The sequence below is a fragment of the Lepisosteus oculatus genome, chromosome 2 (genome assembly GCF_040954835.1).
Source record: "Lepisosteus oculatus isolate fLepOcu1 chromosome 2, fLepOcu1.hap2, whole genome shotgun sequence".
Lineage (NCBI taxonomy): Eukaryota > Metazoa > Chordata > Actinopteri > Semionotiformes > Lepisosteidae > Lepisosteus > Lepisosteus oculatus.
In genome coordinates this window covers 37,070,712-37,359,069 of record NC_090697.1, presented here as the reverse complement: position 1 = coordinate 37,359,069, position 288,358 = coordinate 37,070,712, and the positions used below count along the sequence as shown (strand labels likewise).

The following is a 288,358-nucleotide window of genomic DNA, read 5'->3' as shown; positions in this document are numbered from 1 at the left end:
TCATGGTGCGTAGGGTGAGTCATGTGATCAAGAGGTCAATCATTCACGGCCTAACAATGTAGAATTTCAGACTGTGTCTGGACATTGTGGAATAGAAAAAAAAAGGTCTGACACTGAATAATATTCTTTTACCACACTAACTGCAAATGAGGACAAACCTCTTATTCCAGATGGACAGAGGCACTGTTCAACCATTTTGTTGTTGAAGTTGTAAAAAATAATTTATTATTGTGCCTTGGTTTTTTGGTTAAAACAGCATTTTTCTTAAATTTTGAATAAGCAGTTACTGTATATTCAATTTTATTGTCACTTCATTTGGAATTACAGATTCTTTAAAAAACTCTGTCTGTTACTACAACTCTTGTAGTGCAACAGGAGAATGAGGTTTGATAATGCACTCCTTCCATGGCCATCCTTACATGGCAGTTACATGCTTCACCATGTTGTTTTTTTTTACAGGAGAACTACAGTGCATCTGTCTCTGACATTGCTGTAAATGCATAAGTGGGCAGAAGGTTACAGAAGTCATTTTATATGGTGAAACTTCTGTCAGATTCATGCACACCCAAATCTAGCAGCATTCAGACAATTGTTTCAATATGACATCTTACAAAACTCAGTATACTCTAAAAAGAGTATCCTTGTCATATTTTTAGACATCAGATTAATTCATTTTTATTATTCCTCCTATATTTCAGCAATCAAATGACTCTAAATATGCAAGCTATATTACTTGCACTTTATGACATCTCTGACAATCACAGGAGAAAACCGTAAAGGAGTTTTCCCAGAACTAATACCAAAATTGCTGATAAGTGAAATCCCATGAAGCTACTGTCTGCTGCACTCACAGCAAGGACATCCGAGCTACACAATGCCATTGAGACTGTGTGAAAGAGCAGGACAGCATGGAAGAATCCAGGCATTGTGTCCCCAGGATTAGGATCAGGTGTATCTTTGGGAAACTCTGCAAGACTTATCTCTGCTTGGCTTTGAAATCCATAAGCAAAGGCTGGGGATTAAGTATTTTCTTCTTCATCTCAAAGAAGTGCAATAGGAAAGCAATGGAAAGCTTGTCTTTCTTGTATGGTTCTTTTCGGATGATGGCTGCTTCAGCCATTCCCAGCTGCTCCTCCCACTAAGTCAGGCAGTTTCTTTGTCTGCATTGGGTTAAAGGAGGATTACTGGAGATGCGAGTTTGTGGAGCTCACTAGTGGAATGTAGGCAGTAACTGATAGAAGGGCAGTGAGAATGCAGTAAAAGGTTAAGAGTAGAATGTAAACTATGCTTAAAATGCTCCCACCAGGTCCATCTTTCTTTACTCAGTTGTTTCAAAGACCATTTTCTTCCTCCCCCTCTCCCTTTCTCTAGATTAAGTTGACTGATAAATGAGCTTTTATTATTTCATTCTCACCTGATGAGAAAGGGGGTCTTTCCTGCTCTGAGAGACACTTTTGTTAGGGCCTGGCCAGGCAGCAAACTGCCAGTCCTTATAGCTCACAACCTTGAGGAAACCAGAACACTAGCATTTCTCAGTCATGGGTCACAAGCTGTGCGGCAAGGGGGGTAAACAAGAGTATGAGTGTGTTGAAATACAGACTGCACTTCTCCGGTTTAAGCTATCCTGTCAGTGACAGATTGAGCTTGAATGGTTGCCAGTACTGAATGTTTTACAGAGGTTAGCAAAACCAAAAAGTGGAAGCTAGTGTAGTATAATGAAGAAATGCCTGTGTTCTGTTTATCACTATTGGGAGATAAGACCTTCTGCCTGTCCTACGAAACGTCATGTTAATTAGATACCTGTGAGCAAAAGAAATGTTAATCTGAAGGAAAATCAACGTGTACAAATAGATGTTATATTGTAATTTTGGTCTTACTTGAAATACTGTATTGTTGAGAGTTTTATCCTTCATTGAACATTTCAAGATATCTTGCACGTGCAGTTCATACATGCAAAGCCAACAAGAATCACTGCTAGGAATCTGTTAAATTGGTCACAAGACAAGTTCCTGTAGATTTTTCTGTAGCACATTAGCAAGTTTTCTCCTACTCAACCATAAACACTATTAAATTCATATACATTTACATTAGTACTTTATAAATATTTTTGGTTGACCAGATTTGTGAAAGTGGAATTGTTGAAATGTAATGGAAGGGTGATCACATGGACTATATCAGGTTTATTTGTTCTGACCATTTCAAAGCAGCAAAAAACTCAACTATTCAAAGGTTATAAAGAGTAAAAATCTAAATCTAGATAAATCTAAATCTAATTTTGTTTTGCACCAAGCGTCAAAGCAAATAGCCACACTTTGTTATGCCTTCATTAGTAAAATGGGATGATTGGTGAAAATTATGTACATTTTAAAAGGAACATCTTTCATTTTATGATAAAATACCCTGAAATCCCAAATGATGATCTGTAAGAAACAAACCTTCCCAGGAATAGATAATAATGGGGTAAATATTCCATTTTGATTTCATTTTCTAGTGTTATAGAATCTTCAGCAGGTGCAGAGACTATTTAATTTCATGCTCAACACAGTGTCATTTAACCTGCATCAGGAACATTTCCCATCAGCACCTTGTTTGGATGACAATGGGCTGCTTTTGCTGTACTTCAATGAGAATGCACTGTGATAAGGCCTCATGTTGAGTCATCTATCTTCTCCAAGCAATGACCTTGTCATGACCTGCACATGTCTTTAACAAGTATCCTGTTTGCATTTTGACAGCAGATAGAAATGAACTATTTCTTTTATTGCATTTTTTGTTACAACTCTCTGAACAACATTATGTGTAAACAGATAATTTAAGTTGGATTCAAAGTACTTTATTTTTTCATGGATTTATAAACTAATAAACTTCTATTTATCAATTTAATATGGATGTTTTCTAAAGGTAAATAGATATTTACCATCTAGTTGTTTAAAATGAAATACTGTGTAGATATTTAGCTGAATTTCTGAGCCCTGCTATAATATACTTTTAAGGCTCACTACTGATTTAAAAAAATCATTTAAATGAAACTGCACTAATGATATTCATCTATGTATGGTACAACTGCATGGATCTAACATAAATGTGAAATTCATAAACAAAATAAAAAGGTCCCAAAATCTGACTTGTGTACCAGTGGTCTATTTTCATGTTGTTTTAGATTTTGTTTTTAAATACCAGCTTTGTAAGTGTTTCCTCCAGGATGTTCATTTCACTTTGAACATGTTAGTGACAGCAACTGATCAAAGTGTTTCAATATGTATTCACATCCTGGGGTCTCATGGCCTTTATGTCAAATTTAATGTAACACCTTTTAAAGAAGAAATGATCCAATAGTACATTCTAACAGTGATTTAGAGTTCATGATAGAATATTGAGATGTACCAACAAACATACACTTATAGCTCATAACACAGCATCTCCCTCATGTGGACAAACATACAGTACTGTTTCTGGAAATATGAAATGCTGAAACATACACAAGCCATTTTTACATACTGTACTGCTAGAAGTAAAATATAAAAAGGAAGCAAACTGTACAAATCCCAGCGGGTCAAGTCAGAGGTCTCAGTACTGAATATATTAAGGAAAGCTTTGATAGTTCAGCAACCAAAATATCTGGCCTGCATTTCATACCATAATGAGATTAATTGGAGCATGGATTAAATTAAATGCACACTGTACTGAAGTCCCCTAAGGCAGACAGATTTTGGCAAGAAAAAAACCTGAAACCTGCTTTAAGGTATGTCTTCAACAATTGAGAACAGCCTTGAATCTATAGTCTGTCATGGATGTGTTAGCAATAACCTATTCTAAATATCACCATTTATGGTGCATAAAAATGATCAGAAATCCATGAACAATCTGTTAAACACTTTTCTAAGTAATTTAGTTTGACAAAAACTATTTTTTTCTTTTCATATCTGGAAGTAAACTCACCACTTTGTCAACAGGTCACACAACTAATATGAGGCACAGGAAAGGCATTAGATTACTATTATTTTTAGAATAATAGGGAAAGCGAATTAAACAAAAGAACTAGTATATTTGGAACAAATAGAATATTTATTTCCATCTTTGAGTCACTGGTAAAGTACAAACAATTGTATGACCCTGAGGGTGAAAAGATTATTTACCCGATCAAGAATTTCAGTAAAATACATGTGCACTTTTTTAGCTCTGTTCTGTCTTCAAAGAACCAGGTGACAGTAACATTGTGCTCTTCTCATCTCATGTTACCCTTTCAACTACAATCAGTCAGGAAGATCAAAGACAATATTTTAAAAGCATGACACAGGTAACCTCGACATATCTGTACGCAGTTCACAGGTTGAAAAAAAAGGGTTTACTACAGTCCCTCCAAAAAACAGGAGTCATTTTTTAACACAAAGATTTTGTGGTGGTCTGGAACAAGCTAACCATGTTGAAACTCATATCAATAAAGTACCATAAAGTACTCATACCATTGCCTCCTCCAAGAAACAACTGGATAAGATTTACTACACGTAACTTTAGATGGGCTTATTGGCCTGCTCTTGTTTCTAAAGTTATGCTATTATGTGGAAATGAATTCATTGAAGCTATTACAGCTTTTAGTGCACTCATACAATATAATGGTATTTTGAATTTAACATATTTTCCTGTTGTGAAACTATACTAAGTTTAAAACATTTGTCCTTATTTTTACAATGAAATAATTTCTGTCCAGTTAATCTTCTTTATAGGGTATAGACATTTTGTGGAAATAATGTGAATTAATGGAATATTTTAGGCAACAGAGCAGAAAAACAGTACATTTCAGGGAAGAGAGTTAGATTTATCAATATGTTTAATGTAACTCACATTTCCCGAGAAGCTTCACAGAAGTATCCCAATCAGCTGTTTGAGCACACCTCAAGCACTGATTCTTATGTGAAATACAAAAATGTCTCATAGGTTCTGAACTTGAGTTTAATACATAATGAGTTCTGAAGACTTTGTGTCATTGTATGTTTTTGTTGGAACAGTGACCCAGTTTTTTATTTTAAATTTGATTCTGAATTCTTTATTCACCCCCAAGGGGGGCAGTTTAACAATTGAAATTAATTTCAGTAAATGTTATTTAGAAGTACAATACCACCTCAAACTCTTATCTTTTGTGACACATAGTAAATGAATGTTGGGCTTAGTCATTTATTGTTAGAAAAAATTGTGGCTCTTTTTTTTAAGACACTATTCTAACAGCTAAAAAAGTATATTTTTATAGTATACGTTAAAGAAAGGAGAAACCCCTAAATATGTTACTTGCCTGTGGAACATAAACTTCTTTGAAACTTTCTGTGCACTCTGCCAGATATTTCCCTCCTCTCCTTTCCTCTTCCTCTACGTACTCATCTCTGCAGAGTTCCCAGGTTCTCAATGGAATGTTCTTTTGCGATCTCCACAGTTACCCCGCAAAATTTCATTACCTTCAAGAATGTTGGTATTCTGCTAAGACCACTATCCCCAATGGAACCTATAGTATGCAACTACATCATAATTTCCTCATATAGTATTACATGAAGGGAGGGCATAGCTGAATAAATCCAGACACACACAAAAAGAACCCTGTGTTAGTCTACTAACCCAGCGACAACCCTCTTCCCTTCCACTCCAGAAAAGTTTCTGCCATTTTATGTAATGAAACTAAGTGAATGTATTACTCTGCCTAGCCAAACACAATTCTGATTAATGATAACAACAATATCTTTAAAAACTTGATGAAATACTTGAAGCATATATATTTTTAGAAATTTATATTATTTTATAAAATTAAAAACAAAATGGAGTTTACAACAAAAGTTAGAGAGAGATAACAGCAGCAAGTTCAATTGGCTTCCACTGTCTTAAATCGTAATCATTCCTGATTAAATTTCCTCTATTACAAAACTATATGTACTATAAATAAGCCTCTACTCTCCTTTACATTCATAGTTTGCATCTTTTCTCCCACCCAATCTCTTTTGGTGAAGCCAAATTTCCATTGACTATAAAAATAAACACTTTTCAATACACTTAACTCTTGGGTGTGTTTATTCCTCATGAACCTAGCTAATGGGTTACAAAGAAGAAACAAATATATAAACATATACTATACACAGAGTAGGAGATAAACTTAAATCATATCTGACTGCTTCTTGAAACTCTTCTTCCCAGAGCTTTGGCTTAAACCAACTGGGTGGGAAGCCTATGACCATGATTCTCAAAACATTGAGTAAAGACATGTTTCCTATTCTTTAACATTAATGAATGCCCTCTAGGTTTCCTGTTTAGACCTCATGGTGTTGTTTCACTGAGTTTGATATAGTCTCCTGACTTGATTCTATTTATATCTCATAGGATTTTACATGATTTGATCAAATCTCAACTTATTTTTTCAAAAGAGATTCATTCTGTCTTGATGACAATCCTTTGAGACATGATGTCATTCAGGGTGGTGCGGTGGCTCTGTGGCTAAGGATCTGCACCTCTAGAAGGTCGAATCCCGTGGCTGGCAGAGGAATCCTACTCCGTTGGGCCCCTGAGCAAGGTGCTTAACCCCACCTGCTCCAGGGGTGTCGTATAACTGGCTGACCCTGTGCTCTGACCCCAAGCTTCTTTCCCTGTCTGTGTGTCTCATGGAGAACAAGACAGGGTATGCTAAAAGAGCAATTCCTAATACAAGAAATTGTATATGGCCAATAAAGTGATCTTATCTTCTTCATGTTACTCTTCTGTGAACTCTTTTAAACACTATGAAGTCCTTTCCGTTGTTACCTTCAGAGAGCATTGTGTTTTCTAAATGTGAATGTAATTTCTTTTGATTTAAACTGCTTATTTGCTGTATAGACAAGCATTGTTTGCTTTTTTGTCATTTGTAACTGATAATGTGTTTGTCACTTCCCCTTTTATTAGTATCCGCAAATTTTACTGATTTGCTCACAATCTAAAATGTTTCTATACAGTATATAAGGAAGAACAGCAGGCTTAAAACAGATCCCTGTGGTACACCACTGCTTACATTGGTCAAGTTACAGGTTATGTCCCTTAAGATGTTTTGCTGTTCATTAAAGGGTTCTTGATCCATTTTATTACATTAGCTTGGATTACAACAGATTAACCTTTTAGGAGAGACTTTCTAAAAACCCTTTAATGAGTACTGTATTAATTATACAAGACCATGATCACTGTTTCTCAAATTGACATTGTTTTGTAAATATTTTTTTCCTTTTTTTCTATTATTTCCATAATTAACCAGCAACAGAAGTAAAGCTTCTCAACATTTTCTTGACTCAGTTTTGTCCCTGTTTTTATGAATATGTGTTGCATCTGAAAGAAATTGTGGTTACATCTCCCCTTTAGTGACAGATAAATATTACATTTAAAAGTTTAAGCAACATTTTTGATTTCCTTAAGCAATGTACTTACATCACATCTTTACATCTCAGCAACATCCCATAATATATACTCTGCCTTGAAGACTTACCCCTTTTATATGATGTCTCATTTTGTTAAATTCCAATTGATGCATAAAGTTTTGTAAGTGAATATTATTTCATAATTTGAATAGTCAACATATACTCAATACTCAACATAGCTCAGTCATAGCCATATTCAGCAGCCATATCACCCTGCAGCTCACAACTGGCAACCCACTGAAGCTAAGCAGGTGTGAGCCTGGTCAGTACCTGGACGGGAGACCTCCTGGGAAACACTAAGATTGCTGCTGGAAGAGGTGTTAGTGGGGCCAAAAGTGGATGCTCACCCTGCGGTCTATGTGGGTCCTAATGCCCCAACATAGTGACTGGGACACCGCACTAGAAAAAGGCACTGATGAGATGTAAAACTGAGGTTCTGACTCTCTGTAGTCATTAAAAATCTGAGGGCGGTTCACAAAAAGGGTAGGGGTGCAACCCCGGCGTCCTGGCTAAATTTCCCATTGGCCCTTACCAATCATGGTCTCCTTATATTCTCCATGAATTGGCTTCACTACTTTTTTCTCCTACCCACTAATAGCTGATGTGTGTGAGCGTTCTGGCGTATTATGGCTGCTGTCGCATCATCCAGGTGGATGCTGCACATTGGTGGTGGTAGAGGGGAGTCCCTATTGCCTTAAAAGCACTTTGAGTGGAGTGTCTAGAAAAGTGCTATATAAGGGTAAGCAATTATTATTGTTTCAAAAATGTGTGTATGTCATTTGTATTTCAGTAAAATAGGACATTATTAGAAGGGGGCAAATACTTGTGAAAGGTATTATATAGTATTAATTTATAATTTATAAGAATAGTATCTTCATGTCTTCAACTATCAAGCCTGCTGTATTACAGCAAAAAAAAAACAGCCAAATGACCCGGAAGAATTCAGCTAGATACTTTTGTGGTTTGACGTGGGTCTGGGCGGACTGAAGGCAGCAGCGTGTTTGGGGAGCCTACAGTTATTGGGTGCCCCCAATAAAGTAGACTTAGGTGTGATGGTATAAGCATTTTAAGCATGTACCAAACTTTACATTTAAAGCAAATGTATGATCAATACACATTGAAAGTATGATGAAAGTAAGAGAGCCTAGAGGTTTTGAGGTAAACCTAACTAATTAAAAATGTTGAAACTAAGAATAAGAAATGAATAACACAATCAGGCATGATCACAGACCACTGGAAAATCTGTCTTAATTTACTGTATAACAGCAATAGCCAAAACACAAAAAATATATCCTATTTCAATATTGTGCATTTTGGCTTTTACCAACGAAACTGGAATTTTCCTGGATTTTCAACATACAGTCTGATTTTGGAATTGTTTTATTTTTAGCAATAAAAGGAATCTCTCACAGAATTCTAAAAATGAGACAAACTGACGTGCTTCTTGCTTTTCAATATATTATCACATTTCTAATAACAAATATGTCTATATAGTCAAAGATGTTGTGAGTATCACTGTGCAATCTATGCCTTCCAGGCAGGGACATACTGTACATGATAATGCACAGGTGGATGGATACCTGTCATGCTTCATAATGCCATACAAAAATCATTGACATAAATTTAGTTTTCTTTTGAATGATAAGAAGACAAGAAAAGTTATAAGAACAAAGATGCGCTCTTTGAATGTCAAAGAACAAAAAATGACAAAGGTGTTTTGAAAACACGTCTTTGTCCATTAATGATCCTAGAACATCTTTAAGAATATTTATATAATTAAACAGAAAATGGGATAGAAAATAAATATTAAATTTGTGAACAAAACTCAGTATTGAATATGCTTCATTAATTGCAGCCCCATGTTTCAAGTTTAAGAAAAAAACAATCTGGGAGTTTTGTATTTTTAGTTGATCACTATAATTTCTATTACATTCAAGATGTTTTGCTTTTTATTGGAACCACATTAGCTACCACATTTCAAAGTCCATTAGAAAAGAAACATTTCTAACAGGTGTATAAAATAAATGATGTTACCTACTAAAAATCTTAAGACAGTTTTTTCAAGCATAAAATGTGAAGCATGTTTAAGGTAGCAGAAAAAAAGATTTTCAAGTTGTAAATCAATTCAGATTGTGCCAGTCGTTGAATATGTTGCAGCTGAGTATGAAAATGAAAATAACCAATGATGAAACCATTCTTAAGGGATTCTAAAAGACAGAAAGATTGTTATGTTATGTTACATACATTGTGTTATGTATTTCTGGACAAATCATGACTAAAACACAATAAATTTGTGAGACATTAAAATTCTTATAGCCTCACTACCTTAGTGATAGTGATATTAACTTTGGCACACATTTCATTATGTATATGAATAAGGGAGCATCTGCAGGGTTATTGCTTTTATTTTAATTGTTTACTGTAGTCACCTTGCATATGCTTACTCTATATCTGTTTTTCTGATGAATCACTTATTTTAGTTAGGCATGTGTCCGACACAATAATTTAGTTTTTTGATTGCATTACTCTTACTGCATAGCTCTGGTTCCTTAATGATTTGGCTTGTCCAGGGATCTAATTTTTAATAGGCCTTCAGCATCTTAAAAACATCCAGGAAGTATACTTAGGTGAGGTGTACTGATGTTTATTGAACAGAAGAGCACGGTAGTCTGGGAATGTCAATATTTTCCAAAATTAAGGAACAATGTCTTCTTGCACCTTGTGCATCTGTAAAAATATACTGCAATAACATGTACTGTACTGCAAGTGACCAGTTTCTTAATCCATAAACACTGGTATTCAGAGCAAAACAGTGAACACAGTTTTAATTTTTTTGTGATATGTAATAGATAAAAAGTTTAATTATCACAATGCCCAAATCCTGGGAACTAATGCCAAAAGTCTGAATGCAGCTTTTCCTATTTTCAGTCTAAAATACTTTCTGATTATGGCAGGCTAGTTTGAATCTTCTCACTTGTGCTGTGCTGTGGTCAATGTATTAAGAGTTAATTTGATTTTCATTATAGTCTGTAGGTCAATGAATGTAAACCAGAAGATATGGACTAACCAAGGGGTTACGGTCAACAACACATGCAATATGTAGATTCTAACAAAGTTTGTGGCGGATCTGTCATCAGACGTATCATAATTAAAAAAAACTTCCAGTTGCATTAACCAGGGATGATATTTGTCATTACTGGAAATGAAGTAAAACTGGAAAGCTTAATTTTGTAATTAAAATTATGCAAATAAAAACATAGAAATAAAAATTTACTTGACATTTCAATGGTATAAAACCTATACAATATCTCAAGGCCCTGATAATATTCTTTCTGAAGCCAAGTTTTTAATGATTTCTTGGTATGAATTATAGCACTCGTTCCCTTTCTTCCCAAGTTTCTTCCCAAATTGTTCAGTTCCTCTGTTACTCATATTTTTTGCATGGACAACACACTAAACACTATTGTTACAATCATCTCTTCCACACTGCTTTTGCTGCCCAATCATCTCCTTGAAATTTTCTCTATGGATCTACAGATTTGCTGCTCTGATGATGAACTTTTCAGTTTCAGACAAGATTCTCTATCATAGCAGCCTCTCAGACCCATTCAACTGTGCTGCCAGATCAGGCCTTTCAAACTGAATGACGTTGGTCAGTTCACCTCATCCTGAACTTTACTGCTGTATATTTGCTGGTGTCAAATTCCCTTCCTGCACCATTCAATCCTCTTGGCCCAGTCCATTTCACATGCCCTTAAATGACAATTGGATTATCTTCCCACCCCAAGTGACATTCCTGAGCATCTCAGTTGGTTAATTCACACTCATTATCATCCCTCCCAAAGACACCTCAAGTTTTCCAAAATGCTGTTTTATCAGGAATCACCCCACGTATGCTCACGCCCTGTTGGATTGCTGGTTGGTGTTTCCAGTCTTACCATTTATCCTGCAATGTCAATTTCCCTTCTTTTGACATCTTCACTATCTCATCTTTCATTTCTTATTGTGAGGAATCACCTGACATCACGTTATCTAGAATTAAGGTTTACTGAAGTAGAACTTAGTGTTTTCATTAATTGTTATACTGTATGTATCCACTCATTCCCAAATTATTTTGCTGCTGAAAGGACTCCAATGTTCTAAATAGCCATTTAAAGTAAGTTATTACTACTTACAACAAACAAATAGTCTACCTGTTCACACACTTTCACCCTATTAGCCTTCTTTAAATTAATTCTCTGAATTCACAGCTTCCTCTTCAACTTTGAATTCTTCATCTCACCATGGAGAAAATCAGGGAATGACCAACCAAATTAGTCAATAAATAAAATAAATGATCGTAGCCCCCAACTTTTAAATGATTTTTGCAACAATACACCCATGTGGTTTTTATAGCTAGAGGCACATGAACTCTGTGTTCACTGGCACAACTTTGGTTAAAAGAGTAATAATTCAGGCACACTTGGTTAAACAAATATTTAATGACAATGACAGTGATGCACACTAAACTACACACAACATAAACAAACAACACACAAGTTTCTGTATTAACAAATTTACAGACCCCAGACTGTTACCCAAGTTTTAAAACTAATATACAGTATACAGTAGCCAAATATTAAACAAAAACTAAACTAAAAAGAATATTACCTGTGGTTAAAATCTCTTTCTGCAAACCTGGATGCAACAAAATTAAGAGGAACCTATCTCTCTATTCTAAACATGCACCCACTATCCCTAAAAACTACAGAATAGCAAGCTCTCTTGGGCAAGTTTCAAATACTTAGTTCAAATCTGGTCTTGATGATCTGGACAAGGACCTCTCACCTTATGTTCACACTTTATGTTCTGTCCTCCTGTCTCCTCTCTTTTGTTCTGTTTCCCTCTCTGTCCTGAATATCTTCTTATATGGTGTCTTTCTGGACTTTTTATTGAAACTTAATTATATACCCAGAGCTTAATTTAACAAGGGTAAACTTTATGATTGCTTTGATCACTGAATCTGGACCGCCTACTGTACATCTCAGCAAACACCCTCTTTGCTTTGAAACTGGAAATATTTACACTGTCAGGTGTTATACATTTTAATCTAGATTCTTAGAGACACTGCTGTAATCACCTATAGCTGTAACTATACAGTATATATAATTTCAAGTCAATAATTGTACAACAGTCTTTAAGAAATTATTGTCAGTTACCACTAGGGGAGTATCTACTGTACCTCTGATCATCTTTCCATTAATTAAAAAGGATTTGCCTTTTATACTTATATAATTAATTTCTCTTCACTTCAGTGAAATCCAAACAAAATCTGGATTCTCCACGGATTAATTTTCCTTAGTAGCCAGGGCAACCCTGATTTTCTCAAAGGGGCAATCCACCAATTTTCTGTTTAAAAGCCAGGAAGATCCTAACTGCCTCACAACAGCATGGGGCTGTTGGGCTTGGTGGTTTATTTCTTAAGTTCCATTTGTGGTTTAGGGTCCCATTAAGTACTTTTTGGTTTTATAACTTTGGCATCCTAGAGATGTTTGGCTCTTAGCCAAGCAGTTAAGCCAAAACTCTTTATGCCTTTACTGTACCTCTTTATGCCAGCTTTTAAATAAACATTATTGAAATAAAAAAATTCCCTATGAAATTGTTTTTTTTAAAGCATTTTAAAAGGAATGACAGCTCCCAAGTCCAAGTTCCCCTTCACCAATGCTGCTCTAACTATTACCCTCCATGACATCACTTTCTGACAAAGTATAAAAATCACTGTAAGCCCCTCTCTTCCTCACATTTATTTTTTTTGCATCCTTCTTCCACCCAACCTCCATGTTTAGAGTATCTCTCGGTTAATTTTACCAAGTGCCTTAGGGCCCTACCTACATTGTCCTAAAGCCAAGTGGTTGGCTTAATCTTTCAAACATTCAAAACACGTTACTGATTACTGTCGTTAAGCCTTGTGAAGTATGATTTCTATCAGAAGTGAAAATGACTTTCTTGACATATCGGTCAAAATTTGGAAGTGAAGTGGTTTCTGAATATTGTAATTTTTCTATATTGTTATATACAATGTGATTCTATCAATTCCAGTAATGTCAGCACAAAAATATTAAATTTCTCCACAAGACTCAGGTGAGAAACCCCCATAGCTGGAGTGCAATACATAGCAGAAATCAACAGCAAGTTCAGTTTCTAGTGGACAAGAGAAAGGAATGTAACAAACTCCTAAAAGAAACTTAGTGTTTACAGTTACAGTGAATTTACTGACCCCCACACAGCAGGGAACTGCCAACATTGTAAGAAAATCTCAACTATCTAAAAAGGCAGAATCAGTTTGTGGAATCTGTGTTTAGTCATGTACTGTAATGTATAATATAGCACCATTTTGAATAATAAAAACTAATAAAAAGGTGGTAAAGGTCTCCCAGCACAAATATGAATTACACAAATATAATGACATTCTGCCAAGAAACAAGTTACTGAATGTGGAGTCATAATCCACTTTTGTACCTATTTTAGAAACTTTTCTAGCTGTTTAATATTTAAATATGTAGGAATGCAGCATTTACAGTAAATCAATTATTTGGTGGTATGTCCAAACTCTCCACAAAGGCCCAAAACATTGGACAAATTTCAATTAAAAATTACCTTAAATCACATTTCAATAATCTTTCAACTCTGGCATGTAGCCTCCTGGTATACAGTACCTGTACCAGCTGTGATGGTGTCTGTATATCAAGCTGATTTTGATTTGATTTGGTAGCTCCATTATAATATAATATCCACCCTGTTTTGAAGCAGAATATATAAATGTATGAGAATGCAATTATCATTTGGATGTTTAAGGAGACAGAGTGACAAAATTAGGTACATGTATTCCTTAGGGTCTTAGGGTCTTCCAGAACATAGGCTTGTATACAGGTATGTAATATTGAACAGTGGTTACAATAATAAATGGCTTTACTGTAGGGAACAACAATGTTTTGCCCTGGTGTTGAAATCCACCTTGCTAACTAGGAATGCAGAGTTTTTGGCTTGCCTGACAAAGCTGTAAATCATCCATGGCAGTCAGTCTAGTCCACATGGCACTCAAAGCAAAAGGCATTGTCTCAGACTTTTCTGTATGTATAGTCTTCATTTCTCCTCTGCAAATTAAATTACAGTTGCAGAATCCTCACCGAGATAGGCGACACAAAAAATAACTGGCAAGCAGAGTTAATTAATAAAATCTTACTTGAAGAGGCATGTAATATTTTTTGAGAATGTTCTTTATTTGACAAGCTGTAAATAATGAAGATGATCTCATTGGGAATTTCCCAATGGAATATATAAAGTCATTATATATTCCACATTCTATTGGATATCTACAGTCTTCAGAGCCTCTGATTATTTGGCAGCTAATAAAAAAAACTACACACCTCTTCTACTATTCATCTATTTGGTAGTTTGGTTAGATACTAATGAATGTGAGAGAAGTCAAATATGTACTGTATAAAGTATTTGGCAAGGCTCACCAAGCTAAAGGAATGGCAGCCTATCTGGATGCATCAAACCAGTGGACAAAGGCGGTGCTATTGTGATGTGACCAAAAGACCTATATACTGTATCAATGAAGCCCCCAGACAACTTATTAACATTTCTGCCAATCGTCCTCATCTACAGGATCCTGCCACTAGCTGCCAAAAGGAAGTGGTACCCACCATTTATCTTCTCATTAGCAGTAAGGAACTTCCCCAGGAGGCAAACCATCTCATCATTGAACATCCTCAGGTATCTTTATTTTATGTCCTTACAAAAATCCACAAACCTGACACCCCTGGATGCCCCATCCTCTCAGCAAGCAACTGTCCCACCACTCACATCACATCCTTTCTGGACAGCCTCATGAGACTCCTTGGTTGAAGGGCTTCCTTCATATATTAAGGACACTAACCATGCTCTCCAACTTTTTAACAATTTCCATTTTCAGGGTCCATATGTTTAATTTTTACTATGGACATCACATTGCTCATACACAATGATGGTCTAACAGTCCTCAAAACAAATTCATCCACCTATCAAGACTCATTCAAAAATGACTTCTTAGTGTGTAAAGTAGGGAAGCCAATGAAATGCAGCCCATGAAACGGTGCAACCATGATTGTTGTATTTAGGTATTAACCCTCATAGTCAGGATAACTAGGTCTTACACTTTACTAATAATAGTTCCTAATACTGTAATTCCTTACACTTATATAGTGCTGTTCTGGAAACTCCACTCAAAGAATTTTACAGATAATGGAGACTCCCCTCCACCACCACCAATGATGTAGCGCCCATCTGGATGATGTGATGATGAATGGCAGCCAAAGTGTGCAAGTACACTCACCACACATCAGCTACATTAACTGTCAGTTAAAAGAAATAAATGAAAATTTCTTAAACAGATAAGAAAGTGTTTTCTGAGCATATAACCAATCTGAAAACATAATCACTTCGCATATGTGTACAGTATATACTGTAGACAGTGGCAGGGAAAACAGATATAGGTGTGGATTTTTAACATTTTATTCTGGACAAGGTCAAGCAGCTTAAAATTTGTGTTATTAACTGTGATTATATTTACTTCATATTTAAGATGAGGATGACACATATAAATTAGACATTAAATTGTATATTTAAAGTCAATCTGATATCCAAAAGGCTTCTCAGAGAGGAGATGTGCCAGCCCCAGTGATGGTGATGTACATGGGGACAAGAAATGCCTCCAATTTATTTTTATTCTTCTTTTTTAAAGCCCACTCCAACATACATATTACTGTTGCACTGCTGGAAACTTAACTCTTAATCATAAAGAACACATATCATACTGGGACCTTAGCTGGAGGTGGAGACTATCTTTACTCCAGCAGGGTTCAAAACTATATAAAACATAGGGGCAAATATCCTATCTACTGTATGTACACCACACTCACTTTTACAATAGTAACAGGAGCTAGCCACAAAAGATGGAAACGTATATCTAATGTTTACCAGGCAGTCTTCAGAGTCAATGGAAGGGCAATCTCAAGATGAAAAAAACAAAGTGCATTCCATGTAAAAGCATGTGTGCATTCACTTCTCTTATTTTGTTTGTTTTTCCAACCCCCTTGAGCTGCAGCCAGACTTTTGAAGCAGTCTCTCTCTTGTTATACTTTAATAGTACTTTGAGGAGAAAGAAAATATCTAGTTTAGATATGTTTCCCGTCACGGTTGCCATTGTATTTTATTTTCCTGATATTAGAAGGCAGATTGGTGCTTTTTCCAAAACTGTAATTTATTATATGTAGTTTACTCATGCCAAATAAAGCAGCCAAGACTCTGAAGCTGTAATACTGTAACAATTACACAGCACACATTTATATAAAGACAAAAACACAGGGTTATTTGAAAGCATCACAGAAAGATAGTAATCTATAATTTTCATTGACTATAAAAAAACACAAACTATGTAGGTACCTGACAAATAGAATAGTTTTAAAATTTTAAACACACACTTAAACATACATTTTCAAAGCTGAGCCATACATATAATACATCTAAATAAATTGTATGTACTGTATATGGAACATCCATGCTCTGTTACTAATAATACCCAATGAACAGAGCATTGTATTATATACAATATTATATACAATCCTCTGTATGCTGACAATCTAGCTAATAACAGTAGGAAGATCAGGCATTAATCAAATAAAACATTTTTAATTATATACTGTATGACTCTTACCCCAGTCAGCATCATAGCCCTCACCACAGGAAATATTATTCATGGTAGTCTAAGCCCACCAAGAGCACCATTTCAGGTAAATACATACTGTACATCCAGAAAATCTTTTCATAAGTACCACAGTTCAGTATTCAGTCTTAATTTTTAACCGTCTTGTTTAAGATTTTGCTCTCTCAAATTTTGATAGTAAACTGAGATTATTTTTCTCGACTTCAGCTTAATAATGATAAATGATTAATCATTCATTTCAGGATATTTCCCATGATAACTTTCATAAATTTGCCCCCTGAAAATGATTCTGAATTTGAAAGATGATGGCAACTGAATGATTAATGAGGTGAGAGAAGATGTCCTGTGTATACTCAGAGTTCATTGAATAATTGAATATGGCCTGCTTTGTGCTCATCTGTGCTGTAAAGAACAGCATTGTTCACCAGAAGAGAGAGTTCTATAGCTTTAAATTATTTTCTGTCATTGTACTCTAAGGTTATTGTAAACAGGTGTCCATTTTCAGGAAAGATTCTCTTATTTTCTGTTAGATATATAAGCTCTCTTAACATTTTACCAGTGGAAAATGTAAGGTCTGGGAATAAAATAAATGGAGACCTCATAGCAAAAAGATTTTTATCTGTTTCCAATGTTGTAGACTGACAAAGAGTTCTATTTATTGTAGGTCCATAAAATCACAGACCATCTCTTTACTGTCTGCATTCATGGTTTAATTCATTCCTTATAACGTAAAGTTCCCCACCTCAAAAAATGTTGGCAACAAATAAAACACTCTTTTAGCATTTCATGGTTTTGGCACGCCTGCTTTTTATTGCAGGTTGTTTTGTTTTTCCAGGTTTTCCTTTTGGATACAAATATTTCTGATCCTTTTCACATTTGGAAGCACATGCAGTTCTGCAGGGAGGTATTTCCCATTTTGTGGGAAAATAAAAACTAAGCAATGGCAGATACAGCATTATAGTGAAATACACTAAACTCTTTAAAATGTTTATGTTTGTTACCTATTATGAGTAAATCACTGAATGGTATTTCACAAAGGTTCCTTTACCACAATAGTACCAACGTAAACCCTTTGACCGTCAAAGTAATTGTCTTCAGGGCATAGCTATTCTTTCTACTTCAGCTGAATTATGCTTATAAACTGTCAATAGGGTATGTTAAGAAAATTGTTTAAATTTATATTTAAAATGAACTAATTGGCTAAATCATGTCATGTGACAAGACATTTTGCACTTTTTTAGAAGGTACATTTATGTACTGTAATATCTTGAGAAGACACTTCAGGAATGACTATTTCCCACTGTCAGTCATAACTATTTACTTTGAAGTTCATAGATAAATAAAACAATAAAAAGTAATAAAAAACAAGGTTGATGCCTATTAACAAAAAAAAAATAGTGTGATGCTGCAAGGGGCACCATCCTTGAAGGGGAGTACTTTCCCCAAAGCGTCATACAGTTTGAGGATAATTTTGCTCACACTGAACTGGCCACAAGAGAATGCCAGCACACAATATGACATCAACAGGGACAGGGGCACAGCACAACAGCTTTGTGGCCTGTTCCAGCATGTATAAATCATCTGAACCAGTAGCAGGTCCACCTGAAGCTGGGAAAGTGCTGCAAAGAGGTTGTTCCACTCCAAAAGTTGGGTTTTGTTATAGTTGTTGTACTGTTTTGAATCTGATAGAAGGAAATTGACCATGATAAAACTTAGGCTAAAGGAAAAGGAAAAAAAACACAACTAGACCAAGACTAGAAAGAGCAACAGAACATCCAGAAAACTCAAAGTAAGAGGAAAGGGCTGTCAGAAAGAAGATCTAAAGGACATAAACTGAAGCAAGGACTAGAATAGAACACTGAACAGAATACAAACCTGATAAAGACATATGGAGTGTGAGTCTGGAAAGATATTTTCTATTCTTTTTTTAATTAACAGCTTTTTTTGGTAAAAGAACTAGTGGTAGGTTAGCTGCCTATCATATTTAGAAAGGGAACTCTAAATTCGTGAGGAGCTCAAACTAAGAGCTACATTTTCTTTTTTTTTTCTATTATTTTAGATATAAATAATAAACATCATTAGACTGCCTGACCGTCTTTGGGTGTATCTGTGTGGGCCTAGCCTAAATTGATGTCTGTATGATCTCTGTGCCCTCCACTACATCACACTAGGGAGAGTGCAACAGCACGTCATCCTCTGAGCAATTTAGAATTCTAAAGATTGTGAGCTGAAAATAAAAACAGCCATGATCAAAATTTGTATTAACTCGGGTAGTGTTCATGTAAGCTCCATTAAAAAAGAGAGACATTATAAGGGTGGAGATTGAAGAAAAACTTTTAACTACTAGTGCTGCTCAGCAGCTAAAATATAAACACCAGTTCCATTCCTCCTGTAGAAAAAAGGATTCTCACATGTAGGCATTCAGAACAAGCTCAGTAACTAGAAAAGGCTTTATAAACATCAGAAATCCCAACTGCACTTTGCATTAACCTGACACAGTAATAGCTGTTAAAGCAGGGTTTAATGCAACTATTACCTGGTCCAAAGGTAAACTAATGAGGAAAAACCAGACACATGCTAATATAAAATTATGTCATGCAATATCTGGCATGTCAGGGTGCACATGGGGCCAGATAGATAAACAAAACATGTCCTGCATTATTGATTTCAATTTTTATTATATTAAATATCTTTCACCAATTAAAGCATTCAAGCTTTGATTAAAAATGTTCACTTTAAAAATAAATATACTGTACTTTTTATTTAAGCAAAAATGATCATTATTGGAAGGGATGAATATTTTTGCAAGGCAAATTAAAGCAAATGAAACAATCCAGCTCTCTAATTAAAATGTTGTCTTTTGTACGGTATCTGACACGTCAAGGTGTTGAAACAAAAGGAAAATCTGACAATTTTTAAAAGTTGTTAAAAATGCTCCCGCCTTGAAATCCTGGCAGTGTCATATGGTTACAAGTGGTTTTGTCCATGATGAGACACAAATGTAAATACTGGACCAGAACATGCTTTGAAAATTAGCAATGGAAATACATGAAGATTGATTATTCATGGTGTCTGAAAGATTGAAATGCCAGAAGCCATATCACCCTGCAACTCACAACTAGCAACCCACTTAAGCTAAGCAGGTGTGAGCCTGGTCAGTACCTGGATGTGAGACCTCCTGGGAAAAACTAAGGTTGCTGCAGGAAGAGGTGTTAGTGGGGCCAGTATGGGTCCTGCTCCAGTATAGTGACGGGGACACTATACTGTAAAAAGGCGCTGTCCTTCAGATGAGATGTAAACCGAGGTCCTGTCTCTCTGTGGCAACTAAAAATCCCAGGATGTTTCTCGAAAAGAGTAGGGGTGTTACCCTGGCCTCCTAATAATCCCCATATATGAATTGATTTCATTACTCTGTTTTCCTCCCCACTGATAGCTGGTGAGCGTTCTGGCGCACTATGGCTGCTGTTGCATCATCCAGGTGGATGCTGCTCATTGGTGGTAGTGAAGGGGAGTCACCATTACCTGAAAAGCACTATATAAGTGTAAGTAATCATTATTATTTTTAATATTATAATAGTTGGACCAGTTGGACATGGTAATTACGAGGAAGACATCACTAAGCAACATCCTAAACACTACCACAGCTTCCACAGCGCTGACTGTAACACTGACACCATTCCCTGGTTTGCTATATTATGCGACTCCAGCCCAGACAAATCAATCACTCAAAGCAGAATGGCTGCCCTCACATAATGGCTGTGAAGACAGCAATCCCAGACCTGCGCGAGTGTTTTGCAAACTCCATCAAGAAAGCATTCCAGAATTGCCGTATAGACAATGCAGAGAAGAGATGGGACCACATCCATGATGCAATCTACATCTCAACCATGGACACCTTTGGCAAGAAAACAAGGAAAAGTCCAGACTGGTTCGAAGCTGCATTTGCTGAGCAGGAACCAGTCATTGAGGACAAATAGACAGCCCTTGTCAACTCCAAGAGGGACCCCTCTGAAAAGACTCTTGCTGCACTTAGGAAAACCCGGAGCAATGCTCAATGTACAGCTAGAGAACATTCAGGTTTTCCGCAGACTGTGGAAACATCTGCGCCATGTACAGTGGAATCAAGGTAGCATTAGGGCACTCCAAAACCAAGACAAGGCTGAGCACTATCAATTACTCTATGGCCAGGAGAACATAGTGACAGAGGAAGCAACCGAAAGCATTGAGAACCTGCCCATTATGGAAGACCTCAAAGACCTACGAACGGTAGATGAGCTTGCTAAGGCCTTTGACTCCGTTGCGTGCTGCAAAGGCCCAGGAAAGGATGGCATTCCACCCAAGGTCATAAAGGCTGGTAACCTGACAGTTCTCCTTAATCATCTCCATGAACTCCTGTGCCAATGCTGGGAAGAAGGACGGGTCCCTCAACATACACAACATACCCATCATAGTCAGGGAAACGCTGTTTGCTAATGTCGCAGCGCTGGTTGCACATTCTCTCCAGAGACTCTTTAATAGCTTTGCATGTGCCTGCAGTGTGTTTGGCCTCACCATTAACCTAAAGAAGAGCAACATCATGGGTCAGGACGTTAATAGCGCTCCAAGCATATTCATCGGGAAACACACTCTCAAAGTAGTGGAGGAGTTTACCTACCTCAGTTCCACCATCACTAGCAGCCTGTCCTTAGATGCCAAGCTCAACAAATGTATTGGTAAAGCAGCATCAGGCTGCGTGCTTAGCATGGTACTGTATGGCAACAAGACCTGGACTCCCAGCAGGAGCGTCAACTCCTTCCATCTTCACTGTCTAAGGAGAATCTTGGAAATCACACGGAAAGATTGTGTGCCCAACAAAGGCATTTTCACTCAAGCGCCCGTCCCCAGCATGTTCGTAATCCTATGTCAGCGACGCCAGCAATGGCATTGCCATGTCAGCCGAATGGAAGATGGCCGAATACCAAAGGACTTGCTGTATGATGAGCTGGCCACTGGCACCAGACCTGCTGGCAGACCTACTCTGTAATACAAAGCTGTCTGCAAACGCGACATGAAGGCTAGCAGTATCGACCCTCGAACATGGGAGATCATTGCAGCGGAACGCAGCAAGTGGAGGCAGGCTGTCAAGGCAGGCATTGGGATGAGTGAGCAGAGGAGGTTCAAGATGTGGGAGGAGACGAGGGAGTGCAGACAGCAGAGGGCAACCCCATCCCCTTTACTACTAGAGTCGCACCTCACCTGCAGAAACTAAAACAATGCCTGTCGCTCCAGACTTGGACTGTACAGTCATAGTAAGCAATGTAAATCTAAAAACTGACAAACCATGTCACAAAAAACCATTGTCCCTCGAGACAGACAGATGCTATATTGTTCATTTATTATTATTATATGTGACCAGCATAAATGTTAAGGTGTACATGAAACATTATAGATATTCTTTAACATCTTAAATTGTTTTTGTTAAAGTGAGCAGCATTGCAATACAACACTGTATGTTAAAGTTATTTAAATAAAGAGTATTGTCTTTCTGAAATTTGAAAGGTTGGTACCTTGGCACACCTGTTTATCTATATTAGCAACAACCAATGAAGGCCAATGACAGAAACTTAAGAATGTTAAAATATGGGTAGTTTTTACTAATAATCTTTAGTTTAATAAACAACTTTTCAGAATGCTAAAAACAGACTTTAATTTTTTTTCAGACTTTGTGGTAACCTTCAAAGTTAAGTCTCAGCTTTTGAATACATAAGCGGTTTCTGGTTTGTGACATCATTCTTGCTAATCAAATCAGAGAAACGGCTTGTATAGAATCTAAAGGAGAGATTTTGTGCAAGAAGAAAAAAGTAGGATTTTTTAAAGATAGACTCCAGTAAAAAAGAACTGGTTTCTGCTGCAGAAACTAAAACTATGCAATGAGTGACTGGTATCCATCATACTTGGCATTTTTGGTTGACCCAGACAGTTTAATAGCTATGATTCTGGCTAGGGAAACTAGAAGTAAAAATAGTTCTCATGAAATATTTAGAAAAAAATGGCACCAAGGGAGAACACCTTTCGTAAACTAAAAAAAGTTGAGAGAACTGAATGTTGTAGTTCTCTTTATTTCATTCTATATTTTGAAGTCAGAACCTACATCGAATTCAGAGAGTTTACTGGATGTCTGTATGAAAATGGTTCAGTGAAGGATTCAGTAGGTGACCATCTTTATTAAAACAATAATGAAAATCACACAGTGAAAAAGAACACAGAACCATTCTTTAGGTAAGCTATCAGTTATCTTCATAGGGAGTTTCCTTTGCCATACTATTGTTCAATTCATTAAAAAAAATGTTAGGACCAACATTACAAAACAAATTCCAAATTACGTAACTCAACAGTACTCAAAATAATTGTTCAAACGTTTGCCAGAAAGGGAAACAGACATTGTCCTAAAATTTACCCATATGTGTGTAGAGCCACCTCTAACTATCATCTTTCCAGCACATCTGGTAAATTATGAAGTGTCAGCCTATAAATGCAAAACAAACACATTCTGAATCAGGTGAGAAGTATTTAAATTAACCAAAATGCCATCAAAATAAGTAAATAGCAGTTTTACTCCCATTGATGTTTAAAACATGAATTCTCTCTAAAACAACAACAAGTAACAGTTATGAAAGGAGGCATTGCAAACAATTATGGACTTTTCTCTAGCCTCAGTAAACGTAATTGTTCAATAGCAAGAACTAAACAAATTTTAATTCTTAGCATATCCTACACAGAACTTCTTCATTAAACAAAACAATAGAAATATATACAGAGCCTGTAGAATGTCTACATCCATTTTCAAATGTTTTAGTCTTTGTTGCCTTATACCCAGAAATTACAGTTCATTGAAAGTTTTTTTTTTTATCTACTCATACTATAACACAACATCTAAGTAAACAAAACCTAGAACATTTTAGAAAATTACTTGTCCACCCACTTGGAATAGCAATCCTAAATTATCTTAGGTATAAGCAGTCAAATCCAAAATCATACAACAACTTGATTGGCCTCCCTTTGTATGTTGTAGTGATTCACATGATTTCAGATTAAAATCAACAGTTCCTGTAGGTTTGCAATACAAAACATAGACTCAACCATGAACACCAAGGAGCTTACAAAAGAACTCTGGGACAAAGTTGTGGGAAGGGACAGATGAGTGGATGGGTTTAAAGCACAGTCAAGATGATCATTAAGAAGTGGAACATGTATGGCACCGCAAAGACCTTGCATAGATCAGGCCATCCGTCCAAACTGGATGACCGAGCAACAGTGGCAAACCAATGGCCAAGACTGGTCAAGGTGTGCATGTGATTTACAGTATAATCCAAGCAGTCCTGTATGGCAGGATTGCAAGAAGGAAGCCACGGTACAAACATGTGGCAAAACATTTTGGGGTCTGACGAAACTGGCCTAAATGCGAAGCATTTCGAAGTCCAACACAGCACATCACCCAAAAAACAACATTTTCAGTTCTGTTCAGTGTACTTCTCATATACACAAGTGCAATGAAATGCTTATTTGCATGTATGCTCCAATACAAAGGACATTAAAGGAATCACCAAAACATAAACACAGAACAGCAGCAGGAGCAATAATATTAAATAACATACAACTGAAATACAAGTCAGACAAGCAGTGTGAAAAGAAAAAAAACAGTGTGACTCAATGGTAGAGGCAGAGTTCAATAATCTGACAGAACAGTTTACAGGAAGAAAATGTCTCTGAATCTGAAAGTCAGTGCCTTTAAGTTCCTATAACACTTACCAGAGGGAAGGGGAGAGAAAAGTGTTATCCTTAGCAACACTTCCAGTCTTCCTGAGACAGCAATTTGTAATCTCTACTTGGAAGAGTGGTGGTGGCAGCATCATGATAAGGGAGATATTTCTAATCAGTGGAGACTGGACACTTGTCAGCGTAGAAAGGAAAATGAATAGATCAAATTATTAAGTCCTTGAGGAAAACCTTCTGCCCTCTGCAAGAAAGCTGAAAATGGGAGCTACATGATGGATGCAAATTCACAATTCAAAGTGGCAATGACCCAAAGCATATAAAGCTACACGGTAGGAAAAAAGGCAAATGTCCTTGAGTGACTCAGTCAGAGCCCCAACTTAAATCCAATTGAAACTTTGTGGCATGACTTGAAGATTGAACATTTTTCACTACAATGAACGAAACCACCTCATAGGCTGCAAACCTACCATGGAGGAGCACATGCTGAGGTAATCATTCTCTCTTATTTTATTTTATTGTGCATTATCTGTGCAATAAATATCAATCATGAGTCTGAAAGTTTTAGTCTAGTTACAAAGTATTAACAGCTGAGGCTGATTGAAGTTGCCTCTTGTCATTCTTCCTGACTTTTTTTATAAACTTTATATAAAGAGCATTGCAAAATCCAGTGCTGGTACTGTAAAACTGCACTGGATTACAAAGGCAAGAGATTTATTCTTTATATCCAACAATTACATTATTATATCCACCAATAACAATTGTTAACAAAGTGATTTGGCGTGGGGGTTGGTTGTTTATTAGTTGTTGAAACTTGATTGGTAAATATTATTTCAAGGCTTATTTAGTGGCTTTTTAAGGCTAAAACAACAACATCCTATTTTAATGTATTGATATTGCCTGAAGTTATGTGGGAGTCATATACAAGTTAGAAAATTTAACATGGGATCCTAAGAGAATTACATTTTCCATTTACTCATTTTCAGCTTACAAACTTATTTTAGCATATGAGTTATGTTGGTAAAACAAGTGATGACTTGATATTGTGGCAAACCATCTAAAGGGCTTCATTTATAGATGACCTGCCATTAGAGGCCACTATACAGTTACTTATCTTTGTAAATAGCCACAGTGGGGATTAATTATGTAACAGATTAAAAATGTGCGCATTCTCAAATGTTATCTCAAAACATGGAGTGCAACCCCATAATGCCAATGCAGAATGCTAAAGTTACTAAGTTTAAATAGAATATGAATGAGGATATGATTAGTAGAGTAAATGAAGAAAAAGTCTGATGACGAGCCACAAGCTAACTGGCCTGCAGGAGACTGAGATGGGAAGTATCAATCCCCAGATGTGCACCTGTGGAACAGTGGAGATGTAGGAAACACGGAAGGCTTTTTTGAGGCCAAAGCTGTGATGTAGGATGTACAACAATGACAAAGTAAACAGAAAAAGAAGGGAAAGAGCAGACCACGGGCTAACTGTAAATAGGCTAGAACAAGAGAAAAAGAGTGAGAGATAGATGGCATGGCAGGGAATGGCCCTGGGGGTTGGGCTGCAGGATGAAGGGTTCAGGTGTCACAGAAATAAAAATGTATGAGAAGCAAGTGAATTCAAGTAAGAGCAATTAAGGATTGAAGTGGGAGTCACTGGGAGTTTTGAATTCCTGTAAAATACACTAGAAAGTGTTTGAGCCCTTTGTCACTCCACATTGCAAGGGTGCACTACTGTATCTCTCTTCACTGTGTCTGTGTTATAGTGTCCTAGACCAGTGCTATTGTGAGTTAGTGCATGTCAAAGTCATTTTGACACCATGTCACAGGTAGATGGTTATGAATGGAGCAAATGCTGTGTGGAGTTGTTTCTGGGTGACAAAGAATAATGTCTTTCAGTATTATAAATTCAAAATGTGAGTATTTTTAAGCATTACTAAACCATTGCTATATCAGGCTGTACAATTATGAACTTTTCTTTGTTATAACTGTTTCATTTGTCATAAAAAGGTCCATAAAAGAAGCACATCCTTTCAGAACCCAAAACAAAACTTTAAAGTGACTCAATTGACAAAATATTTCAAGAAATGCTGCAGCTAGAGTCAGCATTTGGCTTTCTATGTGATCTCCACAGTTTACAAAAGAAAACCGCAAAACAGATTAGAAAATTTTGTATAAAACTGAAGTTGGCATTAACTCATGAAAACTCATAAGGCTTTTGTGCTACAGATTTGTGTAGTGAGCTTTAGGCTTTTTCAAAACGACTTAAGGAACATCCTACTCCTGAAGAAGTACTGTTATTTATTAACATAAACTCAGTTTTCCAAACTATTTTATAGATCTATATTTTTAAACTTTTTAATGTGGGCTTTAGTTTAAAACTCTATTAATGGTCAGACATATGAGTCTATGATTACTCAAATTTTGTTACCGTTTTTATGGATGGGAGCTACATTAGCAATTTTCCATCTTGAGTAACAGCTGGAAGAGTTGTATTATTGCTCTATGAATATTATCTTGTTTTCTGAAGTACAGTTGGTAGAATACCACCAGGATCTGGAGATTTGAAATATCTCTAATATCCTGTAATTCTTATTTATGTCTCTTCTATGCTAATGTTATTTAATACAATATATTTAAAACTTTCTTTGCTCAGCTTGAAGTAGGTAATTAATTTCCGCCTTGTTAAATACCTAAATGAATTAATTAAATATGTTAGCTATTTCCCTTTCATCATCCTTAAATTTCATATACTGTAACTAACTCTCAGAGATACATAATCTTTTACTCTTCCTCTGTTTTTCAAATATTGAAGAAAAAGTTTTAATTTCATCTCCACTGCTATTTTCCTTGGCTTTTTTGAACATACATTTTTGACATAAAATTTTAACATAAACCTGATATAGCAATTATATTTCTTTCCTTTTATTCGTTATTCTGAAATTGATCTTTTTAAAACATTTCTCTCTTTAATTTTTTAATTGATACAAAACAGTAGTCCGCATACATTAATCATTTGATTTGCTTGGTCTTGCAAGTGTTTTGTGCTGTACCTCAATGAGAATTACTGTATACAGTATTTAAACAATTGCATTTCATTGTCCACATTTTCCATATCTGACTTTTGTGCTACCATTTTTACCTGTGCTTACAATTTATTGTACTCTTGGTTATTGAACTGGGTCCAGTTATTCTTATTTATTTTATGAAGTGCTTTCTGCATATACAATAATATAACTTTTTTTAAATTATTTTTTAGTTATTATTGTTTTAATAATCCAAGGACGCTATTTTTTTAATTAAAGCATCTTGGCCACTATTATATATTAACTGACGTCTTTGCTTCTGTTGTCTGCTAAATTTCTTACAACTATATGATGAATTATATTATAAAATTATGAAAAACTGTGAATATGTAAAATAATCTTTCAATTTATTTTAAAGTAATGCTAATTATATTCACCAATATCTGCAAATATAGTCTTACACATGATAGAGAACTAAACAAAAACTAAGACTCTTAATATTTTGTACTAAGATGCCAGCAGAATAATACAAAATGAAATATTGGGCCCCAAATACTATGTAAATGGAAGAAGCAATGTTTCCACTCTGGCCAACATTAATAAGACCATGTATTTCAAAAGTAATGAAACAATACTTTAATGGCAAAATATACACTACCATCATCCAGACACTAACAATGCAGCATTTAAATCACCAGCAGACCTAGTAATTCCCAAGACCACCTTTCAATATGGTTTACCATTATGTTACTGTTGCTGTTCAATTGCTGCAGACACAAAGTCTAGGGTGAAGTTTCAGGAAAGTTTCTCTTTCATTGTGGTAGATGGAATCATCTTATTTCTAGCAAAAAGAAAAAAAAGGTTTTATTCAAAAAAAATCCTGCCTTGGAAACAAACCCCTTGTGAACTGTTTCGTGTATCAGAATACAAAATTATAATAATTAAGAAATTGCAGGAAAGCAAACATTTTTAACAGAAAAAAATATCAAATTAGGGGTTTGCTTTGGATTAGCTCCAAATTCAAATCTTATTCTGAGACAAAACTAAAGGTTATCCAGAATGACAATCCACAAATATCAAAGCTTGAGAATGTTTTTGCTTACATACAATCATTGATCCAGATACTTGAGAAATGTATAAACTAGAATTATTGCACACAGTTACAATTAGCATATAACAATAAGTATTTTAAAAAGTGGCAGCATGAAGCAGAGCTGATGAAACAAAAGATACAACCATATCCAGTACATGAGTGCCGAACCAACAGATCTTTAACTAGAAAAACATCTTTCTGCCTTCATCTTCCTACAACTTCAGATGTTATAGCAGTCACCTTGCAAGTTGCTAACAATGATACTACCAACTCTGGCAGCAAGTTGTTAGAGTTTTCAATTTTATGATTTAATCTGTTCTGCTTTATTTTTGCACTCCTTACCACTGTCACATACTGTTTTTTATATTTTATTGATTTATTCATTTATCCATTGATCCTTTTTCTTAACCACGTTATCCAGTACAGGATCATGGGGAAGCCAGAATTTATCCCAGCATGCACCCTGGGCTAGAGGTCAGGCCATCACAGAGCACACACAGACACAGACACACACTCACACCAGGGCAGCTTTTTACAGAAGCTAATTAATCTATCAGTATGTTTTTGTACTAATGGAGAAAACAAGAGAAGCCAGGGGAAACCCACACAAACACAGGGAGAACATACAAACTCATGCAGATACTGTAGCAATCCAGGAATTGAACTCACCTGACCACCACACCGCAGTACAGCCCTTGTTCATCACTCTCATTTCATTGAAATCTTGCTCTTAGGGCTCTTGTTCAGGTCTTGTTGTAAATGTGAATTTTCAGATGACTTTTCTGGATTTGGATGATTATCAACAATTATTGTAGGAAAACTCCAGGATGATGCTCACTTTCATAATGAAGAGCTCTGTACATTCTATAGTAAGAAATGTGTTTCTATTATCACAAATGGAAGTAGAATTCTTAACAGCAACTGAAGTGAATTAATCACGTATGATAAATGTTATTACAAATAAAAATAAGTTCTGACTAAGTTCAAATAGGTTTAAGTAATAGGTTTAATAGTACCCCCTGTGGTATTATCAGCACTTAATGTGGGAAGAAGATGCTGTTTTTCTGAATAATAGGAGCCTGGACCAGTCTATTGCAGGATATGTTTGCACTGTAGGTCCTGAGTCATTGTATAGTGTCTAAATTAAACCTGTAGTTTATTTAGGTTTTTCATAGAGGTTGCATAGCAACACTGTTTAGTGAAATAAAAATGAAAACGGTTAAATAAACAGCATCCTACAGCATCCTGGCACCATCATAAAGAAATTTTTAAAAAAGGAAACTTGTAAACCTGCCCGTAAATCTTGATTTTACAAAAGCCATTTACAGTTTCTGAAGCATTCATTTTTCACATGAGGTTTTGTGGCCATTGAAACTATTTATTCAATCCCACCACAACTTAGGCAACATGCTTCCTTCACTCAGTCTCGCAAAAAAACTGCTCATATCTTTCACAGTCAGAAACCTAGAGGCTCATTCAGAATGTGGCCTTAACTTCGATACAACAAGCATGGTATAGGTTCATTATACTATATTGAAAGCACCCTCACTCTTGGCCTCCCTGCCAATTGACCACTAAAACTACACTTTCTAGTTCTATCAGTTCTCTCTGGCTTGCCATCAGTCTGCTGCCTTTCTAACAGAATTTGGGGGTTATTCATAAAAATGACTCTGTTATACTACGGTGGTTAAGGCTGTAACTTTCTTGAAGCCCTGTTTTCTGATTTATTAACAGGGTTTACTTGAAACTACGTCTACGTTGAATTATGTCTTGTAATGAATTGCAAATGCTACATTTTTCAGAAGCACTTGCAGAAGAACATCCTAGAGTGGATTACTGTATTGCATTGCTTGCTGGTGTCTCAGAGAATACTGTCAACTTCATTACAACCATGATTCACACTCTACATTTGCTTTATGTTAACTTGATTTAAAATTATTTTAAAATCCGTCACTTGATTAATTAGTCACATAAATAACCTGGGTTCCTGCTATCCCCAAGACTTATAGACTTATAGATAATATTCCATCCCAGCAGCCTCACTCACTGGATTCTGGTTTGCTATGTTTTTGGAAAACAAATAATTTCTCATAATTTTATTTATGTCCACATAACACTATACATTGTGAAGTATAGTAAGTCTTTCTACAGTTACTTGGCCAACTGAGAACATCCTATACTGTATGTAAGGCTGTTTGAGACGCCCATTCTCTGCCTGCATTTAAAACTCATTTGCTATTTTGTATGTTCGTCAGGGTCAACATGCATTATTTTACTTTATTTATTGTTGTTTCTCAGGTATAGAGATTATATTTTGTACATTGATACAAAGTCTTGACATGAAAAGTTTTATATTAAATTATTATTAGTAGATTGTAGTTCATTTTCTAATTCTGTGTTTTAGCAATACAATATTGTAAAGATTCAAATGTAAAATTGTATTTAGAAAATACATTATTTATCCAGATACAGCAATTGCCAAAATAAAATAAAATAAATTGATTGATTAATAGCTTTTGTTTTATCTGAAAAATTTGGATATAATACTGAATATCTTTGAGTGGTTGGTTAAAGAGAATAAATACATTTGTGGTATGCAGACAACTTTTCTGTCAACATTCAATGTGGTTCAGAGGTATTAAGTTCACTCACCTGTATACGAAAGACAGGTGAGATTCTCTTGGCAGGTATTACTGTACTGCTACTGAAACTATTTCAAAATCTACCTTCACCTGCTTCATACTTATAGGGGTGGTGGTCTTTGATGATTTTTGGAAAACAAATCATCTTTCATAATTTTACATTTTTCCTGGCCCCTGATGAAGCTGTTTACTGACACACACAAAAACATACCCCTATATGTCTTCTAGAGAATAATGTTGTTATTTGCTGCAGTGATTGCAAAGGCCCTCACTGAACCTCAGATCAAAAATCAGATTATTTGCCCATGGATATTAATATTGTTTAAAAAACAAGATTTCCTGTATAAATACAATATTATTTTTTTCCAATGTGTCCACCTGGAAAATGAGTGTTACTCCGACTAATTTTGGTATTGCTCCTTCTCTTAGGAGTGTGTTTCTCCAATAGTTACAGTATATCAAATGAAATAACTGTGAAAAGATGCTTGCAAATAAGTTCAATAAGGATAGAAGCTTCTGCTGTACAACAGAAGTAGGGTTTCCCATTTGTCTTTGACTACTCCTGATGTGTAGTGATTTTGTTGAAAATTTTGTAATGATATGTGCTGTATCTTCATTTTCATCTGGAGTTTAATTCCAACATCCCATACACATTTTTGTGCAAGTAAAATATATGCCTGACAAATTGAGCCTGACATTGCATAGTAGGAAAAAGATGTTACAAGTATACTGCAGCATAATGAAAAGAAAAACACAATGTTTTCTTTAAATAAAAGTTAAAAATAGGTTTCATAAGAAGTCAACCTTATCTGGATGAAAGCAACCACAAAATACCACATCATTTAAATTTTCTATAGAGTCTTTTGTCACCCTCCAGACACAAAATGTTTATAAACAGTGGTGTGACTCGTCAGAGCTTATTTTGCAAAACTCTCATTCTCTAAACCACATAGAATCGTTTATTCATAGTGCACATTTCTGAAATGGTTGAATGTCAAACTAAAGACATTTATAGAACATGTTTACCAAACTGAGTTCCATTCAGTTCATTTTTATATTATATTATATTATATTATATTATATTATATTATATTATATTATATTATATTATATTATATTATATTATATGATATTATATTATATTATATTCATGGAGAATGTATACTGACCTACAGCTGAACAAATTATTTCTTATTAAATTATAAATTACTAGTTAAAAGTAAAATGCCTTTTAAACTATTTTTGGTGTGATAAAGATACAGTATCTACAAAACCTTATAGATACCAACCTAGGGAGGAGTTAATATTAATATCTGCATTTGGATTTAATTGCAGAAATATATCACTCACATCGATAGATGGTCAGATAGTGCAGTTTTTGTCTATCCATGTTCTTACATCCTCCTATGTGTTATCTATGACTAAGTTCCTGAAACACTCTGTCCTGCGATGTGACTTTGTGTTATCTTCTTGGATTTATTTAAGAACAAAATCAGAACAAAGTCTGAATTGAAAAATAAAACCATTTCAGCAGTTTAATATTTTTTATTGTTTAATTTAGCTATTCCATCAAGACTTATATGCCTCTCAGTTGCACATAAGCTTTAACTGATGTATTATAAAGTTTCTTTTTTTCTGCTTTTTTATTTTATTTTATTAATAATGTTATAGCATGCTGGTTAAGAAAACATCCCATATAGCAATCTACTAACAGCAAAGTAACTGTTTTTCTCATTCACAGCTCACCTTGAGGATAGGATGTTTCAGAATACATCTTACATTGGTTATAATTTGTAATGTAGTATCAATTAACTGCCACAAATAGTATATTACTATCAGATGGTGGTAGTAAAGCAAAATACTTCCCAATGGAAAACAAAATACAATGAAAGTACAGGATCAATTTTAAGGGATGTATCACTTTAGGTGGGAAAATTCTACAACACGAACAGAAACAAGAGATAAATAAATTCTCATTTTGTTCACATAAACACTGATTAATTGTTAGATCATACATGAACAAGTTATTGAAGTCAATGAATGTCAAGGAAAGGATATCATTTGTACCGTAATACAATTGAGAGTGTCCTGACCAGTGGTATCATGGTGTGGCATGGTGGAGCCACAGCACAGGACAGAAAAGCCATACAGAGGGTTGTGAGGTCCGCGCAGAAAGTCATTGAGATCAAGCTACCCTTCATTGACCGGATATATCTTGACTGCTGCCACAACCAGGCTCAAGCTATACTTTGGGTCAAAATTGACCCTGGCCACAATCTGTTTTCACCCCTGGGTTCTGGTAGGGAGGTATCACAGCATCAGAACACAGACGAATAGATTCAAAAACAGTTTCTTCCCCCAAGCAGTCCGGATCATAAACAGCTCAAATAATCACCTGCACTTTAAGGTGCTGCACTGTTTGCACTATGTCCTGTCTTGGCTGTATTATAATGTCTATTGTCTAAATGTATTGTCCGTGTCTGTTTGTCATATGTGCCTATTTTTTTTCTCTACTGTTAATGGGTACAGTTGAATGAGCAAGCATTCCAATACACTTGTCGTATATGGCAAATAAAGAAATCTTGAGTCTTGAATATATAAAGGTATCTTTATCTATATTTGTTACTACACAGTGAAATAACCTCTTCCTCCCAAGCCTCCACCTGCTTCCTTAACTTGTAGGCCAATATAATGACTCCCTACCCAGGGTTTGCCTCCAGTCAGGCCAATGAAGTACTACATCAATAACCAAAGAAAAACATGGGAGCATAAATCACTATGTTAAGCCTTCACTCCTATACGTAGATGTACGCAGGAAGACTGTTTAAATCCTGATCAAAATCCTCTTGTCAGGCATGGTGTACACAAATCATTTAATTTAGATTTAATGATTTACAGGAATCTTTTTTGCTACCATAAACGGGACAAACAATTCAAATAGTGAGGCAATTGCTCTTAATAGAGGAGATCCTTAGACTGTGGAGAGGAACTAGAGCAGATTGAACACATATATTCTGTACTTTATACGAGACTTTTCAAGTGTTGCTTAGCAGCACAGTGACACAGCAGTAGTCACTTAGTGAAAGAAAGTCTCTTCTTTTGAAAGTATCTGTCTTACTTAATGTGACAAGCAACCCAGGCTACCTTGTGTGAGTTGCCTCCTTTTCCCATGCTGCCTGTCATCCTGAAGACTCTAAATGAGTTAAGTTGCATGCTGTGTTTCAATGCCTGACAGAGCAAACTATCCTCAGCACTGTAGAGACATACTGTATCCTCAAGTGACTAACCCTCACCCCCTGGGAATGAGTATTTTGTACCCTGCTAGTATTTCTTTTTACACTGTAAGCAGTTCACTCTGCTCCTTTTATGAATGTGACCAAGCTAAAGACTCTTAAGTGACTTTCCTTTCTGCATTAAATCCTTTCATGCATTGTAATTTCCTACATGCAATAACGATCTTAAACATAAGTCATTTCTTAATTTTTACGATTACTGCTTGATAACTAAAGGCTGAGACTACAAATCTAAGATAAGTAATTCTGTAAAAACCCTCATGTCATTATGTTGTATAATATCAGAAGTTTTTCATGATTGTTGTTTCACCTCTTGCGAGCAAACTGCTTAAGCGTGATGCATTCATGAAAACAGAAAATTAAGCTTCGTTCATTGTTTTATTACTTTCATTCATTTATTAACTGAAAAATAAGGATAAAATATGTATGCACACTAAGCATGTAAAGAATGTGATATTTGGATCTATATAAAAATATACATAAGTACATTTTTTCAATTCACATAATATATATAAGAAAATCATGTAGTTTTTTTGCGTTTTTAGACATTTAAAAAATGAAATTTCAGCATTAATCACAGACCATTTGTTACACAGTCAAACTACTGAAGCTAAACAAGCTTAATTGAAAAAAAAAGACAGGGGGAAACAAGACAGTGGTCATTATTCTGCAATAACAAGGCAACGTATCACACAAAACAGCATCCTTGTTTCATAGTCAAGTTGCTCAAGAGTGCCATCTAGTGGTATTGTAGCTTTAAAAACATAAATCAGGTGTAATATTGTAGTTTTTAAAATTATTTTTGATTCATTCTTTACTTTTTTGAGATGTTAGGAATCTCTGCATACTGTTTTTTATGTCTAATTGGTGTATTTTTGATTCATGATTAGGAAGCTATGCACTATAAGTGGAGGACTTGAAAAGTATATAAATAGCTAAAAGTGTTTTCAGTTAATATAGATGAGATTAAAGTCTGAGTAAGAGGCAAAACCAAGAGCATGAGTCACAAAGCTTTAAGGGAGCAAAGTCTCTTACCACAAGGAAACTGTTCTAGTTAACTGGACTGGCTGGGTTTGTGGTTATGAGAAGTTGCTCTAGCTTTTTTGGTGTTGGTTTAAGAGTAAAATAAGCCATTATTTTTACCTTTCACTATCATCAACAAATGGTACCATTGCAGTCAAAGTGCTAAAGAACTCAACATTTAAATAGTTTTCTCATTAGTAAACTATGGTTTCACAAGAGTAGAGTCTTGAAGGTTTCCTTGTTTTGATGTGACTTAAGGCACTTAAGAAAAGCATTTTAACAGAAATTAGATTTGGATAGAAATTAAGCATTTATTTAAAAATTCAAGTAATTTCAATGGGCAGCACAATGGTTAACATTGCGGCCTTGCAGTATTGGGGCACTGAGTTCAGTTCCTGGGGTGCTATCGGTGTGGAGTTTGCATGTTCTCCTAGTGTTTGTGTGGGTTTTCTTTCACAGTCGAAAGGTAGGTTAATTGCCTTAGGCATAAAATTGGCCACCTTGCACCTAGTGCTTCCAAAGATAGACTCTGGGCCAATGTGATCCTGAAACGGATAAGTGGTCATTGAAAGTGACATGATGTGAATTCAGTTTAATAGGTATATTAATACTATGCTAACATAATCTTGTTTTTCCAAACATTTAGACTATTCCAGGACTTGTATGTATGCTTTTATTCTTACCTTGAATGAGTACCTAGCCTCAGCTCAGCTATACTTTCTATTGACATACAGTAATTACATTTTTGTTTATGTTCATTTTTACATGTTCAAGCTAAAAAACACACATTTTGTCCTTTAAACTGAATGTTCAAGGGTCTAAGGTTTCTCTGTGTTGAAGTGGTTGATCTAATGGGGCTTCAATATGATTTACAGCATGAAATTCATATTTACACTGGACTGCTACTGCACCATGAAACAAACAGTTTCATCTTACCATCATCTGTTGATTTACAACAGTTATTTATGGGTAGTACTAGCCTTTGGATGAATCTCTGCAGGTGTGGATTCCTTTCTTCCAGCATATGTATTGCACCTGCAGTGGTGATGTGTCTGTGTCACTTAACACTAGAGCAGAGGAGCTCCTTGTTCAGACAGCAGCTGGAGCACTGATAGGTTCTGTTCTGGGTGTGCTTAAAATCATTTTACTTCCATCTGATCAATTTACATAAGACTCAGCTTTAAAGCTAAATACACACAGACAAATGCATGTGAGTACATTTATACACCGAGACCTATCCCTTATTATATCCTCACAACATCTCTATCGGTTTTCTCCCGATGGGTGTTACCCATGCTCGATGGATCAGCACTGCTAAGCTAATTTAACTATACTGAAAGTTTAATTGTAAAATATTTTTTGTTATTAACTTAAAAATAGTTATATAGTGGTGTTGCAAAAATTTTAAAAGTTATACAATAGACAAAATGGAACAAGATGTAGCCTGAATAGGTGCTGGAAGCTCTTTTAAAGGTTTTTAAAGATGCAGCAATCTTAATGCATTTGGGCATTGTGGTTCCACTACAAGGGAGCTAGGGAGAAGAATGAGCATGAGAGAGACAGGAGACTAATGAAAAGCTAAAAGCTAAAACAGCTACTCTACTGTAACTGGCCACAGAAGATAGACAGAAACAATGAGAGTGGGTTTATGAACTGGTGATTTAGACATGAAACTATCAACAATTCATCACACAGATTTTACCTCATCTACAGTATAAATACAAGTAATCTTGCAGAAATAATAATGTCTCAAAAGTACTGTATATAATAGTATACACATTTTTGCCACAAACAAGACAAGAAATAATATAAGAAGCATTATTTCTGAGCTTCCTTCCAAATGTTTTTTATGTATGTGAACTGGAATGTTTGGTAACCTATTCAGCAGTTTATTCACTATATCACAGAGGCAAAGCAATCAAGATCTAGTGATCCACAACACTGACTTTACCTTTAATTAACTTTAAAAGTTGTAAATCAAGGCATTAGTAACCCAATGGTCCCTTTGCTCATGAATACAACAGTGAGTGAAACATAAAAAATATATTATGTAATCATAATATTATAAAAAATGTTCAAATATGAAAATACACAGAGTATTCTTAGTAGGGCTTTTATGTTTTAAATATTTTAACATATTGTGCAGGAAGTTTGTGTGTAAGTTTAATTCATGCTTTGTATTTTTTCACTATGAGCACCAGATTTGGATACCAGCCTGCACTAGTTCTAATTAATACATTTAATACTAATTTATACATGGACGCTGCCTTAACATCTGAAGTGTGGTGCACTGTTCTTCTCTTTTTTTATTCTTCCTTCAGTTACAAACAAGTGATTGCTGTGCACTACTAAATTTCAATTATTTACAGTAGCAAGTACAGTGAGACAACTTAAAGTAATTTCTTACCAACATTTCAGGTTAAAAACAGGGTGATTAATGTTTTCAAAACTCTATTTCTGTGTGTCCGTACATAACTGCAGGCTACCTTCAGCAGTGCCAACAAAAACCCATTGTAATTAAATACTGTAGTCTTTTGGGTAGTCTGTGAATAAACCTATCACAATGTGGTGGCAAACCCTTAAAAATATCTCGGATAACTTCAAATGTTTTCAAAGAAATTGTTTGTTTGTTTACGTGAGGAAAGATCTCTAAGCACCTTGGTGCCATAAATTCCACTCTAAATGCATAATCACACAGACATAAAAAAGAGCCTAAACACAAATATTATTTGTATTTTGTGTGAGTGAGTGTTTGCAGCAAGGGATGAGGCAATGTTTTTCACTAAGCACAAGCACACAAAACCTTGACATCAAACTGAAAAATAAGTAAAATGAACTTAAAGTGTGGTTTGTGTGCAACAGCAGAAAACATTTGGGTGGAAAGGTGGGAGGATGCATTTGTCTCTGTCTGGTTGTATCTTTTGTTCACCTAAACACATTTGTTTTCCCTTGGGATTTTTGGGGTTTATTACATTGTGGTAATATTTTTCCAGATTCAAAATTGAACATGACTGGAAGAAAGAGATATTTAATTAGCAAGTGGTAACATGTATACTTTTGTTTTGATTTAAATGAGCTGTGTACAAGTGAATTTTACCTAATTTTCATAGCCATTCATCAATGTATTTAAATTAAAACTACACCCTATTGCAAAACCCATATGTGAGAAAGAAAACATTAAAAGTTACTACTAAAATAGTTACTACTATTTAACCAGATCTTTTCACGCAAGTGTCTTAACCTGATCACCTTTGGAAGACAATTATTCCAGTAGGTAAGAATTCTAACTTATTTTGCCTTCCTTTCCATGGAGTCCCAAAGCCTCCAAAGACTCCAGCCATCCAGCGAACAGTAAAAAATATAAATGAAGTGAGCTCTAGGTTGCACACAAAATGTGGGCCCATCTCAAACTCAATTCATTTTATTTTTGTATATGTATTGTAGGTCACCTGTATATCATACATACTATATATAGTATATTCTACTCTATGCAATAAGCTTATCCCATATCACTGGGAACACAGTTTTATGAGGGTCACAAGTGGTTTTGATAGTCTTCAGGACATACTGTATGTCTTCCTTTTTCAAACTAGAATGACTGACTTACCAAACCTAAATTGCAATGTTTTATGTTAAATGTTAAAGATTAATGTTCAATAGAGTAATCTGAAAATTGTCTCGTAATGACAAAGTTAAAATAATGTTAAAGCAACTATCTAGCTTAAGAACGTTCCATGCACAATGAATATTATTTATGATATTATCTCCTCTTAATCAGATGGACAGCTTGCTTCCTTGACACGTCGTTGGATTGTCTTCCTGACACATCAGTAGATGTTATTATTTGCTATTATTCAATCTCCTGCTGTCCTGAAAAACAAACGGTTGTACTTTCCTGTCACTCCCTGATTTACAGCACGCCCTAATGGCAGGGATGTATTATTGCTTAAAAGAAAACAAAAATGAATCACTCTTTCACAGAGCTGACTTTTTACCAGTACTCCCACAGCATCAATACGATGTTATTATAGTCGTATATAACATTAACAGGATAGCATTAAACCTGCACAAATGGAGGTCACCCTGAGACTAGTTTATACTGAGGTTTTAGCATTTCATTTATATGGCTGCTTCACAGCATACAGTACCATGCAGCAGTTAGCATTGTGGGCTCATTTTTGTCTAGTTATCATACCATCTTTAAAGCTTTTGATTATTTACTTCAAACATTTTGTTAAGAGCAAAGACAAAATCTACGTCATATTTGTTTAACAACAAAATGTAAGTCTCTTATTTTTCTTAATTTCAGTAACAGGAAATTATTACAAGGATATATGAAGATAGGACAGATTAGCAGGTTGTCATGAAATTGGACTCTAAACTGCAAAGTTTCTAAACATAATCCAAGATTCTGATAGTACCCAGATCACACTAACCACAATAAGTCAGAGTCTACATAGAAGCTCAGATAGTAAAGAGGTGATAAGTATACTAAAACTGTAGCTGTATAAATATTTACAAAGTAAAGGTCCACATACAAAAGGTTATACATTTTTGTAAGGGATTATAATTAGATCAAATAATGTACTTTTTGATTTTCAACTACACTATTTATACTAGTAATTAGAGAAAAAAAGTTGTTGAAAAGTGAAATCATAAAGTTAACATTTTTAAAACCACCATGTACTCTTAACTTTTAATGTAAAATCTTCAAACCAAAACTGATTTTCCTATCATACACGAAATATGAATATGTAAAATAATAACTCAGATTTTTCTTTTCCCTTAACATATTGTTTACAATAGAAACTACTGTATTAAAATAAGTCCAATATTTGGAGAAAAATAATACACATTCCTATAGTGACAAACCTTTTGCAACAGCATGTTTATGTCAAATGACTGTGCATTAAACAGGGGATTTATAAAAGATGTACTGCAGATCCACAGAGTCCATATAAATAAGCTCTCAACATCATGTAAAATCTTTGGATGAAATGTAGGTGGACCTGCTTCCTTTGAGTATTCTGTTCCTAGTCATTTCCCCAGAGGATTACAGCCCTCAGTGTCTGCTTGTACTAGAATTATTGTAGAAAATTACTGACCTCAGGTCAAGAATTGTACCTATGAAAAAGCATTTTTTCATAGTGACTGGAGCTTTTTGATCTCCTACAGGCAAGTCAGTTTGAAGGCCTGGCTTTTCAGACCTGCAATTTAGCTTTGGACCAAAAAGAGTCTGTGGTTTCTCACCTCATATACAGTATGTTTCTTACTAAAAGCATTAGCACTGTATTATAATTCACGGACAAGCAAAGCCTGAATATCAAATCATAAATCCTGTTTAACTGCAAAAATATTACATTGCAAAATATTAAGAATAATGCAAGCACTCAACAAAACACATATGAAACCGATAGACATTATCTTTTTAAAATGTTCATGTATTATGCAAATTCATTACAAACCAAATGACTCATTACACATGATACACAATGGTTAATGCCATCATTGTGGTTTCAAATCCTGCAGTTAAAATCTGTATCTTAAAAACTCTTAAGTGTATCTTAAAAAACAACAACAATTGATTTACTCTTTAGGTATCACTTATGAAAATAATGACAGAAAAAAAATCTATAAAGTAGGAAAAATGGCCTCAATTTCTAAGGTTTAGGCATTTTTATTTGGGCTTAATTTGTATTTCACAAGGTGCCGGAACTTAATGTGAATGGGAGAGAGTGGATGTACGAGGAGCAGTAGAGGTACCAGAGTGCTTAACTGTGACATGTGCATAACTCTTATCATCAATGTAAGTCATTTCAATCGCATATTCAAGCCACTACTGTCCACAACATACTATACTAGCAAGGTCAAGTGAAGGGAAAGGGCGTGGGAGCCCTCTCGCTGAAGCTTCTATGCCTGTATTCTCTTTCTGGTCAGAATTTCAGGACTTGAGTGAGAGGCAGGAATGTGATCATGGCAGAAAAATACACATAAACAAGTAGGGGACTACTTGAGGAACCAACTGTATGCACACAACCAGCTGTCACAGTGCACTGTCCCACCTTCTTTTGTCCTTTCTCTTCCTCCTCTGTTCCAGGTCTAGTTCCAGCTTGCTTAACACCGAAAAACCCCCCACACAATCTAATGTGTCACCTGCGTGGTAATGGATGGGTGTGTTGTCAAACAATGAGTCATTGGATCTTTGATGATTGTTGCCTATCATACTGTACAGGGAAGAAAATACCCCAAAAGAAAGGGGGGGGGGGTACAATAAAAAAACAACATACCTGACCAAAACACTGGTCAATATATGCAAAAAGAAATGCAAAATCCATCCCATATCAATCTCATTTAAGTCCTGGCAATCTACATAAGCAGTATGAACAGCACGTCAGCAGCGCAGGCTCCACATTTATTTTAAGATGGTGCACAAATAGGGATTTTTGGGGTGTAAATATAAATGAGGAGTCAAGAAGTTAAAAAATACCAACTTTTATCTTATAATTTATAATATGAGGGTTAAATTTATTTCATATCTCTAGATTGACAGACATAGTCCTCCACCATAAATTAAGCACAGCCCTGTTCCAATTAAGAGATTAATCAGGCCAATTAATCAACTAAGACATTAATCAGAGCTTTTTTTAAAAAAATGTAATAGTTTTTACATAATTTTATATTTTTATCAAGACTAAATCAAATCTTTTTTCATGAAGCCCATTATTTATTATTATGTATGTTTTAAGATTTTGTTGAGAAATGGAAATCTCATCAACAGCTTTAGATTTAAATTGCAGAATGTCATGTCAGAATGGAATCTTGTAGATAGTATTGAATATACACAAAGAATGAAAAAAATAGTTTTGACATAAGCAAAAACAAATTGAATTGAAAGTGTTATCTGTGCTGAATGCATCAAATATACAGATTAATCAATAGATGAATCACCTAATACTCACATATCAAATATTTAAACTGAATCACATAATTTTTATACATTGTGGCTGTGAATACTGTTTATTTAATGCAGTCTCACAACATGACTTGTCACATGAACTAAACTTGCTCAAACTTGTACTTTTAAACTGTTTCCTCTCTCTGGGAATAATATAAACAGGCACTTTTAACACACATAAACACATTAACTACTGAATACAATCTCTCAGCATGCAACCTAGGATGCTTCCCTATTCATCACTCTTCAGATATTTCACCAAACTTTGGGTGGTTGGTAATGGAGCACAAGTGAAAAATAAACTGGACACACAAGAACCATTTTATGGAAGGGATTCAAGATGTTTTAGCGATTGTTGACACAAGCTGAGAAGCCTCTGCAGGCTATTTCTGAACAATCATGACCTTTCTAACTTGATGGGGAAGAGCATTCTTTTCAAAGGCAAAAACTACACGCCATACTGAAGTTTCAAACTGATGCTTCATAAAACTACTATAACCACTGTGAAAATACTAAAATTGAGACTAAACTCAAAGCTTGGCTGACATTAGCCATTCATACAGATTTTTATTTCTAGGATTCAGAGCCAGAGTTTTGAAGTTTACTTTTTCTGTTGTACAATTGCCTTTATCTTTTCAGACTTCACTTATAAAACTCTTTGCAGGATAAAGAAAAAGAATATCAAAGGTTGAATGTCTTAACTCCTTTATCTTTTACAATTTTTATCAACATTTGTTAATTATTTGCTTTGTTTATAATCATTACTATTTATTATTTATTACTTTAATATTACTTATTCCTACCCAGTCAAGGTGATTAAAGTTAAATTAGATAAAACTTTTATGTGTTAGTTTTTAATTAATGGCATACTAGCTCTTGATGATTGACAATCCTTGTATGGACCTAGATTGACACTTATTACCTTCTGTCACTAATAAAGACTAATTCATGATTCATTCAGGTGTAATACATGCCTTATTTAAAATACATTTATTAGCACTAAACAAGCAGTATTTAATTAATAAGATACGGATACATGTCTTACAGTTGATTCCTAAAATAACAAGCTACCAAGCTTTATGCTTAAAGATGACATTATTATATCACAAGTCAAATGTTTTCCCAACTGGAAGCAATTTAAATATCGGTATTTCCACAACATTTTACATATATTTTATAATATCCTGTACTTTTTTTTTAAAAAATGCTGTGAAGTACATGAGAATGCAAATAAGTCTGTCTTCACTATTGAAAAATGTCAGCAGAAAGCCCACCATTCCATTGGCAAATCTGCAGCTCCACTTTGACAATCACTGGCAGGAATTTCCTCTGAAGTGGACATGAATACCAAGGCCGATAATTTCAAGACTACGATAATTGCAAGAGCTGCTCTCATGCAGCTCATCACTCAGCAGAAGAGGCAACTAAAAATTTAATTAAAAGAGCAATTATATTAAATGCAGGCAATTAGAGCTGACTGGAATCTTAAAGTACCATTTAGCGAAGATATCTGTGTTCTATGTAGTTTCCCCCATATAATTGACAGTTTCCTTAAAAATCGTCAAATTCCACTAATGTTTAAAAGGAAGCTATGGTCTTATGCATTTGATGCATTTAACAATTTGTTTTCTTTTTGCTTTGCTTGTCACATGAACAGATTTTTACACGTTAACTAAGTTTAAAAAGTGACCAGACAGAAAGCCAACTATAAACAAAGAAAAAAGCTAACTTCTATAAAATATGTAGAATATAACTAACAGCTTAATCTAACAACTAAACAGTGTTAAACTGATGTAGCATCTGAAATATTCTCATTTACAGTTATGACTATAAAATACATTTGAAATCCACTTCTAAATGAACATAAGCTACTCACCAAAGAGCTCATGAAAGTACATCTTGAGTAGTTTATATAGAAGCACATGGTAAGTTGCAGGCTCTAATTTTACTGCGACTTGTTTTCTTTGCCACCTAGGAAATCAATGACTTGAATAAATTCTCCCTTGTGGTCATTTCTTCTAAAACATTCTTGATATTTTTTTACATTCTCAACTAAAAAAGTAAAAATTCCCACACAATATACTACAATATCTAAAATTCACATGTTAATAGAACAGGATAAGGTGCCAAAAAACAGTCAAACAAGACAAGTTTCAGTCACCAGTTTCAGATATTTACAATGACTGATAAATGTTCAGTCACAATTAGCTAGTGAGTGTTTTAATATATTTTAACACAATTTCAATCAGTCAATCCAACCAATATACTACAAATGCAAGAATAAAAATTCTAAAGGAGTATGTATGCACTAGACGGACTATATAAAACTGTATAAAAGAATATATTCTTAAGCACAGTGCCAGATTTATCTAAAATATCCAACAAGACAATAATATTAACAAGGTAATCAATCCACTAATTATAATACTGATTCCTCAAAACAAGAGTGCCGTCTTATCTTTGTTTTGTTTTTTTATTATGCCTTTATTTTAGCAGGAAAGTCAATTTGAGAACACATTCACATTTTCCATGATGACCTGGAGATCCATTTATACTGCACGGCATTTACCAAAGACATGTGAATGAAGTACGTTTCTCAAGGGTATTATAGCATTCCACCCACAACCCTCTGGTATAGAGCCCTAACCTCTATTCCATGCAGCACCCTAATGTTACCTACCCAAATGCAGTTTACTAATTTGACGTAACATTATTCTTCAAGCATAGTGCTTCCCCAAACATAAACATTATTTACGATAGTAATTACAAGAAGTCAAGGAGCGTGCTGCCATGGGATTACTTGTACAAAATGAGACACGTGGTCATTATCTCTAATTTGGTGAACCTGTGATTGTGGAATCCATCATCACTGTTAACCATAACAACTCACTATATATTTTTCTAACAAAGACATCAATTTCAAACTGCATTTAACAATATGAAAACACATACTGTACATATGTGCATCGTTTGTTAGCCGTAACCGTTCTACTATCACCTTGGGATTACTCCACTAATGTCTACCTTTGGCTATTCTCAATCATCTCACTCCTGCAAAACTGATGACTGCATTATGCCATTTTACTGGAGATTAGTGTGGTACTCTTGAGATCTGTTGCAGAAACAATCTGTTCTCCTTACTATTTATCCAAGCTATTTCAGTTTTAGCATCCTGACTTTGATAATAGTCTCACTCACTATTTAATGTACTCACATTAATTTATTTTCTGACTCTTCTTGTCATTTCAAGCCTTAATATGTTTTTCTTTCTTCCTTGGGTGAAAAACAATGCAAAGAACTGATAAGACAGATAAACACCTAATCAGCCTCTTTCATAAATGACAACATCTGTAATAGGGCTACATGAGAGCTGAAAACCCAAATCAACATGGTGGGATACAATACCTCCAATCCTCCTTAGTGCCAGAAGGTTTCAAGACAGAGCAAGGAGAAAAAGACTAATAAAAAGATTAGATAAATAAACCCAGCAAAGCCAACAAAACGTCTCTGATGAAAAATATATTTGCATCAAACCTGGAAGCAGAACGCTTGCAAGGCCAATAAAGTTAGGAAAGAGGTCAGAAAATGAACCTACAGAACACTGACAGTAACTAATGCTTATAAAATAAGTCTTCCCTTATAAAGTAGAGGAATTGGCATTGAAGAATGGTCTTAAGATCCTTATTTGGGTCAGTTGGTATCAATAACAAATAAGAAAAGGATAAAAAAGAAGACTTAAACGAATAGGAGTGCTTTGGAAGATCGCGCATGGTCGCACAATGTGTGGTGCCTGAATTAACATACAGTACTGTATAAGAACAGAAGACAAGATACAGATATGCATCTGCATATATTTAAGTTTCAAATTGTAACCTTGTGTTCTTATTCTATTGAGACAAAATAATTTTGTGGTTCACTCTACGTTTTTAAAAAATAAAGAATCACCAATTATTTTTTGTTTTTCACGCATAATTTAAAATAGCCAATAATTTGTACAGGTATGTCTCAGCTCACTGCTATAAGTCTTGCCAGTGTAGGCAGACTTCTCTGACACACCCACTTTTGAGGTACTCGTCTTTTATACATCAGCACAGCCCCAAACCAGAGGTTAAGTACAGTACATACTGGAATGACTCAGGGGTTGATGTGTCATTGCAAGCAGAGAAACCCAATTAATCCCACCCTACCCTCAGTGTCCAATTGTGCAGTCCTGTTTAGGGAATCATGATCTTATTTGTCCCGTGACAAGACAAGGATTCAAATCTATGCCATACCTCCACCCATCCATCTTCTAACGACTTTATCCAGAACAGGCTCTGGCTCCACAGCGACGATATCTTGATATGCCCAATGCAGGGTGGAACACTAGTCCGTTGCAGGGCACACACAGAGACACAATCTCACACCAGGTCCAATTTTCCCAGAAGCCAATTAACTTACTGTCTTTGGAATGTGGGACGAAACCATAGCACCCAAAGGAAATCCGCACAAACTCCACAAAGATACCCCAGGAACTGAGATAGCAATGCTAACCACTGCATCACCGTGCCACCCAAAACATAAAAAATACAAACCAAAAGAAATGTTGGAAATTACTTGGTAATATTTCAGTACAGGAGCTGAATATCTTGTATAAATATGACATTGGAACCAGTCGGGTTAGGGAAAAGTTCTATAGAGAAAACCAAAAACATTTCCACTTGTATAGAAGGGGAGTGGATAAGGAACACAGCAAAGAGTAAGGAAATTATGAAAATCTACCTACAAATATTGTAAATACTAGGAGCAAGATATAGAAAACAGTTTTTTAGCAGGTAATGGTGATGTAAATGGAATTTTTGAAAATGCCTAAAGAGATTGATGCTGTCAAATATGACATTAGTGGAAGAAGTATAGTACTATACACCAAAAAAGAGCATTCAGACAGAAAAATAAGGTCTCAAAATGTAAGTCAAATGAGTCAAATGTAACTAAAACACCTATTAGCAACCCGCATAAGCATGTACTGCATAGCTGAGCTTGTAAATAGATAACTCATAGAAAAACTCTTGACAGTGAAGTTTATCAGCAGGTACGGAACAAAGACCAAGAGTTTTGTAGACATCTATCAAACTGGAAGACATTTCCTTGTTGATGTAATAATAGCTGGATCCTGAAAGATTAGCTATATTCCTTTCTCTATTATCAACTGTATTTATCATAACATCCATTCTAATGCCATTTTTTAATTCAGCAAACATTCTACATTGTATTAAACTTAGAATATATGGAGCACACAATACTGCATATGATACATACAGTATACTATCAATTGTAATCACTCTTTTTCATCATTTGATTTTTCATCATAGTAATCATCATCCTTATAGACTGTAAAAGCTATTTGACTTCCGAAAATAAATCAAGTAAAATTCTGAAGTTGTTCCATTACTTCCTTTCAAGGATCATAACGAGTTAAGACAATCACAACACAGTAGATTAGAATAATTTCTAATTAGCTACTAGGGTGGCACAGTGGTTAGTATTGCTGCCAGTGCTACTGGGGTGGAGCCCTGGGTTCACTTCTGGACCTGGCACGGTATCTGCATGCAATTTGTATGTACTTCCCATGTTTGATTGGGTTTCCTATTGGTCCTGGTGTGAGGGTGTGGTGTGTTTCTATGGGCCAAGGTGTATCCTGCCTTGCTTGCCAGAGAAAGGCTAGAAACAAGGGGAGGCCATGTCCCCTATCTACCTTATGTAATAGCTAGTAGATAATATGAGGATCTAATCCAGCCATTTTTTTAAAAAAGCAGAGGTAACAAAGCTCAACAACATGACTGTGTAGCCTAATACACACTCCCTCCTCTGCTCTTCAGGATAACATCTTCCTAAGGATTTCTGTCATATGTTTCTTGATAGTCTGGCACCAAGATCTAAGCCTTATAAGCATACTCTAATTGAGAAGTGTGTGTCCTGTCACAATTCATTGAAGATTTTGCAAAACTGGTAACTGCCTTCTGTCCCATCTGTATCTGTGACACTGATTAGACTGAGGAATGTGGCCATATGAAATACTATGGGGCCCTGGGTTCAAGCATGCTATTCATGCTTTTGTGGTTAAGTCTCATCATTAAAATTCCATATGCCACAAGAATATATACATAATCACAGACAGATTCATTCATATGCAACAGTATGTATTTCAACTTTAATATTTTTAAAGGCACTGAATTAGATACATATTCAAGGATGTAACACCATAGTATTTAAGACTTCAATATTATCATGAACTGCATATGCACCCTGTCATATTATACCATCAGAAAAAAATAATCTTGAAGCAAAGAAAAAACACATCTTTCCTTACAAATGGAACAAGTCCAAGCAAAAACCTCAGCAGTAAAGCATTTTGATTTGTTCTTTACATGCTTGTCAACTTCCTTCATGCACTAAACATACCTGTCTGCAATGATCTCCAGGTGTGTATTCTGTATTATATTTAAGTAAAACAGACGTTTCGTTGAACCAGAGGCACTAAGTATTGAGTTACTGCACCAGCAGGGTTTCTTACATTTCCAAATGTAAATAAACGACAACCCTACTGAGCTATAAATTGGCAACTAAAGTTTAAGACTTGGAAGAAAAATGAGAATATCTCCAGAACAGCAATTCATAAAGTCCTTAGTATTTGTTTTTTCTAACCAAGGAGAAAGGATGTAATAAATTCTATTTTTTAATTTATACCCAAGAACAAGACATCCTCTTTCTTCACAGAACATGCCTTTACCAAAAGGAAAAAACAGAACTGGGGTGTTAGAGAGGTCAGGGGACATCAATGAATTGTAGGTTTGACTGCCATCTTTGAGGTTATTGCCGAATACTAAATAAAGCTTTCTTTTCAGGTTTGGGATACAGCTAAACAAAAACTTGAAAGACATTTCATAACATTTTTCTAAATATGACATTATAATGAATCTACATTTGAAGCTTAAATAAACTGATGAAAACAGTTCGCCTCACGATGGGAACACTGCCCCTGCATTAATAAGTCAGGTGTCAGAAAAAGCTGGACGTTTTTGGTCCACCATAAAGAACCAAACATGATTGATACTGCAGTACCTCATATTACAAATTATATTATACATTATACATTGTTTTGGGCCTTTTATTGTCCATTTTAATTACAATTTTTGATCTGTAAAACAAATCACAAAATCACAAAAGACACGGCATCCCCATCCTTCTACTTTCATAATCATAAACTCCTTACAGGCAATTCACCTTTCTATTTTCCACATCAAAGTACCAAAGATTCCAGGAGATATTTTCTCCTCCTCAGTTTGATCTTATGATGGTATCCCAAGGTGGGTGAGGTTGTTTATGCACCTCAAGCATGATCTGTTTGCCCTCAGGGACAAAACAAAACAATTGGCTTCCTGTATTTATCTTCTTAAGTATATGTTATACCAGTGGGAGTTACAGGCAACTTCTTACATGTTTTGGGAGTGTCCAGAGATATTTAAGGTCTGGTAACAGGTTTCTTCCTTTCTGCCCATTATTCTAAATAGGGAAATTTCCTGTTCTCATTTGACTACTGTTAGATAATGACTACATCTCCAGAAATGCATTGACTGATGCTAAAAAACACTTGATGTAGCATCAGAAGTCTCTGCATTCCCTCTCCCGACATCATTGGTTCTTGACCTATCTCAATATTATTGAGATGGAGCTCTCCACTGATAGCATCTATGAAACTAGTGGAGGGATGTAGTGTAGTTATTGACACAGAGCTTCCACTGAATTTGTTTGACTGTATTTTAGGCATCCTTCAGTTGAAATTTGGAAGGGCCGAGAAGGAGGGTAATGGGAATGTTGAAAGCGTGTGAGGTAATTATTTTATTTTTGGGATTTGTTATACTTCAAAAATAAAAAATGGCTAGAGAACTTTCACAGATTAATTCACACTCTCTATAGCAATCTATGGGTTTTATAAATCTCTTATATCCCATTCCAAGTAAAAACAAACATTGAAATGCTGGCAAGACAATACAGGGAGATGGGCATTAGATCAACAAAAAAAGCTGTGGTTTGTCACAGTCAGTTGTGTGGAATGAAAAACTGCAGGACATCTGGAGAACTGTGAAATGGCATACACTTTCTGTTGTGAAACACACCAAGGATGTTCAGCAGAAAGATATTTAACATCTAATAGCTAAACTGCAAATATTTAAGTAATCAGAGTATTTAAAATTTATCAATGCACTGATGTCTGATTAACATTTCAGATGTAATTAACCTTTTTAGACAAGCTGAACATCACTAATGTGATTTTTTTAGGTACATTGTCTTTCTCTAACTTGTTTCTAGATTATACAGAGAGTTATTAAACATATCTTTAAAGAGGGCATTGTCCATGTAAAATATAGACATCCCTAAGATTTTTAAATTTGAATAAAGGATAATAGACAAAAGCATGTAACCAAAGCACTTATATATAATTCCATTACGACAGACTTAGATAAAAGTATTTTTCAGTCATTGGTTTGGTGTAATTGATGTTCAGATGGTATAGATAAGTACAGATGTAAGTATTAACAACAACTGAGAGGCAACCCAACAGAAGAGGCAAATTTATTTACAACAATGAATGGAAAATACATTAAAAATCATGTCCAGTACATTTTAACTCAAAGCAACTTTTAAAATGAAAATATATTCTACATTATAATCTAGTTAAATTAAAAGAGAAGGCTCCTGTTTAAAAAATAGATAACTACAAAGTTAGTTTTTGCTTTAGGCTCTTCATACATATTTACAAAGCATTATGATGTCATCAACTGCATGATCCCAACTAAGTGGAATTTAGTGAAACTTTTATCTTTTAACTTTGCTTCATCGATTGACCAAATTCTAAAATACCTGATGAGCATAATACAACATTTGAGCACATACACTCTTCTCTAATTTTATTTGATATCCTTCAAAAACAAAGCATGACTAGAACATTCTAAATGGTGTATAAAAAATATAATGTATGCAATACATGTTACAGTTCTATATATTATAAAACTTAATTAAAAACTGTTATAGTTTTTTTGTGTTCTTAAACTCATCTTTACCAGTCTTCTTTTTTAAGCCACTGAAGTACTTCTCCCGGAATGAGTTGTGGCCTTGGTAAGGATTAAATCTAGCATGTAAAAGATGTGCAAGTCCATCTGCATCCTGTAAAACACAAAATTGGTTAAATTAATATTTGCCATGCACTCTTTATTAAATATAACCTCTGTGTGTTTCTTTAAAAGTGAAAGGATTCTTAAATACACAATGCGGTTGAAATATTAAGCCATTTACCAACACAAACTGAACTTTAATAAATGATATTAATAATCCTTAGCACAGATAAATCATTTTCATTTTTCCAATAAAGGTTAGTGCCTGTTAAGTCTACATAATCTGAGTCATTGTTTTGGCAGATGAATTAAAGTACTGAGAGGGTTATGTCTACCGTAATTAACTTTCATGTCACAAATACTGTACATTACTTAATCTACATTACAAATTACAAAATGGACCAAACACAAGAAGGGCTCATTAATAAATATCCCAAAAAGAATACATTATAATGTAAATAATGTAAGCACACCAAGGCAGAAATAAAATTTGAACACCCAACTTGCACACATTTTTATAACACATCACAAAGTTGACTCAATGTAAAAGTCAAAACACTGTAATAAAAATCAATATTAGAATATGATATATGCTCCTTTTCTTGTCAGAATATTCGGTGGAATATGTTTTGGATAAAGGGGGAAAATGTTGATAAATTTCAGGTTTAAAAGTGGTAAAGTTATTTCCCTCCAGACACTGATCTTGGCTGTGAGTTAAAGCAAAAATTTATATGAGAATGAAGGAACGCCAGGCAATGGGTTGTGAAAGTCAAATTGATTTTTAGGAGAATTTTACAAGGCTTTTGCATTATCATTTGCCAAGTACCAGAAAATTAAAAAAAATATCATGCAAACAAAAAAACTGTTATAAAGTCACTCAAAAGGATGTTTTTATCAATTCCATTTTCTAGTATGCTAATAAGTCAACAACACAAATTATGCAACAACGCATTCACAGTTTATTCTTCCCCTTTAAGTACTGTTAAAATGTTGAATAAAAAATCTTTATATTAATAAAAGACTAATGCAATCAAAGTGCATAATACAATACAAATCATGTTCTGAAGTGTTGTAAACAAAATTGGTGTAAATTTAAAAAAATGTTCTTGTATAAAGAAATCACATTTTATTTTAAGAAAGGTCAGTGAACAGACTGCACAATAATAAGTAAATCTTTGTTGCCAAGCTCAAATTAGGAACCCAGCTGGATATTAGAATGCCTTATCCACATTTTAATTGAAACATGTGCATATACAGAGTCAGCCTGCCTTTCATTTGAGACTATAGCTCTCCTGCTTGCCTGCAGGAAACATGTTAAGAACCTGTTATGAAACATCTCATTCTTACACCTTAAAACAATATATGTTTCTGATCCAAAATTGTGTAAGCCTTTAAAGAGGTGAAGTTCATATCTTGGAGTTTTGACTCCAGGCCCACCCCATATAATGCTTATGAAATCAAAACAAGAGCTCCAAAAAAGTTCACAGGACAGTGAAGTTTGAAGGAGGGGTAATGAGGTGTTTAAGAGATGGTAAACTGTAACTGAGGTGATTATTTTTACCCAGCCTGCTTCTCATCAAAACCACCTATTCTCTTTCCAAAGAGCCAAAATACACTTTTGATTATACAAGTTGTTTTAGTAGTTTAGTAGGCACAGTATGACAAATATACATTCTTGCCCTTATGTAAACTCGATATGCCACCTAAAGGACCTGACTTCAATATAAACTGTATTCTACAAATAATATGTCCAGTTCTATTTAGACCTTTACATAGATCATTAGGGAAAACAAATCAGATGTTAAATTGATTTGCTGTTGATAAATGTCTTCCAGATTAATTTCCACTTATGATAATGGAACAGTTAAAATTTGAACATCGAAAAGAAATAAAGCGGACAACGTTCTGGAATCAAAAGTTACTGTAAATAATGAAACCAAAAGTAAACATCTTCAGATTGCAGATGAAAAACAAAATGGATAATAATTTAAGAAAATAATGCACTGATTAATTTAATCAACCAAATTTTGCCCATGAATAGGGCCATAAGCTACTCCATTGCAAGAAGCATCTTCATACAGCAGACTCACCATTCAAATCACAATAAGCGCTCTCAGCAACATCCGGGAGATGGCATAAATGTACGTCTCTTGTGCACTGAACACAAGAATAAACTTATTGATGTGTACACTTTAGCAGCAAGTATATTTTGTTCTTGGATGGGTACAGAACCTTTGCATCTATTGTTTTAGCTAGCCAAGTATGTTAATTTGTGATATACATTTATACAATATACTAATGTTTCATAGAGGATTTGGTATAAAATTCAAGGATAATAGATAAACATAAAAAAATCACATCAAGGCACAGCATTTTTTAAACTCGTTGTGACCTTTAAGCAGACAGTAAATGACAGTACCAAAGCTATGCCTTCTGTGGCTTCAAAAGACTTTGCTAGAGAATGCGATTAAGAAAATGTACATTACATTCCCAAAAGTTAACTTGATTTCCTCTTAGTTAAAATATGAAAGGATTTATCTTTAAAGTGGAGCATCAAAGCTAATAGCCCACCTCAAACTGTTTTTTGAATGAGACAATGGTTTCTTATAATCCATGGTATTAATATCTACCCATTTACATCCTATTTTGTGACATCTGTTTTTTAAAGTTGTCACTAATGTAAGCCACTTCAAATTAATGGTCTATGAGGCCAGGAATGAAAAGTGCAAGCTGTTGCTACAAGGGTTTAAGCCCTGTTATTTCTGGGCATTTGCAGATCAACGCTACTAATGGTTCAGAAAGGGGTATAAGTAATAGTCAAGAAAAAAAGAAGAGGGGTCTTTAACAGGATAGCTAGTAACGAATACTGTTAGGGTAAGTGTAAACATTAAATAATCAGGAGCTAAAAAAAAATCCCTTCTTGCAAAAACAGACAAGAAAACAAAAATAAAATCCATACTGCAAATGAAATCCTGTTTTTAATCAGTGGGCCTCAGTTCAGCTAGAGGGCAAATCCCAGAGTCTGTTTTTTGTTTGAGACAAATCCTTGATGCTTGTTCTGTAGCTCAGCTCAAGTCTCTGTATCTGATGACCCAGTTCAACAGTAGCAACAGGAAAATGCACACAAACTAAACATTTAAACACTGCTGATTAAACATTATTTTGCACCTTTTTCATCTCCAAGTAATTTAATGTACAGCACAAAAAATGGCATAGATGTAATGAAAATAAATAATTATTCTGTAAGCTGATGTTATGAGTATTGAACCAATAACATCTGTTGCATTTTTAATTCCTCTCATATATTAATAAGCCTGATACCTCACTATTCATTGCATTCAGAACTTGGGGAACCACATTGGAAATGGCAAGCTATCAAGATTTCTACATCACAGATCTTCAACCTCAAGAGCATTACATTCTTTTGAAGATAAAGTTCCTTGGATTTTCAGAGATGACAGAGGACACTAAGCACAAACAAGAATTTTGAAAATCTCATTCACTTCCCCTGTGAAAGATCAAAATTCTTAGTCAGCCAATTATTTGCCATGTAGAAAAATCTCCAAGAAAGAAAACAAACAAAAAGTCTCTGAAAGAACCAACATTTTTTTTTTTAAAAGACAGCGGCAAATTGTAAATGCCCTTGCCAAAATAAACACTAATCACTCTTAACAGTAACAGGTACAATCTGTTTTACCATCCTGAGTGCTGTTTGACAACAGTGTCATCGCTTGCTGTGCTGACACAGCTGGGCTCCAGCCATTCTGGAGATGAATTCCTGCTTCTCCACACGCCCCTCCTGCTCCCACCTTTACTCCTACCTTCGCACAGCCCACTAAGCACCAGTCTGCTGCGACTCCAAAACACAGTTTTAAACCTGTCAGCACCACATGTTTTTGTTGCTAAGCAGAGGGATAATTAACACATTTTGCTAATGCTGAAAAGAAAAGAAAAGAAGCACAATGTGAACACCTGAAGTAGGCTCCTCCGCCAAAATGTTGTTTCTTTTCTCCTCTTTTCAGCATAGAATAAACCTTTACTTGTTCTTAAACAGCCTACGCATGCTGACGCAGCTAGCTACTTGAACATTTTGCTCATTACTGCAGGCCAATAACTTGGCAAAATAACTGCAAAAGCTTAAAATTTCATAACAGATTTTTGTTTTAAAGTGATATATATTACCTAATGTCTGACAGGTACTGTATGTAACTGCAGGTTACTGTTCCTTAAAAAAGTATTCAGACCCTTACACAGTTGTCATAATTTGTTACTTAAAGCCTGCAGTCATGATACTCTGAAGTAGCTATTTATATTTGTTATGTGTACAACCTACTCCTCGGGTGTAATACAAACAACAAAAATTAAAAAAGAAGTACATAGATAACTATTACAAAAAATGGAAAAGTCATTGTTCCATATGTATTCAAACCCTTTGCTATAGCAAGCCTAAATTATTTAGGTGCATGAAATTACCTTAACAAGCCAAACTTCTCATTGTGTTTGCAGATAAAAATAATTAAGACTCAGACTAGAAATAGAACTTTTTAAGCTAAATACAAGATGTTAACTCTGACGCAAGCCCAACATAGTGCATCACTCAGTGAACATCTTCCCATTTGTCAGCATGGTGGTGGCAACACTAGGTAACAGCTCTGCTTCTCATCAGCGGGGACTAGGAAGCCTGTCAACACTGATGGGAACATAGATGGAGAAAAGTACTAGCAAATCATAGAGGAAAACCTGCTTCAGATCTAAAACTGGGACAACAATTCACCTTTCAGCAGGAAAATGATTCAAAGTACAAGATCAAAGTTACAGTGGAGTGGCTTGAGAATAAGACTGTCCTTCAGTGGCCCAGTAAAAGTCCTGACTTGAGTCCTTTGAGATTATGTGGAAAGACTTGAAAACTGCTGTCCATAAGCAATTTAAAGCTTGAGTAAATCTGCATAGATGAATGGACAAAAATTGCATTACGTTGGTGTGTAGGGGTAGTAGACTTACACAAAAAAGATTTGCAGTCATAACTGCTTCTAAGGGTGCTTCTTTCAGATACCGAGTTTATGGATCGGAATACTTTTCCCATTGTATATTACCCTTAGAAGTCTTCTGTTGGAGCACTCAGGTTTTGAGCAAAATATTATGCATCGTTTTGTGATTTTATTATTTTTTAGGTAGGGACTGAAATATTTCTCCAAGGCACTGCCGCATATATTCTAAAAGTGATTTTGCAATATAATTTTTTATTTAACGTTCTATGGCATTTCGTTATCAAGATACGAACAGAGAACATGACACACGCAGAGAGACAGGATTGCACATAGAACAGTTCTACACATTCCTTCTGTAAGAATTCCTTTGTGTAAAGTTATGAAATACCACTAAAGGCATTCTGTATGAAACCATGATAAAAATGTGCAAAATTATTATTACAGGATTATTATTATTACAGGAATACATTAAACAAACTATGCTTAGTCAAGACTAGAAGCAGTGTGAAACGTAATTTTAAAATCAGAATTCTTAACACTACTTCTGTTAAATATGTACTTGTTGCAGGCTTGTGCAATAAATCATTTATACACAGGAAAAAATATCCAGTCAAATCTCCAGCTGACTTGTTAATCTCTTGTATCAATTTTTGTATCAAGAGCAATATTTATGGAAATAGATAATGATCTGAAAAGAAAGGATTGTGGAAGAAAACAATGGTATCTGATGTGAAACGGGCTCAATACCATAATAACATTAGATGTGAGCATAATAGTAGTATTCCAGAAAAAGAACACAGAATCCTTATTCATCATACTTAGACATGGAGTGCATACACAAACAACCTCAAAAAGGATTATTAAAAGTATAAACCTAAAAACTAACAAAGATAATTTGACTGACATTTACACAGTTTAAATTTGAAGAATCACTGACCAATTATCAAGTGAGCTAAGACATACACCATAACTAATTATGAAGTATAAAGCACCAACATTTGCCTGTGATTCAAAGTGGAATTTTCAACACCATTTATGGGAACAATTTGGTCTTGATACGAAGTGGCTGTCAAATCCAAAGAAGAACTATTTTCATGCAATCTATGATTAAGTCATTAGAGTGTAATAAAAAACTGAGTCAACTACAGCCAGATGTCATGGTCTTGAGGCCTTTCGAACAACTTATTTTTATAGTTCTGTGCCAGTTCTCAAACTTGGCTTGAATGTGTATGTGCATAAAAAAAACATTCCAAAAAAAGAACTTTGATGCAGACACTAGCGAAATCGTATGCAAGACCATGCACACACAACCATGCAGAAGAAAAGGAAGGAAAAAATTCAAGGAACTGCATAAACACTTACCTCAAATTCCTTCAGCTTTTCCATTGTTACCAAACGCCTGGATGTATGACTGGAAAGTGTCTGCTCACAGTTGCTAATAAGTTTCAGGCAAGGGTGCTGGGGTATAATTTCTTCCTTGTATCTGGAAAACATAAAGCATCTGCATAATACAATTTGAAACACATACACCTGCCTTCTGTAGCTCTTCTAGTTACATGGGTCACTTCATGAGGCCTTACATTGTATAAACTGACATTTTTATAACCTTTTAAAATATTTCTGATATTTTGTATGCTATTTTAAAAACATTACTGCTGCCTGTTTTTAAGGAGTACACTCCTGTAAAGCACTCTAGAGTGTATACTAGTATTATAGGAAAAGGTTAATTGAAACCCTTGCTCAACAGATAAAAAGTGAAAGAATTAACAAAGGGGGACAATGATGTGATGTATGTATTGTGAAGATTTTCCAATGGTTGTTTATTCTGAAATAAAAAAAGAATTCTAGTGAAATTTGTGACTGTTAAACATGTTCATATCTGAATATTTTCTCTAAGCAATAAAGATGCTTCAAAATCATTTAAAAAATACTTTCACTGAAAGTAATTAAACACAAATCAGACAACAAATTAGTTTAATTTGTAAAGTGTTACTATCTTACCAATGATACAATACTTCCACACATGAAAGTAGGAAATCTACTCATAGTATATGTGTGGATGAACTATATCATGATGCTGATTATGAGCTATTCACAGAAATGTCCAACTTTAACAGACTCTTCTTCTAGTCAAGATATGAACACACAACATGTGCACAATACTTCTGAAAACCTAACTCAAACTACCAATTCAAATCTACTGCACAGATCTGAAGAATTCAGTTAAAAAATAACGTGCATTTATGCAATCTTCGTGCAGTAAAACAAACCACCATGCAGACCAGACTCTGACAATTTCTATTCCTATCATTAATTATAAGACTGGACCACGATCTATGAACAATCAAATCTACTGCACAGATGTGAAGAATTCAGTGAAAATAACGTGCATTTATGCAATCTTCGTGCAGTAAGACAACCCACCATGCAGACCAGGCTCTGACAATTTCTATTCCTATCATTAATTATAAGACTGAACCACGATCTATGAACAATCAAATTTACAGCACACCCATTTAAAACAGCACTAATAATGGACTTATTTTAAAATTAGAGTTCTAGTTATATCTCAACATACTAAGGTGATATCTGCTTTTTAAAACTACGGTGTTGGTTATACTGTAACTACTAGAAGTAGTTATTACAGGCATATTACAAGAATTCTTCTGACTTCAGATAAGTCTATATAAAGCAGTTGCCACAGGTGGTTACTAATTACTTCAAAACCAGACCAGCTGGGTGAGTTAATGTCCTGCTATTTCTTAACATAACACCTCCAATAGTGGTGAGGTGATAATGGTCAAACAGGCTTGACATTACCTCACTCTGGGTACCCTCTTGGTATTACTTTATAAGGATGCAAAATCTGGACAAGGCATGCAAGCGTTTCTTCATGAATTATTACATTCTACACTTCACCGGCTGTAAAAAACAAATTAGGGAAATCCTATCTTTTTGGACTCTTTGGTGCCAGTATCTATGGATAGATCTAATAAGGGGGTATTTCACTGGAACTAATTTATACAGATCATTAAAAAGTTTAAATTTTCGAGATATATTTAATGAAGATCTTGTTCACTTTAGTATTTTTCATCCTTAATTCTACATGTAAAAAAATGGGACAACTGAACCTGAGCAATCCTTCACACAGTTTTCTACAGTAGAAAATCATGCAAGACAATTTCTGAACAAAACCCAAATTCATTTCTGTTAGTGAAAAAACATCAGTCCCAAGTCACTGCCAAGTATGAACCTCTACAATTACTGTTGCTGCTTTTACTAACAAACTTTTTTAAATGGCATAATTTTGATCAGACAACACTATATTACATCTGCAAATAGTGATCTGATAAGTAATGGTTCAAGAACAGGTGTCTTAACAAATCAGTTTAGATTTTCCTGTGAGCTAAAGATACAGCTGTCTACCACATGAAGACAATTTCTATGTGAAATATTAAACATCCTTTTAATTTATGTTTAGCGCACTTAAAACGCCACAGTCACAGACAGATTTCAAAGAGATGGCATGTCAGTCCATACTTTACTGTGAATAAAGGATTTTTCTCCCTTTATTCAACAGCTGCACTGTTCAAAGAGAGAACCTCGGCATCACATTTCTCTGCACAATGTCCTAGAGTCCATCATACACAAGATTAGAAATGTAGAAGATTAGGATTTAAGGTGATTTTTAAAATGATGAAAAAGTAGACATTAGCTCAACAATGGATTTCTGTTCATATTGTTTTCTACGACTGTTTACCATTAAAAAGAAGCATGACAAAGGGGGTTCACAAACTCAGCCTAAAATGATCCACCAGCTGTATTTTAAAATACCATTACTAGTAAATTATATACTGTGCACAACACCATCTTAAAACAATCTATAAACCTATTATTTTTATCCTTTTAAACCTCAGTCTTCATAAAGTGACAGGATTTACTTTAGTGATAATTTGGTTTATTTCGCAAAACACAGAGGAAATGAAACATCAGTGGTTGGAAAGAATAAATGTATAAAATGAATACAGATCAGAAAACAAAAAAGAAATTTACAAGCTTAAAAGCCACAGATTCTTTTAAAATAAAGAATGGTTAAGAGGGTCCGGAAACCAAATGCATTTGAACTATTTTAATTAGATATCCACATCATATTACATCATCTCTGGTTAGAAACTGCCTCTGTCCAATATAAACTGTAATGCTATGGGAAGTAAGTCAAATGGTTTAATTTTATACCATAAAATCGCACAAATGCTGGTCTGTGTAATTCAAAAAGCACAGAACTTTATAATTCTATAACAAATGCCACTGTTTGTAAATATTGCTACACACTTTCCAGAGGTTCAGCCTGTCAAGGAAACTTGGCCATGAACCAAGCGTTTGTGGATTCTGTGTTTTATGGTGACAGACTCCCTCTGGTGGTGAACACTGTTCCAATGACTATACAGTAGGGCAAGGTGTCCCAAGTCCTGGTTCTGGGGGGGGACCCGTGTCTGCTGCAAATTTCCATCCATCGTAGCTAAATTAAATTAAATTAAATAATTAGCTCAAATAACGAAGTCACAAAACTCAGGAATAAAAAACCCTGCATCATGGAAAACAGTTACATTTTCTAGATTTCAGGGCACCTCAAATTGATGTTCCAAACATATATGGGGTTTGTTTAGTTTGCCCACTTCTAAACAAGTGGGCAATTAATTATTAATTAGTTGTGAGCAACTAATTAATAAAACTTTTTTAAAATAACTTTTAATCATCAACTTCATAAACAAAGATATAGAATGGGCAATATCTGTTATTGAATTAAGCATTCAATGAATGATGCCATTAATATTTTGAGTAAGTAACTCACACAGCTCTGCAAAAGTGTAAATTAGGTTCTTCTAGTTACTGGTATTGATGGCAAATGTATACAATCTTTTTAATAGCCCTCAGATGTTTGTTTATTGCAACTTGAGAGAATTAATCAGCCAATGCATAACAAGGTCCTCTTTTTAATTACAATCTGTTTGCACTAAACACTATGAGCACAGAAAAAGCAGCTCTGTGCACATAAAAATACTTAGAAATCTTTGATGCAAGAAAACCAAGATACTATCTCTCCTTAAGCAAAAATCTAATTCAGTCAGTTAGGGTCGATAGAATGAATTAAAATAGATTAAAATACATAAAAGGTAAAACACAGTGCTTTGAGCACTGCAGGTAGTCATTGTGTCTTATTGGACATCAGACAGACTTAATTAGTGGCAGACGGCTACAGAGTTACCACGTAAAATACCTTATAACCTCAGAGCCTCCTATCCGTACAGGAATAGTTTCAAGTACTTCCTCGGTAGCTATAAAAATACCCACCGCTAAAGAATTTTATGATAATGACTCATTCCAGACAGGCAGGCAGGCTGCAGTTTGCTCTAATCTAGATTCCCACGAAGCTATAGGATGACACAAAAAACATTAAAGGAATTCAGATCCACCATCACTTTAAAGTCAAGTTTCAAATAAGCTCTTTCAGTCTTTGACATTTTCTTTCATTAAGAGATTTTATCTCCCGAGTTCAGTACAGCAGACCTCCTTTATTTCATCAGAAACACACGCAATCCCACTGAAAAATATACTTGAACCCGATATAATTTAAAATGAAATATGTTTAGTTAAATTGTATTACCCTCTTCTATGAAAATGTAGTGCTTTAATATTTTTTTCTAGTTTTGTATCAGATTAAAGAAAGTCATGGTGAGGCATACAGGTTAAATTAGGTACTTTTTTCTCTTGTGTCCCCATGTAATCAGGATAGCAATTCTGAAATCATAATAATACAATTTAATTTATGAACACTTTTCAGTTTAATTTATTAATGCATTTGCAAGGTCTGACTGAGTTTGACTGTAAAAAGTAATATTTAATTATTGTTGAGCACTTGCAAATTGCTTTCTCATCAAAATTGCAATTTTCTTAGTGGAAGGTGTAAGTGATCACTATTATTTCCACAAATTAAAGAATTAAGTTAAAAAAATTAAAATCCTTATTGTTATAGGGTAGTAAATAAAGTATGTCTTAAACTAAAAAGCCAGGAATTTCCTAAAATTCTAAACTAAATTTAGCTCTAAGGTGAGTGCTTTTGTAATAGTATGTCTTACTGTTTTGAGTCATACGGTTGTATGAATCAACCATTAATGAATCAACCCACAGAGGTGTATTACAGTAGATCAAATTTAGTCCTCAAGATTTTTCCTCCACCTGAGCTCTTCATTTCTTAATTGAAATATTTAATTTTAAACATTCTCGGGTTTTAGGAGGTAATATATTGGAGACCCCAATTAAATGATGTTTCATCCTACAGAATCCGAGTCGAAGCATACTGCCCAACCATTTCAAATCAGATATTCAGAATAAGGCCTCTACATCATGCTGGTCTTGAACAATTCAATTTGGGTTAGGACTAGAATATACAGTTAAACAGTAATAGAATGCCTAAAAATGATAAATAAAAATCTTATTATCCCAAAATAAATTCAACATTGTATAATTGACAGGGCTGAAGCTTTTTGCAGCCACGCCCCCTAATCTTCCCTTTGCATGTGAGTGAGAGAAGCAGCGGCTGTGAGGAATGGCTGCCAGCTTGAAACCCCCCATCTTGTGAGCTATTTGATAACATTGTTAAATACAAAGCTCAACTATCCCGAACCAGCAAAAACAGCAAATCACAATTTGCGATGGGCCCTTTTAACTACATAATATAGCATAATAGATATTTAAAATGTTCCAGGTTGTTCCAGATATGAGCCCTGGTGAATATTTGTGGAAAGAGCTAGGAAATGCTTATAAGAAGTACTGCATCTAGTACTCAAAGATCAGTGATCTATCAAAGCCATACATTTTTATTCATTTAATTCTTACCACCCTCTCTCCTTTTTACATTCCTGAAGAAGGCTTCATACATGAAACATCGTGAAATACCTGTGAAATATTATATAAAATGTAAATTCAGTCCATTTCAAACACTCCTGTTTTATTTGCCTTGTCTGACACAAGTGCTGCTGCTGTGGGAAGCAATTTCACTTTAAGCCATCACAAAGACATACTTGGGATGTTCCAATTGATCAAAGCATCATTCATGTAAAGATACACATACATTATCAGAAAGCTGCTTATTCCTGGAAAAAATCAGAGCAACTTGAAGCCTATCCTGGAAGCACAGGACACAAGGTGCGACTACCCAGACACACACAAAAGCACAAAAGGAAAATTTAGAGATTATCCAGCTAGCATGTCTCCTATCTCCCATCTTCACCAAATCACATATGGGGAGAACAAACAAACTCAATAAAAGAGCCAAGAGCCACAAAGAAAGAGTAGCTCCCAAGCTAGATTAAAAATCACAGAATCCTAACGTTCCTTATTACCAGAGGGGCTGTCTGTGGAAGATAGCTTTTTAAGATTTAAACAAAACCGGTAATAAATCAAGATTCTCTGTGCCCAGCAATGTGCTGAAATCTGCAAAAAAGAGTACAAAGATCACAAAGCTGGTTTTGCTATATAATTGTCTAAAAAAACAGAACACAAATATTTACTGCAAGTCCAAGATTTCTTGTCTAAAAAATCAAAAAGCTGTAAAAGGTGATTTTGCTGCATCCACTGTATTGTATATCTACACAATCTAAAACACTATTGAAGAATACCCGTGGGCCACCCAGCTTTCAAAACCACAAAAGAAATACTAAGGGGTGAAATTAGTTTCAGTGAGCTTCATCAAACATCTGCAGCAAAAATAAAATTAAAGAAATTCTATAGTTTCTCCAACATATTTGTAGAAAGTCTAAATGATTTAAACAAATCAATGCAGTTCCCAAAACAATACTCAACTCAAACTAGCATTTTTCAAAACAATTCTGAAGTCAAAAGATTTCAAATTTATGTGCAAACTGATATATTTATATAAAATTATGATGCAACCTTGCATGTCACTGAAACCATGCAGGTCTTAATATGTATTGATATACCAAACATTTTAATGAGTTACACACATTAAAACCAGTTCCTATGTTCACAGCATATATTACCAAACCAGCATTTCTGCAGCTTCTATACTGTAGTATGTTAAATTATGTACTTCACTAGAACTTCTTAAATGGCGCTAGACTGAGTGTTAAACAAATTCAATTAATACAAAAATACTGAAAATTACACTTTAGCAACTTTCCTGATAATTAGTAATATCATTAATAACCTTAAAATACAAATGCAACAAAAAAAGTAATGTATGATTAGCACACCTGCTGTAAAATAAAGGGCGATAAATCTGTTTTGCTTGAGATATAAAAAGCAATTTTGCTGTGCAAGATCTCATTTCACACAGCTTGAAAACTGGCAGAGAGAACATTTTCATAAAGGGAATTAGTAGACATTTAGTATACTGTTATTTTTTATTATAGCAACATACAAATTATATTGTATCTGGAAATGATATGCAATATTATACCAGTGACTCACAAATATGCATAGCTTACTGATAATGTTTAATTATTCATTTAAACAGACACACAGATTAACCTGTTGTCACTTTAGATGTTGCGGTACTGTACAACTAGCTACTAGTCTATATATATGTAGAGAGCACATTTTTGAAAATTTCTAATAGCAGAAATGGCATAAAGGCTACATGGCTAATTCCAACCAAAGCCCTTCATTTAGTCTGTAATGCAATTTTGTGGACTTTAGATTATAGTTCAGATATGTAAATCATAAAAATGTAATCAGAAATCATAAAAAGATCAGTATTATAGTATTAGTATTCTGTGAAGTTTAGCTGATCAGATGTTGTGCTTTTGTGCAACAGTGGCAACACCATGTTTTTCATATCGGCAGCAGCTAAAAATGGAAGTGTAAAAATGAGTCTGAGGACCGCCTACTTTTCTGCATACCTAGAGGGAGGAGCTGGGTTTGAATACGCGTCGAAACAAATTGCTGACTAGATAGCACAGGTATTACTCTGGGCATAATATTGTGCCAATTTAAGTTAATTCACAATTCAGTTTTAGAGCCCGAAAAAAGTTTCTGCTTGCTACGAAATTCCAAGATGTCTATAAGGCTAAAAACAAACAACAATTTGAATAAAAAGCCTGTTAATCTACAACAAGTTAAGAAGTGTTTAATTCAATCAAAATTTAACAAACTTACTCTGGCCTATACACTGGCAACCAGTAGACTAATCTTCCGTTGATCACAAGGTGTTTAGCAGCAAAGTTCAACAGGTCTGTGAAGATATCGCTGAGGTGGTAGGCCATGGACACAGGGACATGACTTTCTCCATTACTGAAAATGTAATATAGTTATATTATTATTCTGGTTAAACATTAATATTAAAGAAGATTAATACAAATCTACAACACTCATATGAACAATATTAAATAACTATTTTGAACCAATGTGTATACATTACATTTATTGATAAAAAATAATGTTATACAAATCAAATATGAACCTCTAAATTCTATTATTTAGAATCTGCCCTTTTTCCCTATGGAACAGTTTTATTTCCTTGATAAATTATAGACGGATTATAGTAATAGTCCTGCTAAAATCCCTGAACAAAGTATAGGGGGAAATTTCAGTACAAAAATATGTCAGAATGGTAGTTTTAGGAAGAACTTACAAATCTTCTGGTGGTTTTATCATTTCTTTCTGGGAACCTGTTTTCCTTGTAGATTCTCTTATACCATATGGGGCTGAGATGGAGAAAGCAAAAAAAGTTTTCATTCTTTCTAGATCTGCAAATGAAAATAGAGGTTGTTTTTCCCCTATTTTACAGGATTAGTGCCATAAGTACAGTCAATTGAGCAGTGTATAAATGTAAATCAATTGCAAGCAGAAAACATGACAACAAAAGAGGACAACAAAACAGTGCTGATGTGGAGGTAGTTAAGTGACAGTCAAGCAGTAATGTGTGACGAGATGTGTTAGGAAGCTCATTGTAATGTATGGTCAAACACTATATTCATGTAGTTACGCTTGTGATTCAAAACTGATCCAAACTAATTCCAGAAATACTTTGACTCAGTGAGAGAATTACAGCTCTGAGTAAGTAAAGCATGCTCTGGTTTGATATGCAAAGAAAGTTGAACTGTACTAGTTCACGTTCAGGTTTTTAATGATGCTGTACTGTCTCTATATTTACTGACTTTGGATATATGACTGAATTTATGACTGTCCCATTTGCAATTCAAAATTAGTCATCTCTTCTCTGTTTTTTAAATAGAAAACATAATTGACTGTACTTTATATTTTAAAGTACAGTATATCACTCGGCAATAAAAAAAACTGAATTGCATGTGTTGCAGTAGAATCAGAGGCAATTTCAACATTTCTTCTTAGAAAAGAATTGAACATATATTACAGCAATACTGCGGTCATAGACATTCTGACTGAGGAGAATTATTAGGTATTGCTCTCAGAGACCATGCTTAGGGGCATCTGTGAAAGCAAATATCAAAGAGAATACTAAAAAATATTGGTAAGGATAGTAAGTGTTAAAAAATGAAGAATATCCAGATGCGAAGCTTTTACCCTTTCAGCTAAAAAGACCTGGAGCTGTGCAGAGAAATCTAATGTACTGTATAAGACTACCAAGTAGCTCCATGAGTGAAGCAAAACTAAAGCTTAAAAGTGAAAAGTGGATGAGACTGGCTCGTGATGTGAGATAATAAACATACGATCTGTGATGATGGCGTCGAACAGACTTCCAGTTCTCCACACATTTTTGGATGCATCCGACACAAGAACGTCAACGTAAGATTTCTCTGCACCATATTGTCTTAGGTTAGCTCTGATGTTTTCATCGGGTCCCCTCCACTTTTGATTCTTCCTGCTTGCTTTCCCTGCAAATGAATTACAAAAAAGTTAAAGACATTAATCATCTTGAAAAAACCTAGCATGAATATTCCAACAATTTAGCTTTTGTTCCACATTTACTCAAACCAAATATACATTGCAAAATAGTAAACATAGCCTTGTCTGATAAAACACAGCTGTGCTCCAACTCCTAGAGTGAATGAAATAATACCATGCCAGGTTTTAAAAACAGGTTCAAATCAGGCCATAGTCTTTTTTTTCCTCAGACACTTCATAGTACCCTCCTAACTGTACTTAACTTAATAAAAATCTCATAAATAAGAAAATGACTTTACTTGAGATGACCTTTTGTTAAATTAATGGCGGTAAGAATCTTTGCATCCAATGTCTGATTTGTTTTCTCAAAAACCTTATAATGTTATAAGGAAAATAAATTACAGTATATTATAAAGAATAACCAATAATCTTTGAATTTCATATCATACCTATTCCATGTATTGTGTTGTAATCAATGTCTGTACCGCATACATATGATCCAAAATGTGCACATGCAACAAGAAGGCTACCTGGAAAAGAAGCAAAATCAGTAGAGTGAAGGATAAAGGCACCATTAGGCCTGACTGATGCTATTGTCATGTTATTGGCACACAACACAAAGATGCACACATGCATTCTGGTTGTTCAAAAGGATTTTTTAACACTGATTCAGCCTATAAATTAGTACATCTGGACAGCATATTCTATACTCATTTGTGTTTAATTTCATATTATAACTCCTGATAAAAGACACGTTCATGACTGAAAGGTCAAAGAGGAGTTGGAAAGAAAACAATATTTCTGCTCTCTAAACATATTGAACACAGCAAACACAGACCATATGAAGAAAAGGTTTTTTGGAATATACAGAGTTTATTATGATCAATCACAAGAAAGGGCAAATTTCTAACTCAAAGGGCTCTTAAAGGAGAACAAATGATTCAAAAAGGTGATTCTTTTGAATGCTGTCACTTTAAAATAAAACATTTTGCACCACACTAAGTCTAAGGCACATACTTTTTCAAATTAAAAAGTTGACTTAAGAATAGTACCTGTTCCAACAAATGGATCAAAGACCAAGTCGTTGGCCTTTACTTTGCCATGGTTAGCCATTATAAAGGACAACCCAGCATCCATGCTTGTGTTACCAATGAAATGGCGTTTCTTCACACTGAAAGACCTTATCAAATCTCTCTGACCATCTGCAATCTAAATAAGGGTGACAAGAGCCATAAAGATCAACAACAAGGTGTTCTAAATTCTTAATAAATATGACTTCACTTATTCTCTCATACGCATGTAGAAAAAAAGTAAGCTATTATTACAATACCATAAAATAAAAGAAAAGACCACAAATTCTCATCTATAATTCAGTCTTTGCTTTATTTCCCATCAAATGAAACACAGTATGTTTGAGTAGCTGTGTCAGCATGCGTTGCCTGCAAAGGAACAAGTAAAGGTTTAATTCCACACTGACAAATAGAAAAGAGGAACACAACGGTTTGGCTGTTGAGGCTTTTTCAGGCGTTGCCTTTCTCCTTTCTATTTTTCAAAGTGGAATTAAATAAAGTACAGCAGAAGGTACAAACTACATGACAGTCTTTTTACTGCTACTGAATACTGATATTTTAAAGTATAATTCAATTTTAAAGCATAATTAAACATGACACAGAGTTGCAGTTAAAAAGCCATTTCCTTATTTTTTAAATAAGGACATGGCAAAACAATAAAATTAAAAACTGGAATATACTGCTCTTAGATCAATTTGATTAAAATGAAGCTTATAATCAAAGACAAATCATGTGAAAAAAGCTTTTATTGCATTCCTTTATTTTTAAGAGTTTTATTTTATGAAATGTTTCAATTACTCAGAACTGCCTCATTTATCCATCGGAAATAATAACAAAGCAACATCTGAAATAATAACAAGAACTATTATTAACAGTGACAGCCAGCTGTTGACCATTCAAAGCTGAGGCAGGGTTCTCCCAAAAGAATATAATAATGGTGTTGAACTATCATATAAGCTTTCAAACTAGTAGTCTTACATCCTGACAATGTTATTTGAGGTAGCTGAAATAGTTATTTATCGCACTAGAGAGTAGGAAATGACTTTTCTGCATTTAAAAAATGTAACAGAATGCAAATAAATACTTCTGTTTTCCCTCAGGACCACCCTCCCCAACCCTGCTGTCGCACTCTTCTCAAGATGCAGTAACACTTTATTCATTATTCAATTACAGCACTGAACCTCTGGAACATTTTCCTGTCATCACTCTTATAGATCATAGTCTGCAATGCAGTAAGTTTGTTAATGTGACAACAGCAGACCAAGTAATAAGGACTGCTTAGAAAACCCTAGTTGTATTTAATTCATCTTGGTGAAACCACTACAGTCAGAGTACATTAAAGTCAAGTAAACTGCCACTTCAGTTAGAAGGTCAGTATAATTCAGTTTCCTGCTAACCCTTATTGTGAAAACAGTTCAATAGCAATTTTGAAATAGCTTTTGAAGGCTTTTCTCAAAACATGTTAAAAGGTCACTATAGCTAGTGTTTGCCTATACTGTAAATGTGTGAGAAGGCAAATTTCTGGTCTACTGTACATTTTCAAGAAAGTTATTGTCAGAAAATTAAAGACAAAATTAATTTGATTCAATTGTAATATTTTCCAGTAAAATGAAAAAAACTTGTCAATACAAAATTAATATTTATAATCAAAGTAATAAGAATAGCAAATACCTTAAAAAAAGCTTTATCTTGCACTTCATTAACTTAATACGTTTAAATAATGGCACTGCACACAGATTGATTACATACCCATCTCCCAAAGTAAACGTAAAAGGGATCTTCTGGAATTCTATTGGGATCAGAGCCATAGTTTTCTAGCAGACAGAACACATGATCAGGGTTCTTCAAGTTTACTTTCCCAGAAAATGGCAGGAACTCTAGGGTCTTAAGAAGCAAAATTAAATCAATTAAAGATGATTTAATATTTTTAAAACAAAATCCTAAATTGTAGCATATAAATATAATGTTGTAAAGTAAGGCTACTCTTGCAGCCCTTCCAATCTGCCCCACTGGAAGAGTTTGGAAAGACATGCTTCTTATGTAATAATTGTGAGTATCAATATAGCAATTGATGTGATTGCTGCATTAATGTATTGCAATGGGGTGTATTGATAGGGCTGCATGTTGAATAGTTTGTAATTTAAAGTAATTATCTGATTGAAAGGACCTTTATTAGTGTAGTCATCTTTGTATTACTAATATAACTGGTTGACATTCCATTAATATACCTAGCTGCAGATGCCAGGGTACCCACTAAGACTTAAATGTACAGTTGTAAAACATTAATTTTATTAGCTAATGCATATTTTAATTTAATTCAGTGGTGAAAAAAATAAAGAAGATAAAACTGTATTTTCCACAACCACATTTTTCCACAGCCAAGTAAACATGCATACTTAAGCTTTATCATAATATTTTACAAACTTACATCTATCTTCTGGATTCTCTCTTGATGAAGCACCGTTTTGTTGAATGTGTAAACATTAATTTTATACGTTGAGTCTGACTTGAGATAGGGTACCTAAAAAATACAGTTATGTTCAGTACATTATTTCATACTGTTTAGATAATACCTGCAAAAATGACTGTTCTGCATACCATATTTTCTGTCGGATAATTCTTTAGAGACAACTGTAATTCCTGGTGTGTTCTTCCATGGCCCCATAGTTCAAACACTGACCTGCATGTCAAGAAAAATAAACAGCACCGATATCTGTGTTAACTGCAGTTTCAAGTGATAAATTCCTCCAAATTGCTCCAAGGGAGCAAATACAGGTAGCATGCACAGCATTAGTAGGATATTCGTGTTCTTTACATGTTTTTAATAAACTTTTAAAATAAAAGTTAATAAATATTAATTCAAGCAAGAGTGAAATAAACTGTCACAGATAACTAAGAGAAAGAATGATTTGTTAGCAACATGTGGCTTCATCCTACGTAAATATACCTGTATTACTAAATACAGGTATAAATACTAAACCAAACAAGCTAGATGGGCTACTTGTCTTCCTCTTATTTGCAAGGTCTCGTGTTTTTATGCTTCGTATTACGGGTTATGAACTACTTACTTTGCACACACAGTTCGTTTCATAACATTTCGCACATCTTCCTCCGAAACATTGCTGAGAACCCAGAATGGAGACTGAAACAAATCATTTAGGTTTTGATAACATTCTGTTTGCATGACAGAGTGGACATTTTCTGCTCTGTGCCTCAGTGGAAATTAAAGACAGAAAACTGCAGTAGGTTAATCTGATAGGCCACTTTGCTTCATCTCCACAAATAAGTTCATATGTGGCTAATATATATAAATGCAAACAAAAAGATATGAAAGATATGATCATTAAGAATTTTCGTTATATTCATAAACCACTGTAGGTTAATGATTTACTGCAGTTTGTTAAATTAACCTACAGTTTATTCACAATATGAATGCAGAGAATCCCCTTCTCCCACATTAAAAAACATATCAGATGAAGATGTTTGTCCTAACATTTAAGCAGTATTGCTGGTTACTTCGGCTTGATTACAAAGAATCACCAAAAAGTAGCCCTACTATTTTGAATCATGTTAAAACATATTTTTAAAAATCCATTTAATTCAATAATGTCACACATGAGGAAAACTGCAAGAATTCCAGGCAGGTAGTAGTGGAGGTTTTTTATATTTATTAAAATAAACAAGGAGCAAACATCTAGATGCTAGGAACAGGGATGTTAGAAATCATACTTATTACTATCATGAAGTGTGAACTAGTATCCAATCCTATATTACTAATGTTCAGGACTGGTGAACAACAATGTCCGTGATACCTTTTCACTTGATTGTTTTTATATTCTTTGGTATATTACCACAATTCACTTTACCATAACCAGAAAGCATTCCAAATAAAGAGCAGACAAAGAATGAAGGCATTTGAAAGAAAAGCCAAGCAATGCAGCAATTTTACAGCAAATAATAAAAAAGGCAGCATGCGGTTTTCTTTCTATGAATCATACAATCATAGAACAGCAATGCTTTACACTCAGTCTCACACATCGGTATGTTGTTTTCTCAGCTCTGTATGGTTCATCCAGTGATAACCAAACAAAGAATCTGATGTCCCAGAACACAGATTTTCCTCATTTTAGTCAGTAATATATGATGACCAAGTTCATCACATTTATTAGAGCTCAGGTATTACAGGAAAAATAAGCAACATACCTTTTCATCAAAATGTTCGTCCGGAGTAAACTGCACACCACTGAGTGAAAGTAATGCCTTGATTTCCTGAAAAACGGAAACTTATAGTTTGGAAATTATTTGCATTCATCATAAATCCTAATATTTACAAAACTATAATGAGGCTGTCAGACAGTTTCAGAATAAAACTCAAGAGTCACAAGATACACTACGTAATTTATTTACAAAATTGTGAAATAATAAAGCCGTTCTACTGTAATTACAACTACTTAGACCTATGTCTAGAGAGATTTAAAGTAGATTACTTAGTACACTGCTTCCAATGAAATTGCGGTTTAAACAGTTAGCCTCGATAACTGGCTCCTACAGGTTCATAATTTAAGATTATTTAAGATTATACCCTTTATACCAGTATCTATTGATTTAGCCATCTTTAGCTATGTAATAAAAAAAAACTGTAGAGCCAGGAAAAATAGTAATACTTTTCAGAAAACTTTTTAAAAGTGCTTTAAAAACGTAATTTCTTTTTACATACCGGTAATCTGAATTCAACATTTTCTTGTGCTAAATGTAATAAATATTTCCTACACGTTCGGCTACAGTGGAGCGCCATTTTTGTATTCCCTCTCAAATTATATTCCGCAGGAAATAGACTCCACTTCAAAGTTAGTTCCTATCCCGAATAATGCACCCTTCGTAAGCGATTAAATTTTACACTACATAGACATAACAGTGTGAAAAAAACGCAATGTATTTGTCATTTCCTGTATAAAAATCATACAACTAAATCTCCGAATACATACATATATATGTGTATCAGTTGACGCAAAGCACGGCTTAAAATCATAGGATTTACATTTTATCAAATAGAAATGATAGGCTGTTTAAAGGAGAAGCATCATTAAATGTATCTGACATACATAGAATGATTTCGATACTTAATTAGTTTTAATACACTGTTGCATCATAAACAATTACAGATTTCTACAGCTTTATTTTAAAGAAACACTATTATGTGTTCGTGTCCACGTGGAAATTGATTGGATTGCGATCACGCTGCTAACAGTGGTTGAAGATGTGATTGGATGTTCCACCCATCAGCTTTGTGGTCAAAGGTCAGAAAGTATCCCTGGCTTTAAATCCGCTTTGAAACGTACAAACGTTGAACGGAGAAGCGACTCCGATGCAGGTAAATAACCATATGTTATGGTAGAATTATTAGGTACATTCATTTAATCATTAAAAGATTAATTTATCCTATATTTTAAAAGTTTAGGTAAATGTAAATAGACTAAATTTCGGATGCAATATATTGACGAATTTCGTTTTTTATATATATACGTAACCATGTATATTAAATATTAACTTTTCCTTTGTAATTATTAGTGCATAATCGGACAAACCTTACAAGCATGAAATAAGTAAATATATGCTTAAATATAAATATGTTTAAGATATAATACTTAAGAACAATAAGCCATATATTGCGAATGATGAAACCTAAGAGAAAATAAATCCATTTTAGAAGGACTTATAATACATTACAGTATATATTTTTTAAAATATTTGATACATTTTCTATGTTCCCACAGAATCCTAATATCCATGTGATGAAACAAGAGCCTATACATAGTTTTTTTTTAACTTAAAGGTATCCCAGAAACAAGAGATGGAGAAAGATGATCCCAATGATCATGGTAACCTTGGGAAGGAGATATGTGTCAGCACTGTTGAAGGATTAAAGTTGAGCTGGCAGAGGTGGTCGAATGATCACTCAGAGTACCAGAAACACAATCCCTTCAGTACCAACAGGACATTGATGGTAAAAATTCAGAAAGGAGAGGAGAGCTATGGGAGACCTAAGGAAGGATCTAAGACTGAGCAGAGAGGAAAGGATGCCCACACCCATATTGGAAAAGAGGTGCAAGAACTTTGCTCCATTATCAAAAGCATTGGAGAAAGCAGAGAGGATGGTAGAACCGTGGTAGAGTTTGGGAAGCTATTTGAGAGATATGTGACTATTTCCAACAAAGTTGTTGGGGTCTTGCTGAGGGCTCGAAGACAGGGACTGGTTGCCTTCGAAGGAGAGATGTTGTGGCAAGGAAGAGACGACTTTGTCCTCATCACACTGCTTCATTAAAGAGAGTCCAGGCTTGGGAATGGGAAAGGAGATATCATGTTTGAAGCTAAACTAACGTATGAACAGATTGTATTCAATCCTGGTAATGTAAGTTTTGATGTCAATAATAAAATATTTTCTTTTCACAATTCTCAATGGGATAGAAGGACATAAAATATCATTTGGAGTGAAGCTCAGTGTTAAGTCCTCCTCTTTGAAAAACTTAAAAAATCAAAACAGTTACAAAATCTAGGTACTGTTTGGACACTATAATGTAGTTTTACAGTGAAGATTTGCACCCCTTTCCTAAATTTTATGAGCCAAACAATCTCACGAGTGACATGTATTAATTAATATAAATGTACTAATTGCACTGAAAACACAAATATATAGCCTTTAGTCACAACAATGTAACCGTTTCTTAAACTTAACTTAAAAATATTTTATTTTGAAAGTAAAAATTTAGAACTTCCATCCTAGTTTGAACACAATATAGTTCCTAGTTACTTAAGGGAAAAATAAAGAAGTCTCACAGGGTTCACCAACTACTATTGTGTATGCAGCTCCTTCACAAAAGTAAATGCTATTCACACTCAGCAATTGAAAATATTCTGTTGAAACATTGTAATTTATAATTGAAATGCAAAATTCAGAAGAACAAGGTTATTGTTCTTTGTTCTTCCAGATAATGATAACTGAATATTGGCACATCCACAAGACACCATGCAGTGCAATTTACTTGTAAATATGAACTCAATATGTGATACATTATCAAACTTTCATGCAAGTTCAGATGAGTTGAAAATGATCAAGCCTCTACTCATTTGCACACAGAGATACATATACTGTAGTTCTATCCCCTTAACATATGCCGAATTCCAAGTATCTCGCATCCAATTTGGCCGAATGAGTGCTACAGCCTAGAAGCATCGATTAAGAATCCAAATCTTTTAGTTACCATCCGAGGTTGAGATCATACTGTTAAAGGAAGCACTTGTCTTTAAAAAATACATCCACAAGGGCAAGTATGTCTGTGGGGTGTGGTATAAAAATAAAATAAAATATATTCATATATCTAAAATATATATATGTATTTTATAATTATAAATATATAAAAATTGTGACTTTAAAACTGTAGTATTATAGAGGAAAATCATTGGCCATTCCATATAGTTTTATGAATGTAAAAAATGCATAATGAAAACTGCATTTACTGGGAACTATTAATTGAATCAAATGGCTTTACAAAACAACAATCCTTTGCAATTAAAAACTCACAACAATAAACTATCTTACCTTTTAAGGGTCAGTACACTTCTCAAAGTTATAGCATGTTCTTTGGAAAGTAGTCACTTTACTTAATAATTTATTTCTGATGCAGTTGTACACTTTTCTTTAGTTTGAAATTTAGATTATAAGCAATTTATTTAAATGAGTGTATTTGTGTGTTTTTGAATAATTTAGACAGAAAAAGATTTCTATATATTTCACTAAGGTAGTTGTGCATAATGGTTTATGCTTGTTCTAGTGTGATATTAACATATATTCCATATGTGGTTTTATGTCCAGATTAAATACATGCAAGTAATTTAGAAAAAATGAGTTTCATTGTCATGTGGAAATATTTTATAGAGTCCCTATTACCTATTGAAATTGTAACACTTTACAGTAACAGAAAGGTCTATGGAGACATACAGAATCTGAGCTTTAGGGTAATGCACTGTGGTTATTCTTGCTGTTATTGTTACCATGGAATTAGATTTGTATGAAAATAAAAATATTGTAATTACAAAAACATACTTATTGAGTGTGCTGTGTTTGTTGAACTGAGTTTTTGTAACTGTTGAAGTTACAAAAGAGAATTTATGTAAGAATTTGTGTTGAGAATTGACCAACTGCTCCTAGTATGACCGAAGTCATATAAAAAGATGCATTAGTTCCACAATCTGAAGAATTATCTGGAAAATGTTCAGAACGGAGCTTGTTCCTGGTTGTCACATCTATAAAGACGGAGGGTTACAACATACCATGGCTGTGATATTTGAAAGCAACAGCATGAAATACCTCATTCTCAACCATTTAAAAATGTTATAATTTTTTAGGGCAAAGCAGTATCTTAGGGAGTGACAAAGAGATGGGTAAACTGTCATGGGAAAGGATGATTGTCATTTTGTCTTTTATAAACAATGGGGGCAGCTTGGTGGAGCAGCTTTTAGTATTGCTACCTCACAGCACTGGGGCTCTGGGTTTAATTCCCGGGTGCTTTCTGCTACTGTACTGTATATGTACGTTCTCCCCATCTTTGTGTGAGTTTCCTCCCACAGTCCAAAGACATACTCTAAGTTTAATTGGGTTCTGGGAAAATTGACCCTCTACAATGAACTGGCATTCTGTTCAGGGTGTACCCTGCCTTGTGCTGCTTGTTTGCCAAGATAGGCTCTGGTTCATTTGTAACCCTGTATTGGATAACGTGGTTAGAAAATGAGTTTGTTAGAAGATTCCATCACCCAAATAAATAAATAAAAAAACAGAAAATCAGTTTTTATTGTTTTCATTCTGCATCTTAGAGAACAAATCATGAAATGCTTAACAAAACATTAAGTGACCAATAGTAATTAAAAATTAATTTCAAACCTATTGATAGTGCTATAGAACATATCTGGTAAAATCAAATTATATCTTGTGTTAGTTTGATTGTGAATAAATAAATTTGTAGTGTAAGTCACATTACCTTCCGTTACTAAAACTGAATAAAATAGATGGTTTCAGACCTGTGGAGGGACATAGTGTATCAACCAATCATTTGTATGATTGCTAGTCTTTTGAAAAGCACAAATTCTAAAATATAAATATAAATTCACAAATAAGCTATGAGATGTAGTGAGAACTAGCTGTTGTGTGCGCACAATTTACTAGTAAAACAATTTGTATTTACTGTACTAGCAAAACAATTTGTTAGCGAACACATTCTACTATGAATGTCACACTGTATGAGTGAACCTTTGAAAAATTACTATTTTCAAATTTCTAGTAAACAAAACTTCAAACTGTTGAACACATACATAGAAACACCACATTAAAAATAAAAAAATAAAATATATTAAAATACTCAACAGATCAACTGTTTAACAGCAAGCTTATACAAAGAGAAAGCTTTGTAATGCAGTACCAAGAAACAGATTTAATTTTTTTTCTAGTTCTGAAACATTGTCATATTGAGTACGTCCAGTTAAGGACACATTAGTTTTGAATAGTTCGAGATACTAGTCACAGTTTATTAATGTGCATGTCATTTTCAAGAAGTCTATAAGCAATACAGATGCTTTTCTAAAGTCCAGCCCTAAACTGCAGTTCCATGAGCAAATAAAGAAAATTGAGCTTCATGTGTTTTCATTGAAGGAATTCAGCCGTTGTAAGAGCTGCTCAGCCTGTTGAGAAAAAAAAAGATTATAAAGTGAATTCTGGTAGAATTACCACCATTGTCCACATTAGTTTTTCACTGCACATAACATGTAAACATTTAGCTACAATAGGGCAAAACTATGCACATCATATTCCTCTTCAACAAAAAAAGAGTCATAAAGATATCTTTCTTACATAGCAATAATAAGGATTTCAGGAGCTAAAGTAGTGAAAGTGCAACTGTAATAATATATCTGAAGTTGTAGGAACCAAAGTTGGTTTGGTTGAACTATTTCATAGGAAGCTTCTGTAACAGCTTACCGTAATGAACCAGTAGGAGTCAGGCCTGTAAAATATCCTGGATGTGAAGCCCATCAGACTGGCAGGTGCCAGCACATGAAGGTGCAAGTGAGTAACAGAGCAGAAAGGGGGCCAGTGGAAACCCAACCTGTAAAACCAAACATCAACCTCTTGCGTTTGTCTACAAAAACAAGTGAGCAGCGGAGTGTTGACTTAAACTAAGACTTGCCCTGCCCAAAAGGACAGGAAGATGTCAGACTACCCACCCTACTGATCCATCTACAAATAACACCATAGGGTAAAATTAATATGATTATGAGTACGTGAACAATTAATGACAGCACTCAAAAAACTATGTGATTCTTTCCTGTATGGAGTTATCAGATTATGTGGAAAGAGTGTAACATGGGCAGAGCAAGGTGTGTGTATATGTACTGTAACAAGGTACTCAAAAACCCAAACACGCTCAAGACTGGTTATTTTTTTTCTTAACTGATTTTATAACCGAGTAATGAAACACAGGATATCTCCGCCCCAGGAAGACAAAAGTACAGCTCTAGTGAGATGAATAAGCTACTACTGTATAAATCTAGAAGATTAAAAAAAAGTGAGAACTATACATTAAGGTAGGGAACTAAAGGACATTTTGTAAACAGGCTAATAAATATGAAATATGAAGTGGCAGATTATCTGTAATTTGGCACCCAACATTCCTATTGCAGATCATTTGTTTCATGTGGTTAAAGTCTGCACTTGTCACTTGTTTTTGTTTGCTATGTATCACATATCCATGCAGTTTACTTGCACGAAACTTGTAAATCAAGAGCATTACCTGATATCATTCAGGTCAGTAATGCCATTCTTCTGCAGCATTGCTTTTCCAACTTCCACCATCTTCTCCACTGTTCAGGAACAGAGAAAGTACATACATACATTGACAGAATATCACAATTTGTAGACAGGTTCTTTATTCTGGTAAATGGTATTTATAATAATTTATAAAGACTAAAAAATAATTCTGTTCTATTCATATTTACTAACAACATAAAATGTGAGATGTTTGGAAAACATATTGTGACTTTTCTTGCGAGTATACATTTTCTGTATTCTTTTTGCAACATTTGTGGTCTGGCAAATAGGAATTAAACACAAAGCTATGCATTCCCAGACAGGCATTTCCCAAAGTTTGATAATAAACCTAATACCAAAATTGAAATAATTTTTAGAAATAATAATTATGTCCTTCAAATAATCAGGAATATACTTGAAAATTTGTTTGACAGAGCCACCTAATAGTATCCACCTGAAATATTTTTCTTTTAAAAGGTATATACAGTAATAGATGCTGTAAATTTTTCAATGCATCAAACTTATCTGAAAACAATCTATATCTTTACCTAATGGTGCATGATCCTTTTTGAGACTCTTACAGTTCCCAATGTGTTTCATGGGCACAACAAGGTAGTGATGCGGTGCCCCTGGTTTTATGTCTTTAAAACAAGCCAACTCTTCGTCCTAAATCAAAGATAATAAATGAGAAAAATGTGAAATTAGACGTGATTCATAAGGCGATGTACTAAATGGTTATACGGCACTTGCTGATACACAGTATAGGTGCGGTCTTCAAAGTCAGTATTGTTTACGATCATAAACATAGTGATTTAGATTAAGAACATGTTTAATTGAAAAAAATCACATATACTAATACTATTAGAATTTAAGACACGTATATCACTATTTAGATTGCCCCAATTTGCTATTTCTGAATTACTGTGTTCTGAAAGGAAAAAATAAACGAAACTTTGAAACATATATTCGTTACTTACGAAATATATTACTTCAGTGTCAACTTCTTTATTGACAATTTTACAGAATATACATTTTTTCTCGTATCCATCTGTCTGATTTAAGCTGCCACTTTGCTCGATTGCTGTACCTTCACTCGCAGCCATTTTCAAACACTGTACCTGTAACCCATAGGCCACAAAGAAGATTGCAGCCGTCATCGAGCCCAAGGAAAAGCATACGATAACAGATGTTAATGGGAATGTGATCATTAGAGAATTAGTGATACTGTACCTAAGGTACAGAAGCTTATGACTTCGAAGATGAGGTATTGCAAATGACTGTTGGGCGATGTTATTTCCCCTACTGTATGTTAGTGTATTAAATCTAAAATGAAATGCCCAGTTTATACAGATCTAGCCTTTAAAATATGTACACGCAAACTGTACATATTTTCAATTAAATGTTTTATATGAACTTACTATAAATCCGAATTCATGTATATTTCTCTTAAATATTTATGTAGATAAAATGATTTTGTTGAGATTTGATAGAGATGCATATGACATTTTATGGTGTGTGATCAGAGAACCAAGCCATAAAGTTACGTATTTTGAAGGCATGTCCCTACTTAAGAGCTGCGAGTGCTTTAGCTGCGTGGTTCGAAGCCTATTTGTTACCGTATTCAATGTATTGTTAAACCAATCCATGCCATACGATATTTATTACATCAGAATATTCGTCATAATATTTTACAGCTTATAATACGAATCTAACTAATTCATAAAATAAAGTTTTGGACGCAGTGGCTATTTTGTGTACATTATTTAAAGCATAAATACTTATGCTTATGAAAGTATGTTATTATGATATTGTTTATTTATTACTTAAATAAATAAACTTATTAATAAAAGCACGTCGTTTCCAAGTCATTAATCTTTTAATTTACAGTTGTGTGTGTCATGTGGTCCCTTCTGATCTCAATAAGTACAAAATATAAGTTTTCACTCAACTACTGTATACAGCCAGTACTTAAGGCTTAACATACAATGTAGAGTACATATGCTACATAGGTTAATCCTCGTAATATAGAATCCAACCCAATCATGATTTTTTTAACAAAAACCTCAGGGAGTGGTAATGTAACTTTTTTCTAGTCTTTTCTAACAATCAGTTTATAAAAATCTGAAGGGTGCTTTAATAGTTTCTTATAATGCCTGTAAGAAATGTTTTTTGATAATTCCTTTTTATTTACATTTTAAAGGGGTCTTTAAGCTAAATTGTTCTCTTCCAGCTCTACCAAAAGCCAAATATTAACAAGCCCTCTCGTGTGTGTGTGTGTGTTGTATTGTTACTTATTTAATAATTAATAATAATTGCTTACACTTATATAGCACTTTTCTGGACACTCCACTCAAAGCACTTTACAGGTAATGGGGACTCCACCTGGATGATGCAATGGCAGCCATGGTGCGCCAGAACACTCACCCCACATCAGCCATCAGTGACGAGAAGAGCAGAGTAATGGAGCCAATTCATAGATGGAGATTATTAGGAAGCCATGATTGGAAAGGGTAATGGGAAATATGGCCAGGACGCCAGGGTTACACCCTTAGTCTTGATTTTTAATGACCACAGAGAATCAGGACCTCGGTTTTACATCTCATCTGAAGGACAGTATAGTGTTTAAAGTAGTATTAACTGTATAGTGTCCCCATCACTATACTGTGGCATTAGGACCCACATGGACTGCAGGGTGAGCACCCCCCACTGGTCCCACTAACACCTCTTTCAGCAGCAACATTAGTTTTTCCCAGGAGGTCTCTCATCCAGGTACTGATCAGGCTCATACCTGCTTAGCTTCAGTGTGTTGCCAGTTGTGAGTTGCAGAGTGATATGGCTGCTGGCCAGCAATATTTAAGCCAATACAGAAAAACAAAAGGATTTAACAACAGTATCTTCTTAATTTGTGACTGCTTTAGCAAAAGAAAAAAGCTCAATCAATAGTGTATGCAACTCCCTCTCTGATAGATTTAGTTTTTAATTTTCTCATTCATATCCATGAGAAGGGGTTCTGGTTAGCATTGATGCCTTGCAGCTCTGGGGTCCTGGATTAAATTCCAGACTTGGGGTACCATCTATAAGATCATATTATCTTATTTATTAGCCATAAACAGTTGTTTTCTTGCACTAGGAATTTGTCTTTTCACATACCCCGGCTTGCTCTCCATGTTGGTAAGGACCTTACTCAGGGGCCCAACAGAGTAGGAATCCTCTGCCAGCCATAGGATTTGAACCAGCAACCTTCCAGCTACAGGCACAGCTCCTTAGCCACAGTGCCACTGCTCTGCCTCTGTTTCTGTTAGTTTCCTCTGAATGCTCTGGTTTCCTCCCACAGTCCAAAAACACTCATAAGTTAACTGGCTTCTGTAAAAATTGGCATGTGTGTGGGCATGTTTGTTTGTGTGTGTGCCCTATAATTGACTGGCATCCTGTCCAGGGTGTAATCCTGCCTTGCACCCATTGCTTGCCATGTTAGGCTTTGGCTTCCCCTGCGATTTTGTATTGCATAAAACAATTTAGAAAATGGATGGAAAGATCTCTGTAAAATTTCACAAATGTTTATATGAAAAGCACTTGCTGACCTAATAGATTAATGGCTCTAGGGTTTAGAGCTTGTGGGTGGTATCATATGACCAAGAGCTCAAAGAAAATTGAGCTCTTACATTGGCTCTCTTGGGGATGAATAGATTACTTTAAATTGAATTGAAGAAGATGTTACCAATACTTAGCCCAGGAACTGTTATAAATATTTTGCCTTATAACACACATTTGTCACATGTCTTCCACATTTTCCGTATTTTTTTCCTAAAAAAATGCTTCACTATATAAAACCTCTAGAGGGGGATTAGATATTTCCTAGGTTTTGAAAAAATGATTTAAAAAAAGGAGGGAGCACACATCCCTTAAAATAAAACCATTTTAAAAACTGGGTACACCCTTCTTACTGTATTACTTTTGGTGAATTTGTTATAAGAGATTATAGAACATATAATGTCAAATTCAACATACAACTGTATATTTGTAACAATTACTGTAAGAGAGCAGTAATAGAGAAAAACATTTTTACAACATGAAAAATACTTAGTGCTTTCAAATTAATGGAAATAAAAAATGCAGCTTCAAGACAAAGGGATGATTTTAACCTCAATTTATATTTTGCTGAGGACAGGGATGACTACAAAGTTTTAACTTTTATACCTTTTACAGAAGATGAGAAATCAGGCCTTACATTTCAGCAAAATGACCTGTTTTGGGGTTCCTGTCTCATCCTCTCTAAAGATTAGAGAGTCACACAGCCTCTCATAAAAACTTTGATTTGCATTGGTGTTTCAAAACATACACATTTGAAATATATACACCAGTTTCTGACCTACATAGAATTGTGACACTTTACTTTCAAAGCAAAACATTTGTGAAGCACGGTAATTCTGAAACTAATTTAAAAATCTGAGGATAATCTGAGGATAGTAGTCCAGCACTTGTAGACACCAAATTGCATTTATTTATGAGTAAAGCTCACCCAATATACAGTTAATCTGTAAATTGTATTATGTACATGAGTATAAGTAAGGTGAGCAATTTAGTTTTGTGACCTCCTGAAACAAATCTATTTTTGTTTTTGTTTTGGTCATTTTACTCTTCTGTTCAGTGTTGTTCCATGTCTTTCAGGAGTGGGGTAATACATTTCTTATATAATTATTTATATAATTGTTATTTTATTAGTCAATTTTATAGCCCTACGCTATTTAGTCTGATTTTTTTTAAAAATGAGATAATTTACTTTCTGAAGTATTACAGTGTTTTAAAAGTAATAGTAATCTCAAGCACAGTGATAGTTTTTGTTTGCAGTGTTTAAGTTTATGGAGGATTTGATGCTGCCTTGTCCATTGTCTTTGGCTGGTGAAATGTACAATTGAATACTACTGGCTTTTTTGTATTATTTTTATTCATATGGTGTTGCAATAATCCTTTTTCCACGGCCTTGGATTATTTGAATTATGCTTTCATAGTTACCTTGCCCTTTCATCTTGTAGGTCGATGGAAGCACTGTCTGCATGTATTCCATTTCTAACAGAGCTGCTAAATATTTAGCAATATTATGGAACCAGTTCTGCATCAGTTTGTGTTTGCAAAATGGCCTGGAAAGCTGTTTTTTAATATACATATTGTTTTAATAGTATTATTGGTCCTTTAAGATGTTATCAGCTTCACACAATATCAGCCTCAAATATGGAGGATTATGAGGAATGTTTATCAGGGTATTTTTACTTGAATTTAAGGCAGGAATATTCCTCTTGGAAATACAGTTTGAGGTGGTGTATTCTTTTACACCACTAGGGGGCGCAGTAGTTACTTATTCTGAGTTTCTTATTTAACTTTCATAATATGAAAGGAGGTGGAGGAGGGGTATTTTCATATTTTAATTTTTCATACTTACTGTTATGGAAAAATCTGGTTGTCACATAAAATATTATGCCTCCTTTTTCAAACCATACCAGTTATTTTAATGTGCCATCAGGTATGGTAGAATGGGGATCTCCATATAATTGCCCCCATTTCACACCAGCTCTTTAGTCCTTTCTCACTAAATACGTGCCAAAAAGACAATTGCCTGCCCCTGCTGAAATATGGTAAACATTTTGATGATCAAAAAGCACTGCTCTTCCACAAAACCCATCCATTTTCTAACTGCCTTTTCCAAATTTGTACAATTGAGGTCTTCACTCTCTTTGGTCATTAAAAATCTCAGGGCATTTCTTGAAAAGAGTAGGGGTGTTACCTCAGTCTCCTGGCCAGATTTCCCCCTGGCCTTTACTAATCATCACCTTCTAATTATACCCATCTATGAATTGGTTTCACCACTCTGTTCTCCTCCCCACTGAAAGCTATCGTGTGATTGTGTTCTGGCGCACTATTGCTGCCGTCGCATCATCCAGGTGGGGCTGCAGATTGGTGGTGGTGGAGGGGAGTCCCCATTACCTGTATAGCACATTGAGTGGAGCGTCCAGAAAAGGGCTATACTGCATAAATGTAAGGAATTTACAGATTAACAGATTCCCTAATACAGTGCCTTGCGAAAGTATTCGGCCCCCTTGAACTTTTCAACCTTTTGCCACATTTCAGGCTTCAAACATAAAGATATACATTTTTTATTTTATGTGAAGAATCACCAACAAGTGGGACACAGTTGTGAAGTGGAACGAAATCTATTGGATTTTTGAAACTTTTTTAACTAATAAAAAAATGAAAAGTGGGGCGTGCAAAATTATTCGGCCCCTTTACTTTCAGTGCAGCAAACTCACTCCAGAAGTTCAGCGAGGATCTCTGAATGATCCAATGTTGTCCTAAATGACTGATGGTGATAAATAGAATCCACCTGTGTGTAATCAAGTCTCTGTATAAATGCACCTGCTCTGTGATAGTCTCAAGGTTCTGTTGAAAGTGCAGAGAGCATCATGAAGACCAAGGAACACACCAGGCAGGTCTGTAATACTGTTGTGGAGAAGTTTAAAGCCGGATTTGGATACAAAAAGATTTCCCAAGCTTCAAACATCCCAAGGAGCACTGTGCAAGCGATCATCTTGAAATGGAAGGAGTATCAGACCACTGCAAATCTACCAAGACCTGGCCGTCCCTCTAAACTTTCAGCTCAGACAAGGAGAAGACTGATCAGAGATGCAGCCAAGAGGCCCATGATCACTCTGGATGAACTGCAGAGAACTACAGCTGAGGTGGGAGAGTCTGTCCATAGGACAACAATCAGTCTTACACTGCACAAATCTGGCCTTTATGGAAGAGTGGCAAGAAGAAAGCCATTTCTCAAAGATATCCATAAAAAGTCTCGTCTAAAGTTTGCCACAAGCCACCTGGAAGACACCCCAAACATGTGGAAGAAGGTGCTCTGGTCAGATGAAACCAAAATCGAACTTTTTGGCCACAATGCAAAACGATATGTTTGGCGTAAAAGCAACACAGCTCATCACCCTCAACACACCATCCCCACTGTCAAACGTGGTGGTGGCAGCATCATGGTTTGGGCCTGCTTTTCTTCAGCAGGGACAGGGAAGATGGTTAAAATTGAGGGGAAGATGGATGCAGCCAAATACAGGACCATTCTGGATGAAAACCTGTTGGAGTCTGCAAAAGACCTGAAACTGGGACGGAGATTTATCTTCCAACAAGACAATGATCCCAAACATACAGCAAAATCTACAAAGGAATGGTTCACAAATAAACGTATCCAGGTGTTTGAATGGCCAAGTCAAAATCCAGACCTGAATCCAATCGAGAATCTGTGGAAAGAGCTGAAAACTGCTGTTCACAAACGCTCTCCATCCAACCTCACTGAGCTCGAGCTGTTTTGCAAGGAAGAATGGGCAAGAATTTCAGTCTCTCGATGTGCAAAACTGATAGAGACATACCCCAAGCGACTTGCAGCTGTAATCGCAGCAAAAGGTGGCTCTACAAAGTATTAACGCAAGGGGGCCGAATAATTATGCACGCCCCACTTTTCATTTTTTTATTAGTTAAAAAAGTTTCAAAAATCCAATAGATTTCGTTCCACTTCACAATTGTGTCCCACTTGTTGGTGATTCTTCACATAAAATAAAAAATGTATATCTTTATGTTTGAAGCCTGAAATGTGGCAAAAGGTTGAAAAGTTCAAGGGGGCCGAATACTTTCGCAAGGCACTGTATATTGTAAGAAGGTAGTTCTAGTCATTATCCTGGGTTCAGAATGGTTTATTTGCAGAATAACAGAGCATGTGCATTCAAGCTGTAAAAGTTGAGAAATAAAGTGAGAACATGAACAGCACTAGACATCAATACTGAAGTCCTGGACCAGCGCTTTGAACTATGTAGTCACCCAGAGGCATGACAAAATGATGTTGACACAGAGAGCAAACTGAAGGGTTGGAGCCAGCAGGGGAATAGGGGTTCCACCAGTTCATGTTCAAGGACCCCTATTTCACAAGAACAGTTACACACAAGAGGAGGCCATTTGGCCCAACTGGCCAATTTGGTAGTAAGTGATTATGAGATACCTACTATACTTATGTATAATTATGTTTGGGTTCCGACAACCAAAACATTAAGTTTATTAATTATCCTTCAGTCTATAAAGTGGCTCTTAAATAATAAATTAACAATTAAAATTTTGGTTTCAATTTTTTAGCAGAGGACACAACTCATTTTTAGTCTTAGATACATTCAAGAATATGCTAACTCTATCATGTTTATGGGTTTGAGCTCCTCTCACAAAGAATTATTGACAACTCCTCCATGCTGAATATTAGAGCTCTACCTGGTAAATAAGGTTACTTTTGTGATCTGCTTTCTTCAGTTCATACTTTAAATTACTGAAGATTGTTAAGATCGATCAAGATTTTATTCTTCCTCTGCGATTATGTTGCAGAGCTTGTAATGTCCTATTATCTTACTTTGGATTGGATTATCTTACTAGAAAGTACCTTTCCAACCAGGTTTGAGCTTGTTGATATAAGGTTTTGGATAAAACACTGGTAAGTATTGGAATTGACCTGTCCCTCATTTTGATGGTTCCCAGGGGATGACAACTTTAACATGAACTTTACCTTTCTATGCTAAACATATTGACGGTGGGAGTATCCAAAGTTCTCATCTAAGGTTCTCATACTATAACATCACATGTTCCCATGTGATTTGAAAATGACTGATTTGCTATCTTGCATATACTGTACATCCTGCATATTTTACTTTAATATTATTGTGGAACTGCAGACATCAGATTTCACAAGATGGAGAATGCAGGTATTCATGGAGATGGTGTATTCTAAAGATGCCAGAGTTAACTGCAGATTCTGGTCATTGCCCAGGGGTCTGTGTTTATCCTCCGAAAGTGAGGATAGCAGCCATCCCAGCCAGTCAACAGTGCTCCAGCCTCGCTAATAATGACAAAAGGCATTGATTAAATAATTATTGTTAATAGTAAATTGAAAACAAAGTGACTTCAAGAAGCTTCTACAAATGTCCTTAACAAGCTGGAGATGACCAACAATAATGGAGAGTTTATTTTTTTATTTTAGATTTTATATTTTGGCATATTTACAAAATGTAGCTGTAAAAGAATCCTTGTAACCTGAAATTTCTGTAATTAGGTTTCAGATATGCTACTGATATAGATGATACTTTTATTCATTGTATACCTGCATTTTCTCTGCTAAAAAACTTTTAATAACAATTTATTCCGTTGATAAATAAATCAGAAGGCATACGTACAGTAACTATGATTGATTATGCTGAAAAAAGCATTAATTACCCAGCACAACCGTTAAAATAAATGAGCTATTGGGATAATTGGCCTCTTGATTTTAGACTTTCTAGAGCTGTTTTTTAAAATTATTTTGTTACTGTTATTATTGCGCTTCTGACAGAATACTCAAAAAACATTGCATTTTTGAAAGTTGTATTGCACACAGCCATAGAAAACAACTTTGTTTTTCGTTTCCATACTGGCTGATCATGAGCTTTGACAAGCAGCTGCCAAATAACACAAGTTGAGACTAATATTTTACTGGAAATTAGATCCAATCGTTCCGTATGAAAAACATAATGCAATGCTGTAAAACACGATTTTTGACTTCACTCATATACTGTACTGTTCATGTAAACTTATCACATGCACAAGACAAAACCAGAGTTAACCCAGTTGTTTTTTTCAAGAGTTGTATATGGTTTCAGGATTTGCTAAGATTGATGTGGCTGTTGGGTTGCTTCCAGTCTGATGAAAAATTGAAAGGCTTTATTCAGAAGAAAATTAAGTACTTTATTAAAACATGAATGAAACCATTTCAATACTTAATTTTAACTAATAGTTCAGTGCTTCCCTATTTCCAATAAGCAATTAAATAAGAAAGGAACTGCATATTCTAGTAGAACATACCAGTCTTGTACAAAATAAATCCTTTAATTTACCATGCGTTGTTTGGTAGTTTATTCTTGCTTTAAAATTACTGTCAATTATAACAGACATTTTTAAGAGAGATATGGAAAAAGTTCATGTGTGCTCTCTTTTATAGCCTTTTTTTCTCATCTTAAAGGGGAAAAGTATGTACATTAGAAAAGAAATAATGTGTAAGAGTACTTGATATTCATATTTATCTATACTTTGTTACAATTTCAAGTATTTTAACAGATTTCAGCATAAATAAAAATAAAAAAATGTTACAGTATTATACAGATTCAAAAGGTAAATATATATCAATTAGAGCATTTAGCATTGGAATGACAGGAGGGGTATATTCAGGACCAAAATGAAACCATGAATTCACTAAGATTTTGTCTTAAAACTTGGAACACAAGCAATAGGCCGCACGCCCTATTTGGCCTTCAGCACAATGTCATAAGCCCGAGGGACGTTCATGTTTTGAAGGTGAAATCTTGTACCTTTACTGGAAAGTGGCAGTATTTTTCCTGGTAGCCTCTCCCTGTTCATACCATCTCATCTTGTTTTGTGCCAATATGAATAAAACTGAAACTGCATGTTCTTTGTACAGGAAGAAAACCTAGAACAGTCATTATTTCAAACAATACTGCAATTAATAAATTTCATGTGTAAAATGAAAGAAAAATCAATTAAACCCCTTTTTGCTTTATGCTACGTACAGTACCAATTACCAGTTGGAGATATTTAGTATGCAGCAATACATTTTTTGGAAATTAAATACACCTCTGTAAGGTACCTCACTCAGGTAGAGAATCTCAAGCAAAGATTCAACCATGAAAATCAATGAGGTTTTGAAACTATTCTACAAAGGCACAGTTCAAGAGCATAAAAATATTTCAAAGTTCAACAGTATTTGAGCATGGTGAAGTTGATCATTAAGAAGTGGAAGGCAACACCTACAGTAGACTGCTTATAGATCAAGCTATCCCTCCAAAAGTGATAAGCCACGCAAGGAGGAAACGGAAACGTTAAGAGTCTAGTGGCTGAGATAGGGGAAAATGTCTGTGAGTCAATAATACTGCATCTTGGCCACTCCACAAAGTGGCTTGTAAAGAACGAAAAACAATAATCTCAAATACAACATGTTTTGTATAAAACACCTAAATCCTACTACAAACATGCTAAAAAGTGGTTTGGGTCAGAAAAGACTACAAATTTTAGGTGTAAATCAAGGAGTTACATCAGTATCCTAAATCTCAGCATAGCACATCACACAGTCAACACCATACCTGCCGTCAAAACATGGTGGAGACTGTTGTTATAGGGCTGCTTCTCAACAGTGTGTCAAGACTGATGATAACAAATGTATAGTATGTAAAGTATGTATAGGAAAATCTTAAAGGATTTGGACCTACATGTAAAACCGAGACAAAAATTCATTTTTCAGCAGGGCAATGATGCAAAGCTGCTATACACTGGAGTGGTTTAAGAATAAGAAAGTGAATTTCCCAGAGTGGCATTGTCAAAATCCTGACTTGAATCTTATTGAGAATCTGTAGAAGTATTAAAAAAAAACTGCTTCCCATATGTCATCCCCTAGTAACATGATATGGCTTTAGCAAATCTGCCAAGGTATATGATAAAATCTTGGACCAAGCAGGTGTGCAAAGTTGGTAGAGACTTAGCCTACAAGACTTATGGCTGTAATTGCTTTCAAAAGTGCTTCCATCAAATGTTGAATTCACAGGCCGGATTAATTACGCAATCAATATATTTCAGTTTTCTCTTTTTGGTTCTTGCCAACATTTATTATTACTGTTTGAAAAAAAAAATGTGTATGCATCATTTTGTAATTTCACAAAATGGTAAGCCACTGAAAAAATATGAATACTTTTGCAAGGCACTGTATATAGCCTTTTGATACCTAGAAAGCAAAACAAAATTCCGCTTAGATATATTTGTTTTTATTTTAAAACATTGCAACAGTACAATAAATATAATCTTGGTAATACCACAGATTTGGTCTCACAAAGATCACAGTATAGAACACTACTCACTGTATTTTTCCTCTAGCATGATTCAACAATGTTTTTATACCTGTAATGTCTAAGCAATGTTTACATTTTATTTAGTAACAAAAGGTGACAGAACAAACTACCATTTGCAATTTTCAAAAATTAAGACTTTAGTCACAAAAATAATTGCTTCCAACTTCAAAATTGATACTTGTATTGATCATTAACATTGAGAATAATGATAAGCTTTGGACAATAAAATATTTTGTGAGCAACTTGATCTAATAACAGCAAACATGTTTTAATCTAATAGAAAACAATGTCTAAAACAATGTCTGAATGCTTCTGGTGCAAGGATATGACATTCCAAGAGAACACATTTTATGGTGAACTAATAGCCATTTTAATAGCCAGAAAATTTGTATCAGTTGGTCTCTCTCCTGAAGATGTGGCTAGTTCATACATATAACTACGATGTTTTTTTCCAACCAAACTATAAATGTTAGCATTACAAATCTACCAACAGCATTAGGACATTAAACATTGAAATGACTGCATTTCAAACATATGAACAATCATCAACTCACAAGACAGTGGACAGAAAAAAAAACATTTTCAGAGACAATGGGGAAAATATCATACTGAAGCAATTATCCTTGATCATTTAGTTAAAAAAGGTTTTCTCTGCCTTTATTAACAAGCCTAAGGCATTTGGTCCTGCATGCTGTGCAGCAAAAGACCTTGATTGTAGAGTGACGTTTAAAAATGACATAATGACATTTAAATAAACTTGAAGGAAACACTGAATTTCTTTAAATCCAGTGCCTGCACTGAAACAAAAGACTGATGAACAACTTTTAAAAAATAAACCATAACAGTGTCCTTATATAATAAGGGAATACACAGTTCATTTAAAACAGTTTCTTTTAAATATATAAAAGAAAGTTTAACCCAACTAAATAATTGAAAAACACAAAACTAAACAAAAACAGTTTATACATCTTTTTCAGTTCTTGGACTACGTTTATCAAGGCTACAATGTTTTTGTAGAATTACTCAGTGACACACAAGAGTGAAAAAAAAACTTAGGAAAAAGTGTTAAAGTATTATTGTTTTTGAAACATTACTGCCACATTCTATCCACAATTACTGCGATTACTAACACACAAACGTGAGACAGACATTTTCAATGACTAGTGCATTTAATTCCCCTTCGTTATAAACACAAGCGCTTCATAAAGAGCCTAACAAAATATTGGTTCACATCTTGATATGAATTAAGGTTAAAAATGAAACATTTCCAGGAATAATATGGAGGCAAACATCACTTTCTTTAGTGTTTCCTTGAGCCAACATTCTGTGGTTTTGATTCTCTAAAGCAGCACAGTTTAGCCATCATGCTGTGGCACAGACAACTTCCCAAGCACTGTGTTGTGTGTTCTAAGGCAGCCAGCAGTGTGAATGTACCAACCAGTCCTCACAACTGTTGGCCCTTATGTAAACCATGTTCATAACTAAGGCAACCAATTTCTTTCTGTAACATGTTTATTCAAACGTCCACACTTCGAGATCTTGAACAATGAAATCTTCCTTCTTTGACAGCGTTTCATTCTGGAATGTGTAACAAGGGTAGCTTGAACCATGGTACAAATCTGCATCCAGCCATAAGCCAAAGTGTCCCCTAGAAACAAGAAAAGACCAAAATTATGAGAACCTAAATCTTTCAATCCAAAGGCTTGATTAAAAACATTTAATCATTTGAAATTCATTTGGGAATAAAGAAATTGGTAATTTACTTTACAATGAATGTAAAAGAAATGTAGAAGCCATAGGAATATTTCTAATTTATTGTAGTTTTCACTACCAGTCAGACAATAAAATAGACTAGGTTACAGGAAACTCACCCTCCACCTCCCAGTTCTACTGAATCTGTGTCTCCTTTGATAAAGTACGAGTTCTCTCCACTCCACCTGAAGATCTGTTAAAATAAAACATGGTTAAAATGCACAGAAATCCAAACTGTAGAGCTCTAGATTGTAATATGCAAGAAATCACCAGTGAAAAATGAACAAAAACAATAAACTGCATGTTTACCTTAAATTCTGGGCTAAAGGTGTAGAGGAAAGTTTCTCCTGTGCCATAGCAGTGATCACTAACTTTAAGTGGATGAGATGTGAGTGCTCCAAATACCTGAAGAAAAAGAACATAAATTAGTTGTTATATTTTAACCTCTGCTGAACTTAAGCATGACAGATACCTGACTTTATTCTTAAAGCATTATGTTAAGGCTTAGCACAAAAAAGCTGCAATGTCGCTACCTGATTGTCCACATCTTTAATGACCAAGAGCACTGGGCTGTCCAGGTGGGCCAGGTTGCGGTAGAGGGTTTTTAAGCTGGTTCCATGAACTGCTGTACTATAAACCAGTCGCCAAGGGTACCCTTGAGTCCTTGCAGGCAGACACTGCGCCAGCTGGGGAAAGAACAAAAATGCTACTCAAAATTGCCTCCTCTGTTGGTGCAACTTCTTTTTTCATTGTGGGAGATTGCTGAGAACTCAAATAAATGATGCCCCTAAAGTTAGCTGACCTATTTAAACAACAGTGTGATGAAAACTGTGCACAGTGCAGCAGTTTTGAACGTCACAGTGGCAAGTGCCCAGTTTTACACCAGGAATGCACTGTGGACATTCTGTTGGATTACTGTGAACTTTGAGTCCCAATGCATGTCTTTCATACACCTCTGGAACATGCAGTTCACCTGTATGTCATTTCATAGCCACACAGTACAGAGCTGTCATGAATCAGCTATTTCAAATGAACCAAGTTTTCTAAACACACTTAATGATATATTGAAAATTTCTATTTCAGCTCTCCTAAATTTGGTAAAACTAATGTAATACTAATACCAATTCATCCAATGCAATGGACACTTAGCAATCTGTCTATTTTTAATTCAGACATATATACAGTACTATGCACATTTAATGAAAATGACTAGCAGATCTCATGTGCACCTTTGAAGGCACACTTTAATTTGTTTTTTTGGACAGTGGGTCTTGTGTGCAAACAATTTTGTATGAATGCAGTAGGAGATTTACATACAGTGAACAGCACAGCAGCTGTGAACGAGTGTATGACCACTTTCTCAATTTGTTTAGCCATAAAAGAACAGCACCTTATGTTTGGATAAAGTCCAGAGTGAAATTAAGTGTATTGGTATACTGTAGTTTTAGCTAAAAACCTGACAAGCACTAACAGCAGACTCATGCACACCTTCTCAATGTGTGTGTCCTCCAAGAGCACACTTTGGTCATTCAGGGCAGGCAACAGGTCTTCTTCATCCTCATCCTCGTAACTACAGTAGCTCTGCCGTCGTTTTGCCTCATTGACAGTGATGATCTTGAGGGTGGAAAAAAAACAAAACTGAGTTTTTTAGCTCCTAGGAAATTTAGTTCCTGAATGTCTTTCAATAAAGAAACAAAGTGATGATTAACACCATAAAATCAAAACATTTATTTAGTTTTTTTAAGAACATATTTTGCTTGTTTCTTTTTGCCCTAGATTTGGTAATTAAATAAGGTGTAAGACTTTGCATGAAATTTGTTTTTATTGAAGTTTTTCTCTGCAACTAGTGGCTGATTTACCCTATTTTTGACGGGTGACTAATTTAACAAATTGGTCAAAACTAGAAACAAATGTCAAATTAATTCAATGTATACATTTTAAAAACTACAGTAAGAGCTTCATGGAAAAGCTTGACAAACATCTTAAGAAAAAAGTCTTTCAATGGAAAAAAAATAAAACCTACAACCTCTGTAAGAAGCACTGCATATTTCTAAAAAAACAGTACACTATTACCAGAGGGACATTAAAAATAATCAATACAAGTGAATTAAGAGATTTTTTCTAAGTATATTTCTAATGTACTGTGATGACTATATCCTTGTAGGTAAATAGATCATGCGTGCAACACAAAACCTCACACATCTGTTAACTTCGCGTTGTGCAACATGCAAATACTCCCGTAATTTTACATTGGGTATACAATGGTGACACTATATAATTTTACTTTGTGTAGGGTGTAGGGAAGGGGTGCTTTTAATAAGACAGCACCTGTACTTTAAAGCAAAATACCTGAAACACAAAAACATACAATGGAGGTACATGACATAACAACAGGAAACAGTTTTTAACAAATTAAGTTTCACTTTAAAGGTCTGTGTTAAAAATAGGTTGAAATAAAAGGATTTCAATATTCATATTCATTTTCCCACAAGAACACAATAATTTAAAACAAACCTCCACATATGGTTCTTCTTCTCCCTTTGCAAAGTACAAAATCTTGATATTCAATGGCAATGCCTTCATTGCTTATAGCTAGTTTCTTTCCTTGCACGTGAAGCTGTGTTACAGTTTTTACTGACGGTTTTATGCATCTCTACATTCTTTTTTTATATCTGCCACAGTTGCTCTCATTGGCTAATTCATTTCTGTGGTAAAGTTTCATTTCTTCAGAAACAGAAAGTGAATGGCACAGGAAGACAAAGGCAGGATGACCAAACATGGTATGAGAAGGAACCTGTGCAGGGTGTTCAGTGATTATTACTATGAAATAACTGTGGCAACTGTAGCACAAATGTACATGTTGTTTTTACAGTTTGTCTGCAGAATCAGATGGCTATATTGATTTATAGACTGCAGTTATAATGTAAATAAATACAAGTTTGTTTTTTTAAGGCTACTGCACATGTTAGAAAAAGCATAGTTAAAAACTTTAGCTTAATATTACATCTGATTACCATGCAGTACAAAGGAAAATGCACACATCAAATGAAGAACACTCACCTCCCAACTCTTTGGAACTGGATCACCGAAGAAGTTGTCTATCATGTCAAGCTCATCCTTCTCCACCACAATGAATCCTTGCTCTTTGGCGTCATTGCCATAAATGTCTGGTGACCACTGCACAAAGAAGGCGTACAGATGGTCCACCCTGAAAAAATTACCGTAGAAAAAATGTTAATGAAAACTTGCAGCACTTTCTCCTGTTCTAAATGTTGAAAAGTCCTGAATTAAATCTGATTAAGCTCTGGTCTCCATTTTGATTAATGGAAATATAATAATGCTGATTACTACAATTGTTAAACTTAGCTTATCAACCTATTGTAGTAATGTGGGATCGTCTCTATCACATGGGAAAATAATCAAACATTGCACAATTAGAAACTTAAACAGGACAAAGGATATTTAACTGGTGAAAACACTGTGAAATAACTTTTGATTGCTTAAGATTTCCTAAGTAAATGCTAAAAGTAAAATTATTTGGATTAAAGGAAAGCTTACTGTTAAAGGCATGGGCACTGAACTTGGACCAGTCATGCAGGAACTTGTAAATCTTGTATGATCTTATCTCATCTACAAATTTAGTGGGAGGACTGAGAAACTGCTGTGCAACATTTTCACCAAAAGACAAAACATACAACGTCTTTGAAATTTAAGCACTGAGGATGGTAAAAAAAAAAGTTTTAACGGCTATCTCAAAATAATACACCCAAGCCCACAAACATACCAAAGCTATGATGAAAATCCAAACCAGCAGCACAACAATACAAATCTGCCAACTGATGATTTCTGACTGTCTTTAATGATTCCCACAGAAGATAACACAACATGGCTAAGTGCTGAAGCAGAAAAGAAAATGGCTTAAAATATTTGGAGATGATATTGTAAGTCTTAATATATATATATAAATGTAAATCAACCATTTTAATATACATCAGGATGAATCTGAAATGAATTAAAATTCATGTGGAAAAATCAAAAGGTGCTACTGTAGGTAAATGGTACCATATATCAATGAATTTGTTTTATTGTGCAACTTTAGCCTGATCTCCATCATCTTTTGTTACGCACAGTTTGGTGCTGAACAGAATCTACTATAACTGCACAGTCAATGCATCTATGAATCTTCAAATCTGTGCAAGCATGGTAAGATATTCAAGGCACCCCAGATTAACTTTGACTTAACAGGTAAACTGGTATTTAAATATTCTTTAACCTAAATATTCTTAAACCTTATTAAACAAAATTATTTTAAAATAAAATATATGTTCAACCTGCAAATTACAAAGTATGTAAACATGTGCATAAAGGCATTTTACACACAGGAAAAAAACATTTATGCATAATTATCTTAATGCATTCTTTTAAAACGTGTAGCTCTTTTTGCTACTTACTCTTTAATACTGTAAGCAATGCCCATTCTGTTCAAGGTTATTGAACACGGAGCTCTAAGTTGCTCTTCTGTTCCACTACAGCAAATGCACGCACCTCCTTAAAGCCACATTTATAGCAAAACGTTTAGCTAAGATAAGCAACTTTGTTAATATTCTCAAAAAGTTCCCCAAGGCCAAGAACTAAAGGCATTTCACAACTAAGATGGAAATCATTTCGAGTTGAAAATTAACTTAAGCTGCCTGTCTAGATTGGATGTGGTTATTGTATTTTGTCAAATCAAGCACTGTACAGCTAAAGATGTTGCAAAGAACATCATATCTGTTGCAAATCCATAAGCCCTACAGGCTAAGCAAAAACAACTTAAGAACTTGCATGCAACAAATGTCTAATAAAAGTAAATTTATTAACAGGGCTTGCTGCTATGTGAAACAGAAAAAGAGCTGTGGAGAATTTCCATTCCTTTTCTGAATAAATCAATTATGACAAGTGACTATTTGATCTTATTTACTGTATAATTTTGTTTGCTTTGTACAAAGCAGTTTCTGCATATTATGGTCTTGGGTTTCAGAACATATGTTTTTTCCCTAATTTTCTCAAACATGTGCATTCCAGACATTGGATATTAATTCTGGTACTGGTGTTAATATAACTGCCCTGTAACCTATTTTGTATCTGAATTTCACACAGACCAGCCCTAGTGCTGCTTTCAACTCATTTCACAGGTACATAAACACAGACTGGCCTTTTGGACTGTCAGGTAATTAATTACACATGCAATTTGTTTTACTCTCCTGCAAAAATCAAATATTGTAAATTTTGGATATCACCACCCATTTCACTGGTAGCCTTGGGTTGCATGCAATTTCTAATGTAATATCAGGCAGGGTCCAGAATCAAGTATTAGAATTAAAGGGAAAGAGATGTAACCAGTTTGTGCATCTCTACCTTAATACAAATCAGGTCTTTGAAGATGATTACATGGTAATCAGAGCACCAATTTCAATCCAAGGGCATGGCAAATTTATTAATAGTATACTGCAGTCTAAGAAAAGTTTTAACATAGGTTTCAAGCTATATTCTTTCATAAAGTAAACAGTGTTAAAACAAGCAACCATGCTATAACCTGTGATGTGAACATTGTTATTGCAACTGACCTTAGTATCAATCAGTTGCTATATACAGTTCACCACTGATAATAAAGCTTTTGTTTTGCGGAGAATAGTGGGATGAAATAAATCACACTACCAGCAGCAGAAAGAAATAAAATGCAAGAAGCAAAATTAAATGTATAGAAATTTACCATGACCTTGTAATTAATGGCTAAAATATTAAACAAGTATATATATATTCAGTAGTTCAGGTGGGTAGCTGCATCAGCATGCGTAGGCTACAAAGGCTCCACGGCTGAAACATTATGTTTTCTTTCTTCTCTTTTCAGCAGGGAATAAACCGATTACTTGTTCCTATATACAGTGTGTACAGTATATATATATATTCAGATTTACTAGCTACTGGACCCGAACACATCAAGTTTTACAACTTCTGTAAAAACAACGTTTATCACTTAGCTTTAATTTTAAAAAAAGGAATTTAACCTTCACAACCAAAAGCCATACAACTAAAAGAAAAACAACAGAATGAGGTTGTAGGGTCATACACATGGTAAGATAACACCACAAAGGAGTATTTCCTGACACAAAGGCACATGCAGTGCACACAAAGCACATGGCATTCTATCTCCGGACATGTTAGCTTATGATTCTTACACAATAGTTTCTTACACTTAAAATGTTTTTTAACCCAGCAGTACAGCAAACCTTAACTCTGTATGCAGTCATTCCATTTCTTTTTTTCTTACAATGGCAGTTAATTTTGTTCTGAACTTCAGGATTTTGAATATGGGTACTTTTTTAGTGACATATATACTGTAAGTTAGCTTAAAACATATGCAGTATTAGTGATAATTTTAGTTACATGTACATTTGTAAGATACTAAAATAGTTGTGCGGTAGCATGCTGTCATTTTGTTTTAAATAAATGAGGTACAAAATAATTCAAGGATGACAAAGTTACCACAGTTCAATATTATTTTACAGAATAAAATTCAATTAGCACAGGAATCCTTTGTCACTATAATATTTTTCCAATTGAGATCAGAATGGGAAGCTATAAAAGAGAGTTTAAAACCATCAAACAGAAAAAAATGTTGCTTTTTTCCTTGTAACTTCACATTTATGTCTGTTCCTTTGCAGTCTCTCCATTACTGTCTGTTACATTGCACACTGACCTACATTTCCTTGCAGACCACACTGCCTAAGATGTCTATACAGCACAAACTCAGCTTTGGCACAGATAAAACCTTCTTAAGCAGAAATTAAACTATTAACTCAGGTTATACACCTGGACTCGCCAGTTGATTAACAAGCTATAAAACATGCAGCACGTATTACTGCTCAGCTGTCTGTGACATGGAGTATATTATACAAGTGATACAAGCAAATTACCCCACATTTTAACAAAAGCTTGTTACTTATTAGCAAGAAAAAAAAACTATGCGTTGTCACACTTTTTAAAAAAAGATCTTGCCCCATCTTCTTTATTATTTCAAACTGCCCATGCACTTTGCAAAGATGAAGAAAAACAACCTAGCTCATCACTATATACTGTACCACACAATGGAGCATTAAGTGATGTATTTTTGCTGCAATCATTTTTGAAACTACCAGAAAGAAACGTGTACCGAAATTGAAGTAATCAAGAAAATCTAGGGCAAAGAAAAACAACTCCAATCACAGCTCCTATTGTAACATCATGCCCAGACTCGCTGAATATTCAGTGACTGGGAATTTTCCAAAATGTCTGTTAGTTTTGGTGGAACATATCCATTTACTTGACATCAACAAGTGAAATGGTAAGGCAAGTGTAATAGTATTAAGGTGAAGTCTGGGTGTCTGAGGGAACATTTTTTAATTCTGGAACCAATTGGAAATAACATGGGAAGTAATGGAAATTTAATTTCATTACATGTATTTACACCTTATGAGCATCTGAGGAATACATTTAGCTTGTATAATGAGGGATTACTGTACTAATGAAATTTGTATTCAGATTCATATGAGGCAAAATATAGAATTTAATCTTTTATTTATATATATGTTTAGCCATGTTAGAACAAAGCCATGTTTACCCGTTGTATTCAATGCCTCAATTTCAAGTCAGTGTAACAATTGGGACAAACAGCTGATAAATATTACCAAATATACATGTGTTTGCACCAATGTGAAAACATGAAAAAGCTGTGTTAACTTAAGTTAAAAGGCTTTAACCAAGAGGAAGACTAGAATGTTATCTATGACAGAAAAGCATGAAATTGTGAAGAAGAGAGCAAGAAAATTCCAATCAGAACCACTGCAGGTTCCACATGGAAGGTTTTGAAAAAGAAACTCCTGGAAGAGTAAGCAATCAGCAAGGGCCAAGTCATCCAAAAAGACAACAGCTGCTGATGACAGAGAAATCAGACCTGTGCAGAATAACCCTAAAATGACAACCAAACACATTGCAGACAATCTCCAGAGTGCAGGGGTGAAAGTATCTCAATACACTGCACACAGAAGACAGGAGAATTACAAGGGTTACACTACAAAATGAAAATCCCTCAAACTTGAAACAGTTATTACACGTCAAGTGTATGCGACCAATACTAAATTAACATTAGTTTAATTTAATTTGCTCCAAAACTTATGATGACCTGAATGGGTGAATTGAACACAAAACATTTTTGTTCTGATGTGGTTCAACATGTATTGTATGCATAAAAATATCCAAAAACAAAACTGACCCATATACTGACTGTGCTGCTGACCCATATTTACTGTTTGATCTGAAATACAAATTTCAATACTGGTTGGTAAAGAAAATGCATGAGTAATATGCCCATAGGTGAATTTGGTCTATGCAACTACAGTATGTTTGGTTCTTTTACTTTAAGTGAGCCTTTAAAATTTCATTTATTCTAAGTAACATTAAAAACCTGTTTTTCCTGAAGTTTAAGTGAGTAAACATGTGATAATGTAAGGTGAATGGTGGCTGAAAGAACACTGAGGCAAAGATTGTCCAGCTACCTGTGTTTCACCAAGCAATGCTATTTGTCCTCATAAGAAATTGAGTACAATCCACGTCTATTGTCTCAAACACATAAGTCAAGTTGCCTATTGCTGGGGGTGCCCAAAAACCTAATGTGAGATTGTTAACTAAATATTATTTATAAAATTAAATCAACAATAATTGTGTTTCATAATAAGGCAAAAAACAACACATACATCATTTTAGATCTTTTTTTTTTGCTTAGCAAATGAAAAAAAAATCTTTACCTTCTTTTTTCTTTTTTTCTCCATTATTGCAGAGAAACTCACCTTTCCTGGGGTACTGCAAACCAGTACTCTGGCTGTTTCCCTCTCCTTCCATACTGGTGAGCTGGACTTGCACTCTGACATGCAAATGTCTTCCTCATAGGTCTCCCCACCTTGATACACAGGAACATTGGAGGCTTCTTACTTTTCTCTTCTTTTGACGGCAGCATATCTACAAAAAGCAACATCTACTAAGAAATATTTTCTTCTCTATGTGCAGCAGAATCGATCAATTAGTATGGTTTGATTTTGCTAAAGAAATTCTAAAACACAAACAAAAATGTTATTCAATTCTCTTCAATAATAGTTGTAATAATATAACACAAACAAAACTGTTAAAGACAAAAATCAATTAAACTTTATTTTGAAGTCAACATAAATGGAACCCAAAAACAAAAAAGCAAGTAGGAACATCAAGTACGTACAGTTTGAAAGGAACAAAAACACTCACCCTCAATTGGTCCCTGTATCCTTTTGAACAACCAGGACTTGATTTCAGATTCCCTGTTCTGCTGTTCCACTTCCTCAGACTGTGGTACTGAAAGAGGCCCATCTCCATTTAATGCATCAGTGCTCTGGTCTGGCCCTGGCTGGTTCTTCTTGGCAGACACTTCAGCTCTCTCACAAGAGCTAAGCATTCTGTTCTGGTCCATAGTGGTTTCTTGAACAGATGTAACTAAACAAGTGTCATTGGGTGTTTCAGATTCAGCTGAATCTACATATGAGGGTTCAGCTGTAGCATGTGCTGTCTCACCTCCACGTCCATCATCAGGCAATTTTCCCTCTTTAAGTGCTTTCCCTTTTGGAATCTCTGTGTGAATGTAAACAGGGGTTTCCTGAGCATTTTGGTTAGAGCCTACCTTCTCCAGTTCAGGATCTTCTCTTTCCTCTAACCCCATGGAAACAACAGGATATAATGTGTGCTCCTTGTGTGCCACCAGCTCCTTGTCTGCACTAGACTGATGGACCAAAGCTTCTAAAGTCCCTTTTTTTATTTGAGTGTCATCACTGGAACCAGTACAAATACCATTTGCCAATGGTTCAATCAGAGATTCATCAGTGTTTCCAGTTACAAGGGGTTCTATCTCAGTGAATCCTTCATCTGACAGTGACTTCTCTGTGGTCTCTGATTCATGTTTGACATACACAGCCTCATCCACACTTGCTAGGCATTTCTCTTTGCTCATGGCCTTAAATCGGCTGAAAGGATTGATATCCTGCTCAGATGAGAGGTCCTCCCACTCCCCAGGCCTGTAGAGGGGACAAAGATCCTTTGGTAGGTCGCTGTGAGGGGAGAAATGACCAATGCGTATGGGAAATTAAAATCAAAATGGACAAATAAAAATAACATGGAAAAACAACAAAAAACAACAGCAACAATAATAATAATAGCAATAATGTTGATGATGAGAATGATGATGATAACTTAAATAAGGAAATGCAAATAAAACAATAAATCACTTTGATGCCCAAAAACTTAAAGAACATGGTCCAAAAATGCATATAAAAATGACACTTTATCCTTCGTAATTCCAAAAGCTGGATAATAGTAAAAAATAATTCCAATTATATGTGAATCATACTTCTATGTTATACCTCATTTGCTGGCGCTTTTAAGATTATATACACAATATTAAGCATGCTGTATATCATGTATTTCATGACTTAACATTCAAATTGTTATTCAAGTACGCTTTGACGCTTAAGTCACAAAAATGAACAAAATAAAGATATGAGTTACATTTTCCAAACAAGAGGCTGGGGAGATTGGAGAACTCAATACTGTAAAGTGAACCTGATTTTCAGGAGAGTGAAATGACACTCCTTAGCTAACTCTACAGAAAAAAGAGTGTTACAGATGAGGCAATTTCATTGCTTATCACAAATTGGGAACTTCCTCATCACCCATTAAACATAAAAACTACATGTATCACACTACTGTATTTTCTACAACAGTATGAAAATCTGAGAATAAGAAAACAGCCCAAAGACTTACGATGGCAGGGCGTCCTTGATCTTCATGTGTGATATGTCGTTATATAGCGCAATAGAGACTACCTCCTCCATGGGACAGATGAGACCATACTCTTCACAGCCATTCTCTATTACAAGGGGGTCAGACTTGTGAGGATCAAACATGATGTTATTTGGTGTCACAATCATTACTCCACCAACTACTCCCTAAAAAAAAGATGACATTCATATTTAAAATGCAGCAACTAAATATCTGATTAAAGTGAAAAATCTCATGATTATAGCTGACATCCACCTTGCCATCAGTTATATATCTACAGCTCATTTTGAGAAACTTGACTGTTGAAGGTTCCTCCTCTTCAGAGGCTGAAGACAAAATTCGGTGGAGAGGTTTTGATGCTTTCCTGGCACTGTCAGCATCCTGGAATTAAATAAAAGAAGAAAAATCATAATTTAACTCAAGCTCTGTTCTGTGGATTCTCACACATACAGCCAGACTACATCAGAACCCATGCAACACACACTATTTTCAAAATACAATCTCAGAATGTGATGCAATTTTGCCACTGATAGAATTGCGCTTAAGTTTACTCTAAATTTAATTTTAGGTAGGCCGTATTTTAATTACCGAGGTCAATCTGCAAAACGTTCAAAACTATTTTTTTTTTTAAATAAATACTTCAAAATGAATGAATAACAGAGAAAACTGGAAAAAATAAATAGAGAATATTTTTGGGGCCTTCATTAAGAGACTGCTTATTTTTTAATAAAAACATTTTTAAGATCGGGAAACCTAAAAACTTCAATACCATGTGGATTGCTCAAACATTTTAAGTATCATATTGATATTGTTTTTTACCTTTCGATGACAGACCTCAAAGGCATAATCATGAAAGAGGACAGTGTAAACTTTAATCTTGGCAGAGAAAAATCAGAGTGGTTTTAATAAAATATAAACCTTGTAGAACCAAACCTACATTTTATTCCATGACAAATTTTGCATTTCTTTTAAAGCATCTAATTTGTAAAACTGGGAATGGAATCAGGTTCAGGCAAAATCGGCTTGGTTTGTTTTTATTCAGGTGGGTAGCTGCATCAGCATGCGTAGGCTGCAAAGGAACAAGTAATAGGTTTATTCCATGTTTAAAAAAAGAAGAAGAAAACACAACGTTTTGGCTGTGAAGCATTGAAGCCTTGTGAAGGCTCCACGGCCGAAACATTGTGTTTTTTTTCTTCTTTTTTTCAGCACAGAATAAACCTATTACTTGTTTTGTTGGTTTGTTTTTGCTGCTCTTACCGACATTTTGTCAAACTCTGGATCATCAGAGGAGAAAGCTGAAGCAGGACTGCAGGGGCTGACAGACAGGGAGTTGGTCTCAGTGGGTTGCTGGGTGACATCAGGGACAAACAGCGTCTACACAAACATCAGAAAGCAGATGAACCAACAAGCATCAAACCAGTATGAAACAAACAAGCCCATAAACCATAAATTATTTTACTGTACCTGCCCTGGGACAATAGTATGAGAAAACAGCCTGTTGATTTCCACAAGTCTATTTGGGGTAATGTTAAACTTCAGAGCTATACAATTTAGAGTGTCCTTGGGCCCCGCCTGCAGAACAAAAGTGTTAAAACATCAGAATCACTGAATTATCTATAGAATAGATTTATACATTACAGTTAAACTGCTTTTAATTACAATAAAATTCTGCTTAGTTACAATATCAAAACCTTCTGTATCATTCTGAAACGAAGACAGAACATTATGCTAATCTTAGGCCTCTGCAGTGCTCACAAACTTAGATATTAAACAGATTTGGGTAAATTTAATAAGTAAAATGAAGTTAAACAACAGCAAACATTTGCTATACATGTAGGAATATAGAGGTAAAGTGTTCCTAAATCCTTTCAAACTAACTATTCTAAAATAAAACTTTAACAAATGGTTAACCTGCATTTGTGACTTTAATATTAAAAATAAATTCAGATATAAATGATGGTATTACAGACCACAAGATGAGATTCAGATTGCCTGATCTAAATTAAATTTTTATCTTCACTGCTTACTTCTGTTCTTGAAATGAACTTTAATAGATCAGATGTGAGTTTGATATAGTCACTTACTGTATATTCCACTGTCCCACTGGGCTTCTGGATAACTCTTCTCTTCTCCTTCTTTGTGCGAGTTTTATTTCGGTTGTCATCTGAAGAAGAAAAGTAAGAAATTTGATGGAAATACTTTCGCTAGAGAAATTTAAAAAGCAATTAAATGAAAAAATGCTAGGCGGCCAGAACCTATCCTGGCAAGCAATGGGTGCAAGGCATGATACACCCTGGACAGGACGACCAGGAGGTACTCACAGCAGGGCCAATTGTCCCGGAAGCCACTTAACCTACTAGTATGTGTCTGTACCGTGGAAGGAAACCCACATGAACACAGGAAGAATATGAAAACTCCATGCAGATAGCATTCTTGGAATTGAACTCCGAGCCCCAGTTCTGTGAGCTAGCAATGCTAACCACTGTGCCACAGTGACGCTCATTCCTACTGTCAACTGTGAACAAGTTTATTAAAGGACTGTATCACATTTCAATATCCTGGGTATATTTTATACTTGAGGAGTAGGTAGGCATCAGATTATTTCTCTTCCTGATCTTTTCCCTTTTAAGAAAATGAAAAGGTAACATTTCTAATAAAAGTTATCCAATTCTCCACTTTATGGTAATGCTACAATAACAGAAATTTTAAATATCACTTTTACTTGACCAGTTGAGCAAGCTTATTAATAAGTTAAGGTTGAACAGCACTCAAAACTATTGACCTCGGTTCAGACATTAAGCAAGGAGTAAAATCTGGTTAAGTTTTAGTTTATGCTGCAATAAACTACATAGGTCAGGTTGCATGTATTGATTCAGAGAGAAAAAGTTAATTAAAACCCTTGTGTTGCAAAAGACATAAGACACTGTAAATGCAAAAAAAGGGAAAAAAATATCTTCTCATCTAAATTGAAAAATAATTTTGATATTTTAAGACTTATCCTGGAGATGTCAAAGGATAAACATCTACTCAGACATTTTGGGTCACATGAAGGTTGAGAGCTGGTCTGTAAAAGTTTTAAAAAGTGTGAGTAAAAGAACATTTTTATAAATGTATCAAGGTTTAAACATTGTAATATTGATTAAATTGGCTACAAACAAGCTGAGAAAGTTTGGGGTTTGTACTATTACTGCAATATTGAAACATTATAACAACTATGTATAAATGAGATAGTACTCTAATCCACTATGCACTTTGGATTTCATACAGCACTGTGCACATTACTGAATAACCAGACAATGCTTGGCCATCAGTTTAAGCCCCTTTCCATTTAGTGCATATCAGTTACTGTATCTAAGCTTTTGACTTTATGATTACACCTAGGTTTTCCATTACTTTATTTTTCAATTAACTGTCATTTATACAAGAATTTAAATAATACTTTATTTGTAAGAGTTATATTTTTTGCTTGCATTTGGAAAAACAGGCATCCCATTTTTTCCCCCCAGCTATCGTGCACATCACGACTAGAATTTCTGTTCTGCAAGAATGCCAACATGCAAACTAGGACAGGTTTATATGTTAAAATACTGTAAATGATTTCACAATTAAACGGTTTTAAAATCTGTAAGTAACTTCCCGGTTACGGTTCACATTTTATAACCCTTACACAGACGAAACGACTTGTTCAGGCTTGGTTTTAACTAAAGCAACATACAATAACTGAAGTCCTTGTTTAAGGGTACAACAGCAGTGCCTATGGGACGTGAAACCAAATTAGAAAACCTTCCAGTTATGAATCCAGAAACCTTAACCACTACTCCACGCTACTGCCCACCGATAATTAAGTCACTTATTTTAATTAATAATTTACGAATTCTTACCAATTCTATAAAAATACTCCATGCAACCTAATGACCAACTATAGACCTTCTTGTTTTTTTTAGCATTTATAATGGTTTTCGGAGATGAGGGGGTAAATCCACAGGACTGGGAAGTGTCCTGCAAACATTCCAAACTACGGAATCTTCGGCTTTCTTCGTTTCTCTCGCCCAACTCCAGTGAAGGCGGCAGCCACATTTCATACGAACTGTTTGAATAAGACTCTGCTGCAAACATTCTTAAAGCGTTACTATATCAAAAATACACAAGAACAATGGTGTACACCTGTGCACTAAGACAACATAACTCCTTCAGTCCGAGGGTAGGACATCCTCGTAAATACTCGTAATTAACCCACAAAAATACAAAATGGAAAAAAAACAACAAATGTTTTTGTTAGTCTCCCAAATTGACCAGCAGGATATGGTTGTTCCACACATTTCTCAAATTTACATACGTCACAGGAAAGCCGGTTGAGCCCTACCCCCGAAGAAAAAGACAACCAATACGTATAATACCTCATGTTCAGCTTTACGAGCATACTCTCCTCACGGGCCGCACGTACTACTCGCTTATTGTGTTAGGAACGCCGAGGGCTGGGCTCATTTTCTGTTCCAAATAGTCTTTAAACCTTCGATTACTCAGATGCAGAAAACAAGGACACGGGGATACGGCCACCCCTAGTGCATCGAGCCTTTTCCAGTACATTCAAGCATTCAACATGCAAGGCACACGGAGAAAGTCACATTTTTTAAAGCTTACCTTTTACATAATGGTGCAAGGTCGGGAACATGTCAGTGAATAAGTACTTAAATTGATAGCAACTAGTGGGGTGTAATCCAAAATCTGAGACTACTTCACAACATATAGCGCACTAGTTGCATAATAATTCCACTCAAGAATCAAAAGATACAAAGTACTGAAGCAAGATAAACTCAAACAGTGCTGTATGTTATCACAGATGAGTATTATGACATAGACAACTTAAAACTTGGGGTCAGCATAGCTAACGTACGAGATAAATACCATTGGATTTTTTTTTACTTTTTGAAAGCATAGTTCGTTTCGCAGTACCCTCATAATAGACTCGCACTAAAACGTCGACAATATCGCCATCATCTAACAAATACGATCCGTGCTGTATTAAAGCCCACTGCACGGAACATTTGTTCGTGTACTGAGGGCAATCAGCATGGACGGGCTGTCAAGTTGTCTTAAACTAATCTTAAACTATTCTATTTTACATTATTTTTTCCAAATGTTAGCAAGTCAACCCCTCTTCCGTTAAAACAAATATTAAGAACTACTTCATCCGCGGATTCTACCACTTGCTACTTTAAGTCAGCAGCTCTTAATGGACCAACTTTTATCAATTCCATATTTACTCTATTTAAGAAAACGATCAGGTTAGAATGAAAAGCCCTTAAGATCTCCCCTTAAATACTAGTTTTAATCTTTTCTTGTTTATTTTTAATGTAGTCATTTTATATTGTCTTTATGAAGATTTAATTGAGAACAAATTGTCATTGGTCCAGAATCAAGTGGCCATAACCACTGCTCCATGCTGCTGCCGAATTTAAGATTAAGCAATAATTGCAAACTAATGCATTTAAAATATTCAGTAAATTACATTTTATCACAAAAGTACAGTAGCAACTGATAACCAGCATCAGAATAAGATAAATATAGAAATTCTAAAGCTTTCAGGAGATGGTTTACACCTTTTTAATTGAAAATTGCAGTGAGAAAAATACAATCAGAAATGAATAAAAGGCAAAGTTGTACATTTATACATGTAATATTAGTGCTGAATGATGCACACAAATGCAGATTTCATTATCTTTTCATTTTAATTCACATTATGCTCTCTAGTTACTTCACCCAAGGACTTTCCTTACAGAAATTCTTCAGGTCCTCCAAGAGCTCCTCCGGTTTGTACAACATAAAAAAAAATGAGTTGGGTTCAGGAGATTGAGAGATTGAGGTCAGTTTTAGAAATGTGATTCTGTTCTGGTTTAACTATCTCTTTGCAGAAATTGTCACTGTCCTAGAATGTTCCCCAGTGATTGTGGCCGAGTTTCCTAAAAGAGAGCTTTACGTTTTCAGCTAAAATACCTTCTTTAACTTTGAAATAAATTTAAGAAACAGAAGACACCAAAGTACAGTATAGCAGAGCTTCATCCACGCTTTCAAAAGCATAATTCTTCTCTAGGTTACCTGTAAGTGACCAAGTACAAAAGTTCTGCCATCAAAAAATTCTAAAAGCCTGGCCTATTTTGTGGTTAGATTAAACACAAAATGACATTTCTGGTACAATGGGTTGTTTATTTGTTTGGTGAAAAAACAGTGACACATGAAGAAAACCGACATTACAAAAAAGGTAAAGAGCATAAAGTAGTAGTAAAACATTCTAGAGTAATAAAAACATTAAACACATTTTTCATCCTATTTTTAAAATCTGTAAATTATTTAAAAACCACACTAAGCAGATACACAAGGATGTAAACTAAGAACTACAGGGAAAGAGAAATGAAATGGATTTTGTTTTATAAATGTCGGGAGTCACAAAATAACTAGCGGACTGCATCGCAAAAACACAATTTTATGAGCTTGGCCAGCTCTACTTGGCAATTGACTGAACCTCACCATGCCATTGCTGAAAGGATAGGCTGGCAGCGTTTACACTGTGTCAGCAAACAATATGGTAAGTTGTGTGCAGCTGAAAGTTATTTTGAAGATTTAAGTGACAGTTTGCTGTCTGATCACAAGGAAAGGGATATGATCAGCTTGGTTAGATTCACTAGTAATAGGTTTCCTGTCTCTTATACAATTCAGCCCATAAAGAGAAAAAAACCTTCCCTTCCAAATAGTTCAACTGGACTCCAATTCAGATTTATCTAAACCAGGTGCCGTATCCCAGTTTAGTCTTGAAAGAATTTTGTATGTATACATAAAATGTATTTTGTTGTTCATGAGGGATCTGTGCAGTAATGTCAACAGTCAATATACATTGCAAAATAATTTATTAAATGTTAAAAAATTGCTTAACCACACTGAAGTAATGTAAAAGTTCCATGTTTTATTACTTAGATATTGCTAAGTGATGAACAAGAACAATTATTTTTTGTCAGTCACTATTTTCACATCTACATTTACTCTGTACCTAATGTATCAGTCATAGGGCTGGGCAATATGGCCAAAAACATTATCACGATAATTTTCATATCAGTCGATATCGATAATTATCATGATAAATGTCAAATCATTATTTCTTTCAAGTTTAAAGGCAGATTTATTCTCCTGAGTGAAAGTTGAAGAAACCAGACAGTTAATTGGTAAATTGAACAACTCTTTATTTTAAGAACAAAACAAACACTTGCCAAACCGCAGAAACATTAAACAAATCTGAGATAGAGAGTATTCAAGTCTTTTTTTTTGTCAAAATATGCATGAGTAAAATTTACAAAACCTGTTTTACAGTATAGTGTCCCTGTCACTATACTGGGGCTTTAGGACCCACATGGACCGCAGGGTGAGTGCCCCCTGCTGGCCCCACTAACACCTCTTCCAGCAGCAACCTTAGTTTTTCCCAGGAGGTCTCCCATCCAGGTACTGACCAGGCTCACACCTGCTTAGCTTCAGTGGGTTGCCAGTTGTGAGTTGCAGGGTGATATGGCTGCTGGCCACATCACCCTGCAAAAATTATGATCGTAAAAAGCCAAAATAATCTCCAAATGACCGAAGTTGAATGACCTTTTCTGTTGGCGATGTCATCGTCCTTCGAGCTGGTCATTGACAGCACTACATTTGCTTCAGTGTCGCTCATTTCTCCACTCTAACTACAATCCTGTCAGCCACCACTGTGTGGGTAAACAACACCACGTTAGCTGCCCGGTCTGCAACACACACGCGCACTCGCGCAGTATTTTGTGCGCATGCGCATATCATGCGCAAAGCATAAACATATGCATCGAATATTTATCAAACTTTGTTAAAATTACATAGAGGAAAATTATATCGCGATAATTATCGTTATTGAATTATCGCCCAGTACTAATCAGTCATAAACCACTTCTACTTCAACTGTAGTAACTGCATCTACAACCACTAATTTGCACAATTTTCTGTGCCTTTGCGTAACATATCTATTAAAAAAAGATCTCATTCACTGAAAGTAAGTATGACAAGTTGAAATTTTCATTTTTAATTACTTCTAAAAGATGAATTGTAAGTCAGTAATCACAAACTGCACACACAAAGAGTACATACCTATACACTCCAAACATTTCAGTTTATTGCACTACAGATTAGCAACATCTGAATTTCCATTACAGCTATCCTTAAAGAAAGGTACTTATGATTCGAAGATATCTGTGCTAGAGTTCACGTGTGTATTGATACAGACCACTGAAAAGATGACTAATATTTTAGTAGCCAGAACAAAACATCATATATTTCAGAACCTAAAACTCTTACAAATACATTTTACCTCCAGATCTTCTGTCGATTTAAATGTGACCTGTTATGTTGACATCACTCACCAGGAATCTCTGGAAAGTTCAGTCATGCCATTGCAAGCAGCTAACTGTGCTATACATGTAACATGGTGCTTATCTTGACCATGATGCCCAGGTGTGTGCCTGAGATTGTAGTTTCAATATGAAAATTGCACATTCTGTACTGCACATATATATATCTACAGAGGAATGCTTAAGCTCAGGGTTTCACATTAGGCAGTGTTAAACCTGTTTTTGCACATCAGGAAACAGGGTGTTAATGCTGTCCAAGAAATCCAAATATTATGGTTTTAGCTTGCTTTATTATAAGCTTCTGACTTGAACATTTGTCTCAGCAGCCATTAGGACTTGCTTTAAACCCACAAAACGTCAACAGATTTCACGTAGTAATGTAATGTTTTGTTGGCATCAACCACCAGTTTAGTTTCTCTAAAAACTGACATTTTCCACTCATTTACGTACAACACTACACCAAATTTGTTCTTACTTGCCACAATACTGATTCACCATTATGGTTTATGCGGTGATTAGGAGCTTCTAAAACTGTTCAAGTCAGATCTGGATTACAGAATAAAACCCGCAAAACATGTTAAGTTTAAGTGTAAGTTCAAGTTCGCATAACTGAACAAAAATGATCAAAATGAAAGATTACATTTCTTTTGTGATTATGTAAAAGCCACTCACGTATCAAAGAGGTAATTTGCAATTATTTTTAATGATTTATTAATACAACAAATATTTTCAGTGTGCTAGAAAAGACTAATGCAAAAACTGGTTCTTGATTTGTTTTGCGTTATATATACAGTACATTTTACACCACTGTCTTACACCTTCTTTATTCTATCATTACAGTACCCACTGCAGGGTGCAGAAGTTATTTTGTGGTTTCTAATGTTTTTTTCATTTTCCACTTCAAGTGACTACCAACTCTTCCTGCCTGCATATACTAGAAATGAGTCAATGGAATTTCCTCTGCGTCAATTAAAGGGTACGGGAAATTAATATTGCTATACAAGAGCTAGGGTATTTTTTTGTCTACCAGGAAAGACCACATATTCTTTCTTGGGGTAGAAGAAAAATGGTTATTATTAAGGAATTAAAGTTAAGATGCCTTAATCAGTGCCACACGATGTAAGAATATTCCATGATCTTTTCTATATCACCCCTAAGAAGTCCCTCAAGGACACATTTTCATTTTATTCCTCTAGCTCCATTTCCCCTGTACTTAATACAGAGGAATGGTCAGCATTGTTTCAATTATTGATCATTCTTAGACTCTCAGTCAGCTAACATCCATGAGAGACATTAAAAATGTTCACCATATAAAAGCAATCAAAATAATGGCTAAAAGCCAAGAAATGATGCAAGAGATTATGCTTCATTTACCTACACACTGTCATCAAAGATACCACAGGAAAAAACAAAAACAATAATGAAACCAGAGATAACTATGAATTTTATAGTTCAATTAAAAATACATTTACTAATTTATGCACAAGATATGAAAAGCACAGTGATGTACAAAATATTTACCAGGTAAATGATTTTAATGAAACCTGGAAATAATTTGATTAGTGTTGTTTTTTCAAGTTAATAATGAGCACTTTAGAAATTAATGCATAATGCATTTGGAAGTAGTATTAGTTCCACACACATTATGCAGATTGTTCTTCTAACTAAATACATTTCAATGCCTTTATTATCACTTATTGGGGATGTACATAATTATTTAATGCTTTTTACATCACAGCCAGATAATGTTTCATGTTCAGACTACAATAACAGGATAAAGCAGCAGTGATGTAACAGATATGTCCATACCCAGAATGTGACCCTAATTTCAAGTTTGCACAGATGTACAAGCAAAATAACCATTAAAGATGACAAATAAAATGGATTTAGGTTCAATAACATAGTAGATAAATAATTCCTTTGGCTTAATGTTCAAAACATGTTCTTCTGTATACAAAACCTGTTCTTTTGTATACGTACAATACAAAAAGATATGAGTACAGTAGTGGAGAACTTTCACAATATTTTCACCATCATCATTATTAGTGTTTACTGAAAACAAAGATTACCTGTGGATTATAAATTTGGTCAATACCCTCATAGCAATGTAAACCAATACAACTGACCATTTTACTATTGCCTTCTTGCTTACCTCACAACAACAAGCATTTTAAAGTGTCTTTTGTGTTAACCTGCCAAGGGTGCTATGTTTTTCTTTTGTGTTTATGCTAGTTATATCGGAAATGTGTTATTTTTGAAGGTTGTGTGCTACAGGTATCTTCACTGTCTCTCACACCTTGGCCTTCTTCTGACTTTCAGACACCCACAGTCACCACCTGTGGTTACAGACTGATCATGATGCATAAAATACATACACAGTCAAAACGCTGTTTTTTCTACTTTTCACCACAAAATTAACCTTCACTTGTTCCTAAAAAAATACAATGGCAGTTACATATCATAATTCCATATTGTATTCAAGTTTTGCTTTTCTGGTTAGCCTGTTTGCACTGCAATATTACAGAGTAAATTATAAGCATAATAAAAACAGCAAGGGTGCAATATGATGTAGTCTTTAGTTAACTATCCAACTTGGCTGTCAACAGATGCATTTCCCCATCTGGCCTTGACGGTGAAATTTTAGCAAAATTAAACACAAAGTGGTCCATAGTAAGTGTATTAATAAAATACTGTCTGTATCAACAGTAAACATCACTGTATCAAGGTTAAATAAAAATGCATGCTCCAGTCTTTTCACTATTACAAACTGATTCAGCCGGTTGACTTGAAGTTAAATTGATAATTAAAAACAGCATTAACTGCAGTAGCTAATTCCATCCAACACATACATCTTTCCTGGAAGTTTAGCTTGGTAGGGAAAAAATGTGGACTATAAGATTTATGCTTCAATAACAGACAGAAAAGTGGAGAAAATGTTATTTCAAGTTTAGACCAAAGTGGTTCTACTATGTATTCAGAACAAACACAAGGCAGTATAATATATACTGGAACAAAATAATAAAATAGTAAATACTTCTACAGCTTCTAATCAACAAAGTAATCAGAAGAAAAAAATAGTGTATCAGTTATACACCAGTATGGAGGACATGAAAAAACATACATATTAAAAACAAGGGAAAGAAAATAATGTGAAATCTGATAATCAATGGATGACTATACGCAAATGTCAACAAAGCTCCACAAGTTTACAAACATGGATAAACTTCTGATGGAAAAACTTGAATCTGTTCGACATTAACCCCAAAATACAAGTAAAACAAATTGTTAACACTTCTCAGTGTTGGAGGTTTTGTAGAGACCAGGTATCAACTGTTAACTGTTCACACACATATATCCTGCTCCTGTCCACAGATACTCCATTATTGACAATGCATACACCTAGCCCTTAATAAGACTGTAAACTAGGTTATACCTTTTGGATTCTCACTTATGTATTTAGAAAATTTTCCTTTTGATCACACTGAACCAAATGAGAGATGTCCTGTATACAAGGAATACTTCTAGCTGATAAAAAAGCAATCAAGAAAAAGGCTTATTAAAGAACCTCTAACATCTGAACAGTTGATTGATATTGTAAATGAGATTTATAGCATGGAAAGGATCATGTATTCTCTTAATTTACAGTTAAAAAGGCTTAACCAGTATTTGCTAACATGCATATAACCCCTCCATCTCTACTGGTACAATGTACAAAGGTAAATTTGTAAATCAGTGCAACTGTAAATTGAAAGAAAAGATAAAGGAAGAAAGCTAAAATCAATAAATAAGAAGTTTATGAAAGAAAAATTCTCACTACTTTACAGAAAAATATTTGAACGTTGAACGTTCAGAGTGCCTTACTCCCATGGGTGAAAATAATGTAACGTTTTTAGTCCTGAACAGCAAAGACTAAGACAGAAACCCAATACATTTTTTCCAAAAATCCTCAACAGTACTGGCAAAAGTAACCCTCAGGACTTCTTAAGAATCAATGGTGAAAAACAAACCAGAGGATAAATGTGTAAGTGGAAGTGTACTGGAAAATGACAACAGGAGACACTGCTTCAGGCAAAGGGTTGTAGAGATCTGTTGAAGTCAATACCTTGGCTTCCTAAAGCTGCATATGTTCCTCAATTAGCTAATACAAAAAAATAAGCAAGCTAGGTAGGCCTCCTCTCATTTGCAACCCTTCTCTATTTTCTCATGATTTATTTGGTTATATTTCTCCATCCTGAACAGCTGTGTGGGCACGTTGGTGAATCCCTTTAGTCTACCAACAATATCAGCCAAACCTTTGCAGTACTAAGGGAACAATATAGCAAGGGAACTATCCACACACAATACCAGAAATAATCTTTAATATCCCAAGGTGGGACTGTAAAATACCATGATTTACAGTTCAGTTCAGTTTGTCATTCTGCACTTATACAGATGTACAAGAGAGAACAAAATATAGTTTCTCCTGGCCCGAGGTGCACAATACACTAGAAACAATTAGCATAAGATCAGATCACTTTATTGGCCATATACAGTGTCTTGTATTAGGAATTTGTCTTTTCACATACCCCAACTTGCTCTCTCTGAGACACACAGGGAGAGAAACTCGTGGTCAGGGCACAGGGTTGACCATTTATATGACACCCCTGGAGCAGCTGGGGAGCAGTTCAGGGGCCCAGTGGAGTAGGACTCCTCTGACGGCCACGGGATACAAACTGGCCACCTTCCAGCCACAGGTGCAGATCCTGAGCCACAGAGCCACCACACCGCCCTTTTTTAGCATAACATCACAGTACAACACAAAAGAACACACGAGGGGGAGGGGGGGGGGGGGACCAAGACCGACAATCATTAGCAGCTATTGAGGTAGTTGCAGGGGTGGTGGTGGGGGTGAGAGATAAGTGCAGACAATAGTGCAGGACATAGTCATAACACGACACGACAGTGAGATGGTGGCGATGGCACAGCCGTGGGTGGGTGTTCAGCAGGTGGTGATCAGTCCGTGTGCTGTTTGATATTCAGCAATCTAACAGCCTGCCGGGAAACAGCTATTCCCGAGCCTGGTGGTGCTGGCTCGCAGGCTGCGATACTGTCTTCCAGAAGGCAGGGGTGTAAAGAAATCTTTGGGTCTTTGGAGTCTTTGATGATGCTACGTGCTCTCCTAACACACCACTTGTTGTTGATGCTCTGGATGGTGGGCAGTGGAGTGACACCAGGGCATTTCGGTGTTGGTTGCATAATAGTTTAATACTGTCAAAATCCTTTATGTGCCTTACTTCGAGATTTGCTCTACACCTGTTTTTGTTTTGATGTGAGACGGCATTAATCAATAAGAATCCTGCCAAGTTTGCAATGACTGTATGTCTTTCTGCCGATAATCAATAGAATTTATCAATGCACTGAACATCTACATCACTGCAACTGTTTTGCAAGATTCAATGACACTTTAAAATCTACTTCACTTTTCATAGATTATCTGTGCTTTATAGGCAAAACAGTAGGAAACACATTCATCATAATGATGCCTTGATGGAAAAAACAAAACGTATTTCACAATCTAACATTTCCAAAAAAAAAAGTTCTGAACACTACTGTACTCCACACATATTCTTTGACTTCAAGTATAATTTTCAGCAGAAAAATTCAAAAATAAAGTCTCCATTACAATATATTGTATGGTTTATAATAATACTTGATATATAATGTGTTTTTCGTCTCAAACTACTCAAAAGCACTTTTCAAAGGGTTAACTCCCCTTCTCTTACAAATAGTGAAAATGTATCTTTAAAGACCAAGTAGTCACAACCTCAGTTTAACATCACAACTGAAAACAGCAGGGCTCACACTGGCGAATTCTGGTCTAAAAAGAGGAGTGCTGGTCAACCAACACCACTTACAGCAGAAACTTGGGTTTCCCAGGTCCTGTCTTCCTTAGCTTTTGCGATCTAAAGAACCAAGGCAAATATTACTTTTGTGAATACAGGCTTCTGGATTGGTTCTATTGTGTGCAGCAAGTCAAAATCCAATCATTAAGGATGGTTATTGCAATCCTGTTACTCCTACACTGTTACCCCCCAACTATACTCTTATTTACATACTCTTTAATAAATAACTTTGCTCACAAATTTTACTGTACAATTACTATAGTTTCTTAAATATAATTTATAAGGATTTTTTAAATTAATCTAAAAACAGCTAAAACAAACCATTTATTTAAACAGTAACAGATAGCACCGATTTGTATTTTACATTAAAAAAAAAACATTTTGCTGCCTATACATTTAACTGTCAGAATTTCCTTCCCTGATTTATCATGTATATATAGAACATAAGAAGCTCCAAACATTCATTATAGACTTCTGCAGGCATAACTCCAGGTCGATATCCATTTATTTAAATATCTTTACATAAAGTATACACTAGTTTTCAAGCGCGTGCAGGTTTATTTCATCACAGCAAAGAATCAGTGGTAGTTAAATGACATTCAGTTGCATGAAAGCTGTTTTTGGCATAATGGATATTGTATTCTGAATTTGATAGCATACTCCATCTTGTGGTTATCAGAGGTGTAACACTTAGGTGGAAGAAACACTACATGTTGGAATTGCCAAGTGAAGGCAGACAATATATATACTCTATAAAAAGTATAGAGCATTTGTCTTGTCACACATGATGTTATATAAACTACAATCTACAGATAGAGTAAAGTCCAACTCTCATACCCTCTGCTACACACTGTTCAGCATTCCTGAAAATCATTGTTAAATGATGGACTTGATACACCTATCATATTAGCTGTCAATTTCTAATACACTCATTTTTATATTATCATTTAAATGTTTTAGTTACTTTCTTTAGCATGAAGTGGAAAGGTTTAATGTAATTTGTCTGCCAATATTAAGCATTATAAATAACTATAAACAAAGGAAAACAAGTCTATAATTCAAAGTACATGTTATAAATGAGCACATGCAATGAAACCACTGTACAATTTATATATGTAGTGATCACTAAGATATTGGGAAAGGAAGCTCATATGCAAATTGTATATAAATCAAAGTTGGAGACTAAAGGTGAAAAAGATGATGGCAGCCAAATTCTAACAGATGTCTAATTTTAACCCTCAGGACTTCTTAAAAACAAACGTGTAAGTGGAAGTGTAATGGAAAATGAGAACAGGAGACACTACTTCAGGGAAAATTTCATCCAGTGTGGTAAGCAAGAATGTCAGGGTAGTTTGTGATACTGGAACTGATGTCAGGGCCCACATAGTAATTCGCTATGGGTGATGACACAGTACAAATCTTATTAACAACCTTGCTTTTACAACTGTAGGTACAGTTACAGAACAATAGGATGACTTTAGCACAAAACTGCTCAATGGATATTTCAGGTGCTTTGAAAACACAGTTGCAAAGAGGCAACAACAAAAAAAACTGGAACAGCCAACAGCAATCAGATGAACAATCCTAAAAAAAAGTTGGTGTTTACACACAAGTCCAAAGTTTTACATTTTTAGCAATAACCAAATGACTAACGTTTCGAAGGCAGACTAGAAAGCAGCAAAACAACTGGCAGACAAGTGATTGTTGAAATGTGAAAGTGAATCAATTGAAGTGCTGCATCTCAACCAACGGTGTCAGAGACTTGCATAACACTGAGGGTACACTGACTACACAGGTAGAGAAAAGTGAGGACCCACCATGACATTTCCTCACAAGTGTACAATCAATGTGGTGAAGAACTATCAGGAACACTAACCAATATGCCTTGGGCTGTGCAAAGCATTGATAAAAATATCAGAACTGAACAGGACAGTGCATCAGTCCAAGCCTAAAAAGTTGCAAAGAGAATCCTAAGTCATAGACGTTAATACACCCAACTTGTTTATTTTCATGGCTTGTACACTAATCCAATTTTAGTTCTGTGTGGTAAACCTGTATTTCTTATTTTAACAACTTATAGAGTTTTATTTTGCTACTTTTCCCCCCCACTCTTTTTACTGTTTTTTTTCCTTTTTTGTATTTTGTCATTTACAGATTGCTTTTAGCAAACAGTGAGGTTATTCATGCAATCATTACATCTTACTTTCTAGTTTTGAGACTGTTTGGAGTTTCTGACATTGCTCTTACATCTTACTTAACTGATCTGTGACACTGTCTCTCTTGGGGGTTTCAGTTCTGGAGTTTCTGGGCTCAATACTGAACCCACTACTATTCAGCATTAACATGTTCCCACTTGGTTAGTTATTAAAATCACATGGTCTGAATTATCACTTATTTGCCAATGATACTCAAATCTATGTCTATACTAAACCTGACACTGAAGTAGCTATTTCTGTACTCTCTAATTGCATCTTCTTCTTCTTCTTTTTCACAGCCTTAGTCCCAGACTGTCCTGGGGTCAGCTGCTTTGGTTGCTCTTCTCCATTTGTCTCTGTCGAGCACATCTTCCTCACTCACTTCACATACCTCCATATCTTTTCTCACACAATCTATCCATCTCTTTCTAGGCCTGCCTCTTCCTCTGTTACCTTCCACCTCAAATTCCATTACCCTCTTTGTTACTTCCTCAACGTCCCTCCTCATGATATGTCCATACCACCGTAACCTCGCTTCTCGCATCTTCTCAACCACATCCACCACCCTACATCGTCTACGGATTTCTTCATTTCTGATCTTATCCTTCATTGAAATCTGCAGAATCCATCTCAACATCCTCATTTCAGTTCTTCTCATCAAGTTCTCTTCCCTCTTTCCAACTGCCAAGCATTCAGCTCCATATAGTAATACAGGTCTAATCACAGTCTTGTACATTTTGCACTTTAACTTTCTGGGAATTTTCCTGTCACAGATTATTCCAGTTATTTCTCTCCACTTGTTCCATCCAGCTTTCACTCTTTGTTTTACTGCCTCCAGTGTTTCTCCTCCCTTTACCAGTTTTGATCCAAGGTATTTAAAGTCATCAACTTGTTTCAGTTTTCCTCCATTTGTCTCCTCAACATTGGTCATAGTATCTCCTCTTCTCTCCATTACCATTATTTCAGATTTTTCTGCATTCATTTTCAGTCCACCCTTTTCCAGACTCCTCTGCCATTTGAACACTTTCTCCTGTAGTTCTACTTCTGAGTCTGCCATCAGTGCCACATCATCAGCAAAGATGAGTTCCCAAGGCACTTCTGTTCTTACCTCCTCTGTCAGTGTGTCAATAATGTTTATGAAAAGGAAAGGACTTAGTGCTGATCCTTGGTGTACTCCAACTGTGATTTCAAACTCTTTTGTCTCTCCCTGTTGTGTTATCATCTTTGTAGTTGTATCTCTATAGGTTGCTTGAACTAACTTCACCATGCTTTCTGGTACTCCTTTCTTCCTCAAGCACCAATACACCACCTCTCTGGGCACACGGTCATATGCCTTCTCCAAGTCCAGAAAGGCCACATACAGCTTTTTCCCTTTCTCTAGTGTCTTCTCCTGTAACTGTCTCATCACAAAAATGGCATCTGTTGTGCTTTTCCCCGCTGAGAATCCAAATTGTACTCTCTAATTGCATATATGACATTAAATCCTGTATGATTCAAATCCTTCATTTAAAGTGTGACAAGACTGAAGTCATACATCTCGACATCTCCCATCAGCTACCTAAAGCAAATGCAGTAATCCTATCTGGATCAGGGATGGCACTGTATTTGGAATTTAAGTCTAAATTGAAGAATTTGGGAGTGATATTTGATCCAGGCTTGACCTTCGTCCTTTGTCCCATGTGTGCAATACTGTACAAACATCATTTCTTCATCTCAGAAATAGTCGGACTATGTTGTCTCCGTCTATAGAATTGACTACTGCAATGCCCTACTCATTGGGGTATCTAAATCTATACTAAATAAACTTCAGTGTGTCCAAAGTTTGACAGCCAGAATCCCAAGCTAGTTTTCAAAATCCTCATACTCACTTTTAAGGCTCTACATTACTTTATCTTCCTACTCCCCACCTACCAACCTTTGTTCATCCGAGTCTGGTCTCCTGTTTGTCCCCCATGCTCATCTACATATTATGGGCGACAGACCATCTACTACTACACTCCAAAGTTCTGTATTTCTATCCCCAAGGATATCAGAGAGTCACCTACCCTGAGTACATTCAAAACCTTATTACCTTAAGAAAGACTTATTTCATTGGTGTCTGTGTCTATCTTCTTCTACATTTCCAATCCCTTGGGTTACTTTTTTTACAAATTATTTTATCTCAGTTCTTTGTGAGTTTTCTTTTAACTTTTTTATAACTTTTCTACAGAAGCTTATTAGCACCATGGAGAAAAAAAAAATCAAGAAAATACAATCTTGTATAAATGAGATACTTTTCTCATATAAAACAAGAAAATCTTGTACAAATGAGATAATTTTCTTGTTTATATGAGAAAAGTAACAAGTTAATTTGTGAACAATGTTGCCTACTACTATATTAATACTGTATATTGCATTGTACTGCACATGCAATAATATTGTCCCCTGCAAAGTAGCATTGACTTTATTTACAGTAGAATATTGTCACACTCAACTTTTTGGAAAAAAATAATATAAAGGAGCAAAATGTGTTCTGTCTTTTGTAGACGAAGTACAACACCATTGTAAGCATTCCTACGTTAAACGCATATTGTTTTTGCTGTTTCTGTGACCAAGAAAAATGACATGGCTTTCCAAACATACATCTTGATTTGAAACTGCAGAATCATGTAGCGTACGTGGGTTTTTGCCGATTATTTAAACATTGAATGGAATACATTTACAATGACTTGACAGTCTTAATACCTACTGTTGGCTTACTGTTACTGTTGGTCACTCGTTAAATCTTTAAATACAATAATAATAAACTTTATTTTATATAGTGCCTTTAAAGGTGGCTTCTCAAAGCGCTTTACAGGATGACAACAACAATAAATAAGGAGAATACACAAGATAAAACACAATTACAATATACAGAGGAGACCGTGGATGGTGGTACTAAGAAAAGCAGAGGGGTGAAGAATGGAACTAGTTAAGTAAAGGCTTTTCTGAAGAAGAGGGTTTTGAATCTGGATTTGAAGGAGTTTAGAGAAGGTGACTCTCTGATACAGTATCCTTGGGGTAAGAGTTCCGGAGCTTGGGGGCAAAACAGGAGAAGCTCCATCACCCACAGAATGTAGATGGGCTTGGGGGAAAGTTAGGAGACCAGAATTAGAAGAGCGAAGACAAAGACCTCAAATGGTTTTAGACTAAAGTATGCTGAAATCAAATGCATTTGAATTTGGAATTATACAGCAAAATGCAGGAAAGGTGTAATTTAAGGGGAGAAGAAACAGTATTTGTGTGTACATTTGCACAGACGTGAATGTAAAGAAACAGGGTAATGTCAAAGAAGAAGCACACAGCACACAGCCTGTTATACAGTTTGCACATTGTTGGTTTGCCATTAACTGTTACCAGCAATAACAGTTGGTGTAAGTCTTACTGTCTCAAGTCATCATGCATGTATTTCATTCAATGTCTAAAAAGTAGGCAAAAACCTACATACAGCACATTTCTGCAGCTTCACGTGAAGAAGAACAAATGTTTAGAAAGCCGTGTTATTTGTACTTGTCACAGAAATGGCTAAAACAATAAGTGTTTAACATGGGAATGCTAACCGACACGATGTTGTACTTCATGTATACAAAACACAGAATACATGGTCCTTTAGATTATTTTTTTCCCCCCAAAAACAGGAGTATGACGATCTTCAACTGTTGTTAAAAGCAGTGCTACTTTGCACAGGACAATATTATTGCATATACTGTACAATGTGATATACAGTATTAATATAGTAGGCAACTATTGTTCACAAATTAACTATTTAAATGCAATAATTGTCTTGCATAAACAAGATGTGATTTTTTTTTTCTCTGTGGCACTAATAAGCTTCCTTTTCCTGTAAAGCACTTAGAGAAGAAACCTTTAAAAGGTGCTACATTGTATAAAATAAAGTTTGTAAGATTATACAGTATATTTATTATTAATTTATTGCAGTGACTATTAAAAGACAACTGAAATGGCACTGCCTGTTTAACATTGGTATGAATCTTACTGTCTTCCACTTTAGAAGGTTCAATAACCTATTTTGGAGGGAAAAAAAAACTTTGAATAAAGATAAATGCAGGATATTTAAAGGTTTGTGGGTGCAGAAACGTATCAAAACTATGGAGGCACTAAGTGCAAAATAAAAGGAACATGCGTTCTATGAACACTGAAATTAAAGAACCAATAAACAGGAGAAGGCAGTGAATAATTCCTATCAGACCCTTTTTGTAAATTAGGAGAGAGGCAATAAATTCAGAGATGTCAAGACTCACATTTTGATATCTTATACTCACAGGCTTAACTTCTCAAATACCATGCATGACACTTCCCCTGCCAGAAAGCAAAATATTTGCAAAGGGTGTCAAAAAGGGCTAGGTTTCAAGAAATCCCCACCCCCACACAAAAAACTCTGGCATTTCTTAATGCTACTTTAAAGGCCATTTTGAATTTCTTTATTCTCCCTCTACATGTATTTTATAAATCTACATGTTTTAATCTATGCATAATTCTTATTAGCATTCACTGATAGGTGAAATTAAAAAGCTTTTATCGGTCTTTCTGCCAAACTATGTATGGGTTCTATGGCTGTAAGAACCAAGGTTTATTGCTGAATAAAATACAACAATTAATAAAATAAAATCCCAAAATGTACAGTCAAGTTGTCCAATTTGGGCTGTTACAAAGTAAGCTTCCTTGCACCCATAGAAAGAAAGGGATATACAGTAACATGTTCTAGGAGTTCCTACTATTTTAATTATCGGATATGTTAAAATGTGTTTAAAGGGAAGAATAATTTGAAGTGTCCTTAAGCTGGCATGAGTTTCATTTTATGAGCCATAATTGATACACAAAGCAGAATTTGGAAAGGCAAAAGGAAAATGTGAAAAATGTGCAAGTACGTCCTTAAAAAGCAAAAGAAGCCTCACTCTTTGGCTTTCAATCTCTGTCTTTGTTTAAGCTGTAAATATTACTGCTGATCTCAAAAGTGTCCCAAGAGGTGATTTAGTCAATGCCTTTAAAATTTTGAAATGCCTACAGTATATCAAGATTCCAGGCAATCTGGTCCGTTTCCGTGTAAACCTGTTTATTTGTTTAGTCTGCCCGAGTATGAAACCCCCTTCAAAGCAAGAATTAGTCCGACAGCTCTCCACTGTATTGCCCATAGAGCAGTTAATATCTTTGCTGTAGGCTGGTGACCAACACTGTAGAAATCTAACATGAATTTTCTTTATATAAACTGCACACTCTTAGCAAGAAAACCATGTTTTTATAGATCTTTTTATTGCTTTCCCTTTACTCTCTAGTTGAAGAAAATGATATACTGCTTCTTCCAGTTCAATACCATCATGTACCTGCATGTACGACCCTGTATTTCCATTAAGAGTCTGTTACTGAGTTTTGTACTGCTTATGATGCACTGCTGATCTTGCATAATTTACAACTAAAAATATTTTGGCAGTTTTGTAAATATGACAAGCCTATAGTATGTTCTATACTGGATTCTAGATTATTGATTTAGACCAAGAAAAACAGTAGTCCTAGAATTGATCCCAGTACCCCAATAATTACCATACTCCTGTCTGATATAACTCCCTCTCATCCATATCCATTCATTTCATCTTAATCAATCCTATATTATTCTTGAATATGCAAATATTGGATTGGATTCCAAAAACTTTACAGTTAACAAGAACAGCTTGTCATGGCTACTTCTTCCTGACAGTTTTCCTCTGTGCCCACATTTAGCCTTTTCCTCCTACTTCCAGTCTGCTGCAGTATATTTACTAGAAAATGTACTGTCCATCCTTTAGACTGTTGTCAGATTCTCGATTTTTCCAACAGTCATATAGAGCAAAGTACTGAAGAAAACCAGCATCAGTAGGAAAAAAGAATCCCTCCACCTGTATAAAACTTCACTTAGCTTGAACAGATGTCTACGATTAAGCAGTTGTCCATCTTTTTTTATTCGCTCTTTTATAATGCTGACCCAGCTTATCGACAGTTTCAAAGCATATTCAAGACTTAGTGGTCTAAAGGGAAAAGTTGATTTAATCTCTAAATGCATTATTATTGTCTCTGAATGTTAATCCATTAGATCATGTAAGAATAAGTTTTAAAAATTTAAATCTGTTCATATGTTTTGTTCAAGTTTTTAACTGTAATATGTTTGTTTCAAAGTCTAAGGGATGCTTAATGCAGAGAATAAACCACAAGGATACAATAAAAATTCTACCTTACCTACACCACAGTTCTTTTTCAGATCTGAGCGTCTTATCTCCTTCCTTTGACAGTTCTTCTTTTTCTTGTCTTCATCAGAAGTGTTTTCCTTTGTTGATTTCTTCAAGTCTGAAGGTAGACTTAATCCTGCTTCTGAAATAGAGGTTTTATCCTGCTTAACCTGTCCTGTTTGTGGTTGGAGGCCTTCAGATGATTTGTCTGCGGTTCTCTCTGAATTTTGTTTAACCTGCTTTCTCTTCTTCAGCCTGAAAAACAAGTTTACAATAATATTAAAGATAGCCTTTAGGGCTAACTTCTGCAGAATATCAGGATCTCCTTTTTTACAAGCAGTAGGCAGTTTAGAAAAGAAACATGCTTTTACCAAACTGTAGCAATGCCAGTTAACTGCTGTACATTTTTAATAAGTTTTTCATATTTTCTCACATCAAGTCATTTAAATTTGAAAAATACTAGATTTTTAAACAATGAAGAACTCTACCAACCACCATTCCAATTTGAGATCACAATATTTCTGTTCAGAGTTAAAATATTAAAGAAAAGTGTGCAAACTGTAAGTTAACTGCAGTTCACTATTGAGGACAGAGCCAAGGTGAATAATATTGTATGTTATGCACTGTATGAAACTCAAATTAATTACATGTATATGAACAACATATGCTGTATATATATATAAAAATGCTTTTGTTTTATTTCCAATCCAGCATTCTCTGTGACCATGTTTTGGTTTTCAAAAAAGTATTTGAATTTGATTAGAACAAATTAAGATATGTTACTGGGAAATCTAATCTGGCAGCAGACTACAGCAAATGAGACCAGATGGCTCAATGCACTGTTCAGTGTCATAGTCATTAAGCCCGGGTTAGAACACTCTTCCCCTTGTGCTCTGTTCAAAACAAATGCTTGAACTAAAATGAAAAGAAATAATACTTATATCTGCTTTTTCACCACATCCAGTAAATCATAATGGAGAAAAGGTCTAAAGGCTTAAAAATGCAATCAAGGAATTTATCAGGCATTACAATTTTGCCAAGACACTTGCATAAATCAAATTTTCAAGGCCTTTGAAACAAATATCCGCACTTTCTCCTCCACTCCTGAATCACCCCCACCAGCTTGCACTGACCCTACAACATGTTGATGGTGGTTCTGATCATTTTGGCCAGTGAGAGTACTTAAACTATTCACAGAAAAAGTAAATTTGATTGGAAAAGAGATTAAATGGCTGGTTTGTCATGGTCTGAAACAGACATTGGCTTAATTTCCATGTGTTTTTTTAGGAAGGACATCTGCCATAATTTGGTTTTAAGAAAAGGTCTCCTTATGCTCATGTGATCCTGAAACATCATTGTCTCCCTAAAGGTTTTCATTCCATCTCAGCTCTTAATTACCTATTGGATTAATTGTTGTCTTATTGGACCAAGTTAACTTCACTATTAAACAAACATAGCAACCATGACCAGACACAGACACCCATGTAGCAGCAAGACTTATAATTACGCTTAGAAGTGAGTGTTCAGAAACATTTTTAATAATCTTTCTGTTGTCTTGAAAAGAAAATGATGTTGACAAAACTTAGCTCCTTTGAATGTGGATGAGAAAAAACTCGATGATTAATAGCTTGTCCTGACTGACACAAACAAGAATATCATAAATTGGTTCCATCTTGACATCTTCAGTGATTAAGAGCCCAACACCTCAATGCTCCTTTCCTGCAACTCCAACAGAGGGATCCATGTTGCAGTTAGACTGATGGACAACATGCAGTTAGGCTGATGGTCACTGGTAAGTAATCTAGAATGACCAACTAATGAGGAAGAACACTGCACCTGAAGACATCACAGCCAACTGCTAACTGTTCACACTGGACTTAAAAAGTGCTGCACAAAAATGAAAATTTGCTTTCTCACTCACTTAAAAATTGGCAACTTGACAAGCTAATCAACTGCATGACTGTGAGCACCTTTCTCGGAGTTTCAAGGAGACAAACATAAGACCAGGAAACATCAGGCTGAGAGATGTACTGACTTATAAACATAATTATGCCAAAAACTTTCTCTGAAAAAAATAAATTCTGTGCCTAGTTATCCCACTTATAATTTCACCCGATGAATGAAATTCATACAGTCAGACTTTAGTCAATACCCCAAATAAATTAAAGCCATCACTTCACTACACCCTCCAGGAACAGAGTACCTGCTCCTGGAACCTTTGTGTTCTAATAGAGTCAAACAGAAGGCTTGTGGCCTGGTTTCCAATAGGTCAGAAAATACACAAGAAATTATAAAATGTTGGCAACATGCTTGACACAAATTATTATTTTTTTAAAGATGTTCATATTCAGTTGAATCTCTTCTTACGAGGGTTTGCATTATGTCGATTCATTTGTATTGTATATGCTCATTGAGGTTTGAGCTTTCATATGATTAGTATCACTCACAGTTACTCTGTAGATTTTCCATAATCTACAGTTCATTTAACTTATGAAGACACTACAAAAATCCTTTAATAATATACCCAAAAGAGAACAAATGTCTATTACCTTGGCCCACAATACAGAAATCCTTCACAAGAGAATGCAACAGCAGTGTTACTATTTCACCATAAAATTTAACTTAATTGTTATTTATTACTTATTATATAATCTTATTACTATTTTTTAACACAGGTCCCTATGACCCTATATTCAATAAGTTTACATCTCAAGGAACAGTAAAGATTTTAAATTATAAAGTGTTTTTAGGATCATATCCCCAACGTAGGTGGAGGATAAGAAGTTAAACTGTGAATGTTTAATGGTTTAGTGCTACTGCATTTTCTTCCAAATGTCACTGCTACAAGAATACTTCTTTTAATACTGTTATGATACTAGAATGTTCAGTAGTCAAAATTACTTTGACAAATTCGTATTTTTTTATAAACTAATAATTCATTAATAATTCAAGAACTCAGTCAATTGAATCTGTCAGTTCAATTCTTAAATGTTACTTAAATGTACTTTAATGTAACCTTGTTCCTCCAAGGCTTCCCACATGTTTTTTTTAATATAAGCAATAGGAAAGGAGGTTTATTTTGATTCTAAGCAATATACAGTGCCTTACAAATTTATTCACCCCCTTCCAAAGATGTCCCATAATTGTGAATTACAAACAATGTATATGTAGAGGAGAATTCTGTACCTGACAATAACAATGCATAAACAAAGAAAGATTCATTAAGCAGTCTGAAATGATGTCAGGATTCTGGATGTGAATATTTAGTACATAACTTTAGTACTCAACTAAACACTTTCATGGGTGAAAAAGTAACATGTCAGCAAAATCTTTAATGGAAAATCAAGAACTGTGGAGTCCCAGTTTTAGAGGTTACCAATAATAAACAGCTGCCTTCCTGCCCTGGGAAAGGAAAAGAAAAAAACAGAAATCATTTCCCTTTCTCCTTCCTCTTCTGGTTCTCTTCTGTGCTTCATATAAAAAACAGACCAAGGTCTCTACTTATCTCAGAATGGAAGAGGGTGGGCTTTTTTCAAACCATTATCTACAGAGCAGCACACAAATATATCTGTCTAAACTGTTAAGTCATCAGACCTACTGTTCATCAGTTGTAGCTCTGAGCAGCACTACAAAAACTATTGGAATGGTCCCTGAATGAGTATATAACTTTGTCACTGAAGTAAAAAATATTCTACAAATTAGCTAGTCTTCAGTACAAATTATCTAATTTCTTAGAACAGATTTTTAGTTTTTACTCCGCTGATACAGGGCAGGAACGGGTTGTATCTGGAAACTACACTGCATCCCCAAAAAGCTTTACAGTACATATTAGACCAAAATATAATCTGTGAACCAAAACCAATAACAGAAAAATATCTTATTGCTACATGAAGTGCTTGCATGTTCATTTTTAAGCAGAAATATAAATCAGTCCTCTGCATACAATGAACTTGATATATGTCGATTTGTATTGTCACTTTATAAAGTTTTGAATAGCTCATTCTTGAGTTAACTTCCAATTAAAACCTTTTATGCACCAGTAAAATTAAGATTAACCCCAGAAAAGAACTATAACAAGCCTCTCTCATCAAAAGCATCTATAGGGGAGAATTCTGTACTAGATAACATTGAGTCAAACAGTGCTATAATGAATAATAGTCTGAAATCTGAAATATTACCAGATAAGTAAAATCCAACTCTCAACGCTCAACTTGTATTTTTATACAGGACATCTAGTTTTTACTACCACAAAAATATCACAACATAAGACAGCCTAATGTACTGTATGTCATAAATAGTATGAAAAATGATAGTGGCAAACAATAGGCATTAAGCAAACAGCATTAGAAGCGTCTAGAAAAAAAAACCTATGCAGTGCCAAAATGACTGTGTTTGTTCTGGACAGGCTTGTTTAATGCAGCACATCACCAGCATTGCAGATTTCTCTTGACTATGAGGATAAAACATTAATATAACCTTCATTTAATTTAGAAATTGCTGTACATGAAAGGTTATCAGATAAAAATTGAAAATATAACAATTTCCTTTGTATTCTACCAAATACCTGTAATGCAAATGTTTCTGAACAGAGACTTTACAGACTTTACAATAAAATTAGTTAACTCACCAGTACACACTGTTATATGCTGCATACTTCTGGACCTCTTCACAGAGCTTCGTAAGATACAGCATTTTAAATTTGCGTCCAGACATGCTGAGTGCAGTTTCTTCTTGGCTGATTGCCTGAGTCTAGGAAGCACTTACTTAGCTAATCAATTCTTTCTCTTTGCCACCCTATACAGTACATTTAGGATGAGTGCATGTCGTACTTAACTAATGTCCATCTTACCCAGTCTGCAGTTTTGGGTAGTGAGAAACAGCTCTGTAACTCCGAAACATTAAGAAAAACTAAAAAACAAATCTCATTAAAAACTGTTTACTCTTCGAGCAAAAGAAAACTAGAATTATTTTTCAAGGATCAGTTACATGCTAATCCAAAAAATTGATTTTCTCATCATTACAATTTATATTAAGCAAACTGCTTCAGTCACAATACTACGACACAGAGGCCATGATTCTATGGGCCACGAGAAAATCAGGTTAAAAAAAATGCAAAGGGGGGCAGGGTACTTTATGCTTTTTATGCAATACTTCAGATTCAGTCTCTTATGCTGGCCTTCTTCATAGTTTTTCATTAAAGAAGTAAGAACACAATCCAGCTCTCTTAAAAAAAGGCTAACCCCCATCCATAAAACAAAATGGTCATTTGTACAATTATGTTGGATGTAGTAGGATGAAACCAATGAATGCGAGAAATTCAAAGTAAACTATATTATACAGTGATAGCAATTACAATAAACTACAGTTTCAATAGAGCTGAATGCAAATTTACAAATATGGCCTAAATAGAAAACTGAAATCAATTAACCTTTGATTTAGCACTTGGGGGGAGCAAAATCCAGATGACAAGGTGTTTCTCCATGAACAGACATAGCAGCTCTTGTCAACACACCACAGTACTGGCTTTGAAATTCAGGTCCATGTGGAAGAATGCCAAAGAGTGGTCTACCAACACCATTTAACCTGTTTGCTGCTGGATTCTTAGGGCTCTGATTCACAAGCCTGTTGGGACATGTATCTTTTGGTTCTAAAACCAGTAAATTTGAACTGATTTCAATTTGCTGAGCTGTTTACATGTCAATTTATTTCTTAAATGCTGAAGATGTTGGAAACAAAACACATGAAGCACAATATTTTTTAAACCAAGAACTGCAAGAAGAAATACATAGAAAAAGTCACAATAAACAAGCAAATTAAGTCGATTATTAGCAATAGTGTGTAAAAGCCCAGGTGGAATGAATACTTTCTATCCAGGTTATCTCCCAAGACCAGGGATGAGAATCAGTGATGCAGAGGTCTCCCATCCCAGCACAGAACAAACTCAGCCTTGCTTAACTTCCAAAATCTGAACATGAATCATTAATTTCAATAGTTCTGCCCATGAAAAACCTAATGAAAAATGAGATCACTAAAACACAGGTAATATCTTTTCAAAACTCAAACTATCTGTCATGCACTTAAGAATACCTTGCAAATTACAGAGAATTTTCTCTTACTTGTTATGTTTTAGGCTTGTAAACAAAAGCTCTGCATGACTTAATGTCTAGCAAATAATGAATACTGTGGTAACAGATGTATTTGTTTGCATCTTTTAATGAACTAAATGAACAACCTGCACGGTTAACCTAAGTTTATAGACAAGCATCAAATGTATCACAGAAGACTGAAGTACAGGTTTAGTGTGCTGCTTAATATGAAGTGCAATGAAGATAACATTCAGCTTACCTTGCAAAATAACTTGGCTTTCTTTCTTTCTTTTCCATCTTGATAGTGTTTGATTTCCGGTTCTTTGAATATTTTTGTCTTTTTATTCCAGGATTCTTCACTCTTTATTTTTTTATTTCCATGTGCTCTCCTGTAAAACACATATTTATGTGACTCCAGGTTCAAAGTGCTTCTTTAGCCAATCATTTCTGTTACATTATATACTATGTACTTGGCCTGCTTCCATGACTCCTGAAACTTTAACTTGCATCATGTGAGTTTAGTTCCTCAAAACAATAGTATCCAATTCTTTCTTACACAGCAATAAAAAACACAAAGTGCACAGCACATCACATCTTCATACATATTAATACCGAGCTTCAGGATGAAGCTTCAGTTATTGCAAATTAAGTTGGGTTACAATTAAATAGCACACATATTATTATATTACAACTTCATTTGTTATATGACATATTACAGCTTGTACATGTGTTTTTACATTTGCTAGAAACATTTCAGAGTAGCTGAGATAACAATTGCGAGCCATTTCTTTTTTTTATATGCTTTTTAAGTTGCAATATGCTCAATGATAAAAATGTTAAAAATGGAATAAATTTAAATCTGAGAGGGAGTTACTGACCACTGAGATTGACCTTAATCCAAATACGTTACAAAAAACCAGTAGCTACTCATTAAAGAAATAGTAATGCTAACATTTTAGGACCTGCATCTATAGAGTAAAAAGCTGGTTTGAAAATGACTATAATTCATCACTTCTAATCTGGTGACTTCTCAAAACCAGGTTTGGGGCTCTTTGTAGTTTTTTTTTCTTCAATTATTATATTATTGCAAGTCTAATTAAGTAGAACATGTTATGTCAGCATGTGACTAGATTTACTCTAGGTAGAAATAGGTAATTTTTCTGGTCATGGTCATATTTTCATTTTACATTGACCTTAGCAATGTAATAGCTTGAAGAGATTTTTTTAAAATGATTACTGTTATTATATCTGATGGAACAAAAACAGACAGGTAAATTATTCTGACCATATCTGAGGCACTAAGGGAAAAAAACATCTATCTCCTGGCTTGCTTGTCCTGAAACCATAATATTTTACTATATTAGTGTTGCAGAACACATGTGCTGGACTCCATGGAATGCTACTGTATTTGGGCTTTGTTTAGAATATGTATTGGAGTTTTTAGGTTCTATAAGTCCCAGTAAAATTGATAATGTACATGAAAGGATTCTGTTGAAAAACTTTTTTGTAAGCTGGAAATACAGAAGTGCTTTTCTTCTATCATCATTCTGCTTTGAATAGACTTGTGCTTTTACAGGCACCTTAACAAAGCTTAAAAGAGGCAAATATTATTTTATTCAAATCTAAGACCCATTAAAAATGTCAACAGACCAACCATAAGACTTTTGTTCTACACAATTCAGGGGGAATCCTGTTAAATATTTGTTCAGCTTCAAATATTCAGGATGTTACAGATGCCTTAGAAGTACTCAGAGATGATGAGGAGAATAAAACATAAAAACTCATTCTTTAAAATTCAGAACAGTATTTGTGTTACCGTGTCAAAAAATAAAACTGTTTTACATAAGTGAAACCTTTCCAGAAAAGCATCATTGTGAAATAAACTCTTAGAAACGTCTTGATAAATCAAAGACATTCTACTTTCCTGCCTCATGTTTCAAATTTCTGGTGTGGTGGATTTTGTAATGGACAAATGACCTTTTTTACAGCGTTTTTAAAAATGTATTTGATTAGTCATAATGTGTCATAGAAGAGATTAGACTACATTTCTTTTTCTGTCGAGATAACTGCCACGCAGAATAACTGAAACACTACGAAAGACACTGAAAAACATGTAGAATGAGATAAAACACCCAGAGGCAGTGCGTAAACAGCAACGGGTATTTTTCCTAGGATGAAATGCACCTACAGTATAAAGGCACAGCTGTTGTACGCTTTTTAGTTTCCTAATCAATTTACTTTGCCCTTCTTTGCAAATTTTCGACTTTCCACTAATTTGCGTCACAGAGTGCATAATACCGTAGGTTCTTTAGTTACATCTGCCACAAGGACAGCACATGGTCAGGTACAAACGAAAGCAAAAACCTTGCTGGTGGTAAGGATGGACACAGCCAATCATAAAATCATGGATGAATGAAATCCGATTATGTTTTGAACACAATCTTATAATAATGTCTTAGTATTTGGCAGTTTTTGTACAAAATGAAACCAATCCGACTGGACATGCTCACATGAACAGTATTAAATTTAAACGCTTTCTCCCTGCAAGGTGGGGGAATACCACTAAATCAACCTGAAAACTACCCAGACGCCGAAGCCTCAAAATCACATGACCTGTAGGAAATACAACACACTTTTGTCAAAGTGTTCAACATCTGTCAGCTTCTGTTACAGATTTCTATGCATAAACTGATGGCACTAATCATAATAACATTCAACATGTTTTTTGAAGCCTCCCTTTTCCTTTAGTTTCCACAACGCAGCTCTCCTTAACCCTGCATCTACAGAAGCCCATTCCCGAGCCTCCCCCGGATACAATAGCGCTCCTCCTCGTGTAATGCAGCAAAACAAACAAGTGAAATCAGAAGGTGTCGACATACCGCACAGTCACAGATAACCTCAGCCAAGTTCAAGGTAACATGGATTTTCTTTTAAACATGAACGAACCTTTTATGCAATGTTGCGCGTTATTTCAATTCGACATGTATTCAACGAGTGAACACACCCAGACTGAGAATATGTAACTGTACAACACAAAATATTCACTTTTAGATGACTAGCCTTCTTCTGACCGTGTATTTAGTGTCACATCCCTCCGATAAGAACTAATTTTCAGAGTGCATCATGCATTTCTCCCCACTTTCTCAGACCTTACAGAAGATGCCCCAGCATCGCAACAAATCAGAGCTAAAGGCGGAGAGGAGGCACGTAGAACAAGGTTCACATTCACTCTGGAAGTGCTTGTAAAACAAATGGATTACATACCTTCAGAAATTGTACATAACAGAAGCTTTGAAACCACATTCCCTTCACCAGAGTGCCAATGTAACAAAAGTAAAGATTTAATCACCACGTAAACCTTTCCCCGTATACTGCATACATCCATTTTCTACTACATTTTCAAAGCCCAGCACCATAGTTAGCACATTTCGAAAGAGGACCTGTTTTCTCCACGCTCCACCCTTATCATTGTGACGCAGTGTTAGGTGGGACCTGTCTCTGAATGATGATCTACGATTCGTGGAAAAGCGTGGATTCCACAATGATTAGAGATGAAGCGTGTCAATCAACTTCATATCCAGCAAAGCAAAGATGATCAATATGATTCCGACAGAAACAGTACCTTAAAATATATTTCCTTACATTTAGTCAGTGAAGATTGAAATTTAAATAAAATACTTTATGGAAGTCTAACAAGTTTTTTTTCTCTCAGCCTTGTGTTTTTAAAGGTAGAGTTGTCTCTTTTTAAAGCTTTTCTTAACGAGATAGAGCAGGCCCCACTGAGAACAAATTTTCCTTTACTTAATTTAAGAAATATCTTAAGACTTAAGAAAGATACAGACTGATACCATGTTTTCTGAAAAACACCATCAGCTGTAACAATTAAAAGATAATATAGCGACTTGGGCGGTCTCTATTCAAAATCCTGAGACCTGCTCATTTAGTTTAATTGGATCAAATTCTTGTTGGCTGGACTCTGGCACACTCCAGCTCTGTGATCTTTATTAATGTACAAGGATAAAAGGAGCAGGGGGGATCCTTTTTAAGACTTGGTGTTCCCATGTTTTTTCTCTTTATTCCATTAAGACAACGGAACACTGTGACAGACTTCATCTTCTATCAACAGCCCAACAAACCTTTGAGTACATTATGGGCTACATCTACAATATCCTTTTGTTTTGTTATATGGAAAGTAGAGTGTTTTGTTAGCATTTCTAAAATGTTTAATTATGGACACACTGGAAAGCAATACATTCAAAAAGCATAAATGCCTAGCTTGATCATACCAAGGGGAAGAAGACCAGTATTAGTCAAATTATTAATAGTGAGAACCATCTGTAGCTGGGAACAGGCCACTTAAAATAAGAACATTAGGAAGGTTACAAATGAGAGGCCATTTTACTCATTTAACCCGTCTGGTAGTTTGTAGTTGACGTGTTCATCACTGAATCTTTTCTTCACTACAATATGCGTTTAAAATTAAATGCAGGGATGAAATCTAATGTATTATATTCATGTAATTGAACTAATACTAAAGTATCATGCAATTGTCTTTAAATGTAGTATAGTACAGCAGTTGTTAGTGTGTAGATGCACCATATGATAACGTCTTCAAACAAAAAAGCACTCAGCTTTATTGAAGCATCAAATTATCCCTCAGTCTTTTGCAAACACAGCAAATTATGAAACAGATCAGAGGGCAATGCATAATGGATTTGCGTACTGATGGGAAATAGTCTCCCTGCACTTAAATATTGCAGTGTGGTTATATAACGGCAGAGGTACACAAATACAAGGAACTCACACAACCAATACAGGAAAATGTGTTTTTTTCCAGTTACAATGTGAATTGATTTACCAATTACAATGGTAAATCATGGAAAGGCAAACAAGAGAATTAAATTACTAACACTTTGTATGGTATTTATCGAAAGGAGACAGATATGATAAAATATCCTGCAGGTTCAACAATGGCATAAACGCTGTTTCATGTAACTTTTTCCATATGTAAATCAATTTAGTAATAATACAAGAGATGATAAAAGTGTTTTTTTAGATTTATTATACAGACATAGGCAGAACTATATGATTACAGCAAGTGTGCACTTGTTATACACAGCATCAGTTCTGCGACTTCAGCTTTTTAGTCTAACCCACTAAAGTGTAACCCAGGCTCTCTTGAGCTACATTAGGCAAGTCCAGGGTTCATGCCAGTAGTCAAGTATGCCAAGGGACTTATATTTCTTTCCAGGTGAACATCCAAAACATCTTCATCTGTTTACATTCTTTTGTGCAGGGTTTTACTTTGTGAAGTTTTACTCCTGTCAAGAAGGGTGCCTGTGAATGTATTTGAGGTCTGACTGGCAGCGGCACAAATACAGGGTAAGTCCTTAATGGCTGCTGCCACTGGGAAAGCTAGCCTAGATCTCCTGAGGTGGGAAACCTGTCATGAGACTGCCAGCCCTGTGCTGTTTGGACATGACAAGACGAGGCAAGTCCAGCTTCAGAAATGGGGAGCTGTTCTGGTCCAATAATACTGTATATATTGTTGTCTAAATATGCAGTGCTGTCTTCTCTAGCCAATTTACCTCCCTGAGGCCTCAATCTCTTACTAAACAGAGCATAACATAATCTCATTCCATGCTGCACATTGAAAATGTTAGAAGTAATCTGACTGACTGCCTCATGTCAATACTTCTCCCGTGGTGTTATGAATGTGGTTTGAGCAGAAATGCTATGGGATTCGTCTTGTTAAGAAGACATTCTGTGAAAGTCAAGTCCATAATCCAGAGAAAGAATTAAAGTGTGAGGCAGCATTGCCAGTCCAGTTTGCTACTCAAAGTTATGAGTTGGAAGACTGGGTCAAAAGAAAAAAAAAGTGTATTTTGCAAGTCCACTAAAGCACCAGCCTCTTCCAAACACTCTTGTTTAAGAATTCAGCACTCTTGTACGGTTACCAACAGTTCTCCGTGGTGAATAATGTAAGCGATATCTCAGTATTTATCTTTGACTGTAACAGGGTCACACATATGCCCAGGCTCCCACTGTTCATGTAGTAATATCTACATCACCTCATTTTCTCAGTTAGCTGAATAATGACCAGTCATAGCATGGTAGGCCTAATAAAGATAGATAGATACTTTATTGATCAAGTGAGGAAGCTACAGCAGCTTAGTACAGTCAACACAGCACAGTGTAACGAAATGATACAATAATACAACAATGTTATACATACAGTACAGTCAGTACAGTCAGTGAGACGTGCAGTAAAAAGTAAAAAAAAAGGAGACCAGGGGGGATTTTTTTTCTAATTGTTGAAAGGCAGAGAAGACTGATAAACAGTGGACATGGACTAAGTATTTTTCCTCTTAGCTGTTGTGTACCTTTGCCAGGCACTGATTTTTTTTAACTCAGGGCTTCCTGCTCTCTAGCACTAGTAAGGACAGGGCTGCATACTGAGAAATTCACGGGAAATCATTGTTTTGCATGTTCTAGAAGAAGATGTGTTCTTTTTCCAGTTCTAATTTCCTCATTCAACCCCTGCCTGCTGGTCAACAGAATTAATGGATTCTGTAGCATTAAATTGTTCCCAAGCTCTTTAAACCCCTCCTCCCCCCTCCAAAAAAACAACAACTCTGCAGCCAGACTAGCTCCATTTGCACCCCAGTCATTGTTCATTTCATTCGGACTTTTCCAGCACCTCGGCCAGATCTTCTCTTTGTTTTCTGTTGTGGCATTCCATTCGCAGCTTTAGTCCTGCAAATTCTGAACTTCTAAGTTTTCTAATTCTCTTTAAAACCAGCACCTGAAGAGCTTGGAGAAAGTGTTAAACTATTTCAATTAAGCTGTAGATGCAATATTGTAGATATTTAATGTTCCATTCAGAGTAAATAAGGGCTCTCCAACCTTGATCCCGGGGAGAGTCCCGATCCTGAAGATTTAGCAGATAACCATGAATTATTGATTTCTAAAGACAAAGCAATGTAAGCATGAATAATTCAACATGCAATTTTCTGGAATAACATTTTAGAATTATTTGGAAGAAAAAAAAAATATACTTCATCCCTCAAAGAACAGAGCTCCCTTAACTGAACAACTCTCTTGCTTGCATAAGTATTCAACAGCTTCTGTATTTTTGACACTTAAAAAAAGACAAACATATCTTGTTTAGGGTGACCTGACTGCACTACAAACCAAAGTCAGGAAGGAACAGTTTCTTTTGCCAAGTACAGACCAGGAAACTCCTTTACCTTTCTAGTCCAGATAGGTATTGTATTAGTAGTTATAATTATAATAATAATAACAAAAACTACTTTATTTTATATAGCACCTTTAAAAGTTGCTTCCCAAAGCGCTTTACAAAAAGAAAAATAATAATAATAGGTGATAAAAAATGTTAGTACAATAAAATAACAAGGGTTTTAAATGTGGTAGAAAATGCTAAGGGGCAGACACAGACATCAATTAAGTAAAAACCCTTCTGAAGAAGAAGGTTTTGAGTCTGGATTTGAAAGCGCTCAGGGAAGGTGACATTCTGATATCCTTGGGGATAAAATTCCAGAGTTTTGGGGCGGAACAGGAGAAGGCCCTATCACTCTTAGAGTGTAGACAAGCTTGGGGGACAGACAGGAGACCAGAAGGTTGTGCTTGGGGAGTAGAAAATATTAAATCAGACAGGTACTGTGGTGCAAGCCATCCAGAGCCTTATAGGTAAACATGAGGATTTTGAATTTGAAATTAAACCTAAGAATCATATAAGAATCAGTGCAAGGACTCCAGGATGTTGATCACAAATAATTGATCACTTGCAGTCATTGTAAATTGCCTTATGCACCTTGACTCATGTCCATGTCAAGAACGTAGCTCTGATTAAACACTGGTTTTGCATTCAAAACATACAAACATGATTTTATGTTGAATAAACTGTACAGTGATTAAAACACTTAAAATAAAATATGCTAGTAAACAAATATCATATAACCTAAATAGAGAAAATACAGATGCTGGTTCGACAATGATGGTACTCCTGGTATCAAAACTCCTGATTACTAATGACTACAGTCAGGCCTGTTAGGAAGTCTAGTTAATCGTGTATGGGAAAATTGTTAATTTACAGTAAATACATTGTACTTTGTTACATATATACCATTTAATATATTCATAGCTTTTATGTCTTATTCAATTTATGTTGCAGGCTTGCTACCCAGCTTGCTCAGAGCTGACACGTGTGATGAGGTTGCAACTAAGAGCCAAAAATGCTCTGCAGGAAAGGTGCTGTTCTGACTTTTGCTTGCACACATCTGTTGCACTGGCTCCTGGTACAGAATAAATCCAAAGGTGATGTGGCCATCTGGCATCTAAAGAACTTAAATATAAAACAGAAAATAAGTTAAAAAGATAGAAAAAATACACAAAGGAATTATCGTTCATAAACATCAAAATATTTACCACACTGAACATTCTAAATGTATCATTTATACAGGTAACGATATAATAAAATACAATTACTTATTTAAATAGAAACCAGTATCTCTAGGCAAAAAGGTCTTGTGGTGTTTGTCAGTGACGAGTGATGTAGACCTTTTTCTTGCTTTGAGATTCATTTTACACTCTTTGCATGTAGTGTCTGAATACTGTACACCCATTTATATTTTATCGAGAAATTAAGTTTGTTTATATTTATAAGATCGATTTTACGCTATACTTTATACACAACTAAAGGTTGTGTAAAAAACACGAGAATAGTGGCCAGCTGATAACGCGATGTCATCAGACAAGTCAGTGCAACCGCGTTTTGCACTCGGCCATAAAATCAGTGCAGAGTTTAGTCATCTTTAACTATGTACAACCTTATTTCTGTATCGCTGTCAGTTCTTCCCTGGTGGTCTAGTGGTTAGGATTCGGCGCTCTCACCGCCGCGGCCCGGGTTCGATTCCCGGTCAGGGAATACAATTTTATTAAGTTTATTTCAGCTAATGTGTCGCATTATCGCATCAATTACATTTATTCATGTACTATGTTAATTGTTTAATTGAGTACTTAGCTTGGAACAAAACCCAGAAGACGAGGCCCGCCAAGAACCGAGTTGGAGAAGGGTGTACTGACATTCAAGAACCATTTCCAAGACTGCATTATGCTCTCTGTCCGCATGGTGTCAGTCTTTGCCTTTCCTCTGAGCTCAGGAGAGCACGTCTCCTCTTGTTTTCTCTCTGGTGTGTGATTCAGGAAGCGAGCGAATGGCATTGCTGGGGCCTTGTTCTGACAGCACGGTTAATGGTTCTGTTACTTTCACTTCAGTGGAGGATTACAAGACTGTTAACAGAGAGCTTAAAATTAAATAACTTAATAAAACAGAATCATAACGTTGAAGGTTGTCCAGAAAAGTTTCAGGTAAAATTTTGAGTAATGCAATTCATAGCGTACTGCGTAGATGCGTTGTTTTTTTGCAAGAGGCAAGTCCATAATGCACCCAGGAAGTGTTTTGCTGTGTTCAATGAGTAATAGGCATACTGTGTTGGCACAGTTAGTCTGTTGAAAAACAAATTGCAATCTGGCTGGTTATGTCAATACAGTTTGTAAACGTAAACATTATGTAAATAAGTCTTCAGAGAAGGGGCTGGTACAGTAGAACAAATAGCTATTTAACACTGTTGTACAAGTATTAATGGTATTTTACAATGCTTAAAAATCTGTGTACACAGTTGTGTGAAAAACAGATTTTAAATATAGATTTAAAATTATCGGAGTTTCGTGAAATATGCAAATACTTGCAGTTTTCTGTAGCAAAGTAACTTCAATGAGCAACTTGCTAGGTTTTGCATTTACTATTGTAATACGTTAAACGGTATCAGATCCACCCAAACTTCTTCACCTACAGTAGTGCTGATATTAATTGTACTGTATTTGTTTTTAGACATTGAGGATGTGACTTGTTGTTTCTGTAAAATAAGTAATTTTCCCTACTAACTGAAGAATGTTATTGTTTCGACTCACTTCATTCAAAACATATCCTTTGTGTGTGTCACTCTCTTATATCCATATAATAATAATAATAACAATAATAATAATAATAATGATTAAGTTATTAACAATAAACTTTATTTGGGTGTAAAATATTAGACAATTGGACAACCTCTTATATGTTTATTCAGACTTTTACAAACTAACAACTAACAAGACATAAAATGGTTTTTATTCATTTCAGGAAATTTAAATTGAAAACTGTGTCTCTGTATGTGCTACTGTATATCCCAAAAGAATGGCAGATGACAAAGATGTTCTTCGGGATGTGTGGTATGGGCGAATACCCACATGTTTCACTTTATATCAGGATGAAATAACGGAAAGGGAGGCAGAACCCTATTATGTAAGTATGTTGACCATAAAAGACTACAATGGAAATTATTATAAGGCCTCAGGTTAAACACAGAGAGAAAAGTGCGTAAATAGTAATAGGCATTATGGCACCCTATGGATCCAACAATATCATTCACAAGTTAGTAAATGAAATAGGCCCAAATAGTTACATTTGGCTAAAAATTGAAAACTACTTTTTGTGATGATTGACATTTTGAGTATTAAAAAAAAACTAATAAAAACAGTTTTATTGGGGGGGGAGGATGTTTGGAGATAACTGCATTTATTTAACTAAGTTCAAAGTTCAGGTTTATTTTTTATCTCAGATTTCTTAAAATCACCTTGTAATGTCATCTGTAAAATATAAATGGGGAAATGTTTCTCTTTTGGGCACTTTTAGAATAAATATTTAAGGTACTTAGTAAGTGTTTTTTAGTTAATTTAACTAAGATTTGCTGTTAAGCATTCTATATGCAGAACTGTTTCGTAATTGGAATCTTTTCATTTTACTTTTGCAGTTACTTCTACCAAGAGTCAGCTACATAACACTTGTTACTGATAAAGTGAAAAAGCACTTCCAAAAGGTCATGAAGCAGGAGGATATGGAAGAGATGTGGTTTGAATATGAAGGAACCCCTCTGAAGTGGTAAGTTGATTGAATAGAACTTTACAATACAAGGATCTTTGCTATATTAGAACACATCTTCATATTTCTGAACGTATTGGTACCTTTTACCTTTAATTATGTAATTCAAAAGGACATCTTATGTACTGTATGGTGGATGAAGGAAAGATCAATGAGGTTAAAGTAAGTATTGATATAAATTAAGAACTACATTTAATGAGTGAATAACCAAGTTTCACATAGAGAGTGCCAATTGTATATATTATACACTGTAAATTATTGTGGTGTGGTGTTTTGACAGTTGTTATAAAGAGAAGGTTTTAAATGTGGAATCCTGACACCAATTTTAACAAATATTAAATAATGAAAGTTGGTAATCCGCCCCCTAGAGTTAGGAATGATTATGTGCATTGTTTATTTCAAGGGACATGTAATAAATTCGAACAGGACGAGCAGTAAATTGAGACATATTCTTCTATACCTCATAGAGTTAGCGTACCTATGGGACTAGAAGACAAAAACTTTATTTTACGAGATCTTTGGCAAATCTTGAAGTTCATAATACCTACTGTAACATCAAAGGTGTTTATTTTAGTCAGCTGGCCTTGCATTGATTGTAAATGTGTGATGATCATGATGGTGTTCATAAATTATTTAATTAAAAGAGAAGAATAATAAGTCTAAATTCAAATATAAATATCAGTCTTTCTGGTAGCAGTATTCATGCACTGTTACAGCCACCAGGTGGAATACTTGTCTAGTTTTAAAAATGTATTGCCTAAAGCAGTGGTTCTCAAACTGTGGAACGGGGAGAGCCCCAGGTGGTACGCCAGATAGCCCTGGAAATTTGTTGTGTGCACTGAAAAATTGGGAATTAAAAATTGAATAATTAAAAATAATGTATTTATTTCATCTGTAATTTGCTTAATCGGTTTCAGAAAGCTTGAGACGGGTTTTCATATTTTCTATTTTAATAAAATTAGTTTGTGTCAAATATGCAGCCTATGTACTTAGCTACATTGAAACAGCGCGCGATAATACTTGAGTGTTCATACTCGAGCTTTCAGAGACACAGCTCAGCACCACATTCGCCAACAGAACAAGTGATCAAAAATGAATTCCTCGCAAAAATCAAGTATTAATTTCATGGCTGAAAGGAATAGATGCCAAGAGTACTGATGCTAGCTCCAATAGATCACGCACACCCATTGAGAACAAGGAGGATTATACAGTACATCGGCCACTAGGGATTTACCATATTTGAACATCCAAGGAGGACACCCTGAGGAGATTTACTGTTGCCTTATCTTGGAAGGGGGTCGAATGGAGGATGGAGAGGGTTTCAAAATATCCCACGTTTAATTTCCGTTGGTAAAGTAACTGTGATGATGTTTAACTGTGTGAAATTCTATGTCCCCTCTGTTGCAATAACAGTATTATCTATTTTGCTGCCAGATTTTACAAAATAATCTGTTAATTTGGTTGACGAACTCTTTCCTTGAATTGCCTTTTTGTGTTTGTCTAAGTCAACATGAGCTTTCAAGTCAAGTACGCCTTGATTCGCCACGGAGACAAAAGTACATTCAGCTTCCCAGTCTGCTCTGCCACTTCGAAAACACTGAAATTTATTTTTTAGTTCTGCTGTGAATTTAGTTTCGCTTTGGCATTGTGTTTGAGGGAAGGAAAACAAGGAAAAAAATAGGGAGCCTTTCGAGGGAATGCTTCTCCGCTGCAGAGACTGAGTAAAGACACTGATATTGATGCCTGATTTCGCTCCCTCATCAAACATATACAGGACGAAAACTGAATGACATCGTAGGTCACGAAGTAAACTAGAGACGTTAAGAAATTTTCTCTCTTTCTATCTTTATAACGTTTGTTAATTATTCTTCATGGTGAAAATAATGGGATCGAAATCCTGGATATTTCTGGATATATGAAAATTCCCCCTGGACGGAGATATAAGGATAAAAATAGAGGACATGGCCGAGAAAAGTGACTCTAGCGGCCACTGACACTAGCTCTCCTGCTGAACCTGACACAGACAGCACTGCTAGTGCTAGCAAGCGTCGGAAAATGGCTACAAGGTGGTACTATCCAAGTTAACTAAGTGCTCAGGACTATTTTTATTAGCCCCGACACACCTGAAGAAGGCTTCACAGCCAAAACGTTGTGTTTTCTCTCCTCTCTTTTCAGCATGGAATAAACCTATTACTTGTTCCTTATTTTATTATATGTGTGAGTGTGTGCGTGCGCATGCGCTCATGTTGGTCATTGAGATTTTCTGTGGTTCCTATGAGAAGATGACTTGTAGGTGGTACTTGGATTCTTTGGTTTGATAAGGGGTGGTACTTGGTCCAAAAAGTTTGAGAACCACTGGCCTAAAGCCATATCATTTTAATATTATATGCCATACTTGTGTGACTATACAAGTTTGTTATAGGCAGAATTTTGTCCTCCTTTTTCAGGCATTATCCTATTGGTTTGCTATTTGATCTTCATGCCTCTAATGTAGCCCTTCCTTGGAGCATCACAGTACATTTCAAGGTAGACATTCTCATTGTTTTCTTGTTCAAATTGTATTTACATTTCTGTTCTCTTTATGTCTACATTTAATTGAAAATATTCACTTTCATAAATCTCAGACAGAACAATATGCCAAATTAAACAAAGAAAGTTATTACCCTGTTTTTCTTCCAATTATTAAAGTTAGGTAGGAAAACCATTAAATCAAGTAATGAGCTAGTTTGCTCTGTTTCCTAACACATCTTGTCTTGCCTTATTTTTATTATTATTTATTATATTGCTGTCATTTTTTGCTCTCCAATTTGAATCTCTCTCTTTTAGTAATTATGTTTTTATATCACTTTAGTAAAAATAGTGTGTGAGAGCTAAAGAATATGCCTTGTTTGTGGTTGTGTGTGTGTGGACGTAACTATTGTCTGCTAAAGTCATTCAGGTAGCATTACTTCTCCTATTTGTTTTTTTGTATTACTTCAGTTGAATTTTATTGTTCAATAGCAACCTGAAGTAATTGATTTGAGACTGCCTAAAAGAGTTCATGAACATCTGGCAAAATCCTTTTAAGAAAATGATATTAGAAGAAAAGGATCTTAGAATGTCTATGTTTTTGGCAACATGATGTGTTAAGGCTGTGTAATTGTTGAATATTTTGTTGATCTTTTCAATAGAATGAACATAACCTTTTAATTGACTTGTAACAATATTTCCATCATGGTCCAGGTGGTTTTACAGTGATTGCAGGCAATGTGTTTTGTTATTAATTAGGTATTGTTAGACTTAACAATATCTTAAAGTATTTGTTAAAATAAGTACTAAACAATGCCAAACAATTAGCATTATATGGGCTTACCACATTGATAATCATTTAAAATATTATTTGGATGTGAAAATGGGATTCTTGCAACACCATTTTGCAGGTGCTCATTTTGCTAGGGAGTGTAAGTGAGAGAGCAGAAAACAGGTTTGTTTTGCCTATTTTGGATGACTGGTGTGGGTGCAGTTGATCTAAAGCTCAATACTGGGCCCCTTGCTCTTCAGCATTTACATGTTCCCACTTGGTCAGCTTTTAAGATCACATGGCCTCAGCTTTCATTTTTACGCTGACGATACTCAAATATACATCCATACCAAACCCGACACTGATGTGGCTGTCTCTATTCTATCTAATTGCATCTCTGACATAAAAATTTGGATGACTCAAAACTTCCTTCATCTTAACTGTGACAAGACTGAAGTCATGCTTATTGGTACCCCCCATCAACTTCGTAAAGCCAGTCCTGTAACCCTGTCTGTAGATGGCTCTGTACTTGAGCTCCAATCAAAATTGAAAAACCTTGGGGTTATATTCGATTCTGGCTTAACATTCGACCCACATGTACAGCATACTGTCAAAACATCTTTTTTTCACCTTAGAAATATCGCAAGACTACGCCCTATGCTATCATTAACTGTGGCTGAAAAGCTGATCAACATATTTGTATTCTCTCGAATTGACTACTGCAATGCTCTGCTCCCTGGGGTATCTAAATCTACTCTGAACAAGCTGCAGTATGTCCAAAATTCAGCAGCCAGAATCCTGACCAGATCTAGTGCAAGTGTTCACATTACTCCTATCCTGGAGTCCTTGCACTGGCTTCCGGTCAAATTCCGCGTAGACTTTAAAATCCTCATGCTCACCTACAAGGCTTTACATGGCTTGGCACCTCAATACCTGTCTGAACTTTTATCGCCCTACTCCCCACCTCGCAACCTCCGCTCTTCAAATTCTGCCCTCCTTACTGTCCCCCAAGCCCGTCTACATTGTATGGGCGACAGGGCCTTCTCCTGCTATGCCCCCAAGCTCTGGAACTCCTTGCCCAAGGATATTAGAGAGTCACCTTCTCTAAACTCCTTCAAATCCAGACTCAAAACCCTCCTTTTCAGAAAAGCCTTTACTTAACTGGTTCCATTCTTCACCCCTCTGCTCTTCTTAATACCATCTTCCACGGTCTCCTCTATTGTTATTGTTGTATTGTTGTAATTATAATTGTTTCCTGTCTTGTGAAATTTTCTTATTTATTGTTGTAGTCTTCTTATTTATTGTTATTGTCATCCTGTAAAGCGCTTTGAGAAGCCACCTTTAAAGGCGCTATATAAAATAAAGTTTATTATATTATTATTATTATTATTAAAACATGAATGTTAGCACTGAAACTTCTGTGTATGTTAAATCGTGTTTTTGTCTCTAGAGGGCAGTAATGGATTAAAATACAACTTTCCCCTGGATTGTTCAAAGTTTTATGAAAGTGGAACATGCACAATGGTTTATATTAACAATATATTATCTACAGAACAGAGCACATTATTGTTGTATATCTTCTAATTTTCTGTCACTTGATTCACAATCCTTTTTTTTTAGAGATTGGGTTGGTTTTTGTCTCGGGTGTAGCAGTGTTATATCACAATAATGTTGGATTTTTTTCATATTAATCATGTAATAATGTGTGCTCCTTATAAAAACATGTAGGCTAATACTGTTTATAAATAATCTTAAAAGCTCTTTAAAAAGTTACATTAAAACCTAAAAGGTGACATTTTTATTGCACACTGATTTTCCTTCTTTACCAGCTGTGACACATTCTGATTGATCTCGCTGTTTTGGGCTCCCTTGAAAGGCTGACATCCAAATACCAAGATTTCCTGTTGCCACAGTGGACTAAATTCACCTGTAATTCATCAAATGATTACATTCTGTAATTTACTAATTACTAAACACCATCATTTCAACCTTTCCTTTGTACTCTTACATAGGACACCCATGATTTAGGGCAAACATTGTACAGTAGAAAAGGGAAATAAAAAAAAGTGCAATATGAAAATAATTGCTCCACAGCTGGGATGGGGATCCCATATAGATTTCTTCCTTAACATTTTGTGGTATAATGGCAATAATCCTGTACCGTCTTGGACATTTTTAAGTTGTCAGTCAGATTGGATCAGCACATAAGGCTGTTTGTCCACTGATAGCTGCTTTATAAAAAAGCACATCTATGCTTACTTATTATATAAGAAATGCTTCCACTCTTTTGTTTGGCATTGAAGATGTCCTTTTCAGGAATAGCTTTTAAGTTAGTGTTAATATTCAGGAATGCAAGTGCAAACACAGTAAAATGAAATCTGTTACTATTACAAGAACTGACAAAATGAACAGGATGGAAAGTAAAGCTGGTGTATTTTCCACATTGTGATCATAAATCATGTTTCTAATCATGTTTAATCACTGAATATGATGATGTGCAGAGAGGGGTATAAAAACAATACTCTCAACCAAGTAATATGTTTGAAACTAAAATTTGTTTTAAAAAATGAAAAATGTTGTTCACAAATAGCCAAATGCCATAAGGTAGATGTCAAATTAATCTTCCCGCTTTTTAAATGACAGAACTTCCCTGAGAGAGACCTTCTGCACTGCCCTTCCAATTCCTTAATAGAAGCTCACTTCATGTCCACCATTAAAGAAGCAGATACCTTGAAGCACAAAGGACAAGTCATCAATGATATGCAGAAGAAAGACCATAAGCAACTTTGGATGGGCTTGCAGAATGGTGAGATCTTCCAACACTTTTTCTAGAACCTTTGTTTCTTTTATTTGTAATAATTTAAATGGATCAAGTTATGAAATAGCAAGTTCATTTTTCCATTTATTTCCAGAAAAGATACAAATGTATTCATACATAGTCTTACCCCCCCCCAACAGCTAAAAGATAGGTACAGTTTCCTTTAAGGATATATTGATCATTTTATAGTTTTTCAAGTTGATTGGAATAAGATTACATAAGAGTTTATTTCACTGCTTGGCATCCAATGTTGTTTTTCCGTGAGCATAGATTGAAATTGCTGTTGGGAAATCATGTTTCTTACAGTGCTGCGTGGGAGAGAACACTGATAGTGTTGTATCTGAACTTGATACGTAAACTTGTCCACAAACAGGATAATTATAGTTCTTGTATGTGTCCCCTGTCCACTGTCCATTCTTCAGGCCTGTTGCAGTAAAGAGGGAGTAGACTGTATGCTGCTTGTTTTAGTTTTTTTAATAATCTATTTGGGTTTATACTTAGTTTTTTCATTTTGTTTTGTATGAACCTTTCACTCCATATAGTGGTTTTCTTATACAGCAAAGAATAAATGCAAGCGACTTCTTGTATTCTCAAGAATAGAACCACTGTCAGAGTCCATCAGTAGCAGTTTATTTAACTGTAACAGTTAATTTTACTGTATTTACAGCTGTTTATCTTTGTCCAATAAATTGTACAGTAATATTTAATGCGACAACATAAAACTGTGCATTAGGACTAAGGTTCTTAATCCTGTTCTTGGAGGTCCACACACCTTTGTGGTGTTCATTATTTGAGCTCTTTTCTTAACCGAAGCCTTAACTGACGGTTGCTTGATTGGAACATTTGCAAGTTTTGTCTACACAAAAGTTTGGTATGTTACTTTTGAAATATACTCATCCCATACTATATACACCATTGCCATTAAAATACACGTAAACATCTCTGGTTCATTCCCACTGCTCATAACTCACCTTAAACCAGAGTTTAGGTACTTTCTAATGTATTTGAATTCTTTTTTGTGCAAGCTTCTGTTTAAATGTCTAACGAAGCACTTAAAGAAGTAAAATGTGCATGTTCTCGAGAGTACACATGAATAATAAATATGACATCAACTAATCAAAATTACATACTAAAGAAAAAAAATAGCTAAAAAATACATAACTGTAAAAGTAAGCGAGCATCAAGCTGCCTGATGATATTGATACTATACAATCAAAGGGCACATGAGCTGAATGAAACATTTAATTGTATAAACAGTTAACAATTAACGACTAAGTATTTAGTCATTAATAATCAAAATAATTATTCTCCACCATAACCACTTTAATTCCCTTACAATTTCTGTTGATATTAAGACAACAACAGCTGAGAGGAATGAAAAATACATTGTTAGAGCTTGTATTAGTGGGAGGATTTAACTCATATAACAATAATAGGTATGTATAACTCATTTTGGTGAATACTCGGAAGTGAAGTGCTCCTTTAAAGAGGAAGTAATGGATAATATTTAAAAGGCAACCTCCAAAATTTTTACGAACTGAAAACACTCAAAAGTTTAATTGGGGAAAAAACCCTATGTAGGTAAATGAGCCTCTAGGATCAGGACTGGGACTTACATTAGGACACATTGCAGATGAGCTGTGAGCTGACAATACTGTGACTTGTGAAGTGTATTTGCACTTCAAATAGTTGTAATTGTTGAGAGCAAGTTTAAGAGACTTCTAGAAAAACAATATATGTAGGATTCTGGTAAAAATATAATTCTGCAGAAACCTTAAAAGAATTAAGGCATCTGTGTTTTCTTAAAATGTAAAATTTCAGGTCAGTCTCAGAAAAGCATAAGATTCCTCTCCAAAATATAAGGCACTCATTTATTTTTCTTTGTGCAGTGAGGCTGTTTAAAGGAAGGTTAAAGATTTAAAGATCATCAGTAAATCCTATCAGCTTTACTGATAAAGTGACTGTTAGGACCTTCTGAATGAATTAACAACAAATTTAATCTTTCCAGCAGTTACTTTGACCCGTCACTCAAAACGTTCTGATACTTACTAAATTTCATAAGTTTATTTTCTCTCCCCCAAAACCAAACCGTTGAAGAAGTGCTCTCAAAACAACATGTGAAGGTTTATAAAAGAGAAAAACGAAATAAGAAAGACAAATTATACTGAAAACTTTCAACTTCTAAATTTATATAAAAACAGCAGCTGTAAGGGAGAAATAAGAAAAGCTAGTGAAACCAAGACATACTTGTTTTAGATTATAACTCATCTTTCTGATTCTTGTAACACCACCACTCCCAAAGAATTCATTTAAGCCATATATAACCACAAGAGAAAAAAGAAAGTAGCATTTGCGATAACTGTTGATCACAAAATACTCCACCTGGTGCTGTGAAACGCATCTCAGTCTTAAACATGCAAACATGACCCTTCAGTTTCAGTCAGCGAAACGTCACATTGAAAGCATTCTGACCTTCCATCTGCAGGCTCACTAAGGAAAAAAAAACTCTAGTCTGCCATCTACCCAGAAAATGAATGGATTATTCTAAATTCTAATGTTAAAGAAGTCTTTCATTGTAATTGTAATTGGTAACTTTAGTTGCAATACATTGGATTTAACATCAGTTATAATCTAAAAGAGGTTTTTGTTATATTAACTGAAAATCATGTCATACTGTAGTTGCATATACTGTACTGTATGTATTTAAAAAGGCACTTCTTAAGCACCTTAGATTTTTTATGTTTAGGATTTTCCTGTATACTTAGCCTTAAATTGCAGAATGTTGAAGGTGCTCTTACCTTTGACTCAGTCTTTTTTAAGATAGGTCTGCATGTTAATCTCTTCATTTTTTGAAAGCAGTACTCAGGGGCAGTTATGTCAGAGTAGAGCTGTGAGATCCAAAATTAGGGCTTGTGTAGGTCTGCATGAGAACGTTTCCTATCATACTTGATAGTTTTTGAGGTGGCACTGGGTGCCAAGCAATCTCTGTATGGGCTTGTCCATGCCCATTTGTCGTTTGCTTGTTTTGTCAGTGAGTATGAGTGTCAGGCTTGAAAGGAGTATTAAGTCCAAAAGTGACTTGGCATACTATATCAAGAATAGCACAGGTGTAACTGCAGTTTTATAAAACAAAATCTGCTAAAATGACTGACGTTATATGCTCAAAATAGCTTAATGTGATTTAGCAGGTAATGAGCCAATAATGGTCACAATCTGCGGTTCTTCAGTTAGTCAGTCTGTTGCACACACTATATTACTGTATTAGCCGAGACATTAAGTACTTAATTTAATCATTTTAAAAGGAAAACACTAGAAATATATTGTTAGTTTCAGTATTTTTTTTGTAAAATAAAAAAAGCAAAACACTTTTTTAGAGTGTGCACGAAGGCCTTTTTAAATCAAATATTACTGTATTAACAATTAAAGAAGCTCTTTATAAAATGTGATAACCTATTGATTGTGCTAGTGGAATTCAGACCAGCAAGTATGCTAGCAAATTTACCATTTTTACAATTTGTGGTAAATAACACATCATATACTACACCTGAACATAAAAATATGAAACATTAACCTGCAAAAATCAAAACAAATTTTACATAATGTCAAGAAGCTCTGATTTAAAGTCTCATGCACAAACCTAGTTCTCTCCCTGCTGAGAATACTGTTCATCTTTTTTCCATGATGTGGTTTACAAAAAGGTTACTCATCCTGCCCGTAAAAACTGAAATGTGTTTGGCGTTTGCCAGGTGAGAATAGGCAACAAGCGCTTTTCTGAATGAGAGGACCTGATTTAACTATTCACAGTCCTCAAAGGCAGAATTTTAGCATCTTGCTTGTAATCATTCCCAAGTTAACTCAGCCTTTGACATCTGAGGCTGCAGTGAATTTTAAAATTCTGTAGAAATGAAGTACATGACTTTGGTCTATGGTGAGCAATCTATAAAAATCATCATACAGTTATTTTTTCTGCTTCTTCAATTGCTGTGGCAGGTGGCGTAGAATACTTGATTTCTTTATTGGATGCTTATAAAATAACTTCTGAGGATGCTTAGTGGAGCCAAAATAAAAATAAAAATACTTGAGGAGGTTATGATTAGACTTGCACTGGGTTATGTTAATAATGCTTTATCGGTTCATGAGTTGGCATGACATCAGAGTGTTTCTATGTGTGTTTTCCAGCAAAGATGTTTGAGAAAGTTTCCAGAAGCTTATTCTAATACTCTTGGGGGAAAATCAATTGATCTAGAAATTAAAGAGATTCTGTTTACATAGAAATGTTACAACTACATTTCAGAACATAATGTATTTCATCTGAGTTTTTTCCATTTTGTAAAGTTTTTGGTAGGCTGTAGAAATAAAAATGGTTGTAAGTATTCCTTGATAACACAAAGGACAACAATTTTTGTTCAGGTGTAACTTCATCCAAATGCTATCAAATATGTTTATTCAAGCTTTGCAGTGCAATATGTCCAGATATGCTTTTGAGAATCTGATTTGCATGACTGAGATGAAGCTAAAAACACTTTTTGTATGAAACACCTTAACTTGCTTTTTCAGTTCCGAAAAAAGAAAGCTGAAAATCTGTTGAGACGGAGGCAACAGAAAAAAGTATCACTTCACTATAGATAGCAATGAGGTAGTATAATTAAGGTGGGCCAAAATTTGGTACATGGAGAAATGCAGCATTATGTTTGCCTTGTTGTAATGGTCTTTGAATCACATATACTCACTTGTGCACTATTAACCCCAAAATAAGACTCTTGGGGGGCTCCAGGTGGCTGAAACAGCAAAGGTGCTTGCTCTGCGTGTTGAGCAGTATGGACCCAGATCATGTTACTAATTGGCTATGACTTGGATTTCCAAGCTGTGGTATACAGTTGGTTTTGTGCAGTTGGGAATAGGATTTTGATTAGTTGGCTAAAGCCCTCTTGGGCCACAGCAAAACAGTGACTATTGTAATGTCCTGACTCCCTGCAAGCTTGCAGTGATATAAGCGAGGGACACGCCTGTCCACCAGTCAGTGCTGAACCTCCTGTACATTACTGCATGCTTGAAATGAATTGATGGGTTAGAAGACCTTGTCTGCACTTATTCCCCCTGTGTGGGTGTGGTGCTGTTGCTGTGAGTCTAAGACCGCTTCTGATTCCGAATTTTGTGATAGCTGATGAATCTACGCTGGATAAAAAAAAAACAGAATTCTTTCCCACCTTCTCAGTAATGTCAGTGGGAAAAGTTTGGGAAAACAACAAAACTTTGCTTTAAATGATTTCAGTAAACTAAGCATGTTTTGTTTTTCTCTTCAGATAAATTTGACCAGTTCTGGGCAATGAACAGGAAACTAATGGAATACCCAACAGAAGAGGGGGGATTCCGATACATTCCCTTTAGAATATACCAGGTAAGAAAATCAGTCAGGCTACCATATACCAGCTGGACGCTCAGCTTTAAGGCATGAGTGAAAAATCAGTAAATCTTTAGAATAACAAATGAAGTAAATGTATCAACATGCTGTATAATCTGTAAAATAACCAGTTAATGAATAAAATTGCCAGTTTATTAGGTTACAGATAGACCACTTACTATTTACGCTTGTTATATTTCTAGAGAAACGGGTTTTAATGTCACTACACAGTCTGGTGTAAGTTACCAGCGAATAACTGCACTTTTAATTTCTTTTATTTTATTATAAAAAATACTATATATTGGATTAATTTGGAGTAGGGTTTTTAAGACTCCATGTGATTGAAGTGGCCAGAGTGCATCTTGGACTATAACAGAGGGTTCTGTGTTTGTGTCTTCTGGCTCTAATACTTTGGTACATTTATAACATTAATTGGTCTATTAAGTTGTAAAGTTTTGATCCACATCTGAAGAAGGTTTTGCAGCTGACATGTTGTGTCTCTATTCTTTTAAGCATGGAATAAACCTCTACCTGTTCTTTTGCATTCTTACTGTATATTTGAAAGAGGTTGAATGACAGAACAACTTGCACAGAAGATGAACAAAGTAAAACGTACTTCTGATAAGTGTGGAATAGTTGATGGACTGCAATCGAACCTCACCATAAATTTTCTCTTGGACTCAAGTCAGGACTTTGACAAGGACACTCAAGGACATGAGCTCACTTCTTGTTGAGATACTTCAGTGTGGGTTTGACTTTGTGTTTCGTCTTGCTAAGTTTTCCTTTAGGATTGGCCTGTACTTTGCACCATATTTTCTTCAGTCCCTGATGAAAAGTATCCCCATAACATGATGCTGATATTCGCAAGTTTAACAGCTGGGATGGTTCTGACTGATGTGCTGTGTTGGGCCAGATGTAATGCTTTGCATTTTGGTCAAAAAGTTCAATTCTTTGAACATAAGAAAAGTGCATTTTTTCACATACGTCACGTGAAATCTAAGATTTTTAAGATTTAAGATGAAAACTTTTTTCTTTCATTGAACATTTATTTTTGCCACTGATCCACACAGGATGCTGTGGATTTGAAATTTGGATTTACGAACAGTAAATTCCATCATAGACATGGAACTTTGCAGGTCTTTCAGTGTCATTGTTGATTTCACAATGGCATTGCTAACTAGTTTCCTGCTTGCCTGGCTGCTCAGTTTGGAAGAGTGGGATGATCTCTAGGTAATGCTTGGGTGATATAACGCACATTCCACTTCTGAATGTTTGACTTCATTGTATTAAAAAGGGATAAGTAACTTTCTCCTGATTTGTTCCTCTCGACAATGTTTATGTTTCAAAAGCTCCTTTGACTTCATGGTCGATTTGTTGTATCATGATGTGAGTTGTTGGTTGAAATTCAATATCTACCCGAGGGAATTTATAGAGACAAATGCATTTTCAATGAAGTCAAGTCAGAGCACTATGTTTGCACACAGAAACCATTATACTAATTTTGTCACCTTTCAAGCTGTCCTTTTGCAGAATTGGTTTAGGGTTGCCATAGCAAATGAGTTGAATACTTGAGTACTTGAGAAATATCTCATTTTCTTTCTTTAAGATTCTTAATATAGTGTCATGATTACTTGCTCTGACCTCAGCAAGATATGTAACCTTTACACAGCAGTGGATATTTTTGCAAGGCACTCTATATACAGTAGCAGATGTAGAGAGCTCTTCATGTTTTATTTGAAATAACCGATTAATACTTATGAGGTTTGAATTCTTGTCTAAAGAACCTCAGCAAAAACGGAGAATGTGAGCTTGTTTGTCTTTGTTGCATCATCTTAGCTCTTTCTGTATTTGATTTCTGGTGCTGTGTCAGTTGTAGGCTCTGGCTATGGCTTGGAAAGTGAAGAAGAAACAGGATGTTGAAAGTGTGACTCAGTATCTTATTTATCATATGTGATAGCTAACCTCAGTAAATTCACCAAGGAGAAATGTTTGAACTAATTAAAAAGAAAACGTTAATATTTTTTTCTTTATTATATGTTGTTGCACAAAAAGAACCAAAACTTCAGTGTGTACTTTTAAACTCTAACCATATAACTATGTTAACATAAGCATTGGCATGTTATTCACTAATGTAGTAGGCATGTAGTTAAACTGTGTACTTATCAGTCTTGTCTCTTCACAGTTTACCACTCATCCTAGAAAATCATAGTTAGAGATTCTAATGAATTAACTAATTTAAGTCACCGGGTGTGAATAATTATGCAAGTGTATAGATTTCTGTAGACACCTAGACAGGAAATCACTGTCAGATGCATAAACAAACAGTAATTACTATACTTAGTGCATTAAATAATGACATTGTTGAAGCTTGTGCCAATAATTGTCTGCAGCTGCATCTGTAAGTGGTAGTCAATCTTTATCATACTCTGTAACTATAGTAAGTCTGTAAAATATAATGTTGATTTCATGATGATACCTTACCTTCATACCCATAGAGACCTACTCAGTATAGATGTCCATTTGATATTTGGAATATCTGACCTTACATCTATACCTTCATTTTGTTTGCATTCACTATCTTCTGATAATATGATTGCTATAAATAATAATAGCATTTGCAGATGTTAAGATGTGAGAAAGACCAGAAAACACTGAAAGTACTTATGTCTGATTATGTTCGATAAAGAAGTCAAAACGAAACTGCTGACAGTTTCGTGAGGTGAATCTCTACATTGTTTTGTGCAAGGCCTACAGATGGTAAAGAGTGTTATTACTCAGATATTTCTAACTTGTAACAGCTTTGGATGAAGATGAACAGAGTATTGTGACGAAATTTGTCTTACCACACATGACAGTTCAGTTATTTTAAAATGGCCCTGTTTTTCAAAATAATTAACAATAGTTAAAATTTAGGAATTTGTTGTTTAGTGCCAACTGCAATGCAAGAATATTTAACTGAAATAATTATTTCTTTGAACACTAGCTTTCAACAGTGCCCTTTTCTCCAGTTTATCCAGTGGCTTGACTTTGTTTGTTTTAATGGAAACTAATTTTAGAAATGTCATGAATTCTGTGAGTATGTAAAAACTTTTTTTATCTTGTGAATTACCTCTTATCTTGCTACATACTGTACCTGATGAAACTAAATCCCCTTTAACTGCAATGGCAAATAAGACCACTGGCTGATCAACTTGTGTGTGGTTTTTGAAAACAATAGCTGTAGTATGACTTGAGTATATGTTTGAATCTACTTAAGCAGTGAAAAGGAAAAACAAGCTTATTTATCGCAAGGTATGCCTAGTCTTTAAGTTTTATTTGAACTGAAATCTCCAGTAGATGGTGCTGTTAGAAAGGACATGGGACCACTTTTAAAATAAAAGTGGAGCTTATATTTGACATCCATTTTAAATTAGCAATCAAATTATATTTTTCAAACCCACAAGTGCATCATTAAGGTAACGGATAAACTGCTTTTTAATCAAAGCTCTGAAAACAAAAGAAAACAAATCTAGTTTTAGAATCAGTGACAATGTCTGTTACTTCAAAGCTGGCAGCAGATGTACATTCTTTTCTCAGTTAAAAACCTTGAACAGCAGGAGGGCAGGGGTTAAGTTTATACAATCTTTCCAGTAAAGTAAATAATTACATCTTTGTGCACAGTTTGATACTATTCATTTTTTTCATTATTCATTTTGTTTGGCCAAAAGTACCACACCAGCAGATCTTGCATGATTAGTTAAAATGTTGAAGTTACAATCTTATAATTTTGTTCCCAAAAGTGAAGTCATTGATTGTCATCTCATTGTTCCTTTCCAAGAAGGCATTATAGCAACACAGTCTCTACTTGGAAGCTATTATTATGAGTGTCTTTCTGTCAATTTGCACCAATCTATAACAGTTTATTTACACTTTGAAGAACTGTAAGACTTACAAGAACTTTGGAGAATGCATGGGGGTTGGCCAGCCTCCATCAGTGGAGCTCTTACACACCATGGCATTAACTTTTCTGGACATTTACACATGTTTATGGGACCATTCAGCCAAAAGCCATACAATGCTACATGATATGGGCATGGTTCAGTAATTCATGCAGGTGTTTTATTTAAATACCACTGTTGTTATTTTTGATCCGGTAACTAGGCAGGCCTGTTGTCCTCGGCATTTGCACAAGCAGATCACCTCTTTTTTGTAGCACAGCACACTGAGATAAAGGCCCAGTCAGCTTCTACTTTCCATGTGACATTAATCATGGATAGGGCGGCTCTGTGGCTAATGATCTGCGCCTGTGGCTGGAAGGTTGCCGGTTCAAATCCCACGGCCGGCAGAGGAATCCTACTCCGTTGGGCCCCTGAGCAAGGCCCTTAACCCCAACTGCTCCAGGGGCGCTGTACAATGGCATACCCTGCGCTCTGACCCCAGGCTTCTCTCTCCCTGTCTGTGTGTCTCATGGAGAGTAAGCTAGGGTATGCGACCAGACAAATTCCTAATACAAGAAATTGTATATGGCATAAAGTGATCTCGTCTTGTCTCGTCTTACCAATGGTGCACATGCATTACATTGAAATTTTGGAAGAGATTTGTATGGAATTTCTTTTTATCTCATGAAACAGCCGACCCAGATTTCCACTTTTTAGTTAATCACAATGGTACCTCCTGTTAATGCTATTGGAGACTGGGGACATTCTTTAAAGGAATTTTATTTTTATTTATTCATGTAATGAATCATCCATTAGAACTGTAGAACTCTAAAAGAAATGCGGGTCCAGAGTAAATGAAAACCTCAGTCCACCCACTAATTGTACATTGTAAACCTGTTATTTTATGTTAGGTTTTCATTGGGTAGGAATGAGAATACTCAAAAAATCATCAGGTACTGGGTGAGGTGAAGTTTTTCGATTTAGTATTAAGTATCTGGCAACTGGCTTTGAAATTCAACATTTAAGCTTCTTTATGGCATTTTTAGCCTTTTAAACAACTGTATTTGGAATGTGGCTTCTTTGCAGATACCTTTGTAAAATGAAGCAACAAAAGACAGTTAAGTGAAGTTAAAATAAATAAACTTCAGAATTATGTTGCTGCCAAGTTAAATACTAAATCCCCCATGCCATCATCAAACTGGATAACTGTCATAAACCACAGGGACATGATCAGACAGCCTTTCATCCCATTATTACATGCAAATTTTACTGTAAATGAGAAAAAAATTGAGAATCCTTTTGTGCTGTTTAATGCACGTGACTCACAGCATGCTCTGAATGAATTGAAAATGAACTAAGATAAGTGAAACATTACTAGCTGCCACAGTGGAGAAATCCCTGTGGGTTGAAGAGCATTATAGGGCCTGTCTTTTGAAAATTTAATTTCACAAAGTAGATTGACTCCTGGAACAAGACTTCTGTCAATGGTGTTAAATTTTAACAGTCCCCCACCAAAGAAAGAAAATTTGATGCCATCTGCATCCTTCTCTGATTCAATATTTGTGTTTCTTCACAAGTACAAAAAAATTTAAACTGATTCCTGAAATTAGGGCTGCAACTCCCTAGTTGAATTGAGTGTAAATGTGCGAAATTGCCTAGTAAATTATAAAAACTGTAGTTCTTAATTGCTCACCTTTTTGACAGTGAAAGACCTAGGCCCCCTAGGTTCTACAATGTTCAAGCAAAAATAAAAAAACAAAATAATGTAGGCATCTCAGTGTTGTTTTTTTCCCTAATTGTTGTTTTTTTATGGGGGGGGCTCTTTAACCCTCTACATGAAACTCAACAACCTATTACAGTATTTTTAGTATTATTTTTCTTCATAGTTTTGACACAATGGATAAATGAAATTATGCAGTTTTACAGTTCTGAAGACTGCACATCTTTAGTAGCTTTAAACTTTTTGAGCTTTACGAAATGTTTTTGCCTTGTTTGTTTTGATATTTATAAGGAAAATCGAGTGGAAAAACCTAGGTCTGTTTCTCTTTTTGTCACCTGTACTCTTACGTTCTAATGTCTTATTTGTAAATGCCAGCACCTCAGTGTTGCTGCCTAATTTGTAATTTAAACAAAGACTAAGTATTTCATGCATTCAGAACAAATGCATATTATGATTATCCCATGACTGAACTTGAAGCAGCCTTTTTATAAAAGATATACAGCGAAATATGTAAAACTTATGTCAAAGGAAGCAATAAAGTTATCTACATTCTCTATGAAAGGCAAGCAATTTGCAGGGTCACCTTGTTTGGAAACTTTCTGCCAGCTGTGTGTTTGATGTGCTAATATAGCTTGCATAACTTCTACATCAAATACTTTTACAGTTACAGCTTTTACTTTTTATTTTACCAGCATAGCGCCCAGAATGATGATTCATTTTGTATTGCACAATATAGTTTTTTTTTAAACAAATACTTTTATTTTTGTATGTAATGAAATATTATTCCAAGAGTTGAAACAGTCCATAGGGATTTTTGCTATAGGTCTATTAAGTTACATTGTCAAGACTACGAATGGAAAAATATCTCTTTGGATTGTCCCAGAATTAATCATTTTAGTTATAAAAGACACACTGACATCTCATTTAAACTAATAGAAAACTTAATACTTGATAAGTGACAGTTTCAACTATTACATCTTTTCAGCATGGATGCTGCTGCAGTAGATAGAGCCCTACATAACCCACAGACAGACCTTTAGGGAACCCTCTGCTGATGACTGAGGTAAATTTCCCAAAATGATGATTAAGTCTGAGAATGTCTCAACACTGACACCAGAGGTCTGGAAAAGATTACTGCCCCATTAAGACCTCTGGTTTTGTTAGAACAATACAAGACTTTCAACAGAATTATAAAACTGAATTATCTGAACCTTGCTTACTGAAGTGAGCTAATAACTTTCGGTAAAGCAGCAGCAGTTAAATTGAAGCAGCAGGCCATATTAATCAGCAAAGCATTTCTAATCACTGGGATTATTTGTAACACATTTGAACATGTCTGAACAGAACACAGAAATTGATACTTTAGCTTTGTTGTACTTTGTTTTTTTGTGTGTGAAAATGTGCTCTACATTAGGGATTTGGGAAAGTGATGTCATGTCATGTTGAAAATAAAACCAGACTTCCTAACAATATATAGGGGGAGAGTGTTTCTCTAGCCTGCACATGAAGTGTGTATTGGAGGTGCTGGCGGGTGTTCGCTTTGTGAAAGTAAACTCATACAGTACATAAGGCATACTCATAATGGCAATTCTGATCTTCATTTTCCTTTGGAGTGGCAAAGGAATTCACATTGTAGCAGATATATTTAAAGAGAGTGGTCTTCCTTTGTTCTGGAGTTTAAAGTCCAGTGTGAGCTTCTATACCCTTTATTCTTTCTGTAGTGCTGGTCTTTGTTGTCTTTTAGATGGAGGGAAGCTGTGTTTTCTCCTAATACATTGTACCTCAGGTCTGAAGCAGAGGAATTGGTTTCTTATATTTAATTTTTATGCAGGCTTAATAATAAACATATATCAGCAGTTTCAATCTGCAAGAGGGACCTGAATGTATGAGAAGAGATCTCCTGGAACAAGATTTGGGATAATAACAATTCTTCCACTAAATCCTGAATATCAAATGATTCACTCACGATTTCTGAACAGTATTTGATCCATGTGTATGATCTTTCAAGGATTTTCTGTGGGAAGTTTGGAGCATGTTTTGGGAGATTTCTGTGGTGGTTTACTTCTGGAAACAGGTTTTATCTTCTTTGTCCATTACTCACAATGGCAGAAACAGATCTGCCTCCGACACAGGTTTAAGTGGTTCTTTCAACTGCGGAGCATGGAATATGCACCCTTTGGGGTACAAAATTCTCTGAGGATGCAAGACACAGATCTTTTTAGAACTTTTTGTGTATTCTTAATTTTACTAGAAAATTATAGATACTGATAAATTACTGAAATGAAAATACATATATAATTTCATTCTGTAGTTATGATATATTGAATTGACCTTCCTCAACAATTTTTAAGGGGTCGGAGAACATGTTTTGAGAACCAAAGTGGTGCAGGCTTCAGTTAAGGTGAAGAACCAGTGCTTTAACAAATGAGCCTCCATGTTTCCTCATGTTGCATTACTGAATCCTTTGTTGTATTGATATCATTTATAGGGAATTCTCTATTGCTTGCATCTATGATGTCTTTAGGAGTTCTGTGGCCACTGATGACAATTGTAGAAAGATAAGGTTACATTTGTTTTGTTTTATTTCTGTGTGGAAAATTATGGAAAAAAAAATTTGCTCACCAAAAAATGCTATCTTAATTTGTGGGAAAAAGTTTGAGTATATTTGACTAGAAAATAAGTCACAGGTGGCAACTCAAACTCTCACAGGCTTTAATGTCAGTTTCCATATAGGAGAAATATCCAGAAATAACATCCGCTTTTTAATTACCGCTTTTTAATTTTAATTATCCGCTATATTACTGTATAGCTTAACATTATAATAAGAAGGTCATCTTAGGTATGTATGAAACTTTTTTCCTCCATTATAAGAAGTCTTTTAACATTATGACTATAAAGAATATGTAACATGAAGATAATTGCATACAACTTGTGATAGATTCTATTGTGTTTGTCATCACACTATTCTCAGCCTTCATAAAACCTTCACTGTTTTAACTAGAATCTTCCATTAATTTGGGACATTTAAAGATGATTGCTTAAAGTCTGAATGCCTTCCAGGTTTTTAAGTCCATGTATGAATAGGTTTGAACAGGAGTTAGTTTGCTGACCAGACATTATAAATACACAGAAATGCAGCATCAAGCCTTTTAATCGTAAATATTTTTATTTTGTTTTACATGTAAAAGTGACACTGTTTTTTTATTCAGTAAAATAATTGATCAGTTTAACTAGAAATTGTAGTTCATCTGTTAGTTAAAGCATCCACAAAAGTACAGTAAACTATGTATATACTGGATTTGGTGATTAGAGATCACCAAAGCATATTTTATATCCTGGCCTGTATTGAGCACTCAGCAGTATAATTTCATTTCTCTGTTAGTTTTCCAGAAAAAAAAAGTCTCGTGCAAATAGTCTTGTACTAGATGTTGGACCCACTTTACTGTATTATTATTAACATTAAAGGCAAAGAAATGCAAACTTTGGCACATAGTTTTTTTCCAAGTATTTTGTTCTTTTGACGCAAATGAATACACATAATAAGTATAATGTATTATTGGAATATATTCTTAAAGTATCACACTATTGCTCTAAGACGTTGTCAGTGTTTCATTACAGGAGTTGCAAAATGTTCCCCTTTTATGAAAATCATTCTTGATCTTAATTATGTTTGTTGCTGACAGAAATAACAGTGAACTGTATGTCAGTTCCTTGGTTCACATTGAGAAAGCTATAGAACACATATTGTGAAAAATATACAAGAGTTCTGAAAAGGAGAAAAACAAGGCAAGAAAAACCTAGATGTGTTTTAAAATAATTCATTAAAGGAAGCTAGAAACACAGTCTTAAAATTACTGTTGGTTAGAACCTTGTAGTTACTTTTAAAGATACTAGTTCTTAAGAAAAGATGCATTCTGTGCAATAAAAATACAAGATTAAAGGTCATCCTCAATGAACAGCCAAGCCATGGTACAGGTTTAATTAGAGGAGAGGATACAGAGTGGACAAGAAGGCCATATATGATGAGGAAAGTTGTTTTTAACCACTGTTGCTCTGAATACAATTGAATTCTCCTGTCTAGACACAAGTATATTGCAAAGGTAAATAAAAAATAATTCCTAGTCCGGATATATAAATCATCCTAATAGCTATCTTCTAACCACATAGCCCCCTCTGAAAGCAGATTGTGGTCTTTAGTGTAAATAACACCATCTTACTTTGATACAGACATAGCCTTAATGATAACATTTACTCAAATGATAGACCCCTTCCAAATGCAGACTTCCGTCAGAGACTCAGTGTGTGTGCGTCTCTGCGTCAATTTTTCTCTGCTCTAATAATTAGTTCAAGGAAAGCTAAAAAGCTTCCGATACTCCAGCATTTTAATTTGCCAAGTTAGAAAGCTCCTGTGAGGAATTTATAGTTTATCCTTACTTAGAATGGCTGTGTACCAGGTGACCCCCAAGTATTTGTGTAAAAACAAAGACATATTACATTTCTGTAACAATACTAGCTCAAGTGAAAAGTATATAAGTAGTCTAAATTAATTCATTATAAGCTGTTGGACTGATTGATTCCACAATCACTGAAAAAATGCTTCAGATAAAATCTTTGAGAAAATTTTATTACTAAGTTCAATCAAAATTTTTGGATGACCACTGAATTTTAATTTTCCACATCATTCCAGAGGTTATAAATAACTCAAAATTGTTCTTCAATGATACATTTTTAAACAGCACACCTAGTAGCTTTCAGTCTGTATTTTTTCAGTCACTGATATAACATGATGTTAGCTATAATCTATTTTGAAGTTAAACACAAGATTCCTTTCCTGGCCTATATAGGAATTTTGTAGTTTCAATGTCACAAAGTCAGGAACATTTGAATTAAACAATAAAATATCCTTTGGTAAAAATAATTGAAATTAAATGAAACTGCACTGTCATAAATTGCTCTGTACTATGGTCTTATTAAAATTCATTATAAAACTATTGATCCTTACATATGATATGAGATATTTCCTGAATCTTTATGTTGAGTTAGAAAGAATTATCATAATAGTGCCTAAACTACTTAACTACTCTGACATAGACTTCATCGAAAAGGAGATTTTGGTTGAATGTAAGTTTTAAACAATACTATATGACATTTTATCCTCTGTCGTTTTCTCTATCCTTCTTTGTGCCTTTACTACACACGGCCCTCTTGTTGCACATCAAGAATAGTGTTACAAGAATAGTACAGCAATATCTCATGCTGTTCCCAAATAAAGACAAATAGATTTTGAACATTAAACTATATAGGTTTTTTGTTTTTTTGTATGATTTAATTATAGTTTGTAATATTTATAGGATTACAAGACAAGGGGTGATAGGCCTGTCAGTCCTAAGAACCTTTTATGATTTGTGCTAAGATTATCGAACTTGCTTCTTTGGAGCTGGAATACTAGTGTTTTCTCATAAAACAGGATATAAAACAAAATATAAAAAGAGAAATTTGTAAAGTATATTCAGTGTACTTGTGTGTATACTGTATATGATGACATATACTGTACATATGGAAACAGGTAACGGGTTTATTCCATGCTGAAAAGAAAGAAAACACAGCATTTCCGCTGTGAAGCCAATGTGTGAGGTGTATATGTTTATACATACAATATGTATATGTAACAAAAAGTGTAATTTTTTTTTTCACCATTTATTTGATTTTTAATGTAGGTGGTGGAGCTTATATAGAATGTCTTTATTTTTCTGCAATTAATTTATGTTTAATTAAATTATCCTTTAAATGGAGTTTGGAAAAGCTCTGCAAGATTTGTCAGAGAAAATGGTCTTATTTGAAAATGTCTACCAAGATAACACTGAGTGGAAACCATCCCTGGACCCCAGGCTCCAGCAGATGTTATTTGGTGCTTGGCTAGGATATACAGTACTGTATTGCCTTTTGAAGCTATCGATGAAAAGTCATAATTTTGACAATATCAACAGAACAAGCAAAGAATACTAACAAATTAACAAACTAAATTGGTCATTTAAAATACAGTACTATCTGCTATTTGGACCACTGCATATTTGAAACATTTTCACTCTGCTACACCTGTATTTAGGCCTATTGTATGTAACTTGTCTCAGTGCAGGAACATGTTTCAGATGTCTAGGGAGTAGCACTGTGTTTTAACTGGTAGTTAGCCCTAGCCGAAGTTTTGGAAGGCTCTGTACTGTCTTTTTAAATAATTTCCACCTGTTTTTGAGCATTGGACATGCAACATTGGAATGCAAAATCCATCCCATATCATTTCCATTCAATTCCTGGCAATTTTGCATCAAAAGACATAAGGAGGTTTGGCTTTATAAGCTCTGAAGAAAACAGGCTGTTGGGAACATTTATTCAGATTCATCATTGACAATCGTCTGCACTACTAGGCATGTTCTCTGTGGACATCTTTGCACATCTTTGTTCTCTGTGGACATTAATAACAGTCAGATGCCATTTGTTTACTTTTTTTCTGGCACAATATGGTGTTGATGATGACCCCATGTTCTGCACATTTGGAAAGGAGAAGAATGTATTTGTAGTTGACAGCTCCAATTCACTCATTTTCTATGGCTCCTTTACATGCCTTCCAACTCTGGTGTAGAAATCTCTGGTGCTGTCCATTCTTCAAGATTCAGAGAGGAATTTTCTCTGGGCTTTGCATAGAAATCTGCCTTGGTTCTGTCTAGGGTAGGGTATATTTGGATTGTCCATGATGGTCCTGATTTTCCTGGTCCCAAACCTTAATACTTTCTTTTGTATGTTTTGAGTGAATAAAGGTAATTCCTCTGAACATATTAGAAGTGATGTGTTAGACCATCTTTAGTGAACATTTCTAGACCCTCCTCAGAAGGGGAAAGAAGATCTTAAAAGGGCTGCTCAGTCGCAGTTACATCTGTTGAGCTTCTGTCTCAACACACGGGTTAGATAACAGCATCTCAGGAATCAGGAATTTTCAGACATCACTTTTCTGCAGCGCTGGAGAACGAGTTTTTGAAGGCTTTTACTGACCTAATACCATTTCCTTTCTTTTCTCAGCTGAATTACAAATAGCTTCTTTTAATATATGTTTACATGTGCGGAGGATATTGATAAATGAACACCTTTAACAATAGCACAGAGACCAAATGGCTCAGATGTTTACCTGGTGACCAAATCAGGAATCAGTTGAATAGGTAGATGCTTGAGGCATGAACTGACAGGCAGGACTGATCACGTGTTTGTTGAAACAGTCAATAGGACATCCAGGGTGTTGCACGGTGTGAGCTGAATAGAAAGTGTCCATGGTGAACGTATCATAGAACTCATCTGGATTAATGGACCTTTTTGTATTGTAGCAGAGTCAATAATTAATCGAAGTATTTAAATATGCATTGAAGTAGCTGTCACTTAATGCACTCTCTCTCCTCGGTCTTTACCGCTAATCCTGTGAAATCCTTCACATCCTGCCAGTGAGTCAGTTTTTCTGGTAACTCAATAGGAGTGCAGCTTTTTCAGTGCCCCTTTAAACAGACACCTTCCCTTCCTTCTGATGAGTGGTTTTAGTTACAGGCTTGAGATCTAAAACCCTCTGTACCTAGTTTCCTTTTCAAAGGCTTCTGATTAGTTTCTATTGTGTGACAGGAGTGCGTATGACACAAAGAGCTGAGGTCCTACATCCCATTTTGACAATCTGTCAGTTTCTGTATGTGATACTTTGCAATGTTTTGTGCTTAGTGCCAGCAGTTGGTACTTCCTGAGTGTTTATGCTCATCTTATATATACAGTACTACCAACATTTCGCCACCTCTTAATCTCGTTTGATCTTTACTGTACCTTCACAGTGACCTTTAACCAATGAAATTTGAAAGGGTTTTTTTTAAAAACCCTTGGGTTTGCAAAAAGATAATACTGTATGTCAAAAAGATTTCTGTGACATCATCCTTTTTTGTTTCGGTTGATTAATTCTACAAACCTACAACAACCTAAAAGTGGCTGAGTAGCTCTGGAGAGAAAGGGAGTGTGACAAATTACTGATTTAATGAATCCACAGTGACTCAAAACTATTCAACAGAATAAGTGAGTAGTATTTTCACATTTTTCCTTAGGTAATCATTTTACTGCACATTTTAGATATAGCACTTTTGATTTAATTTGGGGATTTCTAGACTTGGTGCTTTATGATGTTTATATTTCTGCTACAAAACACTGTAAAATGAAGGTTTTATGTTACTCTGATTAGCTTATTGATGGAAAGTTATCACTCTTAATAAACTCCCCAGTTTCCAATCAGACCTAGAATACAATTCACTGGTAAAAGAGTAAATATAAACAACAAAACACATAACTTTTAAGGGTATTTTACATATATGTCCACCACAAAAGACCTTGTAAGTCTTGAATAGTCGAAAGCTTAATCATTTAATATAAAAAGGTGTACTATTTTACTTTTGAGATGTTTAAAAACGTTCAAAATTACAACTTCACATTCCTCTTTCCAGCCCTTATTTTTATTTCACATTGTTCCTGGACACTCTTCAACAGCAATATTATTATCAGTTGGTGGATCTCCGTCAGTTACACAGACATTAGTTGTTTAATCAACCTTTTGCATTCCTATCTTTTAACTATTGTTTAAGCAAATTTACAGTTTACTTACATTCAGCCAAAGTGCTGTTACAAAATCCTTCTTCTGCACTTATATTTAAATTATCAACTGTTTTTTGTTTTTTTTGCCAAATGAACAGCTTTACTTTGTTTCCATTTTGCATTCCTTTGCTCTTCTTTTTGAAATTAGTTTTTTTGTAATTTCCCACGCTCCACATCTAAAATATACTCCTCTGTGCTTCCTTCATTCAAAACAAGATCTTTTATCTGTCACACTTTAGTAAAGGGGTTGAAAAAGATACATTTTAGAAATGGATAATACAGTAAACTAGTTGGTAGTATTTTTATAAAGTATCATAGATGGAATATGTGATCTTCTAGTGTGAAAATAGAGTTACGCTATGGATATAGTTCAAGTTGTTGTTTCCGATGTGAGTAATCTATAAAGGTTGGTTATTATCACATTTATTATATATCACTTTATTAAAATGTATATTGATATCTTACAATTATAAGACTAATGAATTGATTATCATATAACATAAAAAGGACATTCCATTTTGTTTGTGAAAGTGAGAATTCAGACCAAAACACTCTGTAGAACTCATTGCAACATTCAGGTAAGCATAAAAAATTAGTGAACACAAAAAGCAATAGTCCATTAAATCTCCCTGTCGAACAAGACTAAATTATATGGAAATATGCTATACTATAACATATGGCATATACAGATCAAGGGGTGAAATCAGTTTATCATATTAATCTTTTTGTTTCCCTTAACAGTTTTTTCACCGGTTTATAATTTCTTAGAATTTATCCCACACAGAAAAGAAAATGTTTCCATGAAATAGACCACTTTATCTGGCTTCACCACATATACACTAAATCCAAACTAGTGTGCAACTTAGATATTGTAGACTAGGTTTTGGTTCACAAAAAAAACTTCTTATAGGCATTTCTTCATTTTCTTTTTTTACATTGGAGTGTCACAGAAATTCACGGCTTACATATAATGTAATGGGCCTTCGCTTTCACCCTCATCTCTTCTTTCTTATGTCTCTGTTATGCAGTGTGTATCTATGTCTCTGTAGGCAAATGTGTCTGTAGAACAATATTTGAGATCAAATATATTTCATTTCAATTAAAAAATTTAATGAGTCCTTCCACATAGTGTAATTGACCCCCCTGTACAGTAGATGGTATCTTGTGAAGATATTCTATTCTTCTGTCTGGGTGGCACTGCAGGTACATGTTTATACATTTTGTCTATATTTTCAGCATGTCTCTCACAGGCAGAAACAGTCTAGTTGCCTGATCTGACTCTAAGAAGTTGTTGTTGCTGAAATTAGAGCCCCCACATTCCCTCTCCTAGTACTACTGGATCCTGATTTGTATTAATATTATTTATGTGGAGCTCTCTACTTCTTGGATTCATGGTGCTAGTGAAACATTAGGGGATTGGAGTGCTGCTACTGATACCAGTCAATTTTGTGTTGCATGTGGGACTGTTGCATGTGGGTATTACCACTGAAGGGGTTGGGAAATGTTTTTCACTTTTGTTATTGGATTCTGTTTTTTGGTTTGAAAAAATAAAAAATGTTCAGAATAAAATAAAGGTATCACTTTGTAATGTTGTAGATTTTTGACAATGGAGTGAAATTGGAGTGAGTTGGCCAGCAGCCAAATCACCCTGCAACTCACAACTGGCAACCCACTGAAGTTAAGCAGGTGTGAGCCTGGTCAGTACCTGGATGGGAAACCTCCCAGGTGAAACTGAGGTTGCTGCTGGAAGAGGTGTTAGTGGGACCAGCAGGGGGCGCTCACCCTGCGGTCCATGGGGGTCCTAATGCCCCAGTATAGTGACGGGGACGCTATACTGTAAACAAGCGCTGTCCTTCGGATGAGATGTAAAACCGAGGTCCTGACTCTCTGTGGTCATTAAAAATCCCAGGATGTTTCCCGAAAAGAGTAGGGGTGTAACCCCGGCGTCCTGGCCAAATTTCCCATTGGCCCTTACCAATCATGGCCTCCTAATAATCCCCATCTATGAATTGGCTACATTACTCTGCTCTCCTCCCCACTGATAGCTGATGTGTGGTGAGCGTTCTGGCGCAGTATGGCTGCCGTCGCATCATCCAGGTGGATGCTGCACATTGGTGGGGGGAGTCCCCAATACCTTTAAAACGCTTTGAGTGAATTGTCCAGAAAATTGCTATATAAGTGTAAGCAATTATTATTATTATTATTATTAAATTAATCATATTAATAATTTATATGACTGAAACCAAAGTCATATTTTCATGGGGGGACAGAATAAAATTGCCAGCGCATTGGAGAATGGAGCACTCTGTAACAATGCATGAGCGAGCAGTGATTGGTATATCCTTTTGAAACATATTGGCTTGGAAGCAACTGTGCCAACTATGTAGGCAGTTGAGATGGACTACTTGTGAAGATCTACAAGAGCCAGTTCCATATACTGATCTCTGGAGATTTCTTTAACAGCCAAAAGCTCTTATATCAGCATGAATGCCAATAATGTTAGAATGAGAAATTAAAACCATCTGACAAATTAAAAAAAAACTAAGATGTTTAATAGAAGTTAAAATTGTTGTTTTCTTGAACAGTCATGTTCAAATAAGTATTGTCAGCATGTTGAGAATAAATCAGAAATAATTTCTGTAAGCTTGAGACAAAATCCTTGGCAATGTGTCAAAATCCTCACTCTTTCCAAAGTTATGTAAGAAGCTTCTGAAATTCATGGTAGGCCTAATGATTAAGAGTGTTTTGTTATGTTCTTTTTATGGTTTTATACTAAATTATGCTTTTCCTGTTACACCAGTCAAGCAAGTATGTTATCATTGAAAGTAATAGCTGCCCAACATAATTTTATAGTGTGCTTTGTAACCATTTACAACACATTTAAATAAATTTTACTGCAGTTTAAACAATCTGGGTCTACTTATTTTTTAAAAAAATCTGCTTATTTTAAATAAAGGGTAGTTCTGTTAAATCTTCTGACCAATTTAAGGGGATATGAAAAATGTGTTTCTCATTCAGCTGCCAAACATCCACTGTTAGAGAATGTTTTATTGTTGCATTATACCGCTAAATCTGTATTAGATGAGGAGTTTTTAAGATTCTTTACCATTCACTAAAACCAGTTTTGATAAGAAATGACAAGGAAATCGTACTTGTGATATTTTCATTTCCTCTTAATTAACTCCTGTTGTGAAGTACAAAATAATTTTAAAAGAGAAACTGTTCTTTTCCATTTAAAGTTACCTATAGCTTTAGAATAATGCTTCCAGTTCAGTTTATGTATAGACTCTGGCACTATTAAGACAAAGGGAGAACATGCACAATATTCAAGAAATATATGCATATATAGGAATCTATATTAATACAGGGTTTTGTATTGTTGAATTATCAGTTTTATTCTCATTCCATCAGTGTGATCAAGGGAAGCAAGGATCTTGGTTTCTTTGTTCTGACAATAGGGTCAATTTAAATAAATACATTATAAACAGTGGTTGCGATCAAATGTAAATGTCATTTATTTCTTTTAATTGGCATATTAGATATTTAATATGTAAAAAATGTGGGCATAGATTTATTTTAGTGCCAAGGCTTGACACTGCGTTCTATCTACCAGCCTGTTGCAATTCATAATATGACTGAAGAGTGTTAACTCAGATGGTGTTGTCCGGTCAGAAGTTTTCAGAACTTTAAGTTGATGAAATCTATGTAATTTGTGACAAGAGTAAGCATATAGAAACAGTACGCTGAGCCAAATAGAGCAGTTACTGTGTGCATGCTCTTGTGCTTCTTTGCTTCCACATGGCTCCAGAAAGTTGTGGATATTTGACTTGACTTCAATTGGAAGTCGATTAGAAGAGTTCAAATTTCTAGTAACAGGCATTTTGAATTAACATTTCTAATAAGAGACACACTGCTGATAGCTAATAAATGACATCTAGTTAAAGGTGGCTAATACAATGATAGTTCAGGTAATGAGGGAAGCCTGGGCTTGCTTTGCAATTTGCAGTGAAACCTGCATGCCTCATCGTCATGGCTGGTTCATCGTCAGTTGTTATTGACTTGTTATTAGCGTCTCAATCGCCACATTTTTTTGCAACAAAATAGTTCTCCATGCTTTGTTTGTTGATTTCAAAAGCAACAATAAAAAAAAATATTCAATTACTGCCAAGTTCTTAGTCACCATTCAAAGAAATACCATTCTTTGGTTATTTGAATCCACTGTTTCTTCTTACTTAATTGAGAATCATTGGGAAGTACCGAACTGCTCCTTTACATTGGCCGATGGTGCAAAACCTTTTTCTTATGATGGTGTTTGCGCCAAACTACACATCAGAAATAGAAGACAGTTCAAATAGAAGATGGTTTTGGGTCTATTTATATTTATCCATCCTTCCATCAGCCCATTCATCCATTTTCTAAACACTTTATATAGGAGTCAGAGCAAATCCCAGCAAGCACTGTTTTTATAATCCTCAAATAAAGATTTTGCCATCACCGTCATTGCTATGTTATTAAGTATTATTAAGATTAAGATTATTTAAGTAATCTCTTAAATTTTTTTTCTGACAACAGGCCACTTCGAAAGGTGCTTCAGTTACCTAATGTTTTTTCTCATTTTCTCATTGTCTGATAGCACAGAACACAGGTCATGAAAGACTTGTTCTGGGTTTTGATTAGACCACAGAGGGGGTTATATTGAACCTAAGCGGAATATAAAAGAAGGGAGCTCTGCCATACATTAGAAAGGTAAAATGAGAAAGTTTCCACCATTTAAAATTGTCTCCATTATTTATAGTGACAGCCTTATTCAGGTTATAGCAAATAGGGTGGAGGTACCCTATAACAGCAGGTTAATGTGTGTAGATCCTTCAGTGCTGTGCTAATACTGTTCCAAATACTCGTAAAGAGGCGTGAAGTGTCTCTCCAGATTGCATCTTTTCCCAGTGGCAACTCTCACAAAGCAGATTAAAAGCATTGTTATTTTTGACAGTTAAGAACAAGAAATTAGTTTCCCTTACCTTACGGAAATAGTAGGTCTTTTGTTTTTTTTCTGATGGTCCTGTAGAATTTTTCATAAAGTTTCAAATACGTAAGAAAAAGGTAAATTTTACCTTATTCTAACAGATCAGATAGCAGATGGTGTTTATGGTTTTAAAATTCCTATGATATAGCTGAACTTTGACCTTGTTCAATATTTGCTGGAATGTAATTGATAGATATTTACTTCAATTATTTAGCACCCAAGTAGGAATAAGCAGAGGTGGAATAATGTCAAATTAAGATGCTTTGATTGGATAGTGTCCAGGATCTTGCAGTAATTCATTTAATATGAGTGAGATTAGTTTATGACAGCTTGTGGTGGAAATTATTCCACAACTTGGGTAATGCAATATTAATGTTATTTTCAAAAATATTTTCAAGCTTCTAATTGACAGATCGTGAACTATCTACAGTAGATTGACCTAGTGTGTGCTTTGGACCAGTCACTCAGCTACAGTCTTTTGTGTTTTCAAACACCGTTTATATAACTTGTGTCTGCAGTAAGTCCCATTTTTTAATCATTGTTCTGTTCAAATGCACAAAATCTAGATTATCTGCAGATATATGATTCTTTTACATGTGGTTAAGGAATGTCTCCTATGTTTCTGTATAACAATTTGAAAGGTGATTCTAGTACTAATTTTGTATTTATCTTAAAATGTTTTTTAGAAAAATATTATGCTTTTGAAAAGTTTTATAGGCTGTCCCTTTCAGTTGATGACAGGTCTAATTAGTTGTCTTTAGGTACATGGAAGACAATTGGATCTGTATAATCTTTGGCAGCTTGAGCAGGTGTTATTTTGGAAGAAGCATGATTCTTCAGAATCCAATCACAGCAAACTCTCTTTGACAATTTTGCTTTGCTTACACATTCTGACTTCCTGGGGTCTCTAAGTGCTAATTCATTCAAGACCCATATATCCCACGACTTGATAATGATTCAAGTGTACTTTTTATCGTATCTTTAGAACACTTCTTATGGCCTCATCTGGTGCAATGTTATTTGCTAGGCTAGGAGAAGAAAACCTTCTTTTGGAGTCTGATATGTGGAAAACAAGACCAATCCAGTGATGGCTGGATTTCCTTGGCAATATTAGCCTTCAGTGAAAAATAATTCTGAAGGTATAGGACATGCTCTGCATTCGTCAGATACTCATTGTAAACCAGAACCAGTGACACTCAGATCAGATATTCCAGGAGGTTCATCTACTGTTGCCTGTTCTGCTGTGAAGGACTCGCTTGCCAGAGCTGAACCCAACAGGTCTTCATGGAAACCAAAGAAGCTCTTGGACTGAAGGATTCATGTCATACTTCATTCTGTCATTGCTGACCCAACATTACTCATTGCACAGGTCTCACAGTGAGAACAAGCAGGTGAACTTTGAAACCCATTTGTGCAGTTTAGAGAAATGGGATTTGATGGGTCAACTATCATATAAAGTTACTGTATGTACAATTTTAGTTTTCATCTATTCCAATTAAAAAAGTTGAAATACTTAAATGCCCTGTGGTTGTGTTCATAGTTTATATTTATAAAATTTTATTTGTAAGAACTTTAAAAAAAAAATCTAATTGGTGTACAATAGCTTACGAGTAATGCGTATGTGCTGTAGCACCTGACTCACCGAAGACCAAGCTTAGGATTCACAGAATGACACAAGATGACACAGGATTCACAGTGAATCACAGGATGAGATTGGTGAGGCAAATACTGAATTAAACCAGGGGAATATGGCAGTATCTGGATCCAGCATCATACAGGATGGAGGAGATAACCAATAGTCAGATGGCCAGGACTATGCACTGCAGAATATAAGCCTTCAGCAGACTAGGGTGGAATATCGGTACGAGATAAGTCTTCAGCGAGAAGGGTCTAGCCAAAAATGTTTGCCACTCCAGAGCTTGCAGGAGGTATTGTAAACAAATAAGGAATGGGCTAGTACAAAACAAAATTTAGCAAGTGAAAGAAAAGTACCAGTGAAAATAAACAACTAAAAAATTCAGATGAAGATGAAATGACTGAGAAACTAAAAACACAGCAGAAAAGCAGCAGTCAAGGTGCGCTAGGAGCCTTTTGCAACCAGAAGTCAGATAGCAGTGTTTAAAATCCTCAAATCTGAGGCTGCAGTTTTGGTGTAGCAGGTTTGATGTTTATAGGACATTGTAGCTTGCATGCATAGGGCTGTGTCTGAGTTAATTACTTGTGCTAGTGTACTGTAATACTTTCTTCTTTTACTTCTGTTAATTATATCTGGTATTATTTTTATTTTGTCCGTAGAGCTTGGCTTTGAAAATAAACAGTTGAATCAACATGTATCCTAGTTTGGCTTATTAACATTGAATTAAATATCCACATAAAAAAAAAGTTAAATTCTCCAGCAATTTTAATAATAAAATTAAATTCCTTAGTATCAAATGTATCACTTTTTACTCTGGATATCAGTTTTTTTTATCAATGTAAACTATTTCACTTCCAGCGTGAGAAGAGTTAGTTAGATTTCAAGGCCTTGACATGACTCATTTACAGTGCAATAGAGTGTCGAAAGGGGTTTAATATGTTGTTAAATTTTGGGGTCTGACAGAGGATCTAATAAACCTCTCGAGACAGTATAGACAAAGAGGAAGTGGTGTCTATTAGTATGCTTCCTTGGAGACATTTAAGGCAAACATGTAAAATCTTCGGAAAATACCGTATATGTGGTGCTTGAGTAAGCTGAATAAAAACTGGAATTAAACATTACATAGCCTGTTAGCAAGCAGACCCCCTGCATATCACAATATTTGTCTTGTGGTAAGTACTGCCATCGCATTTACTGCATTCCTGTCCATCAGCCTGTCTAAATATCATGGTCACCAAAAGAATCTGAAAACTGCAACATGTATAGCATGAGTTTATTTTTAATTTTGTTTTATTTAATTGTATTTCCTTTTGATAAAAACATTATTCACTTACTTTTTGTTGAGAGATTTTAAAAGAACTATAAATCATTTCTAGTATAATCTGTAATTTTGAATATTATTTTTTGGTGCCTTCAGCTTCCACAAAGGCTGTCTACATTTAATATATATATATGTGTGAATTTAAAAAATCAATATATGTGTAAAACAAAAATATATAGAAATTATTTATAAAACTCCAAACATGTTACTCTCAAGAATTAAGAATTAGTTATTAATAGCTCTGGGGCATATTTTTTTCACTGTGTTGCCTTGAAATCATATCATTGTTTATAGCACCTAATAAAAAATCAGTACAGTACAGAGGGGATTTCCTGGGTATAGGAATCAAGAACTTTGTTGCTGTAACACTTCAACTTGATCCTTAATGTTTGTCTCCAGTTGTAAATAAATAGTAAACAAATGTTATTTTTGCTTTTTCTACAGACAATGAGCGACAGACCATTCATTCAGAAACTGTTTCGGCCTGTTACTGCAGAAGGCCAGTCACACACCCTAGGTGATTTACTGAAGGAAGTATTTCCTGCTGCAATCACTAATGATGGTATGTTCATAAATGTTGATTTACACATGATTCTTGTGCCTTTTCCTGCATTTGTTAGATACAAAGTATTCTGCTTTAAATATATCTCTGGTGTTTAAGTTGTTGCTTTAGGCTTCTGATATCATATTTATAATACCACAGAGTATTCCACACTTTGTTACTATCTCTATTAGGACCTTTTTATCAAGATGCTCGGAATATTTTGTATTTATCTGTACCTCACCTGAAATTCAAAGGGAAAAGCATAAACCTGAAGACACTTCTTTATTTTTCAGCAAGTCTATTAATTATATTAATTATCCCATAATAGCCCAAATTAATAAAAGCATCCTGTTAAATTAAATCAGAAAACAGTGCTTTACACATTGTGGCACACAAACATAACTAGTGCCTGTCATAATGGAAAAAGTAAAATGACCAGCCTCATAGGCTTCATGAAAGATAAGAGCACGACCCAGCCAAAACAGTGTTTGTCTGGATCCCGTCAAAGGAAACAGATAAGCAAACAATGGGGTTCTCAGACAGTGTACCTGTAGCCTCATGTGTACAAGAGACCACCATCCCAGGATTCTCTTTGAAGAGTTTCCCATGCAGGCTGCTTTCTTTTTTTGTCTGGCAGGATGAAGGCGAAAGTCTTTCTTTGTGTCTCATATTTTGTTTTTTCATTTCCTTGTTAATGAAATCTCCAGTGATCTGAATGATATCAGATTGTTGTCTGTCTCCAGAGAAGTCTGATTCTCCAAGTATTTATTATTTTTCTCTAAAAATGGAATGGGCCCTTAACCTCTCCTTTGTATGATGCCGATGAGCAAATGAGTCCCAGTCTTCATCAGTGCATTTCACTTTGTACCTTAATATAATGTACCTATCAATACAGGCTCTCTTTGACTGGTACCTTTGTTCTTTTTTACATGGAGCTTTTGATGGTGTGAATATTTAGAAGATATACCTAACCCTAGAGCAGGGATTTTAAACCTTTTCTGTCTGGAAGTCTCATTTGTTAGGAAACCTCTTCTATAAGGACCCTAATTTGAGCATAAACCAAACCAAAGTATATTATTTCTATAAACAGTGCTACCATTTAGAATAAATTCTGAAAAATGTAGGGCAGTAGACCCTGCTAGTCTTTGGTTTGAAATATTTCCTCTCTTTCTGGGCAAATGCTGGACAACCCTTGAGACCTGTTAGAAACCCTTACATTTGAGAAGTACACTGTTTATCTATACACTAGGTTTAGTAGTTGTTTAAAAACAATTATAAAATGGTGTAATTTTCAGAGCACAACTTATGTTGAAGTTAGTGAAACAGGACATTACAAGAGTTATAATATATTTACAGTGTAAGCTACTCAGTGTCACACAGAATAATGACAATATGGTAAATACAGTTTAATGTCACACAAAAAACAGTTCTCAGAAGTTTCCATTTTTCAGTCTTGTGTAATAGGAATACCTTGTAGTTATCGCACATACTAGTTTTCTTCTCCAATTAATACTTTAATAGGGGCACACCTTCTGCATGACAGAAAACCTATGGAAACATGGTCAGGGGGAATCCCTGTTTTACTAAATGTTGAACTTGGTGTATTTACTGTAGAAGTGGAACATGTTCAGCCTTGTGTCTGTGATTCCACTCTGGCAATCCCCTCCACTACAGCAGCTTATTTCTTGTACTAGGGAATAAGTACTTGTGAGGTGTGTATCACATTTTGACTACATTTGTCCTTCTCTGCTCTGACTTGGAAGCTGCTTGATGAAACATAAAATAGTATATATAAAATATATTTCTGGATGTTTTTTAAACGGGTTTGTCTTACAGAAATGCCACTGTAGAAACTGTAGAAATTTTACTTTGCACTCATAGAGAGCTTTGAAGTTGGATTAAAGATATAAATTTGATGCAAATATGTTTAAACCGGTATCACATGGTCTCAAAACTATTAAATACTGTCGTTTACCTGTAAAATATAAATGCAGATACAGGATGTGCAGAATCACCTTATTCAATGTTAAGAAGCTACATGAACTGATACATTTTCTTAACCATAATCATACCATAGGAAAAAGTTTGAAATCCACCATTGTAACCAAGTGTATTTTTTCTTTCTGCATAAATCACAAAAAAGTCTGTTGTTTTTAATATCATTATGTAGTGTCAACCCAATGAAAATGAAAAGAGAATTCAGATGCCTGAATTTGACTGTATTTCTGTTAAAACTAGTTGGAACAGTAACAGAGGGTCAACAATAACTTTTCCTTATTTCTTATTCCTTATTTCTATCACAGATGAACAGTGATAGACATAACATCGAGATGAGCATTTAATGTAATTTTACAACAGTACTGTTATTATTAGTTAGTAAAGCTGCAACCAAATCTGTAGTCCAATATGAAGGTTAAACATTTAACCTTTTAATTAAAAGTTTGGTCTAAGTTGTATGATATATAGTTGGGTGGAAAGATGTTTAAAAGGATGTCACATAGTCTTAAAACCAGGTTAAACCTTGAAAGATCTAATATTACATTTGGTATTAGATGACCAGTAAATTCATACATGGAAATTCATATAAATGATTTTTTTTCTTTTTGAAGTTATGGTTTATTACAAACCAAAATAATCAAAATACATCAACATATGAGGACTGCACTGAATTTGAAAGTTAGGTCACCAGGGTCTTCAGACCAGTTCACACCACAGATTTAATACATATAACCCAGTCTGACAGTTTTGGCTCGATATTAAAGCTGGAAACCAAAATTTGTTTAGTTATATTTTAAGACAGTGGTCAAATTTCTTACTTAATATAAAATATCTAGCCTGTTACTCTTGGACATGAGAATTGTGTCTTTTCTTGTCTTGTCGAATTTCTTTAAAAACACAAAAAAATGAAAATTAGTTCAGTTAATGTTCAGTCTTTTTGTAATGTAATATACCACTACGTCATGGTTTTTTGTATTCTTTTCTCAGATTTTCTGAGTTTGTTTGCGGTGATTAGCGTTTAAATTGTTTCTCTCATCTTATAAGAAATAAAGCTGTATTTCTAATAAGCAAAGAAAAAGAAAAAAACCCCCACCTTTAACTAACCCATGGAACAGCCCACGCATATGACTTGTAAGCATTTGACAGAGCGGCCCACTGCCACTTCTTTCAGCCCCACTGTATTCAGCAATTACTGTCCAGGATGTGTGGGATGAATTGCTTCACTCCCATGCCTTATAGCGCCTGCCCAGTTTCCAGGGACTTCACTTTCATACATCTGCCTTTCTTGGTCAAGGTCTTTCACAAACTACTTTTGTTTTCCCTTGGTTGCAGTCTAAGCAGTCTTGTCAACTGTGGCCACAACATAATATTTTCAGGCTGTCTTCAACTAGAGTTTTGACATGGCCATGGCCTTGATTGTGAAGTTCGCTCCTAATAGAAGTGTTTGGGTATTCAGAATGACTATATATTATTATCTGGGACGATTATAGTACCCTTTAAGAGCTGGTACCAGCCAGTTTTTGATCATCAACAATATAATATGATGGAATGTTTCATATGATTTTAAGGTTTTTTCACAACTTAGTTTTTTTTTACTTGGAAGTGAAATGTCCCTTCTTCACTCCAAATTTGTTTATTTAAAACTAAGGATTTTTTCGTCTCTGTAGTCATTTATTGGTTACGTAAAAAGAAAAAAATAAGCTGTTTTGTCTAGATCCATGGTACACATTCTTAGTCAAATTGTCAGTGAGTCTCTTCAGAGCAAATGGGAATGATTCTTGAAAACGAAGTCTTGCATATTGTTTTAAAAAATGTATTGTTAGGCTAGCCATCAGAATGTAAGCTCACCCCATGACGTCATTTGTTTTGTCTCTACTGGATAATATAATCTTGTGGTCTTCTAAGTACCTCTTTGCCAAGAACTTAAAAAAAAAAAGATGATGTGTGTGGCATGTATTTCTCTGATGAAACCTTTTCATGTTTGTCTGATGTCGCCATAATATGTAAATCTACCACAATGTTTGCACTTTTGCCAGTGAATTGTCATGAAAAAGCAAAACAGACCTGTTGCTTATGTGGTTAGCCTTGAACTAGAAGTGCAGTTTTCACTAAAAATGAATTTTTAAATGTACCTTTGTCCCTCTTACTATATAAATAGTTCATTTAAAAAGTAATGTCAAATTGATAAAAAATACCACCCACTGCATGCTTTAAGGCAAGATATTCTGGTACACTCTAATAACTCAAAATTAAGAGTTATTAGCCTTAAATATGCACTTGTCTTCAACAAACTTAATCCAGTTTTTCCATGCCCACTTCTTAGTAAAGACAAATTAATCATAAGCTTCCTTACCTTTACCTCCACCCTAACGAGATAATAACAACAAAACTGTCCCATCTTATTTGTGAAAATGCTGATCTGAAACAACATAAGTATAGACTGTATAATACAGTGTGTAAAGTATGTAGTGTTTCATTTATAGAATTTAGCTCTGTTTACTTTGTTGGTTTTATTTAGATATTCTAGTGCATGGTTACTCAGCCTGTAGTCCTTCAGCCATTTTGTTACAACTAGCTCCTTAATTATTTTCATTTATGGTTAGCTGGATCAATACAGCCATTAACGATCTGTGTTTCTCAATCTACTGCAGAGAAGATTAGAAAGGCCTTAAATTGAGTAGCCTTATTCTAATGGAATAGTTTCACAATTCCTCTACTATGTCTCTTTGTGAATTTGTATCTTTTTCATCTGAGTTTGGAAAACACAATGATATTTGATCAGATTTTTAGAACACCATTCCATAGTGCATATGTTTGCACATTGAACTATCATAATTTTTTTAATGGATAATTTCTATCATAACTACAATAGCTAGTTATGCTTGGTGTCAGGCTTGTCAATCCCACATGTTTTGGATTGTTTTTGTTCATACTTTCTTTTTTAACTTCATTGTTTTCCATATTTCTTTTAAGGAAAGTAGCACAAAAGCTTTATTTTACTTTTTATTTTGTTTTTCACTTAGTAATTTTATAACCAGATAGAGAAGGGGCTGCTATTAGAAAAGGTTAAAATAATTGTATAAAAATAGTCTATTAATACTAATGCTGAATAAGATCACATATGTAAGACATGGGAAAACAGGTCAATTCCACTTTTGTTTGGTGGAGAATGTCCATTATTATGTGATATAAAGACCAAGGTACTGAATTCTCAACCATTATGAGATTTTGGTATTGTTTTAGGTGTACATAAGAATACCATATGAGAAGCAGGTGCATTGTGATACCTTGTATGTTGAATAATACATTACCATGAATTGGCTCATTATTAATTAACAGCATCAAAACTATAAAATCCAGATTACATTGGTTTTATATGTATAGTATAGCTAAGCTTTTGGTACAGGTAGAGTGATAATAGGCAAATACTGTAAATAGATAATTGGGAATTGTACAGAAAGTGTACTGTAAATGAATAGTGTCTGGAATGTTCTAAGAACACTTGTTCTCAGAAAATGAGCCTGCTTTGCATACATTAACTGGTTCAAGTTCATGTTGGTACATCACCCGCTTTCTATAATTGTTTATAATCTGTCCAATAACAGTGAGAAACTATTTCTTAAAGTTATTATAGTTGTTTATTTTCCTGAATGATATTTGCAGGCCAAACCACATGTGTAGGTTATTATTGGGAAGTTACTATTTATGAGATAATTTTCGTCTGTCCCCAAAGGACTTAAAGGAACTATGAAAATCAGAATCCTTCTCCTCCTCAGCGTAGCACTTGGTAAAGATGTGTTTTTTTAAGCATATTATTATTATTAACACACACACAAAGAGTGTTATTTCTGCACAAACATTTTCATAAATACTGAGAGCAGTGCATTTAGGTCTATCATTCATACAACTCTTATGCCAAAATTAATGTATTTTTAACATTTGCAGGACTAATTTTGAGAATAACGTGTTAATTTTCTTTTCTTGATATAGACGTGTTACCATCTACATGTACGTGGATTGTTTCAAGGAAATATAAGTTATTTCCTGGAAACAGAATTTAATGTACTGTTTAAAAAACCTTTTATGCTTATGAGTTTTGAGGCAATACTAGATATTTAGTGGTAAATAGTTTGTTTCCTTACCTTAAACACTCTCCATCTCGTATTAGTGCTGGGCGATAATTCGATAACGATAATTATTGCTATATAATTTTCCTCAATATAATTTTAACAAAAGTTCGATAAATGTTCGATATATATGTTTATGCTTTGCGCATGATATGCGAATGCGCACAAAATACTGCGCGAATGCGCGTGTGTGTGTTGCAGACCGGGCAGCTAACGTGGTGTTGTTTTCCCACACGGTGGTGGCTGACAGGATTGTAGTTAGTTGAGTGGAGAAATGAGCGACACTGAAGTACTGAAGTGCTGCCAACGACCAGCTCGAAGGACGATGACATCGTCAACAGAAAAGGTCATTCAACTTCAGTCATTTGGAGATATTTTGGCTTTTAACGATCAGACATAAAACAGAGCACTTTAAACTTTAAACTCTGTGCATTTATGTAGCATTTTTTTTCTAGAAAGATCCCAAACTGTTTGATACATAAGAGTCCCTTCACTACCAAAATGTAGCACCCATTTACTTACAGCTTACCACACAGGGTTTCACTAACCGTCATCAAAACTGGCAACTTGTCTCTGTATCATAAAGACACATATCATCTCTATCATAGCATGACAGATCGAAAAATGCAACATAAATACATCAGTCTGAACACGGGTCCAATTCTCAGCACACCTCATGCAAAATTGCATGTGTGCTGCCAACGTGTTTTGGCCACACATTATGTAACTCATGACTGCCAGATGAGCAGACATGGGTTGACTGAAGTGGGTGACATCCATGCAGAGATGTCACATGTAATGGTCTCAGATGACTTCAGGTTCATGCTGTTCTTCTGAGGTGGCTAAGCTAGGGTTGGTGTCACATGAGAAAATGTCATCAGCCTTCTGCAGTTTTTCTTTATGATAAAGAATACCTTAGCTTAGCAAGAAAGATCACTGTCACCTATAGAATTGGCTGGAGAGATTGACAGTTCTTGAACGCCCAAAGTACACTGAGCCATTTCACCGGATCCCTCAAGTACAGTTAAGTTATCCCACAAGAGGCTTGAGAAATCAACATTGGGATAGGCTTTTATAGACATACTGCCAAAACAGTGCTATCCCATGTGAATACTGATACTGGCAAAAATAATGACATTGCCATTGGATTTTTTAAAATCAAGATGGTGCCTATAATGGACTGTATTTTATCTAAATAGGTTTTACAAGATTAGTTTAATATTGCACATTTGTGAATACATTTATAAATAGGAGATCTAATATCAGTTGTGCAATGTTGTTTTTCCAGTTTCTTTCTGGTTATGCATCAAAAATGGAGAGTTAACTGGGATTTATTGTATGTTCTGCCTGAACTTTTAAATTAGTGCTTCAAGTGACTTTTTGCACTTGGTCTTCTGGCTTTCCCAAAACACAGAATTTGCTTGTTTCAATTTTCCTGTGTACAGCAGTATTAACTTTGTTCCAGCCATTAGTTTTTTTATCTTTTATAGTTCATTCTGCTTTTTATTACCTCTTATTTAGTTCATGTCTGCTTTGATTGTAGAACTGTGACAGCACTGTTGAGTAACATCACATGTTCTGGTGCATAGAGTAAGGACAATACTTTGCCAAGGAAGTGATTTGCTTAGAGTATCTGTATCTGTAAGTTTCATACTACCTGTGTAACAAAGAATTCTGTCTTTTTCTTATCCAGATTTCACAGCAAGTGAAACACTACATATATTTTTTTCATCTTGTTCTCATAAATATCAGGCAGCTGCTTAAATATTCTAATTAAGTTTTATGACTTTTGTTTTTTCTACATTTGCTAATGTTCATTTGTTAAAATACATTCTTAGTATATATGGACACTCATCAGCATTTTACTTTACATTTATAAGCAATGAATTCAGTTGTGTTTGAATAGGAGAAATGGTTAACTTACAAGCCCTTTAATACTGTAAGCAGTTGTTTTTTATTTATTAGTCCCACATGTTAAATGAAGAGCAGATGTAGGCAAGAAGAAACGGGAGTCTGTCAGTTAGTATATGCCTGTAATTTCTGACTGGAAGTTTCACTTGTGTCAAGTAAAACTGAAGGAATACCAGGGAGTGCACTTGGTAAGTGTAATCTCTCCAGTGTTCATGGTCATGACACCATAATCTTCAACTATTTATCATCATAGAGGTACTATAAACAAGAAAATGATGGAGTGATGCCTTCAGAATGCTTTTCATTAACAATACAGCTCTGCTTATGACTGTCATTTTAAATGATACACTTTGGTACTTTGCTAGCTGCTTAAATGCATCTCTTAATTTAACAGAGTAGGTAAGGGCCTTCAATAAAGTGTTGTGTAATTGTATTTTGACAGCTGCCTTTTGCAAACTAATTACTTGATTGTTTTCTTTATGAAAAGAATGGTGGGAAAATTATGGGACACATTTAGTCCAAGAAACAATTGTAATCCTAATTTGTGAATACACATTAATATGCCATGTAATATGCCAATTTAACACAAAGATCTTGAGCTTCAAAAAGTTTCTTAATCATTTGAGTTTATTCATACATTTGATCTCTTTAAAAAGAGGTTCTATGTTCTATTTTTTTTTACTCAGACTGTCCCATAGAGCCAGGACAGTGTAATTTGTATTTCTAGTAGAAGATTTTCAGGCTGTTTTTTGAGTGTTCAACGTAGCTTGCCCCGTTTTCAGAGTCACGGCACTACTTTTGTATAGTTTCATTTTCCCCCTCTTCCTGATATATGTTTTAAATTTGAAGTTTATCTTAAGTTTAATTTTAGGTTGTATTTCTCAATTTATTTGCTCCACCCTTGTCTTTGCTCCAGGCTTCAGTAGTTTAATCAATTTGATCCTAATAGCTAAAAGCATACCTTTCATTTGTATGATTATTCTGCTCTTTTATGGATCCTTTTCAGGGCAGTAATACTTTATCTGCCAGAATTCGTTGCCAGAAGTAGATGGTGTTACAGCTGTTTTTGTGTCTTTGCAGCTTTACCATTACATACTTACATTTGAATTCAAAACCTTTAATGTGTATCAAAATATTGTGGTAGAAATAGATTCTCACATTATCCTTTTGAAAACATTCATGAGTCAGTATAAAGAACTTGGCTGTTTTCATAAATCACATATTCTTATTAAATTTAAATCATACTTTGAATAAAAATAACTTTTACAAGAATTATGTTCCCCCAGCAATTCTCAGACATCTCATGTTAGAACACATTCTACTTAATTACTACCTCTTGGCTTTCAAAATCAGAAAACAATTATGGAATTATAATGTGTTAAATAATTTATTATCTGAATTAATACCCCACTTAGCTGTCATACTGAAAAATATCCATGGGGATGCTCCTTCCTCTTCTGGAAAAAAAAAAATTGGTGGAGTGATTTAAATATGCTAGGCTGGGGTTAGAAGAATTAAGTGTTATGATCAGCATGCATACTGACTTCATTTCCATTTACTAATCGACAGGGTTGCAAAGAGAAACTGGGCCAACTTTGGTGGCTGTAGAAGAAATGACAGTGTATTAGATTTCATTTTAAGTTGTGTGAAAACATACCTTTTTTTCTTGTTTTTAATCACTAATAAAAATTACCTTGAATTCCCTTGAAATTATTCCAATAAGCTTGTTGCAGTTTATGGTCCTCAAGAAAAATATTGTTTAAAGTCCTTGAAAAACTATATTGTATTTTGCTATGCCATACATCTTTTAAATGCATATACATTGTTTAATGTTACTTACAAAATTTTGTATAACTTATATATTTACTATATACATATATACAGTGGTGTTAGAAAGTTTGTGAACCCTTTAGAATTTTCTGACTTTCTGCATATATATGACCTAAAATGTGATCAGATCTTCATCTAAAAATAGATAAAGAGAACCCAATAAAACAAATAACACACAAAAGGATATACTTTTTCATTCATTTATTGATCAAAATGATCCAACATTAAATGTCTTTGTCAGAAAAAGACATGCTTTCAGTAACTGATGTGACCCCCTTGAGCAGCAATGACTTCAACCAAACGTTTACGGTAACTGTTGATCAGTCCCGCACATTGGTTTGGAGGAATTCTGGCCTCCTTTGGCATTCCTCCTTACAGAACTACTTCAGCTCAGTGATATTGGTGGACTTTCTTGCATGAACTCCCCGCTTCATGTCCTGCCACAACATTTCTATTGGATTAAAGTCTGGTCTTTGACTCGGCCATTCCAAAACGCAAAATTTCTTCTGCTTCCACCATTCTTTAGTTGACTGACTTGTGTGGTTAGGGTCGTTGTCTTGCTGCAAAACCCAGCTTCTGTTGAGTTTCACTTCATGGATGGGTACTCTGTCATTCTCCTGTTAAATTTACTGGTACAATCCAGAATTCATAGTTCCGTCAGTGAGGGCAAGCCGTTCTGGTCCCAAACTGCTGGCAGCAAAACAGGCCCAAATCATGACACTGCTTCCACCGTGTTTCACGGTTTGGATGAGGTTCTTATGTTGGAATGTAGTATTTGGTTTTCGACAAACGTTTCTCATTTAAGCCAAAAGGTTCTATTTTCGACTCATCGGTCCACAAAACATTCTTCCAGTAGTCTTCTGGCTCATCCAGGTGGTCTTTAGCAAACTTTAAATGGGCAGCAATGTTCTTCTTGGAGAGTAGTAGCATCCTCCGTGCTATCCTCCCATGCACACTATTCTTGTTCAGTGTTTGCCTAATGGTGGACTCATGAACACTGACATTAGCAGGTGCAAGAGAGGCCTGCAGATCCTTAGACGTTACCCTGGGTTATTTGTGATCTCCCGGAATATACACCTTGCTCTTGGAGTGATTTGTGTTGGACGATCACTCCTGGGGAGAGTAACAGTGGTGTTGAATTTTCTCCATTTGTACACTATCTGCCTGACAATGGATTGGTGAAGCCCAAAGTCTTTAGAAATAGTTTTGTAACCTTTTTTGTTGAGCATCAACAACTCTTTTTCTGAGGTCCTCTGAAATCTCCTTTGATCAAGGCATGGCATGCGTTCACAAACTTGTGTGGTGAAGACCAGACTTTGGTAGTGAAGACTCAGGCTTATGTTTTTTAAATAGGGCTGGGCCACCCAAACTCACACCTGATTGTCATCCCATTGATTGACACTCCTGAATTATCTGAATTATCCCTTTAACTGGATTGATAATCCTAAAGGTTTACATACTTTTTCTGACAAAGACATTTAATGTTGGATCATTTTGATCAATAAATGAATGAAGAAGTATATCCTTTTGTGTGTTATTTGTTTTACTGGGTTCTCTTCATCTATTTTTATGACTTAATATGAAGATACGATGCAGAAATTCAGAAAATTCTAAAGGGTTCACAAACTTTCTAGCAGCACTGTAATATATGAAAAGTTTTACAATGTTGTAATCATTATATTCTCAGATTAGTTAATATTGCAACATCAGAAAGGCCACAAATGAGAAGAAGCCATTATACTTCTGTTGCTCTTTTTTCTGTAATCCCATATATAGTGTTGGATTTATAAGGATCAATGTCAGTAAGTATGAAAAAGCCCTTGAACCCCCTCCCTCCCCAGGAAGGGACCCTTTGGATTAGCCAATGAAATCTAAGGTGCATGTCTCTGGGATTTGTAAAGAAACCAATGCACCTGGGAACCCATACTAAAATGGGTAGAACATGTAGGAACTCAAGAATGATTTGATACTCATTTCAATAGAACTTATTGTGGGGGGTGAGGAGGTTTGTATTGTCTTCTTTTTCTTGTGCTGCAGGTTTTTCTCTTGCCTCTCCTCCGGCTACTGGCTTTCTACAAATTGTACCATGCAAGATAAGAACATAGGTAACATTACAAACTAAAGGAGGATACTTGGCATATGTGATCTGTTTAGTTGCTCAAAGCTAATGATCTGAGGATCTCATTCAGCCATTTTTTGCAATAAGCCAGTGTATAGGCTTAGACAACAATGTGTATTGTCATTGTGTTGTGTTTGACTGTGCTGTAAAACAAATTTCACCTAGGGGACAATAAAGCTTAAATTGAATTGAATTGAACATGGCTTCATCCATACTCCCATGACTCTTAGCATAAATCTCTCAGTTTTCCACTTGTTTCCTCTGGGTAACGTTTTATTGTTCTGAAAAAGTTCAAGACTGAAAAAGCATTTAAATGTGATGTTTAAATCCGTGTGTGGATTTTGAATACTTGTATCAGATCCACTCATAGTCTTCTCTGTTCAAGAATAAAAACATTCAGTGCCTGTATTGAAAGGCTTGAAGATTTTCCTTTAAGCTCAGGAGTGTATTTAATTATTCTTGTCTGGATTGATTCTAGAGCAGCAATGTATTTTTTTGTAATATGGCAACAGAAATTGGACAATACATAATAAAGTCTTTTTAGTGTTTTGTACAATTTTTAAACTTCATTTACATTCTATTTTTAACTATATATCCTAACATTTTATTGTATCTTTTATTTTATAAAAATGTAAATGTTATCTCAGTATTAACAACTAAAGATTTCAGAATTGGCCTTGGCGAGATCTGTGTTTTTGTGTCTATTGTTTTTCGCTATATGTTGTACTTTGTGCCATTTGCTAGGTGTTTGCCCAGTCTCAAATTTTATCAATTTTTTGTGAAATTCATTTTCTGATGCGCGAGTAAATATAACAAAATCTGAATGATACAAATTAGGCAGCTGTTCTATTAGAGATCCCTGTGGTACACCACTAATTACATCACTCCAGTGTAAGCATTCACCCCTTATCTATACTCTGTTTTCTATGAAACAAGTTCTCATCCTGAACATGCACATTTCCTGTAATGACTGTCATCTTTAATTTAAGAAATTATCTCTTATGAGGAACTTTATAGCATTCTGAAAATTAAAACGCTGCTCTTGCTTTAAAAAAACTCTAGCAAGTTATTTTAGCAAGACTTTGCTAAATCCATGTGGACTGTCTCCTAGAAAAAGTTAATTGGTTTTGCTTTCCTAAAACATCATAAAGCTTCTGTGACTTGTTTTACATGTTACTTTCCCTCACTTTATCTTTTGGCAAAATGACTACCTATACGTGTTAAAATCTATATATACTGTATGCATTTTTAAGCAAGTGGCAAGCTTGCATTGTGTACTACTTTATTGTATGGGAATCCATGTGGATAAAACAGCTTTCATCAACAAAAGAATCTTATAGCTCTCCAAAAAATATATAATCGTCATACATTGAAGAGAAGTCATTTCTAAGGTAATGTTTATCTGCTGCTCTGTATTGGCACTTCATGTTACATTGGCCTAAGAAAATAGTATCAAATTTAATTCTGACATTGGTATTTCTCCTTTCAGGATTCAATGTCAGCCATTGTCCATGAAAACAGTCCCTAATTATTTTAATTTCATACTGTTCACACTTTTTGTATTGACATTTTGTGGTCTAAATGTTACGTTTTCTTGCTTTACAAAAGTGTTTTCTTTTTGTTTGAACTCATGTACTTGCTTTTCCTTGTTGATAATTTTTCATGCTTCATTCAGAGTTTATTTTCATTTTTATTAGTTTAGTCTCTGAAAAACAGGCTCAGCCCTTTTGAACCTTTTCTGTTTCCTCCACCCAGAAAATAAACCGGGAAACAGTTAACTTACACTGTTGAAATAATGTTGTTTATTTGGTGTTAAGCTTGTTTCAGTGGTTTCATGGTTTAACCGTCTCAAAGTATTACATTTAGTGTATTAACAGTTGCCTAGTATCAGTAGACAAATTAAGCATCATTAAAGTGAAGCAGGAACTTTACAGTGCTCAATTCTGATTCTTAAGCCTTCTCTACCTAATGGTAAAACATATTGACCATTCTAACTGGTAATATCCACTGGCTAAAAATGTGATGAGTAAACAAACTTTGTAAATATTAAGTCTTTAATGGAAAAAAAAAACTATATTCATTCTTTTTCACTAATTAATAGGTAGAAAAGTGTCATTAATGCATCTTTTTGAAATATGATGCACCTTGATTTTCTTTCCAAAATCTTTTATCTGTGTGGCACATTATAAAAATATCTAAAACTAAGATATTATAATAGACAGTGATACAAATATCTGAAACTACTATATTATTGTAGACAGTGTTCATCGAACATTAGTGGACTTCCATGACAATGTGTAAAATGAACAGAAGTTAACTTAACAATACAAAATGACTCTTTTTATTCACTAGAAATATAAAATAGCACATAAAAAGAAGCAAAGAGGCTATGCCTAGAAAATTAAAATAGAATTCCTTCACATTCTGTTATCCAGCATTTATCAAAAACCAGTTGGGTTTGTCGTAATCGGATACCTGTGTTATGATCTTTTCATTGGATTTCTTTGACAAGTGCCATTTATGATTTCAGTTCATCTGGTATATCTTTTATAACCCAGCCTCTTGTGAAATGCCCTCTATTTCCTCTGCAGACCACCCTATGTAATACAAGTCTAATGTCTATTGAGAATAATTCTTCAAAATGCTGCATTTGCTGTAGTGCTAAGTCTAACCAAAAGTAGCATTGTGAGCGAAGGTACTCTTTAATACGGAGTAACTGTCAAAAACAGGGATTCAATGATTGATTGGTGATTAAATATTTTCCTTTGTTAGATAATCAGGTATAAATGTATGGCCTACAGTCTTTTACTCAGAACAAAGCCACTTGTTTGTTGAATTCTAGAAAGCTTTTTAACCTCAAGATAAAACCTATTTTTTATTGTCATGCAGATGTCTTTAGATTCAGATTCCTCTCGCCCGGAAGCATTAGGGTGATGTGATTTCTTTCTCTCTCTCAAGATTAATTGCCCTTTTAAAATGAACGTTTGATGTGTTCCTTTGGGCAGCATCCTGGATTCAGCCTAACCTCCCACCCTGACCTCTCTGAGCATCACCCCCATAGCTCAGGCAGAAATCCTTCAGCATGATGTATGCAGCAGAGACGTCAGTCTGTGGTTTTTCGTGTCCATGGATTCAATTAGGTTGTTTTTTGCAGATCAGCATTGGAGAGGTTAAAGAATTTGTCAGACGCTGAGCAAAAGCATTGTCCAGACTCCCCCAGGTCAGACAAGCAGCTCGTCTGTATTTAACCTGCTTTTAATTTGGCCCCCCTATTTATTATTTGTTTGTCAGTGTGTCTAGAAATACATTACAGCTGTTGCAAAATTGTCCTTCATCTGCAAAGTTGCTCAAGACTAATTTCTTTCTGTTAAGTATAAAAAACACAAACCGATAAATAGCAATTGTCTAAATTTCTTAATATTCCAAATTAATATTTCATTGGATGTCAGTTATTGTCAGAATTAGAATAGTTGAGATATGATGTAGCACATGTGTCTATACTATTTATGCAGCAACTGATTTTTTTTTCACGTGGTTTGTTAATATTACGAAATATCTATTATTTATTTTGTCATGGGCCACAAGTAATGGACTGTAAAATAATTTCATAGTTAGAATACTTCAAGAAATACTCTCATTAAATTACACTTTACAGTCTAATGATGTGTTTTACTGATTATTTCAAAACTGTCAGGTAATTATTTTGTTTGTGCATTACCAATTTAAATATTCCCATAAGCCTGTGGTTAAAAGCTAAGCAGTCCTCATATTTGCATGTCTTCCAAGGATAATTAAAAAGGAATTTGGCAGAAGAGTGGGTGAAGAGTGGCAAAGACTTGGACAGCAAGAAATGTCATGTAGTGGTTCAGAATTTGAATATGGTCGACACTATTTATTATGTGTTGTAAATCATCTCCAGTTTTGCTTAGCCATGTAAAGCATTATTTCAGGAGTCACAAGTTAGATATTTATTACAAAAAGAAATCATCACAATTTTCCTGCTGCTATTTCAACCCTTTCTTATGTAAAACAACATTTAGAAATGGCTTGGCATTTTCCAAATTTAGCATATTTGTTTTGCAGACTGTGTGGGTCTGCTACATTTCTTCATTATTAGAGGTGTTGTTAATTTCATTTTTTTGCTTTAGTTGTTTTTTTAAATATTGCATAGAATTTGTTCAATAAATGAATATTAGAATATTAAATTAAAATCAGTATAAGTGAATATAGTGAATGTTTTAAAATATGTTTCATTGTACTCAGAAGCTGAGAACCTGTTATTTTCACATAAGCAGTCTTTTGCCACCCATTTACCCTTTATGTCATTAGTTATTAAAATGTTGTTGTATTGCAGTTTTTCCTTTATTCCTTTTTTCAAAATGTGCAATTAAGAAGCGCGACTTTCAAAAGTAGTACAATTTGGTGAAAAGTTGAGATTTTAATTATTTCACACATTGTGTTTGACTTTTAAGCCAACTACTTTCCAAGAAATACTTACACGCTTTCTTTCTGACCCTGATACTATTTATGGATATCAAACCTAAGGCACGCGTTAGAAAGAACAGATATCAAGCAGCATGTCACTTTTGAAGCTAGTTGTATAATCTATTAAGCTAGAAACAGTGAGACACTTCTAAGTGACTTCAGGATTGCTTCCTAAGCCCAAAGCAAATTATATATACAGTCTATCAATATGTGTATAATAAACAAGTCAATTAAATATTTCATGTTTATTTAAAAACTATACGCTTCTTTAAACCCTGATTGGCTATGAAAATTACATTTGTAAGTTTAGATTTCAGTCAGATTGTAATAGTTTGAGATAATGGCCTCACAGTCTGTATTGCTACCTTATTATTATTTTCTAATGTTCCTCTGATTTTGAAGTCAGCAGATGACAAATATAAAGATAGACCAATACAGAGCAATCTTACTCAAATTTCAAAGGACACATAAGAAAGTTCCAAAAGCTCCAATGTAATGTATCACCACACATGTACAGCTGTTTAATTAATGCACCTATATTTATCTTTCAAATGGTGACGTTTTTAAACCTGTAAAGATCATCTAGTAGTCATTGCAGGGGTGTTTCCTTGAGGCTGCTATATATCTGAATAATATAACTATAGCAATAAATTATTATAATAGATTTTATTAAGAAAATTAATATTAAAGAAAAATAACTAACTACAAACATGTAAAAATGCTTTTATTAGTTGGTTTTATATTGTTTGATCCGGGGAAATAAATGATTTAATTATTTATAAATACATAAGAGTGTTTGCAAATGTGAGGGGGCCCTTTGGCACATCTGTCTAATTTGTTGTTTGTTTTGTAGCTACTTGATTTACGAATAACTTTTAACTTGAACAATAACAAACATTAACCTGCTGCATAAAAGGTAAAGGTTTTGGGGGCCCAAACATTTCGTACAAGGCAGTGGAGATCCCTAACAACTGTGTGTTTATATATTCTGTCTCTGCTTGTATAAAAGGTATCTCTCAATGGACTGGCCTGGAAATAAACTTTCCTCTTTATTAAGTAAAGCTGTGGCTTAGCCAAAGAGGAAGGGTCCTATCTTTAAATGATGGATAGCCATCGTTCATCTCTGTCTAGAGAAGTGACCAACAGATTTAGAACACTGTATTAACCATTCTTTTTTCAGGTCTTGAAGCATGTTTAGATAGACTGTGAGAGGAAGTGTTTGATAATTCAGACTAAAGATTATATTAGGTTGCATTAATCTAACACGAGGAAATGTTTCAGCACATACAATGCCAGGAGCTAACAGATCAATTATAAATCAAACATTATTAGCAGCATTCTTTCCTCATTGATTGAACATTTTACAGCATCTACAGTTTTACATGAAACTGTAGCTTTAGCCAGAACAGGCTGAAACTCAAGCTAGAACTAGTAAAGTCTATTAGTATTTTGTAACATTAAATATCCACTATTAAGTTTCATTAACATCAATTTGAAGTTATTTTAAACAAAATTGAAATTTATAGAAAAGGGGTGGAAAGTCAAACACAGCAGATTAATTCATGATGCACTGATGGGTTGTTAAGTCATCACTCGTTTATCTGCGTTTCAGAATAGTGGAACAGTAGCCATGGTAAATTAATTTGACTTCTTTATTTCATTTAAAACGCTGCAACATTCTTGTATTACTTATTATAGCAGTGGAATAAATTCACATTTTTATGTGAATGTATAATGTTTGTGTTTTTGTTGGATTGCAAACATCTGTTATGTTTATGTTCTGAAAATGCTGGTGTTGGATATTTCTTTTGAAGTGTGCCGATTTGAGTCAATCAATGGTACTTTCAGACAGTGGTTTGCCATTCACCTAAGAGTACCACATACTTTCTTAAAAATACTACTGAATATATTTTAAGTCATGGCAATGTTGTTGTACCAGGCAGTATACCATCTAATCTTAGCTTCAAGACTAGAAGATTACAGAAATGTAATGTTACTCTTTTTTTGTATTTTAAAATATGAATATTTTGTTTGTTTTCCTATATCTGTTTTTGGGAGAACTGCTGTTTATAGCAGTCATAAATGAAAAATCATTTATGTGAACTAGAGTATACATGACAAATGATTTAATCTATATTTGACTTTAATCAGTGATTACTGAAAGTTGTTCATCTCTTTACTATCCTTAATATAAGGGTATTAAACATGTTTACCAGCATGCTTGCTAAAGCAATAATTCACTAATAGTCCACTTCTTTCTTCACATAAACTTTTAACCTGTGCTCAGAAGTTTCACTTAGTTTTATGCAGTATGAGAAGTATGTTGTTAATAGTTGTAAACAGATGTTAAAAAAACTGATTTAATTTTTAATTGAAATTCTGATAATCCATTATGAATATCAGTAATAGGTCATGTGTTTCAACTGTGTTCTAAGATGATCTGAAAGTGAGAATAAAGATAACACATTTCTTTTAGCCTTATGTAAAACCTTTTCTGTGATAGAATAGGAAGTGGTTTTGTGAAACCCTTTAGTTATCTGTACATATAGTATGAATCATATAGTGGCTTTCCCGGATCTTGCACTTTACCAGGTATAGACTGGAACTGATGCTTTTGAAAGCTCTGTGCTACACACAATGTCCTGTTATTTATTTCATCTAAAATAAAATGTGTGCATGGGCCACAGAAGACACCTTTCTGGTATTGTCTCTTAAAAAGGAGTTGTAATGCTGTTTTATATAGTATGCAGGTAGTATTGTTTTTAACAAAAAACTCATGGGGAATTAAAGACACAAATGTCCCAGGAAAGTGTTTAAAATAGTATCATTAAAGATTAATAATATATCCATTTATCTTCCGTAACCATTTAGCCCAAAACAGGGTTGGACATAAGAAAATAAATTACACAGATAGTTCCACAGATCAGAACCCAAGACGTCTGAGGCAGCAGTGCTAACTGCTGTGCTACTGCACTTCTCAAATAAAACATAAAACATTCAAAGTTATTTGTCTGGATGTGAAACAAAGTCTTTCATTGAAATGTCAAAATGTAAAATTATTTAAAATGCCTTATTCCTAAATAGTTTAAAAACAGAAATGTATGTTTCTTGTAGACAGACGTAAATACCATATGTAAAACATGTTTTAATCTGTACTGCACTATAAGAAATAGTAAGGCCAGCTAGACTCTGTATCTGGTCTATGTGAATGGTATATTAATAAGTATGTGCTTTACAGATATAATCACTGTGAAATTTGTCTCATATATATGGGATTTAGTCTAGTGACTTGGTGGTGCTAGGATTGATGATCTTCATACTATAACATTACACTTGTTATTGAAGACCTCTTTCATTTTACTGCTTGCTTTTTTCAGTCAGACCAAATATATGTTTTATCCAGTGTTTTTTTTAACTTGTCACTTGTCTGCTGTGCTTGTCTACATTGTCATATGATCTGTCAATACATGCACACACATATGATTCATCAATCCCTAAAGACTGTGGTAAAGTGTGAGAATGTGTGCGAAAAATCCTATCGTTCAACCTTGTCACTAACTTCCCTTTATGTGTGTCTCTCATCTAGATGACCAGAAGAAGTATCAAGTGGTGATTCATGGGATTGAGCCAATGTTGGAGACTCCAGTCCAATGGCTAAGTGAACATCTGAGCTACCCAGACAATTTCCTTCACATCAGTGTCATTCCCACACCCACCGACTGAATCTTAACTTGGTTTCTGTCTTTTGTTTTCACTGAAAAATTGAATACCATAAGACTGAATCAAACAGCAGTCTTATAGCCCCCTCCAGATGGAACGCTTCACGAGAGCTGTCTCATCTCACCTTTTTTCTAGTTTTCGGAAGCAACCTGACCAGAAAAACCTCACTGCTGTAAGCCAAACAGGAAATGTGAGATCCCATCACCTGATAAGCCAAGTGGTGCTGGTGCTGATTTATGTTACCGCTGCCTTTCTCTGTTGTCGTCATCTGACCTCAGACTACAACGTCAGAAGCTTAGCTGGACCCCTGCGTTTGCAAGACTTCCTGGTAAAAATACAGAAAAAAAGATGAGTGGTAATGAACATTCTGAGACTGACAAACTCAGTGGAAAGATGTTGCATTCAGTCTGTAGCATTGATATTCAGCCAAATAAGTAAACATGGGTATTTCCTGAAGTGGCCTATATTGAGCTGTTAAAAACATAAGAAGTGGAAACATTGCCTTAGTCTTTCCAGATTATATACACTGGTTGTTAGTAAAGCTTAAAGGGTTTTTCAGCAACACATGTAAACAGGATTTTTTTTTAGTCCAGATCATTCCTTCCTTACAGCAAATTTATAAGAAGGCACTCAAGTTTTTTTTAATTAGACCACAAAATGTCTTCTTCCTCCTTTAAACCTTGTTTAATCTGGATGTGTACTGTAATCATTTTAATGGCTAACAGTTTTGACATTACTTATGAGAGGTCACAAGGAGAGGGGGTATGGTTTGAACAAACATCTATAAAGGTGTTAAAAAGTTGAAAAATATGTTTCTTTGTCTGGTTCGCTCTAGTATTTTTAAATCTTCTAATTAATTATCTTCACTTTGTTGCTTTTGTTGACAACATACAGCAAACTACAATAATCCATATATCTTCTATATCTATTTCTTTTCATATAGTACTTTTATTCTGTATTTCAGAAGTAAATACTTCAAAATCATAAGTAGACTTGGGGAAACTTTTGCCAAATGTTTGTTTTGTAGTGTAATATTCTGTTTCTTCTTGTTCTTAACAAAGATGAAATAGCTGTCACACACTTTCCATTTTAACATAGTGGAGTTCAGAATCTGTTTTTTTTCTTAACTCACTTTTGGAAAAGGTTTGAAAGATATATGGAAAATGCTTGACAACTTACAGTTCTGTCATGTTTATACAAGGTAGCAAACCAATATTCTTCTACAGAATTGCCCATTTCATGCATTTGGTATGTGTGTATTCACATGATTGAAGATGAACAAAGTGGTCCTGATGTTGAAACATGAGCCTGGCCTAGGTATTTTCATTATTTGTTTTTTTCTTCCTGTTGTTGTGTTGTTTGAGCACTTTGTCCTTGGCCACCATTTACCATAAAAGATGGTGATTAAACATATTGGTCCTTTTTTCTGTGAGTCAGACTGCTCACTCAGTTGCATATTACAAAGCAGAATTATGCTCTGTTCAGATATTTTAACATTCTGGACCTAGAAACACAGTGTATTTAAAAAATTGAACAGACATTAAATGTTTACAGTTTAAGAAAAACATAGCATTTTATAAATTTGTCCCTTCAGCATCTCCCAGGGTTTGGAAATCATGTGTTTTGCAAGCAGTCTCTCTTTGAAGCAAAAGCTACTTTTGTGAAAGTGACTGATTAATAATAAAATCATGCTTGGAGCAGAATATTGAAAACGCGATAATTTATTATTGGGTTTAAGGTGTGTAAAGAGTGTGTTTTTTGAAAGATTTCAGGTATCTAGGAATTATTTGAATTTACAGACCAAATTGGCTATTAGCAATAATGAAAATTAGTTCTAGAATTGTTTTGCAGAACTGTACTCTGTATGCTGGAAATTAAAAAAAATAACATTTTGGTTGTCATGATCCTAACTTTTTTTCTGTTTGAGGGTTGAACATCAGAGGACTTTTTCAGTAGACCAGACACCGTGAGGCTCAGGCAGCTGAAAATAATTATTTATTTATAGGAATCTGTGACTACAACTTCCCACCATCGTCACTGATGTTTCATTAACTGTCTGTGCAAATCTGGCATTATTGAACCAGTCGTCAGAAGTACACAACAAAACATATTTCCCAAAAGTATGCATTAGCAGAAGGTTATTTAGCTTTCTGAATCATTACATCTGCCATCTGCATTTTTTTGGCAATTGTTTCTAAACAAATAAGATTTAATCATTTTTACACAGATGGCTTGATGTAGGACAAGTCGGTGTGAAGAATGATGTATATTACATTGTATTGTTTTAGACTTTTCGTTTTGAAAGATTGCAAGGATGGATTTTCTGAGTATTATCACTTAGATTCTGCCCTGTACCTTAAACATACTGAAACCTCAGCTGTTACTGAAGTTAAACATTCAAACCCGTTTTTATGCTCTTATCCTGGCTTTCTGATAACTTTTGAAGTTGATCTGTAGTAGGAAGTAGCTAAACCTTTCTTTCTCAAAATACCCTTTTTCTTATTAATTTCTAAACTTTAAATGTTAAAGCCAAGAACTTCAAAGAAGAAAGATTTATCAGTTCCAGTGCAATGCCAAGTAGTATCTGTTCATAACATAATAATGTTCAAAGATACCCTTGGTTTTCATTTATAAAATACAGAACCAGCAAAAGGTTGGGATCATCATAGTACCACTTTTAAAACACTGTATTGTTATTGACTTTTACAGTTGTTGCATTTTATCTGAACTTTACTTTAAGGTGTGCTGTTTTGAAAGAAAGTTGCCAAACCTTTCCATTTAAAGGATTGTTACAAAAATATTGTTTTCCTGGAATTATGCTTCCATAATTTTGTTTGTTTATTCTGAAAGGCTTGGTTGCATATGGGCTGTTAATGTTAAGTGTTGTTTTTCTTTTACATTCTCCTGAATTTGTTTGCAAATAGGAGACAGTTTAAGCATTAAATATGTAAGTTGATTAATAAAGGATTAAATATGTAAGAGGTGAACAGTACTGTAGATGCTTGACATCAGCTTGTGCTAAATAAACCAGTTTTATAAATTATTGAAGCAGTCTTGCAGCTGTTCTAAACAGAGTGTTGTGCAACCATTGTTATGGTGGCCACAAAATACCCGGTGATTAGAGCATAGTCTGCCTTGTAAATGGCCTGTTTCTGTTTGTACGGTGATTTGAAACCCACTTCCAGGTAATAAGCCTTAGTTCCGATAAGATGGACTGGAAAATTGCAATGTTGGTTTACAGTCAGGCTGAAACAATATGCATGTCGCAGAGTCTAATGTGGCTGGAGGGTGGTTTCCCAAAAAATAGAAAAATAAAAGAAAGATGAGAAGAGGGCGTGATTACTTCAGCCTCAGATTGCACATCAAAGGAAAAAGTGCTCTAAAATTAGTTAATTAAATGAAGGTTCTCTTTAGTGAGATTCCCTATAAATCTATCAGATAAAAGTTCATGGCTTTCTAGCTCTGTTAAACTACATAGAGTTCATCACTCTAATGGCAAAATACTGGCCAAGCAATTTTATTGGGACAGATTTCTTTTTACAGTAAAGACAGTAATCACCTCTGTGATTATACTTCTACACAATACACTTGAGAAACTGTATTTTTCCCAATGTGATTACATTTCTTTTTGGAATTAAGGCAGAATGTAAGAATGATAAAAAATATACCCGCACTGATTGTGTTTACTGAATTTCTGTATTGCCGTGGAGTTTGCAAGAACTTTACAACATGAGAAATAAAAGGGTCAGTTTGTTCAATTTGTACTTCTTGCAGTTTAAGTTCTGCATTGCCTAGTAGAAGCATGTCTTGACTTGTGAATATTAAACTTGGTGTCTCAAGAATGCCAAGAGATGCATAGTTTTTAATTCTGAAGAAAATCACATTTTCAGCCTGTGCTTCTAATGTCCTACCATGTGTATCTATTGTAAAACAATTATAAATGGTTAGTTTTGCATTTAAAGGTAAAAAGGGTATCATCCAGCATAAAGAATTGTTTTTTTAAAAAGCAGAAACATTTGCTAAGGTGTTGCAGTGATAAGTCTTATCTAGACAGTTTTATGTTTAACCAAGGCTTATGGCACATACAGTGTAACATTGCTTTTCTGTGACAGTTTTGGGTACTGCTGAGTCCCAAGCTGCTGTATGAATGCTAACTGTTACTGTTCGCACTACAAATGGGAATACTGCATATCAGAAAAAAAATGTTTATTTTAGAAAGAAAGTGGTTTTGAAGTTTTCTTAATTAAAAGGGGACTGGAAATTCTATAAAGAGCTTTTGTCTTTTTTTGCTGATTGTATTTGGGGGGGGGCATATTCTGTCATTCTAATGACAAACCTGTTCCTCATATTTCAAAAGTCATTTTATATTACACAGGGTGAAGATACAAATACTACTTTCCCTTCATGAGGCATCTTGCAGCCAAGCCTGACTACTTCATAAAGCCTTGACAAAACTCCTCCCTCACATGGTGTACACCTGGTATTATTTTAATTTGTTGTCTGAGGAACAACAAAACTCTCCCTTCTTCCCTGCAGTGCCTTCTAATTTACACAAAGCCATTGAGTCCCCGCCAGAGACCAAACCTGTTATTAGACAAGGCTCCAAATTGCAAGTTGCAGTTGCAAGGACCTCTGATGTATTGTGATCAGTCATGGGTAAAGATGACTAATACTGCTCTGCTGGTCACCTACTTCCCACCACACCTTTTTCTCTCTTTCTCGTTGCTCTATTTAACCGGAATAATGATCATTGATACCCCCTTCTTCCTTTGACAAGACAGCTGGAAATTGTTACATAGTGGTAATTTTTGCTAATAGTGCAGATTATCAGTTTCACTACCTGGGGATGAGAGGCTGACAGGGCTTAATTGTTTGGCTCCTCTATGGCTGCAAAAGGGCAAGACTGTAATTTGTTATACAGTGCTATAACATCCCCCCAAATAAGGAATAAAAGGAATAAGTTGTTCTGCTATAATCATTTGGTGGTTTGTGAGGTTGTCCAAAATGAAATAGCTGGGCTTTTCATCACAGTACAACCACAGTACCAGAAAATAAATATTGATTTCATATTTGTCATATCCCAAGATTTCAAAGACAATGCACCCTCTGGCAACGTATTTTGAACAGGTGGTTGGTCTGTGGTCTTGGTACACCACAAAGGGATGTGGCTGATCTTACAGCCTTAAACATCATCTTCCTAATTACTCTTTGACTTTTAAGCAATGCTTTTGTGTTAAAAGACAAGGCGTATGGGGTGAATTTCTGAAGAAGAACCCACACCAGAAAGCTACCTTATGTTATATAATTTTGATTTTTTTCACATTGTATAATCTGTTAAGGGATCATCATTTCTTTTTTTAGTTGTGCTATTATTTATTATATTGTTTTCTACAACAACAGTTGTTAAAAAAGGCAAAAAATATATATAATTGGATAAGAAGACCTCAGCTGCTCACTTGATCTGAACAAAATAATATTCTTAAAATGGATAAGTTACTTCTCCATTTCTTTATGTAATATATTTGCTTTGCCACCTTCTGTATCTTAATTTCTATTTTTTTATTTATTACTATATTTTTACTTAATTTATATATTGAGAATGTATTCTTGTCTTGACAAGAATATGTCTTGACTTGGTCATTAAATATACTATGACACTTTTTAAAAAAGTAGGAGCATTACCACAGTGTCAAGGTAAATTTCTACTATGGGATTACTTGATGTAGCCTGCGAAAGAAAGTTCTTTCTGAATTAAATTGGTAAAGACGTATCTCACCTCATTACTTGATCGGATGTGTTGTGAACCACTGGTACATACTGTAATAGCTGCCTAGTCACATAGGTGTGGGTTACACTTCATTGGTGAAGGAAGTGAGTCGCTTCCTATATATAACACCTATCAGGATGGATCCGTTAGGATGAAAAGCATGGTAAAATGAGTCATGTGATGTTCTTTCCCCTAATGCATGAATGGCAGTAACTGAAGAAATGCGAAAAACGATCTTGACTACAGTAAATACATGGACAGGATACATCAACAAGCCTGTAATACAGGCACACAAAATCTGGAATAAAGTTAATGTTTGTCTCCTGTTGAATTTTTCTAAATCACTTTGTTATCAGACTGATGAAAAATTATGAAAGCATGTTCAACTAATCATATGTTATGAATTGTAGTCCTGCAGCTAAAGGACTACTCAAGAATATATGAAAGGTTACAAATAAGAGGAAGCAATTCAGACCATCTAATTTTCTTGCCAGCAGCTGGTTGATCTGAGGATCTGAAATAAGCCAGGATATCGGCGTCAACATCATTGCTTTGGTAGATTGTTCCAGACTCCCACAACTGTGAGTGTAAAACAGTGCCTCCTGTTCTGTTTTAAAAGCACTTTGCTATTTCCCCATTTCCTCTCGTTCATGTTTTCTAAGTTGGGAAATGTCTCTGGATTCATTATGGAGCAGCAATATATTTTTATAATGTGCTAATCACTCTTCTAAATGAGATCTAAGTAGTGCATTTCCCAGTTTTAACACAAAATCTCTTGGTTTAAATTCTGTCCTTTTAAGTATATACCCAGTATTGTTTACTTCTTGTTGCTTCCCCACAATGCATGGAAGATGCATTCGAAGAATCATTAGCATCATATAAATGTCTTTCCTGTTAGCTTCTTCAGTGCTTCCCATTTATTATGTAGTTTGTTTTTTTTTTGCCACCTGCATGTTATACTCTACACTTGTGTACATTAAACATTAAGTCTGTTTGAATTTATTTCCGTTTCTACAGTGTTTTTTTAAAGTTCTTCTTATTTTTGTATCATCTGTTAGACTGTAGATCATTAATGTTAATTCATGAGATCAGTGGTCCTAATGTAGGGGTTTAATGTAATAGTGGTAATACACTTATTATAAGGTCTCACTTTGAGCATTTAACCCTTATCTGTACTCTCGGTGTTCTACCCATCTACAAATTTTTAATTACATAAATATATAACCTGATTTCCTGTGATCTGCAAGAAGGTCATTTAAGAGTTAAAGAATTTAAATCTTTAATGAGTTACTGTATCAACAGTCTTCTGAAAGTATACTACAGGTAATAGAGGTAAGACTTATTGGTTTAAAATTACGTTCTTCAGTTTTATCACCATTTTTATGGATGGGTGCTACATTAGCAATTTTACAGTCAGTTGATATTACCCCAGTCTTGAGTGCTGAAGGAGTTGTTTTTTAATGGTCTAGTTCTTGTTTCCTTAAGGAAACTGGTAGAATACTATTGGGTTTTGCAGATATATTTTAAGCACAAAAGAGCATATCGTCTACTAAATTTCATTCATTATGAGACATTCGAAATTTACCAAGTGATGAAAATACTCCAGGGAGTCAGTGTCATCATATTAGGTGTGTTCTGCACTATTACTAGTTTCCCCCCTCACTTTTACAATTAGTGTTGTAAAATGATGACCCCGTTGGCAACTATTAACTAGTTAATTTCCTGTCTCAGCCAGTTGACTCCGATTTGCAGCCACTGTGCTTCCTTTTTTAGTTAAAATTGCTAAATTATTAAAATTAATGATTGTAGATTTTTTTTCCAGTGTTGTGTAGTTGGAAAAGGTAGTGATATGATTTTGAAGTGACAAAAACTGTTTACTCAGGCATTTACAGAAAGGAACAAAGGGAAAGTAACAAATGTGTTATGTAAACAGGTATTTGATCCTGCTGTTTGTGTTTGTTTTTGTCCTTTTTTTTGCTTTTGTTAACAAAGAGCACCACTGGAGGGAAAAATCTAAATTTCATTCTTACTAAGCCAACCTCCTGCTTAGATAGTATTGTTTGGTCTGATCTTTCCATTTCAAACCGTAAAGAATTATTGCCTTAGGGATACAGAAGTTTTGGGCGAAGCATGTCCTGATTTGGTGTTTTTAGCCTTGCCTCTGTGCTGCTGTTGGGTTACGTGGCCTAAAGGCAAGCCTCTCCTACTGTGATTGGGATCTTTTCCACCTCGTAAGTGTAGTGGTGAACAATGAAGACCCCCCACTAGACATTTTACATAAGGAATTAAATTAAACCTCTTCTGTTCCCAAGCAGAGTAAATAACCTTCTTAACAATTAGCCTGTCCCGGAAAAAAAGTATAATTGAGATTTTAACAAATAGTTGACTGTTTTTGGAAAGATTCTGAGAGCCAATTTAAACTGGTCTCTTTTGATACCAAAAGATTCAAAAACGAAAGCTGTGTGATGTGGCTGAGTTTTGCATTGGCCCGCCCTTCATTGTGGAAAGCAGTGTAAAACTGTGTGAAATCACTCCTGGTCCTGGGTGGCTGCAGTCCACCAGGTTTTGTTTTAAAACATACAACCCTCACTGTGTCAAGGCATGATAACATGTAAATATCAACTAGCCAGATTTGCAGGGTGAAATGAAAAACAAGATATGCCAGGCCTCCAGGAGTAGGACTGACTATTAGTGGTGGATGTGCTGATGATAATACACTATCCTTCAGTTAACCAAGAGTTTCAGACTTCAGGAATTAAATGGGAGTTACTGAGCACTTTGGGTTTTTTTCAATCTGGGACATACTTTTTTTTCTTATTTTGTGCAATATTAAACATTCAGGCTAATATACAGTATGTTGTATTAGTACTATACTTCAAAAGTAATTAGTACGTAGAAACTAGTATGTTTTTGACAAACATGACCCAGCCCGGGTGAAGTCATGAATTAAGATGTTATTTTGAAAATTACTTCAGGAAATAAGCATTAAAGCATATTTCATTTAAAGCATATATTTTCTAATGTGTTTTTTTAAGATTTTTTTTTACAAACAGAACATCTCAGATTTGGTCTTACTCTAACCTTTAATTAGAATTATAGCCCTGCATGCAATATTGTAAATGAAAGACGGCAAAGGAGTGATCTGGCCAATGTATGATTTTAATAACAGAGAAAAAACATCTATGAAACTAAACGGCTATAGAAAGCTGTTTGCTGTAGAATATTTCCTTATTAATATTTTATTTTATATGTGGAATACATCTGTACTATTTTAATTGGAAGTAGGGACATTTTAACTAACAGAGGTTTCACATAATAATTCACATTTAGAAAATCAACATGGAGCATGAAATTAAGTGGCATGTTTGTAGGAAGTGTGAGAAGGCCAAGAATATTTAATAGTTAAAAAGATACTTTATTTGTGGGTGCGCTTTCATAAAACATTCTTCATTTCTGATACCTCCATGACATTCATTATTTTTCCACCTACAGCATGTGATACTGTAGCTATGTCATATTTAACAGGAAATATAAAACATCTATGTTTAATATTTTTGTTTTTGCAAATTGGTGGATTAAACTAGCAAGAGATTCTAGGCATTTGTGTTGCTAATAAATTCTATTAAAAAACCCTCATGAAGCATGGATGTATTTTCTGGCACTGGTGGATTGAGAAAGATTTTTGGCACATTAATTATATTAGTTTAAAACATGGGCATTAGTTGCAACACTTACCAGCCAGCACTTTGTAGAATGTAACAGAAGTAAAACTGGTATTTCGTAGTTTGTGACAGGGAGCTTTTATCCCAATAATCACAAATTAAATACATAAATCCATGCCAGTAAAAAAAAAATGATTAAATATATCCATCCAATGTCTAATTGCTTTTTCCAATTCAGGGTCGCTGGGGAGTCACGGCCTATATAGGCAGGCCTATCCAGGGTGCAAGGCATGGTACACGCCAGAGGGGTTCCAGTCCATCAAAGGACACACAGACACAAACACAAATGCACACACTCACACCACAGCCAGTTTCCACAGAAGCCAATTAACCCACAAGTATGTCTTTGGAATGTGGAAAGAAGGGGAGAATCATCAAATGTATCAATGTTGAAAATCATTAAAAGACAGAAAAAGTGCCAGTACCAATAGTAATCACAGAAACAGAACAATAATTACAGAAATAAATATCAAATTGGCTTTGATGTCTCTAAATGCAAACTGAATATTTTATAACTGAATAATATTCTTAGAATTTATATTTAAATAGTATATCAGAGATCCCATTTCCGCAGATACAGAAAAAGAGACTTGACTACGGAAAAAGGATACTTTATTGTTTAACAAGCTGTAAACAAGCTGTATTTAAGTAAAAGAATATTTAAGTTAAGTTTAACTAAATCAATGTCATGTACAGTATATAAACAGAACATGGGAAGATGTAATATGGGGGTGTCATTAACTGACCTTCCATTGCTTTCATTTCATTCTTGATGTACACTTGGAAAACTAAGTTGTCACAACTTCTGTTGTTAAATGGGAGCATGAGCAGTAGGAAATAGTCTTTAATAATCTATGCCACAATTAGTTGGCCAAAAGTGGAACTATAAAATGAAGTGGACAAATATGAATGTCTGCCAAGGTCTAATAAGTTAATTTCCTTTCTTGTTGGCATCCTTTGAACCTGCACATCTCCAATTTCCTTTTTGCAGTAGGTTTTTCTTTGTTGTTTATTCTTGGTTCCTCATTCTCTAGTTTTTATCCTCCAGGTTGTCCCTCCTTCTTCCTTCCTGGTGATCATATTAGGAAGAACGTTGGAGTGCTTTTGTTTCTTTTCTTCTAAAAAGGAATCAAATGAATATTTGAACTTTCCATTTACATTTATAATATGTACACAAAGTAATGCAAATTAAAGTAAAAAGCATAAAAAGGCCTGTCAAAGTTTACTGTACCACATGATAACATGATGATTTCATCCAATTTCATTGAATTTTATTGAATTTCATTGTCTTTTTACAGACTGTAAGAATGTAAAATGAAGTCAGAATTTGGATGAAAGAAATGTCAAAGGTTAGAGAAGATACCTTAGTTTCTTTTCTCATCTACTGCTCTAGCTCTTTCACTTCCTCAGCATTAAAAAAGAAAACATTTTGATCTTGAAACTTTTGTGTAGGTTAAACATTTAAAGCAGTGTCAGTAAGACCCAGGGTTTTATAAAGAAATATTCTATTAAAAGCCAAACCACAATTTTTCATCGAGTTCAAGTTTGTTTTCTGTAACCCATATTTACAATACCTGGTAACAGAGCACATCAGAGGGATGGAGGAGGTGAAAAAAACTGTTTTTAGTGCCGAATCTTAGAATTCCCCTCAAGATTGTCAGTACGCTGTTGTAAAATTGTGTTTGTCTCTCACTATTCCAATGTATAACATATTTCTATGTCTGAAGGCAGAATTCGTACTGTGGTTAGAATTTTGCCAAAATTCCAGAAACACAGACAAGTAAAATATGTCCATTACGTGTGTTCTTGATAACATCCGGAGGAAAAATACATTCCCAAGCCTAACATATTTTGTAATGTCTGAATAACCTGAAAGACACCATGCAGAACATTTTTTTTCGGTAAAAGGATAATAACGTCTAAATATTTACATTTCAGTGAATTCTCATATTTTAGGAAATGCTCAGAAATTGGCTTGTAAATGTAAAAAATGTAAACAGGTGCTTTGCTTCATTTGCATAAAAACTTAAAATCAGGTACACCTACATTCTTAAATCATTCACACCCTGAAAGACCTTTAATACTAAATATATAATCAAGTATCAGTAAATTATGAATGGTTTTTGGTCTTTTTTATGCCCTTAGAAACCAATGAGCCTGAAAAACCTTTTTCAGAATATGCGTCTATAAATATAATGCAAAGATACCCAATTTTACCTGTTACCATATGAGTTTAATATTTTTATAACACTCTAAAATAAAGTATTTACTTAGTGCTTTTAATTTCAATTGTTTTAAGTATATACTTTGCAGTAGTATTTTAAGTGTTTTTATATGAGAAATTATATAAAGAGGGTATGTTGAATTAATAACATTTTTTCTGGATTTTAACATAGCACTTGATTAATAATTTTTGAAGTGTTTTGTACAGTTTCAGAAGAACATATCACTGTCAACATGTCAAAGGAACTACACTGTTTACACATACCTTAAGATCATTACCAGTGACCAAGAATCGATTGCAATGCTGTAATAGAAGACCTGTCAGCTCAAAGGTCAGCTTACTCTCTGTTTTAGTTTTTTTGGGGGGGTTTATGATAAATGGAAAGGATTTCAAATAAGACAGTTCCGTTCAGGATACCCTTATATGAGGTGAAGTCTCTGATTAATGCTATTTAATAAAGCCATAATCAAAAGACAAACCACACAAACTTCTCACAGAAGCAATTGCACACAAACTATGTTTTTTCCTTTAATTACTCTTTGAAATCCAGAGGCCTAGGGATGCACAACATTGTTTCTACTAAATATTAGAAACATCAAAACAAATTGTGTCACAAAGGTGGTGGTACCATTTACCTGTTAGTAAAATGTATACAAGTTTAAAGCTAGATTTTAAAAAGCTTACGTATAATCATCTTTTGCTTTACTGTAAATGTTGAATCAAATATTGAAATGCAGCAGAAAGCATTCATCTGATCAAGAAAATTTGATACAATCACTTACATTAAAATTTTATGTAATCATTAAAAGTCTGTTCTCAGGAAGTTATGGTTAGTTGGATTAAACAGCATGAATCACTAAAGACTTGTAATATTAAGGTATGGTATGTATAATATTTTTTAAAATGATTATGCAATTTACTAACTAGTTTTACATTTCTTCCCATTTCATTTCCATCTCTGCCTCTTATTCAATGCTGTAAATCTTTTTTCCTCAGGGCCTGTGCTATTTACAGGCAGACAAACGTTTTCCATCTGTAGACAAGGGTGTATTCTCCTCAGGAGAGAGAGCGAAGTCTCAAACATTTCCAATTGACAGTCCAATAGGAATGTTATCTTTTTCATTATTGGCATGTGACATGGTAAAAAGCCTGTCCTTTCCTCTTCATGAGGTCAGAATTAGGAACAAAAAATTGACATGTTCAAAAAACTCTACATGTTTTATTTGTATAGTGTAGCTACACATATGTGTTGACAAAACAAACACTTTCCTTGTCTGTAGCTTTAGGAGTTGTCTTCCTAGTGTCTCCTTTTCCAGTATTATATACCTTGATTTTTTTCCCCTGTTTTATACTAGTACGAGACAACTAGTATGTCATGTCACCCTCTGCTATTTCTGCCAGATAACCCACTGCTCTTTCATTATACCCCTGAACGGTATATTAATTCAAAGAGATGCATTTAGGTTGGATGAGATTGCATTTCATTTTGTTATGTCTCACTCACTGTTGGTGTAGATGAAATGAGGTATTTCCTAGGTCATCCCATCTGCTGCTCTTTTCGCCCACTCAATTTTGGTAATAACAAATCACACACTTGGGTGCGATGAGACATTTAGCTATAGTGGAACTTGCTGTGTCAAGATAAGAATACATAGTTACACTTTAGTAAGAACTAGCAGGAGAAAAGCAGAACACTATTCAAGCCGTTTTTCAGAACTTGACAGCCAAATACCACAAGCTTTCGTTTTTACCACGGGTAAAAAGAGCTGTGATGACCTGAATGTAAATGAAGGGGTGGTTTGTGACAAGCAGTGACTTGTCATTTACAGGTCTAGCTTTAAAAATACCAAGTCATGTCAAGGAGCTCAAATTATGTTGTTAAAGCTTCCGATTACACTACATAGTTTGTAGGTCGTCAGCTCTTTGTTTATGTCTCTTAATAAGCAGTGTGGCACTGATTCAAAAAAGTTTGCCCTGAATTACCTACAATTTACATCATCTGCGTGGTACTGTCAAATATTTAGTTGAATCCCTCCTAGTCAGGCTAAGAAGAAAACTCATCTTTCTGTACTCAGTCTGAGAACCTGCTGTGGGCTTTGAAGTAGTTTGAAGTCTGAGCAGGAGTTTTGAAGAAAGTGTAGGAGTATGAAATGAAGTTCACATCTGTAACTCCCCCATATTGTTTCTTACCCATTAACTAATTTTCAAGTTACCATTAGGATTTCCCTTCATTTGATAGCTATAGTTAGCTTTTTCTTGAAAAGGTAAATAATGAGAGAAAATTAATCTAACACATTAAAATATAATTTACCCTCAAGCTCATTCTAATTGGACAATTTACATTTTAATAAGCCAAAAGTAAAAAAAAACTAGAATTCTTGGGTAGTATAACAGATATTTGTAATGGTTTGTGATGACTTTTCATGAAAAAAACAGTTCTTAAAGTTCATGCTTTACATTTAAAATAATTTGCAGTGCCTTTTCATTTCTTTGAAGGGCAGTAAGCAAAGTGGAGACTACACTACTGTAATTGTAGTCTACAGAGCTGGACTCTTCTAAGTCTTTATGCCTATGTAATTTCTAACAAAGTGTGTAAAGACATGATTACTACTTCTATTGAACCAGATAATAGGACATTAGGTATTTGTGTGATACTGAAATCACTTTTCCCCTTAAAAATGCTAGAATGAAATTATTTGACTAAAGTGACACAATAAAGCACCAATGTAAAATGTCCTACTATATTTGTATTCGCTTGTCCATTACTGAGTAAAAATTTGCCAATCCAAAAATTGACCAAAACTAATATACCATCTAAATCCATCGTAACCTTGCTGATGTTTAATTACTGAAACTATTTTGTAATAAATTAGTGCCAGACTGGGACTGGGGTCAGATATGGCCAGAAAGCCTATTTTTAGAAAATGTCTTAAACATGGTATGAATTATTTATGCAAAGGAACAAGTAAAAGGTTTATTTCATTCTGAAAAAAAAAAAGAGAACACAATGTTTCAGCCGTGGACCCTTCTTCAGGTGTGTAATAAAGTAACAAATAATGGTTGAATCCAACCTGAAAAGCAGAAAGAAGAAACATTTTGGCTTACAGTAGTGTATATACTGTAGTTTATAGCAAATAAGGCAGTCCACAGCATTTCTACCTCACTGCACTGGGGCTCTGGGTTTAATTCCAGACCTGGAGCGCTATCTGTGTAGAGTTTATATGTTCACCCAATGTTCATGTGATTTGTTCCAGGTGCACGAGTTTCCTTCCACAATCAAAAGACACAATGGTAGATTAATTGACTTTTGGTGTGTGTGCCCTGTAATGAATTTTGCCAGGTTATGATTTGCTTGCTGGGATAGGCTCCGGCTGTCCCTTGACCCTAAGTTGGATGAAGCAGTTAGAAGATGGATGGATATTATAGAGTAGTGACTGAGAAAAAAGGAGTGATGTATTCAACAATTTAAAAAAAATGCAACTACAAGTAGAAAGACATTCTTAATTTTCTCTCAGAAGCAGATCTGTAAAAATAACCGCCTTCTAAAAAGGTTTTGTTTTCCTACACACTATGCATCAGTGGATCAGAGTAAAAACACCAAAATGCTGATAGAACAATGAACATTTATATCATAATTTACAATTTTGACAAGTTGCACATAAATAACAATGTAAACCAGTTTGTAAACATACAAAACAGTTTTTCCTCTATTGATTGAAGCAGAAGCTGAAGAAACTTTGGTCATAGATCAAGAAAAGCTTTCAACTGCTGTGTGGCTACATTCAGTGGCGCTGTTGTGAATAATGCAGTCAGCAGGGTGACAATCGTAAAGCTTGATCTTTAAGCTATTGCCGAAAAGAATGTGTGAAATTCTATCAAAAGAGTGAACAATAAGGAAGTAGTGTGTCCAGAGACAGAGTAGTGATGCTTTGGTCTGTGCTATAAATGTGAGCAATGGGGAGTTTTAAACACTGAAAAAGCTATATTACAGATGCTGGCCAAGTAACTTAACTATTATTTACATAAGCAGTATTTTCTCTTTTTTGGTATATGAAAGAAACTGAACTTTGGTAACTAGCCTCATATCAGAAAACCCAAGTTCAAATATCTCATTTTGGTGTTGACTGCTTTAATTCTCTTTATAAATAACATTCCCAGTTTTGCAGCTGACATGCTACATCTAAAAGGATTTCTCCTATTCTTTGGGCCAAACTGAAAGCTGGGCTTTTGTACATTTGGTTTAACTCTTCAAGTAGCAAAGCGATAAATATTACAGCTCCTCCCCATCATCACTGGACACACAAATTGAGGTAACTGTTGTTGAAAATATACAAAAATGCCCTTTTGTTTTCAATTAAATTAACCACAACTCTATACAAATACAAATACTGAGGAAGAGGAAAGTCTCACAAGGAAAAAGGAAGTAAAACAAAACACTACACCACATTTTTACACAAATGATCCCCATGGTTCATCATTTCAAATGTCCACCTTTGGCAAAGCAAAAATCCTTTCTTTTTTTCTTCCGTTTTGTAAAACCCTGAATACTGTTCTCATTGTCACTACCGTGCATTTCTCTTTCTTAAGAAAATTACTTCCTAGTGTGACAAAGGGATGTGCAGAAAGTATACATCTATAAAGAATGGCAACAAAAAAATAACATATTCAATTACAATGAATCACCCAGTCATTGTAAACATTATTTCCAATTATTGCTTTTAACAATGAAAAATATTAATAAATTAAGGAAGATATATAATTGAGCAACAACAAAACAAAATCATCTATTAATGATTGTCTTTAACATAAGTGGAAAAAATGACTATAAATAGTCCATATCAATGCCTCTTTAAGCCCTGAGAATTGAGGTCCCCTGACAGAGGAAGCCAAGTTTGCTATGTAACAATGACGTTGACTGCGTACATTGAATTGCTACAGGCACCCTGGCTCTCAAGAGAGTCATAAATATCTTTAATATTTTTAGTAAGATAGGCAGTCAGTTTCAAGGGTCTATGGGTTCTAGAGATTCCTGTTTAACCTTTATAGATAAAAGAGGTAGTGGGCTACTGTGAGGCAACTTGATGACGGAGGTCTCATTGTTGGGTTCGTACAAGCCATAGCCTGTGGATCGCAGCCCATTGCCCATGCTCTTGTGGTATGAAGCCTTGAGGTCCATCTCCCTCCACAGCATGTTAAGGATCTGCTTTTCCACAGCACTCTCCACATCCACGTTATCCATCTCTTCCAAGCGGTCGGCATTGTCACTGATGTCGAACTTTTCGATCTCTTCATTGATATGATTGAGCTCCTCGGGGGAGCGGCCTCTAGGGTTTGGGGAAGCCAGGCAGTTACCCTTCAAGTGGACCTTGAGGCTGCACAGGTGAATGTAGCTATGGTGACAGTGCAGGCACTTGTGTGGCCGGTCACGGGTGTGCAGTCGCTTGTGTAGTTTCAGGTGGACAAATTGTGTAAACTTCGCTGGGCACAGCTTGCACTGGTATGGTTTCTCTCCAGAGTGCAGCCGCAAGTGGGTCTTTAAGTTGCTGGTGCTGCTGAAGCGTTTGTGGCAAACCTAAAAAAACACAAGGAATAAAAAGGGCATAAACTCTCCAGCGTAACGATTAGATTTGGGTTGTTCATTCTTGAAAAAGGACAAATACTACTAATGACTAAATATAATATCATACTAAAATTGAAGCACAAAATAACCCTCAATGCTATTTGTTTCCTTAACAAATCTAAAAGCGCCGACATAAAATGACAAAGTACATTCTAAAAAACATCACTACTGAAAATGTACAATGTATTGCACTCTAAGAAGTGTAACATTCCAGAGGCAGCTGCACTTCAGGGCAAAACTTGGTTTTGTAAGCACAACCCACAGTATCACTGGATTCAGGGATAAGATCTCAAACTGCTCAGCTACATTATTGAAATGGATACCATCAGATCTTTCGAGGATGAGATCCTTGGATCAATCAGCTACTAGTAACCAAATGAGCCTTCTCTTCTTTGTAGCCTTTCTTGTTCATTGTTTGTTCAAATCCTGCTAATGTTCCAAGCTTTTTAAACAATGTGAAATGGTTTTTTACCTGACATTCATGAGGCTTCTCCCCTGTGTGGACCAGATAGTGCTTCTGTAAGTGTGCTAGCTGTGTAAATCCTTTATTGCAGGTTTGACATTTAAAGGGTCTCTCCCCACTGTGGACTCGAAGGTGCACCTGAGGAAAGAAAACACATAAAATTGTGAAGACACTTTCCTATCAATCAAAGAAGGTAAACCAATGAAATACTAGTTTGCCAAAGTGGGAAGCTAACAAGGATAAATGTTATATAGGTGCAATGCCACAATATCTTAATATTTTAATTTAGAATAAAAACAAATGAAAATGTGTGAGAAATTAAAAAAATATATTTTTTTTCATGGATTGAGAAAATAGACTCACCTTTAGGTTTGACAGCTGCCCAAAGGTTTTGCTGCAGACATTGCACTCATATTTGATCTTTCCATTCTGCTTCTTCAAGGGATAAGGCAGAGTCTTGTAGCCGGTAATGTTGCGCTTTATCTTGGTCAGGTTTATGGCTTCTTCTTCACTCCTGCTGCTGGCAAGCATGGCTGAGGTAGGTTTTGTAGGCATGCCATGCTCTGAGGAGGAGGCAGCTGTTCCAGCAGTGGGAGACCCATTGCTGGGGCTGGATGGCTTATCCTTGAGGGAGGAGGCCAGGCCAGTGGCAGAAAAGGCACTGTTCGGCGCCGGAATAAGCAAATCCCTGTGAGGCTCAGAGGGGAACAGGAGCCGTCGCCCCCCTTCTGAAGGCAGCATGCTGGGAAGAGGGGACTGGCTTAGCATGTGCTGGGACAGGCTGCCCCCTGACAGCAGATTGCTGTAGAGAGGGTACATACGTGGAAAGAGACTTCCCACTGGCCCAGCACCCAACCCATTCAGGCTGGTTATGCTGTTGCAACCAACTGGATAGTGGGGTAACAGGTACCTGGAATAGTGAGGACTCACTGAGCTATATGAATGTAAGAAGGCAGGGCCAAGGTGGCTAGGTGGGGTATAACCTGGGTAATGACCCAAACCACCCCGGCTGTAAAGTCCATTGGGGAATGGAAAGCCCTCTTTGTGTTCCTGAGAGGAGGGGGTTGGAGGAGAGAGGGTGAGGCCTGGGCTGCTGTGTGGGCTGCTGCTTTGTAGGCTGTGCTCTGGGCTGCTGCGGGCTGAAGGGCTGGGAGTGGCAGAAGACTGAACAGGGGAGTGGGTGACATAACTTGGACGGTCTAAACCATACACAGTATTGGCTTTCAAGTATTCTTCATTGATGTGTGGGCGAACGGGGTAGACCACTCGGGGGAAGAAAGGCTGCTCCAAGCTGGGTTTCTTGGGTGAATCCTGCAAGGACTTTGTGGGACTTGACTGTGGTCGCACGGGGTCTCTTCTTGTTCCCTTCAGGATCTCTGAAACACTGTGTTCTTTCTTCCCTGAGCTTTTCTCCTGGATACTGTCAGTCTCTGTTGCATTTTGCTTTGCTTCCATAAGGCTCTGTTCTGTGAAGAATAAAAAAAGCAATTCATTATTTATTCCACTGAATGAATTTTTATTTGAATTGGTAAATAAAGAAGACACATTTTAGTTGACATTGCATTATGTTGCAATTGAAATGAAACTTAATATTAATAGTATCCAAATTAATTAAATTATCACTCAGTGCAATCCACCACCACCCTTTCCCCCCCTGCCAAGAATCTCAGTGTCGCTCTTGACCATTCTCTCTCCTTCTCTTTTCTGGATTTCTCATTGTTCCTGACACTTTGTCTTCATTACTGCTGGCTCGCCACTGGCTCCCATTTACTTGATGCAGTTAGAGGTTCATGTTTTATTGCCAACCACGGTTTCAGCCATCCTGCTGCTGCCTAAGCTCGTCTCTTATCCCTCCCTACACCTCCTGTTGCACTCTTCAATCTTCAAACTGTACCACACACTTCCAGAGCCCCTTCATTCTCCACTCTCTTTCTCTCTCTTTGGTGCTGGAATGTATTACTCACAGAAATCTGAACAGCTAACCCCAATCAACCTTCCAGCACCTGAAGCTGACTCACAAGACTTGCATGCAATTACTGTAGATCACCTGTAATCTACCAGAGACATTTTTCAGTAATTCTTACACTACATTGTACTAATCTTTTTAATTCTTAAGACAGGTAATGTAACTTGTTAATTGCTCTTATTCACTGTAAACCTGGAACACAAACAAGCTGGGTGTTAACATAACATGGTTTTTTTAGTTCTTAATATTTCATTTTGTTTCTGTGGCACTTGTGGTGCTCTTGGATGAATTAAAAAAACTGATTTCTTTTACATTATTACACCAACGATTGTATGATTTTACTGATTATATTAAGTAATAATTCTTTATACTGCAGGGCACCTACAATGAAAGCATCTATGCAAATAAATATCAGTAGTAATAACTTATCATTTAGACGCTGTGCCCCTTGTTTTGCTGAAGTATGTGTCGAAATCATATATAATTCAGTCTATAAATGAATTTACTGAAAGATGTTTGTTGTAGCTCTGTTATGCAAACTGTATCTTACCACTGTCTATAATTTGTTTTCCAAAGAATTATCATCAACATTAATTTCCCTCGTATTGCTCTAGCATTTTCTTTCACCTTTTGGAGACCCCCGACATGAAAGTTGAATGCAACAAAAGACATTTTACAGTATTGTTTTTTTCTCCACTTCCAGTTTATCCAGTATCAAGTCAGAAAGTCTGTATGAACAGTAGTCCTGAGGTACAGCGATGTTGAAGATGACAGGCATGGTGAGCCAGCTTGTGCCAAACCACAATGGGTGGTTCGCTAGCCAATTCAACCGCTTAGCAATGAAAAACAAGGGTTTGGTGCAGAGAAGGAGAAGGATAATAGGGACGTCATATAGTACTCAACACAACACAGCTAAGTATACGGTATTTGGTGTCTACAATCTTGGCAGGCCAGCTTTGGCAATATTTCTACATTTGTTTATTTTTAAGTATTGTTCAGGCAAGCCTTTTTAACAATATTTTAGTAACATGTGTTTAAACATATTTTTTTTTTAATTTAGATACTCTAGGTATAATCAAAATTGACTTTGGAATGCTAGGGAATGCTCTTTTTGGGCATTTTAGCTATAGAATAAGCAAATAAGTGGCCTAATTAGTGGGACATTGACAAATCATTTCAGATGATGAATGAAGAACTATGTACCAAAGGGCAAAGAGAAAATAAAGATGAACTATTAAAGCACTAGAGTGTACAGGCAGCTAAAAAATTGTCAGGAGACAGATAAGATCAAGCCAAAGGCTTATTTAAATATTCTTTTGAGTGGCCTGCAAGAAAAACAGCCAGGTCTCCTTTATACTTCAAACCTCCTTTTTTGTTTTTATAAACTCTCACACGAAGTAGCAGCGCCATGGTGTCTCTTGGAACATCTTTTGTCTGGGGTTTATGGTCCATCCCCTGAGCCTCCCATCAATAACAAATGTTGTCAACAAATCTGAAAAGGTGATAGTTTTTTATGTGGCAGAGGTGGGGGGCACCTGAAGAATCAGTCAGGACCTGTCAATCAAAGTACCTCAGAGGTAAGTCCTCCATATTAAGTGTTTCAAGTTGCCAGATTTGTCAAGGAGGACATGAGAAAGCAGGCCATTCAAAACATGAAAGCCCCTGTCAAACATTTATCACTATGAAGCAAAAACAAACAAGCTTCAGCAAAGGACCTTTTCAATGGATTTCCTATTGTATTTAAATAAAGGGTAAACATGAGCAGCTTTAGCTTTAACCTTAACAAGGGCTGGAAAATGTTACAAATGACCCTTTTGTAAGACAGAATTACATTTACAGTGCCAAAATGTCTCTCATGATGAAATTAGCATCAATGTTTTTTGTGAGGAATATATTAAAATAATCTGTTTTTACATTGATGGCAATTTTTACAATGTAATATCATATTCCAACTGAACTTATAGTCCTTGTTGTCTGTCGCTTGCAACTTCAAATTCTTAAAAGAATGTCATCCGTACTCTCTGGTGTGGACAGGATATCTACTAAAAGCACACTGGAGCCAAACAATGGCATTGATTAAGTTAGAGATAAAGTGCAAAAAGGCTAGGGATTTGTTTTCCATTCTTTAAATTCAGATGTTTCACTGTTAAGGGTATTCATTCTGGCAGGACTTGATTCTTACATGACCATTGAAATGCTTTTTACTATTTTAACACCTCCAAACTAAGGGTTAAGGGGAGGGGGTTTATTTCCACTGCGGGAATTCAGGTCTGCTTACAACAGTGGTGTTTCTGAGTTATCAATGCCTCTGGCTGGGACAGCAGCAGTGAATAAACACAGTAAGTGCCACTATCAGGAAGGCACTGATCAGGCCAGAGATAATGGACTTAAATCTCCTAAGAGAATTAGACAAAAAACAAACAGTGGCTTATCAGAAAGATATCAATCTGTCATCAGGGCTGGGCAGCCAGGAAGTTCAAGTAGTCAATGAAGATTTTTTAAGTGCCAAATAACTGTGCCAAACAACTGGACAGGCTCTAGCCTTGCAACCTCTCCTAATAAAGGTGCATAAATATAAATATTTTAGTAAACAATTAGAAAGGTTGGGTGCCAAACTAATATAGTTTTGTGGGCAAATAGGACTGACATGCACGTCTGCAAATAGTGCTTATTAATTTTCATAACATTTCTCTAAACGGGTAAAAAAAAAACACCTATTTGAGCTTCCTCCCAAATTCAGATTATTTTTCAGTGTAAGTCAAGGCACACAGTTGTTCACCAATGGAAAAGTAATTAAAAATAAATAATATAAAATGCAAAATATATGTAGCTGTCCATTTGTTTATTTCTGCATTACACATCATAGAAAGAGAAGTTCCAAATGAGAAATCATTTCTATTTCTGCAAATGTATTGGTAAAACTCCCTTACAAAGCAAACAGACCTGGTTTTAATTTCTCTCTCTATATATATAATATTCCAAACTGATGTAGGAAGCTCTAGTCAAATCTTGACAGAAGTAGTACTGAAGATTCATTAACTGCCCATGTATACATTTTTGCTGATTCAGATATTCACTTTTAAACTCTGGTTAGCACCTGTATTGGTATGATTGAGCATATTTGATCCCCCACAGCAGGGAGTTTTGAGATATCACTCACCAGGCTTTACCACTGTGTACAAAGTTAATTGAACGTACTTGTGAAATTACCTTTTATACTCCAAAGAGTGACAAAAACACAGAAAGCAACAGACGTCTAATAAGAGCGGTCTGGTGAAGAGAAAGTATATCTTCATTCTGTATCCTGATATGGAAACTTACTAATCTTTCACAATTCAAATAATGGCTTAGGTATTTTAGATACTGAGCTGCACAAGAAAGGGAAGCTAAAATTTGTCTTGCCACACCTATAGGCAAGGATTTCTTTTACTTTGTTTCAAAGCCCTTCAACACTAGATTTTATTACCAGTTAAGCAACAACAGAAAGTATGTTAAGCAATCTTTTACAAAGAAAGAACATTTTAAGTACAGATGACTATGGCATTACACCAAGTGTGCTATGTAATTAAATACTATTACTAAATCTCTTCAAAAGCCTCTGACGAAAACACCAGTTTAAAAGGCTTCTCATTTCAGGGTCTGAGGCAGTAAAATGTCCTTCTGCTTAAGAAAGTACTTTTGCATTTTAAGCAATTTCATAAAATATGATGCATCAAGTAATCACGGACTTCCCATGTGTTTCTCTTTTCCCTAACTGTTTGTCTCGCTACAGTTTATACCTTTAAACTCAGAAATAACTTACAATAAGGATAAATCTTTGTCTTAGAGGTAAACACTTTTAAAGCTACAGTCTGTGTTAAACAATGAGAAACTGAATGGTATAGAGTTTGATGGTAAAATTAATTTATACAAAGTATTTTTTCCCCCACAAATGTTCTCAGTATAATATTTGTATTACTGCTGTTGAAAGGAAACACTATTGGCATTTGTCATACTGTGTTTAACATGACAAACAAAACAGCAGGCTACATGTACAAGTATAATGAAAATATATCGTAGAATAAAGGCACTTACTGAGCTTCAGCATCATAAGGTCCCCAGAGGGCGGGTAATGCAGACGTTCAGCAAACTCTGGGCAGTACCACACCAGCAGCTCCTGGTTGGCTGGAATAGGTTTGACGGTGTAGAAGTAAATGTTCATTCCATTTTGGCAGGCAGCCAGGTTCTGCTCCTGCTGAGAGTGTGCTGGGTTCACATAACGCATCCAGTTGCTCTTTTCCTCATTGAAACCATCCACAAAGTGATGAAACTCTCCATTGCAATAGATCTGCAAATAAATGTGTTTTAGTAATAGGAAGTAAGTTTTTTCCCAGCTTTAATTACAAAGGTTTTGTCACCCCTTCTCCCACCTAGTATTTCAGCTATACGTTAGGCACTGTATACATGTAGAGAGAAAAGTTAGACCTTGCTAATAATAAGGGGCTAGTAATAGCCATTTACCTTTTCCATCTTTGTAATTCAGTTTATCATTGTGACAAAAAAAGTCTTCCAAAGAATTTGATAGCTATGATTCTACAATCCTCCTGCTTCAACACACACAGACAAGTGGGTGCTACTACTTCTTCAGTTCTGAATGTTCTTATAAAGTACATTGACGTCACTCAAAGTCTCAAAGTGAATCTATAGCCTCAGTCTTTTTTTCTGCATTCTCTCTACTTGCAGTTTCCTCACGCCCCCATACAAGGTTACCACAAAGCAATTCTGCAGCCTTTTTTTTTTGCAAAAGGTTCCTTCTATCTTTTAATATTTTGAATGTTGAGAATACAGAGCTCACATGCCAGAAGTGATGATAGTGGTGCAACAATAGAAAAACACATGCACACTTCCACAAATATCCTGCTTAGGTTAAAACACTAATCAAGACTGCACAAGCCATTAAAGAAGCTTGTGCCATTAATTTTCTGAAGAGAGAAAACAGATTAAATATTTCTCTTATTCAACTATAGGATATTACTACAGTTCCCTTTTGATATCATATGGACGTTTGTTTTTTAAAAGTAATGCAATGAAAAATACTGATACAAAAATAGGAAAAGAACACTATAGCTTTGCCCTTTGAATTAGAGTGAAGAACGGAAAAGCTAAGAAGCAGAAGTATGGCTTCCTGATTAAATATGGTGAAAATGATAAACACACGGGTCACTTTCAGTAGATCAGTAAGAGATGAAGAACTTTCTTTTCTATTTCTGCTGATACATAGCTTCCTGTAAATGAAGAAAGGGGGAAATAAATGTGGTCTCTTCAAAGAGATTAGAGAGAGATAATTCTCTTTGTGGTGTAGTTCTTATGAGAAAATGAATGGAACAGTAACAAGGGTACTACAAGGTGTTAATGTATATTAAGGTAGGGAGGCGGGGACATTTTTTTTGTTTTGTTTACGCTGAACATCTCATTTCCAGGAACACTAGTACCATTACACTGCACACTGTAAATTAAAAAGGAAGTTGCTTTCTAAAGTTACTTAGAAAGCCCGGTACCTTTCCATAGCGTAATTTACTGTACTTGCCAGAAGCATGTGCCACTGTTACTGAATTCAGACCAGTGCCATAAAACTATGAGCACAGAGACAAACACAAGGAAAGTTCATAACAAGAATGAAAATACCACTTATAAAAACATATAGTTCTATCAGTTCAACAAAGGCAGTGCATAGAGGTTTGATGTGTTTCTATACATATAATCCTGAAAATAAACACCTTAATATCAAATGGACGTAACTACAAATAATACCAATGATAAAGCTCGTTCTTTTTTACCTTAGCTTTTTTGGGGTTGTAAATTTGTAAGGAATAAAAAATCTCTTTCACTGTCATTTGGTTTCATTCTCTCTATACGTAAAATTATCAACTACAGCTACAGAAGTGAGTTAATGTCTAATGACAAAGCTTATTGTAAAAAGCATACTGCTATTATTACTATGCACTTTCTGGAGAGCAGACATTGCCTGTGGAGTGAAGTTTAAACCCACTTCCTTGCTGAGTCAACTTGAGCTGTAGACTTGTCTGCAGATTTACCGTCATGAAATACCTATTTTACTGCTACGTCAAAAAGGATGCCGTGTAAAAAAACAGATTCTGTTTAAGTCTTTCCTTTAGGACAGCAATTTAATTCTCAATGCTCTGTCAAGAAAACTTTCTTATACTGTTTTTTTGCTTCAGAATTGAGAAGTATAACCTATATAAACAAATGCAAGTCACCTACAAAAAACAAAGAGTGTGTGAAAGGATTAAATTAACTTCCTCTTTCATTACTTGAGAGTGGTTTGCAGCACACACTGCCAAGTATAGCCCCGGCTGTGTCTTCGTCATTCTACACCAACAGAAAAACTTAGTTCCCAAAAGAGCAGACATTAGCTCAGCTAATTTGCCATGATAACTAATAAGAGTGCTTTAGTGACTTTTTGTAAATATGCAGATATATAGTGTCACACAGGAAGTCAAACCCCTACCCCCTGTGCTAGATGAACAGAACAGGAAGTGACCAATTTATTTTTTTTTCTAAGAATTATGAAAAAGAAAAAATGATCTTGCATCATTCTGAAGCTTTTTTTTTAAAAACACTTACCCTCCAAAAGTACTTTCTGTTTGCATTCTTGGGAACAGTCTCAGTTGTGTATGATTCGCCTACAAGGGGCCCAAAGCGCGTTCCTTTTGGTATGTATTCCTTGCTTGTAACACCAATCACCTAAAAAGAAGAAAGTATTATGTGATTTTTGTTTTCTAAATGAAAGACTAAGCATGTCCCTAAATTAAAAACTGCAGACATTTAGGATATATTAAGCTGTTTACAGACACAATTGATAAAAAGGGATTCTTCGGCCCTATGACCCAAAAGGCATAGAAAACATGCCTGACAATACCTTTTTTTTTACTTAAGGAAATGCATAATATCAAATTGAAGGTTACAAAAAGTAATTAGTTGAAGTTTATTAATAGTCCAGCACAGAGTTTTAAGGGACACTATCTTTAAACATCTCTTTAAATTAACTACTTTTGATGTGCTGGGAGCCACCATTATAAAACTTATAACAAAGCAACACCACTTTATTTTTTAGCCAATAGATTTCACTAATTTACTGAAGCTAGTGAAAGACTCACTAAAGAGCAGACTGACCATTTTGTGTTCATCACAAAAAAAGGTTAATAATACTTTGACATTTCATTCATGTGCCTTTACTCAAAATATAGGTGAAAATCTTCCCATTCATAGTTTGCCTTAGGTAAGAGAGGCTTGTAAAATCTCCTTCAGTCATATAGGTGAACTCATGAAATGTAAAACTAAGCTTTTTTAATACCTGGACTAATCCATTACTCTGCTCACTGTTGATGAATCAGAATGCTGGTGGGCATTGTACACAGGGTGTGGAGGAAAAAAACAGTCATACAGTTCAGGTGGTTAAGCAGAACATCATTACAGGTAGTGCTGGCAAAACCAATTTACAGGGACCGTAAACCCTTAGCAAAAATGACAAGGTAGGATGAGCTTTCAGAATGTTAGTGAAATCATTTAAGGAAAACAGATGTGACACTTTTAACTATTACTTCATAGTCCAATATGCAGTTTGCTGTTGCAGTGGTCTTTTTGTTACACTCCCTGGTTACTGACTAGAAGAAAACTAAAAGAAACCTTTTGAAGACTATGAAACCTACACAAAACAACTAACTTCAATTACTAAATTATCTTTGACTATTCTAAACACTAGAAAATAGATAAACTGAACAGAATTATAATTATCTAGCGCTGCATTGTTCTATAACAACATTATATACTTAATTTAGTTTTTACCAAGGCCTGTCCGATTGCTCTACATTCTCTCTACATAAATCCGTATGCTCTTTTTTTTCCTTTATCATTCTGTATAGCGTCCTTGGGCTTGGAAAAGAGCTTTATAAATGAAAATTATATGAGACGAAGATAATATAACAATGTCCTTGTATACACTAAATAGGGTATTATTAAAGAAATTACAAATGTTATTAAAGTTAAAATACTCTGTTGTACCGTGCTATTTCATGACCTTTAGGTATGTGCTGCCAATTTAAATGAAGAGGAGGAAGTAGTCGTGAAGGGAAAGCAAATCTGGCTGACCAGTGCCCTCCTGAATTAACAGTGGCCCTTCAGTGTAAACAGGTCACTGACTTCAGGTAGAAGGCTTTAAATAATGGCCAAGTATCAATCCCCTTTTACAGAAGCCATCTTTTGGAAACTTTGAGCTCTGTCTAAAAAAAGGCATCTGTCACCGTCAGTTCAGGTCAAGACCTCAACCCTCCCTAAGCCATCCTCCCAGACTCAAACAGTCCAGTTCCATTTTAATTTCATTTCTTTCTGTAGTCAGGCTACATGTGAAAAGGAACATAAACATTTCCTTTTTTGTTCTAGGATCAAAGTTTACAGCTAGTCAAAAAAAAAATCCATGGCAGTGCATAATGCCCTTTTCATTGGCAATGGTCACTGAAAATCTGACATCTTCAAAGAAATTAATAGCACATTTAAGCAAATGACTGCAATTTATGTTTTGGCTGTATAATAAAAATGGTCTTAGAAAAACAGTCTTAAGGAACAGATAAGTGAAAATATAACAAAATAGCACATCAAAAAAGTATAGCTTTCTAAATACCTTCAGGTTTTAAAGCCTTCAAACGTTTTCTTAAATGACAAAGGAACTGTATGCTTATGATTTAAATTCTTTCAAAGCAGGGATCACTCTTTCTTTATCTTAATCTCTTCAAGGTACAACACCTCTTGATGAAACAAAATCACAAGTAGAGTCAATCACTACTTTTTTATTAGTAATGCAATGAACACTTGAAAGGGAGAGGGAGGGGGAAAGGAATTTCCCCAAAGAATCAATAGAAAATGTTAGTTAAAAGATCATTTTTGTAAATTAGTGCCAAGTCAACTCTCTAAGAACTTATTAACAAAGATTCACAATGTCTTCCAAACAGTCCATCAATATACTTTGATCATCAACCAATGATTTCTAAAGAAGCTTCTCCCAACTCCCAACTCCTCAAAGTGTAAACACTGCCTTGTTTTGTCACAGATTTAACAAATACTCATAACTACCTCTTTTCTCTGATACCACGAAGTTGGCAATTAAATACACAACAGAGCAAAAATGTATTAAGGAGGTGTCCGTGTTAAATTACAAATATTTTTAAAGAAAGATTTAAATTAATTTAATTAATTCCCCAATGCTTGTAACTAGATATATTTTGTTTTTTAGCAATTAGTTAAATGTTTACATTATAATTCAATATAATTGAGTGAGTCTAGCAAAAAAAAATAGAAGGCTCACTTTCGCAAGGTGGTGAGTCTGTTGCGAGCTACAATGTGGTCCAACACATACTGTTCTATCTTTTCTTTTCCTCTGAATCTGTGAGAAGTCTGCATTCCCTTAATACTGTCAAATGGAAACAAGGGGAAAAGTATGTGGAACCTCAACATGGAGGTTTGTTATTTTATCATGGACTAGTTAAAAACACTGTCAACAGAACAGATAAAGGAGATTAATTACAAATATACAATGTGCTGACATAAACTGCTTGGAGACAAACAGTACTTTGTAGAAACTTGTATTACAGTATCATCAAAATTAACGTGACAAGAGATGTCAAATTATATTCATATTACAAAACCCCTATTGTTGTTCTTGATTTGGTGGAGTTCATTGATACCTGAATTCAAGTGTTCTCTTTTGTAATATGTTCTCTGGCAGAGATTGATGGAGCTGTGCACTTACTGACCACACAGAGAGAAAAGCTATTTAGCAAAACTTTTGGGGAACTTTACTACTCATCTTTTACTGTAAATAAAGCAAAAGCCATCTTTAACAAGCTTTAAGTTCCTGAAATCATAGTTAATTGAATCAGCTAGAAGAGTATACCACCCGGTCTTAAACAAGACCGACAGTGGGAAAGTTAAGCAAATGGGTTTTAATTACAGTACCACAACATGGTCTACAGAAATACCTGCACTCTTTCAGATGAGGTTTGGTAACTGTAGCCTCTTTTAATTATATTGAAGCATACTTTTAGCTTAGAAAATCAGTACACTTTTACCAAACACAAATAAAAATTATTTTTATTCTATATAAACTCTAAACGCATTTTATTTTTACACAGAAAACAACATTGATCATTTTAACATTATAATTGTGAAAATGAATCTCATATTTGCTGTGCGTTTTCTACAACAAGCTTTACATGCTGCAGCAGCAGTTTAGGTCATAAACAGAAAACCAGCAGTATTTTGGCCCAAAACTCAAAAGTTTCTATTTACCCAAAACAATACCTACAAATCAGTGTATTTATAAAGAAAACATATATCCACGCTTACCTCTTTGGAGTTAGGTGCATGTTTGAAAAGCAAGTTTCTTGGTAGTGAGGCTTCAGCTCGGGTCAAGCTTCCACTGTCAGTGCTGGATTCCCAGGGATGGTCCTTTACAATGTACGTACACTTCTCTTCAAATTCTAACTCTGTCCACTTTGTCATATCAGCATCTTCCACATCCATTTTCATGGTGAACTCTCCAGTCTCTTGCGATTCCTCTGCAGTTAAAATATCCGAACTATGCTGTGTGGCAGCCTAAAATGAAAAGAGAAAGGCTTTTATCTTCATTGTCCTCCAGCCTGTGGTTTCCTTCGAGACAGAGTGACTAATAGGCAAGTCTGTTGTACTTCAGGATGCAAAAAGGGAACAGTTGGTACAGGCTGAGCAACAGGCAGTGGGGTAGACTCGGAAAAGCATACCCTGAATTCCATTTATGAAGTTTGGGGATGTGCCTCTGTCCTGATAAGAAAATACTTATTGTGAGAAGACAATAGGACTTTTTCTTAAAAGTATTATTCCATCAGATTTAATTATGGAATGTATACAAAAAACTGACGTAGCAAATGTTTAACCAGTTATGATTAAAGAACTTTTGCACAATGGTTCTTACTACATAGACACTTGAGCTACTGATTCCAGTAATCTGATTAGCAAAGCAGCTTTTTTAGCAAAGGGAGTTTTTCATTTATTTGATATTTGTTGCCTGTGACTAGCTTTTAAAACATTTTAACTGGGAAATCATTAAAAGACTGACAATTTAACAAATCAATACAGGAATAAAAAAAACACAACAGACTTTGGATTCTCCCCCAACTTCAGCTTTACAATGTACTTCTTTTTACAGGAAAACCGAAATCCAATTAAACCCCTTTTACGCATGCAGTTGTTCTTGGGGTCATGGCCACTGAGGGTCTCTCCAGACTGTGGAAAAAGTGTCACAAACAAGGGAAGGAAGAGGAAGGAACTGCAGTCTGCGTCTGAATGGAGCTAAAATTGGAAGCAGCGTGCTGCAGGAGCGGAACCGGTAAGCCTTCCTCAAGAAGGGGAGGGAGCAGAAACTTTCCCACCGGCTGCAGAGGCACAAACAAGCATCAAAAACAACCTTCTCCTGACGTCCTCTTTGTATCATCAATGGAGTGAATGGGACTGTAGGCAACAGAAGCAGTTCCTGTACGCGTCACAATGACAACAGACTTTCACGAGTAAACCAGCAATTCCGAAGTCTGTAAAGCACAAAAACTTCCTCTGCAAGGCTCCGGCCAATTTGTGATAATCATTACAAGAAATCTAAACAAATGGAACAGCAAGGACAGTTTTGAAAAGGCAAGTGTTTGGCCACAGTGTTCCGTCACAGAACAAGAAAAAAAGCTGTAAACAAGTTTCTTTTCTCACATCTTCTTGGTGGGATTCTTAGAAGACACAAACTAAAAACATATTCTAGAAGAAAAATAATATGTAGACTGATGAAATGTAAACACAAACAATTTACACAAAATATATACCAAGCATGAACTGGCTTTGAAGATTTTAAAACAGTCATCTGAAATAAAAAGGAACTTAAATGTTTTATTTTTTATAGTGGAACCTTGATTAGGTTTGTAGGGTGTATGATAAATGACAGCTGTACTAAACCATGAAGCAGTAATAATGAAACTCAGAAGTACACCCTAAAGCAAGACTCTTAAGATTTAAAAGGCTAAGACTTTAAGAAGCACAAAAAAAGACTTCGACTCAAAAAACACAAGTACAAAATATGCTATAGACATTGTAATTCTAAAAGACCACACAAAAATAACTTTTTAAATAGTAGTCTGGTGCGGGCTTACTTACTGGAAAACTCTGAGTGGAGCCACACATAGAGCTTAAGAGTGTGTATTCATTCCTCAGCGTGTTAGACAGGTGCTCTACTCACGCCTCTCCCTTGCTGTGGAGAGCTCCTGCTCTGTGTGTGTCTTCTCGCTTGTTAAGGTCTAATCCTCCACTGCCCTGCCTGCTCTGACTCCTCCTCAGGAAAATGATACGCTAACATGCTTTCAGTTCCAAAATGCTTAACAATTGCCTTCCTTTCCAGCTGCTTAACTGATATTTCATTAGCAATAAAAGGGTTTTAACTGACACACCGTGTTGTGCAACCTTTTCCTTGTCACTCCTTCCCACAAGCCAAATCTCGTTTTGTTATTAACACTAGTGTTCGGTTTCTCAATGTAGGAGAAACAACTTATAGAACCCTTTTCTAATATCAGAGTAAGTTTAAACGAGGGCAGAACTTCAGCTTACACCGAAAAGGGGTTTAAAATAATTGTTGCTGTTAATAGCTGTAAAATGTAGGACACAAATCAAGAATAGTAAGTATGGCTAATTTTAACCAAGTTTGGTTAATTAAAACTTTCCCCTGGGATCATTTGGACCTAAACTTATTTCTCTCTTATTGCAGACATTATTGATCTTCTCCTTCCTACACAACCATTTGCTGCCCACGGAAGGACATCCTGTGAAGAAGGGAGACAATACCCTCAGTTGTTTACTGCGGGGAGCACAGATTGCCATTCCTGTTTCTTATTACAAAACAAACCACAAATCCTGACTTCCTCTAATAACCCTATGCCATCATCACAGGGACTGTGAAAAGAAAAGTTATGTGGATACTTGTTCATTAGGTGCCACCTGCAAGCTGTACCAGTCTTACTCTGAAACTGAAACCATTGAGAACTGAACATAAGTTTCACTACCCAGATGATTGCTAAGCCCGAGGGAATTAGCTTACATTGATGCCTTGCACTTTTTACGTTTTTTGCCAATTATTGTTTGAATGTTTGTTCAATCAATAGTGATTATATTTAAAAATAAGTCAAGGCAACCAAAAATCCAAACTAATATTTGCTAGGCAATATAGAGCAGAGCACCAAAGTAACTTATGTTACTAAATGAAGTGAATGAAAGTCCTTCTGATAACAATAGTTGCGAGAAGGAATTTTTTATTCGTAGAGTTAGCATAAAACATAAAAATGGCCATTTGTCAGTTTTCACTCTTTTTATATAAATAGTAATCTGCTCATTAATCAGCAGTTTGTGAAGCATGTGTACAACATGTAGCTCTCTGTCTGACGCTGCAGGGTGCATTATGAATAGCTGTATCACAGTATTACATTTTTGTTTGAGAAATCCCCACTGGTTTCCTCTGATGCTATCAGCTCCACTCCAGCAACCGACAGATGCCACACAGCTTCAGCTGCTGTCTGTGTGAGGCATGGGCTAACTGAGGAGGGCTACGGGTAGCAAAGAATAATAAAAAAAGAAAACAAGCGCTGGGGGAGGAGGAAGGGAGGTAAGACCCTCTTCAAACACCCCCCCCCCTTCCTCTTGTCAGTGACAGATCTGTGACCACATCACTCACAAGCTCTCTGGCAATTGCTTCCTGGAAGCGGACGACTTGTCCTGTTAAAAACTAAAAGCCTTCGATGTCCCAATACATGGCAGCATTTGGGCTCCAGTTGCAGTTATTACACAGCAAATAGGATTGAGACAAAAAACAAGAATTCCCCTTTGAAACCAAAATGCGGTTCATCCCAAAACCTCAAAAGTTAGACCCATCTCTCTAAAAAGCTTGCCTTATGTATTTAGCCCACAAGACCCCCACCCCCCCCCCCCACACACACACATTTTTTAAAAAACTCACAAAACCCACTTTAGCTGATCTTGCCTCCTTCAGGGCTCACTTCAGAAACCCACTTAATAAAGGACTGGGGAGGAGAGGGGAGTTGGGTTTGGGTGGGGAACTGCATTGAAGTGAAATTCAAATTGCTCTTTTGTTTATACAATAGTTTAATGTGGCTTCTCAGCCTGGAGGGAAACTCCTTAAAACAAAAGTGAATATCCCATCCAGCTGCTTTGTTATTTTTTCAAGGGTTTGATATCATTTGAAGACTGTGCTTTTGTTCTCCAGAAGAGAGCTAAACACTTGCAGTAAAATATACCAGGCACATGACAAGCAATGCTCCCTCCTGCTTTTAACAAACACATGGGGAGTACATAGGACATCAAGAAAAAGGCATAAATTATTTTCTGTACATGGAATTGCACATTTTTTCAGCATGCCATAAAGCAAGTCTACTTATTTGTTTTTAGAAAACAAACTAAACCTGAATTGTAAAATGTTTTCCATTTTGACTTCAGGGGGAAATAAAACTTAGCCAGCACTGGTTTTTACTTACTGGTTAAGGCTTAACATTCAAATTTTCCAATTGCATGATTTGCATGCACTGCCAAGTATAACCGTATTTCCCTTTACGTTTTACATTCTCTCTTTGTTTTTACCATTATATCAGGTGTACACATAAAATAAAAGTTAATTATAACCAATATCTTTTGTACAGAATTATCTTATAGCTTTAAAAGTGCACTTTCTTTTGTGAAGCTCAAGTTGTTACTGATCTGTTTCATATTACCATTTTATTGTCATTTAATGTCCTTTATTTAGGTGAGGTGGGTTGAAGGGTTACATTTCAATGCCTGACCATCTCATTTATAGCAAAGAAGAGCTCTTCACAAACTTCAACACTTGCCTTATAGGGGGTGACACCAAACAATGACAGAAGCTACCGCTACTTTCATCGGAGTACTTGTAGAAGGAGTGCTTTAGATATTGTTCTGAGAAGGGATAATCCCACAATGGAAGATCCATTAAAAGCATTAAAGAGGTTAGCGGCAACAATGATCCACCAACTCATCCGTGCACAATTACAAATCGATCAAGCTGCCAAACGTGTAGCTGGTCTAATTCTGTGTAATTGCATGTGCGTTGCTGGCTGTTGAACCATGCCTCCTGCCACACGCTGGAGTCAAGGGAGGAGGGCTGCAGGGTAAGCTAGCTTTCCTAATCCCTCAAATCTGACCTACTTCCTATGACAATCTTTGCTACTGAGTTTTTCCTTACCATCTGGAGTGGCTGCTGACTATCCCAGTGAGAGGTGAAGTACACTGCTAGATCAATACTGCGCCCCAGACAGGGCCTTAATCTTCAGTAAGAGCTAATCATGCTCAATTTAGCACACCAGTGATTAAATTGTACTTTTCATTATGGACAACAAGTAAGGCAGACACATGCCACCCAAATCAATTGTGCCTATCAATAGGGGCTGCCAAAAGAAGAAGGAAACATACACAATTAGAAATACCTTTGTTGAACTGCCATCCTCCAGGAGACATACAAATAACAAATGATCAAACTTTAAATTTGTAAGTTATTTTATACACCATAAAATCATTTAAAAGATGCCAAGAAGAATTTCTTGCGTGAGGATCTAATACCTGAAAATATGAAAAGGCTTTTGTGCACATCACTTTTTTTGCTCACCAGCGACACGAAGCGCTAGTCATCCTGAAACTAGCTCGGAGTTAACTGTATGTTTAGATTTCACAAACGTCACAGGCGATAAATGTCATCCTAGGTTCAAAGCTCCACAAATCTCTTTTTTTTTCTATCAAAGGCAGACTTTCAATGTACAGAAATATTTTTTTACACAATTGTCTATAAAATCATCATTTTTTAAAATATATATATATATTTTCCAGATGTTATTTAAATACTAACACATTTGTAGTAGGTCTTTCATTGTTCCGGTAAATAGCCTCTGTTTTCATGAGTCACTGATGGCTCCCCTTTCTATCACATGCTTTTGCTTATGTGAAATCTTAGGCTAAAGTCACTAGGCACACCTCTAGCAAGCACCTCACATAAGAAAACAAAACCTAGTCTTCATATTCAATTTTATACACACCATGTTCTAAAATCACATTGTAACGAAAATAAAGTTCTGTAGGAATGCCTCATACCTTCATGTGCACCTTATGTCACGAAGTTCAAAGCCAGTTTCCAGCTAACTTGTAAATTATTAAGAAGTCCGGTAGAAAAAAATGGTACAATTAATGTGATGTAGGGTAATTGGATATACACTCGCCTTTTGACAGCTGTAGCCTGAAATAATGTTATTGCAGACGTCAAGATGTCATTTGCACAGACATGAAGAAAAGAAACCTCTCGCAAGGAGTTAAACAGGCCAAAGCCCCAAAACACGTTAAGCAGAGCCCAGCAGGGGCCTAACTGATAAAACGGTGTCAAACCTTAAGCATTTGTCAGAGACAAGAATGAGCGATAGATTTAGGAAGCAAATTTATGTAATAAACTGCACGAATTTAAATAGCCTAGTCTGAAAAACAAGCTGGCCATTCGTCAGAAATACGCATTACTCGTCCTCCGCAATTTAGTTTTTCCAAAAGTCTGACACAATGTCTCAGTTAATGGGGTATCTCATTCTAAATGCATTGCGCCCAAGTATTACATTTATATTATGTAATTCAAGTAATCGCAGTATACTGAACACAACACAGCCCACGCCATCGTAGGAAGACCAATCTTAAGAACTGAGCTCAAGCGTCGTTTCCATCATGTGTTAGGTTAAGGTATGAAACCAGCTTACCTGGTTGCATACCTTCTGACGCTTCAACAAAATATTTTTTTTAAATCATAAAGAGTTTAAATTCGTGGAATGTTAAACAAGGACTCATTATTGCAGCGGTAAGACGTGAAATAAGACAGTATTTCTAGTATTACGTTCACTGTTAAAAACTGCTGCAGATAAAAAAACAAATACCCACTAACTGTAAAATCCAACCAAAACGCTTCTATATCAAAAGTAAAAACCCTGCAATTAAGATGGAATCACTGTAACTTTTAAGATCTTTTTATAAAGAAGGCAGTGGAAATACGGTATATTGAAATGCTATAACATATTGTACGAAATTAATTTAGATCTGTTAGAATCATTTATAAAAAGACTGATCAAGGCTGAAGAAATTTGTAATAGACTACTCCGCACGGCGCATGTTTTTACCTGTTAGCATTTCCATGAATCACCAGTCTCGAGACGCTCTGTACCAGAGCTCTTATTGGTATCCCAAATCTAAGTTCCCGTCTGACTCTCTTACTTTCCAGTCTGAATGTGCTGAAGGACTGGGAGATAGGATTTTACACTTTCCATATGCAAAGAGCGTCCCCCCACCTCCCGGTCCTGACAGCTCCACCCAGTTCAGTAATTAGGCTTAACAGGAGCAATTAACAAAACAAACTTCTCCCATAGCTGACTATCTTGATCACTCTGATTGACTAATTGTTTTCAAAAGCCTTTGTGCTCTTTAGCAAGTATAGTGACTAAATTAATACCTGTCGAAATTCATAAATGGTAATTCCCCACTACTTCATATTTTTCACACAAGAGATCTAATAAATGGATCCTTTATTGCTCGACTCATTAACGGACTTATATAATTTAGATTTCGTTACATCTCAGCTGTCTTAATTTTTCTTTATTGTTTAATGAATGCGAATTTTAACGAACTTGTCGCCCTATGTGATAATGATAGAAAATATACGCACTAGTAGCAGTAATAAACTCTTCAACCGAACTGAAACCTTCATTTAACAAATCCGTTAAGCAAATGTAAGTAAATTATCACATTTAAATGAGTCCCAGCAGCTTTTTTAAACTTTGGTGATGACACAGCAGGATGTAAACAGCATCAGTATAATTTTCTGTATTAAATTAACACATGTAATTTACATAACACAGAATGTGGTCATTTACTGTTTCTTAATTACAATTATGTCTTGTAGCAAACGGAACTTCAAGCAGACACTATATAAATTTAAGCTTATGATCACATATTTTAGAACCAATCAATTACATTTTAATCCAGTATTTAATAATGAACGCTGTAAAAATGCACAAAACTGTGTTTCCAATGACTGGCAGTTGTTATATAAATCAGACTTTAAGGGTTAAAGACATTTGATTGTTCAGTTCTAAAACGATTATGTCAGATTGTTTTGTCTAAACTATTTGCAAAATAATAAATTATTATAATAAAATATTAAATGTTTCACTTTTATCGATTTCATTTTTTACTGTTTTGTTAGTAAAACTCAGATGCTTTTTAAATTAAGAGATACTTGGCAATCATTCAAGGCAATTATAACCCAGCCACATATTAAAATATAAAACATGCTGTTAATGGAACATTGTAAAAGAAAGTGAGAATCAGAACCAGAGCAATTATGATTTGCAAGGTATCTGCACACAGAGGTACTGACAAGCTTCAGGTACGGCACTGTCCTATTACAAAGACTCTTTTCAAAAGAAGAAGCCTAGTTTGTTCACCCCCCGGGACCGTATCTCTGAGTCTTTCACAGTCTTGGAGTCACTACCACAGCACTGTGGGCAGATAATAAAAGGCATGTAAAATTTTACCCCAGTTGGCCACTTCCCTTCCACCCTTTGTTTCAGATCTTTACACAAAACAGACCAAATCTTCCGGTGCCACTCAACTTCCACACGATGCAGGGCTCCCCTCATCAAAGCCCTGGAAGTGTGTGTGGGATTTGTATAGTGTTTAAACCACCCTGTCTGTAGACAAACTCTACCCCCCATTCAGATCTTATTCATGCCAGCTCTGTACTGTGCTTGAAATTAACATGGAGGCTGGTGAACAGGAGATGACATCCTTCACTTTTCAGCTTTCAGTGTTGCTGAGGTTTTGTCGACAGCTGGAATTAATCAGTTTTTTTTTCTCATGTTTTTTTTCTTGGGAGTAAGGGGTGCGTCAGGCACTTATCTATCAGTCGGCAAAAAGCCAGCCCAGAAAAGGCTTTCAGACCAGTGCTACAACCTTGATATCTCAAGTTATATAATAAATTAATCACCTACAATCTAAATTTAAAATTTGTAGCTTATTAGAGAAACACATCAACATTGATGGGATACAAACTATCAGGAAAAAAAATATGGGGCTTCTTGATTTTCAGTTTTGAAACAAATTACAATGCCAAAACAGTGTCCAGGCAGTGGAAAGATGAGTTTTTATATGAAAATGTTTCCCTCACATAAGAATTTGTTTAAAATTGAATATATAAGTTATGACCAGCATATAACTTAGTAAGTCCATTTAAAAACATGACAACAATTTTGAATAACAAGAGCATTAAATTGTATTATGAATATTTCTTCTTTAGCTGGTTCTAAATAAAAAGTAAATACATTCAAATGTAACTTTCAGAGCTAGGCGAGGAAGTGTTACTGTAAAAAATCATTTTCTAACTATTTTACAACATTTCAAATGTTTCACTGATCTATGAACTAATAAAGTAATCAGATAAAATGATTAAACGATTGTGATTAAATTATGAAGTTGTCCATTTAAAAAATGAGGCATTAACATGAATGTTTACCTTATGCACAGTATACAATTAACACAACAGAGTGGAGATAATAAAAACTATAAAATTCTAAACAATTTTGAAAAGGACACTTAACAGCATATGTGATGTTGTATGCTTTGATAATTTTGAAATGACAGAGCACACACTAAATGGTAGCAAGTTTGCAGCAAGTTTCCAAGTTTACTGTATGTGATGGTCCACTGGTGTGATGACAATTTTGGCTTTGTGTCAAATAAAACTTAGCACTTGTCTTCCTCTGGCTTGGGTAATTCTTATGAAACAGACATCTAAAACAGCCAAGTTCAATAGAAGATGCTTATAATAATGTCATCTGCATGGGCTTTTGGAAATATTTGTTATGCACGTAACATAGGAGTTTTTTAACAGTAGCTAAATGTTTTGCGAAACCACCTTTTTTGATTGTTCACAAATGTAATGTGATTTATCTGATCCTTTCTTACAAGCAATGAATTAATTACAGACAGTTTTTGAGATATCTTTTTAAGTGGAAGAAAAAAGCGATGCCTGCCAAAGTCTATAATTGTATCAGATTTTCTTTTCTCATTAATACACGAGAAACTGTAACACCTATAATGATTGCTTTAAGACTAACCACAAGTGCCACATGAATGGAAGCAATAGCATATGCTGAGGTACATGTTGCCTGTACTCCAATTACCCAAATATTAAATCCTTTTTAATTGATTTATCCAAAGACCAGCCAACAGACAGGAGTTGGCATGCAGCCAGGAAACACAAGCGGCAAACATTGGATGGAGAAGATGGGGGGGAGGAGGGGCAAAATTTGGGAAGGGTAGATAGAAGGCGTGAAACTCTGACTTCTCCTGAGGTTCATTGAGCTGTTCTAATCACAGCTTTGTATATATGTAAAAAAACACACGTATACAAAAAAAGGCCTTTTCATGCTGTATTAGGTGTTTCATAGTCTGAATGAGGAAACCCCTCTACAGACTTGTAAAGGGCTGTCAGTTGGAGAGTGGAGCATAGTACAAGTGTGTTTTCATCCAGAAGAAATATTTAGTTTGGCGGCTGGCCAGGGAATTCTGGCAGAATAGACAGAATTAGGGGATTTACCTTCCACGTGTTTGGCACGCGTCACTAGAAGCCAAGAAAAGCTTGGCTCTCTGCACCAGTGAAAGACACATAAAGATGAAAAAGAACAGGGTGGAGGAAAAAGTGCTTACTGTACTTTTTTAACCCAAATTGTCTTTTGAAAAATGGCAGATTGAATCAACTTAACTCCTTTCTTCAGACAATACAAGAACAAGATAAAACAACATTTCAGTTAAAGCCGGAGTTTTTGACACTTACCTATTATCTGTCCAAAGCTTTGTTGATTTAAACCTCACTGCATTTTAAACTGCTTTAAAAGAAATTGTTGGTTTTCACACAATGGAACTAGCTAGTACTTTGGCCTCCTGTGCAAGCAGATAAGATTAAGCAAAAATTAGTTTAATATAAAATCTGGTGTCTCTTCCAGCTCTCTTCTCACGTCTTTTCTGTTAAACACTAAACAGGTTTACATTAAAACATTAAAATTAAACATTAATTTGCAGCATTGAGAAGCTTGGTTAGAAAATAAAATAAGTTAACTTTCAAATCTTGTGTCAGAAAATGTATGTATACCATAAATTGCAATTTTAACAAATGTCAACTGACCTGAGCCCAAGAGTCAATTTCATAGTCAATTCTTAACAATATATAACTGTGCTTCTTGATATATAAAAAATAGATAAGTGCATAGATGTTTTCTGAATAGTTCAAAATTTCCCTCATCACACCTCTATATCAAACAATTACACATTGCGTTTTTTTCATATTATATCTGTTATTTTTAATGTTTTTTGATATCGTATGCCTTAAACATGATTCAGCTGAAAACTGGAACATAAGGCTATATTGTGCCTTTGTGGGTGTGGAAAAGCACTTTACTTCATGTTGTTTCTATGGGATATTTTCTGGAATTGGTGGCTGCTGTAGACAAGAGTATTCTAGGTTAAAGACTTTCCATTCCAATTGTGAACTTAACGATATGAATAATTTAATAACTTCACAATTCATCATGTTTTGAATTTCAGTGTTACAACATTCCTGCAATAATTACTCATCAAAGCCATTTTAACTGAGAAAAAGATGTGGGGTACTTTCTGGGTGACCTTTGTATAAACAGTATAGCATGTAGCCATTCATGTATATACACATTTATACAAAATGGACATTTATACACGCACATATAGGAGATACTAGTCTGCCTTAAACCAATGTGTATCTAAGACTGTACTATAATTATTGATTAACGCAACAGATAAAACTTATAAATTAAATTCCAATCAAACAAGACTGCTTTTATTCACTAAATCTTGCTTGCCACTGCTAAGCTCCTTTGATCGGCAAAGTTATAAGAAGGATCTCCCAGCACCATCAGCATAGCTTTTGACCAGAGAGCATGATGAATTAAATCTATGATAGATATGACAGGTGAGGAGCTGCTTGAAGGAGGCTTAAGCAGCAGGAGTAAGACAAAGCTTCCATTTAACTAGGAGAAAAAAAATCAGGCCTCAGTGTCCGTTAATGACCAGTTACAAAATCATTCTTTATTCAGTCTGGCTGGACGAAGGGCAAGCTGATACCTCATACAAAGCTTTTTCAGATCCACTGCTGTTCCTCTGTTACAGGGCTTGTGTAATATATCGTTTTTAATGAAACATAATTGGAACCTAAACTCTACTTAAACAATTACTATCTATTCACACCACCCAAACCTAAGTGAATAACTCAGTTTAATCTTTTTTGACATTTCTTCCACAATATTCCATTTAAATGTTTACAAGTTGTTTGCTGTGAAAACTGTTGCTTTCAAAGTATCCACTAGTCCCTTATAATGTGGATCTCTTAATTGAGCTATAAATAATGAGGAATTAATATTTTATGAGGTTTTTTTTGTGATAGCACAGTGCACAGAGCAGAATGTTTAATAAGGAAGGATTCCTAAGTGTATAATCTCTCACTACTTGGTTAACATTTATTGTCTTCCTAGTAAATTAATTTACTTTCCAGAATAAACACAAATCCTGCAATTTATATCCTCTAATTTCAATATGGCGTTGGTTTACTTTGCACATTTATTTGGAGGTTGTTAGCACTTTTACACAGAAACTGCTAAGCTTCAGGCACCAAATTCAAATACAGCTGTAAAACAAAAATCAAGTCAAATATATGTCTAGGATTAGTATTTGTTTTAAATATGTAAATAGCATTTCAAGGTTTTTGTATTTTAGTATTTATAGTACTTTTAAGCAATACTGAATTGCTCACTTTTAATCAACCTAATTTGCTATTGCTACTAATGCGTGTGGAGATTGCAAGGAGACAGTCTTATCCTTTGAGAGATCTACCTGCACTACTATTCTGGTGCGCAAACAGCAGACAATGGGTGTCAAATGGAAGACATACTGAAATGGCCTTTCTGTTGCACTGGATCTTTGATGCTGAAATGCCAGGTTCCCAAACAAACATTATAGTTTTCTAGCATTTTATCTTCACAGATTAATTTGTAAAATAATTTTTAATTCTCTTTTTTAGGAAAAAAAACATTACCCGTCTGTTTTCATCATAGATTAGCAAGGTAACAGGCTGAAGCTTTGGAAACATCAAATAAGGACTGAAATGTATTTCTAGACAGGAGTTTTTATGCAAGCAGTAGAATTATGATATAGGTGTAGAGTCAGGGATAAAGCTATGGCAGTTTGAATTGTAAATAATTGCTTTTGGGTAAAGAAAGATCATTTTTAAAATGGGATTCCTTTGATGGCTCATTTTTAAATATATCTGAGAAAACTCTTGCTCATTTTTGTTAAATAAATTACTTTAGTCAAATGAATCGTAAGAAAGAACAGTAAAAGGAATAGTATGGAAATGAACATTTTATTCATCTTCTTTTTTTGCTATCTAAGGTATTGCAAACTAAATCTTTATTAAAAATGTAGCATGGAGTAGATATTAGGGATCTTGACTCCTAAACTGGAAAACTGTGGGATGAATTCCCAGGTACTGTAGGTTATAGCTGATGTATTCATCAACGTACTTGCTCAAATTAATTGAGTAAAATGCCCAGCTGTATCAATGAGCAGATATCTAAATTACTTTGGATAAACGTGTTAACCAGTTTAATTAGAATGATAAATCTATCCCAAAAGGTTCAAATAAACCAATTAATATAACATTGGACACCTTTGATGTGGCTGTTCTCCAAAAATTTGAATTCTGGAGAACAATTCTAAATTATTTTGTACCTGTCATTTTTGAGACAAAACACAACTGCTCTTAGTGAAATGACCAAACGAGTCATGAGACTTCTAGCACAGACAAAATTAATCTAATTATACACCCATTTATAATGGTTAAAATGTTTAAAAATACACGTTTGATAAGGAAAACAAGCAGCTGATTTATACACATTTAAACGTGTTTTATTATTCTGATGTTTGCTTAACTATTGAAGGGATATTCCTGCCAGCGCATTGAGTGGAGTGTCCGGAAAAGCGCTAAATAAATGTAAGCAATTATTATTATTATTATTATTATTATTATTATTATTATTATTATTATGTCAAGGAAGTAGGATGCATGTATTTGATCTTTTTTATTATCAACATAAATAACTTGATAACAGCAAGTATCTGTAGCTGCTGAAATGACTGGTTATAAATCATTCAAAATCTCTCTCTCAAATGTTAATCTGTGGAAAATAATCAAATCGTATTGCTGGTGATCCCAGCAAATAAATAAAGGTATTTAATATTATATAGATAGGTTTATATGAGGCATTTTAATATTTATTGTATTGCTATCCTTAAGAAACAAGTGTAATTCCAAGCAAATCCATCACAAAAGTTACTGTATTTTTTACTTACCAGATTCTATCAATACAAATCCTTTTTTGATTTTAGTAGGTCAATATTCAATGCTTCAGAATAGTTGGGTTTTGATTTGTCTTCTGCTTTGCTCTATTCTTAACTACCAGTCCCACTAAGGGTCAATATAGCGAACATGTACTTTCTATACAATGAAACATTTCTAAATTATGCTTTCTTTGATTAAATAGTGAAGCAAAGGAAGACGTAGATCACCCACTATCCTCACATAATGCCTGACACTTATTCTATTGACACTTAGCTCTTCTCCACTTAGCAAGTCACTGAAACTGTTGTGTCCGACCCCAGATTCCTCACTGAAAACGGTGAGGTGACAACAATATGATTTTTTTATTTGCTTACTACAATGTCTAGTTTAATGGCATTGTGTTTATGAATTAAAAGATAAAAGCCATGGCTGTGCTTTCAGCAGGCCACAAAGAGAGCAGGTCTGGATAGTGTCTGTTCACAGCTCAAGGTGCTGTGAAGAAAAGAAAAACATTTGTAACTCCTGCAAACTTTACAGTCCTTTATCAGAGTGACGCTCCTCTAAACTTTCACCACCTGAGCCTGACATGGGAGAGGAAACAGCCACCATCCTTAATTATGTTGTCTTCCTATGACCAAGCCAACTCTACTTTTCAGTCCAGGCTTCTATTGATGTTAATGTATTAAACACAGTGGAATTGCAGGAGCCCGTTTGTGACTTGGAGACTAATTTCCTCTTTCATCTCTGTAATATGTTCCTGTTTCCTTCAAACAGCACCACCAATCAATTCCAGATTACAAGAAATAAATGTATAATGATTGTAATCCGACAAAGTTGTGCACTCATCATTTGTGCTTCGTCTGTAGAGACAAAACTATCTAGATCCGCCAGAATCTATTTATGGTGACAAGTGTTTAAGATTTACTCATAGTTTTAATTTTGCAGCTGTTAAAGATCAGTTGCCACTGCATAATCTTCCATAGTCAAAAAAGGAAGCCAAGAAGCATCTTAATTAAATTAAAAAAATATTGATACATTGTGTTGTAATATAGAAATATATTAGATTATTTCTAATACAGGAATTCAAATTTATTGTGACTTCAGCTATTGTTTAGCTTGTATTTAGCATGACTATGAAATATATTGGACTTCTCAAAATTTGTACTTATGTAATTCTATATATTTTTTTAGGTATGGCAATTTCTTTTATATAGCAGTTTTGGGGTGAACATGAATATTATTTATTATAATAATAAGAAGAAGAAGGAGAGAGAAGACATAAGACATAAGACTTATCTATGAATCTATGAATCTATGAATTATTGGTTAGTCTGTTTTCTGAAGGAAATTAAAAGAGAAGTATGTTTATTGAAAGACTCCTTTTTAGTCAATGACAATTTTCAGTTATCATTTAAACACCTTAGTATTAAAAGTCATTTTACATTTATTCATCCTCTGCATTGTTATCTATTCTCAGTATAACTCTAAGATGAATGGTCACTTTAACCATTTATCAAGTGAGAAGCCAAATTAAAGCTCTCCTACCCATGGTCATGATCTGCATTGACCAGCTAGCTACCTGTATCAATCACAGGCTCTCCAAGCTGTATTTCCAGAGAACATGGTGTTGATTTAGTTCACTATGGCCTCTGGCTGACCCATGCATGTTGCTCTATGGCGAATGTTCTGCGGTCACAGGCAGGAAGTACTTGAAAAGTAGCCCTTTGAAACCCCTCTACCGCCTCCTTCTTTTGGAAAGCGATGGCTGAGGGGAGCCAGAAGTCAGCCGTCAATCTGGGGTTGCTCCTGATGCAATCTATCCCCTCCTTCCTTCAGGGAATCATCAATCTTCATCTCTCCTGTCCTGGCTACTACTTCCTTTTACAGAGATTTGGTCTGACCTGTTCAATAGTGTGGCAACATTTCTTTGACTATTTCTACCCACGTTGGATGGCTCGTGAACAGTCCCCAACAGTTGACCCCCGAATGTAAATAAGAGGTCTTTTATTGGGGATGGAGAGAGGTCACAGAGTGAAAGATGGCCCTTCGACAGATTTGCTCATGGCAGGGAGAGAGGGCGAAACTACTACAGGTCACTCAGATTTAAGATGCAGTAAGCCACCCATCTTTGACCTTCACTTATTTTATCATAAATCTGCATTTAATTATCTGTTCAGATTTAATTCAATGTGTCTGGATTTCTTATGAAGGAAAAAACGAGTCTTGTAGAAAAACAAACATTTTTCAAAGCAAATGAAAAAACATTTATGCCTGTGTGTACAGTAAACACTGCACTCACATTTCCCAATCATTTTTTTTTTCAAAATACTGTATTGCCTCTTAAAAATACCATTATCTGCCCAAGAAAAAGAGTTACTACTGACGTTTCCAATAAATTATGATGATGTTTCCAATGGATTTGGTAGTACAGAAAATAAGTTGCATCGGTAGATAAATTATATGGAGGGGACTAAATACTGTGGCATTTACAAACTTGTTTATATCTAAAAAAAACTGATGTTTCGATCCACTGAATTTTTCTTACAAACTACAGAAAGTGTTTTTCTTTTGATGTTGCCATTTTTATATCAACACATTCCTCACTGTTGTTCTGCTCTTTACTAAGAATTACATGTCAACTATGTAATAATTATACTGTTTCAAGCTTACAGTGCATGAGAGGTGCAGGGAGAATACATAGGTTTTAGTGTTCAAAACAACTTGTTTTGCTCAAAGACATGTTGCATCACAACAAGCTGCAGGCACTTGAGTTTTTGTTTCTTTATTTTTGTCTGTGGACTGGTGCAGTGAAAGCTGATTAGTAAGCCAATTGATTACAGTTATCATTCTTTGATTTCTGTGTATACACAATACGATTTATATATAATCTTGTAATAACCTGTACAGAGCTGTCAATGATTATATTTTGTGATTTTTGTTTTATCTATCACTTTGGTGAAGTCCTCATGTAGATTGAACAACCCCTGATGACACATCACTACAGTGATGTTGCGGCCTTCTGCCTTTTAATAGCCACAATTTAAACACCACTGACACCTGTCATGTGTCTTACAATTTATTGTCCACTGTGCAGAAAACTTTAATGAAACCTTTAATGAAGGTCTTGAATTAAAATTGCAACCACACTGATTAACTCTCTGACCCTCTCCCTTTGTACAAAACAGATGTGGCTTCTTAGCAGTGTCTTATCTGGCTATATGCTTACTGAGACACCCAGAATGGCTGTGAGGGCTAGTTTAATATTCTTAGAATTCAGATACGTGTCAATCTGTGAGTCATGATGCAATGTGATCTTTAATTATTTGCCTTCTTTTGCAAAGAATTATATCAGTTTGTTCAAGTAGAGTATTTATGACCTTTGAGTCATACTTGTCCTCTTTGACAACTACTGAAGAAGAGATCCAGCCAATTTCACTACACAAATTGAAAGTAAAACCTGTAACAAATTCAGTACATGCACTATCCCTTCTCACCTTTGCAGTGTGCAATTAGTTTTTAACAAACTCAAAGTGAATGCTACAAAAAAATCTGTCATTTTGATTAAGAACTTGGTTGTGAGAAAAAGTAAAATTTTGGGTTAGACTTACAAAAATAAAATCACTAACATGACTAAATAAATAGAAGAGGGAAGTATCTTCCTCTGAATATTCAGTGTATTAATCATTATATACAGAAATGAATGATAAAACTGAATTACACTTTGGTGATACAAGGCAGGAAATAATAAACATAACATGACTATTGACATTCATAAGTTTGTGTGGGTTCTTCCCAGAAGTGTTAAGCAAACAATCTGTATATATTTATTTATGACAAGTGCTGACCAAACTACTCCATATATGGTGGCATTGTTAAACCCAAACTAAAAAACTAGAAAATCTTATAAAACTCTATATTAGCTCATGAAGAGTTTTTTATATCAATCAACCACTGGTAATGCAGCAAAGGACTAGAAAAAAACAATACTCATGTCTTCCTAATTTGTACAATTTACTGTATAATTCTTCAAATTCTTCTTTATAACTGTTAGAGATTTCCTCTAGTGGCGGCAAACAAACAGACAAAAGGCTGATTTTATGTCTGACACCGGCAGATGAAAATCTACTCTAATTGTACTTCAGAGACATTCAATTAGCTATGGTTAAGAGCAATGCCTTTTTACTGTAAATTATTATTAACATCAGAGGTTATAGTATTACATAATGAATACCTCACTAATCAAAACCAGATAATCTTCACAGGACTATTTATCCCAAGACGAACTTCATCTCAGACTTACCCACTGCCGTTTTGAATAGACAGTGAATAGTGCAATATCTGACTAAACATATTTACCAGTATTTGAGCTATACAGTACATTCTAATGACAAAAGGCTTCTCAATGAAAAATCTTTGTAATCTTTATCATACATTCCAAAATATGACCATACCACTACAGTACAAATTTTGACATTATAAGAATTTCACAAATTCAGAGTAAAATCTAGTTGAAAAAATAATACTACAGCCAATTAAACAACAGCCATACATTGGGTGTAAGAAAAGACTGCATCATGTCGCAGGGGAGGACAGAGACACTAATTAACCTAAACAACATGTCTTTACAAGGTGGGAGGAAGCCAGATCATCTAGAGAAAACTAACATGACCATAGGGGCAACACGCAGACTCCACACAGTCCAGAATTACACCTAGACTGAAAAGCTGTGAGGCAGCAGCACTAATCACCACACTACTTGCCACCTCAGAATATTTTAATGTTTCCAGACTGCTTCACTTACCACAGTCCTGTGAGAATGAATGTTAAATACAAACACACAAATAATGAGTAATACATTCCATTTGCTATATAATACGTTAATAAATAAGAAAGTGTTTCTCTTCACTATCTCAATCTATGTTGATTTAGCACTTCTGACAAAGAAAACCTAATACATCACTAATAAATATAGCAAAAGAATGAATTTATTGTCTTGGGTAACTGAACTACAACAAACATGGTTTCAACACACTTCTTTTCTTATTGAAATAGAAAGTTTGGGGCCAAAGGTCACTCCCATAATTCCCAGATAAAACGTGTCAGAAGGTCAGTTAATGAACACAAACAGACCTCCAATTAGAACCATAAAATGTTCAATAGGCTAAATGTCCCAGACTCTTGCTTCAAGCACACACAATCTGTTTAATTAGCAAACTGTTGCATCACTGAGCAAATACTCACTGGCAACAATTATAGGGCTCACAAATCATGTGAGCATGAGCTAGCACTGTGTAATTCTACAAAACAATTAGTGGCTCCTTTTTGTCCTATGAGGAAAGAAGGTAGCACTCATTTGAGCTCAAACCTACATTGAGCTGAGTTCAATAGGCCCAAAGTACATTTTTAGTATTTACAGTATAAGTTTGCATAACATCTCTGCTGTATTTTTTTATTGCCAATTCAAAGGATGATTGTAAACAAAAAAAAGCTCTATTGTTAAATTTTGTTCTTTTAGGCATTTTAAATTGGTTAAAAAGAACCTTCTCATTTAATAAATTTGAGTTCTTTATTGGTGCTGTAATAATTGTAGGAGAAACTTTCAGGATTTTCAAAAGCACAAAATGTGGCATAACAGAAGCAGTTGTTCTTGGCTTATATCTACATGCAGTTCTTTTTAAGTTCATGAACATACTGTACTTACAGGGTAACATAGCTTCTTGGAACTTTTCATTTTAATGTCGCTGTGTTAGGAAAGGTAGGCTGTGTAGTGTGTAATATTCACCACATGCTGTATTGACTGGAGACTTTCAATGAACTTTCTACCTTAAAGAGGACCTATAAAGGCCCAGGTCATATCAGGCACTGATAAAAAGTGCAATAAAAAGGACATTAACAGAAAAGCTTATAACCTTTATGGAACACTGGTCATGGGAAGGTCAACGGGTTTTTTATGTGGACTTGCAAATCATTACATACCCTTACCTGCAGCTTTACCCTTAGTCCTGGTGAACAGAGTTGAAATGATTATCCCTCTTGTTCAAGAAAATAAATCACTTCAATGTAATTGAGATATTTCACCCTATTTTACAGATCTTTGATAACCTAAATTAATATTAACACTGTAAACTGTTTATTTTAAACTGGAACAAATAACAGAGCCAGAATTCATAATCTACCCTTAAGAAAAGTTAAAAATCCTAAAACTATAAACATATTCTGTCAAAGACTATTAAGGGTGTACATATTGTTTAATTTTGATTAAGTAATATTACATTTTTGCTTTTTGTTTAATATAAAACAGACAAGAGATAGGCCTTGTGAACCTCCTCTAAATGACAACATCAGCTACCACTTTTAGGGATTCTGTGTGTACTTTATTGTACTGCACTCTGTATACTCATGATTAGAAGGACAGAAAAACAGCCTCATAGTGTGCACAGCAATTGTACAAAAATCCCATTCATTCATATGTAAGTGCAAAGAGTTAAGTTCCGTAATCTTGATAGTGTAATCACTCAGTAATCAGTGCGGAGTAGTATTCGCTGGAGGGTTGCCAGCAGTGAAGTATGTAAGTACCTTTCTCCCTAGGCATGGCTTCATCTGTTACAGATACTTTCATATGATGTACACAGCCAAGCCATTGCCCTTAACACCACCAATTTAAGACACCACTGTGTTACAGCTACTCTGGTAGAATGTGCTTTCAAGTTTCTAAACAAAGCATGTCCTTGTCTTTTTCCTAGCTACCTCTGAAGTGTGAAATGAAAGTCATGCTAACTATCTCAAGCAGTTCTCATAATATCAAGCACCTGTTGTGGACCACGGTTAGTAAAGTAAGCGAAACAACAGCTGGGGGGGGGTTGGAAGGGGGGGTAAGGTCATCCACGCGGCAGGCGACCACTTGTCAGACTCCCCTTTAATGACCCCATTTTTTTTAGGTAACTCAATTCTTTACTTTTCCTGCATCCACAACAGCCAGTGAAAGCAGCCTGCTGCTATGCCACTGTCATTTTCTAGCCCTGCTAAGCCTTCAGCCTCAATTTCATGGATCCTGTCAGCAGTGACCAGAAACCATCCCACCTTAAGCCATTTACACAAGGGGAACAGGTTCACTTGAGCTTTTGTTAACCATTAACTGACACCATGGTGATCAGATTACATTTGTCTTGTACACTTGTTAGCACTCTTCCAGACTTGCTACTTACATAGGGGCCACCCACAATTTACTTTTCATTTAAGATAGAAACTTCACATTAATTTTAGAGTGGTGTATGCTTGTTTTTCAAAATTCTGTCTTTAGATCTTAGTAGATCACAGAAAACTCTCCAAGCAGAATCATCTTATATATGCTAAAATCCTTGACACAGTTACCTTTAATCCTATAAAAAAGACCTTAAAACCCAGATCTTATCTGTTATATTTTGTAGGCAGTATGGCTATTCATATTGCTCCAAACATAATCATAGTATCCACAAAATTAGGTTTAGTAAGGCAAATTGTGTTATTTTCTCTCATAAAGACATAACTTTCCAACATTAATCAACCATGTCCCTTAACACACAAATGCACATAAAGGAAATTAGCAAAGTTTTAGAATTATGTAAATATGTAAATATTCAACAAAGAGCAATAGCTTCATCATGGCATTTTTATAATCTTTGGTCATGAGGTTATTACCTATATTGATCACAAGGTGATTATTACATAAGTTAGTATAAGTTAAAGAGCTCTAGATTTTATGATTATCATTGTTCAAATGAAAAACTTTATTTAAGATGAACAATTTTAAATACCTAAACTGTTACAGAAGAAAGACTAACAAACAAGCAAAAGGTAAAGACAGATGTTCCCACTTTACAATTTTAGAGGCTGATCAATGATATTGCTCTTCTGCACAATTCAGCAGCATACCTATTAACTCAAGATAGCCTGAGATCTTCAGAACCTTCACATTATGTTTTAAATGGATGTCTTGGGACATCGTTTTAGTTCATGGTATTTTCAGGATTAATTATTTTTACTTTAAGTAATATAACATTTCTTAGACTTTTTCCAGCTGTTAGTGACTCATTAAAAAAGTACTTACTGGAAGCTGATTTCTAAAAGAGTTCTTAGGGTCTTCTCTGACTCATCAAAGCAATTGGTGCTCTTGCCAGCTATTTCTGTCCTACAGCAAAACAAGAGAAGCATATGGTCACACTGAGCTCTGCCTTCTAAAAATTCCAACTGCAAAAACCCTTATCTGTGTCACCAACAATAATATTAAAGAGGTGGTAGTGTTTTGGATCTGGGGGGGCTTCATCATGTGATGTGAGTCTTTGAGGCTTTGCAATGCCATCAACCCCCCCACCCCCATTTCTCAGTTCAGAAATGATCATAACCTGACGAGGGCCAAGGAACATCCACTGATGAAAAATGTTTAATCTGTATCCCAGCTGTCAAAGAGGGAAGAGAGGTCAGCCCTTTGTTCCCCTCAATACTAATCAGAGTCCAATACCTGCTGCTGCTACCTGGGCTGTGTGGAATCATGGGATACTTGTCAGACACACATGTGCTGTAAATCAGAACTGAAAGACCACAGAAATTATTCCAGCAGTAATGAAAGACAGATAAGGGGGAGTGCTTTGATCACCTTGGAGACCATACGTCTTTCATTGGAAGGCTAACCCCAATTCAACTCACTACTTCAGTTGGTCATCTCAGACTCATAAGCCAGGCTAATCAGTATAATCTGACAGATTCTAATTAGACCAAATTAATAAGGTAAGGTCTGCCTTCAAAGGTCTTGATTAGCAGGCTACACATGGGACTCTGATAAACAAAACTACCAGCAATGACTATTCTACTGTAAAACCACAAATGGTACAACTGCTGCATTCATACTTACTCCCTGGAGAATTAGAAAACACATATTGCTGTTGTCCCAAATCTTTCCTTTTGCATGTACTAATTTCATTGAGTCCACAACAAATTGAGAAAGTATTCTTTCCAAAACACGGCATCTACTACAAAAATAAAATTGCAACAGAACAAGTATATTGTGCAAACAGAAGTTAGAAACACCAAATTGTAATTCTTTCAGAAGACTAATGTATGTTGTTTTGGACAGAAATATTTACTAAAATAGTGCAAAAGAAGATAAAAGCAGGACATACTTTCTTGGTGAATATAGAGAAAATGCAGGCTCAAAAATACTGGAAAAGAAAACAATATGTTCACTTGGATCTCTTGACAGTCTGTTTTGGTTTTTAGTCTTAAGATATTTAAGATAACCTCAAATGTGTAAGGGAGACACTTACTGTATGTACTGTAGGGATGCTGAACTGATGTACAGTAAATACAAGGTTGTGAGAGGGTCTCATTCAGCCTGACCTTCAGGTTCAATTCATCCTTTTATTAGGTGTCCAATGAGGACTTCCCAGTTTGAACACAGACAATTCAAGGCCTGTCATAGAATTACAAGATGAATTAGGGATTGGTGCAACAAATTTGTCCTGTACAAGGCCTTCCTTGATTAAATTCTCCCCACATGAAAGTAATCTCCAAGGCAGCATTCGTAATTCAACTTTATCTTCTGGACAAACAGAGTAAGAACACACTTTTGCCTCCAATTCATCAGGTACCTTTTATGCTTTCATGTCATAAGTGATAAAGTTCAGAATGTTACACATCTCTGTTGTTGTTCACAGGTAAGGAAGTTCACACAAGGAAGACAACAGGTTGACCACTTTTTAAGATTCTGTATGAAAATGTGGCTTGGGGAATGTTTTTGTGTGTGGGAAATGAACACTAAAATATGAAAATAAAATAAATGATCTTTTCTTTACAAATTATGGTATAATAATAACTAATAACATTCTTGAATACAGAGTGACTGAACTAATTCTTCAGAACAAGATTAAGGTTTCATAGAAGTTTATAAAAGTGTTACATCATAGTGTCATAAATTTGCAGGAGATTCTGAAATTATGTGGAGTCCCTTCCAAAACAAATGTGTGCATCTGTAATCAAATTAGTTTTACAATGTTCCTTCTATATAAAAATGTTTTAGTCTAATTTAATGGGAAGCAAAGTGAATAAAGTACTTACAAAGTTGTTTAATACAGTATTTTCATCTAGTATTTTAATCTTTAGATTTCTTTCTTTAGCCATTAGTAAAGTTGAATTTATAATATACCGGGATCTTATGTACCTTCTTGTTCATAACTCTTAAGAAAAGGTATGCTAAGGCAATCTGAAAGTACACTACAATATGACAGAAATGAGAAAGTCTCTGTGAAGCTAAATGCCTTTACAGAGGCCTTTAAATAATTCTCAACATCAACAAACATAAACAAAGCCCTTCAAATAATTACATGTAAGGGTAAGGAAGGACATTGATCGAGATGGGAATTAGCGTGGGGGTTAAGAGTGTATCCAGTAAGCAGGATACTTAGAAGCAATCTCAATCCTTTTACCAGACACTTAACTTCAACCTTCCTTTTCTTTCCTTCTAACTAAACCTGCCAGTGAACCAGTTCAGGGGAGTGGCTGGAGGCCACTTTTTCTGCCACCTAATAACATCAGGTCTACTGCCCTGATTTCCTCATTAATTCCTTGGAGATGACAACAATTGGGCTGCTGTTAAGCTGCTGCACAGTTCCAGATAAGAAAGCCCTAAGCAGATCATAATCTGTGTATTTAGTTGGATTTTAAAAATTTAACTTCTTAATCATGTCTTCCTCGCCCTTTGTTGGGCCAATCAAAGGCACAGGTAACAGCCCATACCAAGACTGTGCTCCCCCAGATAGCAAAATAAAATCTGTGGATTTTGAAAATCCTCTCATTGGAAATGAAAATATTTTTAAGGACCATTAGAGAAATGGGTTAAACACAGACTCACTAAGAAGATAAAGACTGAGAAGCTGATTACAAAGAGGATAACAATTGTGTGCATTTCTGTTCCAGTAAAATGTTAAGCAGTTTGAAGCTTTCTCACTATAAGAAATCTCTTATCTTCATGATATACATTTTGAAAATATTTTACTTGATCTATTCCAGAATTAAAGCATTAATTAAGGACATTAACATGTGTTATACAGTTAAATTATTTTTAGCATTTTTCACATGTCCAGCTGTGGGAATTATTGATGATTATACAGACAGAGTTAAAGACATGAATTTTTCCTCTTCAAAATGTGACAATAGGTGGAAGCTATGCAAATCTGTATACGATTCAAATCACACAACATGTTTATTGGGAACAAATTGTCATCAGTTGCACTATTAACCAAAAGAATGCAATGTTTGGTAATAAAAGGTAATCAAGCTTTGTATATACAGTATATATTAAAGCAGACAAAACTTAACATAAAACACCCTTAAAATTAAATTAAAATATTTTATAAATGAAAAAAAAACCTTTCAATTTATTTCCCAGTGACATATCTTTTTTCTTTAAGACTGTAAACAGCTTTTATTTGACATTTTACAGAATGTCAGTGCCAGCCAAATTAAGCAGATTTATTCAGTGCTTTTCCTTTATAGCTAATTCCAATAAATCAGCTGTCACTTTGTTTGTACTAGTCAGGACATTAGTGAAGCTTTTTTCTAAACACAACCCAAATAAACTGACAGAGTGGAGCCAAAGGGGGGCATTTCACTATAGTGAAATGAAGGGGCTTTATTTGACACAGTAAATCAGTTTTAATGGAGAAAGAAGCCAATAGCAGAAGTAACTAGTAGTTAAGCAATACCTGAGTAGGGGGCTTCCTCCCTTTGCAACGAGGAGAGCTGACGCAGGCTGGGAGCAGTTGAAACATCCACTGGTAGCCACTGCAGAGATTCGTGGTTTGAGACTCAGCTGTACACTTCCTGTTTTTTTTTAGGAATTCTCTATATAAGTTTTTTCCCACACTTGCTTACAACTCTGTGATTACTGTGTTTGTCCCTGTATCGCCTCATCTGATCTGTTCTACTTCCTTTGCACACTGACTTTTTTTTTCCTCTTTGGATGAAACCCAATATCAGATATTCTTAGTAAGTCTTAGTTCCCATGTTAAAGGTACCTTTAAATGATAGGGGATTTTGATGATTTCTGGCATTAATTTACACTTTTCAATCTTTTTGTTTTCTATAGCAACCTTTCAGCAGTTTTGTATTCTGTACGCACCTTTACTTCCCTAAGCAGTTCATTCTCTGGAATAAAGGGATCTGTTCTAATAAATATGTAACAGACATTTTTGTGAACAGCTGCTTCAGGGACTTAAGGGAATGATGTGCTAAGTAGCGCCAGAAGTAAACATATGAAATGTAAAACAGAATGCTGCTTGGTCCTGCTTATACTTAATAATAGTTTAAAATATGTGCTGTTTCCTCAAATACTATAATGCAGTATGTGGTGATAAAAACCAGGAAACAGTGTTCAAAGTAAGTTCAAACCCTAATGGATGAACAATGCAATTAGTTTGGCCACTCTATACACACTGCAAAAAAATTGGAACATGTTACAACTTACAGAATTAGAAATACTCCATTTTAATTTTACCCAAATTCCAGAAAGTATACACCCCCCAGTGTTTACTATTTTAAAACCACAAAGGTGGTGCTATGTGTGTAAGAAGAAAGCAGCTATGTTGACTTGTGTGAACCAGCTCAAAGGTTTAAAGAAATAGGAGGGGCAGACAGTGCAACCCTTTTCAAGACGTGATAATCCTTACACCAATTAGTGGCAGACAATTGGAAGCCTAGAAACAAGGTGCCTGTGGGTCTTGGCCAAGCTGTCGCCTCTGTGGGATGCTATCCAATAAAACCAAGATGTCCTCTTTGCCCTGGCATGGAAGCCCCAGACAATTCTGTGGGGATGTAAACAGGAAATGTTTATCATCTAAAAAACAGGTAAGGCAAATTAAGTTTGTGCGGAATCATTAAATGAAGGTACAACGAGCCTCCACTAAAAATGCCACATAACCAGCAAAAGAAAGGCCCTAAAGCACGTAACTAAAACATGACCACATCTTATGAAGTACAGTGTTTCACCATTCTATCCAGGTTATTTGTAGTTCACAACCAGCCCTGTGGCTTCTGTTTCACTGAAAAATAAAATGCAGTAGTGTGATTCCTGGCGAAAACAATAACACAGTGTGCCACCCAACACCACTCTCACCATTCACAAAGCTGAACTTTTTTAATTTTCTTTTTAGCTTTTGCGCTAGAAGGTAATGCAAATGCTGAAATATGGCTCATAAAACATAACTTTGAATTAATGGATTTGGGTGTAACAAAGTATTGTATCATTTGTTCTGCTGCCTGCAGTTTGAATACTAACGTCATCTGATTCAGGGGTTGAGACACTTCAGTCTTGTGTTCTTACTGCCTTATACTGTATTTGCTTCACTTGTTTTTCTACTTTGTTCAGCTATGAAAGTGTGTATTTGAGGACATCATCAACATGTGTTTTTTTTACACAAGATAATATAAGCATTACAGTTTGGGATTGCATTCAAGGGAAATGTACGTTTTTGTATTCTGGTTCTATTTACAAAACCTGACTTACTCTCAAAGCAACCAGTTTCAAGAGAAAATCCAGTTACTTATTTGCAACTTTCTCACCTTGTTTTTATGTTATGATCACATAAAACATCCCACTAAAGTAAAAGGCTAAGCCTGCATTCTTTAGGAAGTAATGCAAGTTAATAGTTACATTGCACCCCCTTTCATTAGCACTTTTCTGCAGGGTTGCTATTAGCTCTATCTCAAAGTATTAATGGGTCTTCAGAATTTACAACTGCCTTTGGAAATCCATTGCTATGAGAAACATCTAGATTAGTCCTTTACTCGTGCTTTGATCTTTTTTTTGCTTTTACTAGCACTGGTCAGGAATAGGCAACATGCATCTATTTAACTACTGCTCTAACTCTGTTCAGTATGTGCCTGGGAAAAAATAGAAAAAGAAATCAAGCAATTACAAACAAAGGTTAGATGACCCTGGCCATCAGCTTATTTAGATGAAGATAGTATTCATAAAATACTATCCAGACTAAGCATTGTGGAGATAAGAATCTAGGACTGATATGCCGTAGATACTTTTAAACTTCAATGAAATTAGAACTTCCAGTAAATTCTAAACTGGAACACAGTGTACATGTACAAAATTAAAGACTGCTTTAAAAGACCTTGATTGTGTTTTTTAGTAACCATGACCTGGTCAGAGTTGGACAGATGATGGAAGTGACAAGAATTATTTAATCACTTTTGTGATTGCCCAAGTTTGAATTAGCCCTCATCTACTAAGAGGAAATACGATTTTATATATATATATATTGAATAGTACTATATGTGTACTGTCCTAATTCAACATAAATTTAGTTTAATTCCTGTATGTTTGAAATATTACAACCTTGGCTGTAGCTGTAAATGTTTTTTTACTGCAGTTCGTCCATTTTTTAAATGGGACCTTATAAAGACAAAAGAGTGCTCAGTGACCCCTCCCCGATCCCTTGTATCGGTCCCAGAAACAACACCCCTGAAGGGTTTCCTAAACAGAGCTAAATAAAAATAAATATCTCAATAAATAAAAGTCAGCTTCCGCTGGTGACCTTAGGAGCTCAAATACAGGCAGCAGTAACCTGTCTGACAATCCATCACTGAACAGAAAGGGGACAGGTTAGTGGCTCGAGGCAGAGGCAGCTTCTTTGTTAAGGACCACAGCAAGATATAAATACCTTTTAACAAACGGCCCAACTGGCAAAGCAGCCTGTGCTATCAGGGTATTAGCAGGGTCATGCTCTGTAGGGAGTCTACTGCAGGCACATACACACAGTAATGGTAGGGATAAGTGTAGCAGAAGACTTTTTAACAAAAAGAATTTCATTACATTTTGTTTGAAAAGAACACAACAATCCTCCCAGTATTTATTAAGCACTTCTCATTTAACAATGCTGATGGTTACACAATGCACATATTGTAATGTTAGCATTTCATATTTTAAAATATTTTTCGTAGTTTTTGACTATTAATAACACAGATCAGAAGTATTCCACAGTGATTTAAATATTCATAGTTTTAAATTAACTCTCATTATTTACACATTATTTAATACAAATGATTTATCTGTCAGTGAAGTAAACTGACCATTTATGCTCATGGTTTAAAAACCATGATCTAGAAAACCTTGAAGGATTTTGCCCTGCACATGAGCTTAAAAGCTTATCTCGCTTTTAACTTCAGTTGGACAGCTAGGTCTTAATTACTGAATTTGTACACATTGTTAAGTGTTCCAGATTTGATTTAAAAATATAATGGATTTGCTGAAGCACAATAGTTGTGGGGGAATAGTTGATTAAACATGTTGCTTCTCTTCACCATTTCTTGAACACATAGTAAGAAAGATTTAATTAAAGCTTTTCAATCACTATTACTAGAAGTCTCAATTTCAGTAATGGTGAACAAAAAGGATTTAAAAATGCAAATGTTTATGTATTTTGTTTTTCAATGAAATACTCAGTGTGTTGGCAATGAAGAAACACCTCCTCAGTGCCCCGAATGTGTTTGGGTTCTATTATTGAAAAATAATTTTCTGGCCTCGTTTCTGAAAGCAACCCACCTGTTCACAGTGGCCTTCTGACAAGCACGAGGAGTCAAGCAATGTGTGCACACAAACATTATCTTCCTGTTGCTACTCTTTCTTTGACAGGGAAAAGAGATTCTTTAAACAGAGCATGCAGAAGCGAAACTGTGACCCCATGGGATGTAACAGGTCACTTAAAATGGAGAGACACCTCCAAACCAACTGCATTGAAACAAATGTGGTGGATTCTCACATCTGAATAGTGTTACAATGGAGCCACGCCTTGGCCTTAATCACCCCTAAATCCACATCAATCCTACATTTCTGGAATACACAGGAACCTGCAGCTGAGAAACATTTATCGCAGAGGTTTTTGCCAAATTTAATTTGCCTGTGAAAGTAGCTTTTAAAGTCTAGAACCAAAAACGTTTTAAATAAACCTAACAAATCCTGTATTTCAAGTTCAGCGGCTCTCACACATTTTCAAATGAGGCCAGAAACAACATTTAGAAAACTGATATTTAACTGGTGGGAAAGAACTTTTTCAAATTGGCATTATGTTCACAGCAGAAGTGACATATGTTTTAGTGTCTAGAGGTCCAAAATCCCTTTCCAATCTGGGCATCCCATGCCTCTTTAGGATTTAGTGTAGGGGTTTAAAACCATACTTTTCATTATGTTAGGGGTGACTGGAATGAAGTTAATCAAAGTTACATAAGTCTACAGTCTTTTACTCTTGCCTGTCTTTTCCAAAGCTTTAAAATGGGAGTACAAAGTAAGCTACTGTGTCCATGTGGACTCTCTGTTAATCCAGTAGGATTATTGTTCCCTCTCAGACAAGCAAAATACCTGTGTAAAGAAAACTCTTTTAGCCTTAACTTACATGCATATAGCGTTAACTGAGAATGGGGATTAAAACTACAACCCAATAGTAAAAACAACATTTATAAAAGCCATTAAACCATTTCAGTAATGAGGCAAATTGTGTTCTAGTTTCTTATATATACTGCTATTACATTTTCATGGATGAAGCATATAGAATAAATTGTTTTCAAAGATGACTTAACTAAGCAAATGATGATTCTTAAACTAAACTGTGTTTAAGGGTTTTTGCATTTGTAGTTGCACTTTAATCGAATTTCCAGTAAGTGAACATGTTACCAAATACTTAAGCCACTGGAACTGGTGTGCAAAAAATTCAAATAAAGAACCGTCATTTTAGTGAAGCACTTCTCCGTAGCTTTCCAACATCCACAGCAACAGACAATCATGCCCATAGGATCCAACAATTCAAACAATTGTGCTCTAAAAAGCAGTGCCAATATTCTGCTGGAATGCCATAAAAAACCTTTTCTTCTGTCCAGCAAATGGCAAGGTAAAAAAAGGGGTTGCGGACTTGGTTTGATGGTGCCTGGGGTGGCAGAATATCAGTTCAAGCCAAACAGCAGGTTTGATGGGCTTGCTAATTACAGGGCAGCATAGTCCCCTGCTGGGAAACCGAAGCCAAGGCCTGCTGTCAGAAGACAGATTAGCTCTGCTACCATTGAGACCACCACTTGAATGTAGACAGAGCCATGCAGTGCTGAACAAGGCACAAAAGCCTGCTGCATAATCAGGGAGCCAGGCTTAGTGAAAAGAACTGCCGTACAGAATGACACATTCATCAGCATGTGAAATAATGTCATTGAAGCAATCCCACCTTCCCCTTAAGGAACACAAACCGCTTCTTGAATATTCTTTCAGATAACATTAAACAACAAAGTAATATCGACATACTTACATTTCTATATACATGAATGTCAGCAGGGACTGATTTGTTACTTGAAAACATTACTCATTAATATTTTTTCCTACATTCAAAAGGTGTATTTTCCATCCATCCATTTTCTAACCGATTCATCCAATTCAGGGTCATGGGGGAGATGGAGTTTATCCCAGTATGCAGAAGCATATTTTATTGAATTAAAATATGTAGTTTATGATAAACCCTTTATAGCTTATTTAATATAGATAAACCCATTATAAAATCATTAGTGGTTTTCAGTTCAAAAGGCATAGTACACATATGAACAGGGAATAAATGTGCATGACAGTTTTATTATTATTAATGAAAAAAGCATATCAGAAAAAGTAGCTAAATAGATAAGAGAAGCACCTACTAATTACTGAAGCACTTTTAGTGCTGAGTGGTATTGATTGCTCGAGCTTTCCATTTCTCAAACATCGATTCAAATTGCAGAACATCCTCAGCCTCAGGTGGCACAAAACAGTGTATGGTGCAACAATAAAAATGTTTATGTTATTTCCCGTGTTAGTTTTTCAGTTTAAATTAGCAAAACGGGCATTGGAGAATAATGTTCTGCCTTCTTAACAACATTTTCAAAATTACATTTTTGGAGCAGGACTTCTTTAAGAGGAAAATTACATTTTTTGCTTTTAAATTCTTAATCTGTAAATAGACAGATCCCACCCCCAAGTATTTTTATAAATCTAGTTTATCCCTGTTGTGAAATTATACTTTATTCACAAACAATGCAACTCATCAATCCACTAATAGATAACAATATGTTACTTTTCTATTCAGACAAGCAGGAGCCTAAGAGTTTAACAAATTATAAGACTATGCAGGTGTCACCTTTTTCTCACATTATCAGCTTCCTGCACTGTCAGAGAACTAAACAACACAAATCATTTCTAAGGGAAAGGGTAAACTTCCATGATAAAGACAGCGTTGTATACAAAACTAGCAAACCACACTAAGTGCACCAAGAGCTGACAGGAAAATATTTGTGATTTTTTTAAAGAAAAGGTGAGCTCCTTTCCTTAGCTTTCTCTGTGCAAATAAATATTTGTCAAGCGTTAAAGACTCAGATAACAATCACCTTTGCAGCAGAGAATCTCACCCTTTGAGCAGCTCTAAACTCCTGGCCACATTCATTAGTCCAGAACAATAGAACTCTAAACCCCCAACAGAATAACACCTAGTGAAAGATTAGGACTTGGTTACAATATTGGTCCGTTATATGTTGGAATTGCTTGTTTTGAGTTGGCTTCTGACAGCATTCAAATCTTGAGCATCCTCCAAATGCACACATACACAGATAAAGTGTCACTTTAAAGTAAAACAAAGCAGGGCCCCACCCTGAGAGGCAGACAGCACTGTGAATTTCAGATCAAAAGTAAAAAAAAGACCATGTAGAACGCAGAGAAGGCTAAGTACAGGCAAACTACAATACATACTTTCCCTTTCCCCTTGTTATGGTTCACACATGTCCCAAAGATCTTTGATCTCTGTTAACAGACTTATTAACATTAGTGAGAAACATATTTAAGAAACTTTCTATTGTTTTATCAAATGTATCAACATTAGAATGGAGTATATTCCTAGGAATTTTGCAACCTCCACTGCTGTTCTAACTTCATCATAGTTTGTCAAATGTACAGGTGCTTAACCAATAGTTTCATGAACTGAATGAAACCACACAGAGTTTTGAAATACATCTCTTCACATTTCTTGACAGGGAGTATTCCATTATTTATAGACTATATAATTAAGGTGGAGGCTAACCTGATAGAGTTAAATATTAAAAGATTTAAGACATATAAAGAATATAGTATCAAATTTTGATACTAAAGTTTGCTGCCCAGTCACTACCTACTTGCTGACATAGGCTTCAGGATATCCCAATAACTAAACAAAAATGTTTTGTTCCAAGCCAGCCTTTGCAGAGGCACTGGGTTTCCCTTGTCTCCTCTGATATCACTTTCTATCACCAATTATGATTGGATAATGCAACAGGAAAACCTATCAACATCAGTGGCTGAATGAAACCAGGTGACCTAGCTATCCAATTTGAAAGGCCAGGCATGGAGGTGCTGACAGGTCCATCAGAAACACTGCTCTGAAGTTCCTCTCCTGTTCCTCATTTGAACAAAACACCAGTGTAGCCAGCTGCTGACCTGAAGGCATTCTGTGATCAGCAGAGGTTAGAAGGGCAGCTAGTCATACAAAACACTGTCTATTGTCAAATTTCATTCCGAATGACAAAAAGAGAAAAGAAAGCTTTTACCTGAACAATCCTCGCTAAAATTGGAATTTTAAATTTTGTTTTACAACTGGTTGTTCAGGCTCTGATCCAAATGGCAGAGTTTTTTTTTTGTCCACCTAGTAACAATATTTGTATTGTTTAAAAAGACATAAAACAAGGCAAACAACAAAAACAACAACAACAATAATAAAACATACACTGTTTGCATTTTTGATGGTCAGCTTTGACTTGCAAACTAAGAAAATGACTCATACATACCTGGACTAATTTACTATTTCTAGAAGCAAATTATATTCTTTTTAAAAACTAGCACTTCAATGATTTTTTAGGTGAGGATCACTCAAAATTATTTGTTCCAGTTTGAGTTGTAGGGGAGTAAGAAAGGTGAAAAATAATAAACTGACATTTGGCCAATCTTGTAATTCATGATTATGAGTTACTGAATTATAACTGATTACTTGTGTACTTTAACAGCACTAATACAGCTGTATTAGTGCTGTTTTGTAGTCACTACATATTTTGAATGAATTACCATTCAATAAGCTTTACCACACAGAGTGCTCTTTTGCATAGAGCTTCAAAATTTTACTAAACTTTTGCTTCGTCCCCAGAAGAAAAAGTATGGAGTGTAAAATAAAGAAACGAGATGCAAAATGATGACTAATTTGCCATGTAAGAACTAGTTTCCCAAGAAGAGCTGGTTTTATTCGCAAATACATAGCATTACATTTGAAACTGCCAGCAGCTGAAACCATGGATATCAATATAGTAAAGGTACATCTTATAAAGTTTTCCCATGCTGTGTTTGGGGATCAGAAACTTCTGTTCAGCACTTAATTTACAAGACAAGATTTAAACAAATTTAAAAAAGAAAGCAATTGGTTTGCTTTCTATTACACACAAAGATAAGCAAGACTATGAGGAATCTTGATAGAAGTACTCAAAATCCCCAAAGTCATAGACTTGTTCAGAACCAAAACTGGACCTGGAGTCAGACAACATAAATGGAAACTGGAAGTATGTAAAACCAGAGGCATTATTTTAGACAATAAGTTGTGGGTGTCTGAAACAAAATAGCCAGAAATATTGTTGACTGTTACCAACTGATACCTTGGGTTGCATAAAAAAAAAATGATAAACAGCTATGTACAGCATAATAAAAGAAACAGATTCTGATGTCACTTATTTTGTTTAGGTAAATAATGCCTAAATATGTGTTTCTGAGAACACTGTATATGCTGTAGTTTTGCTTTAAATATGTGGTATATATTCTGCACTGGCATATGGCTCAGTACAGAAAATGAAAGGAAAATATTATAAACTTGAGGAGTTCGGTGGACAGTAGATTTTACAAATATAGGAATTAATCTCTAATTTACTGTGCAAGCATATTACATATACTGTACATTATAATCTGAAATTCCAAAATTGTGAAATGTCATCTTTCCATACCAATGAACATCAGTCAGTATGAATCAAGTGTGAAAAACTTGGAATATAATAAATTACATAAAAATAAGCCTATTTTATAATGGTTAAAAATGACTGAAATGACTTATAATGAGAGACGAATGTCTCTAAAGGAACCAGCTGAAGTTTCTGTTTATTCAAAAGCAGACCATGACAACAGTGAACTGCAAAAACGTTATTAAGACTGCAGTCAAGGCCATGGGTACCCCCTTCTACTGTTTTTTTAATGATGCACAAATTACATTATTAGAAAAAAATGATTAAATGTTGAACAAATGAATTATCTATTCAATAATTTACATTGAAAATTGTATTTCTCAGAATATACTGTGGTTGTCAGTTTGTGGTGATTTGACAGGGGAATATATTCCAAATAATTTGTTTAGCTAAAACCTATAAAATAATTAAAAAAAAAGTTTTATATGAGTATTTTAGAGTCTCTGCTTTAGATTAATTCATAAAGCTTTGCCTTAAATACAGTTGTAAAACTCTCAAAGAAACATTTTCGACATCTTTCCCAAAAAGCCATTTAAACAAAGATCCAAAATCCCACATAATTTGAAGTCAGCATGTGTCTGAAAAAAGTTTTTATTAAATAGATCAAACAAGTAAGGTAAAAAGGTAAACAAGATGAAAACCTTAAAACAAAACTTATACATGTACAGTATGTAACCATTTGACCATTTCTAACCTTAACACATCTCCGTTATAGATACACCACCTTTACTTACCTACCTCAGCAGCAAAGACTAGATTTTCACTCGTTTTTGTAGATGTCCTTCAACTTACAAACCAGCACACAATACAAAGGCAGAGAGAAAGTGACCAACCCAGCTTTCCTCACTACTGCCTAACTGATCCTTTACAACAGTTGCAATAAAATCTAAATAGAGCCAGCCTGAACTTATGGTATGGCTAAACCTTTAACTGGAGCAATGGAAAACAAAAGCTGCAACATCAATGAAGCAGTAAACCGTCAGGGCAGATTTTCTTGTTTATGAGCTCATTTCTCCAACCTGCTTTGCATCAAAAAAGCTTTTAATAAGAGGTTATGGAGAACAGAGTGTCTAGAAACCTTTAATCAGAAAATGTTGTATTGTAAGGGAAGCTATTTATAAACGCACCTACACTGGGTAAACAGGACAAAGCTAAAGGACTTTTAAATAACCAAGGCCAGGATTTGACAATAACATGATGTCTAGGATTTTATGCAATTAAAAGAAAGGATATTACCTTAGAAATATTTATGGAAACGGATTTTCATCTCCCTATATGGTGTAATTTAATTCCCCTCCAAACAAATATTATAAACATAAATGAAAATCAGCAAAGCCAGTAACTTTAATAAGGGGAAAATTAGTCATAGTGATTGTAAGTGCCCTAGGAGGGAGTGGTCTCATGTCCAGGGCGTAGTCCTACCTTGACCCCTTGGCTTCTGTGTTAGGCTCCTGGTTGCCGCAAAATGCAGTACTGTAGCTTCTGTTCATTTTCTTACCATGATGGTGATCAAATCTTGAGATTATTTTTTCTGATAACTAAACAAGGTGTAACCAAACATTATTGGCAAAAACATCATGGTACAAAAGGTGTCAATGGGATATCTAAAGCCGGCAGAAAAGAAAACACATATTTAACACGTAAGCTTTTTTTAGTTAAATTATGGCTATTTTACATATTCTAATGACACCCATATAACTTATACAGCTGTGGGACTGTAGGCTCATGAGACAAACCTACACACATATTCATCTTTCAGTGGAACAAATTGGTTTTTCCTTCATGACAGAACTGTTTCTGCACCAGTGAAGAAAAATTTACCTTTTAGCCATTTTTTTACACAATACTTTAATAATATTTTCCCTTCTTTAGAGGAGAAAACCATAAACCATTTCAATCTACAGATATGAATAACTCATAGCACATATGCTCCTGTCTGTCAAATACAGTTTCACAAGGCTAAATTAACAGTATATCTAGTGATATTGTATCCAAAGTACATGCAGGAATTTACAAATGAACTTTACAAAGACATCAGTCATCTTCAGTAAATATATATGGTATATTTAAAAGACATAAAAAGTGTGGAAACATATTCAAGTTTTTGTGTATGGTACAGGCTGTTACCTTGATGCTGCCTAAAAAATTAAACTATATTGTAACCATAAGACATCTATTGAACTCAGATTAGAATTCAAAGAAAACTTAAGACCTGGGTACAAAGAAAAAAAAGTCTTATGGCAACTGACACCAGAAGCAGGTCAAAGCTTATTCAGAGCTCACTGCCAGTCAAATTCCTGGAATTTTCTGATCTAGATTCTGCGGCCCCTGTAAAAACACAAGACAATACGATCTCCTGGTGAGAACCAGGATCCTTTCTCCTTATAGAGCCATGCTGAAGATCTACCAGAAATAACTGCACACAAGCTGACCCCAGAATCCTACTGCCTGTGCAAAAGCAAACACTGAGCTATCACAGTGCGTGTGTCTGCCACAGGCAGACCTTGTGCACCTAATCCAGGAACAGCTAGCCAGAGCAAAGGCTACAGCCAGCATGAGCCTTAAATAATTACTGAAGCAAATGTTTGTGCAACCTCCATAACAGAAAGGGGCAGTAGTGAGGTGAGATACCAGTTGATGAACAGCTGCCAGAAACAGTATAGGTTTCTTCTTCACAATGTCTAGCACCAAGGATCAATGCCACCCAGGCACATAAATATTTCAACAGTGAACTTTGGTAGTTCAGAAGCTATAAGAGTATATACACATTGAAAAAGTTACAGGGAGGAAAACAGATGTGTTTCTGTATAATTAGTTAAAAAATATTTGTTTCAGTCTGTATTCATAAATAATGATTGGTGTTTAAACTTCTAATTAGGATACAGATATTCTTTTTAAAAAGCAGTTTCACTTTTCACACAGCAACGTTTAGTAGTTTTACCGACTTTTTAATTTAATTAACTTGATATTTTATTTACTCAGAGATTGAATAAACAAAATCATTATTTTTCATCACAGGGATGAACAGAGCATACCAATACTATAAATCTTTGAGTTACAAACTGGGTGATACTTTACCTGACAATTCCATGTGGAAAGAAAACTATTGGAAAAATAGCTCTGCTGTTAATTCTAACCTGAACTGAATGTAGTTTAGCCTGGGGACTGAAACAGTGGAAAAGCAGCTTGTCTCATGCCAAGCTGGCTGTGAACTTTTCATAATCTGCACTGTGTTTATCAGGATGACAGCAAGACAAATATGAAATATTAAGCAGAACATTGTCATTTCTTCTTGAAATATTTATATTAGTATAAGGAATGGCTACTTATTCAAAGTGTCTGTAATCAATGTATCCAGAAATTCACTGTTTAAATGTACAGTAGGTAACTTAAATTTATTTTAAAAAGCGAGATGTGAAAACGGTTTGCTAGACCTTCAAGGACAAGAAAATCACCTATATTTTATCACAGAAATCCTGTAAAACACACCCTTTAACATAACACCACACTGCACCAAATCATCCAGCCACCCATTTCCTAACCACCTTTCAGTCCAATTCAGTGTCTTGGGGAACCTATCAGGCTATATTCACCATGGACAGTCCTTTTCACACATCTTACATTTCATCCAAGTTGTATTTTCAGGAGGTAGATTTCTTCCATCTGGACTGCCAAACCATTTCCCCGGTATGACAACTGGGATCACAGTTCATAGAGCATACATGTGCTGTACGTTCTTTGAACATTAACCTGAGATCCTTACTACTCGGTCATTAAAATTCCAGTGGTGTAGTTCATAAGGCTATGGGTGTTAACACCAATGTCCTAAAATAATTCAGTTCTGGGTTTGCATAATATGACCTGTATAAAAGATTCTGAAAAATTCCTTCATTGACTGATCTGCTAAATTGAATTGCTACATCTGCTATGTAGTGGGGTTGCTGGTACATAATGAATAGTGTTACCCAGATGGGTGCTGAACTTCAGTCGTGGATGAAATGGGTCCCCTGCTACGTGTAAAGTGCCTTATAATCCTTTGAGATTTAAAGCACTAAATCAATGTAATTTATTATTACATTAATAAAACATTATCATATTTTAATAGTTCAATAGTTTAATAGTTCGAGAAAACATGAAGCTGATTTTTTTTTCACATCCAGATAGTTTATTGCTGCTGATAATATTAAAAATCTAAACCTAGTTATTGGATTTTAAGTTCTGAGGTTTGGGGATGCATTATTAAACCAAAGGCCAGAGAAAACAAAAGAAGATTCCAAATACAATGCTGACTCTTTCATATGCTGTGCGTGACTAAAGGTTTCCAATGTCTGGATAACACATTCCTCTTATTACTCATGTGCAGCACACAAATTACTTACATTTCAATAATATATTAACAAAATTACTCAGCTCTCTGGGGCAGTAACGCTGCTATAGGATCGTGCAGGTATGGAGTGGGAAGCAGAGGAAGAGAAAATGAATTATCTCACTTAAGGTTAATTATATATACTGTGTACCACATTTGCAATGCAGCTTTAAGAAGTGAGGGATTGGCACTACCGTAAAAGATGTCACAGGAGTCATCCTGTTCATCTCATTGTGCATAGTTCATAAAATTCACGCTTGGAAGAGTATTTTCTTATAATTTTCATGAACTGTCTAGGCCAGTGGCTCTCTATATCTGAATTCCTATAGTTTTTGTACAGTATCCATGAAGACAAAGTGTTAAAGAATAGCCTACAGATGACAACAACAACAAAAAGAAGAAGCATATATAATTTTTGCACTTATATAGTGTTTTGTTATCCTGAAGGATCCTTAAGCATTTTTCAAAAAGCCATTAAGTAAGCATTATGTGCCAACTGCCCCGCTACACAACGGGGAACGTGGTAAAGACAAAAATTAATTCACCAATTGAATTAAGGGGTAATCCAGAATGAAATTTTGCCAAGACACTGGCATTGACACAGTCTTACAAACAGTGCCGTTTAATTTTTAATGACCAAGTAGTTAGGATTAAATGTCTGATCGGAAGGACAGCACCTCATATATAGCAGTATGGTGCACAAGTCTACTGATGCCACTTACTGAAGCAGCTTGGCTTTCTTTTTAGGGCTCCTGCCTGCTGATGACCAGACCCATCTTTGCTTAGTTTCTGGTACCTGCAAAGTGAGAGCACTAAAGTTACAGTGGGCATTAGTGTGCTGGTGGTTGACTACTTTCAAAACAAGTTTTGCAACTTTACATGGTGGACATATAAAAACTGATTCAACATGAAAAACTCCAATTTTGAATGTTAATTTAAAGGCAGAAGAAAAAATGCTTGTTACTTTACAACCGCAGATAAAAGTTAGAGGCTAAATAAAATGACAAATCCTTTCTAGAAGACTCTGGAAATGTGTCAGTGCAATACATCTATGCCTTTGGGTGTACAGTGCCCTAAGATAAAACAAACACACAGGAAAATATAAATTATTGGATGCACATAGACATCTTAAATTATATTCATAATCTAAGATTTGAAAATGCATCCACCCACCCATTTTCAAACCACTTTATCCAAACCAGGGTCATAGGGGAGCCTGAGCCTATCCCAGAAAGCATTAGTCAGAAGATTGGATACACCCTGGATGAAATATCAGTCCATCACAGAGCACACAGACATGCACATTCACACTCACACCAAGGACAATATTCCCAGAAGCCAGTTATCAGGGGGTTTTGGTTCCATGCCACTAGTTTGGTGCTTAGCTAGGCAGAGTGGGTGCTGACAAAGAGGGCAGGTTTGAGACAGGCAAAGATATACTCAAGCAGAATTCTGAGAGAGGCTTAGAGTCCTTCTGGGAAGTAGGGTAGTTGTGCTAGGAAGCATACCTTTCTCAATGCATTGCGTTGCCAATTTTGGCCATTTTGAGACTGAAATTTCAGAGGTCAGAAAGTATCTCAATGACAGAGAACTGGTGGAATCAGAGAACTAACTGCGCTTTAATTAACGGCAGGTGGACAGACAGACCAAAGTGGGTCTTCACAGTCCTGTAAGGTGTTTTGACTCCTCGTACTAATGTGCATGGTTCTGAGGAAATCAAGGGCTGTGAGCTCAAGCGTAGCAGAAAGGGGATAAAAGATAATGTAGTAATTTTATTTTTTTAATAAAACACACGAATAAGGAAAAGTAACTAAAATCTTTTGCTTTTATAAGTATACTCAATATGGATGGTAAGGTGCAACAGCAATGATTTCTGGAATTTTCTTCTATACTCAGTGGACATTTGCTTAAAATATTTTGTAGCTTCTTAAGTGTTTCCAAAATATTACTTAATTTTGCCCTAAGTATTCTTTGAGTTTAAGTTTGTAGATTTGAGTCAACAAGGCATTCAGTAAGGCTCTTATTATGCTGTCACTCATTTTTAGAGAGACGTCTGTCTCTTTGTGTCAAAGATATGACTGTAGTCCTTGGGAGTAGCAAAGTCTTCTGGATCTCATTCCGTTACCTGTCTTAATTACATAATTGAACTGATTATTTGAATAGATACTGATTATTTGATAAGATCTCAAATCAACTCTCTCTTTGGTCTTTATAGGTTGTTAACCTACCAGCAAGCCTTCAGGAATCTGAACTAGAGATGTCTGTCTCTGAGTTATTATAGAAAATGCATTTAAAAAATAATTAATAGAATGCAGAATGAACCATGCGCTCTGTTACTTAAAAGTGATTATTTCATTAAATTATAGGTCTAATTAAGAATATGAAAAAGAGTAAAGCATTTTTCTGCATACTGGGGTCCTCATAGGAAACTTTCAAACAAATAATTCAATGTAAATGTATTTTTTTATTGAATTCCTAATAAAATATTAGTTAATGATTACCTTTGTAGTCATTTACCTTTAATTAAGATGAATGTAAATGTAAATCCTGTATTTGTAATAAAAATCATACATTGCATATTCACTGTTTCTTCATGAATCCACTTCATGTGTGTTTGGGAATTGTGGTTACTGTAAAACAATAAAAGTACAACAAACTTAATAATGCTAATGTACATAATTTAATTTGACCAATTGGCACTGTACTCTAAATATTTAAAGGAAAACACAGAGTACACGTATATTTTATGTTGTAATACAATTATCATTAATACATATTTTTTATCTATATGACACCTGAAGAAGGCTCCACGGCCGAAACGTTGTGTTCTCTTTCTTCTTTTTTTTTCCAGCATGGAATAAACCTATTACTTGTTCCTTTGCAGCCTACGCATGCTGACGCAGCTACCCACCTGAACTATTTTTTATCTATATTAAAATGTATCCATTATTTTTTTCTGTAATTCTTCACAACACTTTCTACACTCGGTGCAGTCCACGTACTCTATAAATGTATAATTAAATTGAATAATTACTTTTTTACAATTTGTGCACTTGTTTCATCCTTTGTTATTTAGAGAGAGAAATGACTATCTTAGAAAAAACACAGGTGAGTGTTATTTTATATAAGTAACAGTTTGAATTTAAAGCAGAGCGCCTCTTAACGTGTTCTCAGTTGTGATTCTCAGAAACCGTAGAATACAACACATGCCTCCCCAATACTTCATATTGGTGTCGTATGTTATTATTTCTAAGTAAAAGCCAGTGCTATAAGGCTTAATTGTTTACGCTTTGTATATAATGAATCCTTACAAACTCGTGGTCGATTTGAGGATGTCGATATACATATATACATATATTTTTAACAAAATGACCTGTAATTTTGGACCTCCTCTATTTATAGAGCGCAATTCACCATCGACGCAGTATAGCAAAGAATAGCGATATAAAAGCCAACAATTTAGCAACTGATCACGCATCCTTAAGGTCTTGGAAATTTGTGTGTAATAGTCCATACTGTTCAATTTGTCAAAACAAATAGCCTACTTCGATAATAAAAATACAGAAACGGGTGTTTTGCGAAAGGTTTTTTTACTTGGAGCGTGCTCACTCTCTTGTTATTGTCATATTTCATTCAGACGTATTCACTTAAAAATAAATTTCACTTGACTTCTCAAACTGCAGACACCTGTTCTTGCGTTTACCAGTCCCAGTAAGCAATATCTACACTATAAACAATGACAAAGGTTTGAATACTGTTTCAGAATATAATGAGCACATTATTTGCTAGATGACTGAACGATTTGACTAAACCAAAAATATTTTACATTAAACACAATGCTTTCACAGTATGTACTACTATTTCATAATAATGTAAAAAGATTTTTCATGACAGTTTTCGCAAAACGATGGAAATATTTAAGTATTCGATGGTATTATTTGATTTGATTTGGCTTCCATTTAGACTACTAAGATGTTTATTTAAACCATCCAGACTGATATAAAATATCCCTTCATTATCAAATCTATTTCACTGTATTTAGGCAACAAAAACTATAACATATAAATTAAAGAACTACGATATTAAGAAGGGCAATGTCAGTTAATTGTGTATATAGAGACAGTCCTGATCTGCTGATCTAAGTTATTACGTTGTGCCTTCAACATACCAACAACGTAATAATTTCCGCAATTTTAGGAGCAAGGGAAAACGTTTGTTAATGGCTCACACCTCCTACACGTGATGAGCAATTTCAAATGTGTTTAGCTACAGTAACATGGGTTTAATTCGCCGTTATATTTTACAGTTGTGGTAGTTTATGTGATATTTACAGGGCATTTTCGACATTTTTCCTTCACTGATTTAATTTTGAGTTAAGTTTTATTTTGATTTAGTTACCTTTGCATTAAAAACCTGTTTCAAATAGTTAATGAATGATCCAACAACATATTTTGAAAATGTGAAGGAAAGAAACTTCTACCACGAAACCTTTTAAGAGATTCTTAAAGGGAGTTTGAAGACTACAAATCTAATTCTCAGAAATAAAATAATATAAAAATACCAAACAAATGAAAGTTCTTCGAAGTAAGAAAAGTACGGAACCAATGGAAGTTCAACACACAGGAGCTAGGATCAGTTATTTGGTTTCCATATATTCTCGCCTAAAACGGGAATTAGAAAAATGAAGATATTTCCATAATACAAGCTTATAGGCATTTACAACAGATGTAATGTTTTTCGATTATGTGTTCCAAAGATTTATACTGACAGCACCTCTGACGTGAGGTGTCTCTTCGATGCCTTAGATGATTATGATGTTATAAGGAGTAATGTTTATTCAATATTTAAAAAAAGAAAAAAGCAAAATAGTGAAAACGTCGATTTCTTCCTTATTTAAGAGACAAACTAAATAAACCAGTTTCCTGTGTGTAGTTTTAGTTTATGGTCATATGTATCCGCTATCAGATGGACATGGGTATTTTTTCACCTTTTTTTTTAATCTGAGGGTACAAATGGTTTAAGGTTATATCATTCCCTTCCCCTCTCTCTTTCTTTACAGGTTTCATTAATGAGAAAGCGATTTCGTTGTCATTAGCTGTAATCGATAGGTATGAAAGCTTACCTTAAATTTTTTATGCATGGAGATGGTGTGAGAAGTTGGCACTAGAACCTTGCTATAGAGTTACATTGGCTTCTGCACGTCAGTATCAGCTACAGGCTAAGACATTCGACCTCCGTGTTGCGTGCAGTAAAATGTGAATACAAATATTACAATACTTCAATTGAACTAGATGGATGTGTTGCTTATCCCAATCCTTATCAGAAAATAAACGATGTTTTAAAATTGTTTACAGGCCTGTATGTTTGAAAGGCTGTAGTTATCTTCACAGTGATTTTTCGAGACACGATTTACACGTGGTGTCTATCACTAGATATTTTTCTTTATTACTGACACGGTATACTTGGGTGGGGTAATTAAAGTGAATTGTAAATGAGAGGTCACTGGATGTTTTTCATTGTGTTTCACTGTCTATTATTAGACCACTTTGATTAGATTAGAACAGATACGAAAAGGAAACTTACATTCAACATCTCTAAACATGTTATAAGATATCAATTCTAAAACACTGGAAATCTTTAATTTTACTTTGTTTAAATTCAACTATATATATGCAGTACTTTTATTTCATCCTTTGGTTTACAATTGCATACTGTATATCCTTGCACAGATCTACTTCTAAACCTAAATCTAAGTAGAAATTATTACTATTCTTAATAATTGACAATTATTAACTTTAACTGTATCAATAACTAATAATGTTTATAAATACCATACTAATACATCGTTGTGTGCTTCATTAAAATAAAAGAAAATCCACAAATGTGGCAGTTATTTGAATTTTACAAGTTGTTAGCAATATTAGGTTTACAAAGTAAATTATATAGTGTAAAAAGTACATAAAACTACAGTATCTGTTGTTTTAAATACAATGTATGTTTTGAGTAAATAGAATACTCAAAACTGAATTCTTTTTAGTCACAGTGTTGAAAAAAATGTATCGCAAAAAATGTTGCTACAATTTAAATTTTCAAGTTAGGTTTCACCTGTGGAGAAAAATATGTTAGACGCTAACAAAAGTATTTTTTCTCATGTTTCTTGTAAATTATGTGTATAGCTGCGCTGGTTTTAGGCAATTAATTATATTTAATTTACTAGATGAAGGTGAAATTCTCAGACGTATTAGAATGAGCAAAATTGACGAGGAGATCTTCAGTTAATAAATAATTGAATTAATAAATACCAGTCTTTTAATAAGAACGTGACTGAAATATAAGGCCGCCGAAAGACCCGGCCTGGGCAGAGTTACAATAGTCTGCTTTTCATCTTATCGTTCCAAGGTTTAGGTGGTATAATCTTATATCCAAATTCTCATTGATGAACGTTGGCAGCTTTTTGAGAATCCCATTTATCAGTATTAAGTTTTACTTTAGTCAGACGTGCATTAAATATTCTAGTGAAAATTGTACACAGAATTAACACAGTTGCAAATTACGCAACGTATTTAAATCCCCAAGGTATTGTGAAGGAAAACGCCTTGAATGCGCCATAATTAAAATTAATTTAACTGCGTTGAATTTCACAGATTCAGTCTTTGGTATTACAGAATTTTACAAAAATAACTAAATGTTTCTTTTTAGTATGGTGTTAGTGGCGGTTATCCACCCTTTTCATATAAACTATACAGTGAAGACAGAAACACACTAAAATGTGCTGAATTTCTTAAAATAGACCTCTCGCTGCATACATCCAACAAAATGTTTTTATTAGCATCTATAGGTATTAAATATATTAGATAAAATAGCTTCTGTATTTAGCTTGTCTTGATTTAGTATACTGGTTTACTGCATTTCAATGCAACTGTCTTAACCCATAGGAGAAGCAAAATGTTTATTTGAAATGTGGTACAGTTTTTTAATCTGTTGATCGTCCCCATTTTGTCTGAATGACTTACTTTGTTTTAGTTCTGGGATGGGCATGTATTCAATAGAGACTTAATGGCTTACTATAAAATGTATTAAAAAAATAAACATGAAGTGATTGAATCCAAAGAGCTCAGTCTGGCAAACAAATGTTTGAATACTTGAAAGGCCACACAGAAACTTGTACAATAACACCAAAGACACTTTACAATATTTTTCTAAATTGTGATTAAGACTGCCTAGTAATGTTAATCTTAAATTACCCTTGTGAAGAGGTTATCGATTCAGTTTCTTTTTTTTGTGATCAGGTTAGATGCCATAGCACACTGTTACATACAAATGTTTTACTAAAAAGAAAAAAGGTGTGAAGCTAAGCTAATGCCTATTATCTGGTATATAATAATAATTCGGTTTTAGTTTTTTGACTCAGTTTATCTGTATGGTAAGAAATATTGTTAACGGAAAATATACTTATAAAATGTATTAGAGTACATGGAAAAAAAAGAAATAAAAGAACAGGAGAAAGCAGATGGTTTAAACCACCCCTTTAAGAACCAGAATACCCAACTACAGATGGTACACCCATATACTGCTCTGAACACGCATAGCATTAAAGATAGAGGAAATCTGAGCAGCAGATTTTCTTCATGCTTGAGCTGGGTGGTATCTCTGGGTAGGAGGTTGTTAATAAATTATATTGCTGCCAAAGCACCAGTATATGTATTGGTTGCATATATTTTTATTTGAACCACATGTTTAATTATATACTTGTAAATTACAAATGGAGTATCTACCCATCTATATAGTACCCACTATACATAGACCAATACATATACTGTCCTACAAATATTGAAGAACAGTATTTTAACAGCTGTGGGCCTTAGAATGCATAAATGACTGTAAAACTATCTGGTAAAGGAGTTGTTGTAACTATGTTCTCTGTGTTTTTGGGAATAGTGCAGTAGTGTCAATGACCCTCTATGAGCTAAAGAGTTTAAGACTTTGGGGGCTTGGGTGATTGAAGCATGACTTGCAATCGTTAGACTATAAGGATCACTGTGAGCTGACCACCAGTCCCAGGTAAAAATTGGTTAGATTAAACCACATCACAATAGATTCTAGATTAAAAAAGGCAGGTCAGGATGATGTCCTATTGAACTGATTTGGCAAATTAGTTCAGCAAATAGGTGATGTGAGACTTCTCTATTAGTGATAGCCTCCTTTTCTTTGAAGGAAATCATGACTGTGAAATCATGACTGTGAAGACAATCAAGCATTTCATTAGATATGTTTTACAGGAAGGACATATCCTCACAGAACAGTTGGAAAGACCATTTTTGTCTGAGGAAAAAATATGATCTCTGATTGCAGTGGTGCTCTGAAGAGAGAAACTGGATGGTTGAGTGCAGAAGAGACCCCATGCAGTGCTAGGACCCCCTAGAACCCACTTACATCACTTCTACCATTCAGGCTGCTTTTGGGAACATTGTGGTCTGCCATACGTTCTGTTGGTATGGGTTGCTGGAGGGTGTACATAATGCTATGATGTAGCTCAACAACACTAACTGGTCATCCTTTTCAAATGAACAATTTGCTTCTGATATATGGATTCATGGACAACACATACGAATTGCAAAGAAGGTATTATTGTATGATGGGCCGAACAGCTTCATAGTACCACCTGACCTGTGTTTCATTATGACACTGAATTGGTATAATAAAGAATATTCTGACCATTTAAATGGCATCTCAGCAATGCTCAATATTTCTCTACATGGTAATTTCAGAATGGCAGCATTATACAAAGAGCCAGAATTGTGATGGAGTGATTCATAGTACCTCCCATGGCCAACGCAGTTCTCAGATCTTAACACTCTTGAGCACATGGGGGATATTATGGAATGTTGCACCAGGCATATTTTGTTGTTACCTATTTTTCATTCAGATTTGGAACAACATCTGTTGGTTGTATGGTCCAATGTGTACATTAACATATGTGAGCATTACAAACTATGGCTATGATCGCTGCTTGGGGTTGGCCAGCCCTGCTATTGGAGGTATACTCTAATAAATTGGTATGGCAATGCATTCAGTAAAATATATTGTACATGTATCAAATAATATACAATCTATACACAGTTACTTCCAATTACTCACCCACTTGATATAAAAAAGTTGAATTAACAAAGATAGTGTAGATACTGTATATATATATTATTTTTAACAACATCTTAAAGAATGCATGACAATTAGTAGTGTATACAGTGCCTTGCAAAAGTATTTGGACTCTTGCACAGTTTTTATATTTGGTTGATTTCAAGCTTTCAGTCATGAGGCTATGCACATAGTCCCCTCCACACATTCAAAGCAAATAAAAAAAGAAGTATAATATAATTAATATGACAGAAATATGGAAAAGTCATGGTTGTATAAGTATTAATACCCTTTGCTATGGCAAACCTAATTTAGATTAGTTGGCTTACAATTACATTAATGAGCCACAGAATTAGATGAGACGCCACTATGCTCTGTCTACATGCAAAAAATAGAGATTCACATGATTTCAGAATACATGCACCTATCTCCCTAAGGTTTCTGAGTCAGGTAGTACATTTTGATACAAAAAGGTAACCATGAAGACTGAGGAGCTTTTAAAGCAACTTAGATATAAATCAGTCTAAAGACACCGATCAGAAGAATGGTATTAAACATGTCTAAAACCCTTAGTATCTCACTGAACATGGTTAAGCCATTCATTAGGAAGTGGAAGGCACCCAGACTCTACCTAGATCATCTGTTACAAATGGTGTTGTGGTCAGACAAGACAAACGTGGAACGTTTTCAGCCTCACCAGATTTCCCTGGTAATAAAATTAAGTTTAAATGATGGGAGACTTTGGCCTTAAGGGAAAGCAAACACACTTTTGCCTTTCAAACTTGGAAGAGACAATCTGATTCTCCCTGCAACCCTATCACTGTATACTTTTTTCACTGGTCTAACTGAAACCCTAAACTCACCTAACTCCATAACTACAAGTAATAGGTTTATTCCATGCTGAAAAAAAAAAGAAAGAAAACACAACGTTTTGACCATGGAGGCTACAAGGACTCCAGAGCGGGATATTATAGTCAAGTTGAACAAACTACTCATCACACTTGTCAATGCACATTTGCAAGTGCAGCAGTGCCAAGAGCATAGGTAGTGGAGTACTGAGTAGTTGAAAAATGTGATATGGTCACATTTCTCCACTGCATACTGTATGTGGTTCTTATTGAACACACTCCAAAACCTTGTATGTCTGAACTGACCAGATCTAACAAAGCTCACACACCAATAGCTGCATCATTAAAGTACTCTACACCAGTGTTTTGTGGTTCCTTTAATCCTTTTTGGGGGTTTTAGTGGCCTTGACTTTACAGGCAAGAACTGTCATATTCATGCTAAACACGAAAATATTCATTATCTCTTTGCATTAACTGTAATTTAACCAAACTACTGAAATGAGGTTTGATGGGAAAGAACAAATCACTATTGATGATATGGAGGGGAAATAATAATTCCAGAGATACAGTGTAATGTGTAATAATTTAAGTATTTACAAAGCTCTAATATTAAATGGGAGCATTTTAACACGGTTCACATAAAAATGATATTATATTGTCTTTCATCTTCCATCATTGAACCTTTGGAAAAAATAATATTGTTATTATAAAAAATCATACCAGGTTTAATTAATACATACATAATGTATTATGTCATATTTCTATTTTAAAATGTGAAGCTGATGGTTACTATCCTTGCACAACTACAACTATGCAGGATAACAGTTTTGCTAACAGCAGAATTAAGAGTTGATGGTTATTCAAAATATCTATCATGCATAACATTTAATCTGTTATACAAAACATGCAAATTTTGAGAGTAATACTGTAATATGAAAGCAGGTGCATAGTTTAACATACAAGCAAGAGATTATTAGTAAGAAGTAACAAAATATAATTTTCATTTATATATTTAGTCTGCAAAAACATATTTGAAAACAGGATGCCTGCATTAATTTCATTAAATTTACAGGGTAATATTTTTGTAAGTCTTAATCCATGGAAAGGCAAACAAAACATTCTTCAAAAAGAACATTTTTTTAAAAAGATAGAAATAAATCACCACTTCAAGCGCCATAGGAAACTTTTCAGTAAAGAAACATGCTTGAGGGATTTTTTGTGTAAACTACAGTAAACACAATATCATATTAAGAAAAAAAAGGCTAAATGTTCTATATCCGTCATTCTGAATGCATTCGAGTGTGTCCATGTTCTTTGAGCAAACTGTTGAGAAATCTTTGACTCATACAATGATGCTTCCAAACTAAACTCACCATGACATAATCATTGCTGTTGCAAACACAGTAGCTCAGAAAGATTTCCCTTTAGTTATTTATTTACAATACTTTATTTACAAAACACAATGGTTAAGGTTCCAACATGTTTCAGAGCTCGGATCAAACTGTTCAAATTAAGCTTATTAAGTAAATTAAGTGTTTGATTGTTTAACTGATGTCTCGACTGGAACAAAAACCAACAGGTGTGTGGATCACCAGTACCAGGACTGGGAACTACTGTTCTGAAGTTTCCTAAGAAGAGAAAATAAACAAAATCATGAACAAGAAAGTATTTGTAAGGAAGGATTCTGATTATCCATCATCAGGAAGCCAAGACTATAAGTCAGATAATCAGAATAAGGGGCAACAGGGAAATAGGAATATTCTAGATTCATGAATTGGCTCCTTGTTGTCAAATAGGACCCAAACAACCAGAGGGAAATACCTGTGATTCCCAAATATTATTCCATGAATACCAGTAGGATGGTGTTATGAAAGTATCAAAACCCGCACTTAAATCTAGTAGGATAGGAATATAAAGTGACCCAGAGTCAGAAGGCATCAGCAAATCCTTAACTACCCTAACAAGGGTTGTTTCAGTGCTTTGTCTTTGTATAAACCGTGATTTAAAAGATTTGAAGAGCCTAGAGATTGTAATTGTATTAATGACGGCATACTTTAAGAATACAGAAAGAAGAATACGTTTCGGTGACTCATTGGTGAGGATAGTAATAAATGGACAAGGAAGTGAATATTAAGCTAGGGGCATAGAAATAAGGTCCAAAAGCAAAGGTAATAGGTCTAATTTAAGCTACCAACTCAGTTACATACGCAGCATCAACAGCAGAAAAATTAGAGAATTCCAATCCTAGAACAACAGGAGAGAACGTGGTTCTTATGATTGCAAGAAGTAAAGTCAGAAACTTTATTAGTTATGAATGTTATGTATTTGGTTTTGAAAGAATCACATGCATTTTTCAGTATAGAGAATGTAAATCAGCTCATTAGCAAATTCAAGGCTTTTATTGTGAAAGAGGACTGAAAGGAGTACTATGACCCCTCTTAATAAGACTGGAATAGACGTATGTTCTGAAGGCCTCTATAATCCCTATACTCTATACTCCCTTTTCCAAAGTAACACATCTGGCGGTCTAACAGCCTGAAATCAAGGCTAAAATTAGAATTCCTTATACATTTATTTACACATCATAACACCCTCAATGTAAAAAAAACAAATGCTCAAACATTCTGAAAGGTAATTACAAATAAAAAAACCTAAAACAAATGGGTTGGATAAGTATACAAACCTGTTAGTTATAGCCATTGTAAGTTAACTCTGGTCTAACCAATTGCTTTCAAAAACACACAGCAAGCAAATGTGCCTCCACTTGTGTTCAACTATAGTGAATAAAATCAGCTGTTCCTGTGGGTAGTGTACTTCAAACTAAAGAGTCAGCTATGGCAACAGGGAGCAATCAGAAGACCTCAAGGATAATATTATGGAAAGACAGAGCAGGAGATGGGTATAAAAATATTTCAAAAGCATTAAATATCCCTTGGAACACACTCAAGACCATTCACTTAGAAGTGGAAAGTGTATGGCACCATCAAGACCTCCCTAAAAAAGGATGGCAGACCAAGGAGGACACTGATCGCAAAGGACAACATGAATCCAAAGGAAAGTTTGAAGGACTTGCAGGGCCTTATCTCAAAGACTGGTCTGTGTGTACATGCCACCAATACCCCAAACAGGAGAGTGGCAAGAAGAAAGCCACTACTCAAAAAAGCCCACATTTTTTGTTTAAGGTATGTAAAATAACACTGTTGAGATTGTGAAGCCATGTGGAAAAAGTTTTTTAGGCTAGTTTCTGTTTGTTCATAGAATTTAGAATCTATAGTGTAGATGAACAGTCAAATTTGGGGTCCTCCACAACTTCTCAAGATGTCATCCTGTTGCCTTGATATAGCCAGCAGCTATATTGCCCTGCAACTCAAAAGTGGCAACCCCACTGAAGATAAGAAGGTGTGATCTTGTCCATTACCTGGATGTCCAGTACCAGTACCTCCTAGTAAAGCTGAGGTTGCTGCTGGAAGAGGCATTAGTGGGGCCAGTAGACTCTGAGGTCTGTGAGGGTCCTAATGACCAAGTATACTGATGGTGACACTTTACCGTAAAAAGGTACCATCTTTTGGATGAGATGCAAAACCAAGGTCCTGAGCATGTGTGGTCATTAAAAATCCCAGTGTGTTTCTTAAAAAAGAGTAGGGATATTACCTAGCATCCTGGCCTAATTTCCCATTGCCTCTACCAATCATGGCTTCCTAATAATCCCGATCTATAAATTGGCTTCATAACTCTGTTCTCCTCTCCAGTGATAGCTGGGGTGTGGGGAGTGTACTGGTGCACTATGGCTGCACATTGGTGGTGGAAGATTGGTGGAAGGGAGTTCCCATTACCTGTAAAGTGCTTGTGTCCAGAAAAGCGCTATAGAAGTGTAAGGAATTATTATTTTAATGCAGTTAATTCGTGTACTATGGAGAAATACAAGCAAAAGAAACAAAAATGCATTTTTTTTACAATTGTTTTGTAAGAGCCAGATTGTCAATAAATGGAAGTTCAGTAGGGTAATGACCAACAAGCAGAATGCCGAGCCTGCACTGGACCCCGCGGTTGGTTCCCTGGCCTCCCCAGCTTCTGATTTCCTGGCCTCCCTGGCTTCTGGTTCTGTGTCTCCATATCATTTTTTTTGTTGTGAGTTGTTTTTTATGTGTTCTGTCTCCCTGTCCTGTGCTCCCTCGCCCACTGTCTCCCTGTCCCGGGCCCCCTCGCCCGCTGGTCTCTCTAGTCTGGACATTCATGCCTCATGGTCTCCCTATTTGTTGTGAGTCATTTTTTTATGTGTTGTTTGTTCCCCTGTTCCGTCAGGGTTTATTTTTGTTGTGTATGCCTTTTTACTTGTTTTGTTTGTATTTTTGTCTTGCTCCTCCAGAGCCTCACCCGGCCCCCCCATCCTCTACTCAATAAAGGTTTTTACCCCAGAGGAGGGGGTAGCTCTCAGCCATGGACTCCCAGAGGTTTCCTTTCAGTTAAATGAGTTTTTTTTCTCCCCCAGTGCTGTGCAGCTCATTTATTTTTTGGGCATCAGGAGTTGCCCTTGAAGGGGTGGGGGGGTAATGTCATGCCCTCTACATCTAGAGGGCGCTCCTTCTCTGTCCTTTTCCTAGTTTCCCTGTGCTTTCCTTGTTGTTCTGGTGTGTCTTGTTGTCTGGGGCTATATATTTCTGGGTCTTCCTATCCTCCGTGCTCAGCATTTTGTCATAATTTCTCATGAATTTGTGTTAAGGTATCACTGTAAAGAGAAACAGAATACCCAAGAATGAAAGGCTATACTACACTCTGGGATTTTTTGTGGTCTCTTACAACTACAGTAACTTGAAGAATTAATCTAATTCAGTACATTAGGTTATACTGCTTTTGCTATAAGTAGCAAATGTGGGGACTGCAATTTTCCTTAGGACATCTTTGTAATTGGTAACACACAGTTCAAATTCAGAATAAACAATGCAATTAGAAATGACCAAAGTATTGCATGGCTTTAGTTAGGTTCAAAGACCAATAGGGTTTCCTTGAGTTATTCCTGTGGCAGCATATCCCTGTGAGGTTGGAATGTCAAAAGAAGTAGATTTGCAGACAATGATACTTTTGGAAGATGAATGTCTTCAGCTCTAGTATAACGGTTTTAAACATGGTCAACAATTTTACTGTATAAAAAAATACAGGTACTTTACCTAAAAAATATGAAATCTAGATAAAAGTTTCAATGATAGTAGCACATCTATAGAATCAAGCATGTACACAACCACCTCAAAGACAGAAGATATAAATGTACAGTACTTCTCTATTCTTTGTGTTGACACCTAACTCATTTCTGTAAGAAAGTGGCAATGTTTCCATGAAAGCTTTCTCATTTGAAAAGTGATATTTCTTTGAAGTGAAACTACTTTGTATCAGCATTAGAAAGAAATATGGAAGGGGAAAGTGCTTAGAAATTGCTGAGGCAGCAGGCATGATAGACCTTTTGTATTTGCTTGCACAATATGATTAACCAGTTCTGCTAATGTCAGACATAGTGCATCATGTGGTAAAGCTCGATTTGACCTAACTGCACAGTCATTGAAAAAGACCCCAGCAGAAACATAGGCTTGGAGTGTGATTCTTAATTATTTGGACAATGAATTAATCTTTCATTACCTTATCCAGTATTGTGGATTTGTGGGTTCAGAACCCAAGTGGGAAACTTTTTTGATAAAATATTCTCTTTGTCTTAATAATTTGTCTTAAAAAGATGTCTCTCATCTTAAATTTTTTTTATGTTTTTATGTTTTTATGACTTTTATGTCTGATTGCACTATTACTTATACTTTGAAGATTACCAGGACTAATAACTGTATTTTCCCATTACAAAATGCCTTTGGGAAAAAATGCAAAGGCAGCCATACGTTGTTGTTTTTCTAAGGGGTGAGTGATTGCTTAATAAACGTTTTTAATGTGGTTCCAAACGATTAGGATTGGAAGTTTCAGTACAATTTTATTTCATCCATTTGATACTTTCAGTTCTGCATATGGTAAACAGATTGAGTAACTGCTGGTATGTATTAGAGGAGAAATTCAAAGATTTCACAACACTGTCACCTTTATCTTGTTCACAGACCTCAAGCATTTTAACTTCCTTTTACGTAATTATCAATCCATATATATTGTTCATATCTGATGAGCTGCAATCCTTTAATTCCATGAATAACGTAATTGTGTATTTTTTAAAAATAGGTCTCCACGTTATTGTGATAAAATGTTACAATGACAATAATAAAAGCTGCCCCTTTTTTACACACCTTTGACCACATTAAACAATATTTTGTCTTCATTATAGTTTTAGTAGATTAAATAAGGGTATATATCTTTTTATTAATGTAATTTTCATGGAGTGCCACAACATTTTACAACAAATAGTTTTATTTTGTTGTACTTACAGTACATTATTTAATTTAATTTAAAGCAGTGATTGTTCTTCCTTGTAAGTGTATGAAAAAAACGCCAATCAGCATGCTTGAAACAAAATGTAGTTTTGTAGAAAGAAGGTCCCCTTGAAAAGGATAAGAAAAAACTGAGCAGTAGATCAATGCTTTCAAAGGCAAAGAACTAGGGGTGCATTTCATAAAACTCTAGGACTGCAATTTATATGAAGGTTATTTTACAATAATGCAAATACATATGTTCTAGCAACATGCATGTCAGCGAATCTATAACTGATTTAAAGCCAGTTTATGCCATTGCTTGTAATAACATAATTCTGAAAGTTGTCTTGAAAAAATAAATTGACAAAGGTACAGTTTTGAATATTTGTACTGTCAAAAGTTTGTAAAGTTGTTCAAGTTTGAATCAAATATAGAGAACAGGTCACATAAGATAGATCTGCTATATAAATGTATGGTGCATTTTTGCAGATGACTGAGAACATGGGGCTGATCTTACTAAAGCCTTCCTCATTTTGCTTGAGCTGTTTCATGCATGCAGATCATTTTCACCCTGATGATGAGCTATAGCCATTATACTGATGTTCAGGTTATTGCTTCCTAGAATTAGTCATGCTGTAGTCAGTGAAGTCTGAAGACAAGTTTTGCATAGTGAATAGACAGAGTTGATGGTACTGGTCTGGCATGGTGACCCTCTCTCTTCCAGGATGAGGTCTGATTCTCATATAACTAGTCTAATGTTGTCTATCTGCTGATTGTTGCAGTAGAAAATCTTATTATCTTGCCATCTTCTCTGACAAAAAAAGTACCTTTATTCATGTTGATACAACCTGTTGTTCTTAAGTTAATTAAAATTATAGTCTTTTTGAATGACCATTCATGCAGAATTCTTAATCACCACTATATAGCATTCTTGACTCAATCTAATTTCCAAACACTGAGCGTGAGGCTTTTTAAAATGAAATAACAGGCAATATGTTTTTTTATTCAGTATACAGTATATATAATTTTATATATTTATTTCAAGAATAATTATTGTTGATGAGATTGAGCTGGAGCTAGCTGGGGGCAAATGTTTTAATGCCATTAATATATTTTTGATTTTCATAAAACTTTATTACTTTTAGCTGTATTCACCGCTGTGAATAAATGCTCAGCTGACATGAATGGTCTTGAGGAAGAGTTATTGTGAGGTGAATTGTAGTGAGGATGAATTGTCACTGAATGTTTGCTTGAATGACATTACATGGGGACAAGTTAATGTGGGGACCAAATATGAAAGGGAGCTAAAACAAAATGGAGATTCTTGTTGGAACTGCATTGGTCAGGTGACATTTAAAAAACAGGAAGTGGAGGCTTTCTTGTTGGTTTTATCTGCTGTCTGCATACAAATACACCAGTGAAATGCAACCAACTGACTGAGCAACTGTAGATCTGTGAGTTTGAGGAATAGTTTTTGTAATAGATTTTGAGTATAGTCTTGGAAAAAGACAGGGTTTTTGAGTTTCAGAGACAATGTGAGTTATTTTGTATTGGAAGGTGGTAAACAACTAAGTGACAAGTTTGTGTAGTAATGGACAAGTGAAATCAGTCAGGTGTGCAAAAAGGAGCTTAGCTTTTGAATTAGGTATGATTGTTTTTGTTTTGTAATTCCCCTGTACTGTAAAGAAAAGAGCAGTTTTTTACCTTAAGGCTGCATTTTTATGTTTTTTTTTTCTTGGGCCTGTCTATTTTGAAAGTCCTGTTACACTACCCCAACAGGCAGGTGTGTCACCACAAGTTACAGAGATACTCATAGTGTGAAGGGTGTGCAATAATTCATTAAAATTTAAGAACTGGTCATGAAGGAAGTATCAACAAATGCAAATTAAAACGATAAAAAACACCAAACCTATAAAAGTTGTATAAACTGCAAGGTGGCAGAGTGAATGAAACTGCAATGTCTTTAACTGTTGTCAGGACAAATAAGTTGAAAAATAAATACTGGTTATGACTGTATAAAATTAGAGGATGATTTTCATCAAAGTGTTTGGTAAATTGTATTCAATGATTCATAAATCTTTGAGGATTTTAATATGTTAAGTCCCCACAGAGCTGCACTTATTCATACACTTTCCTTAACATGCTGTTGTGTTTAGAATAGACTCTTCAGTCTAGGAATTAAGGACAGTCTAGCCAAACTTGAACAAAATAATCTTTAAATTACTTTCTGACCATCTCTTGTAAATCTATGACTGCATCTGTATTTCCAGAAATTCAACCCAGCTCTGTGTGAAATCTGGGTTCCACAAGGTTTACTAAAAATGATCAGATACAGTTCTTACATTGCTAGATCATTGTTCCATGTTTTAAAAGAAACCCATTTTTCAAATATGTAAGCTTTTGTGGATGACACTGTGCCTTAGATGGGCTATTTTCTTATTTCATAAAGATCTGTTATAATGTTCAGTCACCAAAAAACTGAAATCAGTTTTACAATTGTAATGGGACATATTTTGAATGGTTTTGGCAAAGCACAATTATACTTCAACAGCTTGAAGCCATGATTAAAGTCTGGTGTTAGAGTTGGAGTCAACTGGGTTTTTTTCCCCATCTTGAAGTTGTGCAGGAGACAGACAGTGTAGGCAGATTAAAAACTCAATAGCTGCTGAGACAGGACGCTGAGTCTTAGATGCATTTGTTTGGAGACCATGGTTTTTCACTCACTGTTAGTTCTGGTCATCAGTACAGTCCTCTTTATTCCCATGTGGCTACAATAAAAGCATATATAAACAAGTGGTTTGAATCCAGCTTTTAGTGTCTTTAAATTGACAGCTGGCACAATTAAAGAATTGTGACTGAGGAATGCAGCTCGAAGATTTAAGCAATGTTGTAAGTTATGTCTATTGTATTGAGAGTTTACTGATTTACTAAATTATTAAATTTATACTGCCAGTTTAGGTATCTACCTTTGATATTATAATAATAATAATAATAATAATAATAATAATAATAATAATAATAATAATAATAATGGCTTCTCAAAGTGCTTTACAGAATGACAACAAATAAAAAGAATACACAAGTTAAAACACAATTACAGTATTCAGAGGTGACCGTGGATAGTGGTATTAAGAAAAGCAGAGGGGTGAAGAATGGAACCAGTTAAGTGAAGGCTCTTCTAAAGAAGAAGTTTTTGAGTCTGGATTTGAAGGAGTTTAGAGAAGGTGACTCTCTGATATCCTTGGGCAGAGAACTCCAGAGCTTGGGGGCAAAACAGGAGAAGGCCCTGTCACCCATACGATGTAGACGGGCTTGAGGGACAGTGAGGAGAGCAGAATTAGAAGAGCAAAGGTTGCGAGGTGGGGAGTAGGGCGATAATAGTTCAGACAGGTACTGAGGT

At 35.1% G+C, this 288,358-nt stretch overlaps 6 protein-coding genes and 1 non-coding gene across 20 annotated transcripts; 3 read left to right on the top strand and 4 right to left on the bottom strand.

Moving 5' to 3' along the window:
- Positions 1 to 51,538: 51,538 nt before the first annotated feature.
- Positions 51,539 to 74,139, bottom strand: trmt11 (tRNA methyltransferase 11 homolog). Of its 2 annotated transcripts, XM_006626018.3 has the most exons (13): positions 73,753 to 74,138; positions 73,239 to 73,304; positions 72,104 to 72,177; positions 71,634 to 71,715; positions 71,464 to 71,556; positions 70,785 to 70,919; positions 69,018 to 69,174; positions 68,415 to 68,495; positions 67,791 to 67,955; positions 66,734 to 66,806; positions 66,259 to 66,393; positions 58,444 to 58,564; positions 51,539 to 52,145 (listed from the first exon to the last, which is right to left on the bottom strand). In XM_006626018.3, the coding sequence occupies exons 1-13, from the start codon at positions 73,828 to 73,830 to the stop codon at positions 52,008 to 52,010; spliced, it is 1,398 nt and encodes a 465-aa protein (XP_006626081.1). In that variant the 5' UTR covers positions 73,831 to 74,138; the 3' UTR covers positions 51,539 to 52,007. The 2 variants fall into 2 exon arrangements, with proteins under 2 accessions (XP_006626081.1, XP_015205046.1); XM_015349560.2 differs by lacking the exon at positions 72,104 to 72,177 and having other exon boundaries at positions 73,753 to 74,139.
- A 178-nt stretch (positions 74,140 to 74,317) lies between these two features.
- On the top strand, positions 74,318 to 77,135 carry LOC107077676 (actin-binding Rho-activating protein). Of its 2 annotated transcripts, none has more exons than XM_015349728.2 (2): positions 74,318 to 74,406; positions 74,810 to 77,135. In XM_015349728.2, exon 2 carries the CDS (start codon positions 74,887 to 74,889, stop codon positions 75,355 to 75,357), a length of 471 nt encoding a protein of 156 aa, XP_015205214.2. In that variant the 5' UTR covers positions 74,318 to 74,406; positions 74,810 to 74,886; the 3' UTR covers positions 75,358 to 77,135. The 2 variants fall into 2 exon arrangements, with proteins under 2 accessions (XP_015205214.2, XP_015205225.2); XM_015349739.2 differs by having other exon boundaries at positions 74,339 to 74,406; positions 74,869 to 77,135.
- Positions 77,136 to 77,862: 727 nt separating this feature from the next.
- On the bottom strand, positions 77,863 to 81,059 carry hint3 (histidine triad nucleotide binding protein 3). Its single transcript, XM_006626019.3, has 5 exons — positions 80,865 to 81,059; positions 80,436 to 80,553; positions 79,871 to 79,940; positions 79,060 to 79,186; positions 77,863 to 78,764 (listed from the first exon to the last, which is right to left on the bottom strand). The coding sequence occupies exons 1-5, from the start codon at positions 81,042 to 81,044 to the stop codon at positions 78,717 to 78,719; spliced, it is 543 nt and encodes a 180-aa protein (XP_006626082.1). The 5' UTR covers positions 81,045 to 81,059; the 3' UTR covers positions 77,863 to 78,716.
- Positions 81,060 to 91,759: 10,700 nt separating this feature from the next.
- Positions 91,760 to 136,748, bottom strand: LOC102683089 (nuclear receptor coactivator 7). Of its 9 annotated transcripts, none has more exons than XM_015350773.2 (17): positions 136,558 to 136,748; positions 133,553 to 133,682; positions 127,218 to 127,462; positions 106,571 to 106,650; positions 105,951 to 106,058; positions 105,744 to 105,860; positions 104,742 to 104,867; positions 104,469 to 104,653; positions 102,924 to 103,756; positions 102,476 to 102,644; positions 101,902 to 101,943; positions 96,672 to 96,819; positions 95,100 to 95,225; positions 94,145 to 94,297; positions 93,921 to 94,016; positions 93,731 to 93,804; positions 91,760 to 93,507 (listed from the first exon to the last, which is right to left on the bottom strand). In XM_015350773.2, the coding sequence occupies exons 2-17, from the start codon at positions 133,588 to 133,590 to the stop codon at positions 93,372 to 93,374; spliced, it is 2,676 nt and encodes an 891-aa protein (XP_015206259.2). In that variant the 5' UTR covers positions 133,591 to 133,682; positions 136,558 to 136,748; the 3' UTR covers positions 91,760 to 93,371. The 9 variants fall into 9 exon arrangements, with proteins under 9 accessions (XP_015206259.2, XP_015206267.2, XP_015206277.2 ...); XM_015350781.2 differs by having other exon boundaries at positions 102,924 to 103,723; XM_015350791.2 differs by lacking the exon at positions 101,902 to 101,943.
- Positions 136,749 to 142,168: 5,420 nt separating this feature from the next.
- Positions 142,169 to 142,240, top strand: trnae-cuc (transfer RNA glutamic acid (anticodon CUC)). Its single transcript has one exon. It is a non-coding gene; the product is annotated as a tRNA-Glu (tRNA).
- A 279-nt stretch (positions 142,241 to 142,519) lies between these two features.
- On the top strand, positions 142,520 to 200,710 carry atg5 (ATG5 autophagy related 5 homolog (S. cerevisiae)). Its single transcript, XM_006625955.3, has 8 exons — positions 142,520 to 142,683; positions 143,498 to 143,659; positions 144,168 to 144,295; positions 146,743 to 146,821; positions 150,219 to 150,381; positions 155,697 to 155,791; positions 178,517 to 178,634; positions 198,673 to 200,710. The coding sequence occupies exons 2-8, from the start codon at positions 143,552 to 143,554 to the stop codon at positions 198,807 to 198,809; spliced, it is 828 nt and encodes a 275-aa protein (XP_006626018.1). The 5' UTR covers positions 142,520 to 142,683; positions 143,498 to 143,551; the 3' UTR covers positions 198,810 to 200,710.
- Positions 200,711 to 214,122: 13,412 nt separating this feature from the next.
- On the bottom strand, positions 214,123 to 251,323 carry prdm1a (PR domain containing 1a, with ZNF domain). Of its 4 annotated transcripts, none has more exons than XM_015349427.2 (7): positions 251,241 to 251,323; positions 228,967 to 229,215; positions 225,193 to 225,312; positions 222,643 to 222,895; positions 216,966 to 218,068; positions 216,612 to 216,740; positions 214,123 to 216,091 (listed from the first exon to the last, which is right to left on the bottom strand). In XM_015349427.2, the coding sequence occupies exons 2-7, from the start codon at positions 229,147 to 229,149 to the stop codon at positions 215,522 to 215,524; spliced, it is 2,358 nt and encodes a 785-aa protein (XP_015204913.1). In that variant the 5' UTR covers positions 229,150 to 229,215; positions 251,241 to 251,323; the 3' UTR covers positions 214,123 to 215,521. The 4 variants fall into 4 exon arrangements, with proteins under 4 accessions (XP_015204913.1, XP_015204906.1, XP_006626019.1 ...); XM_015349420.2 differs by lacking the exon at positions 251,241 to 251,323 and adding an exon at positions 235,851 to 235,960; XM_006625956.3 differs by lacking the exon at positions 251,241 to 251,323 and adding an exon at positions 230,791 to 231,033.
- Positions 251,324 to 288,358: the final 37,035 nt, after the last annotated feature.

What these genes read in the sequence shown, in the direction of transcription:
- prdm1a (XM_006625956.3), bottom strand. Translation starts at nt 230,817, where the DNA reads ATGTGTGGCTCCACTCAGAGTTTTCCA. An exon ending in GCTCCACTCAGAGTTTTCCA is followed by an intron (nt 229,216 to 230,790) that starts GTAAGTAAGCCC and finishes TTTTCATTTTAG; the next exon opens with GCTGCCACACAGCATAGTTC. An exon ending in AGAAGCCTCATGAATGTCAG is followed by an intron (nt 216,092 to 216,611) that starts GTAAAAAACCAT and finishes GTGTTTTTTTAG; the next exon opens with GTTTGCCACAAACGCTTCAG.
- LOC102683089 (XM_015350773.2), bottom strand. Translation starts at nt 133,590, where the DNA reads ATGGAAAAGAAAGAAAGAAAGCCAAGTTATTTTGCAAG. An exon ending in CAGAGTTTGACAAAATGTCG is followed by an intron (nt 104,868 to 105,743) that starts GTAAGAGCAGCA and finishes ATTTAATTCCAG; the next exon opens with GATGCTGACAGTGCCAGGAA. An exon ending in GCAGCACAGTCAGTATATGG is followed by an intron (nt 96,820 to 101,901) that starts GTCAGTTTTGTT and finishes TAATTTTTTCAG; the next exon opens with GGTGGACCATCTGTACGCCT.
- hint3 (XM_006626019.3), bottom strand. Translation starts at nt 81,044, where the DNA reads ATGACGGCTGCAATCTTCTTTGTGGCCTATGGGTTACAGGTACAGTGT. An exon ending in ACACTGAAGTAATATATTTC is followed by an intron (nt 80,554 to 80,864) that starts GTAAGTAACGAA and finishes TCTTTGATTTAG; the next exon opens with GACGAAGAGTTGGCTTGTTT. An exon ending in ACTCCTACTGGTTCATTACG is followed by an intron (nt 78,765 to 79,059) that starts GTAAGCTGTTAC and finishes TTTTCTCAACAG; the next exon opens with GCTGAGCAGCTCTTACAACG.
- trmt11 (XM_006626018.3), bottom strand. Translation starts at nt 73,830, where the DNA reads ATGGCGCTCCACTGTAGCCGAACGTGTAGGAAATATTTATTACATTTA. An exon ending in ACGAACATTTTGATGAAAAG is followed by an intron (nt 72,178 to 73,238) that starts GTATGTTGCTTA and finishes GATTTGTTTCAG; the next exon opens with TCTCCATTCTGGGTTCTCAG. An exon ending in ATAAAACCACCAGAAGATTT is followed by an intron (nt 66,394 to 66,733) that starts GTAAGTTCTTCC and finishes TTACATTTTCAG; the next exon opens with TAATGGAGAAAGTCATGTCC.
- atg5 (XM_006625955.3), top strand. Translation starts at nt 143,552, where the DNA reads ATGGCAGATGACAAAGATGTTCTTCGGGATGTGTGGTATGGGCGAATA. An exon ending in GAAGGAACCCCTCTGAAGTG is followed by an intron (nt 144,296 to 146,742) that starts GTAAGTTGATTG and finishes CTCCTTTTTCAG; the next exon opens with GCATTATCCTATTGGTTTGC. An exon ending in TGCTGCAATCACTAATGATG is followed by an intron (nt 178,635 to 198,672) that starts GTATGTTCATAA and finishes TCTCTCATCTAG; the next exon opens with ATGACCAGAAGAAGTATCAA.